Source organism: Rhineura floridana, chromosome 5 (assembly GCF_030035675.1).
Source record: "Rhineura floridana isolate rRhiFlo1 chromosome 5, rRhiFlo1.hap2, whole genome shotgun sequence".
In the NCBI taxonomy this organism is placed as follows: domain Eukaryota; kingdom Metazoa; phylum Chordata; class Lepidosauria; order Squamata; family Rhineuridae; genus Rhineura; species Rhineura floridana.
Window position 1 is genome coordinate 180,056,606 of NC_084484.1, and position 254,887 is coordinate 180,311,492.

Here is a 254,887-nt window from a genome sequence, read left to right on the forward strand (position 1 = left end):
GACAACCTCAGAATGATGCAGATCCACGCCACCCTGCTTCCATTCATTGAGTAGTATCACACTTAAAAAGGATCAATGTTTTGTCTCTCTGGAGATTTGACTGGGTATGCTCTAATGTCCTGCACCTCATCTAGGATGATAACAGTTTAGACCTCTCATTCATTAAATTTCTATTCCCGTTTCCTCCTAAAGGAACCCAGAAGGGCCAGTGCGGGACCGCATGCTTTGATTCCTGCATTGAGCAGGGAGTTGGACTCGATGGCCTTGTAGGCCCCTTCCAACTCTACTATTCTATGATTCTATGTGTGTGCTTTAATACAGCCAGTTGCACTACCTCTGGTGTCACCATGTCAGCATGCATGCCTGCCATCACACAAGATAGTGACAGGGTGTCACACACTCCCACCGCCATCTTGGGTGATGGCAAGCATGCACCGCAAAAGGTGGTGCAACTGGGCGCACTTAAGCGTGTGCCAGCTGCACATATATGCGGGGGTGGTGTTGCCCGGTCATGCTCTGCAACCCAATGCTTGCGGGGATCATGGACATGGGCTCCACCCTTCCACCTAGGGCCCAACCTGGCTGGATGCTGGCACCAGAGCTGGAATCCAGGGTCGCAAACAAGCAATAAAAAAATAAGAATACCTTTAAAACATCTTTAAAAACAATTCCAGGGCAGATGCAGATTGGGAACTCTCCTTAAAAGGCTTGTAGGAAGAAGAAGGTATTTTAGTAGGTGCTGAAAAGACAACAGAAAGGGTGCCTGGCTGACATTTAATGGGAGGGAATTCCAAAGGGTAAGTGGCACAACCCTTGGATGATAAGGGAGTCAAAGGTGTACTAAAGAACGATAAGGAGATTGCAGAGAAGCTAAATGAATTCTTTGCATCTGTCTTCACAGTGGAAGATATAGGGCAGATCCCTGAACCTGAACTAACATTTGCAGGAAGGGATTCTGAGGAACTGAGACAAATAGTGGTAACGAGAGAGGAAGTTCTAGGCTTAATGGACAATATAAAAACTGAGAAATCACCGGGCCCGGATGGCATCCACCAGAGAGTTCTCAAAGAACTCAAATGTAAAATTGCTGATCTGCTAACTAAAATATGTAACTTGTCCCTCGGGTCCTCCTCCGTGCCTGAGGACTGGAAAGTGGCAAATGTAACGCCAATCTTCAAAAAGGGATCCAGAGGGGATCCCGGAAATTACAGGCCAGTTAGCTTAACTTCTGTCCCTGGAAAACTGGTAGAAAGTATGATTAAAGCTAGATTAACTAAGCACATAGAAGAACAAGCCTTGCTGAAGCAGAGCCAGCATGGCTTCTGCAAGGGAAAGGCCTGTCTCAGTAACCTACTAGAATTCTTTGAGAGTGTCAACAAGCATATAGATAGAGGTGATCCAGTGGACATAGTGTACTTAGACTTTCAAAAAGCGTTTGACAAGGTACCTCACCAAAGACTTCTGAGGAAGCTTAGCAGTCATGGAATAAGAGGAGAGGTCCTCTTGTGGATAAGGAATTGGTTAAGAAGCAGAAAGCAGAGAGTAGGAATCAACGGACAGTTCTCCCAATGGAGGGCTGTAGAAAGTGGAGTCCCTCAAGGATCGGTATTGGGACCTGTACTTTTCAACTTGTTCATTAATGACCTAGAATGAGGAGTGAGCAGTGAAGTGGCCAAGTTTGCTGACGACACTAAATTGTTCAGGGTTGTTAAAACAAAAAGGGATTGTGAAGAGCTCCAAAAAGATCTCTCCAAACTGAGTGAATGGGCGGAAAAACGGCAAATGCAATTCAATATAAACAAGTGTAAAATTATGCATATTGGAGCAAAAAATCTGAATTTCACATATACGCTCATGGGGTCTGAACTGGCGGTGACCGACCAGGAGAGAGACCTCGGGGTTGTAGTGGACAGCACGATGAAAATGTCTACCCAGTGTGCGGCAGCTGTGAAAAAGGCAAATTCCATGCTAGCGATAATTAGGAAAGGTATTGAAAATAAAACAGCCGATATCATAATGCCGTTGTATAAATCTATGGTGCGGCTGCATTTGGAATACTGTGTACAGTTCTGGTTGCCTCATCTCAAAAAGGATATTATAGAGTTGGAAAAGGTTCAGAAGAGGGCAACCAGAATGATCAAGGGGATGGAGCAACTCTCTTACGAGGAAAGGTTGCAGCATTTGGGGCTTTTTAGTTTAGAGAAAAGGCGGGTCAGAGGAGACATGATAGAAGTGTATAAAATTATGCATGGCATTGAGAAAGTGGATAGAGAAAAGTTCTTCTCCCTCTCTCATAATACTAGAACTCGTGGACATTCAAAGAAGCTGAATGTTGGAAGATTCAGGACAGACAAAAGGTAGTACTTCTTTACTCAGCGCATAGTTAAACTATGGAATTTGCTCCCACAAGATGCAGTCATGGCCACCAGCTTGGACGGCTTTAAAAGAAGATTAGACAAATTCATGGAGGACAGGGCTATCAATGGCTACTAGCCGTGATGGCTGTGCTGTGCCACCCTAGTCAGAGGCAGCATGCTTCTGAAAACCAGTTGCCGGAAGCCTCAGGAGGGGAGAGTGTTCTTGCACTCGGGTCCTGCTTGCGGGCTTCCCCCAGGCACCTGGTTGGCCACTGTGAGAACAGGATGCTGGTCTAGATGGGCCACTGGCCTGATCCAGCAGGCTCTTCTATGTTCTTAAGTTCTTAAAGGCCCAATTCCTATATTGTGCAGAACAGACCTCCTGATAAGATGCCATACGCAATCGACTGGGTATACTGTATAAGGGATGAGATGATCTTTCAAGTATTCTGGTACCAAGATGTAAGGGGCTTTCTATTTATGTATTTATTTCAGAGCTTGGAAAAGTTACTTTTTTGAACTACAACTCCCATCAGCCCCAGCCAGCATGGCCACTGGATTGGGCTGATGGGAGTTGTGGTTCAAAAAAGTAACTTTTCCAAGCTCTGATTTATTTGTTGTTGTTGTTGTTATGTGCCTCCAAATCGACCACGCTTTATGGCGACCCAATGAATCAGCGACCTCCAAGAGCATCTGTCATGAATCACCCTGTTCAGATCTTATAAGTTCAGGTCTGTGGCTTCCTTGATGGAATCAATCCATCTCTTGTTTGGCCTTCCCCTTTTTCTACTCCCTTCTGTTTTTCCCAGCATTATTATCTTTTCTAGTGAATCATGTCTTCTCATTATGTGTCCAAAGTATGATAACCTCAATTTCATCATTTTAGCTTCTAGTGATAGTTCTGGTTTAATTTGTTCTAACACCTAATTATTTGTCTTTTTCGCAGTCCATGGTATCTGCAAAGCTCTCCTCCAACACCACATTTCAAATGAGTTGATTTTTCTCTTATCCATTTTTTTCACTGTTCAAATTTCACATCCATACATACAGATTGGGAATACCATGGTCTGAATGAACCTGACTTTAGTGTTCAGTGATACATCTTTGCATTTGAGGACTTTTCTAGTTCTCTCACAGCTGCCCTCTCCAGTCCTAGCCTTCTTCTGATTTCTTGAAGACTATTGTCTCCATTTTGGTTAATGACTGTGCCAAGGTATTGATAATCCTTGACAAGTTCAATGTCCTCATTGTCAACTGTAAGGTTACATAAATCTTCTGTTGTCATCACTTTAGTCTTTTTGATGTTCAGCTGTAGTCCTGCTTTTGTGCTTTCCTCTTTAACTTTCATCAGCATTCGTTTCAAATCATTATACCCTGCCCTTCCCTCCAGTAGGAGCCCAACCAAGGTGGCAAACAAAAGCACTAAAAACACTGTAAAACATCATAAAAATAGACTTTAAAATATTGTAAAACAAAACATCTTTAAAAACATTTGTTTTAAAAAAGCTTTAAAAACGTATTTTAAAAAAAGGTTTAAAAACATATTAAAAAGCCATTTCAGCACAAATAATTAGGTGTTAGAACAAATTAAACCAGAACTATCACTAGAAGCATAGTTTCTGGTTAAGAAACAGCCTGGTAATGGGAGGCTTGGGTCTAGAGCTGTGCGCAGCTGCTCCCTGTGGTGAGCCATTGGGACTGTGGCTCGGCTCATCTTCCCAGGCACTGAAATGGTCTCAATCTCTGGACTGGCTCTGCCCATCACGGATCCCCTGCTAGGCAGGAAGTGCTATAAAAGGCTTCCTGTTAGGCCTGGACTTTCCCTATGCACCAATGTTCTTCCTGGCTCTGCCGTGTTTTAGTTTGTGCCTCAGTTCTGACTTTTGGTTTTGTTCCTCGGTTCTGAGGCCCGGGCAAAACTCCTGGCTCTCATCTGACAGCAGCTGGACTGAGATGGCAAGCAGTCCCTCAACTGATGAGGAGAGGAGCAGGGTCTGTATCTGTGCTTTGTCCTTGCAGCATTGCTGGGCATCTAGTGCCTGCATATGCAGCTTTGCACCTGTAAAATGGTACCTGCTACCTCTGCACAAGAGTGCATGCATTCACACCCACACTATAAAATACAGCTGCCACCCCAAGTAATACTTAAGTGCACATGTGCGCTCCAAGGCTGCGCATGAATCTGAGCTAACAATGGATCAGCTGGATACCCCTGCCCCCTCCCTGTCTCCATAATACCAGAACTCATGGACATCTAATGAAGCTGGATGTTGGGAAGTTCAAGACAGACAAAAGAAAGTCCTCCTTCACGCAGCACATAGTTAAACTGTGGAATTTGCTCCCACAAGAGGCAATGATGGCCACCAACTTGGATGCCTTTAAAAGAGGATCAGAGAAATTCATAGATGAAAAGACTATTTCTGGCTACTCCCCGTGATGGCTACACTCTCCTTCGAGGGTGAGAGGCAGTATGCTTCTGAACACCAGTGGCCGGGAACTGGGGAGAGTGCTGTTTATTTATTTTATTATTGTTATTTATTTAATTTAATTTATATACCGCCCTAAGCCAAAAAGGCTCTCTGGGCGGTGTACATAAGAGATAAAGCAAGCACAATATATAAATACAATAAGTATAACAAAATCAAAGATCAAACAAACAATAACAAAGAACCAACAACGTCAAAATACAACAATCTTTGTTGCACTCAGGGTCCTGCTTGTGGGCTTCTCATGGGCGTCTGGTTGGCCGCTGTGAGAACAGGACATTGGACGAGATGCTGTTGCAATTAGAAGAAGATGCCAAGATGTGAGAGCGGGGGAAATCGCGTCTGTGAAACCCTGGGCAGGCAGCAAGTCTTATCAGTATGTGTGGAATGTTCAGCATGAGCTATTGTCGCCTGTTCAGGCTCCTTCTTTCTTTTTAAGTGGGAGAGATGACTGCACAATTCGCGAAGGATTTGAAAAAGAACACTCCAAGGCCGACAAGAGGGTCATGTTTCTTGAGCTTCTCATGCCATTGATGGGTGAGCGACATAGTTTTCTAATCTGAGAGCCTCACGGCACTCCTGTTTATCAAAGGCTGTGGCCAAATTCATATCTATGAGCAGCTTCAGACAGGCAAACAAACTTCCTTTTGTGTGGCTGATCACCCTTCGGCTCTTTCTGCTCTGCCCTCCCTCCAGCTTCCTAAGAAGGCTGTTTCCTAATCGGAGTTACATTTTTAAAACTCCAAAGCCCTCCTGTCAGTCCAAAATAGCTGACCAGGATTTTTTAAAAAACCAGATCAAACGTAAGAGATCCCGGCCAGAATGAGACAACAGGAGTAGGGGACAGGAAATCAACAATTTATTCTGTATTAAAATACAGAAATTAAAAATAGTAGTAACAAAAAATATGAGAAGCCCACTCTTGTAAAAACCTTAAATAATGGGGAATTATTTGTTCCTGTTTGATGTACTCCAAATCTTCTTTATGACATTTTCTAAGGGCAGATGCTTGAGAAACTCTGTCACTAGTATTTTAATTTCAAATTCTTCATGTCTGATGTGGGCGTAGTCATAGCGAGAGCCTAACCAAATTCTCTCCCCTCTCTCCCTTCTGCTCAGTCATATGGTAAACAACTCCCTACATTCGGATTATAGTTCAACCCTTCCCAGCCTTCTTTGGCTTGAGCATTTATTTTTTTAAAAGCACAGATGGCATATGCCCCTCCCACTGTGGGAGGAGCTTAATTATTTCCAGGCTTTCTTTTCTCCTTGGGGGAATTTTAGTTGTGCTTCCATTTGGCTATGGAGATATAACATGCAAAGGTGACCACAACAGAAGGAAAGCTGTGAATGGGAGAACGCTTGAGAAGAGCTGTAGATCCTATGGGGAAAAGAAGACAGAGGTGAGTGAATCCCCCCACCCAAATAGGGCTGTCCTGAATGCTGCGTTGGTTGTAAACGCACTTATTAAAATTCCCTGCTGCAACTGGGCTGAAGTGTGAGAATTTCTGTTGGATTGTCCCCAACTTTACTCCTGAATTCCCCCCTTTCTGACTAGGGAATGGATGGGAGCTGCGTGCTAATGAGGTGACCTTTTGCCTTCACAAACTGCAAGGAGAAACAAATCCTTTGGTATGAGAGGAAAGCAGCTGGGAAGGGAAATCGCTCAGAGCTTTGAGAAAGACAGGGCTCACCCTTGGCACGGATGGAAGAATACTATTAAGAAGTCTCAAAGCAACTCAAAGATAGAAGTGAATGGTGTGTAGACTCTCTTAACATGCAAAGAACAAGTTTTGTTGAACTGTTGAGCTGATGCCTTCCTATAATGGGCCATAAACGCTCATCTAAAAGTGATGGATGGGTTGGATTACTCTTTGTTTTTGCTGGTGCCGACACTGGCAAGGGATCGGCCGTGGACAGTGTTTGCAAAATATTTGGCAAGGAGCCTTCTGTACGCTTGTAAATGGAGCAATGCGCGCAGGGCTAAATCTGTGAAATGTTCACATCTGGAGAAAGCTGTACCACATCACTATCTGGTTCCCAAAGTTGTCACTGAAGCAAAAACAGTGAGGGGCTCAGTTACACTTTCAGCAAAGCACACACCTGCTGTCGGGGATTGAAGCACAAGCAATCCATCTATTTTAGTAGCTTTTAAAGTTACTTTTTTAAAAAAGCACTGGGGTGATTTCTGCCACAAATCTGTTGTGAACAGTGTTAGGAGAGTTGTTGCATATGCTTGCTAGCTACAAGAAAAAGCCTTTAAACCTTCAGTAAAAGAGTGGTAGTGGAGAAAGGCTTGAAGCTGGACTAATTTTTACAAGACATGGGTTCAAATCATAGGTAGTATCGGTAGGGATGGAGGTACTGTTCAGTTTTATATGAATTTTAATGAGAAACGACCTAGTTCACACTTCTCAGACCAATAAGCAAACCAAAAGGCAGTTCTTTGAAATTTCCCCTCCAAATTTTGTGATGCAGTTCTCCAGCCAAACAAAATGTGCAAAAATGCATATATTAGGGGAAAATATATGAGTGAAAATAACATAAAATTAGGGGAAATTGCTTGCAAAAAGTATATATTGGTCAAAAATGCATACAAAAATGTGTTTATTAAAAGACATTTGCATTAAAATGCTGATGAATTTTCATGGGGATTTTTTATAAAGAAATCACAAATTGCTCTGAAAAAGTAGAGAACAGAATTTAAGATTGGAAACATTAGAAGATTTAGAGAACCAAAACTGGCAAATTCATTCATTCCAAGGTATTGATCAAGGCGATGACCTCGTCATAAAGTGCTTCTTTTGGTTATGATTTAAACTTTCAAAAAAGAAAGTCGAAGAATTTGGGAGTATTTTTGAAGGGGGTGCATAAAGTTGGGAAGCAGATTTTTTTTAAAAATTGTAGGAAGCTAGATTTGCAGTGTGTTAGTTTAACACAACGTCCCCCAAACTGGTTACCTACAGACAGAGCTTGGAAAAGTTACTTTTTTGAACTACAACTCCCATCAGCCCAATCCAGTGGCCATGCTGGCTGGGGCTGATGGGAGTTGTAGTTCAAAAAGTAACTTTTCCAAGCTCTGCCTCCAGATGTTGTTGGACTACATCTCCCATCATTCTTGACCATTGCCCATGCTGGCTGGAGCTGATAGGAACTGGAATCAAACAACATCTGGAGGACACCATGTTGGGAAAGCTGCCTTCTGCATGCAAAGCAGATGCTCTACTCACTGAGCTATGGCCCTTCCCATGGGTTACAGCAGATGTTGGAACACCTGGATATGTCAGCAGTCATGATGATCAGAGGTGTGGCAGCTCTTGAATCCTTACACCAGAAATCCTTCTCTTTCACTTGATTGGAATGTTCTTAACCATACATAGTCAACTTAAATTATGAGATGGTCCAACTGGTTCACTCCCTTGCCAGTCTAGCAATATTTATTAAATGTATATCCCACCCTTCTTCCCAGAAGGAGCCCAGGGCAGCAAACAAATGACAAAACACTAAAAAAAATCTATAAAATGTATTAAAAACAACACATCTTTAAAAAATCTATTTTAAAAGATCTTTACAAATATCTTAAAGAAACAATTCCAAGACAGATGCAGTCTCTACTTAAAAGGCTTGCTGAAAAAGAAAGGTCTTCAATAGGTACCGAAAAGACAGCAGAGATGGTGCCTGTCTAATACTTAAGGGGAGGGAATTGCAAAGGGTCAGTGTCAGAGCACGAAAGATCCGCTTCCTATGTTGTGTGGAACGGACCTCCTGATAAGATGGTATCTGCAGGAGGCCCTCGTCTACAGAGCACAGTGATTGACCGGGTATGGAAATGGAAATGGACTGCCTTCAAGTCGATCCCGACTTATGGCGACCCTACGAATAGGGTTTTCATGGTAAGCGGTATTCAGAGGTGGTTTCCCATTGTCTTCCTCTGAGGCTGGGAGGCAGTGACTGGCTCAAGGTCACCTAAGTGAGCTTCATGGCTGTGTGGGGATTCGAACCCTAGTCCAACACCTTAACCACTACACCACACTGGTATACAAGGCATGGGATGATCTTTCAGATACCTTGTGCAGCTGGTGTCATTACAGCTTGCCTACTCCACAGCAGCCTTCCCCAATGCGGCACCCTCTAGATGTTTTAGACTACAACTTCCATCCCAGTCCCAGCCAGCATGGCCAATGGTCAGGGATGATGGGAGTTTGTAATCTCAAACATCTGTCCTATCAAGTCAGAGAAGGCAGATGCTGAGTATCTCCACCTCTGAAGGAGGGGGAGCTCACCCTTTTCCTTCAGGAAAGTCAGGCAGTCTCCTTGTGTCAGGAACTCAAGGAGAAAATGCCCATTTTCCGTGTGCCTTCAGTCCATACCCTGCCACCTTCAACTGGGTATTTCCCCCTCCCCACATGAGTGGGTGTTCAACATAGCCCATCCACAACCTGAATGGTGTAGTCCATGCACAGCTTGATGTTGTGATGCTGCTGGATGAATAGATTGGTTTGGGTCTCAGGTGCAAGGGGAATGCTATTTTCAAAATGGTTACATTTTTTTATTTTCTTACATTTATGTCCCACCTTTCTTCAGTCAAGGGACCCAAGGTGGAATACATGCAGCTCCTGAGCAGTCACCCATCCAGGAAAAAAAAACCACACCTGGATCTGTTTAGCATCAGCAAGGTGGTGGACTCAGGCATCTTCAAGCCATACCCTGGGACCACTATGGCCATGGGGTTGAAGTAGAAAAATGCATTCAGAGAACCACTCCACTAGTGTAACGTGGGAGAATAGACTGGGGACTGAAGGCAAGAGGGAGATTCAAACATATGTGAGGTCCAGGAGAAAGAAGCCAAGGAGGGCATTCTTCCATTTGATCAGAAGAAAAAAAACACCCCAAGATTTATTTTATTTATTTTAAATATTTGTATCCTGCCCTTCTACCCTACAATAGGGCATTCAGGGTGGCTCACAATAAAATCATACACAATAAAAACACAAAAAGCAGTAAAATAGACAAAAAATACATAAAATGCAGTTGAGAAATCTAGGAGAGTGATATTAAAGGGATTAAAGAGGCAAAACTAATCAAAGGGTGAAATAAAATCAGTTTCAGGCTTACCTTCAGTCCTTCCCAAAGGCTCTCCGGAACAAGATGGCTTTCAGAAGTCTCTGGAAAACTGTCAGGGAGGGAGCAGAGCGGGCTTCTTGGGGTAGGCTATTCCAAAGCTTGGGGGCCACAGCTGAAAAGGCTCTCTCCCACGTGCCTGCCAGTCTGACATCTTTCATTCCAGGCACGCAGAGGAGACCAGAGGCAGATGATCTTAAATCCTTGGCAGGTACATATGGGCATAAGCGGTCCCTCAGGTACACTGGTCGAAGGCCATTTAGGCCTTTAAAAGTCAAGATGGTTGCTCTTGGCCAGGCTTCTCCAACCTGCTGCCCTCCAGATGTTGCTGGATTCCAACTCCCATTAGCCCCAGCCATCATGGCCAATGGTCAAGGATGATACGGTCCAAGGCTATTGTCTAAAGGCATATGAGGCCACCACCTTGCTGAAGGCAAGGAGGTCTGTGTCTGGTCCGTGCCTGGGTGGAAGGCTGCCTGGCAACCCCATGTATGCTGCCTATGGTTCCTTGATGAAAGAAAGGAGGGGTATAAACGTAAGAAAACAGACACACAAATGTGCCAGCGTGGGGGACCCTGCTGGCCTTGAGCAGCAGAGTAGAGAGAAGAAATTATTGTCATGATGGCCTGGAATTTTTGAAAGCAGCAATGCTTGTTCTAAGGCGATAGAAAGTTCCATGGCAGTTAAGTGCTTATCCAGTAGCCGGTGGATGCAGCCACATTGATTTCTTGGCAGGTAAATGAGACTTTGGATTGAGTAGCAGCAGAGATATGTTCTCATAGCGGCCACCCAGATGCCTCTGGGAAGCCATATGTAGGACACGAGCAGTCGCAACACCCTCTCCCAAGCAGGGGTGTAGTCATCTGGGGTCACATAGGGTCCCAGACCCGTTACTTTTTGGGGAGCAGGGTCCCAGACAGGTCCCTATGTATGAGCCAATCAGCATGAAAAGAGAGCATGTTAGCCACTGAGAAGAGATGAGTCCTTGTCCTTTGGTGCTGACTGGAGCCAATCCGAGTGAAAGGAGGTGAATCAGTCACTGAGAAGACTCCTCTTAGTAGCTAACACATAGCTTTCCCTTTCATGCTGATTGGCTCCTAGGCATGTCTGTTGTAGTGGAGTGTGGACTTGTGAGATGACAGGGACAGCAAGGGAAATGATGGAAGTGGAAAAGGGGGTGTGGCTGTGTGGCAGTGTAGCCTGACTGTCGTGAAGGGACCCTGCACTTTTGAATTTGCCACTGCACTTCTGAATTTGCCACAATACCACTGCTCCCATGTGTGTTCCCCAGTCAGTAAAGTCTTCCTTCGGGTAGGTCACGTCAGGAAAAGTCTGAGTAACACATCAAGGGATAACGTCAGGCTTAGGAGCATGTAGCTTGACTTGGTAGAATATGTCCAAATTCTGGCAGTCCTTATCAGCGGAGGCACCAGAGGGGGTGGTGGTACTTGTATTTTCCTTCAGCAAAGTAAACATCCACTTTAGATGGAAATTTAGATCATGAAAACAGCACTGCAAAGGGTTAAATAATCCTCTCACAGGGAGATTGATCCAGTTAAATTCATAGCTTTCTTGTAGTTAAAAATACATTTAATCATGGATTTCCCCATGTAGTAAGTAGTTTGGTTCTCATCTATTTCCTTGGTAGCTGAAATTTCAGCTCTGTCTTTCAAACCAAAAGCCATTTGTTTCTGCTTCTTCTTTGGTTTCCCCCACCCCCTCCTATTTTCACTGTTGATGGATGCTTTAGGTTTTTATGGAAACAGCTTTGGGAAGTCAGCTGAAAAAGCTGATTAAAATGCCCATAACAAACAAACCATAAGGACTAGAAACATGATTTTTTAAAAATTAAAGCTGAGATCTTTAGGAGACTGGGTCCTATTCAGTACCCCCCATGCTCCTGTAGAACTGTAGTGTAACCCAAAGACTTGAACAAAGAAATATTTAACTCTTAAGAGTTCTCATTTCAGGAAGGAAAAGAGATAGAAGTTCTGCAAATGGAGAGCAGCAACACCACCATCAAGAAATGCCGACTTGGGAGGTTGAGGAAACCTCGGGCACATATTCCACCTGACAATGAACACCAGTCCTTCATCTGCTGCTTGACAGGCTTGTACAGCTGTCAGTGGAAGTGGAACCAACGGAATACGGTCGAGCGGGGCCATTGGTGCTGCGGTGCGGTAAACGCAGATTCCCATTGGTTTCTTAAGAGGTTGTCCTAATGCACGGCTGGTGGTGGTGATGGGGGAAGCTTCTCTCTCCCTCCTCCCAAGTGGCCATATTCCTTTGAGAGAAAGTGTTTGAGGTGGCGGGGCAGGGCCCAAACCCAAAGTGGGCGGACCAAAACATATGCACTACCATGCACACCACACTCTCCCACAGGTCACTGTAGGGCAGTGGTTCTCAAATTTTTTTGGTTTGCGGCGCACTGTAAAACATATAAACATTTTCTGGAGCGCTTTGTGTACAAAAAAAAATTAATATATTTTAAACTATGAATCAAAATTGATCATGGATGTAATAAATCTCTATACAAATGGGTTTCTTCTCATTTTTAAAATATACTTTCATAATATTTGCGGCACACCTAGTCACCTCTTGCGGCGCACCAGTGCACTGCGGTGCACCGTTTGAGAATCACTGCTCTATGGGTTAGGGATGGCAAGTTCTCTCAATTTTACTTCCTTCCATTTCTCACTTTTTCCAGCCTTAAATTCAGTTCTCCACATTTCTGCAGCAATTTATATTAAAAAAAATAAATCCTCATGAAAATTCTCCAGGATTCTAGTGCGAATTTCTCCTAATAAACAAATTTTTTTAGGCAGCTTTGACTCATGCCGCTCCAGGCTCCTACTGGGAGGAAGGGCAGGATATAAATAAATGAATAGTTGTTATGTGCCTTCAAGTCGATTACGACCCATGGTGACCCTATGAATCAGTGACCTCCAATAGCATCTGTCATGAACCACCCTGTTCAGATCTTGTAAATTCAGGTCTGTGGCTTCCTTTATGGAATCAATCCATCTCTTGTTTGGCCTTCCTCTTTTTCTACTCCCTTCTGTTTTCCCCAGCATTATTGTCTTATTGTCTTTTCTAGTGAATAAATTAATAAATGTACACATTTTTACAAGCAATTTCTCATCTTATAATGCATTTTTATGTTATTGTAACTCGCATATTCATTTTTATGCACACTTTCCCCTAACATGCATTTTTGCAAACATTGGCTGGTTGACGAACTGCATTGCAAAATTCGAATCAGCTTGAGCTTTGAAGCATGGCTGTGTTTCGGTTCCCATATTGTTTTGGAAAGTGCAGATTTGATAGTTTCGGCTTGAAATGTGAAGTGAACCGAATTACTCGCCCATCCCTATGAGGGGTGTTCACATGTTACATTTGACAAGTGTACAGTGTGTACACAGACAGTTGAATTGTACACTGCCCAGTTATTCACATGTAGCATTCAATGAGTATACACTCTGTACATATGAGACCGTATGGTGACAGACAGATAATAAATTGAAACAATAATTTTAAAGGACATGGTGTTAGGAATACCGGCCTGGCTATATTTTGTCAGGCAAACTCCTTGGTGTTGATCCAGGATGTTCATGGAAAGCTACTGTGCGGGGTATAGTTTAAGGAGATTGTGAGCTTATTGCTTTTTATAGCTGCTGGCCCTTTCCTATAGGGGAACGTTTTAAAGAAATCCCCTCTATAGGTTAAAAAAAACATTATCCATTAAACCAGGGATTGCCATCCATTTGGGACCTACGGGCACATGTGCAGACTGGAGAAAGGGTTAGGGGCACCGTGCTCACACTGCAACTGCGTGCATTCACCCCCCCATGAGCATTTACGCTTGAAAAAAGCACTTTCAATTATTTTATTATTTTTTTCACATATGGAACATTAAGCTTAATGTCCTTTTCTCCCGGTTCTTTGCTTTCAGGGGGAATGCACTTTTTTCCTTCTGGTGTGCCTGGCTTTTTGTCTCTGGTTCATCTTTCTGTACCTGTGGGGAGAAATAAAAAATGACTACCATAGCTTTGACTGGTAAGTGCCCGGGCTATTTGACCTCTGAAAAGAGCACCCATAAAGAAAAAAGGTGATTGCTAGGAGTGGGGGGAAGAGGTAATGATATCACTGCATAAGTACCTAGTGACACATCAGTGGACCTGAGTGGTTGGGAATTAATGGTCTAAGATAGGAATTCCTCACTGAGAAAAGCAGTAATGATAGACAAGCCTTTCTGAAAGATAGCTTATTATTGCCTGTCTTCTTCTGCAATCCACAGCTTCAGAGGCACATTAGATGCATTCTTAGGCAAATTGTTATTTAATTAATTGATGGATTGTTTACCATGAGGCATCCCAAAGTGATTTACAATGCAATAAAAACATATATAATAGAGTTACTCATATAAAAATATTTTCTTAAAACGATTATAGAGAGCCAGTGTGGTGCAGTGGATAAGGTGTTGGACCATGACCTGGCAGACCAGGGTTCGAATCTCCACACAGCCATGAAGCTCACTGAGTGACCTTGGGCCAGTCATTGCCTCTCAGCCTCAGAGGAAGGCAATGGGAAACTACCTCTGAATACCGCTTACCATGAAAACCCTATTTGTAGGGTCGCCATAAGTCGGGATCGACTTGAAGGCAGTCCATTTCCATTTTACTTTCACTGTTGGTGGCCGTATGCTTCTGAAAACCAGTTGTTGGCAACTGCAAAGGGAGAGTGTTCTTGAACTCAGGTCCTGCTTGTGGGCTTCCCTTTGGGACATCTGGTTGGCCACTGTGAGAACAGGGTGCTGGACTGGATGGGCCCCCTTTGGCCCAATCCAGCAGGACTTTTCTTACGCCCTTTTGTTTTCAAGGGCCATAGTTCAGTGGGGGGACTACCTGCTTTGCATGCAGAAGGCCTCAGTTTCAATCCCCACCATCTCCAGGTAGGGCTGGGAGAGAACCCAGTCTGAATTCTGTAGAGCCGCTCCCAGTCAGTGTAGACATTACTGATCTGGATGGACCAATGGCCTGACTCGGGATAAGGCACCTGACTATGTTCCCCCAACATGCAGGTTTATTCGCCCCACTGTGCACAGAGATGTTACCGGAGTTCAAAAGCTGGCACCCTTGTAATGACAAACTTCAAGAGTTCTTCCAAACGGCCTCCTCGGCTCTACCATTAGGTGAATTGTGGCAACTGCCTCAGGCGGCAGATGTTGCAGGGCAGTGATGGTAGCAGCCCAGCAATACAGTCCGGCAGATAGATAAACACTGCCGTGGATGTGAAGGACCTCTGCTTTTAATGTGGCTTGAGGATCACTTTCAGAATTGCCAGCCTCTGAAAAAGCCAACATTCGCATTACGTTGAATGACGGTGGCCTGCAACAAAATGTTGCAGTGTATCCTCCCTCCTCAAAGGAAGGGCTCCAGCCAGCCGTTCCCTTGACAGCTGTGCCCCCTTCTTCTCCTCCACTTCATTCTTTTTTTCTTTTTCATCTGGCATGCTACGCTCGTGCTCAGGCCTCATTCAGATATTTAGTCCCCACCACTAGGGTTTTTTAAAAAAAGGAATATTTTTGTGTGTGCCTCTGCAATCCTCAGGTTACCCTAAGCCATGCATATATCAGTCAGGCAGGTGAACAGCTCCTTGCACAATTGCTTGCGTTTTTAAGTAAAAGCTAAAAGTGGCATTTCAGCTGGCCGAAGATCTTTTGTTCAAACTCAATGGGTTTTACAGGCTGAACTTAATGCAGTCAGCAGCGCTGAGTTCAACAGAGTTTACTCCTAGGTATAGGATTGCAATCATGGTGATCCTAATGAAGGGTTCCTCTGATTTATCCAGCATTCATCCCGATCTCCTTGCACAAAGCTTATGTGGACTTTGTTCAGACTGTGTTGAGTATTTGTTCTGATTTGTTTATGATGCGGTTATATGACAATGAGCATTCATCCTGATTTGCTTGTGGTCATTAGTGCAGCGGCAAATTCAGAAGTACAGGGTCCCTTAATGTGAGTCACAGCCACCCCTTCCCCCCCTTTTTGCTGCGGGGTTGAGAATGAGATCCTTGTTAATGCCTTCTCCCACAAAAACAGAGTTCCCAAGGAGCCAAGAAGCATGAAAGGGGAGTGTTAGCTACTGAGAAGAGTCTTCTCAGTGGCTGACTCACCTCCTTTCACTCTGATTGGCTCCAATCAGCAGGAATGGACAAGGAAGAAGACTCTTTTCAGTGGCTAACACACTCCCCTTTTTATGCTATTGGCTCGTAGGATGCCGGAGACATAGGGACCCTGCTGGGACCCTGCTCCCCAAAAAGTAAGGGGTGTAAGACCCCCATGAGACTTTGGACAACCACACCCTGCTTGTGGGATGTTTACACATCTTCCTGTTAAACATTTGTTCAAAATGCATTTTAAATGCATTTCCCTGTCACTTTCCAAACTGCAAGAAGCCCCCCCCCTTTTAAATTGTTTTTCATGTACTAGCATGACAGGATGCTTTAATCTACTTTGCACAAACCTAAATTTCTCAGTATGCCCTTCAATCCCTTCCTCAAAATTATTTTTATTATTATTATTATTTATTACATTTGTATACCGCCCCATAGCCGAAGCTCTCTGGGAGGTTTACAAAATGCTGACAGTCTGGAAGCACCAATATTGGGTATTATGCTATGAACAACAACCCTCTTCCTTCATTGTGAAGCGCTGTGGCTCAGAGGTAGAGCATCTGCTTTGCATGCAGAAGGTCCCGGGTTCAAGCCCCAGTGGCATCTCCAGGCAGGGTTGGGAGAGTCTTCTCGCTTGAAACCCTGGCAAGCCGCTGCCAGTCAGTGTAGACAATTCTGAGCTAGATGGACCATTGGCCTGACTCAGTATAAGGCAGATTCCTATGTTCCTCTCCTGTCTAAATGTTTGGCCTCTCCTGGGGAATGTGGCAACACGGCACACTGTCATGAAAGCCTTAAACCCTTTGGCTTTAAAATTTACCATTTCCACTCTTTGTATATGTCATTCGTTTGCATTACATTTTTTAGGTACAATTATGGAAATTTTGGCTTCTGGTTTCACTGGTCCACTCTCTTCCTGATTATAGCTGCAATCATATTCTCCTACCTCTTGTTCTTACTGGTAAGCGCAACTCTTTTTGAAGAACAACCTTCCAAGGCTTTACTTCAGATTGCAGGCCAAATTTCATTTGAGGTGTGGCCCTGATGCTATATCACTCTGGAATATCTGTGGAGCAATGGGCCACGTGGCTCAGTGGCAGTGTACACGCTTTGCTTGCAGAAGGTCCCGGGCTCAACCCCCAGCATTTGTTGATTTGTTTTAGCAAATTTGTACCCTGCTTTTCCATACAAAGATATACAAAGGCACCGGAGAGCAAGGCTGGATTAGGAATAGACTCTCTTCAAAAGAGCCTGGGAAGCTGGTGCTATTCAGAGCAAACATGTGGTCTCCAATATGGCACCCATGGGCACCACAATACCCACAGACACCCTCCATGGTGCCCACCAAGGCCCCGAGCAAACATGTGGTCTCCAATATGGCAACCATGGGCACCACAATACCCACAGACACCATGGTGCCCGCCAAGGCCCCATTTCCTTACAAGAAACTTTGGGATGGGAGTTTAGAGATGAACCTTGGAGAACAGGGAGAAGGGGGTGGAGAACGTGAATGAAGTATTGTCCGCTGTCCAACCAGTTCATGTTGTTGCTTATGAGCTTGTGTGTGTGTGTATGTGTGTGTTCTTACTTGTGTGGTTGATTTTATGTCAGGGTAGTCAACGTGGTACTCACCAGATGCTATTTTAGTTATTTATTTAACAAAATCCATACACTGCTTGATGGTGAAAAACCTCCAAGTGCTTTACAAAAAAACATTAAAGTTATCTATGAAAAACAGTTAAGGACAAGGAATTGGAAACATTAAAAAAAAGACTGTAAACACCACTAGAATAAAAAGAGATTAAAACACCCCAGCATCTATGTGCAGCTGTATAGTGGCAAATTCAGAAGTGCAGGGTCCCTTCATGTTAGTCATAGCCATGCCCCTCCCCCTTTTGTTGCAGGGTTGAGAATGAGATCCTTGTTAGTGCCTTCTCCCACATTAGACATCCTTAGGAGCCAATCAGCATGAAAGAGGGAGAGTGTTAGCTACTGAGAAGTGTCTTCTCAATGACTGACTCACCCTTCCTTCACTCTGATTGGCTCCAATCAGCAGCAAAGGTCAAGAAAGTGTGTTAGAAGATGTTTCTCCGTGGCTAAGACACTCCCCTTTCATGCTCATTGGCTCACACGATGCTGGAGACACATGGACACTGCTGCTCCCAAAAAAGTAAAGGCTCTAAGACCCCCTGTCTATGTGTCTGGATAGGCTTGCCTAAACAAAAAGGTTTTAAGCAGGCACCGAAAAGTGTACAGTGAAGGCACCTGACTGATGTCAATAGGCAGCGAGTTCCAAAGAGTAGGTTCTGCCACACTAGAAGAACGATTTCTTACAAGAGCAGAACAAATATTATGTGGCACCTGTAACAGGGCAGTTCCGCAGATCAAAGTGCTTGATCAAAGTGCCTACATATGGAGTAAGATGGCTCAGAAGTAAATTGGTCCCCAAGCTGTTAAGGGCTTTATATCCCAGTAGTAACACCTTGAACTTGGCCTGGTAACAAACTGGCAACGAGTGCATTTTGCACTAAGTACAGTTTCTGGGTCAAGCACATGGGAAGCCTCACGTAGGTTATGAATGACATACTCCCACCAACCACATTGCAGGTCTCTGAGTTGTAGTATGAGTAAGCATCTGCCTGCCAATGTTTTCATAGATCCTAGCGGTGTGTCTGATTTCAGAGAGTCAACGGCTGTATCTGCACTGGAGTCACAAGGTAAGCCATCCTTCCTTTTAATAAAACAATTAAGATTTTATTTATTCAAAAGAGTACATTTTGTTTCAGTTCCCAAAACCGGGCAGCCATCATGTTGCTGCATGCTCTTCTAGAAGCTTTAAGAGTCAACAGAACTAAGAGATTCACCTCTTTTCTGATCTCCCATTGTTACTTCTGGGGTCACAGTCAACTATAGCATTATGGCCAACACAATTAAATCCCTGTCTTCACCAGAACTATCACGAGGTGTTCTGGAAAGCTGAACTACAGCCACAATCCTGCCTACTGAAGAACCCTGTGCAACCTGAAAGCCTGCACACTTCTTTGCCAACAGAGATTGATTCAAGAAATTATATTATCTTGTCTATTTTGGATTTGCAAAAATGTAGATAAGGAATACTTGCAGATGGGGATCTGAGTATCCTGTGCTAAAATCAACCCAAATTCTGCACCAAGAAACTCAACTTGTATAAATTATGGAAGGTAGGATATTTGCATAGGTTTGCTTAATTTGCATAATGTGGTCTACATCTGTTAGCTGGGCAGAAGGGCTTTTGTTGTTATGTGTCTTCAAGTCAATTTCGACCTATGGCAACCCTATGAATCAGCGGCCTCCAATAGCATCTGTTATAAACCACCCTGTTCAGATCTTGTAAGTTCAGGTCTGTGGCTTCCTTTATGGATTCAGTCCATCTCTTGTTTGGCCTTCCTCTTTTTCTACTCCCTTCTGTTTTTCCCAGCTTTATTGTCTTTTCTAGGCAGAAGGGCAGAGCTAGCAAAAGGACTGCAGGCTGTCTCCTATTCAGACCACCTCCTGCCATTGAAAATGCCCCCAAGAAACGTCCACACATTTTCAAGCCTATCATGATATCTTAGAAAGTAGAAACATGCCTTTTTTAAATTAAAAAAATGGAAGCGGAAGTCATCTGGATACTAAATGCTTGACGGGGCCATAGCTCAGTGGCAGATCACATGCTTTGCATGCAGAAGGACCCAGTCTGGTAACAGGTGAAGTGCAAAACCTCTGCCGGAGACCCTGGACAGCCACTGTCAGTCAGAGTAGGCACTCTTGGTTACAGAGCAATCCTAACTATAAGAAGCTAGTGTAACTTAGGCCGGTGTAACTTAGGCCGGCGCACATTCCCCTGTTCCAAACTCCACTCAGAAGCCTCTGGGAGTGGCTACTGCGGGCTGAGCCGGCAGATGAGGGTGGGCCTGGGTTTTGAGGATTGGGGCCTAGGTCACATGAATGAGCTGAACAGGATTTGGAACCGGTGTGAGTCTCTCCTTTCCCTGTCCTGCCATGCCCCCTCCACTCCCGAGAATGCCCATTTCTGGGGACTTACCGCAGCAGAAGCTACGTCGGCTTATGTTCTCCTGGCTGAGCCCCGGCTGCCAAGTGCATGCCACCCTGCCTGACCCAAACATCGAACAGGAGAGTGTGTCCTCATTCTTGTGTAACCCCCACAGGGGTGGCCCATAAACAGCTGGAGTCCTTTCATGCCAGCTTTTTTGTGGTCGGCCTGTCACTAGCAGCCCATCCCCTGGGGGAAGACCTCTAGGGCTGAGTGTTGGGGCAGGTCTCACCCAACCCTAGATGGAGAAAGGCAGGCAGCTCCTCCTTCAATCTCTTCCCCTGCTGACCTCTGGCAGTGTTAGGAGACACAGGACAGGTGAACTTGAGGACATCAGAAGAGCCCTGCTGGATAAGGCCAGTAGCCAGGGCCGGCGCCAAAGGGCGGCAAGGTTGGGCCCTGGCCGAAGGCCCCTGCAGGTCCCTTCCTTAGGGTGTGGGGGTAGCACTTTCCTTTCCTCGGCAGGGTAAACTCCTGATCCTGCTGCAGAGACAGAGCTCCCAGCCCCCACTACAGGCTGTGTGGGCCCGAGGCACCTGCCCGCTCAACCTACCTCTCTTCCCTTTCTGCAAATCCCATGCGTGCTGTGTGCGCAGCTGCCATTAACCAAGATGCCAGCAGAGGCTTCTGTAAGGTGTTGATGCCCCTACTACCATCTTAACTAATGGCAGGCACGTGCGTGCATGCAGATTAGTGTGCATGCATGCCATCAACAAAGATGGTGGTGGGGTATCAGCCTCTTAGAGAAGCCTCCGCTGCCATCTTGGACCGTGGCAGTCACCTGCATGCCCAGCATGCATGGCATTCACAGAAAGAGATAAAAGGTAGGTGGAGTGGTCCCACACGGTCTGTAGGGGGCGCTGGGAGCAGGAGGCCCGGGGCAGGCTGGTGCCAGCCCTGCCAGTGGCCCATCTAGTCCAGCATCCTGTTCTCACAGAGGTCAACCAGACGCCCATTATGGGATGCGCAGAAGCAGAACCTGAGCATAGCTTGTGATTCCCAGCAACTGGCATTCAGAGACATGCTGCCTCCCACAGTAAAGGTAGAACATAGCTACACTGGCTAATAGCCACCGACTTTTCTGAAGTCACACCCTGCAGGGTTAATGAATAATCTGTAACATTTGATTCCATAGATTGTGATGGTGTTTGCCCTGAGTCTCTCCTTTCTTGCCATAGCTATGGTAACGCTTCTCTGGAGTAAGCAATGGAACACATTCTGCCTGTCGTTCCAGGTAAGAAAGCCTAGAGCAGTGCTTCCCAACCGTGATGGGTACGGGACCCCCTTTGCAACCTCAAAGGTTTTCATGGCCCTTACACGTGAATTGCTGCAATTTTAGTCTCTGTTAATTGAAAAAAATACACAACGAAGCATTAAATAATGTCACTTTTTATGCATCACAAAAACAAATAGGATGATGATGTTTATTATCTGCTCTTCACCAGAAGGTCCCAGGGCAGGTTACAGTGATATAAACAACTTTGAATAAATTGTGAAGTAAATGAAAGGAAGGAGATAAAAGCAAATTTTTTAAATTGTGTTTTTAAATTGTTTTTTTTTTAAAATGTGTTTTTAAATTTGTGTATTTGTTTTTAATGTTTTTAATTGCTGTAAACTGCCCAGAGAGTTTTGGCTATGGGGCAGTATATAAATGTAATAAATAAAATAAAATAAATAAATAAATAATAACAGACCTTGGTTCATGCTGGGCATTTGGGCTCTGGTTTTAAGCGTTCCTTCCATCTGGATACAACAATGACTCATCTTCAGCACTCAGTTCAGGAAGCTCCATGTGGCAACAACAGCAACAATAAAAGTCTAACAGACAGAATGTCAGCAGGTGAAGCTTTCCCCCTTACCTGTATTTCTATTCTAGAAAAGGCTGAATTTAATTTATATTTAATTTCTGCCTGTCAGGCAGCTGGTAAAAGCACAAGAACCCTGCTCTCCCCCAGTGCCAACCCTAAACCATACAAAGAACTCAAGTGAAGAGTAACAACAACACAGTTTGCACAACTTAGCCTATTTTAAAATAAAAAATATTTAAAATGAACATATAATACAACTGTATAAAAACATACACAAAGTCCTGATAAACAGCAACAAAACTACAGTGAGCACGTGCAATTTTACATTTTAAAACTTACTTTACCCATCATTTTTTTGCTCATTTACTGCCGTGGGCCAAACATGGGATAGAAACGCACTCACTGTTCTGCCGGTTCCAGTGTGTCTCCACCTCTCTCTTTGGAAATGGGGACCATAGTCAAAGCCCGTCCCTTTTTTACTGTAAAACCTGTTGGGAGCAGCATTTCCCCCCTAAAATTCAGCTTCAAAGAGGTTTTGCAACTGATTGTTTTGCAACTGTTCCCCCTCCAGGCTTTGCTCAGCTATGCTCTGGTGACTCGTGCGTTTACAGCTATGGAAAGGAGATTCACACTAAAATGCCGATGAATTTTCATGAGGATTTTTTTTAAAAAAAAAAATGTCCCTGCAAACTGATGGGGAAATGTGGGGAACTGAACTTAAGATTGGAACAATGCAAAACTGAGAGAAATGAAAAGTGACAGACATCCCCAATCCTGACATCTTTTCACCTCAGGCCACTCATCTCTGTCCTTGTTCATCTCTTGTCATGTGATGCCTCTCCATAAGGCACCAGTTTAAGGTGCTCATGCTAGTCTTTAAAGCCCTAAACAACTTAGGCCCCAAATATCTGAAAGGCCGCCTCTTTCCCTGCAGGCCCTCTCGGGTGTTGAGATCAGCAGAGGGGGCCCTTTTGGTAGTTCCGCCAGCCTCGGAAGCTCGGGGGGGGGATTTGGCGGGCCAGAAGAGGGCCTTCTCTGTGGCAGCCCCTAAGCTGTGGAACCCCCCTCCCCACGGTGGTACATCTGGCAACTTCATTGTACAACTTTCAGTGAATGATGAACATGCACCTCTTTACTCTGCCCTTCGACACCTGTTTTCTGTGATGTTGTTTAGGTTGTTTTTAACAGTTTTAACTGTTGTTGTAACCTGCCCTGGCACCTCTGAGTAAAGGGCGGGTAAGTAGTAGTAGTAGCAGTAATAATAATAATAATAATAATAATAATAATAATAATAATAATAATAATAATATGTAATGTACTGCCTTCAAGTCGATTCCAACTTATGGCGACCCTATGAACAGGGTTTTCAGGGTAAGCGGTATTCAGAGTTGGCTTACCTTTGCCTTCCTCTGAGGCTGAGAGGCAGTGACTGGCCCAAGGTCACCCAGTGAGCTTCATGGCTGTGTGGGGATTCGAACCCTGGTTTCCCAGTTCGTAGTCCAACACCTTAACCACTATACCACACTGGCTCTCTTCCTCAGCTTCTAGCAATTATTAAATACATTTTTATCAGGATGAATCTGTCTATTTCCAGTTAGGTATTTTATTCATTTCCAAGTTAATCTGCCATGGAATCACAGAATCATAGAATAGTAGAGTTGGAAGGGGCCGACAAGGGTACCCTATGAATAGGGTTTTCATGGTAAGTGGTATTCAGAGGGGGTTTCCCATTGCCTCCCTCTGAGGCTGAGAGGCCGTGGCTGGCCCAAGGCCACCCAGGGAGCTTCATGGTTATGTGCAGATTCGAACCCTGGTCTCCCCAGGTCGTAGTCCAGCACCTTAACCACTACAGCACACTGGCTCTCTTAATAATAATAATAATAATAATAATAATAATAATAATAAAATCCCTGAACTTCCCTGTCTGGTCCCGGATCCAGCATAAACTGTTCATCTTATTCAAAGCCCCCCACTATAGCCTTGAGCCCCCAATCGCCCCACTTTATGTCTGGTACATCCTTGCCTTTAGCTTCTCCAGCTCTACCATCCTCAGTTGTTGGAAGGTCTCCTGCTCCCTCATATGGGTCTGCTCTTTCTCCCTCAACTGCCCCTCATGCCTGGAACTCCATTCTAAAACATCGGCATGGTGCCGCTCCATCTCTCCCTCCCTCAAACATCCCTTCCCTTTGTTTGCTTCCTAGAGCCTGGTAGACTGCACTGCATGATGGTTATTTTTGCGACCTCCAGGATCAGAGACAATATGCCCTCTGGATACCAGTTGCTGGGGATCACAAGTGAGCAGAATGCTGTTGCACTCAGGTCCTGCTTTCAGGCTTCCCTTTGGGGCATCTGGCTGGCCATTGTAAGAACAGGACTCTGGACTAGATGGGCCACTGCTAGCCACGAAGGCTGCGCTCTGCCTCCACAGTTCGAAGCAGCATGCTTCTGAATCAGAACTCGGAAAGTTACTTTTTTGAACTACAACTCCCCACCAGCCCAATCCAGTGGCTATGCTGGCTGGGCTGATGGGAGCTGTAGTTCAAAAAAGTAACTTTTCCCAAGCTCTGTTCTGAATACCAGTTGCTAGAAACCACAGGAGGGAAGAGTGCTCTTTGCACTCAGGTCCAGCTTTTGAGCTTCCCATTGGGGCATCTGGTTGGCCACTGTGAGAACAGGATGCTGGGCCAGAGGGGCCACTGGCCTGATCCAGCAGGACTGTTCTTATATTCTTTATGCCTTTGCATAAGAATAACAGCTAAACTGTTCTTGTGCTTGTAACACCTAGGTTTTCCCTTTATATGTGAATTAGCCCCGAGCCTGTCACAATGCCACTTTATGTTCCCGACAGGTCACGGCTCCTTTCCTCCATATAGTTGCCATATTCATCATGATCCTCCTGGCGTGGCCAGTGGCCTTGCATTTCTTCTGGATTAACAATAAAGGTACAGGGAGCTCCAGGGAATAAGCACAGTTAATGAGTTGCTCCATGGCCAGAAACTTGCTGGCAGAAGCCTAAGCTTTGGGTCTTCTCCTTTGTAAGAAACACAGTATACTCCTGTGCTAAATGTTTGACAGGGATGATGTCAGAGGGCCCATGGCTCAGTGGGTAGAGGTTCCAGGTCGATCCCTGGCACCTCCAGCTAAAAAAGTGATAGCAGATGATCGGAAATAATCATTGCTTGAGATCCTAAGGAACCGCTGCCAGTCAGAGTAGACCACTGTGGACTAGATGGATGAGTGATCTGACCTGGTATGGCAGGTTCCTATGACTGCACATGCTGGCCCATAGAAACCCCATCTTTTGTAGCAGAAGGCCACACTCCCCAAAGTAGAAGGTCATCTCCAAGCAAGAGAAACCTTCACTTACCTTCACTTAGAGCAGGGGTGGGGAACTTTTTTGGCCCAGAGGCCAGATCTTTATCTTCCTCCACCCTGCAGATAGACGGCCCACCTGTCAATCATCAGACATCATAATGACATCACAATGACATCAGGTGATTAACAGGTGGGTGCTCCCACCCATTGTCAAAGTTTCCCCGAGGGGGTTGGGGAGATAGTGACCACCTATGATTGAACTCCCAGTTCATCAGCTGATGGGCGAGGGGGCTCAATCCTATTTTCTTCAACCATGTCAGGTGTGGGGCAGGTGGGTGTGGTTTTGGGAGATCGGCCTTGCAGGCCAAGTGGGGAGGCCTGGTGGGTCGAATTTGGCCGGCAGGGTGAAGATTCCCCACCCTTGACCTAGAAGAATGAACACTGCCTTGTACAGAGTGAAACCATTGGTCCATCTAGCTCAATATTATCCACACTGACTGGCAGTGGCTCTCCAGGGTTTCACACAGTCTCTCTCTCCCAACCTTACCTGGAGAAGCTGGGACTCGAACCCAGGACATTCTGCCTCCATGCAAGGCAGATGCTCTACCACTGAGCTACGACCCTTCCCAAAACCACTATGCTTGGCAAAAGAAGGCAGTCCCCTTAGGCAGTGGCATGGTGATAACTGCTGTAGGGCTGTTGCTCTTCATGACAACCGCAGCCCACAGCACTGCCCCTTCTAAGGCTATATGACACAAAATGCATTTTTGACCAATATGGATTTTGTGCCTTCAATACCGCTCCCACCACCGCTGCCGCCCAGCTCTGCTTAACATCCAGCCTGATGAAGAGTTCTAGCAGACCTGAACGTTTGTGGCATTTGGGTTGCACCGCTGAGCTTGTTGCACTGCTGCTGCTTACATGCAATGCACCCGTTCCGTTAACACACAATGAAAGGGACTCCCCTGCCCCCCAGAATAAGAGTGGCAGTTCAACCCTTAGCCGTGCATGCAAATGTTGTCTTCCTCTTCCCCTTATTAGCTTCCTTGGTAGGTTTTTCTCCTTGGGAAGCAGCTTAATTCTTTGCATGCTGGGTTGGCAGACAGCACCCCAGGAGGTGATGCCATCGGCAAATGCTGAAAATAATGGCTAGCAGCGCTTTTGTCCTGCCCAATATATCCCTGCCCCACCACACCACTGACCGCAGCACATTCCGTTCCCACTGTGGACGGAATCCCAAGCGGGAAACCAATCCCTCAAAGGATGGAAGCAGAGCAATACCATCAGCTTCCCCTCCCAAATTATGGGTGGCTTCAGCAGCTCAATGGTGGATCATGTGGTCTGCATGTATGGGGTCCCAGGTTCACGAGCTACTCATAGGTACAGCCCTCGGGGTTTCAAGCCAAAGTGAGTTACACTTCCGGCTGGCCCTAATGAATGCTGCATTGGTGCCACTAGCTCTGCCCTCTGATGGCTGTGCATTGAATGTGGTTGTCTGTAAGGAAACCCTGTGCTGTTAGGTCTCCTGTCTGACAACGTGGAGCCCACGGCTCGTATCCAAAGCAGCACTAAGTCCACTCGTCCGTTAGTGCAAGGATTTCCACTTGCGCAACAGAACTTTCCCCCCGCCGCCCCTGCGCACTGTGATGTCCCTGTATATATAATACTGTAAATATGGTAAGTGAGGGTTTATTAGAGTATATGTGGTAAATAGACTGAGTGAGAGGGGAGAGTACATGGGTTGGAATGTTGTATAATGATTGGCTGAGCGTTTGAGTGTCTGAAGGTATAAATGAGAGGATGACAGTAGAGAGGGTTGGTTTGGTTTGGGCAGTTGGTTCTGTGGGTTGGTTTTGGATAGGGTGGATTGGATTAGGCGGGTAGTGAGGCAGATTACTGATGACTAAGAAACATAAAGAGTAACACATCTTATGAAACTACACACTTGTTGACTAAACCTTTAAGTAATCTTGTTATTCCCTGTGTATATAAATAAATATTTCTTGGTTTACCAAAACGCCTGATCCTTGGCTGGGCAAGGGAAAGTCCTGTCTCAGTAACCTATTAGAATTCTTTGAGAGTGTCAACAAGCATATAGATAGAGGTGATCCAGTGGACATAGTGTACTTAGACTTTCAAAAAGCGTTTGACAAGGTACCTCACCAAAGGCTTCTGAGGAAGCTTAGCAGTCATGGAATAAGAGGAGAGGTCCTCTTGTGGATAAGGAATTGGTTAAGAAGCAGAAAGCAGAGAGTAGGAATAAACGGACAGTTCTCCCAATGGAGGGCTATAGAAAGTGGAGTCCCTCAAGGATCGGTACTGGGACCTGTACTTTTCAACTTGTTCATTAATGACCTAGAATTAGGAGTGAGCAGTGAAGTGGCCAAGTTTGCTGACGACACTAAATTGTTCAGGGTTGTTAAAACAAAAAGGGATTGCGAAGAGCTCCAAAAAGATCTCTCCAAACTGAGTGAATGGGCGGAAAAATGGCAAATGCAATTCAATATAAATAAGTGTAAAATTATGCATATTGGAGCAAAAAATCTGAATTTCACATATACGCTCATGGGGTCTGAACTGGCGGTGACCGACCAGGAGAGAGACCTCGGGGTTGTAGTGGACAGCACGATGAAAATGTCGACCCAGTGTGCGGCAGCTGTGAAAAAGGCAAATTCCATGCTAGCGATAATTAGGAAAGGTATTGAAAATAAAACAGCCGATATCATAATGCCGTTGTATAAATCTATGGTGCGGCCGCATTTGGAATACTGTGTACAGTTCTGGTCGCCTCATCTCAAAAAGGATATTCTAGAGTTGGAAAAGGTTCAGAAGAGGGCAACCAGAATGATCAAGGGGATGGAGCGACTCCCTTACGAGGAAAGGTTACAGCATTTGGGGCTTTTTAGTTTAGAGAAAAGGCGGGTCAGAGGAGACATGATAGAAGTGTATAAAATTATGCATGGCATTGAGAAAGTGGATAGAGAAAAGTTCTTCTCCCTCTCTCATAATACTAGAACTCATGGACATTCAAAGAAGCTGAATGTTGGAAGATTCAGGACAGACAAAAGGAAGTACTTCTTTACTCAGCGCATAGTTAAACTATGGAATTTGCTCCCACAAGATGCAGTCATGGCCACCAGCTTGGATGGCTTTAAAAGAAGATTAGACAAATTCATGGAGGACAGGGCTATCAATGGCTACTAGCCGTGATGGCTGTGCTGTGCCACCCTAGTCAGAGGCAGCATGCTTCTGAAAACCAGTTGCCGGAAGCCTCAGGAGGGGAGAGTGTTCTTGCACTCGGGTCCTGCTTCCGGGCTTTCCCCAGGCACCTGGTTGGCCACTGTGAGAACAGGATGCTGGACTAGATGGGCCACTGGCCTGATCCAGCAGGCTCTTTTTATGTTCTTATGTTCTTATGTTCTTTCACAGACCAGAAGGGTGGGCAGGGCATATACCAAGGTTGGGAAACAGTATCAATGGTGGCAGCAGTGAAGAGATAGTGTAACATCATCAGGTATCCAGAGCAACCCGGGGCTGTAATCTTTATAGGCACAAAGATACCGGGGGGGGGGTTGAGGCCTGCAAGTGCACCCAGACACAAAGTAGCAATAAGCCAGGAGGAGAGGAAAGCACAGTCTCAAGGCAATATTGTTTACAGGGAGTGTCTGGCAGTGGGATCTTGAGAGATCTTTGCTAGAGCTGGTGAGAGAACCGTTAAGAGACCAGGACACTGAGGTGGGACCGTGACAAGGTGGTGACCACGGGAGGGGACCTGACACGCACCCTCTGTGGATTTGTGGTCGAAGATGGCTGCTGCTTGCGGACTTCCCATGAGCGACTGGTTGGCCGTGAGAACAGTGACGCCACACTGGATGGGCCTTTGGCCTGGTTCAGCAGGCTCTTCTTATGTTCTTAGGGTGCATCTATTACATTAAATATTCATGTCGATTTTTGAAATGGAAATGGACGGCCTTCGAGTTCTATTTTTAATTGTTCTTATTTCTTATATCGCATGTTGTTATTATTTTGCCATTTGAATCCAAGTGCTGATAACAATAAAATACAGTGTGTTAAGGAAGAAGTAAGAAAAATACAACTAAAAAAAAACACGCAGCTTCTAGCACGGCACATTACAATTGCTACAAGAGGCAGAAAAATAATTCATTGGTCCACCAAGACCGGCAGTGTAGTGGCAACTTCAGAAGTGCAGGGTCCTTTCATGTTAGTCACAGCCATGCCCCCGTCCTTTTTGCTGCAGGGTTGAGAATGAAATCCTTGTCAATGCCTTCTCCAACAACAACAGACATCTCTATGAGCCAATAAGCATTAAACAGAGTGTTAGCTGCTGAGAAGAGTCTCCTCAGTAGCTGACTCACCTCCTTTCACTCTGATTGGCTCCACTAGGAAGAGTGTTAGAAGACTCTTGTCAGTGGCTAACACACACCCCTTTCATGCTGATTGGTGTGTAGGATGCTGAAAACATAGAGACCCTGCTGGAACCCTGCTCCCCAAACAGTAAGGAGTCTAAGACCCCCTGAGACCCTGGACAACTACACCACTGGCCAAGACCCTCAAGTGTTCTTCAAATGGTCTATGGGAGGGAAAGTTTGGGGACCACTCATTGCCACGCCACTTCTCCAATTGCAAAGCACTTGACTGTTCTTATTTCTTTCAGTTGTGCAGGTCTTGATTATTCTTCCCTACCTGGCCATCCTCCTCTTTCTTCTCTTCATACCTTTGGGGATGTATTCTCCCTGCATTCTGGAGAAGGGGGCTTTGGGTCCCAAGCCAAGCCTGATTGGCCACAGAGGAGCACCAATGGTAGGTTGAGGCTGCCTGGAAGAGGGCGGGACTGCAAAATGCTATGATACTATGAAGCTTCCTCCTTCTTTGGATAGTTTATTTTCATTTGTTTTAAAAAAAAGCCACTTCAGAGAACTGTAAACAAATGTTCACATAAAATTTTCAGCCCCATCCCCGAGACATAACTGAATCCAGATGTGATCAGATAATCAAATAAAATAATAATATTAGAGAGTCATTGTTGGTATAGTGGATAAAGTGTTGAACTAGGACCTGCGAGACCAAGGGTTGTAATCAATACTAGCAGAACTAGCATTGGATTCAAGCCTATCTCTCAGCCTAGTCTACCCCCGAGGGTTGTTGTGAGGATTAAATGGGGAGGGGTAGAGCCATGCACACTTCTTTGAACTCCTGGGAAGAAAGGCGGGATATCAATGTAATAATGATAATAAATACAAAATAAAAGAAAATAAATGAATACATTAATAAATAAAGCATATACATGAAACAAACGGAATAAAATCTACAGCACAGTTAAATTGGTGCCATGCATGTAAATGAAGTTAGCTACAGACCAATGCTAAATAAGACAAGGCCTGGCAAACATTTTTGACAATGAAATGCAAGCTGTTCCCAGAAATCCTGTCTAGATGGCACATGACCTGTCTTTGACTGACCTCTAAACCTGGGGCAGAGGCCAGTTTAGTACGCTGGACAGGGTATAAGCAAAACAGAACTTTGTTCCTCATGTGGTGGGAATGTGAAATTGTGCAAAACCTTTGGCTTACTATATTAGAGCTGACTAGATGCAGAGGTATTAGATGCCCTTTAGATGCCGGCTGCATTTTGCTGCATTTTGATGTCGAGTAGGGCAATACCTATGTCAGCACACCACCCTTATTTGTATTTATCTGCTTCTTTCTCTGACACTTCCGGGTTATCGCTTTAATCCGTTTCAGAAAAACAACAGAGCCTTGAGCTCCTTAAAAACTAATTACTTGTGGGTGAAGCTTTACTCGAGTATCATTTGCTGCATCACATGCGTGAAGTGCTGTTCTCAGCTGGCAAATTTATTTACATTGGTATATCGGGGGTTGGGATGTAAAATATGGTGTTAAATGGAAACAAAATGCAGTGAGTACAATCTGTGACAATTCAATTAGAACTCAGATGTGTGCAGACTAAAGACAGTGAGCATTCACAGGTGGGGGGAAATTAGTTTTGATTCTCATTTTCATGCGAGCCCACCTAACTAGCACTTTCTGAACCAATGTGCAACCTGAACCACGGCTACCCTTCAAAATTTGCACTTCTCTGAAATGCACATATTAGGCAAAATTGTCTATAAAAATGTGTATATTAGGAAAAGCTTGCATGAAAACACACGATTTGCAGTGCAGTCTCTTAGCCACTCTGATGCACCAGCTGTCTGTCAGAGAGACGTTAGTATTGTGGATGGTTTGAATGCCTTCATCACATCCAGTTCTTTCCCCCTGCCCAGGAAGAACTCTGGGAGAAAAAAAAAAGGCTCTGCAAGCTGTCAGTATGGTTCACTTTGAAATGGGGCAGGGTGGTGCTCCAGAAAGGTCCACAGATGGTTCTGTTCTGATGCTGGCACAGAGGAGGCATTCCATGGGCGTACAGGATCCACGGCCCTTCCATTCCCCCAACACGCCCCTGGAACGGGGTACGAATATTGCCAGCCCTGGAGCAAGAATAGTTTTATTTCCCTCTGAACAACCATAAAAGAGGCAGTATGCTTCCGAATAGCAGTTGCTGGAAACCAGAGGAGGGGACAGTGCTCTTGCGCTCAGGTCTTGCTGGTAGGCTTCCCATAGAGGCATCCAGCAGGCTCTTCTTACGTTCTTGTGGAGAAAAGAAAAGCACAGACAGAAAACAGAATGCAAGAACTCCACTCTGCCTTCAGTTCAGCTCTGTTGGCTTGAACCCAGCAGGGCATTAGGTGGTAACTGTAATGTCTGGGGTGAGTGCTGTATTACAAGGAGTAGTAGGATTCTTGCATTTAGCAGGTTGTTGGACTTGATGGTTGATGGACTTATTGAATGGTAAATCTGCATATCCAAAGAAATGAGGCCAAGAGGGACCCTGCAGCTATTGGAACACGTTTCAGAAGAGGGGCCCTCCTCCCCCATCCAGGAGTCAAGATGAGGCTTGTGTTTTTAATATAGGCGGGAGAAGCTGGGAACTAGGGAGACACACAGAGAGGCCTGCTCCCTGCACCATAGCTTTGGGGTGCCTCCCTACAAGCCTGATGGAAAAGCAAGGTCTGTTGGACTGTTAATGCTTTGAACCCCTCCATCTTAACCTCAGGTTGTATGTGTAAATAAACCATATATCCTATAAGACACCATAGCCTCCGCTAACCTTCTTCCAAGGAAACCAAACTCTGGGGGAAGTGCAGGAACCCCTGGAAGTCTTGTACCACTTGGAGATTGGGGTGTTTGTTAAGTTATGTTATGTAATGTTATGGTTTATTTCTAGGCCGCCTTTTGGCCAAAAAGGCCCCCAAAGCGGCTTACACACAAATAGAAAAACACAAATACAAGTGTTTTTAGCACTTTGTTTGCTGCCCTGGGCTCCTGCTGGGAGGAAGGGCGGAATACAAATTAAATAATAAATAAATAAATAAATACAAAATACAAATAAAAACAATACAATTTACAAAAATTCAAGCTAACAAAATCCTAGCATTTCTAAAAAGCAACAACAGCTAAAAACCAAAAGCATCCATCTTCCTGGTAAAGGACAGTCCCCAGGAGTGGCACACAACAATATATATATTACAGTGATCAGCCTTTGGTTCACCATCTCCCTGCACCTTTGCATTATGGCAGGGGTGGGAAACCATTTTTATCCCAAGGGTCGCATTCCCTTTTGAGCAACCTTCTGGGGGCCAAATCCTGGTGCTGGGCGGGGCCAGAGGCAAAAGTGGGTGGAGCAACACATGTAAATTTTACTTTGGTTCAGTAAGCTAGTTTCTACCTATTCTAATGCACCCCTCTCTATCCTCCATCCAGAAAAGCAAGAGACATGATCAGAGTGCAAGGACACATCCTAGCCTGGCAAAACCACTGAAGGAGAGAGGAAAGCAGGACCAGTGAGAGCTGTGACTTGGGAGATGATGTGGCCTGGGGAGAGGGCCAGGGGCCAGAGGGAGAGGCCTGGAGGGCCACACTTGGCCCCCAGGCCTGAAGGTCCCACATCCATGCATTGCATATTTAATGTAAGACAACAGTCAAGAAATCAGAAGAAGGCTAGGACTGGGGAGGGCAGCTAGGAGAAAACTAGAAAAGGTCCTCAAATGCAAAGATGTATCACTGAACACCAAAGTCAGGATCATTCAGACCATGGTATTCACAATCTCTATGTATGGATGTGAAAGTTAGACAGTGAAAAAAGCGGATAAGAGAAGAATCAACTCATTTGAAATGTGGTGTTGGAGGAGAGCTTTGTGCATACCATGGACTGTAAAAAAGAGTGTTAGAACAAATTAAACCAGAACTATCACTAGAAGCTAAAATGATGAAACTGAGGTTATCATACTTTGGACACATAATGAGAAGACAGGATTCACTAGAAAAGACAATAATGCTGGGAAAAACAGAAGGGAGTAGAAAAAGAGGCAAGCGGCACCTACCCTGTGGAATTCCCTCCCCTTAAATATTAGGCAGGCGCCATCTCTGCTATCTTTTTGGCACCTTTTGAAGACTTTCCTCTTCCAACAAGCCTTTTAAGTTGAGACCTATCCCAGTCTGCATCTGTGTTAGAATTGCTTTTAATATGTCTTTTAATATTTTTAACCCTTTTTTAAAAAAAGATGTTTTGGACTTCCCAGGAGGATTGCTCCGCCTGTGACTGCCTCTGAGACGAGCTCCCGTCTCAGAGGAAGCTTTTTCAGTTTTAAAACCAGTCAGAAGAATTTTTTAACTGGTAAAAACTTTCTCCCAGGCAAGGGAGAAATGAAGAGATCACCCACAGAAGCTTCGTTGTGTTTGTTGGGGACTGGAATTCATCAGGATCGCCTATGAACGAAGGTTTAGCCAGCAGCGTCGGACGGAGTCAGGGAATTCAAGCAAGCTCAAACTGGCTAAGCGAGATGTTTTTTTTCTTTAAAGAAAAACGGATTTTAACAGGCAAGCATTCTTCCGTCTACTCCTATCATCTTATCATTGTTACAGTAAAAGAGATTTGTTATAGAATCAGCAACAAAGAATCCCTGGGTGAGTTATACCTTTCTCTTTTATACACGGAATTAAGGAAGAAGAAAATCGAAATAGCTTATCTTTGTTTTTATTGCAAAAAGCTGGCATGGAATTGAGCATTATAAAGATATAAACGGATGAGGGGCATCTAATCTGAGGAGGAAAATCTGATTAATATGAACATTTGAGTACTATTTGTCTGGGACTATTTTTTCTGGTCTACTTTATTTTGACGAATCTGCTTATTCTTTATGCCACTAATTATTTTGATGCTGTGAACTAAATTTGTTTTGCACTCTTGGTAACATAAGAGATAAGGCAGTCTGTCTAGAAGATGATGTCAACAGGCTTGGAATATTAACTCCTTTGTTGCTGGAAAAAGAAATAAATTGCTCTTTGCTTGGGAATAGTGGCTATATTGGAAATTGAAGGGTTTTTTTTTTTCGGTCTTCAGAATGACAATCAAGAAAGTGGCCGAGACCCTGGATGTACAGGAGGGGGTTCTCTCTCTAAACATGTTTCAGAAAATAATGGATGAGATTAAGATAACGAAACAAGAATTGAGACAGGGCAGACAAGAGATGAAAATTGAATTTGGCAAAATGAAACAGGAGCTGAAAGAAATAAAGGATTCTATGAGAAAAGAATATATAACTGGACAAGCAACAGAAAATGAAAGAAAAATTAAAGGGAAGGTGCAAGTCCTGGAGATTGGAATAGATATATCAAATGTGGAATTGGAAAAAGATTTGGATTTTATAGCTGTGATGGATCCTAGTGACAAAGATTATTGCTTGGAATTCAGCGCTGTCTCCGAAGGAATTGGTGAAGATACCAGAGATAAATTTATCAATGTTTCAAAAAAATTTCTGGACTGGAATGATCTGATGGAACCTGAGATAGAAAAAGTTTATAGAATTAATTCCAGATATGTGACAATGGAAAAACTCTCAAGAGATGTGCTAGTGCACCCCGTAAACAAGAAGAACAGAGATATGACTTTACAACAATATTTCAGTAACACAGTCAGAATTGATGGCAAGAAAATATTTGTGTTGAAGGAAATTCCTATCAGACTCTTACTATATGACTATGACAGCAGAATTATTGTGCAAGGATGGACGATGGAAGATGGAACTAACACTGATAATGGAAGAATAGCTGTTGAAACTACTGGATTTACTAGACTTGAATAGATGGATTAATTGACATGTCTATTTGGAGAAAAATCGATAGATATATTTCTCAAGGACTGGAAACCTCTCTTTGACTTTTTGCGGAAAGAATAAAATGATATGATGTTAATGAGATTTAATGATTAACCAAGATAACCACTGGAGGAAAGTGATTTTGTAATATATTAAGGGACAGGTTTGTTATATACTATAGACCTTTAGCTGATTTATGACAAATCGGAAGTCAATATTTTTTATTGTATTAGTTATTAATTTGTTCTTTTTCTTTTCGTTTTGTTTTGTTTTTGAAATTTTGAATAAAAAAAAATTTATACCAAAAAAAGATGTTTTTAAAGTTTTTTTTTGTTTTTAACGTTGTTTTGTTTTAATGTATTTTAAAGTCTTTTTATGATGTTTTAAAGTGTTTTTAGTGTTTCTGTTTGCTGTCCTGAACTCCTGCTGGAAGGAAGGGTGGGGTATAAATTAAATAAATAAATAAATAAAACAAGAGATGGACTGATTCCATAAAGGAAGCCACAGACCTGAACTTACAAGATCTGAACAGGGTGGTTTATAACAGATGCTATTGGATGCCTCTGATTCGCCATAAGTCAAAATCTACTTGAAGGCACATCACAACAGCAAAATAGTTTGGTTCAAGAATCATGATGTTCGTCTGTCGTTGATATCTTCTATCGTTTTCATAACAGGTGGCTCCTGAAAATACTGAGATGTCATTTAAAAAAGCCGTTGCTTATGGTGCTATTGGTTTTGAGACAGATGTCACCATTAGGTAAGAGAATTCTGCTGCTCACACCCTGGAAAGAGTTTTGGACTGTAGTTCCCAGTCTGGCTTAATCAGCTGCAGACAAACTTCCTCTCCCTTTTGGTTTTTTAATACCTGCTCTGCTGTTTATGGCCTGTTGGATGTCAGTGGTGACTTTTCATTTGTTCTTTAAATGGATGTCTTGGTGCTGCCTTTTGAGGGGTTTGTATTGTTTTTCGTTTTACTTGATTTTATATTTGATTGTTTTTTCCCTTGTTTTGCAAACCAGTTGGGTAGTTTTAACAGATAGGTATGATAATAAATACTCAATATTAAGGCACCGTCTCTGTTGTCTTTTCGGCGCCTATTGAAAGCACACTTCCTCTTTCAACAAGCATTTTAAGCATAGATCTTATCCCAGTCTGCATCTGTGTTGGAATTGTTTAAAGGTTTATTTTTAAAGATATTTTAAAGATGCTTTGGGAGGAAAGGTGGGATATAAAATAAATAAATATATACAATAACTGGTATCCAATCAAATCATTGCACAAGCGGAATTGATTCTGTAAGTGCAACAGAACTTCCCATATCTTCTCTCTGCATGTACCCTGCACCACCCCAAATCGACTCTGGAAGGTTGGGGGAACCCCAGAGATTTGTGGGGGGATATGCGGGGGAGGGAGGAATTGGTGCGGAAGTTCCATTGAGCTTGCAGAGGTCATTCTGCTTTTGCAATGACTTCATTGGATACAACCCAATGGTCCTGGTGATGATAAAACAAGTTTGGTGTCACTTTTTTAGAGTTGTACCAAATATTCAGCCATTTCAATTTGGGGAGCAAAAGCATTAAGTAGAGCTGAGCCAAAATTACTCACAGTATTTTGTGAACATTTTCATCAGTAGCAGACAACATTTCTCTCAAAAAAAAAAATTAGGAGGGGGTACTCTTTACACGGCCCTCCCTTGACCCCACTCTCAAGACTAAGTTGAAAGTTCTCTGTGAAGAACTTCTGCCTTGAATTTGGGGACTGACCGGTAATGGAAAAGGCAACATCTGCCCTCAGCACATTTTATTATTTCATTGCCACTGCCTGTTTCACAGCAGTTTCCCAAAGGTGGGATGACTTTGCACAACCTTTGACAACCTCAGGCCCTGCAGATGCTTTAGACTGCAACTCCCATCAGCTAGCAAGGCTGTGCTGACTGGGGCTAGGGGAAGTTGTAGCTCAAAACATTTGGAGGGTTCCAGCTTGGCAAAGGCTAATTTAGGGGAATTCTGGGAGGAAAAGATGGGGACGACCAGCTACTGAGAGGAACAGCAGCAACAAGACCCTCATTTTATTTATTTATTTATTTACTTATGATGCAAGTGTGATGTTCCTATATTAATGTATATATGGTAAGTGTTGTTTTAGAAGATACATGGTAAGTGGAGTGAAAGAGGGGGAGTGAATGGGCAGTAGAATGCGAGATGATTGGCTGAGTGTTTAAAATGGCTGAATGTATAAAAGGAAGAGTGAGAGTGGAATCAGGGGGGGGGAGAAGAGAAAGAGTGGGTTGCTTGGTGGGGTTTAGAGAGTTGTTTGCCAGGAGAGAGTGAAGAAGGAGGGGGGTGGAGTTCAGATTAGTATTGAGTAAAACCATATGCTTATGTGCCTTAAGAAGAAATCTTGTTAATCTTGTTAGCTTTGTTATCTGTAATAAATACTTAATTTGGTTTACCAAAGGCCTGATCCTTGGCTGGGGTTTCACAGACCAGAAGGGAGGGTAAGGTAATGACCAAGGCTGAAGGGGAACTGTAACAAATGGTGGCAGCGGTGAAGAGAATAACAATACCAGTATTCAGAGTCTCTGGGAATACTAGTATTGGGACGTTACTGGTGGTTGCCTAGCAGGGGGATCTGTTGAGATCTGTGCTAGAGCGGATAGGTAAACCATAAGAGAGTGCGGTCCGGACTGGTGGAGTCCCTGGTGGTGCCTAGAGACAGGCAGTAACCACGAGCAGGTAGGAACCTGACAGGGAGAGCCAGGGAAGGACGCATCACAGACGACCAGCTACTGAGAGGAACAGCAGCAACAAGACCCTCATTTTATTTATTTATTTATTTATTTATTTATTAAATTTATATCCCGCCCGGCCTTCCAAAGGGAGCCCAGGGTGGCAAACAAACGAGAAAGCACTAAAAACAACTTTAAAACATCTTAAGAAGCAATACCAGCGCAGATGCAGACAGGGATAAGGTCTCTACTCAAAAGGCTTGTTGAAAGAGGAAGGTCTTCAGTGGGTGGCAAAAGGGTAACAGAGATGGTGCCTGTCTAATATTTAAGGGGAGAGAATTCAAAAGGGTTGGTGCCACAACACTAAAGGTTTACTTCCTATGTTGTGCAGAACAGACCTCCTGATAAGATGGTATCTGCAGGAGGCCCTCACCTGCAGACCGGTTGGGAATATAAGGCATGAGACAATCTTTCATGTATCCTGGTCCCAAACTGTATAGGGCTTTATACACCAAAACCAGCACCTTGAACCTAGTCCAGTAGCTAATGGGCAGCCAGTGCAATTCTTTCAGAAGTGAGCAGTCCTGTGGCTGCATTTTGCACCAGCTGCAGCTTCTGGACCAACCTCAAGGGCAGCCCCACATAGAATGCATTAGAGTAGTCCAACCTGGAGGGTACCAGCACATGGTCAGGCTATCCTGGCCCAAAAAAATGGCCGCAGTTTTCTTACCAGGGAAAAAGCCCTAGTAGCCATTGAGGGAGCCAGTGTGGTGTAGTGGTTAAGGTGTTGGACTAGGACCTGGGAGGCCAGGGTTCAAATCCCCACATAGCCATGAAGCTCACTGGGTGACCTTGGGCCAGTCACTGCCTCTCACTTTCATGAAAACCCTATTAATGGGGTCGCCATAAGTCGGAATCGACATGAAGGCAGTACATTTAGACATTTTTTAGCTATTGAGGTCACCTGGACTCTAGAGACAAAGATGGATCCAGAAACATAACCAGACTACAAACCTGCTCTTTCAGAGGGAGTACAACCCCATCCAAAGCAGACAATTAACCAATTATCCAGACTCGGGTATCACCTACCCACAGTGCCTCCATCTTTCAGAGTCTATTGGCCCTCATCCAGGCCACCATTGAGTCCAGGCACTGCTCTAAGGCTTGCACAGCCTCTCTCATTTTAGATGTTACTGAGAAATAGAGCTGGGTGTCTCAGTGTACTACTGACACCTCACCCCAAATCTCCTAATGACCACTCCTAATGGCTTCATATTAAACAGCATTGGGGATAAGATAGTACCTGCGGCACCACAGCACAACTGCCAGGGGGGCAAACGAAAATCACCCCACACTATTCTGAAACTGACCCTGGAGATAGGATTGGAACCACTGTAAAACAATGCCTTCGATACCCATCTCACCAAGTCGGCCCAGAAGGATACCATGGTCAATGGTATCAAAAGTCACACAGAGATGAAGTAAGAATAACAGGGTCGCACTCCCCCTGTCCTTATCCTGATAAAGGTCATCCATCAGAGCAGCCAAGGCCAATTCAGTCCCATAACCAGGCCTGAACCCAGATTAGAATAAACCAAGATAATCTGTTTCATCCTAGAGTACTTGCAATTGTTGCACCACAACCCTTTCAATCACCTTCCCTAAGAAAGGGGTATTTGCGACCGGGCGGTAGTTGTCACAAATCAACAGGTCCAGGGCGGGCTTTTTCAGGAGCGGTCAGATCACCGTTTCTATCAGGGTGGTGCTTTTGACCTCCTTTCACCTACCCACCCATTTTGTTGGGTGATGTAATGAAAAGGGCTCTCAACCTTGTGACCTCTCAGTTATAAAGTCACAAAATGAAACCAGACTGGCTATGTTGTGTTGTGAGAACAGCCAATTCATTGTGTGATTGCGGGCTGGGTAACTTCACCTGTGTGTCTAATCAAGAACAGAGAGAAGCAGTTCCTAGGATGGTGGGTGCAGCGCTGGGGATTGTCATCCAAATAGCAACAGCCAGATGAAACCATTGAACTGAGCAGGACTGAAACCAAGTAAATAATCACAAAGTCTTTTTCTAGAGCTGTGGGAGGGACGGAACCTGTCACACTGTAGATTCCACTTTAACCCTGAAAATTGGAACCGGTGAGAATATGAGACACAAATCTAAAATCTTTATCCCAGCTGGCATCTGTCGAGATTTGAATTTATTTTATGTGGCCGCTGTTGTTTTAAATTGTTTTTATTATACTTACAATTAGAGATATAGGAGAAATTAGATTCAGGTCTCATTGAAAGCCAAATCTATCAAATATTCACTTTCTGAAACTTCCTTCCTTCATTTATTTCATTTATATCCTGCCCTTCCTTCCAGTATGAGCCCAGGGTGGCAAAACATGAGAACGGAAATACAGGCATCTTTTAAAATTTGCACTTACCTGAATATTGCGATGTAGTTTGCCAACCAATGTTTAATAAAACTGCAAATATTAGGGGAAAGTGTGCATAAAAAATACATTTATGAAAATAATATTCAAAAATGCATTATATGAGAAGAAATAATAACCCAAAAATTGTACATTTATAAAAGCTGCATATAAAATGTGTTTATTAGGAGAAATTTCCCCTAAAATGCTGAAGATTTTCATGAGGATTTTTTTTAAAAAAAAAATTTGTGCAGAAATGTGGAGAACTGAATTCAAGGTCGGAAAAATGAGGAGAGAACCAATATTGACTGATCTTTCCATCGTTATTTACAATTATTGTTGAGAATGGTTTTTTTTATTTATGCAATTGTTTATAACCGTTTTTATATGTGCTATTATATTGTAAATCACTTTGAGATGCCTCCTGGGAAGCAATTCATAAATGAAATAAATAATAACGACTCTACTTATTGGACAGTCTTGTAAATGACATATGTAAAATCCCAGGCTTGATGCGAGAAGTTGCTTTTCCTCTTTTGAACAGCTTTGATGGTGTTCCCTTCCTTATGCACGACTCAACTTTGAAAAGGACCACCAATGTTGAGGATGTATATCCCAAGGGTAGTCGCCAATTGGCCGCCTTTTTCCCCTGGGAATATCTGGAAAACCTGAACTCTGGAAATTGGTTCTTTCAGGTATGTTTGAATGGGGTAGATTCCCTAGAGCAGCCCTGCAAATATTTCCATAAAGGTGAGTGATCCATAAAAATTATTAGGTCACATCTACACCATACATTTAAAGTAAGTTTATACCACTTTACCAGTCATGGTGTCCCCAAAAGAATCCTGAGAACTGCAGTTTATGATAGAGTTTTTGGTACTACTGATATTACTAATATCCTATCCTTCCTCCCAGAAGGAGCCCAGGGAATGCGGAACTGGTCTGTTAAGACCGGTAGTTGAAATAAAAAGAACAGAGAAACTTAAGGTTTATTACTACAAAGAGATAAAGTCATAAATCCTGAAGCAGCATCCAGCCTGCACTTAAAAAGCCATTATTAACTAACTGAGAACAGAGGCAGGAAGAGAGGGGAGGAAGGGGAGGAGCAAAACCTGCAAAAGCAACAAACACTTTAGAGGAGAAATCAGCAGAGGGAAGAATAGATTGCCTTTCTATTGCCCTCCCCTTGTAACATGCATTGGTGCTTTACTCCCAACATTTTATCCCTCACAGAGCTACATTTCACAGCACCCTTGAAGAACTACAATTCCCAGGATCAGGGCCGGCTCCAGGAATGCCAGGGCCCTTGGGCATCAGCTTGCCCTGGCCCCCTATGTGTGTGTGTGTGTGCGCGCGCACATGCAGCCCCCCCACCTACTGTCTGCTCTCTTTTACCATTGCCCTTAACGAAGATGGCGGTTGCGGTTTCCCTAAGGGGATGACGCCTTTGCTGCCATCGTTGTTGATGGCACGTGTGCGTGCTACACGCGTGCATCTCTGCCATCAACTAAGGTGGCGGCAGGGGCTTCAGTACCTTAGGGAAACAGTGGATGCCATCTTCGTTAAGGGCAATGGTAAAAGACAGCAGACAGGTAGGTGTGGGGGTGTGGATCATGGAAGGGGAGTGAAGGGGCGGCTGAGGGGCCCCCTGTAGCTCCAGGGGCCATCAGGCCAGTGCCTCACCTGGCCGCCCTTTAGAACCAGCCCTGCCCAGGATCCTTTGGGGGAAGCCATGTGCTTTAAAATGTCCATAAGGTCTCTGGAACACTTCCTCAGCTGAGCCATAGTCTGAGGTCTTATATTAACCCACTGGGTAGTTGGTCAACAGCAACAGAGGCTTGAAAAAGTGCAAAGCATTTTGAGTTTATCTGATTGATAAATAAGTAAAGCTGCTTTCCCATCCTCTCCACTTACATGTTCCATTTTAGGCTTATGGCTTTTTTTCTTCATTTCAAGTTAAGTGCCCTAAAAGGGTCTCCAAAAAACTGGCTTTGGCTTCAAAAACAGATTGCTTCTATCTGATTCCGTTCCCTGTTCGTTTCTTTACAGAATAGGCCGTTCTTTGAAATGCCCTCACTCTCACCTGAGGACAAAATACTGGCAAGGAATCAGAGAATTTACCAGCTCACAGACTTACTGAAGCTTGCTAAGCAGGAGAACAAATTTGTCATCTTTGATCTTTACCGGCCTCCAAAGAGTCACCCTTACAGGGACACCTGGATTAGCAGAACGGCAGAACTGGTTCAAAATGAAATGGGGAATAAATCCCATCTGGTACGAGGCATTCCTTCTTCCCAAACTCACCTTGCTTTATCCAGTTTGATTTGTTTCGAGAATGGCTGGCAGTAGGTGTGGGCCAGTGTTGGGGAATTTTTGGGTTCTTGGACTGGGGTTCCTTGAAGAAATTTGAAGACACAGGCTTGAAGCAAAAAGGTAGGCCTTTATTCTTTACAAGCGTACACAGGGTCAGCCTTCCAGAGTGCCTGGTGAGGACTGCAGTGAAACACAATCTGCATGGCTCTTTTGAAAATGGAAATGGACTGCCTTCTAGTCGATCCCGACTTATGGCGACCCTGTGAATGAATACTGTAAACCCCCCAGAGAGCTTCAGCTATGGGGCGGTATTAGGGTTGCCAGGTCAGAGCCATCCAAAAACCTGAGAAAATGGGGGCGGGCCCTAGTGATGTCACGAGGCGGGCCCTAGTGATGTCATGGGGTGGGCCCTAGTGATGTCATGGGGCGGGCCCTAGTGATGTCATTAAGCATGATACATTGTATCAACCACAGTTGCTTGGAGCATGCCATTCAAAAAAAAATCTCTGGAGATTAAAATAGAAATCTTACCTAAAATAGGGTGTTCCTAGGTCCATCTGAAGTGACAAGGTCATTCTTTCTCACAAGCTTAGGGTGATGCAAAATGGAAATGGACTGCCTTCAAGTTGGTCCCAGATAGGGTCTTCATGGTAAGCAGTATTCAGACAGAGGTGGTTTACTATTGCCTTCCTCTGAGTCTGAGAGGCAGTGACTGAGCCAAGGTCACCCAGGGAGCTTCATGGCTGTGTGGGGATTCGAACCCTGGTCTCCCAGGTTTTAGTCCAATACTCTAACCACTATACCATACTGGCTCTCAATCCATAATACAAAGTTCTAATATTTAATTCCTCAATGGCCATGTTACTATATAAGCTTTTTTTCTGGATCCCTTAATTATAGGGTGATTGTGATAATGAAAAATACACCCTCAGTCAGGGAAAAGTCTTGAATGAGCATAGTTTGGGGGGCTCTTCTAGATGAAGCTTTTGTTGTGCACTCGCTGTACCTTATTCACTGAATTTTTCAGAGGGTCCTATTCTTAAATTGCTCCTGTTCTTAAAACAAGCTGTCATTATTTAAATGGAGACTGTCATGTCACAAATTAAAAACACATTTTTTTAAAAAAAAATGGGGTGGGGGTGGGGAGAAAAACACAGCTCTAGGGGAGGGCAGTGCACCCATTTGCCCCACGCTAGCTACAGGGCAGGACCAAGTGGGCAGAAAGTAAATTGGGATGAATCTCTTGGGTGCTTTGCTGAAGTTTCTGGCTCTGTAGTTGGATGCAAGGAGGCAATCTCTGCCACACTGTAAATTGCCAGGTGACATTCACCGGCTCCAATGAGTTCAAGGACCAGTGGCAAAAGATCAGCTAAGAATCAGGTTTCCATAATAAACTCAGTTTTGCAAAAGCTGTTGTGTATCCTTAGCAGTTCTCTACAGTTCAGTAACTTGACATGGCCTTTATTAGGGAAGGACAGACAAATGAGAGGTGATAAAGAAAAGAGGGTGAGAGAAGGAATGAAAAGAAGGGTGTCCAGCTTGCTTTTGGCTTTATGTTCACCTACTGCCAGCTCTGTCAGAAGTGACAGTAGGAAGAAAAAAGTGTGCATGTGTGTGCCCACACCACAGCAAGCGAAATCTCTCTCTCAAGCCACCTCCTGTTTTAAAAAGGACTGTTTATGTTCAAGCACAGTGGGTTTTATTTCTATAACGAGAGGCGCCAAGGTTTTGAGCATGTTGGAAAGCTTATACCCTCTGACCAGGATGCCCTTTGGCCTAGTTCTTAATGTATGGCTGAGGGTGGCTATAATCACTTAGCAGCAAAAGAAATGCACACTGCACACCCTCAGAGGTACTTTGCTTCACTACTGCCATAGCTGAGCACTGTCATGGAAAAGTGGTTTAGGGGTTGAGCACTGACTCAGATTAAGCCCCGGTCTAAGGAGGGCTAATGTGTCTGGACAAGAACACACCCACCCCGCTCACTAACCAGTTAACCACTCTATATGAGATTCAGTGAGGTTGGAACACCCCAGGATCAAATCCCTGCTGGGCCATGAAGCTCTCAGCCTAGCCTACCTCACAGGGTTGGTATGAAGATGTGTGGAGGTCTTTTCTTTTTAAAGAATATGTTTATTCAAGATTTTCTTCTGTCTGTCCTGAAGTTCTGCTAGTTAATTTCATTGAATGTCTGAAGTTCTAGTACTGTGAGAGAGGGAAATGAACTTCCCCACATCATGCATAATCTTTATTATGCCCCCCTCCCTTGCACACACACACTTAGTTGACTTTTTTGTACACTAAAAAGATCCAAACACTTTGCCCTTTATGAAGGATGGCTAGATCAGTCTATTTCTGGCCTAAGCCAGTTTCACATACCTTCATTCCTAAATATTTTCTGTCCTGTTTCCATATAAATTTGTGATTATTTTAATGCACAGAATGCATTTCATTTTTGTATTTTTTTAAATAGGCATGTTGTGGGCATTTTGCCTTATTTATTACCTTATTGTGGGCATTGTTTATTTAATGACATTTGTGTACTGCTTAATCATAAGAAACTTCTAAATGCTTTACATCAAATACTAATTGGTGTATGCATGCATTTTTAGCCTAAAATATGCCATTTTTTCCCGACACACTTTCAGTAAAATACAGATTTTATATGCTTTTTGGTACATTCTTGGGATGGGCCCCCCCAGCCAGAGGGAGGATGGGTGAAGCCGCCGGCCGTCCTTTCCAGAGCAGGAGCTCCGGGGCTAAGAAGGAGCTGGCCCGGCCTGCCCTCCACGGCTCCTGCTGAGGCTGCTAGGCCGCATGGGCCCCGTCTCGGCAGCGGTTGCTAGGAGACGGGGCCCACGCGGCTGGGCAGCCTCAGCAGGAGTGGAGGCCGGCCAGGGCCGGCTCCTTCTTAGCCCCAGAGCCGGTTCCCCTGCTCAGGAAAGGACGGACGGCAGCTTCACCCCTCCTGCTGTGGGCGCTGCTGGGCGGCAGCGGCCGCGATGGGCCCCCCCAGCCAGAGGGAGGAGGGGTGAAGCCGTCGGCCATCCTTTCCAGAGCAGGAGCTCCGGGGCTAAGAAGGAGCCAGCCCGGCCTGCCCTCCACGGCTCCTGCTGAGGCTGCTAGGCCACGTGGGCCCTGTCTCGGCAGCGGTTGCTAGGAGACGGGGCCCATGCGGCCAGGCAGCCTCAGCAGGAGTGGAGGCCGGCCAGGGCCGGCTCCTTCTTAGCCCCGGAGCTGGTTACCCTGCTCAGGAAAGGATGGCCGGTGGCTTCACCCCTCCTGCTGTGGGCGCCGCTGGGCGGCAGCGGCCATGATAGGCCCCCCCAGCCAGAGTCTGCTGAGCCCCATTGCGGCCGCTGCCACCCAGCGGCACCCACAGCAGGAGGGGTGAAGCCGCCGGCCGTCCTTTCCCCCAGCCAGAGACTGCTGAGCCCCAGGGGAACTGGCTCCGGACCGGGGCTAAGAAGCAGCCGGCCCAGCCTGGCCTCCACTGCCACCGCTCGTCTCCACCCATCACCCTCAACTGTACTTCTGTGGGTGGCGGGAGCGGGCAGGGGCTGCTGCTGGGGGTCCCTGCAGGGGCGGCGGCGCTCAGTCCTCCTCGTCTCTAGTCCCTGCCTGCGACTGCCTGACTGAAAGAGGGCGGGAAAGCGGCCAGCCACAGCCAAACGTATGCGTGTGTCAATCACGCATGCGTGGCTGAGGGGGCCAATAAAAAGCCGGAGATCCACCTTTTAAATTGAAGTATAGCCGGAGGCCGGAGATGGCCCCCTTTTGCTGGAGTCTCCGGCAGAAAACCGGAGACCTGGCAACCCTAGGCGGTATACAAGTATGATAAAATAAATAAATAGAGTTTTTGTGGTAAGCAGTATTCGGAGGTGGTTTACCATTGCCTTCCTCTGAGGCTGTTAATTTCTGTTAATCTTCTGTAAATCACAGGTACTATGGCTGGAAGACTTGGATAGATCCACAGTTCAGAACATAGCTCCTGGATTCCAGCAGACTTCAGGCATTGCTCACCCAGTCAAGGATCTCCAGAAAAGGAACATTGTGAAACTCAACTTGGACTACAGAGAGATGAACAGGGTAGACATTTGGTAGGTTGATATATGGCCAAGTTGACTTTCCTTGCCTCATCTCAGAAAGGGAACAGAGTAGAAAATAATTTCTGCAGTGAATTTTTGGTGGCAAATTTCAGTGGAGCATTTTTGAATTGACACTCTGTAGTTCTTGAGCCTGAATAACTGAAAACTGAGAAGAAATGTGCCCATGTAATTGCTAGGATACAGCAATGATTTACTCTAGCATTACTGCCCAGGGATCTGTGATGGTACACCAGAACAGTTAAGAATCTTTATTTGATGTAAATGTGACTTGAGTTTTCCAGCCTTTCTGCCTGGCATTTTTCCCCAGGGAAGATTTTTGTAACTTGTTTCCAAGTGAACAGGTAGCTGTTTCATTCCAGAGGCTCTATAGTGCTTATAAAGATTTTTGTAACTAGTTCAATGCAACCTTTATAAAAGCAAATGCTTGCTCTTAAAAGGTTCTCTGGTTGCCCAGATGGTAGGTTCACAAAAGACTGTAATTAAAGGCTTTTCGGCTGCTAATGAGGTTGCCATCCATTTGTTTTTGACAGCAAGTCTTGGGGTGCAAGAGCTCAGGCAAATTTAGGAGACTACAAAGCTTGGCCTCTAAAAATGCTTCCAGAGCACCGCCATTTTTGAATGAGGTTCAGTCACATTCTGGCAAATTCGGGTGGCACAATTATAGCTGACTGGGAGGTCTTGTGCAACTGTGAGAGATAGCTTTTAAATGGTTTTAGATGGTTTTTAGAGAGCCAGTGTGGCGTAGTGGTTAAGGTGTTGGACTACGACAGGGCTCGAATCCCCACACTGCCACGAAGCTCACTGGATGACCTTGGGCCAGTCATTGCCTCTCAGCCTCATGAAAACCCTATTCATAGGATCACGTAAGTCGGAATCGACTTGAAGGCAGTACATTCACAGATGGTTTTTAATTGTTTTAAAAGTGTTAAATATGCTTATATTTTATTTGAAACAGTATTGTTTTAGCATTTTGATGGGCTCGCTTTGGGAGGAAAGGGCATGATAGAAATTTAATAAACCAACTGACCCACTTCCCAAAAAGATCAGGCTTTTTGCGATGAGGAAAGTGACAGGCAAATGCATTGGGAATTGTAGTGGAACATCACCTGATCTCCCCCATAAATGAATTGGAGTGAATGTTAATTTAATAGCCAACATCATCTAATCTCCCTGCAGACAAATCAGCACAGGCAGGATGGCTTTGCTCACCAGGCTTTCCAACGCCACGCATCCCTGATGGTCACTGGGAGGGGGAAGGGCAAGGCTTTTTTGCTTTAAGTTGTATCCCTGAATTGAGCAGGGGGTTGGATTCGATGGCCTTATGGACCCCTTCCAACTCTACTAATCTATGATTCTATGATTCTAAGGCGGGGGGAGCTTCATGCAGTGCAGCCACAGCTGTGGAAGCATCAGATTGGAACTGCCGCTGTGCCTGCATCGCACCATAAGAACATAAGAAGAGCCTGCTGGATCAGGTCATTGGCTCACCAGGTCCAGCATCCTGTTCTCACAGTGGCCAAACAGATGTCCCAATGGGACAAGCAGGAAGGAGCGTCCAATCACCCTCCCATTGTCCTGTCCTTAGTCAAAGGCCTCAGTCTCAGGTGCATCTGTTTTTTTCTCTTTTTATTAAAGTTATAGATACATCAACCTAACTGCTCTTGCTAGGAACTTTGGCCCTAAACTAACACCAACTAAGCATGCTATTGCAGCACTAAGACGTTGACTCAGCAACAGTGTCCCCCTCCCGAACCAGTTTCAGTAGGCTTGAACCACATGCGTGTGCACATGAAGGCTCCACCTCAGCTCCGAGTGTTGCATTTCCCTCCCCAAGTGCCTCTGAGCGTGGGGCGAAGGTGGTTTGATCTCCAGATCCCTTTCTGATGGAGGAGAGCTTCTAACAGTCAGCTTGGGTGTGGGAAACTGGGCAATGCTAGGCTGGGAAACGTCTGACATGCGCGGCTGTGCCTCAGAGGCAGGTAGTGGGGGCATGTCCAATTGGAGAGCATCCAGTGAACCAGGTGGTGATTCTGCAGGAAGGTCAGGAGCGGGGGGAGCTGAGCTGTCAGAGACTGGGGTTGGGGGGGCCTGAGAGTCCACCCTGCTGTCATCCCCCACCCTGGGCTCCCAGTCCAAGTTCTCATCCTCTGACTCACCTTTGACTAGCTGCCTCCCATCTGCCTGGCCCACACCAATCCTGCATTTTCCTGCAACTGGTATTCAGAAAAATACTGCCTCCGACTACGGAGGCAGAGCATAGCCATCGTGACTACCTTTATCCTTGATGAATGTCTCTAATCCTCTTTTGAAGCCATCTAAGTTGGCGCCCATCGCTGCTTCTTATGGGAGCAAATTCCATAGTTCAACCATGCGCTGTGTGAAGAAAGATTTTCTTTTCTCTGTCCTGAATCTCCCAACGTTCAGCTTCGTGGGATGTCCCCGAGTTCTAGAATTATGCAGTGAGAAGGGGAAAAAACTTTTCTCTGTCCACTTACTCCCTGCCACGTATAATTTTGTATACCTCTATCATGTCACCTCACCACACTGAGCTTTCCGCTGCCTCGCCCCTCCCTCTCGATAACAGGCAGCAACACGCGGTGTTGGGAAGCCAGGTGAGCAATGCTGCCGTGTCTCCTCTCTGCCAGCTGCTGCTGCAAATCAGGATTAATGCTCAGTAACCAGTGGCTGGATCACCTGGAAGCGCCCTCTATTTAGTGACCATTTAAGCCTCTTAACACAGCTGGTATTGCACAGTGGGGAGGACAGCCTGGCTGGGAGTCCAGAGTCTGCGAGTTCAAATCCCCGCTCGTGTCTCTTGGGTGTCAAGGGCCAGCTAAAGATCACCCCCACAGGGAGTGGCTCAGGGGTTACATGCCCTGCCACTTGTGCAGCCGTGGGCAAGCTGCATAGTCCCAAGGAGCCCAGTTGCCCCCAGTTGGCAGTTGCGGACAAGGAAGGGGCTGGCTTGTACAGCTGTGGCAAGCTGAGCAGGCCCTAGCCAGCTGGGGAGGACTAGCCTCAGAGGGAGGCAATGGTAAACCCTCTCTGAATACCACTTACCATGAACATCCTATTCATAGGGTAGCCATAAGTCGGGATTGACTTGAAGGCAGTCCATAAGCCTCTTAAACTTAATGTACCCCGCAGCTCAGAGGAGAGGGTGAATTGCCTAAGAGAAACCCCTGTGCTTCCTTTAAAGGAAATATGCGAGAGCCAACATCACATCCAACTTCTGGGTGGTCAGCGAGCCATGGCTATTCTCCTTGGCTTGGTGCTCTGGAGCTCATTCTGTCACCACCGATGCCATCCACTCCCTGGGGAGTGTCCATCACCCTTTCTTCTTCCTGGTAAGTAGAGAAGACCTCTCCTGGCACATGACAGGCACCGCTGCACCTGTGATGGCGGATAGACACTGATACACCAGTACTGTTGAATGGATTTGGCCAATCCTTTCATGGCATGCTCACTTATGGCAGCCTATATCTTTTAAGAGAGTTGAACAGTGCTTTGAGTGAGGCTTCACTTCCTTTTTCATTTTTTTGTTCTGCCAGTCAAATAGATGCCACAGAGATTTTTACAATAGAATACTTGCCAAACCCACTTTGACGGGTGGAAATGGGATGTGTGTATACACAAACAGCCATCCCTCACCGAGGCATATGAAGATGTCTTAGGCTGTGTTCATACATTTAAAGCACATGACATCCCTAAATAATCCTGGGAACTGTAGTTTGTTAAGGATGCTGGGAATTGTAGCCCTCTGAGGGCTAAACTACAATTCCCAGGATTCCTTGGGGGAAGACATGTGCTTTAAATGTATAGTGTGGATGTGACCTTATATCAAATCATACTAGAGACCCATCAATTTATTTATTTATTTATTTATTACATTTGTATACCGCCCCATAGCTGAAGCTCTCTGGGCGGTTTACAACAATTAAAAACATTAAAAACAAATATACAAATTTAAAAACACATATTATTGTCAACTCTGACTGGCAGCAGCTCTCCAAGTTCTCAGATAGGGATCCATTCTAACAATGCTCCCCAGGATCCATATAAGAGGAGATATTTCTTGCGTGCACCCAAGGCTCCGAGTGGTGAGAGACTTCCCGGGGTTTCTGCGCTTTCCCCAGGGTTTGGTTTCCTTGGAAAGAAGGTCAGCAGAGACTGTGGTGTCTTATAGGATATATGGCTTTTATTTACACATATACACAACCTGAGTGTAATATGGAGGGTTCACAGCATTAACAGTCCAATAGATCTTGCTTTTTTGTTGGGCTTGTAGGCAGGCACCCTAAAGCTATGGGGGCAGAGGGCAAGCCTCTCTGTGAGTTTTCCTAGTTCCCAGCTTCTCCAGACTAGACTAAAAACACAAGCCTCTCTTTGGCTTCTGGATGGAGCGGGGAGGAGGGGCTCTCTTTTGAAAAGACTTCCAATAGCAACAGGATCTCTGTGTGCTACATCCTTACATACGCTAATAGTGGCCACTTTACAAATCTGTTAGCTCACAGGCTAGCTTAACTAAGGAAACTAGTTTGACCAGTGGAGTGGGTTTCTTCCTCTGCAGATCCCAAATCAGAGGCTGAAAAGGGGATTCATAGAAATCATCCATCTCAACCCTCAATCCCATAACAAAATTGTCTCAAGCAGAGGCCTTTCCTGGCACCTGCTCCCTGCACTTTTGACTGGAAATGTTAGGGACTGAGCCTTCACTCTCTCAAGTTGCCTTCAGTGCTCTGGAAAAAACTAACAGTTCTCTCTCTATATATCATGTTAGTAGACTTCCCAACAGCTGGTAGCAATGAGTTCCACATTTTAATTGGTTGCTGGGAAGAAGTCAATGTTGGGGGATTCATGAGGGCAACCAGCAACTGCTTTTGGGGGGGGAGGCTTGGGCTTCTTAAAGCACATCACAGTGCATTGCTCTACGTCCTGGGGTGAGATACCTTTTTCAGCCTGTGGGCCACATGAGGGGCAATCTTTCAGGGGCCACATGCCAGTGATGGGTGGAGCCAGAGGCAAAGTAGGTGGAGCAACAGATGAGACTAACCTTGTTTACAGTAGGCTGCATTCCAGCCACACACACCCTCCCCATCCATCCATCCATCCATCCATCCATCCATCCATCCATCCATCCATCCATCCATCCAGAGGCATTATCACATATTCAAGGACACATTGTGGAAGACAGTACTCATTGAGGCTGCAGAGCAGAGCAGCAACTGTAGTGTGGCCTGCAGAGTCCTGAGACCTTGAAGATCTGAGAATTCCTGCTGTACACCTATTCTTTTGCTGCTCATATTGCTGCATCACTTCACTATCATGTCCCCTGGGCCCCTGAGACCAGGGGACGAACGAGCAATGGCAGGCGGTGAAGGAGGTGGGGTCATCCACCAGAGCAGATGTGGGGAAGCTTTGGCCCTTCAGATGTTGCTAAATTACAACTCCCATCATCCCCAGCCACTGGCCGTGATTGATAGTTCAGCAACATAAGGTGGGCCAAATGTTCCCCACTCCTGCTCTAGAGGAAATACTTTACTTCAGTAATTGTTTGCACTACTGCACTAATAATATAATTGTAGTTTACTTCAGAGTGCACTAGTGTTCACTGAGCATCACCAAATTGCATTGAAGTGCATTGTGTGGATATTGCTTTGCCTAGCAGCAGCTGCAGCCATTGCTTTACCTAATGTGACTTGATCACTCGCGACCTCTGTCTAGGCAGCTGTGCAGGCAGCATGGGGGGGGCAGGACAGGCAAGCCCACTCAGAGACTGTGAGGCTTGCAGGCTTTGGACTGAGTGGGCTATGTGGCAGCACACACTGGGCTATCAGGCTGCCTCTATCATTCGGCAGCTAAACAGGTAGTGAGGACCCGCTTTGTCGTGTCCGTCTAGCTGTCTCCAGCCAGTGTGACCTTGCGTACTGTTGCCGTCTTGCCCTTGTGTCAAATGGATCAGGTCCTCCTTTCTTGTCATTCTCTGCAGTATCTCCCTGCAGTTTCATCTCGAGGAATGACTCCAGTTTGTCTGCTGTTGTGTTACAGACACCCAAAGAGTACAGGAGCATGTGGATCGTGACAGATGTTATGGCAGTCCTCCTCATTGCATTCCTCTTCAGCATTCACTGGTAAATTCCGCTGTAGCTAAAACTCTTGTCGTTTGAACACGGAGTCATACTTTGGTGTCAGTCCCCCCACAGCAGGGCAGGGCAATGGGCAAAGACCTTTTGGGGAACTTTCCATCATGGTTGCAGTCTCTTTACACCAGGGGATGGGGCTCTTTTTTGTTGTTGAGGGGTGAATTTCTTCAGATGTAATCTCTCTCTGTCGTGTGTGTGTGTGTGTGTGTGTGTGTGTGTGTGTGTGTGTGTGAGAGAGAGAGAGAGAGAGAGAGAGAGAGAGATGAAACCAGAGCTGGTGGTGTGGGCAGAGACACAGCCCCGAAGTAGATGGGTCCCTCCCTTTTCCTTATCTTCTAGCTCCCTTCTTTCTTTTTTTGCCACCCTCCCCCATGACACCTCTTTTTACTCTGTCTTCCACCCCTCCTCTCGCTCTCTTTCTGACACAACACCCCTTTTTGTTTCCCCTTCTGACACCCCCACCGACACATCCTTACATCTCTGCTTCCGTATGTGGTGGTTGTTGGGAAGCCACTCTTTTCTAGCCAGCCCCTTATCTGCCATAAGGAGATACTGGGCTACTTCCTTGGGAATGGTCTGGAAGGTGCAGCTGGTGCCAGGTTGTTGAGTGGAGCACCTTGATGCGCCCATATTACACTTGTGCTCAGGGATCCGCACTGGCTGCTGATCAGCCACTGGGCAATGTTCAAGGTCTTGTTGTTAACATACAGTCCCAGGCTTTGGTCTGAAGGTGCATGAGGCCAGCTCCCTGCTGAAGCTAAGCAGGGTCAGGTCTGGTCAGTGTCTGGATGGGAGACCACCTGGGAACCATATGTAAGCCTCCTTGGGTTTCTATCATGAAAGGAAAGGTGAGGTAATAAATATATATATAAATATAAAGCCCAAATCAGCTCAGGACCAGGTTCTCTGAAAGACAGCCTACCCCTTTTCAGACATGTACGATCAGCTAGGTCATCATGCCCTCCCCTCTGCCATATAACCATCAGTTGCTTCTGATGGAGCCTGTTGATCAGTTGCATCAGTCTGTTGAAGACAGCCCAGGCTGTCTGTGACCCATAAGACCGGACTCTGACTTATGTGCTTGATTCTCCCAAATCTGCTTTATTTACTTTTATTTGCTTTTATATGTCTTTAAATGGTTTTAAATTGATTTTTAAGATTTTTTTTTCATGGATATTGTTTTTATACGGCACACAGCTTGAAAAGATTAAGCAGTTTAGAAATGCTTTTAAAGAAATAGATAAAACAATAGCACCGACGGATCTGCCTCCCATCTGAGTGTCCACAAGGGTTGCTGAAACAAAGCACATGTGTGTGGTGCTGCATATATTCTACAGCTGCTGTATAAAATACTGAATGTTATTGTTAGAATTTTAATGAATGATCCATCCATCAGCTGATTCCAGGACAGGAGTTGCCTTCGCTGCGCTTTTAAAAAAAACCTAAACTTTTCTATTTCTGCATAACTTGGGGTTTGCTTGTTTCTAATTGGCCCATGTTAGCTCCATCCCTGATGGCACGCAAACACCTGTGTTCACTATTAGAGGAGATTATTTTTGCAGAGCACATTTTCCTCCAGGGATCCTTACAACAATCCCATAAGGTAGGCCAATATTATCACACACGCTAGGGATGGACAGGTCTGCCAGTTTTGGATCTCTCAGTTTCCCATTTTTCCAATCTTAAATTAAGTTCTCCACATTTCTGCAGCAATTTGCATTTTTTCTAATTCTCATGAAAATTCTCCAGCATTTAGTGCAAATTTCCCCCAATAAACATTTTTGCAAGCAATTTGTCATCAGATAAGGCATTTTTGTATGTTATTTTCACTCATTTATTCATTTCCACTAGCATATGCATTTTTGTAAACATTGGTCGGTTGGAGAACTGCATTGCAAAATTCGAGTAAGTGCAAATTTCGAAGGATGGCTGTGTTTCAGTTCTCATATCGTTTCAGAAAGTGGAGATTTGATAGATTCATCTTGAAATGCGAACTGAAACAAATTTCTCACCCATCCCTAACACACACACACACACAGATCCTGTTGCATATAGGGAGCTGGAGGCATGTAGGTACGTGATGGTGAACTTCCCCAATGATCAAGAAAGGCATCTCCCTTCCTTTTCCAGGTGGCGAGAGGTGGGCCGCTTCTGCTGCGAGGGTGAAAGTCACACGACCATCAATAGCGATCCATACCACGTATCTGAAACAGGTGAGCCTTGCCCTGTCTGGTGTTGTGCCCTCAGCACAGGCCCATAGGAAGCTACCTTATAGACCAGTTGAGACTATTTGCTCATCTAGCACTGACTGGCAGCAGCACTTAGACGGGAGGTTTCCCCTTCACTTCCTATCTGCTCCTTTAACTGAAGATGCCAAGGATTTAACCTGGTAACTTCTGCATGCAAAGCAGGTGTTTTACCACTGAGCCAGCATCACTCCCCAAGAAAGCTAGACACAGAGACTGCCTTGTACTGAGTCAGTCCACTGGACCATCAGGATCAATATTGTCTACATTGACTGGCAGTGACTGTCCAGAATTTTAGACAAGGGTCTCTCCCATCTCCACTGGGAGTTGCCAGGGATTGAACCTGTGGCTTTCTGCATGCAAAGCAGATGCTCTACTACTGAGCTATGACCTCTTCCCCTGCCCTTGTCCCCCCCTTTTTCCAATGACAGCGTTGCTCAGGGGAACTGTGGGTCATATCGATGGTGGTTCCAAGGTATTTTTTGCTGCTACCTAGTGAGCCCCCCAGGCCCATAAAGCCCCATCCCCCAATGTAGGAGCCCCCCCATAATGCACTATGCTATGGTTCCAACCAAACATGGAACCAGCCCTTCCGAGAGTGCTCAGATTTTTTTGGCTATCTTTTTCTTGCCTTTGTCTATATTTTTTTTGCTCCTTTACTTGTCATCTCCTTATCTGATTTTAAGCAAACCCAGTGACATCTGAATTCAGGGACCTGTGATCTGTGTAAACTATGGCTAGTGAGAGCAAGCCAGAATGAAACCATGGTTTCTGATCGTGGCTTGGTCTCAAAACCAGAGTTTAAACAAATCACAGTTCTCTGAATGCAGATGCCACCAGGAACTGTGGTTGGTTGAAAATCAAAAACTCCTAATCTAGCACACAGTAGTAGCAGGTAAGAGAAAGTGTGGAAGCCTCAAGGTTCACCATGGTGTGAGCACTTAGTAGGAGGCCAATCATGGCTTCTCATTACATCAGATTGATCTCATAGGGTCATTCTTGGATATAGGGGTTGCATGTAAGGATGGTTTTGGGGTCCATTTTGGTTCTCTCAGTTTCTCATTTTTTCAATCTTAAATTCAGTTCTGCAGCAAGTTGCGAATTTTAAAATCCTTTAAAATAATCCTCATGAATTTCTTCAGCATGTATGCCATTTTGACTAATGTACACATTTTTGCAAGCAATTTCTCCTAATATTATGCATTTTAGTATGTTATTTTCACTAATAAATTCATTATTATTGCACACTTTCCCCTAATATATGCATTTTTTTGGTAAACAACGGTTGGAGAACTACAACTTTAGAAGGATGGCTGTATTTCAGAAAGTGTGAATTTGAGATTTAGCTTTAAATGCGAACTGAATCGAAACTCTCCCTAGTTGTAAATTAGTATTTTGTAATTGAAGCTTTTTTTTGTAGGAATAAATATATTTGTGCATCTCTACATTTCTCTACATTTGTTCCATTTTTATATCTTTTCAGAACTTGGCACGATGCCAACTGTGGTTTAAGATGCTGCCACACCACAGAGTCCACTTTGTCATCTAGACAGAAGATTCTTTCCATCCAAGAGCTTGGCCCACGAGGAAGCCATGGATTGGGATACACATGGTACGGTGACTGGAACTGTTGGGAGAGTCAGACACCCTTCGGATTTGCATAGCTACATTAAGCAGTAATCAACGAATCCTTGTCTTTTCCCTTCCCCAATTAAGAGGCACAGAGCCTTTTTTCTTCATGTCCTTAGGAGAGGAGGAATCTGGCTCAGGCGGATTGGATCTGGGTAAGCCTCCACCCTTGTGCACAAGGCATCGGAAGACCTTTAGAATCCTTTTGCAAAATTAAAAAGGGGGGTTAGAAGCATTCAGCTTGGCCTTTTTCAGAAATGGACTCTTACAAAAAAGACATTTTGGGGAACTGTTCTCGGATCTGCCAACAACCAATGAAGATCTAAGGCTTCCTTTAGCCTGTGGGGAATTCCACAAAAGCAGGAATGTGGTGGCTTAGTGAAAAGAGGTCTGCCAACTAATTTTTCCAGGTATGGAATGCCTCCTGCAAACCCAACCATTTTTTTCTTTTAAAAAAAGTTGGAATTTTTGAAGATGAGTTTTAAAACATTTCATTTTTTAAAAAAAATATAGAAAAAATAAATTCTGTCCATGAAAGAACACGCTTGCTAGCTTTGCTGTGAGACGACAAAGAGAGAGAGGGTATTCTGTGTATCAGCCTTCGCCAACCAGGTGTCCTTCAGATGTTATTGGACTACAACTCCCATCATCCCCTGCTAGCACAGCCATCTAGAGGGCAGCAGGTTGGCAAAAACTGGCGTACGTTTTGCACTGCTACCCAATGGCAAAGTTGGGCTAGACACAGGCAGCTGTCAAATGGGATCTGGGAGCCAGGGTTCAAGACAAACGTTGGAACCAAGAGGTAAGACCATCAGAAGAGACCCCTTAGATGGATCAGGCCAGTGGCCCATCTAGTACAGCATCCCCTTCTCATGGTGGCCAACCAGATGCCCCAGTGGGAAGCCTGCAAGCAGGACCTGAGCACAAGAGCATCCTCCCCTCTTGTATTCAGGGGCATGCCACCTCTGACAGTGGAGGAAGAACATTTTAATTTTAAGGTTAAAGTTAAGTTAAAGATGAAGCCAGAAATCAGAGCCGAGAAATTAGACCCAATTAGAGCCAAGCAGGGCCCTCGTTGGCCAGAGGAAGTCCAAGCTAAGCAAGAAGTCTTGAATCTATTTACATCCTGATTCAGTACTTGCTGTAGGAGCCCGCTGTATCTCGGTCTGATTCAGGTAACACCTTATTTGCCTTGTCACCCTAAGGTGGAGTCTCTCTTCATTTCCCTAAAGCCCTGAGGCAGCTTTCAAAGGGGGGTGGGAGGAAGGTTTCACCCCCCCAAAAGGTGAGTGGGGAAAGATCACCCCCTAAGCAAGGACCCTGTTGCCCCAAGGGTCCTTGGCTGGCGATGGGCTGCCCCTTTCCAACCTGCCATTTTTGGCAGCAGCTTTTATTTCCCCAAATGCAAGTTTACGGAGACATTGCTGTCTCCATAGGTTTGCAGGGGGTAGATACTCCTCTCTGTCAAACTCCTTTGTGAAACTCCTGTTTGCTCTCCCTGTTAGCTCGCTCTGTTAGCTCGCTCTCTGAAAGCTGGCTTGCTTGTAGCTCCTCTCCTGTGGACCAGCTGAGACAGCTCCCTCTGCTCTGCTCAGTTAGGAGTTGAGGAGTCAGTTTGCCTATAGGCTTGCAAAGTGCCAGTTTGGTAGGCTTGCGATAAAATGTCAACCAAACAAACTTCTTCCTCATCCCTACTGCAAAGAAGTTGATCCACAAAAAAAAAAAACATTTCTCTCTCACACATTCATAAAATAAAGTCTGCTTCCTCTTCCTCTTTTTACCCCTTAAAGTGTTTCGTTTTAATTGGAATCTTCCGTAACGTCAACTGTTCCGTATCAAACATGTGTGAAGAAAACAAACAGATGCAGACACAGAAAATGCAATACATATGGCTGGATCTCTCTCTCCCCCCCCCCCAGCAATGACTGTGGAAACAGAACAAAGGTAAATTTATGTGGTTGCACACTTTCAGATGTAGCCCAATCCTGCATGCTCTACAGCAAGGGTGGCGAACCTCAGGGCAGGGGGTCAAATGCGGCCCTCTAGGCTTTTCTATCTGGCCCTTAGGCACTCACTGTCCCCAGCAGAGTTTTGCACCCTCCTTTAAGTGCTTTTGCTTGGCTGGAATGTGTCCTTGAACTCTGATAAGGCCTCTGGTTGCCTGGATGGAGGCTAGAGAGGGGTGTGCAGTGTGATTGTGTGTAGAAACTAGCCTACTATACAAAAGGCAAAATTTACATTCATTGCTGCACCCACGTTTGCCTCTGACCCCTCCCCGCACTGGCACATGGCCCCTGGAAGGTCACAGAGAAGGGAATGTGGCCTCGAACTAAAAAAGGTTCCCCAGCCCGGCTCTACAAGCATGAGACGACGCACAGAAGTGGCACAAATACAATGAAGCAGGATCAATTCCCTCTTGGTCAGTCAATTAGAAGGAATCCTGCAAATGGCTAGAGTTCATTTAAAGGGATCCTCAGAATGAAAGACTGGCTTCCCCTGCCCTTTTCAAATTCCACTTTCAAAATCAATTTGCAGCAGTGTTCTTTAAAACACGGATCAGTTGTGCTATGTCCCGTGTGAAAGCCAGCCTGCATGAGGGTCAAGACCTGGTTCTCTTCAACTCATTACCTGAAAGATATCATGCATATGTTGTTGTGGGATCGTCAGCAAAACTCACTGAGTGATCACTTTTGGGGAGTCATTCGTGCCTTTCATAATAGATTGGAACTAAAATACTAGAAGTCCAGCCAGTAGGGATGGAAAAATCAGACTGTTTCAGTTCTCTCAGTTACTCATATTTCTAGTGTTAAATTCAGTTCTCTACATTTCTACAGCGATGTGCGATATTTTTTTTAAAAAAACCTCATGAAAATCCTCCACCATTTCAGTGCGAATTTCTCCAAATAAACACATTTTTGTAGGCAGTTTTGACAAAGGTACATATTTTTTGCCAGCCATTTCTCATCATTTTGCACATTATTTTCGCTCATGTATTCCTTTTTATGCACACTTTCCCCTAATACATGCATTTTTGTAAATGCCGTTTAGTTGGCAAACTGCATCCCAAAATTCTAATAAATGCGAATTTCGAAAGATGGCTGCGTTTCAGTTCTCATGTTGTTTCGGAAATGGCAAAATTCTGCTTGAAATGCGAATTGAATTGAAATTCTCACCCATCCCCACCAGCTGGGAATATTCTAGTTGAATTAATTGTTAACAAAGTTACTGAAACTGGAGCTGACCAGAGTTGGTCAATATGAAAAAATTCAGGTTGTAACCCTTCCTGGGTCTTTGCTAAGGGCAAGTCTCTTGAACAAGGTATTTTAGTTATCTTTTGTGAGCAGATGGCCAATTTGGTAGCATCTCAAAAATTGTCGTATTGCTTTTAAAAATGTGACCCTTAATATTTTCCTCCTTGTAGTTGAGTGTTATTATGCTTTTTACACACACACCCATTCTAAAACTCACAGCATCCATTAACTAACTGGAAATTCAAATTGTCCCCCCTCTGCGAAAGTCAAATTAGAAGAATTGAGTAGAGACTGCCTTTGCCCATGTTCATTTCAGCACAAGAATGGAACTCTTGCTTCCAGATTCTGAACTCCATTCTATTTCCTTCTGTTATTTGGGGTACCATAATATGCTGGGCAGTTCTCTAAAGAATGTACCTAGAAAGAAACACCAGTTTACAGCATCCTATTTTCAGAGCTCAGTCTTCTCCTTCGACCAGAAGAATCAGGGCACACTGTGAAATCTGCCTTTGCAAAAACATACCCTCAAAGGATCAGGTCTTTGTACTGAATTTCCTCAAGGAGGGGGCTGTTCAAAACCTTCTCCAAATAGTCTCTACCATCTTATCAACTGAGAAAAGCCATCTACCTCTCCCCACTATGTTAAATAAATAAAAAGGAATACGAAGCAGCCATAAAAACCACGCAAATAAGTCCAGCTATTGCACTGTTAAGCTCTTCATTTCTTGGTGCCTGTTACATCTTGTTCATATCATGCTTTGACCTTTTTCCTTTTTGCTAAAGGTCGTTCTTTTCCTCAGCCTTTGATATTGCATTTTCAAAACAAACATAAGTATTTTGCTTTCCTTTTGTTCACAAAAAAGGCTCAGCCCCAGAACCCACTAGATTTGTATAAAATCTTCCCAAGTCTCTGGCTCGAGCCTGAGTCCATCAATCTTGTTGCCAACATGTGTTTTAAAGGCCATTAAGATAAGCAGTACAGAGCCTTTTCCTGGAGCCCTTGGCAAGGCCTGCCATTTTGGTTCCACATTAAAACCACACTAGAGTTTTGCTGTACCTCAGTCTGAAAGAAGCAGCATTGAGGTTTAAATACAGAAGGAGGAGTGGGCAAAGGAAAGGAAGGGGGAGGCAGGTAATGAAAACTCTGTCCTCCTCACAGATAGTCATCCTCACTTGAAGGGGATGTTAGCCCACATTCCTCAGAGTCAGAGTCTGACATGCTTTCTGAAGGAGTCCGGCTCATCTTCCACATGTGGGTGGAGAAGGTCTTCCGCCAACTGCAGGGGTAACCCACAGTCCTCAGCTGACAGAGCAATCCCAGGCCCACTGGCCAAGGCCTCTTCTCAGTTCACTTGCTGCCTTTTGTGCTCCGCTGTTTGCTCATCGCTGTCAGCATCTGGCTAATATAAGAGGTCAAGAGGTCGTCCATCTTGTAGCCCTGACAGGAATAGAAGAGAGTGAGAAGATAAACACACCCCATTCTCCTCAGCTGTATCCCTCTTTCTTGTAGCCCAGGGCTGAGGAATCTCAGGGCCAGGACACAAGTGCGGCCTCCAGACCTCTCTGTCTGGCCCTCGGAACTCTCCTGGCCACAACCCTCACTGGCCCTGTTTTTGCATTGTTGTCAAGGTTTTATTTTTTTTTTAGGATTTTTTTTTAGTGTTTTATCACTTCTTGTTTGCTGCCCTGGGCTCCTTTTGAGAGGAACGGAGGGATATAAATTTAATAATAAATAAATACGTGTCTTGAGATCTGATACTGCTTCCTTGAATGGAGGACAAGAGGGGTGCATGTGTGTGTGTAGAAACACTGGAGGCTGGTCTGTTTAGGGCAAATGGCACTGCCCCACCAAGCTCAGTCTGTCCTCAGCCAGCCCCACCTGCCTGTCTTCTTACTTGCAACCAGGCCAAGGGGTGGCACTGCCTATCAGCCTCTCCTAAGTCTCAGTGTCATTATAGAGCTCAGCACGGAGGAGGACTAGAATTAGTTTGCCTGTCTGTGGCTCCCCCTGCTGTTGGCCTTCCTGCCTTCTGCCCTACTTGTCTCACTGGGCCTACTGGTCTGTACAACAATAACAGTGACATTCATAGCTCTCTCCACTTTCGCCTTGGGCCCTATCCACCACTGGTGGGTGGCTCCTGGAAGGTCGCCCAGAAAGGAATGTGGCCTTCAGATTAGAAAAGGACATCCAGCCCTATCCCAACACGGAGCCCATGACACAGCATCCACGTTCATCACAACCACAGAGGTTTTTATATTCTCAAAATAACTTTGTGATACAGGGAAGGGCCTCAGAGTTATAAGCTCCCTGGAGTAGGTGTGGTACAGGTGGTTGGCTAGATGAAATATGGAAATGGACTGCCTTCAAGTTGATCCCGACTTAAGGCAACCCTATGAATGGTAAGCAGTATTCAGAGAGGGTTTGCCATTGCCTTCCTCTGAGGCTGAGAGGCAGTGACTGGCCCAAGGTCATCCAGTGAGCTGTGTGGGGATTCGAACCCTGGTCTCCCAGGTCGCAGGCCAACACCTTAACCACTACACCACACTGGCTCTCCTGGTTGGCTAGATATCCTCTACATTTTTAAAAAACAAGCGAGCATTTGTATTGGGCTCTGTCATGTGACATCACAAAAACATCACATGGCATACAGTGTGAGCAAAGTCATTGCCTGCAAGGCACAGCAATTTGCTGATGGCCCCCGTTTGAGAAACACTGTTTTTCTAAAGCCCTGACTATCAGCGGATGGGCACAGTGCTTCTCAAGCCCCAACAGCCTATGGCCTGTGTTATGCTGAAGGTCCATTTTCCTCCGCTCCTTTGGGGTCAACATGCCAGGGAGAATTCTGGATTCCTTACCAGGGAAGTCTCGCAGAGCAGTTTGCTCCCTCGGACCAAGTTACCGATGGTGATGTGGAAATAAGTGTTGCCGCTGCTCCAGTTGGAGATCTTTGTGAAGGGGTGAGTGATGAGAATATCCTGGGGAGAGGGAAAAAGCAGTCAGATGACGTCTCTTTGGAAACACACCGTACGCTGGTCTCTGAACCTCCCACCCCTCCCTGTCAATCAAGCCTTCAGCAACTCTATGGAAAGCAGATATCCATTACAGAAGGTTGTGTGAGAATAAAAGAGGATGCTCAGTGGTAGAGATGAGGAGCAAGGAGAGAAATTCAGCTCAGTTGGCATTTTAATGTGAAGCGACCTAATTCACATTTCCTGAAACAATACGTGGACTGAAATGCATCTGTCCTATGAACTTTCTCCAAATTCTGCAATGTACTTCTCCAACCAAACAATGCATAGGCTGCAGGGATGAGACTGTGCTGGGACCATCAAGGGGCAAGCACTTCCACCTGCCTTGCCCCACCCCTCTGCCTGGGTCTTATCAGGAGGAGCTGCAGGCTGAGATGTGCTGCTGCAGGGATGAGATTGCTGGGACCATCAAGGGGCAAGCATTTCCACCTGCCTTGTCCCCCACCCCTGCTCTTAGTGACATTTTTCTGGGGACTGCCCTTTACCAGGAAGATGAATGCTTTTGGTTTGCTGCTCCTGTTTTTTTTAGAGATGTTAGGACTTTGTTAGTTTGATTTTTTTTGGTAAATTGTATTGTTTTTATTTGTATTTTGTATTTTTATTTGTGTGTAAGCTGCCTTGGGGGCCTATTTGGCCGAAAGGCGGCCTAGAAATAAAACATTACATTACATATACACACACAAAAAAGCTTGTATTAGGGGCAAGTGTGCATAAAAATGCATATATTATTGAAAGTTACATGTACAAATACATTATATTAGGTAAAATTGCATAAACATCTACATGAGGAGAAATATGTACTAAGATGCTGATGAATTTTCAGAAAGATATTTTAAACAATCACAAACTGATTCAGAGAAGTGGCAAACTGAATTTAAGATGTAAAAGATGAGAAACTAAGAGAAACCAAAATTGACAGATTGACCCATCTCTACTTAGTAGTAGAGGCCCTAGTTTCAATCCCACCATCTAAATTATATAAAAAAAAGATGAGGTGAGAAGCTGATGGGAAAAATCTCTTCCTGAGATGCTGGAGAATCGATGCCAATCATGGCAGCCATTAAGGGGCTAAATGCAAAAAATTATCTGACATGATATACGTAGGGATGCCAGAGAATTCTGATGGATATGGGAGTGTACACTGCCGAGGCTTGCTTATTCATCCCATGTCTGGGACAAAAATCAATCCAGTGAACATGATCGGTCATCCCTGTTGCTTTTAGTCTGCAAACGATATGTAATTGATTACTCCCCCCTCTATTTGCATTGCGTTTCCTGTGTCTTGAAATTAATGGGGTGGAATAGCATAATGTCAATGAAATTTATGCAATGCATTACATGGTTTATGTAAGTTATGCAACTTCACCACAGGGAACAGCGAGATGAATAATATAGTTCAGGGCAGAAGACAAACTGCAGTGGAACAGAAACAATGCTGTACGCAACGAGTGCAGTGGGAAATGGACAACTGCCTTCTTACATCTGTAGATATAAGGCAGCTTCCTGGGTTCCCAACCCCATGTGTGCTAGATAAATGCAGGCATGCACACCGTATGCACTACATAAATGCTATTATCATTGCCATCGTAAGTTTGGCCATCTGAATGGGTGATGGTTGAGCAGCAGGGGTTTTAACAAAGGAACCTTAAAATTCCCTTCAGTGGCTGTGGATGTTCTCTTCAATGGGCAATCTATCTGCAGGGGTTGGGGACCTGCTCTGTTGGGGGAGGGGGGAGAGAGTGGACATTAGTTGTACTTTGAACTGGAAATGAAAAGAAACACAGAGAGAGTTCTAGCTGAAATCCAGAAGCAGCCTTGGTGGTCTGCAAATGATTGGTTTCCTGGAATCTGCTGGCTTTTACCAGTCTGCTTGCTTCCAAGAGGTTCCTGTTGCATGTTTGCAAATGAAATAAATATTCCAAGACACCTTAAGTCTCCAGTCCCATCTTATCCAAAGAATGCCTCTGGAACTTCATGCCATTTAGGTAAAGTGGGGAGTATTTACTATGATTATATGACAACACTGCCTTGAGCCCTTTGGAAGAAGTTAATAGGCAGAGAAGGGATATTCAGATTTTCTTTTGTCATCACGGACAGTTTATGGACCCTCCAGCCAGGGCCGGCTCCAAGCATGCCAGGGCCCTTGGGCATCAGCTTGCCCTCACCCCAGCGTGTGTGAGCGTGCTCACGCACTTGGCCCCCCACGCCCCCCACCTACCTGTCTCCTGTCTTTTACCATTGCCCTTAATGAAGATGGAGGCCGCGGTTTCCCTAAGGGGATGAAGCCTCCGCTGCCATCTTTGTTGATGGCACACGTGTGTGCTTCGCGTGCACATCTCTGCCATTAACTAAGATGGCAGCAGCGGCTTCAGTACCTTAGGGAAGCTGCAGCCACCATCTTCATTAAGGGCAATGCTAAAAGGCAGGAGACAGGTAGGTGGGGCAAGGGAATGGCGGGCAGGCGGAAGCTCCTCCCCTGCGATCTGCGGATGCTGCCCCAGATCGTGGAAGGGGAGCGGAGGGCCACTTGGGTCCCTCAGGGGCTCCTGTAGCTCTGGGGCCCTTGGGCGAGGGCCCCACCTGGACATCCTTTGGAACCGGCCCTGCCTCCAGCCATCCACTGAATCTGTGGGGCAAATGAGGGTATTAATTGGGGAGATGCAGAAATTAATCTGTTCTTAAGACTTGAGAGTGCCACAAAAAGTTTTGTATCTCCTCTGTTACCACGATAATTCTGTGGGTTAAGTGACCAACATAATCACGTTCTTAAAAAAATGATTGCAATACCAAAAGAAGAAGCAGGCCTGTTAATTCTGTTTATCCTTCTGCCTGCCCTTGGCAACAGGATCCAGGCTAGGAAACATCACTTTATGACCCACAGAATGCCCATCGGCCAGCGGGCTTTACACAGGCAGCCCAGAAAACTTGCCTTACCTTGGTTTTCCGATCAATGAGACTGACACCGTGCTTGTTGATGGCAATCATGAGGAGTTCTGGGTAATTTGGATCAGTTGTTTGCTGTTTGGAGTGCAAGGCGGGAGACTTATTAAGGGACTGAAAAAACAACCTGCAACATAGTATGGCATTATTGTTGCAGAAATAGCCCTACAGTCAAGGCAGCTTCACACAATGTCAAAGTGTAGGCTGCTGAGACCCTAAATGAGTGTAGCATCTTTTCGTTTCTAGGTCAAAGGTAACCTAGTTATCTCCACGTGCCTTTCCTTCCTATCTACTGCCCACAATTGGTGCAGGAAATGGTTGTTCTTCTTCCACCTCAGCTCAGATCTCCATCATGACTCGGGAAGGCTCAGTGGCAGTCCAGGTGTCCTGCCCTGCATCAGTTCAAAGATGCCCTGCATCAGCGAAAGGCAGGACGCCAGTTGCAAGCCCCCAGCAAAGTTGTCAGACCAACCCCCAGCCTCTCCTAGTCCAGATCAGGGATGGTCTGAAGCACCCCACCTTCCAAGCTGTGGACTGCAAGGATCAGAAGGGCTAAAACTAGAAGTGGTTCGCTGGGTGGGGCGGGTGACACTTGTTTAGTGGAAGATTGGAGAGAGGCGGTAGGGCATGGTGCAAAGGCAGTGGCAGAGGTGCTGGATTGGCTCCACAAGTGCATTGGCACTACACTGAACACCCAACTGCTTTGCCCTTCCTGGTAAACAACAGGCAGCTAAAAAGGCCCCATCTCTAGTGCCACAAGGTGAAATCCAGTGTCGAGGGAGAGGATTTCCACTCATGCAAGAGGACTCCCGCTTCTGCTTCTTCTTCCCTGCAGAACCTGTGTTCCCCTCCACATCTGCTCCTGAGGGACCAAAAGCCCTGCGGAGCAGATTTTAGGTGCTCTGCAGGAGGAAGGAAAGGAAGGAGATGTCTCATTGCATGGGCAGAAGTTGACATGGACACCACCAAATCCAACCCAAAAAGCTCTCCTGAAGATCTGCTTGCCAGGCACCTTCATCAGAATTGTCTAGGTGTCAAATAAAAAATGTGTCCTTTTTGCCCATACTTTTAATGGTAACTAACTGAATTGTGAAATTTCTCTTCCAGCTTTTTCTGTAGCTTAGAGCTGGGGTTCCCCATGCAATGCCCATGGGTACCATGGCATTCTCCGGGGTTTTTTTTGTCTTTTTCACTGGTTCTGAGGGCATTGCCTACTCGTTTTGTCTGTGTTTTATTTATTTTGGTATGGATGTAGATGTTTTGTCTGTTTACTGGGGGGGGGGGGATGTTCGGAGCATTGCCTGCTTTTCCTCTGTGAAATGGGTATTTTCTGGCGCCCACAACGCATTTCTTTGCTTTTAGAGGTTGGGGACCCCTGACTTAGAGATTGTCTGTTTAGTAACTTATTGTTTGGTTTTTAAAACATTATCATACTTTTAAAAACATTATGATTTGTACAGTGCTCTAGGGATTATGGGCAAAAAACAGGATGTCACTAAAATAAAGCAAGCAAGCAAACGCACATTTCTGATTCCCAGTCCCACCCCAATTCCCTGGAACCTCCTGATGATGAAATATAGAAAGGCCCATCTCACCTTCACCTCGAAGAAAGCGGATCCAAATGTAGGCCACTTGAATACAATTTTGAGGAAGGCAAGCTTGGCTTCTTCTCTCGTTTTGCCAGCGTGCTTGTTGAAATAGGCCACGATGGACTGCAAGAAAAGGGCAAATCATGGCTGAAATGGGTCATGGGGTACGCATGCTCACATGACACCTAATAGTGAAGAGTTATTGCCCACATACGTTCAAACTCCTCTACAGCCGTTTAGGGTGAATTTCTCCTAATACATACATTTTTTGTATGCCATTTTGTCTAATATACACAATTTTCCAAAGAAATTTCCCCCAGCGCAATGCACTTATAATGTTATTTCATGAATATGGATGTCATGACAGAACATGCATTTTTTTGTACACATTACTTAGCCGGAGAACTGTGTTGCAAAATTCATGGAAGTGTGAATTTCAAAGGACAGCTGTGTTTTGGTTTGCCTATTTCTTTTTTATTTGGAGGTGTGAATTAGGTAGGGTCGTGTGAGAATTGAACTTAATTTCCCCCACAACTCTACATGCAATGAAGGGCAATAATCACTTCATTTGTTGGTGTGTTATATGACATGAGAGATCTATATTTTTGATCTGGGAGTTGGAAACTCTGCAGAAGACACACATGTGGAGGGTGAGAGGTGGAGTCCAGTGGGGAGAGGGCATTGTGGGGGGAGGGCACTGGAGCAAGCCTACCCTCTTCCAGTCGTCTGGAGACAGCTGCCGGATGAGAGACTCAGGCACCAGTTCCCTGAGGAGTTTAGGAATGGTGGGGAAATAGGACTTGTCGTCTTCAAATTTCACCCTGTAGATGAGGGCTCCAAGTTGGAGGACTTCCTCTCGAGTGCATTTATGGTAGCCACGAAGGTACTTTGGTAATTCCTGTACCAGAGAGAGACAGGGAAAGGGAGAGAGAGCTTTTTACAGTGTCACAAGAGCAAAAAGACAAGACTGCTAGTAGGGGCAGAGAGAATTTCTGTGCTTCTTTCACAGGTTCTGCAGGGGCCCATAGCATGGTTTCTTGCACAAAGCCTGGAATACTTGTGGACCAACAGCAAACAAGGCAGATTTTGCCTTGGAAACTCATCAGAACATCCCTTGCTACTTATACAACGAATAAATTTAGACCCTGAGGTGAAGAGTAACTTCTCTGTTATGTGACTTATGTTTGATTGTTTTTGCTGTTTCTTGCGTGACATTGCAATTATGTATACAGGGTAGGCATGGGGGAGAATATCTGCTAAATCAGACTTAGTACCAGATTCCAACTGAAATCAACAATCTATCTTTTCGGACTGGCACTGATTTCTTGAGGCAGGCTGTGGCTGTAATTGGCAAGGATTCCCCCCCTCCCGATTTTTCATAATTATCTTTGTAATTTCCTCTGTTGATGCATTCATAACAGTGTGTGAGTGTGATAAATAGTAGGCATTTACGTGAAAAAATGTGCATTTTTTTTGCAACTCCAAAAAAACCAAACAGTGCATTGGATTGGCAAATGCCAAAGCAAAAGGAAACAAAAAAGGGGTGGATTAGGATGGAATGATGGACTGCCGGAATACAAGTGGATCAGAACTAGGCAGTGAACCCCATCCCTAATACAGAGTTGTATTTAATGTAAACTTCTGTGTTCCCCGCTTCCATGTGCAGTGGAAAAATCCAAGAGATGTGCTTTACAGTTTGGCTTCCTTAGGATGAGGGATCACTGCAGATTTGCAGCACTTTAGTGATATTTGCTTTTTGTATAGCAGCGGTGGGAAATCCCCAGCCTACACCCACCAGGCTTTGCCACTTGGCCCACAGATACATTTCTTAAGGAATGGAAACCTCTCTTAGACTTTTTGTTGAAAGATAAAAATGAAATGATGATAATGGGATTTGACGATTAATTAAGATAGACTATGGAGAAAAGTGATCTTGTATGTATTTAGGGACAGGTTTGATATATATTATATACTTATAGCTGATCTGTGACAAATCGGAAGTCAAGTTTTTTATTTTCATTTCTATTGTGTTATGTTTTTTGATTTTGTTTTGTTTATTTTATGAAAATTTGAATAAAAATTATTATAAATATATATATATATATATTTTGGCCAAGCCACACCTACCTGCCCTTCACCTGACATCATATATATGATGTCAGGTGTGGGGCAGGAAAAGACGTGGCTGTGGGGTTTGCAGGCACCACTGATCCGCTTCTCTGCATCTCTGTTAACTCCTTGCCAACTTGGTCCTCAATATTTAGAGTACCAAAATTTAAAACAAAACACATCCTGATAAAAATTGCATATAATTATGAAACACATTTTTTCTGCTTTAGGAATTGAAATCTGGCTTCCTGCAACTTGAGCCCATTATTCCGTGTCCTGCACTCTGGGACGATCGAGAAGAGATCCCGGCCCTCCTCTATGTGACAACCTTTCATGTACTTGAAGAGTGCTATCATATCTCCCCTCAGTCTTCTCTTCTCCGGGCTAAACATGCCCAGTTCTTTCAGTAGCTTTCTCTAGCATGGTCACATCCACACCACACATTTGAAGAATGTTAATATAACTTTGTCATAACTTTGCCCAAAGAATCCTGGGAACTGTAGTTTATCCCTCACGGGGTTAGAATTCCCAGCACCATTAACAAACTACAGTTCCCAGGATTCTTGTGGGAGGACCCTGTTTAAGTGGTATAACAGCGGTTTAAAGGTGTTGATGTGGCCCACATGTGAGGGCAGCAAGCTAGCTTAGGGGCTGCCGGGCAAGCTATATGGCATGCAAAACTTCAGTATCTTACTAGGGATAGACAAATTGGTCAATTTTGGTTTCTCTGGTTCTCCTTTTTCTAATCTTAAGTTCAATTCACCACATTTCTATATTTGTTTGTGATTTCCCCTCCCCCCAAAAAATTACCATGAACATTTATCAGGATTTTAGTCCCAATTTCTCTTAAGATACACAATTTTGTATGCAATTTTGCAACCAGTTTCTCATAGTATTAATGCATACTTGTTAATTCTTTTCACTAATATATGAACTTTTATACACATGTTTTGGTTAGAGAACTGCACTGCAAAATTCATAGGCGTGCAGATTTCAAAGGATAGGTGTGCTTTGGCTTCAGGAAGGGCAAATTAGGGATGTTTGCATTAAAATGTGAACTGAACCAAATTTCCCCCTACAGCCGGCTGCTGCTCTTTACCTCCCAGTATCTGCTGCCTAAGGAAGCTGCCTCACTCTGCCTAATGACAGAGCTGGCCTTCATGCAGTCTTCGTTCTTATGTTTCCTGGAGTCCTTGGGGATGGCACTATGTTGAAAGGTGTTTGGCAAATAAATCCTCCAATAAACCTTTCATTTAGAACTTCATTTTGAGACCTTGCCTCCTTTTTTCTTTTCTTCTTTGGCATCTAGTTCCCTTTGTGTTGCCCTTCCCCTTTTCTGCAACCCTCTACACAACATGTTTGGGAAGTACCTGATAGTAGTGGAAGATGGAGTCAGCCATTGAATCCTTTCCAGGCACAGTGTTTGTCCAGAGCTTCTTCATAAAGAACACTTGGTAGGTAAGAGAAGGCACTATCCCTGCCCAAAGAAATCATTGCAACATTATGTTAGAGTTGACTGTGCCTTATAGGAAGGTGCATTGTATATAGAACTATGGTCTAGCTCTCCCCAAAGCGGGCAACTTGCGTCTGGGCTGGACCACTTCCGATCACAGGTAGGAACTGGCAAATCTGTCAGTTTTGGTTTCTCTCGGTTTCTCATGTTTTCAATCTTAAGTTCCGTTCTCCACAATTCCATATCAGTTTGTGATTTTAAAAAAAGTTCTCATGAAAATTCATCAATGAATTTCTCCTAATGCACCCATTTTTGCCTAATATACCCATTTTGGTTTGGAATTTTGCCTAATACTCATTTTTGCAAGCATTTTTCACTAATATAATGCATTATGCATATTATTTTCACCAGTGTAATGCATTTGTAAGCACACTTTACTGCAATACAACGCATTTTAGTGCACATTACTTGGATGGAGAACGGCATTGCAAAATATGGAGAAGTGCTAATTTTGAAGGATGCCTGTGTTTCAGTTCAGCTGGAAGTGCAAAATAGATTGGTTCGCCTTTAAATGCAACCTGAAATGGATTTCTTTCCCATCACTCATTACAGGTGGGCACTCACGTGAAAGAATGCTCCTCCTTACAAAAATAAAATAAATCCCTGCACACAGAAAACTAGCAAGTCAGGGAGAAGGGAGTTCTAGTTCAAGCCCAGGAAGAGCAGTCTGTGGTGTGTGTGCTTTGACGTTTCCACCACACCGTTATTAAGGCCTCTGGATCGGAAAGGACCCAGACAAGGTGGGACTTATAATGACAAGATGGGGCTTATATGGGCATTTACCATCTTTTGCTGGTCTGGCTTTCTTGATCCAGTCTGTCAGGTGCCTGACAAAGTCAAAAAAGAAGTCCCCTTCAGGTACACTGATGACCTGGAAGAATGCATGTCATTAAAAACAAAACACAACACTGCCTGCGATTCTACTTGACAGGCAATCCGCGCTGCAAGGGGCATTCTTCTTGTGCCTGCTGATTCACACTGCTTCAGGAAGATGCTCAGGCTGGGCCTTTGGTGAGTCTGCATGGATTTTTTTTTTTTCTACAGTTGAGAGGTAGTCGCCAAGACTGCTGTGGTACCTTGGCGCACCAGTGGCACACTTGAAGGATGTTCTTGGTCAACGGAACACAGAAGTGGGAACCATTTTATTTTATGGCTTATTTTGCACCAACCAACACTCTGCATTGAGCCTAGAAAGAGGAATGGAATGCCAGTGGCTGGCCCTGCGGTTAAGTCAATGGAACGGTGGGGTTTATGAGTCCAGCTGGGGAGGCATCCACAACCCTGCAATATTACACTGAATGAAGCCTGGGCTGCTCACTCACCTTGTCAGAGATTTTGACAAAAAGGCTGAAACCCTCTGATGACTTCAGCAGCAGCCTCTTGGAGATGTTCTGGCAGAAGTCCTTGGCTTTCGTGCCCGATTCCACTTCAAATGCCTGTGGAGAGAGGTGCGCACTTATTACTTGTTGTGGCCCAGGGCCCGGACGTGGATCTGGACAGCTCCTCTTTGGAGTAGGAACCTGAAGAGGCTGTGCGGCCTGAACAGGACTGGCCTGAGATTTTATTTTACATACCTCTTTATGCCAAAACAGGCTTCTAAGCAATTTACAGAGTATAAAAATCTGTTACACAAAGATTACAATACAAACATCTATAATTAAAATATGCAGTAAAAAATTAAAGGGATATAGCAGTTAAAATAGGTTGAGAGATTGTGGAAATGTTTGTGTAAACAGGTTCATCTTCAAAAGCCAGCAGAACGCGAAAACCAATAGAGCCTCTTGTATTTCAAAAGAGAGTGCATTCCATAACACCAGCGTCATCAGAGAAAAAGCTCACATCTGCGTCACCCCAAACTCATAAAATCATCAGGCTGTGGCAAAATTAAGCAGCTTCTATATCATTGTCTGAATGCCAAATGGCGCCCAGATTTTACCCATGGCCAGCCAAGTTATTATGACATCCGAGGCAGACAATTCCGCAGGTGTCCCTTTCTAGCATTAACAATACAACAATAATAAATTAAGAAAATAACAATTTCATGCTCTTTCATAACACCCAAAATTAGCTGCTGGAGACAGCCACCATACTCTGCCTAGAGCCAGCCATGGGCCTAAGATTCAAAAGGTTCTCATCCACAAAATATCCCCCAAATCAGTCAGTGGATAAATTTTTCCATGGATTCTTCCACTGAGGAATCCTAAAATTCTGGATTTTTGAACTCTTGGTTCAGTCCTGCTTCCCGTCCGTAGATACCTGAATCCCCCGACTTCCTTGACTGAAGGTACTTTTTATGGTGTGTTCCTACCCTCAAAGGGCAACTCCTCCTCCACAGTTTGCGGCCTTGCCTACTTTGTCCATAATTTGTGCTTTTACCTCATCGGTGTCATCCGGGAAATACACTTTATGGAAAATCTGGGTTGTTTTGTGCTGAATTGCCTCAACTTCTACCAGATGGGGTGGGTACTTCCGGGATCCATTCCTATAAAACAAAAACCTTGATGTAGAGCACCTTCTGGAAACACACCCTCCTTTCAGTGAAGGCTATTCAAAGGGGAAGGAGAAAGATGTAGAAGGGGAGGAACCTGGGTGGAATAAGCCATCTATCAGTGTTACATTCCTCCCTGAGGGTTGAATCCAACGTTGGCCATACTCAGAGTAGAGAAATGTGAGGAAGGAAAACCAAAATGCTAGAAAAATAAGTGTTTATTTGTAATCCAAGCCCAACGCTTCAGCCTTTGTATATTTAGGCCTTCTGGGGAATAAAGGCTAGCAAGAAGTATCTTCCAATAAGCAAACTGCTTTCACCGATGTAAATGCCTCAGACGTTTCTAGCATTTTGGTTTTCCTTCCTCACATCCCCCTGATTTTATATGCTAGCCACTTTCTGTTGTTGCATACTCAGAGTAGACTCATTAGGCAGCATCCAACTAACTCGCTCCATGAGTGTGAGGATTTCTGCTTGCACAGTAGAACATTCCGCTCTCTCATCGCATGTGCTTGTACCCTCCCCAGATTTGCTCTGGAGGGCTGGGGGAACCCCTAGAACACATTCAGGAGGCACACTGGGGAGGAAGTCCTATTACACAACCAGAAATCCTTACGCTGATCGAATGAGTCAGTTGGATCCCACCTACTGAAATTAATGGACATGGCTAACTTAGGTCCATCAATTTCAGTGGGTTTACTCTGAGCAGAAATACAACTCTGTATTTCTAGTTACCATTTCTATATAATCTGTTACCCACCCACGTTATATTTCACAGCTTTCTGGGGAAGAGCATTACTCTACTGAGGCATGTTGAGGAGCAATAAAGAACCAATCTAGTTTAAGAACCTAAGAAGATAAACAGAGCCTTGCTGGATGAGGCCAATGGCCCATCTAGTAATAGAATCATAGAAGAGTAGAGTTGGAAGGGCCTATAAGGCCATCTAATCCAACCCCCTGCTCAATGCAAGAATCCAAATTAAAGCATACCTGACAGGTGGCTGTCCAGCTGCCTCTGGAAGGCCTCCAGTGTTGGAAAGCCCACCATTGGTTCCATTGTCGTACCGTTCTAACTGTTAGATTTCAGCACCGCTGAAATCTGGCTTCCTGTCAAGCATCCTGTTCTCACAGTGGCTAACCAGCTTAGAATATCAACATGCATTTTCTGAGCAGGAATTGGCAGGGGGATCTATAACCAGGGACCAGCAAGATCTCTCTGGGCAAACATGAGAAAATAATCACAAACTGTTTTATCACTGGTCCATGATACCTCATAGACTGAGTAAAATATATACTAGATATTAAGTCAAATGCTAGAAGTGTGGATCACTAAGGACACATACGAAACATATTTGGTGCTCATGTTCATTCAGATATTTTGCAAAAAGTGATCACCATAATTTCATTGATAACCCGTTACTCCAAGGGTAGCCAACGTGGTGCCCTCCAGATGTTGTTGGACTCCAATGCCAGTCAGCCTCAGCTAGCATGGCCAAAGGTGAAGGATGCTGGGAGTTGTGGCCCCAAACATCTGGAGGGCACCACAACAGCTATTTCTGCATAACTCCATATCCTTAAATCATTTGACAATTTTGCTAGGACATTTGGGGTGAGCAAATCAAACCTAAGGAGCTTTTATGGAATTTAATAGTTGCTGTTAGTAGCACAAAAAATGGATAAATAGATCACCAAAAATGGATAAATAGATCACTAAAGACTGGTTAGCAAAAATTTGGAAGGTAGCAATGATGCGTAAGTTTACCGAGTTGGCCATATTGAGAGAAAGCAGATAAAGAATGGATTTTTTAAAAGAAATAAATGGTTTTCATTAACTGAATACATATGAAAAACAAATGCAGCATAAACATTGATGAATGTTGTCTGTGTAATAAATCAAATATTTAATATGTAATGTGTCATTAATATTGATGTTTATAGACTTACACAATATTTATTATCAGATTTCTTGCAAATGTATTTATGAATTCATATATTGTGCATATCTCTAAATTTAAAGAAAAAGAAAAAAGGAAAAATATAAGAAGGCACAATGCACATCGAGATAGTCTTTGCTGAACAACTACACAATGAAGTTAAATACATGCAAAAAGAAAGCAAGCAGCAGCAAAATAAACATAAGGAATCATCTTCCTCCTCCTCTCCTCGACATTGATTTTTAAATGGTTCTTATCAAGTCTAAGATGCTTTACACTGAGTTAGATCATTGGTCCATTTAACCCATTGTTATCTTCCCATGGGCATCTGATTGGCCACTGTATGAACAGGATGAGACTAAATGAGCCACTGGCCTGGGTCTTCTTACGTTTTTATCTAGGTGACTAAAGCAGGCGTCTTTCGCAACGCTCCTACCTGTGACTCTTTTAACTGGAGATGCTGTGGATTGGACTCAGGGCATGCGTGCAAAACATGCACTCGAGTATAAGGTAATCCCTCAGTAGTGGGTGACAAGACAACACACCTGTGTGTGACCTCCAAGGTCAGAGGCAGCATGCCTCTCAATACAAGATGCTAGGAATCACAAATAGGGAGAGTGTCGCTGTGTTCACGGCCTGCTTGTGGGCATCCCACAGCCGTCTACTCGGCCATTGTGGGAAACAGAATGCTGCACCAGAGAGACCTTTGGTTTGATCCTGCAGGGGTGTTTTAATGGAGTGGGTAGCTCAGGCCTGCAGGACGTATGACCCACTGGACGGAACATAACCAGCCACCGGTCACATGTCATGGCCTGCCAGGTGCTTGAGAACCCTGGTTTCTTCATTCCCAGAGAAGAAGCAAAATCAGGCTTATTGAGCTACCATAGATCATCATCATCATCACGTTTTTAAAGATGTTGTGTTTGAATATGTTTTAAAAAAATGTTTTGTTTGAATATGTTTTAAAGTTTTGTTTTTAAGGTTTTGTTTTTGGATTTTTTTAGTGTTTTCGTTTGCCACCCTGAGCTCCTCATGGGAGGAAGGGCAAGATTAGGGATGGGTGAGAATTTTGATTCAGTTCACATTTCAAGCAGAATTTATCAGATTTGCACATTCCGAATGAGAATCAAAATACAGCCATCCTTCAAATTTGCATTTATTAGGATTTTGGGATGCAGTTCACCAACTAAACAATATTTATAAAAATGCTTGTATTAGGGAAAAGTGTGCACAGTCCCAGCCAGCATGGCTAACAGTCACAGATAATGAGATCCACAGAGCATCACATTGGCTGCTCCTGTTTTAGCATGCAGCGTTCTTGCCTCCTAGTCCTTCAATTATGCTGGAACATAACAAGTGGCTTCAGGTGGTCCGGCCGTTTGTCCATCTAGCTTAGGATTGGTGCTTTGTCTTCTCTGACTAACACCAACTCTCCAGGGCTTCTTGTTCCCACCGTCAGCTTCCTGATCTATTTAAAACCAGAGGTGCTGGGTCCTTGTACATGCAAAGCGGGTGCTGTATCACGGAGCTACTCCATTGAGCAAGGGGCTTACCTCAGTGCTTTCTGCAGCCTCTGCATGCAGTCAGTGGCGAGCGGGTGATGTTTCCGAGACTGAACAAACCGCTGGACATGAGGAAGGAGGACATTACTAGGAGGGAACAGGCCTGTGCACAACCAAAGGAGCTCCCAGCCTTTCTCTTCACTGTACCTTTTAAAATAAAATAAATAAAAGGCAAGAGTTCATAAAAGATGTGTCATAGCACAGCTGCATTCTGTAAACCAATTTTTAAAAATATCTTTCTTAGAAAAACAAACTGCTGCAAATACACACACACACACACTCTCTTGAATTCAGCTTGCATATGCAAGCACATTCTTGACTGATTCAAATATGTGATTGATTGATTGATTGGGTTTATTTATATGCCACCTTTCCACAGTGACCTGTGCCCAACGTGGCTTACAATAAACACTCAAAATAAAAGCACTGGGGTAGGGGAGAGAAGTCAGTTTACAAGACATAGCAATACATTCCAATAAGGCTAAAATAAACAATTTAGCAAACATAAAACAAATTCAATATTACAAAATAAATAATAACGTGAAAGCAGATGCAGCTTGTTGGATGGGCAGAGCCATCATGCTAGCTTCCCAGCAGGTGGGTCACTGTAAAGAATGTAAGAACCAACCTGCTGGATCAGGCCAGTGGCCCATCTAGTCCACCTTCCTGTTCTGACAGTGGCCAACCAGATCCCTCCAATGGGAAGCCCTCAAGCAGGGCCTGGGTGCAACAGCAACACTCTTCCCACTTGGGATTCCCAGCAACTGGTATTTGGAGGCATGCTGACTCCTCCAACAGTGGAGGTAGAACACAGCTAGTAGCCATTGACAGTCTTATCCTCCAGGAATTTGCCTCAAAGGCTCCACAGCAAACATCATTCCAGTGCAGAGAAGTAATATCTCTTACTTAACATGGTTGTCGGTCAGCTGTTTCAGAATTTGCGAATAAATCTCATCTTTGAGTGACTCTGCTTTCAAGGCCCCTTCAAATATTTGGTCTGTTAGCTCGTTCACTGAGCGGGTCCTTTTGGAAGGGTAGTCACCCATATACTTCAGGACGGGTGCACAGACGTAGTTAAGGGCATAATAAAACTGGAACAGGGAGGAAAGAATCACATATATTTTAAGAGTTTCTTCCAAATATACACGATAGCTTAAAATCAAAATAATAAATATGGGTCTTAGGACTTTTCCAACAGAAGTTGATTTCTTCATATGGGGGCATGCCCACTGCCATTTGTTAACACTTCACTTCTAGGCATATTCTTTCTGCTGGGGGAAGGGGTGGTGGAGATTTTTCATTTGCAGCAGATGAGCCTGGAAGCAAACTGGTAACCAGTGAAGCTGGAAAGGGTGTCCATTCCATTAGCAGATGGATGGAATGGCACCCCACCCTTGGAAAAATCACAGTGTCCAGAAAGATGTCAGACTCAAACTCTCACCAGATCCTGAACATGGAATTTTAATGACAGAGAGTGGAAACTCTTGTCTGTGATCTGTCACCTAATTCTGGCCAAAGGAGGGAACTACATCTGGGCCATCAGCAAAGGCTTAACACCAACAGGCCGGAGAAGGGTAAATGTACGTATAGAGCGCAGGGGTGTTTTCTCCAGCTCTGCTCCTAACATTCCTCTCCCTGCCTGCTTCATCCCTGACCTTCCTGTGTTGAATGGGAAGGTCCGAAGGAGGTTTCTATTTCTAAGCACAGCTGGTTTAATGCACTTAAAGGCCTCCCCACGATCCTGCATTATCACAGAATAGCAGAGTTGGAAGGGGCCAACCCCCTGCTCAATGCAGGAAACCAAGTCAAAGCATGCCTGACAGGTGGCTGTCCAGCTGTCTCTTGGATGCCTCCAGTGTTAGAGAGCCCACCACTTCCCCAGGTCATTGGTTCCATTGTCATACTGCTCTAACTGTTACAACGTTTTTCCTAATGTTCAGCTGAGATCTGGCTTCCTGTAACTTGAGCCCATTCATCCATCCATCATGCTGATCATAGAATAGAATAACAGAATCATAGAGTTGGAAGGGGCCTATAAGGCCACTGAGTCCAACCCCCTGCTCAATGCAGGAATCCAAATTAAAGCACACCCAACAGGTGGCTGTGCAGCTGCCTCCTGAAGGCCTCCAGTGCTGGAGAGCCCACCACTTCCCCAGGTCATTGGTTCCATTGTCATACCTCTCTAACTGTTAGGACGTTTTTCCTGATGTTCAGCTGAAATCTGGCTTCCTGTAACTTGAGCCCATTATTCCGTGTAATTATAACGGTTCTCGATCGCAAGGAAGTTTCTAAGTGCATGTAGCTGAATGCACTTAATTTGACCTTCCTGCTCAATGCGAGTGGGTAGGGATGGGATGGGAATGTCTGGGGCAGGGACATTGCATGTGTCCCACCCATTACACCGTCAGCACACTATGTCACAGATGGGGAGCCATTTTCAGTCCAAGAGCTGCATTCCCTTCTTGGGAACATTCTAGAGGTGATATGCCCGTAGTGGGCATGGCCAGAGGCAAAAGTCTATCTTTCTACAGTAGTCTAGTTTCAATACACAAACACCCCTCTCTATTCTCTGTCTAGGCATGCAAAAGGCATCATGAGAATTCAAGAGCATATTCTGACCAGGCAAAAACACTGAAGGAAGATGTGAAGCAGGGGCGGTGAGGGATGTGGCCTGGGGAAGGTCCTAAGCAAGGGTGTAGTAGTCCAGGGTCCTGGGTGTGTGTGTCTTAGACCCCTTACTTTTTTTGGGAGCCAGGTCCTAGCAGGATCCCTATGTCTCCAGTATCCTACGAGCCAATCAGCACAAAAGGGGAGTGTGTTAGCCACTGGGAAGAGTCCCAATGAGTGTCAACCACAAGCAAGCCTTTTATTAGTTCCTGCTTCAAAAAGCCGAGACAAGTTGCGGAGAGTGAGAATTCTGTAACTGCAGAAGAAGAGACTGTGAATCCTGATGATAGCATCCCATCTACATCATCAAGAGGTTTGGTAGCAGCAGGAGATAGATGCGTAGGCACTGAACACAGTCATTCAAGCAATAGTGAGAAAGGACAGTCAAATGCTGACAGTGACAGAAAAGCAGAAAGCAGTAGTCAAGCCTGGCCAGATTATTCTATAATCTTGGAAGGTTGTATAATCTTAGAAGGGGGCATTTTGGTGAGGAGGTGTGGCTGTGACAATCATCAGGGGACCCTGCACTTCTGATTTTGCCACTATGCTACTGCTCCCAAGGGCCAGAGGGCTGCATTGGCCCTCGTGACTGAGATTCCCCAACCCTGACTTATGCCTCCATTCATTCTCTGAATGCCTCAACAGGACTGCATTCTAGAACCATGGTGATGACCTAAGCTTTAGGCAAGCGGTGGACAAAGCTGCCCATCCTCTCTCAATGGGCTCTTTCGATCCTGCTGGCTCAGTCTGGGCACTGCACTTGAAAGGATATCAATGAATGCCATGCAGGCTTCTTGTGACAGCTCTTCACTGCCCAGGATCTTCTTCAGCAAAGGCTGCTTGATTGGTTCCCGGGTGTAGGACCACATCTTGTCTTTCCCTCGGTTCTTGGTGATCATGACCCTGCTCAGAGTGTGCTTGGGAGGAGGCCTGGTAGGAAAAGATGGAGCAGTGAGGAACAAACATACACATACATTGTTGGAAGTGTCAGGGTGCAACTTAGCTTGCACTAAAGGCTGATGTTTCTGCATGGGAAATAGTAGACAGAGAGAGGAACCTCCTAGACTGTCCTCCTTCCAGTGCTAGACTGATACTCTTAGGGTTGCTGACCTCACTTCCTACTCTCTCTCTCTCCCACTCCTCCCTTGGAGAGGAGACCCTCTGGATCTCTCTTCTCTTGAGATGCAGGAACGAGCATACCTTGTTGCATCTCTACCTTAGTTAGCCAGAACTAGGGCTCTCTTCTATCAAACATGCATTTCCTTTAATACATGCCAGTTTGTTGTCTTAAAGCCAGTGGGATTGTATTCAGGGTAAAGTGTGCTCCTCCACAGGGATTCAACTCCAATATTAACATAAGTATGCTGGTGATGTCTCAAGATTCACCATGAAGAGTCTTTTGGAGGGATGCTGAACCAAGTGCTACAGCACAGGCCTCATTAAGCATACAATGACATGCAGGGAGGAATTTATTAACATCTTTCCAATCGGAAAATCTTGTCATTTGTTGAGCATCGTAACAATAACAACAGATATTTATACCTTGTCTTTTGAAGTAACAATATTATATTATAAATGGTAGCTGCTACAAAACGTTGCACCTAATAGAACTGCTTCCACTTGGGATCCATTTTTGTTACTGCCTGAGTTTACTATTTTTGTTGTTGTTGTTATGTGCCTTCAAGTTGACTACGACTTATGGCAACCCTATGAATCAGTGACCTCCAATAGCATCTGTCATGGACCACCCTGTTCAGATCTTGTAAGTTCAGGTCTGTGGCTTCCTTTATGGAATCAATCCATCTCTTGTTTGGTTATTTACTATTTACTATTTTTACTATTTACTATTACTGTTAGAGAGAGTGATATTCTAGTCCATCTTTCTGGCTCAGTTAGAGGCACCCAAGGCAGCTTACAACGACAAATACTATAAAAACACATTTTTTTAAAAAAATGAGACACGCAATTAACAAACAAACAGGAGACGGCAGATAATACAAAACAACATAGCCACAGGGAGTCAGGGAAACTTCAAAACATAAACATCCATGGTCCAAAGGCCCACCTGGCCCAGCATCCTGTTCTCAAGGCGGCCAACGAGAAGGCCTAACGAGAAACCCACATGCACAACACACCCACAACAGTGCTCTCTCCTCCTGATTCCCAGAAACTGGTTTTCAAAAGGCATACTGCCTCCAGCAATGGAGACAGAACATGGCCATTGTGGGTAGTAACCCCTGATGGCCTTCTTTTCCATGAATTTGTCTACTTCTCTTTTAAAGACATCCAAGTTGGTGGCCGTCACTGCCTCATGGGAATAAATTCCATAGTTTAGCTATGCACTGTATGAAGAAGTGTTTTCTTTTGTCTATCCAGAATCTTCCAACATTCAGCTTCATTGTATGTCCACGAGTTCTAGCATTACAGAAGAGAGAGAAAAAATGTTTCTCTCTCCACTTTTTCCAGAACAGAAGAGGAACCAGCTACAGTTTCGAGAGACTTGTTAATTCTTCCACTCTGTTTTTTCCATCCTTTACCTAAAATAAACATAGGAGAATTCTTCCAGGGTGTATGGCTTTATTCTCTCTTCACTCTCTGACATCACCAGCTGGGCTGTCCTTATGACATCCTGCCTCTGATCTGGTGTCATTGTAACCAATGCCTGGAGCGCAGAGAAATAACTGGTATTAATTATAACACAGTAGTACAACAAACAGAGATAAATATGGTAGAGTGCAGTGGTGGCTGGTGGCTCCATGTCAGTGGAGCAGTGGAATCCACTCCAGGTTTTAGTCCAAACTTTCAAGGAGCTGTCCAAGGTACTTCCTCATCTGCTTTGCTTGCAATCAATCAATCAACTATTTATTGTGGTCAAAGACCAGCACTATAAAATATTTAAAAACTATAAAAACATAACATTATACAGAGAAACAGACAGCTGCAACATGAAATAATATGACTCTAATGGTGTTTAATACTCCAGTGTGCAAAAAGTCCCCACAAGGTTAGCTATTATGATTATTTTTCCATCGGTACTCTCCTACAGGTAATAGCTGATGCACAAAATCTTGCCTCACTATATAGGGACTGTGGGTTCCGATCTGAGAGGAAATATTCCAAATAAAATGCATCAGACCTCCCTAGGATTTTTTGAAGAACTGGGTTGAAAATATCAAGTCCTGATAAAAAGGATCATACAGCAGCACATGAACAAGAATTTCCACATCTCCTGTGTCACAGGGGCACAAACGCTCTTAAACTGGAACCTTGTTAAATCTGCCTTCGAAAAGTGCAAAAGGTAAACATTGAGCCTAGCGAGCGTGAAGCTTTTCTGAACTTGGGGACAATTTGTTGTTGTAAACATCCTCACATAATCTCCATCGTTAGAGTGTGACTAAGCTCAAATGATTTTGTAGATCAATGTCCATAATTTGCTGGATGACAGCAGTTGTCGCTGTAGCATAAACTGACGCCAAAATAGCAGCAGTAGAAAAACACAAATTCAGCAATTTTGCAGGCAACGTCCTTTTCCATGCAAGTTCAATCCCTGGCATCTCCAGGGAGGGCTGTGAAGGACTTCTGTCTGACACCCTGGAGAGCTGCTGCCAGTCAGTGTGGACAATACTGAGCTAGATGGGCCAATAGTCTGACTCAGTACTAAGGCAGCTTCCTATGTTCCTATGTGTGACTGGAAAAAGCACACATTCTTTCCCTGCTTTTCATTTTGGTTTCCCTTCCTCTGTAACATCCTGTGTCAAATTTTAGATTTTAAGCCCCTCGGGGCAGGGACCTGTCCTCTTGGACTTTCTGAAGGACCATCCACATATAAATAAATATTATTAATAAAAAGACAGATGCAGTGAACTCTGGTTTTAGGGATCTGGACACAAGATTTTAAGTATCTGCTCGATCCTCTTCAGATTGGGCCGCAAACTGTCGAGGATCTTGTCTGATCAGAAGTGGAACCATACTGAGCCAAAATGCAGTAGCATTCTAGCCGTGAGTGGAGTTCTCCTGTCTTGCTTTTCCCAAATTTCATACAACTTAGTATAACCTATCAGGGCCCCTGTCAGCCGGCCCTGATAGGTTTGCTTGGCTACAGTGGCAGATCTCCAAGCAGTGTGGGCAGCTGTGTCTAACCACTTTTTACATTTCCTACAATACCACAATGTAATGCTAGGTCAGGGGAACTGTAGGTAATGAAAAGGGTGGCTAAAACCAGCTGCTTGGCAATGCCTAGAATACTGGATTAGGGGAAAAAATAGGAACATAGAAAGCTGCCTTATACCAAGTCAGACCATTGGTCTATCTAGCTCAGTATTATCTACACTGACTGGTAGCAGCTCTCCAGGGTTTCAGACAGGAGTCTCTCCCAGCTCTACCTGGAGATGCCGGGGTTTGAACCTGGGACCTTCTGCATGCAAAGTAGATGTTCTGCTACTGAGCGACAGCCCTTCCCCTGGGGCAAACATTGGGGTCAAGGCAGCTACCATAGTATGCCAAGTGCTGAAATTCTTTTTATATTACCTTATTTTTATATATTTATAAACCACTCTGGGACCATTTTTGGTGAAGGGCAGTATAGAAATCTCTTAATAATTAATAAATAAAAACTATTCTTGGCCATAGGTGAAGGAGATGGATATTGGGAGGGCTCTGTCCTTTGCTAGACTAACACAGCTGGGACTAAGGCCTTAGATACAGCTTTGAGCATGTGTAGTGGCATTAAAAGTTGCTGGGAGCCTTGGGAACTAGATTTCCTAGGGTTCTCAACATCCCAACCTGATCTGCTTCTGAACCAATCCAAAATCCAGATCAATGTTCTAGACATCCAGAAGGCCTCAGAAATTAATCAGGTGGTGGTTGATATCATCATCAACAACAACATCATCATAATAATACTAACAGTAATATAATCATCATTATGCCCCCAAGGACCCCCCAAATGATATAAAATAATGGTACAGATAAACAAAAACCCACCAAAGAAAACAGAACAAATCGGGTTAGTCCAGATTAATACTGGGGTAGATATGGGCAGGTCATCAGCCAGAAAGAGAATGAGAAACAATTTAGCATTTTGCCTCTAGAGGTCTTGAGGAAAGTGAAGTTCCATAGAGAAGCCCACCTGGCTTTATTCATTTATTACTTATTAAAGCATTTATGCCTCACTTTTTCTCAATAAGCTCAAGGCAGCTAATAAACAGTGAGTTAAAACAATAACATTTTTTAAAAAAATTCCAACAACATACAGTATACGCAGCTAACACAATCCTATGAATGTTGGTTTATTGTGGACTTCCGGGAAGGGTGACTTAGCCTGTGCCTGCTTTTGAGACGGGCTCCTGCCTCAAAAGAAGCTTATTCAGATATATCAGTCAGTTTTTTCTTTTTTTTTTGACTGATTAAACTTCTCCCGGGTAGGGAGAAACGAAGAGATTAACCTCAAAGCCTATTTTTGTTGGGACGACCAGATCTCATTAATTTATGGGACGAGGTCCAGCCGACGAAGGTGGGACGGATTTTCAACAGCAAGCTCTATCTGTTAAAGCGAACGTTCATCTTATCTTCTAAGAGAGAACGCACTAACAGGCAAGCACCCTTCTTTCTATATTTTTCTTTTACTTGACTTAAATTGTTGCTGTTTAAAAGAGATTTGCCAGATTGATCAGTTTTTGACATCTCACTGGGGAGCCATAACTTCTCTCTGCTACGCACTAATTAATAGCTTATCTCTGTTTTTGTTGCAAAAAGCTGTCCTGGATTTGCATTTTAAAGATATACACAGAAGAGGGATTTCTATTCCAGATTTTTATTTTGAAAAATATTATACTGTTTTGAGACTACTCTCTTTTTGGTCTATTTTATTTTGACGAATCTGTTTCTTGACGATTGCCATTAATTGTTTCGATCCTGGGAACTGCATTTTGTTTACTTAACTATTGGAGAGATAAGGCTGTCTGCACTGTTTATACTGTGATGTCACCAAGTTTGGAGTATTAACCCAATTGTTGCTGAAATAAGAAGTGGTTTTCCTATATTTTTCTTTTAAAATGGCAATTAAGAAAGTGGCTGAAAATCTGGAAATAACTATGTTTCAGAAAATAATGGATGAGATTGAGATAACGAAAATTGAATTGAGTAAAATGAAGCAGGAGATTAAAGATATAAGGGTCCCTGTGAGAGAGGTGACCCTGGAAGGGGTCCCTGTGAGAGAGGAGACCCCGGAGATTGGAACAGGGGTCCCTGTGAGAGAGGAGACCCTGGAGACTGGAATAGGGGTCCCTGTGAGAGAGGAGATCCCGGAGATTGGAACCAACGTGGAACAGGAACAAGATTTGGAGTCTATGGACTTTAGAAATAAAATCTATTGTTTGGAACTCAATGTTATCTCTGAAGAAATGAATGAAGATTCTAGAGATAAAGTTATCAATGGCATGGATAATCTTCTGGACTGGAATGATGTGATGGAGCCCAATATAGAGAAAATCTATGGAATTAACTGCAGCCATGTGACAATGGAAAAACTTTTAAGAGATGACCCAGTGCATTTTGAAAAAAAGAACAGAGATATGATTTTACAGCAGTATTTCAGCAACCTATTCAGAATGGATGGCAAGAAAATATTTGGGATAGAGGTAATTCCCATCAGACTCTTACTATATGACTATGGCTTTGACAGCAAGATTATTATGGAATACTGATAATGGAAGATTGGATATTGAAATTACTGGACTTAACAAGACTACTGAAGATGGAAGATGGAAAATGGAACTAATAGAGATAATAGAACAATGGCTACTGAAATTATTGAACCTAACAGATTCTGATGTGATGGATTAATTGAAATGTTTATTTTGACTATGGTTATGACAATAAGATTATCATAATTAGTAATGAGATGGATTAATCGATATGCTTATCTGGAAAAAAAAATTGATAGATATATTTCTTAAAGAATTGAAACCTCTCTTTGACTTTTTGTGGAAAGAATAAAGTAATGTTTATGAGATTTGATGATTAAGTAAGATAACTACTGGAGGAAAGTGATTTTATAATATGACTTAAGAGACAGGATTGTTATATATTATAGACTTATAACTGATTTGATCTTTGACAAATGGGAAGTCAATATTTTACTCTTTATTTTTTATTTTTTATTTTTTTCTTTTTTTCTTTTTGTTTAACTATTTTTGATTTTGTTTTTTGTCTTTGAATGTTTTATGATTTTGTCTTGTATGTTTTATGAAAATCTGAATAAAAATTATTGAAAAAAAAAAAAAAAAGAATGTTGGTTTATTGTCAGTTTGCAACATAGCTTATTTGGATGCTTCCAGATGGGTGTTTATTGTGGGATGGGCATCCACATGTCAGTAGCATCAAAATGCCAGTCTGCATTTCTACACCCTCCTCCAATTTAATCCAGATTCACCTTTTCTGGAGAAATCCAATAAGTTAGAAAGTGTCTGTTGCCAACAACCCCTTTGCAGTATCTCAGTGACCTGTTAACATTATTAAGCCCCCATCTGGAAGCACCCTTCATGCAGCTTACCACAATCTCCAAAGGAGGCATGGTAGCCGTGGGCAGGACATAAACGGAATCCGTTGGAAAATCCCCTTTCTGTTTAGTCCTCTCGTCAACCCCATTAGCCCAGCCAGAGTTCATCACGTTCTCTCCTGTGTCCTGGTCCAGAATGATCAAGTCTCCTTTGAGGAAGCTAAGAAAGCCAGATTCTTCACCCGCTGCAGGAGAACATAATCAGCCGTTACTTTATTTATTGCATCTTTCACTCCCTCTTCAGCCAGAAAAAAAAGGCTCCCAGAGCGACCTCCAAAGATCATTATAAACACAGTCCCTGAGCTCTGTTGATAATATAAAAGACACAGCACAAAAGGAAAAGGAAGTGGGCGAGAGGAAAAAATCAAACTCAGGCTGGGTCTTAGTTCGCAGGGTTCTTAAAATGAAACACTGGAATGGAAAGAGTTCAAGAGGAGCCAAAAGTTGCTGGTCTCTCAAGAACATCCTGCTGGATTGGACCAAAGGCTCATCTAGTTGAGCATGCTGCTCTCACAGTGACCAACCAAATGCCTCTGGGAAATCTGCAAGTGGGACATCATGAGGGCAACAGCCCTCTCCCACTCTTGTTCCCCAACAACGTGGAGGCACAGTGCCTCTGAACATGGAGGAAGTATATTGCCATCATGACTTGTAGTCACTGACAAACTTGCCCCCCCCCATGAATTTGTCTAATCCCCCTTTGAAGCCATCTAAGTTGGAAATCATCGCCACGTTGTATGGGAGCGAATTCCACAATTTGCACTGTGTAGAAAGTAAGGAAGAAAGAGGTACCATTTTCTGATCTTTGCTACATTTTCCCAACCCTAAGGCATGAAGGGATGGAAGTGTCTTGAATGAAATGGACTGCCTTCAAGTTGATTCTGACTTATGGGCAACCCTATGAATAGGGTGTTCATGGTAAGCGGTATTCAAAGGGGTTTACCATTGCCCTCCTCTGAGGCTGAGAGGCAGTGACTGGCCCAAGGTCACCCAGTGAGCTTCATGGCTGTGTGGGGATTCAAACCCTGGTCTCCCAAGTCCTAGTCCAACACTCTAACCACTATGCCATGCTGTCTTAATGGGTAACAATTCCCGTTTTAGGGACTGAATGTTGACATTTCCCTAGAGTCTTTTTGTTCAGCTCACTTTCCTTACCAGGATTTGGGTTGTCCTGGAGTGCGACCACATATTTAGATCTTTTCCTCAGTCCTTCCAGGAACGTTACCACGAGGTCTCGGATATCCTCTGCATTGTTAGAGGTGAAAGTGTATTCATCTCCCTTGATCGTGGCCAAGGTGAAGCTTTGTCCCTGAAGCTTCCCTCCGCTAGAACAAGTGTCATAGCAAAAGTCACCACGAGTAATTGCATCAGCCTGAGAGCATGATGGAGAACTTTAAACTCTGGATTCTTCCCACCTGTGCTTGAAAAATGTTGACTGTGCAAACAAACCTCCATGAAGTGGCAAAATCCTGATGCGGTAGAGTGGACTATATCGCTTCAGGTGTGGAAGATGTCACAGCACAGTAGGGAATATATATGTTAGGGATGTGCTAGAATTCCACCCAATTTGGATTTGGTATTTTCCATTAATTTGCTTATTCGCTATTGTTGCAGATAGCATTTTTAAGTAGTGATTTCCCACAGCTATTTTTGGAAACAACCTTTTTTTTTAAAAAAAAAATCTGCATCTAAAATATTGTTATTAAATTTATTCAATTTATTAACATTTCCTGTCAAAATATCGATATTAATTTTTTTTCCCTCAGAGAAAACACTGGATCGGTAAAAGCAGTGGTCTGTGGACCAAGAAAGAATTCGAATTCTTTCTGTTAGCTTGAGTTGTCCATATTTCCGGTCAATATATATAATTTCCAACAGGCTTTAGGGAATGTGCATACCTTGACTGTATTTTGTGCCTTATCTAGGCAATATGGTGATTCTCCAGTCAGTATGAATAATCGCCGAGAAACAGGCCCCGTTTTTCACTAATGCTTTACATAGTTAGTTATTTATTAAAATGGTAACCTGCTCTCCCTCCCAAAAGCAGCCCATGGTGGCAAACAACACGTGATAAACCAAGAAAAACATCTTAAAAATAAAACATCTTAAAAGCAATTCTAATACAGATACAGACTGGGATAAATATATTTATTTATTAAATTTATATCCCACCCTTCCTCCTACAAGGGCCACAAATAAAAACACCAAAACACTCTAAAACATCTTAAAAAGACTTTAAAACATAGTAAAACAAAACATCTTTAAAAAATCTTTTTTAAAAAAAGCTTTAAAAAATCTAAGAAAGTAATTCCAACACAGACGCAGACCACATATGTATTTTTATGCACGCTTCCCCTAATATATGCACTTCCTCCTAATATATGCACTTCCTCCTAATATATGCACTTCCCCCTAATATATGCACTTCCCCTAATATATGCACTTCCTCCTAATATATGCACTTCCCCTTAATATATGCACTTCCCCTTAATATATGCACTTCCCCTAATATATGCACTTCCCCCTAATATATGCACTTCCCCTTAATATATGCACTTCCCCCTAATATATGCACTTCCCCCTAATATATGCACTTCCCCTTAATATATGCACTTCCTCCTAATATATGCACTTCCCCTTAATATATGCACTTCCCCCTAATATATGCACTTCCCCCTAATATATGCACTTCCCCTTAATATATGCACTTCCCCTAATATATGCACTTCCCCCTAATATATGCACTTCCTCCTAATATATGCACTTCCCCTTAATATATGCACTTCCTCCTAATATATGCACTTCCCCCTAATATATGCACTTCCTCCTAATATATGCACTTCCTCCTAATATATGCACTTCCCCTTAATATATGCACTTCCCCCTAATATATGCACTTCCCCTTAATATATGCACTTCCCCCTAATATATGCACTTCCCCCTAATATATGCACTTCCCCCTAATATATGCACTTCCCCCTAATATATGCACTTCCCCTAATATATGCACTTCCCCCTAATATATGCACTTCCCCCTAATATATGCACTTCCCCTTAATATATGCACTTCCCCCTAATATATGCACTTCCTCCTAATATATGCACTTCCCCTTAATATATGCACTTCCTCCTAATATATGCACTTCCCCTTAATATATGCACTTCCCCCTAATATATGCACTTCCTCCTAATATATGCATTTTATACACTTTTTTGTTTGGAGAACTGCATCATATAATTTGGAAAAGAGCGAATTTTGATGGATAACTGTGTTTCGGTTCTCATATTGCTTCGGGAAGTACATTTTAGGTATGACGCAAACTGAACCAAATTTTTTAGAGGCTCATTTTGCTTCATATTCCAGTACTCTGTAAAGCAGGAGATCGAAAAGCCCCTTTGCATGCTGTACTGGTTTTCTATTTGCAGGGAGAGTTTGATGTTGGAAGGCATTCAAAATATAATCATCCCCACTCCTACACAGTTGGGGTTGCAGTTCATTCTGCCCCCCATCAAGGATTCTGCCACCTCATTCCTCCCTAACTATTAGAGCGTTCTCTTTGTGCTCAATAGCTGCTGAGTCCTGTCCGAAAGAGAAGCAAATGAGGGCAACAAGGGGCTGTGGTCTGCAACAAGGAGATCTCTCTGCTATACTGTAGGAAGGGTTACAGAGCCCTTTGTCTGTGTCTTACCAGCATGGAAAAGTGGCTGAGATGAGTCCTTGAGACTGGGTGCTATGTCAAAATGGGTTGCTGCTATCCCAAGAAAACTAAGGATTGCACACCTCAGCATATTGCGGGGCTCTGTTCAAATGGATTCACTGATTGACTGCCATTTTACTCTCTTACCTGCTGCTGGAGACAGCAGTGATCTCTGGAAAGGAAAGTTCCAGAAGGACCTGTTCTTGTTCATCCACAAAGTACACTCCTGTCCAGTTGACGGCTACAATTACATCATTTTTGGGGAGGCTGGGACCTAAGTTTGAAAAAAAAATGTGATAAGATGTGATTCAGTTAGACTGTAGAGGATAGAAAAGAAGCAGAGCTATTCCATCAGGTACTCTGAGCGACCAGATGCCTTTGGCTCTTCTCCAGCTATTACCGGGGAGCAGCTATTCCATTAGGCTACTTGCTGTTTGCATCCCAGCTGGTTTTTACAAGAACTACAACTGAAACCTAAGAGTTGAGCTTGGTTTAATTCCTCTTCCATCTCCCCCCCCCTTTCCTTGCATGTTGTGTCTTTTCATTTGTAAGGTTGAGGGCAGGGACTGCCTTACTGCTGATCTTTGTAAGCTACTCCGGGAGCCTCTTCAGCTAAAGAGTGCAGTAAAAAAATGCTAATATAATAAAATAAACAACCAAACATAAACAAATTAAAACATAGGGTTGAATTCAGGCTAAGTTATTGGCACTTAACATCCAACAGAAATCAATGTGAAAAGTTAGGCATGACCCAAGTCTCACTGATTTATATGAATCTGGATTAGAGATGGGGGAGAAATTCAATTTGGTTCATATTTGAAGGCGAATGTACCTAATTTGCACTTTCCAAAACGATATGAGAAGTGAAACACGGCCATCCTTCAAAATCCACAATTCTCATTTTGCAATCTAGTTCTCCAACCAACCAATGTTTACAAAAATGTATGCATTAGGAGAAAGTGTGCACAGAAGTCATTATACATATGAAAGTAACATACAGAAATGCATTGTATTAAAGAAAAAATGCTTGCAAAAATGTGAACATTAGTCAAAACTGCACACAAAAGTAGATGGCACTAAAACGCTGACTAATTTTCATGAGTATAATCTGCAAATTGCTGCAGAGGCAATACAGAGAATTGAATTTAAGATTGGAAAGATGAGGAATGGAGAGATCCCAAACTGTCTGATCAATCCATCCCTGGTCTGGATCCAACCCAACAGCACAAAAGACCTGCATGTGCAACTTGGTTGTTTCTGGTGCAGTTCTTCCCACGGCTAAAGAAACAAGCCGAACTGATAAAAGATATGACCTCTTTGAAAGTGGGAAGCATTATGCCTCCAAGCAACAAATGACGCTCCTGTTGATCTTCCATGTTGTTACTTCCTTGTAACATGGCCATTATGTCTTCTTATATTTATTTACAAAGGTCAGATTGAGATCTTGACATTGTTCCTCAAAAGCTCTCTTAAAGTAAAGACAGGGTTAGGGTGAGTGGATCTGTCTGTTTGGGGTTTCTCTTGGTTTATCGTTTTTCTATTCTTCAGTTCTTCACATTTCCACGTCAGTTTGATATTTCTTTCTTTTAAAAAATCCTCATGAAAATTCAACAATATTTTAGTGCAAATTTCTCCTAGTATTCATGTTTGTCTTCAATTCTGCATAATATACACATTTTTTTGCAGAGCAATTTTTCCAAATACAGTATAAAGCATTTTTGTCATTTTCACTAATATATGCACCCAAGTACACATTACTTAGATGGGGAACTGCACTGCAAAATTTCAAAAAGTGTGAATTTCAAAGGATGGCTGCATTTCAGTTCATGTATTGTTTTGCAAAGTGCAAATTAGGTAGATTCACCTTTAAATGCAAAGTGAATCTAATTTCACCCCATCCCTAAGACAAGTATAAGATTTTCAGAATAGTCACAATGAAATTGAGTATCCTATATTTGAAATCTGAGACACACATTCTAGCAAAGTCAAATGCTGGATCAGTCATCAGCCTTGCCCCTCTCCTCATACATCAGGTGTGATGCTACCTTTCTATTATTTAAAAAGGCACATCAATAGTTACTTATATGAATAAATGCCCATTTATATGCCTGTAATTCACCTTACCATTAAAAAACCAGAACATTTAAAATGTTGTTGCACAACTGCTCTGGGGATTGTGTTGGGGTGTTCGGAATGTCATAGATGTCAGCCAATAATTGCCCCCCCCAAACTGACTCTCATGCCTAATTTCACTGGGCAAGTGCAGAACCAGTTTTGCAGAGCCTGCTATGGGGAAAAAAAGTTTTATCTGCCTGTACTGAATGTGGAGACGAAATTTTTCCAACCTGCCTTGTTACTCTAGAAATATCCCATCAGATGTTCTGGGGCACTGGGAACACAAAACACACCCCAATCACTGGAACACTGAGCATATCAGGAGTATATTTGTTAGGGTCAAGCTGTTAGGGTCAACAGCAGGGTATAACTCCATTGAGGGGTAGCCAACATGGTGCCCTCCAGATGTTGTTGGACTACAAATTCCCATCACCTTTGACCATTGACCATGCTGGCTGGAGCTGATGGGAGTTAGAGTCCCGCAACATCTGGAAGACCACCACATTGGTTTAATAGAATGCCAGTTTCACCACCAATGTCCATTGCTCTCTATACTAACAAGTGACCCAGCCTATCGCAAAGTTTACTTTCTTGGATTACCTGAGAATTTGAAAGCTTCATAGAATCTGGAGAACAGCAAAGGCCACTTGAAACGGGCAAAGTCCACCACATCTTCTTTGACTTTTTTGGGGTCTGTTCTCTTCTGGGTATAGATTCCCTGTAGGAAAGAGGAAAATACCAAGCTGATAAACCTCAGTGAACACCTTGCAAGGTTTTGGGTGGATCAAGCAGCGCATGTCACATTCCTCAGCAACCAAAAAATAAAATAAAATAAAATTCAGCAGTTGTAGACTCGTCCCATTCACAAGATGGATGCACATTTCAAATTGGGGGAAGTATGCCTCCACTTAAGATGAGGGCCTTGCCTGATGTTTTCCTAAACCTCTGGCAGCAAGAGAAAGCAAAGCTCCTTGCCTTTTTATGGGCAGCTATGATGAACTGAGCCCATTTCTCGATGGTCTTCGAAGGGGTGATCTCTCTGTCGGGGATATAGGAGGGGATCAGGTTCAGAAGCCGCTCCAAGACAATTTCAGACCCATAATCCACATAGTATTGCTGGGAAGCCAGCTCTGCCAGGTCTTCTTCCTGCGAGGAAAGGGATGGAATATAGAAAGGACAGAGAAGACACTGAAAAGAAAGCATAGGAAAGGCCAGTGGACCACAACACTTTACCGAGGCAACAGTTTTCCTATAGTGTTGTAGTAATTTAACTTTAATGGGGTTAAATTGAGACCCTTTTAATTGTGGACTGAGCCAATGTGGTATAGTGGTTAGAGTGTTGGACTACGACCTGGGAGACCAGGGTTCGAATCCCCACACAGCCATGAAACTCACTGGGTGACCTTGGGCCAGTCAGCTTCAGAGGAAGGCAATGGTAAACCAACTCTGAATACCGCTTACCATGAAAACCCTCTTCATAGCGTCGCCATAAGTCGGAATCGACTTGAAGGCAGTCCATTTCATTTTCCCATTAATTATGGACTGGAGCAAGGCTTCACCCTCAGACATTTCTAGTTCCTTTCAGTTCCAATGTTATTCCAGGAACAAACAGCCTGTCTTGTTAGCCAGCAAACAAAGCGAGCAGGAGTTTTACTTACGTATGTCTAAATCAGCCTTTCCCAACCAGTGTGCCTCCAGATGTTGTTGGACCACAACTCCCATCTTCCTGACCATTGGCAATGCTGGCTGAGGCTGATGGGAGTTGTGGTCCAACAACATCTGGAGGCACACTGGTTGGGAAAGGCTGGTCTAAATGGTGTGCCTGTACAGAACGCATAGCAACTAACAGTGGAGGCTGTCCTATTAGGGCAAGTGGAGAGATGCCCCTCCAACCTCAGCCTGTTCTCAGCCAGCTTCTACCTGTCTGCCTCCTTACTTACAACCAACCCAGGGCCTGGCACTGTCTGTCAGTTTTCCTCCTCCTCCTCTGTCTAAGTGTTGCTCCTGTAGAACTCAGCAGGGAGGAGGATGGGGAGAAAACTACAATTAGTTGGTTAGCTCTGGCGCCACCTACTGTTCATTTCACTGCCTTCTGCTCTACCAGTCCCAATGGGCACCACCAGCCACCACTGTCGATTAAGGGTTATACTGACAAACAACTTATGTCTTAATACACTTGTCTGCTGGGCAATCTGAAGGGAGGAGTGATTTTCAAGGGGCAACTTGCAGACAGTTGGGGTGCTCAACTCTTTCCACACCCACTGATTCTCCCCTATTTAGCCACATCGCACAGAATAACCAAAAAGGAGCACAGTGAAAAGGTCTTTCACTGGGGAGCATCAATTGGGAATTGTTAAAGCATTGCCAGCTTTCATGAGGAATGTTAGCAAGTGACCATGCTTGGGTGCAGAAGGACAACTTTCTGAAGGTCCAAAACTTCAGAATTCTTAATTCATATTCACTCGTCCTACTTCTCTGCAAGTACATCAACACCATTTTTTTTAAAGAAGTGCTGCCTTGTGAGAAATGGTTATCCCAACCAATCAGGGTTCAAGATGTCATAGTGATGATGTCACAACTCAATGTATTTCTGTTAAAGTTTTGACTGACTGCTTTTGTTGTTGTTATTATTTGTTCATTTCTATCCCACAAACTCATATAAAAATATATATCTATGCAGTGTATAGAATTTTGTTATTATTTTGATTCTTGTGAGCTGGTTTGTTTGTATATTTAGAAAAATGGGATAAACGGGTGGTATCCAACGAAATACTACTCAGAGTAGACCCACTGACATGATTAACAGGTTCATTAATTTCAGTGGGTTTACTCTGAGTATAACTTAGTTGGCTATAACCCATAATTTACAGCCCCATCAAAAATCACCCAAAGGGGGACACTTTTCTGAGGAGGTATAAGTATTCACATAAAGCTCCCAACATTTCATCTCATCCCTAATTTTTATTATTTATTTATTTACGTATGAATAATCTGCACTTTCATAAGAATATATCATGACAGAATGCAACATATAAAAACAAAATCAGCAAAAACAGCCATAGAAACATCGTTAAAACCCTCAATTGTCAATAAATACAGACTGGTTAAAAAGAGAAAATTCAAACTGCAAAACCCTGTTGAAATAATATTGTTTTCAAAAGACATCTGGAAGGAGAGATGGAGATGGTTCCTGTTGAACCTCTACCGGTGGGGAGTTCCACCAGGCAGGGCCCACCTCACTAAAGGCTCGGTCCCTGGTGAAGGCAAACCGAACCTCAGGAACATGAGGAACCACCTAAAGTGCCCCACTGGAAGACATCCATGATCGAGGAACAGCATAAGGAATCAGCTGGTCTTTTATGGGGGAAATGTGCTGACATCTTACCTTATCGCACCGGTATTCCCCAAACTTCACCCCTCTCACTATCTGTTGATAGATGAGGTTTGTTGCAACGCTGTCCTCGTTCGGGTTGTGCCAGGGCATGAAGATCTCCTTCCTGAAGAAAAGCCTCCAGGGGGCGTTACGTTCCTGGGCTCCCTGTTCTTTGGCATACTGCTCACATTGAGATACGGCATCCATCACGTGGTCGCTGCCACTTCCAAGAGAAGAGACCTGGTAAGGGGAGAAGAGAACAGGTCAACTTTTGGGCCCTCATAACTCGTTGTTAGGCCCAAGGGACTCTGTTTACACAAACTGGCTTCCCACTGTGGGCACATCTGCACTACACTTCAAGCAGTATCATACCACTTTGAACAGTTATGGCTTCCCCCAAACCATCCTGGGAACTGTAGTTTGTAAAGGGTGCTGAAAGTTGTTAGGTGATCTCCCTAGTCCCCTCTCAGAGCCACAATTCCCAGAGTGCCCTGGGAAGAGCGACTGATCGTTAAACCATTCTGGGAATTGTAGCTCTGTGATGCAGTGGTGTGTAGCTCTGTGATGCAGTGGAGGGCTTTGTTGTTGTAGTTATGTGCCTTCAAGTCGATTACGACTTATGGCGACCCTATGAATCAGTGACTTTCAAGAGCATCTGTTAGAAACTACCCTGTTCAGACCTTGTAAGTTCAGGTCTGTGGCTTCCTTTATAGAATCAATCCATCTCTTGTTTGGCCTTGAGGGCTGAGCATGCATAAAGTGGGCAAATCTATCAATTGCTCAGTTTCTCGTTTTTCAGTCTTAAGTTATGTTGTCCACATTTCCACATCAACTTGCAATTTTTAAAATATAAATATATACATTTTTACAAAGCATTTCCCCATATTATAATGCATTTTAATGCCAATATATGCATTTCTACGCACACTTTATTATAATATATGCATTTTTGTACTCCTTGTTTGGCTGAAGAACTGCACTGCAAAATTTGGGTAAGTGTGAATCTTGAAAGACCTTTGTTTTTCGCTTCACGCGTTATTTCAGAAAACATGGATGATGTAGGTTCACCTTGACATGTGAACTGAATCAAATTTAACTCCCATTCCTAATGAAGGGAAGCAAGGACAAAGGGTTGGTGTTGGATAGTGATGAGGAATAAGAAGCCGCTGAAGGGGTGCCACGTTATCTCAATGCTTAGAGAAGTTAAAAAGATTTTGCCCCTGGAGTTCTTACCTGTTCACTGAAGACACTTGGAGACAAATATGGTTCTTGGGCCTAAACTGATGAATCTGACCTTCCCTCTAAGCTCGGTTTTAGAAGTGACATCTTAAAAACACAACGGGTTTCCCCCATATCTGTGACCTACCTTGTCGAACAGAGCAATGTAAAGCGAGAATCCAAAGTGGTCCTTCAGGCTTATCTTGTCAGCCAACGAGTTACAGAGCTCTTTGGCTGTTGTTGCTGAGTCTGTCAGCAGGGTCTTTGTTGTCCCATCCATGAAAGTAACGGGCAACATAATGGGTTTCTTAGATTTGGTTGCCTAGCAGAGGAAAACAAACCCATTAAAGTAAGAAGAAAAGATGATTATGGATTACAACCTTGAGGTCTTGAACTAATCTTGGACCTCTGGTAGTATCTCCTCCCATGCCTGGTACCGTAGCAAACATTTCTATTTGACGTTCAGCACCACAGCCTGAAAACAGGGTCACAATCTGGACACATCAGGATGAAATGACAACAAGGGTTTTAGAAATGTAAACTTTATGGCCTCATGTTTGTCCCCTCAAAAGCGTGCCTTGTGTTCACTTGCTGCAGGGATGGAGGAATCCTTGGCCCTCCAGATGTGGTTGGATTCCAACACCCATCATCCACAGCCAGAATAGACTATAGTCTGGAGGTGATGGGAGTTGGAGTCCAACATCATCTGGAGAGCCACAAGCTCCCTATTCTGACTAACATTTCTGCTTCTAACAACAGCTTACTCCCTGAGCATGGGCTGTGTAACTATTTTGATGTGATGATTTCATAGTGAAGACACCACCAAAGGGTGCTTTGTGTGTGTGTGTATGTGTGAGACTGCAGGGGTGTAGTCGTCCAGGGTCGTGGGGGGGGGCATAGACCTTGCACTTTTTATGAGAGCAAGGTCCCAGGCATGTCCTTATGTATGTGCCAATCAGCATTTTATTTTATTAAATTGTATGCCTTTCTAGGCAGGAATTTGTTCTTATTGTATTATTTTATTTATTTATCATTTATTTATTAGATTTACATCCCACCCTTCCTCTCAGTAGGAGCCTAGGTGCTATGTGCATCTGATGGCGCTATAGAAAGAAAGAAAGAAAGAAAGAAAGAAAGAAAGAAAGAAAGAAAGAAAGAAAGAAAGAAAGAAAGAAAAGGGAGTGCGTTAGCCACTGAGAAGAATCCTTGTCCTTTTGTGCTGATTGGAGCCAATCAGAATGAAAGGAGGTGACAGCCACTGAGAAGACTCTTCTCAGTAGCTAATACCCCCTCCCCTTTCATACTGATTGGCTCCTAGGGACGTCTGTTGTAGTGGAGTGTGGACTCGTGAGAAGACAGGGAGAGTGAAGGAGACGAGGGAACGTGGAAAATGGGGCGTAGCTGTGAGGAGGTGTGGTGGGATTTCTGAATTTGCCACTATGCTACTGGTGATGAGTAGACTGATGCCCTTTAGGCCTGGTGTTTGGGACTCCTGTCTCCTCTCCTTCTAAGTGGACTACTACCCAATGATACAACAAACACATGCTGAGATTGCAGCTTAACAAGGAGGCTGGCAAGCATTGGGGAAGGGCCATGCTCAGTGGCAGAGTATCTGCCTCACATGCAGAAGGTCCCAGGTTCTATCCCTGGCATCTCCAGGGAGGGTTGAAGTGGAGAACCTTGCCTGAAACCCTAGAGAGCTGCTGCCAGTCAGGGTAGACAATACTGACCTAGATGGACCAATAGTCTGATTCGGTATAATGACATCTCTTTGAAAGGAAAAGAAATATATAGTGTAAATCTCCGGCACCATCTAGTGCATCTAGAAAACAATATGCAACCTCTAGAATCGTCTCATAACGAATAAGTCACTGGGCAACCAGCGTCACCTATTGAGAGAGGCAGTCAATCCCGCCTTACAAAAACTACCAAGGTTATATCAAAGTTCCGCGTGAGGTCTCACCTTAAATCACGGCTCCACTGTAAGAATGTGCTTACAGGCCACGCTCAGTTTTCATACAAGCCAAAAAAGAAAAAAGTGAGCCCTATATTCAAGCCCAACATGGTACATATTGTGTCGTCCACACACTGGTAACCTCCAGGCTGGATTACTGTAATGCGCTCTATATGGGGCTCCCCTTGAGGTTGGTCCGGAAGCTGCAGCTGGTGCAAAATGTGGTGGCGAGACTGCTCGCTGGGGCAGGGTATCGCCAACATGTCAACCCGCTGCTGAAAGCATTGCACTGGCTGCCCATTTGCTACCGGGTCAAGTTGAAAGTTCTAGTTTTGGTGTACAAAGCCCTACACAGCTTGGGACCAGGATACCTGAAAGACCGTCTTACCCCTTATATACCCAGCCGATCACTGCGCTCTGCAGGTGAGGGCCTCCTGCAGATACCATCTTATCAGGAGGTTCATTCTGCACAATATAGGAAGCGGACCTTTAGTGTGGCAGCACCTACCCTGTGGAATTCCCTCCCTTTGAATATTAGGCAGGCGCCATCTCTGCTATCTTTTCGGCGCCTTTTGAAGACTTTCCTCTTTCAACAAGCCTTTTAAGTTGAGACCTATCCCAGTCTGCGTCAGTGTTAGAAATGCTTTTTTAAAACAATGTTTTTAACCCTTTTAAAAAGATGTTTTAAGGCTTTTAAAAATGTTTTTAATGTTGTTTTGTTTTAATGTGTTTTAAGGTTTGTTTTTATGATGTTTTAAAGTGTTTTTCCGCATTTTTGTTTGCCGCCCTGGGCTCCTGCTGGGAGGAAGGATGGGATATAAATAATAAATAAATAAATAGGTGAACACAAGGCATTCTGTGAGGGGTTAAACATTAAGCAAGAAAGCTCATATTTCTAAAACAATTGTGAAATGACCACCCCTCCGAGATGAGGGATGCACCATCTTTATTTTCATTTTGCCATCAGGTGAAAATATATCTTCTGGTCCAAGCTTTCCGGGAAGTGTGATGTGCAGGATATCCCTTACCCTATCGCCTGCTGGTATTGAATTATATTGATGATGACTGTATTTTGCCATTATTTGTTTTAATATAATCCTTTTTATTAAGCTTTCTAAATATATGAAAATAAACTGGTATAAAAAACAAAGCACTAAAAAGCCATGTAAAATATAAAGAAAACAGAAAACAAACATACAAAACCACCCCATGCCTAGGAGCAGACACCCTCAAAACAAATAAATCCTAAGAGCAGAGGGCATACATATGAAGAAGTTGGTACAAATGACAGAGTTACATTATAAATTATTTTAATATGGTTCCCTGGTAAGAGTAGCTGCAACAATATATACGTGAAGATAAGAAATCGCCGTCAACGGGTCCACAGGTGAGCAAGCGCTGAGGGCGGTGAAAGGCCATGATCTGCATTGTTTACAAAACAAATAAAACCAGACCAGACGGACTCAAAAGTGCCACGATGATGACGACTGTATATTGCTCTTCTAACCTTTGCTGTACACCACTCTGAGCTCAAATTTGAGGACAGGCGATATAAAAATGCAATTCGGAAGTAAGTAAGAAAATTAATGAAATACCAGGTCAGTCTATTTGCCCACCTAGCCCAGTTTTGTCTACTCTGACTGACAGTGGGGCCTTTCTCAGACAAGGGGCCTTTCCCATCACCTACTCCTTGATCCTTTTAACTGGAGATGGCAGGGGTTGAACCTTCTGCATGGAAAGCACATGCTCTGCTACTGAGCTATGCTCACTCCCCATAAGAGCATTTCATTGTGGGAGCATTCAGCCACCACGTGATGATGTGCTGGAGAGGCATCCCAGCTGACTTCAGCTTTGGTTTTTACCTGAAGTTCCAGCCAGCTTGGTGGCTGAGTCCTGGTCCCATTGGCAAAGGTCCTCCTGAGCCTCTCTTCGCAGTAAGGGGCGTAACCTGGGGGCCCTCCACTGATGAAGTTCCTTAAATACTGTTGTCAAACACAAAGTACTGTGGTGAGAAATTCTATAAGATCACTGAAACTCCAAAAGCATAGTTGACAGCAACACTTTCTGAATGTTTTATTTTAGATTTCATGCTTCAAATTTCATATTCAACATTTGATTATTTGTTTTTTGCAAAATTGCAAACATTTGGTTCAGTTATCGGTAAGGATGGGTGAGAAATTTGATAAAAGTGAACTGTACATTGGACTACCCTGCAGGTCTCACACTCACTATCTTTGTGGACTGATCTTGTTTGCCATGAATTTCTGCGGCTTTTCTTGATACCAGATTTTTTAAAATGAAAAACAGCAGCAAATATAACATTATCAATGACATCTTCTGTCTGAACTTCTGAAATGTGTATTCTCTTTAACTTCTGTGTCATTGAAGTGAGGTGTAGCCATTAACACCCATTGCTTGATTCTTAACATGTCTCCCTTCTATATGTTTTTTTTTTAAAGTCTCTGTGATTTTAGTCAAACTGAGTTTGTTGCCTCAGGCAGGCAAAGATTATATCACCACCAGCACACTGACCAAGGTGCGTGTGTGTGGAGCGGGGGGAGGAAGCAAAATAAGTCGGTTAACTTGAACCAGGCTATCTGTAAGCGCAAGTACTCAGCAGATAGCAGCACTCAAGGCTCCAACATAAATTACATTCAGTTTGAACTTTCAAAACTTCATCACATGGCTGAGTTACAAAAAAAGAATCCAACTGCACAAGCCCCATTTAACTGCATGTGAGGTAAAAACATTTAACTGCATGCAAGGTAAAAACATTCAGACAAGAAGCCTGAGGCAAGATGCCTACTTAATGGGCAATTATCTTGCTCATACACTTCTGAAAAAAGAATCGCAGGGCATTGTTAGAAAAAAAAGAAAAAATGATGCTATTTTTCAGCAATGGAAAAGGTTAAAAGGAAAAGCAGGCGATAACGAAGCGTTAATTACAATGGACTATAACCAGCTGTCAGTTCATAGAAATGTCAATTGAATCAACACCAAATCGTGAATTACATCCCTGGTTCTCAGGCAGAGTGGTACCCCTTACCTTGACAAACTTTTCTGAAGGGGCAAAGCATCCCACACATAAGGACATGAGGATCCAACCTCGGGCATGGCTGCTCTTGGAAGGGTTTTGGGTCAGCTGTTTGGAGATCTGGCAATAAATTTCATCCCTGCCAGAAGAACAATCGGTTTGCATTAAAACTCCCGAGTCCACCATGAACAGAATCCATTTACAAGAGCTATGAAGGCAGGAAACAGTACAGTATAGTGGGCAGAGCATGGCTTAGCCCAACCTTCCTCATCTTGAGGTTCGCCATATGTTTTGGACACCCATCATCCTTGACCATTAGCTGTGCTGGCTGGAGCTGATGGCAATTGGGGCCCAACAACATCTGGAGGGCGCCAGGTTGGGAAAGCTGTTTTAGCTTAATGCACCTTGAAGAGTTGTTGTGAGGATCAAATAGTGGAAAATGCCACGTACACTGTCCTTTACTCTTAATGAGAAGAGTAGAGTACAATTGTCTCTCTTTCAGGATCCCATGTGGGACAGCCGATAAGCTGCCTTTAGGGATGGACAGATGTGTCAAGTTCTGGTTTTTCCTCATTTTTCCAATCTTCAGTTCTCCACGTTTCTGCATCAGAAACTTAATTGTTGTGAACCGCCCAGAGAACTTCGGCTATGGGGCGGTATACAAATGTAATAAATACATGAATATAAATAAATAAATCAGCTTGCTTTTTAACTTTTTTCTAAAGTCCATCTGAAAATTCATCAGCTTTTTAATGTGTTCTCCTAATATACACATATTTCAAAGCAATTTTCCCTGAAATGATGGATTTTATGTTATTTTCACTTATATATACATTTTTTGCACACTTTAGTATATGCATTTTTTGGCTAGAGAAATGCATTGCAAAATTCAAACAGGTGCAAATGTTTAAGGATGGCTGTGTTTCGGTTTGTATATTGTTTCAGAAAGTGCAAATTAAGAAGGTTTGCCTCTAATAACGTTATAATAAGGGACCTTGTTTTCAGGTATAATGACTTTCCCCCTCATTATAGTTAGGCCTGAAGTCTGAAAGTGTGATGTGAAGGTACTGACAACAGCAGAGCAGGAAATTCATTCTAGTACACAGTCTGCCAAAATGAGGATTTAAAAGAGAATAGTGTGATCACTTGGATATATTTGAGAGCAAGTGTGGTATAGTGGTTAGAGTGTTGGACTATGACCTGGGAGACTAGGGTTCAAATCCACACTCAGTCATGAAACTTGCTGAGTGAGGCTGGTCTGGTCACTGCCTCTCAGCCTAATGTACCTCACAGGGTTGTTGTGAGGATAAAATAGAGAGGAAGGAGAAACATGTACACCACCTTAACCTCCTTGGATGAATGGCAGGATACAAATGTAATATTAAATAAAATAAATAATATATAATGTCAATGCTTATACGGAATGTTTCTTCTTTTTGTACTAATATCTAACCTTAATGCTGGCCTGAGGATACCATTCCCAATAATGAAATGGAGCTTTTCCAAATTTGAGGTAGGCCGGTCCTCTAGCATGCTGTTGCCTTGGACAGTGGACTCACCATCATGAAGACGCTTGGTCACCTAGCAAAACAGAAGGAAGGGAGTTGAATCTGTGAATTTTTATGAACATGGCATTATTACCCCCCCCTCTCTCTCTCTCTTGGGGTGGGGGCTCCTGTCAGCATCTACCTAACCCTGCTCTAAATTCTCAGCCAGTTGCTCCAGGGCCTTACTGAGACAACTAGAATGTTGGGCCTCAGCTGTAGGAATGCTATCTGAGGTCCTGAATCCGCACCGTGACCTCTCTCCAAGGTGCTAAATGTTGCCTGGCCTTGTTTTGCCTTATTGTCGTGCTTGCCAGTCTGTGGAACCATGAACAGCTGAGCTCCCCTTTCTTGGGCTATCACCCCTCCCCTTGTGGGCATTTTTGTGGATCACGATGGGGAAGGACCGTAATTCGGTGGTACAGCTTCTGCTTTGCATCAAGGTCTTTCATTCAATCAATGGCATCCCCAGGTAGGGCTGGAAAATACTCCCGTTTCAAGCCCTGGATAACTGCTGCCAGTCAGTGTAGATAGACAATACTGAGCTAGATGGATCAATGGCCCGACTTGGTATAAGGCAGCTTCCTATGAAGCTGACTGTCTGGTTCTACGTAGCTTGTAGGGAGAGGAAAAAGCAGAAGACAGCTGAAAGCCCTGCAGAACAACTAACATTTGGGTTGATCTGCAGCTGAGTGCTGTCTGGTGCCTCCCTGGCTGTGCACATGCCTGGTGGTACTAGCGGGCAGCTGGAAAGCCACCATTTTCAATTTCCCACAAAGTTTTGGAGTAATGTACTTCCTAGACCTGCCACCTGGTAAAGGGGGGGCAGGGAAGGTTTCAGTGCTGGTGGCCCCTTCCGGGTGCACTGAGGGCCACGGCATCTGCCCAAGGGTGCCAGATGGTGGGCCTGCTAACACATATCTCATGCCTCCCAAGCTTCAAAATATTGCTCACCTCTTCAGTTAACTTGGATTTCTTCTTGAGGGTCAAGGAGACCAGTTTGTGCCGCACACTGTTCTTTTTGTGGCCATCTATGTGAGCGCTCTATGAATGCAAGACAAACAGCATTTTTCAAAAGAACTGATACTGTGTGCTCAACGCAGTGCTGTGCTTAGATTTGGGAGATGTAGGTTCAAATCACGCTAACCCTGTAGGGTAGGTAGCATCCCCATTTTGCAGTTTTGGAAAGCGAGGATACAAAAAGTGATTTGCCCGAGCCACATAAGAAGTCTTAGGTAAGTCACTGAACTCGGCTTCGCTTCCCTGATGTGTAAAATGAAAACGCCACATATCTTTTAGGCTTACTCTGAAAAAGACAAGATGGAAAATTCAAATATTTCAAACTTTTAAACTGCTGCAGAGCTATGAAAATGTTCTTATAAGAACGTCGTGGTTTCTATTCAGATGCAGGTATTGGCACCAGAAAAGGACTGTTGTGATATTTGTGTACAATGCATCACAACCAGAATGCAACTTGCAATGAAAATACACATACAACAGACAAATATAGAAAGAATCAGAAACAGGAAACACAAAATACAACTTTAATCAAAACTGGGATCTAAACTTGCAGTTCATGAACTAAATTCTCACTGACTTCTGGCATGTTAAACACAAATTCATGCCACTCGTTTGCAGCCACCAGTGGAAACGTGCAAAAGCACTTCTCCGCTCGTGTGCCTCTTACCTCTGCTTCACCTTGCAGGGCCTGAAGTTCTTTTTTGTATGTCTTCTTCCCCAGAGTCTCATAAATTTTGGTCATCACTGGGATTTTCTCACTGCCATCACTCATTGCGGTGTGATATTTAGGCTCAGGAAGGTCCCCCATGAAGCGGAGGATAGTAATCCACACAGCAAGGGCTGCCTATTTTGTTTGAAAAGAAAATAGTCATTAGCAAGTCCATGCAAAGGTAGGCAGATGGCAAATGTCCGGGTAGGGTCCATCTGCTTTATGCATTTAAAGCAATGTGGTACCACTTTGACAGCTTGCCTTCCCCCAAAGAATCCTGGAAACTGTAGTTTTTTAAGAGTTGTTAGCCTATGGCCATACTACCCTGAACACGCCCGATCTCATCTGATCTCGGAAGCTAAGCAGGGTCAGGCCTGCTTAGTACTTGGATGGGAGACCGTCTGGGAATACCGGGTGCCGTAGGCTTACAGGAAGGCAATGGTAAACCACCTCTGAATACCTCTTACCGTGAAAACCCTATGAATACATCCAAAAGATTCACAGGATCGCCATAAGTCATAATTGTCTTGAAGGCATATAACAACAAGAAGAGTTGTTAGGAAACCTCTATTCCCCTCACAGAGCTCCAATGGCCAGAGTGGTTTAACAATCAGCCCCTCTTCCTAGAGAACTCTTGGAATTGTAGCTCTGTGAGGGGAATAGAGGTCTCCAACTCTTGCCAGCACCCTCAACAAACCACAGTTCCCAGGATTCTTTGGGGGAAGCCATGACTGTTTAAAGTGGTATAATAGTGTGTTAATAATAGAGGTATAATAAATACAATGGATGTGGCCCAGATCAGCCGGGATTCTGACTCCCACATTTCTTTACCAACAGCTTTTTTCTCCCTTCTAAATTAGGCTGCTGAGATGAAAGAAAGCTTGTGGGCTCATTTTTGTATGACAGGATTGTGAGCTTAGTGCTGGTACTGATTCCTGTTCATCAGAGGCATCCTGTTCCTTAATTCTGTGTCCCCACTTCCACCCCGCCAAGCCATCATGATTTTGCACCTAGTTTTGGTTCTTGGGGTTCTAGTTAAAAACAAACAAACAATCAAACCAGATTCCGCAGGCCTGAAGTTTCCCTAGGCCTGATATATATAAATAATGAGAGAGACAGGCATACAGACAGAGTTGCAGAGAGCCAATTCCTAGTCAATTGGCAGTCCTCAAAACGAGGCAAGATTCAGAAGGCCTGTTCCCACAACCACCACAGGATTCAGAGGGCCCATTCCCTATTACTGCTCTTCTCCCAAGCTGTTTGTCCAGACTCACCAGCTGGTCTCCCTCGTCATCGTGGAACAGAAGCGGCTGTTTGAGTGGCCGGCGTATATACGTGTGTGTGGTTGTGCCTTGGAAGTATGTGGCAGCAAACTTTGCAAATTTGTACTCCGAGAGATCCTCCTCCTCTTCCTCAGGCAAGGGTAAGGCTGTATCAAGGTCATCTTCCTCCAATTCCTTTTGAGCCCTTTCGAGATCCTAGAGAGAGAACTGCTGGAGATTTAACTAGATCCAGTTTGGGCTTCTCATTTGCATTTCCACTTTGGGCCAGAACATCTTGTCGGGTTTGCCAGGCTTTTTTCGAAAGTGGCGGTGGTGGGGGAGAGGACGTAGATTCAGTTTGCATTTAAAAGTGAATCTACCCAATTCACACATTTTGAAACAATATGAAAATAGGAACATCAACGTCCTTCGGAATTTGCACTTCTCTGAATTGTGCAGTGCAGTTCCCCAGAGAAGTAACGTTTACAAAATGTTTGCATAGGCTGTGCTGTAATATCTCTTTAAGGTCTTGGAATTGTCAGTTAAGGGCAGTTGGAGTGCGGTTGAGATGGGTGAAGCACAGCATAAGCAGATGTAAAGACTGTGCCCTATAGAATGGTGATTAAAGTATACTATTCTTATTGTTAAAGTATCAAGATGTGTTTATTATTATAGGCTATATGCCTATCTTAGTGAAAATATCATACAAAAATGCATCATGTTAGAGAAAACTGCCTGTAAAATGTGTATATTACCCCAACGCTGCATACAAAAATGTGCATTTTAGAAGAAATTTGTGTTAAAATGCTGAGGAATTTTAATGAGTTTTAAAAATTATTATTTTTATTATTTATAACAACAACAACAACAACAACAATAATAATAATGCAAGTGCTGGAGAAATATGGAGAACTGAATTTCAGACTGAAAGAAGCTGAGAGAAACTGGAATTGATAAATCCATCCATCCCTATTTTATATGAGTATTTCAAGAGCCAGGACGGGAGGAAAAGGGAAGGGAGAGACAGACACCTTTTCCCTTGCTTTCATCATCACTGAAGAAGAATCACCAATTAGCGGGAGTCACTGATGCCAGCGCAGCCGCTTGGGGGCCCACTGGGGTGGGTAACAGGAATTCAGACCCTGTGATGTCACTGGGAGCCCAGCAGGGTCCAAACTGGGCTTTGATTTAACTGATCTGGTGTGGGTGGGAGCCTAATTCCACATCGAATCAGGATGGCTCAAGGCTGGGAGAAGATGTTACAATTAAGGGGTATTTTCTCCTTTCCTGGCCTCAGTCTGATACAGCATTTCCCTAACAGGGGTGTAGTCGTTCACAGTCTTGGGGGGAGTCTTAGACCCTTACTTTACTGGGAGCAGGGTCCCAGCAGGGTCCCTATGTCTCCAATATCCTATGAGCCAATCAGCATGAAAGGAGAATGTGTTAGCCTCTGAGAAGGGTCTTCTAGCATGCTTCTTTGTCCTTTCCTGCTGATTGGAACCAATCAGAGTGAAAGGAGGTGAGTCAGCCACTGAGAAGACTCTTTTCTGTAGTTAACACACTCCCCTTTCATGCTGATCAACTCCTAGGAATCTCTGTTGTGAGAGAAGGATAGAGAAGAAGAAAGCAGTATCCAAACCTGGCCAGGTTATTCTATAATATTAGGTTGTATAATCTTAGAAAGGGTGTAACCGTGAGGAGGTGTAACTGTGACTATCATGAAAGGACCCTGCACTGCTGAATTTCCCAAAAGCAGCCTTCCCCAACCTGCTGCTGGCTGGGGCTGGTGGGAGTTGTAGTCCAGAAATCTGGAGTTCACCAGGTGTTGGGAAGGCCACTGACTCAACTGGGTAGCAGAACCATGACATGAGGTGTGGGGTCAGCGTTTCCTTTCAGTTACCTCAAAGCCGCTAGGGGCCTGCCCTTCTTGGCCGGGCAAAGATGTCGTCGTTCCCAGGAAGCCAAACATTTTGTCCACCATTTCGGAGTCATTCACAGGCTCATTTCGGGCCTTCTCCATTTTCTGCAAGAGCTCCTTCTTGCGGCGAGCTTCTTCTTTCTCCTTCACTTCCCTTTCTGCATCTTCCCGAGCCAGCTGGGCTAGGCGCACCTAGGAGAGACCGAAGGCAAAGTGTAAGCAGGCGTTCAAGAGGGGCACGAGGAGTGTGGAAAAGATCTACCCCTGGAGAGCTCTAGTCCTCTTCGTCAGTCCTCACGAGACAAAATCCCGGGGCCACCATTTCTTGCACTGACGTTGGCCTTGGCAAAACAGTGACTCCGCCATATATATTAACATTATTATACTGCCTACATTAAAAGAAATCTTAATGTAGTTTACAACAGTAAAAATACATATTAAAAAAACATTTAAAACAGAGAAACCAACTCACAGATAATAATAATAATAATAATAATAATAATAATAATAATAAAATTTTATTTAGCAGACGCCCATCTGTCCGACTGAACGGACACTCTGGGCGACGTACAATATAAAATACAATATAAAATACAATCTGCTCATATACATAATCATCACATTATTAATATCATAACATCTCATCTGAAGACCATCTTACATTAATACAGTGTAAAACATAACCCACCCCAGAGATCCCATAGGCCTGCCTGAAGAGCCAGGTCTTCAAGGCTCGGCGAAAAGTCAACAGGGAGAGGGCATGCCGAAGGTCAAAGGGAAGTAAGTTCCAGAGGGTGGGGGCCACGATCGTAAAAGCCCTCTCCCTGGTCCGCACCAACCTAGCTGTCTTAGTCGGTGGGACCGAGAGAAGGTCCTGTGAGGCTGATCTTGTTTGGCGGCATATTTGGTGATACTGGAGGCGCTCCTTCAGATAAACTGGGCCGGAACCGTATAGAGTTTTAAAGGTTAAAACCAACACCTTGAATTGGGCCCGGTATACAACTGGCAACCAGTGTAATTCAATCAACACTGGGGTGATATGATCGCGGCGGCGGGTCTGCTTTATTAAGCGTGCCGCCGCGCTTTGTACCAGCTGGAGTTTCCGGACCATCTTCAAGAGTAACCCCACGTAGAGCGGATTACAGTAGTCTAATCGAGAGGAGATCAGGGCATGTATCACTCGTGGGAGCAGATGTATGGGAAGATAGGGTCGCAGCCTCTGTACTAGATGAAGTTGGTACCAAGCTGCCCGGCTCACTGCAGAAACCTGAGCCTCCATAGACAGCTGGGAGTCCAAGATGACCCCGAGACTACGGACCTGGTCTTTCAGGGGCAAACTCACCCCATTAAGTATCAGGTCAAAATCACCCAACCTTCCCTTGTCCCCCACTAGTAATACCTCAGTCTTATCGGGGTTCAGCTAACAGATAACAGGGCAGAAGGCTGTACTGCTACTGATCAGGGAAAATCTGAACAAACAGATTGGTTTCATGCCAAACCAGGGCAGGGGGACCTGCGGCCTTCCCAATCAGCACCAGCCAGCTGGGCCAATGGTCAGGGATGATGGGAGCTGCAATCCAGCAACATCTGGAGCGCCCCAGGGCCCCCATCCCTTTACCAAGTGTTGGATGCATCCCAACAGACCATGCTTCCTGAATAACCAGAGGGTAAGCATTCCAGAGGGTGGGCACCATCCCAGAGAAGGCCTGTTGCTGTACTGTTGCCAAACGTTACTCAGCAGGTCACTGCACCATCAGGAAGGCCTCCTCTGATGATCTAAGCAATTTTAATATACAGGGGTGGACAGTCCTTCAAGTAAGCTAGTCCTGAGTTGTTCCAGGCTGAACAAGTCCTTGAAGATGGCCCAATATCCAATAGGCAGCCAGTGCAGTTCAACACAGGAGTAATATTTGCGTGGCCTGAGGCTCTACTCAGTATCTTGGCTACTGATTTCTGCACCAGCTGTAGCTTCCAGACTAATATCAGGAGTAGCGCCACATAAGAATGGTTACATAATCCAAACACGGGGTTACCAGTGCACAAATCACAGGGGCCAAACTATCCATGTCTAGGAAAGGACATCGCTGGTGCAATTGCATTTGGTAATAGTTGGTCATCTTGAAATCCATATTGATGTGCACTGGCTATAAAGCATGTGCATGATGGACAAGATTCCAGAGAGTGGGACAGCAATGAGTCAACGTTATTGAACCCACAATACTGAACACATGGCTCCTAGTGGATAGTGGTCTGAAGGCACATGAGGCCAGCACCCTGCTGAAGCTAAGCAGGGTCAGGTCTTGTCAGTGCCTGGATGGGAGACCGCCTGGGAACCATATGTAAGCCGCCTTGGGTTTCTATCATGGAAAGAAAGGCGGGGTAGAAATGTAATAAATAAATAAATAAAATACGAGCCATGCATCAGAGGCACAGGGGGCCACTAATAGTGACCCCCCCCCCCGAAAATGTCAGCGACTGGGCAGGGAGATAGGAGATCAGGCGGTCCCTGAGGTATTTTTTTTTAATAGGTTTTTTTATTTTTTATTTTGTTTCTTCACAGGTATCTTTATATGACATGAATTTTCTCATTTACATCAGACACCAGTATAATTAAGAAGCAATAGTTATTCAACAACAACAAACAAAGAAGCATTCAAATGCTAACAAAGAAAAGAAAATCTCTCAGACACTCAACCTCTGACTAAACTGATATGCAGTCTAAATGATTGTGAATAAATTCTGTTTCCTTTCTGTTAGGCCATTACATCGTTTATAAGTTTCCCCATATCTGCCAGGCTTCCATTGATGGACGGTGCATAAACGTATCTTCCGAAGTGTATTCAATAAAGGAGTGCCAAGTTAAAGTCCCTGAGGTATTATTGACCCAAGTTGTTAAGGGCCTTGAACAAGACCTTTGAACGTGGCCAGGTAGTGTGTGGGCAGCCAGAAATGATGGAACCTACGCAAAAAAAACCCAAGATAGAGAGAGAAATAATTGACCCACCTGATGTTTCTTTTCTGCTTCCTCTTTTGCTTTCTTGGCACTCATCTCCTTCCTTAGTCGTTCCTCTTCCAAGAGCCGTAGTTTTTCTGCTTCCAAACGGCGGTAGTACTGGGGAAATGAATTTCAAAAGCAATGCTTTTAAATGGGCCATTTAATTCATTAACCAGCCTCCAGCGTTAGCCATGTGGAAGGTGAATGGAATTCAGGCAGAACTTGGAGGCCAAACTAGATATGAGGTGTCAGAGATAGGTGAAAGGAAGGGTCTCCTGTTTTGAAAACACTTGTGGGAGCTCAGCATTTGAAGACAGCAGTGGTGTGGTGCATAAGCCTCTCCACACAAACCATCTGAACACTAAAAGTCCCCTTTCCCCAGGTAATTTTCTCCCCACTGGAGAAAAGGAATGCAAACTCGGGGTTGTGTTCAATGAAATTCTACTCAGAGGAGACCCATTCAGTAGGACTAGGGATCTGTTGGCTAGTGCTGGCTTGAAAGCATTTCATAGACTTAACAGGCCAGTATCGATTCAAGTCCATTCTTTGTCCACTAGCCGCTGCTTTTACCAATCTATTTTTACCCCTTGCACAATATTTTGATATTAATATATATAAGTTTAATGGAAATATTGATAGTTTAAAAGGAAATATTGATAAAATTATTATTCTTAATATCGATATTTTAGAGGCAGATTTTTTTTTAAAAAATCCATTTATGAAAATAACTGTGGAAAATTGCTACATAAAAATCCAGTCCACAATGATAAAGAATAAGCAAATCAATCGAAAATTTGGTGCCAAATCTGAATTGGGCGGAGTTCTAGCACATTCCTATATGGGATACAACCCAGTATATTTTGTCTCGTGGAAAAGCTGTTTGGGACTGCAATTTTGATTGGAAAATAATCACCCATGAAGGTAGGGTTAAGCACCTCTACCTGGTTCCTCCTATTTAATTTAAAGCTTGCTTATTTATTATTGCATTTATATCCCACCTTTTATCCAAGGAACTCAAGGTGGCACACATTTTATCCTCACAACAACCCTGTAAAGTAGGTTAGGCAAAGAGACAGTGACTGGGCCAAGATCACCTAGTGAGCTGCAGGACCAAGTGGGGATTTGAACCTGGCTCTCCCAGATCCTAGTCCAGCACTTTAACCATGCTGGCTGTTATCAAACTCTAGGATATCCCATATCTAAAATATTTCCAGCAGACACCTTTTGATTCCACAGCCCCTTTAGACAATTTTCTGCTGAACTATAAAAGTTTTTTGTTTTGTGGGACCCACCTCTTTTATCAGATTTTGTTCTGTTCCATTTGGAGTGGTTTTACTTGTTATGGATTTATGTGTTTTATAATTATATATTATGTTGTCATAACCCACCCTGGGACATTATGATGAAGGGCAGGTATAGCATTTCTTAATTAAATACAGAAATGAATACTGAAGTCATATTTTTATTTATTTAATTTTAATTTTTAAAAAATTTTTTAAAAAAAGAATCTCATCAGATCTGGTTCAGTGTTTAAGGGGTAATAATGCACATGGCACTTACCTCTCCCTTCAAGCGCTTATAGAGGCGACGAGCAATCATACCCCTGGCATATGCTTGGATGGTGAAGACTGCCCAAAGGCGATGGCGGAAGGCTTGGCGCACCAAGAAGCCCCGGCACTTCGCTTGGAACTCAATGATGCGCCTGCGAGCCATGCGGTACTGCTTGTGGAGCTTGCGGGAACGGTAGAGCGCCTGGAGCCTCAGGAAGCCAATCCTCATCTTGGAAAGGAAAAGGGATGATTAAATGAGGCATTCCTTGCCAAATGTGAAATCTGGAGAGCCAAACTACTTGGAACAGTCAATGTGTCTTTGCATTTAACATTCAGGTTTTAACAAAAATGCTAATAGTGTGTGCTATCATGGTGGGGCTGAAAAATGATTGTGACCAGAGAGGAGGGAACATCTAGCAGGCCTTGGAATTAACCAGTTCAATTTAATGAAGTTCACTGAGTTAGTTAAAATTTAAGATGAACTGAATGTGAACTTTGAATGATTTCTAGTTAACCTTCAAGTTCATTCTTTTACATGTGTTTTTACTCTTTAGACTCTTTCGGACTTTAAGCTTAACAAGCGTAATTGTTGGAAAAAATACATTAATGATTTGATATTTCCTTAATTTTCTTAAGCATATTTCATACTTCAAGCCCAGTAGCTCATAACATTCTGAATGCTGAAATATTTTTGGCCAAAGATCATTTGGATGAACTTGAATCGAACTGTTAACTGAACATGAATTGAACTAGTTCATTTTGTAAAGGGATGCACATGAACTGGAATTAGTTCCTTTTTGAACATGTTGAGCTTGAACTAGACCAGTTCCTTTTAAAAATGAACTTCAGCCAGTCTACACCGGCTGGCAGAGGCTCTCCAGGGTTTCAGGCAGGGGCCTCTCCCAGCCCTAGCTGGAGATGCTGGGGATTGAACTTGGGACCTTCTGCATCAAAAGCAGATACTCTCTCACTGAGATACAACCCTTCCCCTACTAATTATTTCCATCCCTGTTATGATCCAAAGGAAAAAAATCTCTTCTAAAGGTGGAATTTGGCATTGGGGTGTAAAGACACACTCCCCCCCAAATATTTATTTCTTAAATAAGCAAAATAAAAACAGGGATCAATGTCTACATTAAGTGACATGACAAACACCAAAAACAAATTATGAGTCACAAATTTGGTGAAAGGTGATGACAGGTGTTGCTGCATTTGATGTTCAGAGGCATACAAATTAAAGTCCCACCATACTACATGAAAATGCGTCCAATTCAGCTCTGCCTTGAATCGATCGTAAAGTAAGTACTATTTTTTCCAAAATGGCAATGTTCCAGGCATTCGATATAGCAAAGGGAAACGTTCAAATTTCCCACATTTTTCTATGTTTCAGCAATTGAAAGACAAGCAGCAAATAAAAGATACACTGCAAGATCTTTAAATAAAATATCAGAGTTACAATCATCAAAAATCGAAAGGAGAGCCAACTGGGGTGACATCTGAATGGGAGCATGGGTAATTTTAGATGTTTCTTCAGAAACCTCAGTCCAGAAAGGTTTTATATAGGAACATTCCCACCATAGATGAAAATAAGTACCATGGGCCCCACACCCTCTCCAACATTTTGGAGAAAGACCATAAGCAATGCATGAAAACTGGACTGAGGTCCTGTACCATCAATCAGAGATTCTGAGCGTGGCTTCTCTAACAAAAGCTGATATGGATTTACATGGTTTTTTAAACCATAAATTTGACCACTGACAGACTTTGAACTGAACCCCAAGGTCCTCTTCCCACAACCTTTTTAACCTGACAGGGGCCCTGCAGTAATGCTTATTAGCTCCCGTTAGAGGTCTGAAACCAAACCCTTGCCAAATTTTGAATTCAAAAAAATCTATTCTAATGTTGCAAGGGATCTAGTGGGATTCTAGACCACTGAATGATTTTCTGCCTGTTGTAGCAATTGTAATGTGCAGTGCTAGATGCTGAATGATTTTTAATTGTATTTTTGCAGGCATGCTGCGCACCACCTGAATGAAGCTCATGGACCACTAGCGGTCTATAGGACTACAGTTTGGGAACCTCTGTACTACAGAGTTGCTTCCAGATCCAAGCACTACAAGAACATGCCCCCCCCCAGATGTTGTTGGGGCTCCAACTTCGACCAGCCCCAGCTAGCGTGGCCCTTGGGCAGGGAACAGAGATGATGGAAGTTGAAGTCAAACATCATCTGTAGGGCCACAGGTTCTCCATTCCCACATTGGATGTTAAAGAAATATTTTGAATGAGTGAACAGTACAATTGTACAGCTATATGAAACAGTGGTAGATCACCTGTTTGCTCACAGACAGTCCAAGGTTTAATTCCTAGCATCGTTAGTTAAAAGGATCAGGTGACTGCTGAAATCAAAGTCACTGCCAGTCAAAGTTAGACAAATCTGAGCTGGGGTAGACCAACGGTCCTATACCACGTGGGCTCCAGACATACTTACAGCACCGTAGTTTCTTCGACAGTTATGCCCCCTCCAGTTCCGTTGAATCATCAGAGCGGCATTCCTCACTTTCAGGAAATTAGACCTGGGAAAGAGAGAATTATAATCTGTTTCCCTCTTGTGTCAGTGTCTTTTTGTGTTATTTATTTTTAGGTTCGACCTAGGAAGAAGCTTAATTTATTGTGGTTTGCATCCGAAAGGTGGATACCTATGGTGTGGCATTTATTTCAACTCTACATCCTGCAGATTATTATACAGCCATGAAAGCGGCTGTATACTATAGCCAGTGTGGATTTTTTGCATTCTGCAATGTTAAATTGAAAATACCCCCCATGGGGATAGCGGTAGCTTAGGGGGTGCAGGGAAAGTTGCATGGCAACCCAATTCTCCTCTCCAGCACACTCCACAGCATCTGCTGCTAGAGGTGTAGTAGTGTAGCGGCAAGTTCAGAAGTGCAGGGTCCCTTCAGGATAGTCATGGTCATGGCCTCTCACAGCCATGCTCCTTTCCGTGTGCCCACAACCAATAACCAATCACATAAGCTATTGTTTGGGAGCCTCCTCTTCTATAACAAATATAATGAAGAGGTCGATTGAGAGGCTGAAAACATAGTTTGCAGTTTGACCCAGGGAACTGGTGAAGAGGAAGCACATGGTAAAATCCAAATGTGCAAATAATGGGCTGGATTCAAAGCTGCCTTTCTGTATGTAAAAGGTGTTTTTCATTATTATTATTATTATTATTATTATATATAATAATAATAAAATTTATACCCCGCCTTATGGCCAAAAGGCCCTCAAGGCGGCTTACAAAAACATGAATATAGCAATACATACATCAATAAAATAATTGAATTGATTGATTGAAACTTTATTTTTACCCCGCCCTTTTTCCAAACTGGAACTCAGGGCGGCTTACAAATAAAACTACATGTAGTTAAAAACATAGAAAAACATACAATTAAAATACAATTAAACTATGCACAACCTTAAAACCGTAAAAGGCACTTAAAAATCTAAAAACATTTTAAAATAATACAGATAATAATGTAAAACAATAAAACAAGCCTTGTAAAGCCCAATTCTAAACACCTTCTATCCCAAAGTCCTGTCAGAATAAAGAAGTCTTTACTTGCCGACGGAAGGATGGCAAGGAGGGGGCCATTCATGCCTCCCTAGGAAGGGAGTTCCAGAACCTAGGAGCAGCCGCTGAAAAGGCCCTATCTCGCGTCCCCACCAATCATACTTGCGAGGGTGTTGGGACTGAGAGAAGGGCCTCTCCTGAAGATCTCAGGGCCTGGGCAGGCTCGTATAGGGCAATTCTCAAGATTAAATAACAAATAACATTATTAAAAGAAAAGAAACATTTAAATGTGTCACAATGAGAGACACATTTGCACTAGAAGGTGGTTGCCTCACTTTGCCTAGCAGTTGGCCTGGACAGAGTTTGCTCATGGATCATGGACTGCCTTCAAGTCGATCCCAACCTATGGTGACCCTATGAAGAGGGTTTTCACGGTACGCAGTATTCAGAGGGGGTTCACCACTGCCTTCCTCTGAGAGGCAGTGACTGGCCCAAGGTCACCCAGTGAGCTTCATGGCTGTGGGGGGATTCGAACCCTCGTCTCCCAGGCCGTAGTACGCCACACTGGCTAGTTCGCTAGACAGAGATTATTCTAGCTCTTTTAGCAGAAGGTATTGTTGAGAATAAACCCAAAGTGTTTCTATATCTTGCAACAATCAAAGGTTTGCTTGGGCAAAGACGGCTTTGTTCCCTACAGATCCTCTTGGGCATTAAGAGGAATGGCAGAGGATTTCCAGTGCAGTAACTGTAGCAGGAAGCCACTACACAGTGGAACTTCCTCTTCCCAACAGGTGAATCTAGCATCAATGTTGTACCGATTTGTGCACCTCTTTACCCTGGCTTTGGACAGGGATTTGTGGGACCCACCTCTTTTCTTCTGCTGTGTTCCATATGGAATGGTTTCACTTGGTTTTGCAATGGTTAACTGCTTTATTTGTTTTTATAACTGTATATAATATCGTTGTAAACCACCCTGGGATCGTATGTTGAGGAGTGGGTAAGAAACTTTATAAATAAATAAAATAGATGATAAGACAATCCTTTAAAAAGAAAGTTGCCTGATGAATCAGGAGTAGGTTTTTAACTGATCAAAAATGTTACTCAATTAACTAATTAATTAACACCACACGCCATCTTACAGGACAAAGGACAGGATATAAATTTAATAAACAAACAAATGATATTTTTTAAGGATTTGTTATTATATCCCATCTTTCCTCCAAGGTGAACATGGTCCTTCCCCTCTCCATTTTATCTTCACAACAATCCTGTAAGGTTGTAAAGGCAGCCCCTAAGCTGTGGAATTCCCTCCTCAAAGAGGTACGTTTGGCACCTTCATTGTGTAGTTTTCATCATATGCTGAAGATGCGCCTCTTTACCCTGACCTTATGCACCTCAGATATATATTTGTTTTACAACCCACCCAATTCTTCTGATTTTAAATTGTTTTAACAGATTCTAATATTGTATTTTTATATCACTGTAACTGGCCCTAGGACCTTATGGCGAAGGATGGGCAAGAAATCCAATAAATAAATGTCAAAGTGAAATGGGCTTATTTCCGCTAAAAATGGCTTTTTTCGGTTAGTTAAAGAAGTGAGGCCTTTCCCCCTACATCCGCTGGTTAGCAGAACCCATTGTTCAGGGCTTCTTGCTCAAGAATCTATTTCTTATTTGTTCTTTGAACTGTTGTTTCCTGAACTCTGCAAGAAAAGGGTCTGCTACTGAAGGTTTGCATTAGGTTGAAGTTTACTTCTCTTTTAGGCATCCAATCGCTGACAGAGCAAAGCTCTATATGCATTAGCTAATAATTTGTTTCCTGGAAGCTCATGTGAGACCAGAAACCTGAATGGAAGGATATTGTGTGTCATATATGTCTGCAAGCAGAGATTAATTGTTTGCTGCTATCTCTTCCACTTTTCCAGGATTAAACCCCCTGAGTTTGTTTATTAATTTATAAGTATTCCTGCATTGCTCAGTATTTTGTGGTATACAAAAATTCAACATAAAAACAGCATCCTAAAAGCATACCCACAAACTAAAAACCAGTAAAACTGGTATTATAAAAATGGATTAAAAACAGGAATTCAGTCATAACAGGGTCCAATCTTATGGGCCAGGGAAAGCCTGGACAAAAAGTTATGTATTTGCAAGATGTCTAAATCAACTACCCTTTCTGATCACTGCCGTGTAATTTTCTGTGGGGTGTGGTGTCATAAATTTCCCCAGATGATCTAAGCAGTCTGAATTCTCTGATATCACTAGCTGACTGGCAGGAGGCAGAAGCACAATAAGCAGGGATGCAAAGACCTCAGGGACAGCAACAGCCAATGCTGATTATGGGATCTATAGCTTCCTTAATACACAAGTTAGAACTCTTACCTTTAGAGCATATGGAACAACACTAAATTCTAGAGGCAGGGATCTAACAGAATATTTGTCAGTCACGTACAATTAATATACTGTAGGGCCCCGCTTATACAGCGGGTTAGGGACCAGGGCCCCGCCGTAAAGCGGAAATCGCCGTAAAGCGGAACCCATTCACTTTAATGGGTCACGTTGCACGAAAATGACACGAAAATGCTGCAAAATGGCAAAATCGGCTTTAAAACGGGGAATTTCCCCTGATTGTAAGCCGTCGCATCAGCGGAACGCTGGAAAGCTGGAAAGCGGGGCTCTACTGTACATGCATACCCTACAGAGATCGCAGGCAACCCAGAAATCACTGGATGAAAGACCATTTTGAACTGAAGCTGTTTTTAGAATGTTTCTGACTGTGTTTTGAAGGGGGTTTTCTTGTTGGCATTGTTAAATTGTTTTGCTGATGTGTTTGCCACCTTGGGCTCCTTCGCAAAAGCAGGATGTACATTCTAATTCTAGTAATAATAATAATAGATATAGATACCAATCAGGCCACCAGAAATATAAGGAGTCTAAACAAAGTGAACGGAGAGAAGTTAAAAGACACCAATCAGCTCTATTTTTCAAACTAAGAAGGGACTGAACAAAGTGAAGCGAAAGATTTTTTTTTTTACTACATTTATACTCCACCTTTCTTCCAAGACAGCTTACAATATGGTTCCCAGGCGGTCTCCCATGCAGGCACTGACCAGACCTAACCCTGCTTAGTTTTAGCAGGGAGCTGGCCTTATGTGCCTTTAGACCATAGCCTGGGTTATGATACACCAATCAACTTTCCAATTATTCAAAAACAAGAAGAGATTGAGAGCGTGTTGTCCGTTGAGCTTTGGCTCCTGAACCCTCTGATTTTTGCATGGCTGGGAAGTATCCTACTATATGAAAGGTAAGGATCACAATCATTGCTTCACCCACTTTGTCTCGGGCCTTACCCACTACTGACGTGTAGCCCCCAGAAGGTTCTCCACAAGGGAATGTAGCCCTCAGGATGAAAAACTTTACCCCTTATACGTCCCTTACCCCGGCCTACCAAGTAGCCCACTGTTCTAAGAGTGCCATGATTCCCACTTTATGTGTGGAGCACCAATGACAGTTAGAGACACTGTGGGAAGGTACTCAGTCTGCATACCATGCCCTTCCTGGTTAAGGGGACAATCTAATGGTGTGTTGCTGACCAGCCCCTAAAAGCCTAGGGTCGGCAGAAACCCATTTTCCCTCATTGCCAACTCTCTGTCACCACAATCCTCCATGACTTCACCACTCAGGGAGCATCAGTGAGAGTTGATCTGCAGTCACGCCTCATACCTGTCTTTGAATCCACGAACCACTTTCTGGATAAGGATGACCTTGTCGGTGATGGCCTTGTCTCTCTCTATCTCCAGCAGCATATCATGGTGGTCCTGAGGAAAAATAATACATTGGTAGGTCAGTCATTTCTAGATCTTGGCTGAACGGCAGGGAAGAGACCATGCAGCCCATCATGCACATATATCTTCAACGTGTCCATTTTGTATTTCAAAATTAAAAGGGAAGGATATGCTTTTAATTAATTAATTGATTGATTGATATGCTTTTAAATCTTTTTTAAAGCAATATGTTTTTTAACCTTTTTAAAAAAAATCTTCAAAACTTTTTAATAAAATGTTTTTAAAGTTGTTTTAATGTATTTTAATGTCTGTTTTTATGATGTTTTAAAGTGTTTTTAGTGGTTTTGTTTGCCACCTTAGGATCCTGCTGGGAGGAAGGGTGGGATATAAATCAAATAAGAAAGAAGGAAAGAAAGAAAGAAAGAAAGAAAGAAAGAAAGAAAGAAAGAAAGAAAGAAAGAAAGAAAGAAAGAAAGAAAGAAAGAAAGAAAGAAAGAAAGAAAAGAAAGAAAAAGAAAGAAAGAAAGATGTCACAAGAAATTGAACAGATCAACTTCTCACAAGTGGGTCTGAGTCAAGCAGGTCCCACTCAACGAACAACAACACCACTCACCACTTCTGCCATTCCTCTACCCCCCCCTGAGGGCCCACAAAACGTACCTGGGACAGAAGGGGGAGGTGACAACGTAGGCAGTGGAGGGCACTTCAGCTCCCCAATGAAGTATCCATTCCATTTGGGAAGGGACTGAAACTATAAGCTCCAGCATTCCTGGCACAAACGGGATGCCTATTTGCATCAGCTTTTTCCTGCCCCAGGTAAGATGTGGGGCAGTGAAAGGGGGAAGTAGAAGTGATGGAGGTGGGTACTTCACATAGGGATGCACAACTTAGCCATATTCAATTTCTCCTTTTTCTAATCTAAAATTCAGTTTGCCACATTTCTGCACCAGTTTGCAGTTTTTAAAAAGTTCTCATGAAAATACATCAGCATTTCTTACACATTTCTCCTAATATCCAGATTGTTGTATGCAATTCTGCTTGATATATACATTTTTGCAAGCAATTTCCCCCACTATAATGCATTTTTGTATGTTATTTTCACAGATACATGCATTTTCCCTTTCTCCTAATATATCCGTTTTTTGGTAGGAGAATTGGGTCGTAAAATTCAGAGAAATGTGCATTTCAAAGCTTAGCTGCGTAATGGTTTGCATATTGTTTCTGCAAGGGCAGATTAGATAGGTTTGCCATAAAATGCTAAAAGAAGTGTCTGCAAGGTTTTTTGTGCTTGCATGGAGTATATACAAAAGATATTGGGCTGAACATAGGAATACTCATGCACCATTTTGAAGAAAATGTGGAAACTTTTAGAGACTTTGAAATTGACCATTGATCGGATCCAGAATTCTAAGGGAATAGGGAAACAGGAAAAGGGGCACTTCTTATCCGTTCACAATATAAATGTAAACTTTCTGGGATGTAAAAAAATAAATAACATTGAGCCCTAGGAAACACTGCTTTAAGGACCTTCTTCCCTTGACCTTCGCTGTCTGATTTCTTCCTTGGGCCACTGATGCCAAGGCGTGTTTCCAGATTAAGTCAGCCCTTTTGACGTGTTCATTTCATGATTTCCTACTCATACAGCTGCATGGCCGTGATAACACTCTCTGTAGGAATGGAAAGGAACACTTGGCTCTTATCTATGAATTAGAAGAGGGATGTCTTTTTGTTTAAGTGTACAGATAACCCTGGAGTGGTGATTAAACACATACACACTGATGTATTGAAGGGGTTTGTATAATGGACTAGTTTCTCTGGAATAACAAGCTTCTCTACATGGGATGTGCCAGTTCCCTACATAATCATAAAGAGTTCCTACAGTAGGCATAAGAACATGCCCCACCCCGCAAGATAATCAGATGTGTGAGAGATGGGAAGTCTACAAAGAGAAGAATAAGGCCTACGACACAATAAATTAGATCATCTTTAACTCAGGTTGTAGTGCAGTGTGGTTGCTTCTGTCATTTATCTTTCAGTGAACATAAGAACATAAGAAGAGCCTGCTGGATCAGGCCAGTGGCCCATCTAGTCCAGCATCCTGTTCTCACAGTGGCCAACCAGGTGCCTGGGGGAAGCCCACAAGCAGGACCCGAGTGCAAGAACACTTTCCCCTCCTGAGGCTTCCGGCAACTGGTTTTCAGAAGCATGCTGTCTCTGACTACAGTGGCAGAGCACAGCCATCATGGCTAGTAGCCATTGATAGCCCTGTCCTCCATGAATTTGTCTAATCTTCTTTTAAAGCCATCCAAGCTTAATGACCTAGAATTAGGAGTGAGCAGTGAAGTGACCAAGTTTGCTGACGACACTAAATTGTTCAGGGTTGTTAAAACAAAAAGGGATTGCGAAGAGCTCCAAAAAGACCTCTCCAAACTGAGTGAATGGGCGGAAAAATGGCAAATGCAATTCAATATAAACAAGTGTAAAATTATGCATATTGGAGCAAAAAATCTGAATTTCACATATACGCTCATGGGGTCTGAACTGGCGGTGACCGACCAGGAGAGAGACCTCGGGGTTGTAGTGGACAGCACGATGAAAATGTCGACCCAGTGTGCGGCAGCTGTGAAAAAGGCAAATTCCATGCTAGCGATAATTAGGAAAGGTATTAAAAATAAAACAGCCGATATCATAATGCCGTTGTATAAATCTATGGTGCGGCTGCATTTGGAATACTGTGTACAGTTCTGGTCGCCTCATCTCAAAAAGGATATTATAGAGTTGGAAAAGGTTCAGAAGAGGGCAACCAGAATGATCAAGAGGATGGAGCGACTCCCTTACGAGGGAAGGTTGCAGCATTTGGGGCTTTTTAGTTTAGAGAAAAGGCGGGTCAGAGGAGACATGATAGAAGTGTATAAAATTATGCATGGTATTGAGAAAGTGGATAGAGAAAAGTTCTTCTCACTCTCTCATAATACTAGAACTCGTGGACATTCAAAGAAGCTGAATGTTGGAAGATTCAGGACAGACAAAAGGAAGTACTTCTTTACTCAGCGCATAGTTAAACTATGGAATTTGCTCCCACAAGATGCAGTAATGGCCACCAGCTTGGATGGCTTTAAAAGAAGATTAGACAAATTCATGGACAGGGCTATCAATGGCTACTAGCCGTGATGGCTGTGCTCTGCCACCCTACTCAGAGGCAGCATGCTTCTGAAAACCAGTTGCCGGAAGCCTCAGGAGGGGAGAGTGTTCTTGCACTCGGGTCCTGCTTGTGGGCTTCCCCCAGGCACCTGGTTGGCCACTGTGAGAACAGGATGCTGGACTAGATGGGCCACTGGCCTGATCCACCAGGCTCTTCTTATGTTCTTATGTGGCCATTACTGCGTCTTGTGGGAGCAAATTCCATAGTTTAACTATGCGCCGAGTAAAGAAGTACTTCCTTTTGTGTGTCCTGAATCTTCCAACATTCAGTGGGGTGTGGTAGGATCTGTCCTTTTTATTCTTGCTGTTTGATGAATGACTTTTAGACATTTTTGCTCTATTCGATTTATGTTCTATGTACTTGGTTTTAAACAATCTGATTGATATTTTATATATTCGTAAGTCACATAGAGACTTTTTTTGTAGAAAGTGATTAATAAACGCAATAAACAACTGTTTTTATTTATTACATTTATATCTCATATTTCCCCCATAGAACTATACATGGTTCTCCCCCTGCCCATTTTATCCTCACAGCAACCCTGCAAGGTAGGTTAGGCTGAGAAGCAGCGACTGGTCCAGGGGTCATCCAGTGAGCTTCCCAGCTGAGTGAGGATTTGAACCCTGACTTCCCAGGTCCTGGTCTGACACTCTTTACTATTACGCCACACTGGCTCTCACATTATAGTCACGTTCTAAGTGAATGTGTACAGCTCACATTAGAGGATAAATGTATCAGTATGGCTACCAGCTTTGCTCACTTTTATTGACACATTAATCAACTAAAATTTTCATTGGTTAATTGATGAGAGGAGGGCAATTTCAGCTCAGTGGGGTTGAGATCAAAGGTAACACTTGTCTGTTATTTGAAATCATTTGGGCTTTGGTAAATGAATGTAAAAGGGAATGAATTCGAGATGAATGGTCTTTGTCACTGACATCTTTTCATTATTAATTTAATCAATATCAACATAAAAATCATATATATCATATATATTGAGAAGATTCCATCCCATCTCTTTATTTTAATGGAACACTAACTTAAATAACACAAATATAAAAACATAAGTAAATAAAGAACTTTCATATACACTAAAGCAATGACATCTTTACAATAAAATTTGAATTATGTTGAGGTTTTGCTAATATGCACCTTTATTTACATTTAAGCTATTCATCGGATAATCATCTTGGGCTAATCCACTAGTAAATCCATTCATCAAATTTGAAGCTCTCCTCTAAATCTCTTCACATTTCCCAAGAGCCCTGTGCACATGGGGGAAGCATGTAGTGATGTTCGCAAGGGACTGAGATAATGCCTTCTGACTCCAACCACCAGCTAGCTAGCATCTGAGTATGGCCAGGGCTATGCCCTCTGAAGAACTGAACTTTACAAGTCTCTCACACACATACATGCACATTAACAATATTTGTGATTAATTACACAATTAATTAGACACCCACTAGCAGAGCTGCCTTTGAATTTTTTCTTAACAGTTCTGCCTCTCTGCAAACTTTCTCGCAAGAAGGAATCTCCAGAATAGTTTCAAAATGGCATCTGAGGTGAAATTTGCTGGCATCATTTTGGACATCATGTTCAAAATGTCATCATTTAAATTTGACCTCGTCATGCCATCTTCAAAATTTGACATCATTTTCAAAATATCATATTAGGTGAAATTCATGGGCATCATTTTTGACATCATTTTCTATGACTGATCAGCACCCTGATTTGGTGTAGTGTGTCAGTCCCATTTTCAGCACTGACAGTCTGGCAATGGGCTAACAGGAACATTATAAGGAAAACTGCTACTCTGCTGCTAAACAGTCACCATAGCAACAAATCTCCATATATGCTAACTAGAGGAAGACATATCTGTCAATTCCTGTTTCCTTCAGTTTCTCATTTTTCCAGTCTTAAGTTCAGTTTGCCACATTTCTGTATCAGTCTGTAAATTTTAAAAAATTCGCCAGCATTTTTATGTGCTTTTTTCCTAATAAACAGATTTTTGCCAGCAATTTCCCCTAATAAAGTGCATGTTTCCATGTTGCTTTCAATAACCTATTTATTTATTTTATTTATTTATTATTTTATTTATATCCCGCCCATCGTCCCAGCAGGAGCCCAGGGCGGCAAACAGAAACGCTAAAAACACTTTAAAACATCATAAAAACAGACTTTAAAATACATTAAAACATAACATCTTAAAAAACTTTTTGAAAAAAAGCTTTTAAGGCATCTTTAAAAAATAAATGTTAAAAACATGGGTTTTTTTAAAAAAGGCTGAAAAACGTATTAAAAAGCAATTCCAACACAGACGCAGAAAGGGGTAAGTTCTCAACTTAAAAGGCTTGTTGAAAGAGGAAGGTCTTCAATAGGTGCTGAAAAGATAACAGTCTAATATTTTAGGGAATTCCACAGGGTAAGTGCCGCCACACTAAAGGTCTGTTTCCTATGTCGTGCAGAATGGACCTCCTGCAAAACGCAGTGATCGACTGGGTATATAAGGGATAAGATGGTCTTTCAGGTATCCTGGTCCCAAGCTGTATAGGGCTTTGTACACCACAACTAGAACTTTGAACTTGGCCTGGTAGCAAATGGGCAGCCAGTGCAATTCTTTCAGCAGCAGGGTGACATGTTGGCGATACCCTGCCCCAGTGAGCAGTCTCACTGCCACATTTTGCACCAGCTGCAGTTTCTCGACCAACCTCAAGGGCAGCCTCACATAGAGCGCATTACAGTAATCCAGCCTGGAGGTTACCAGTGTGTGGACAGCAGTGGTCAGGCTTTCCCGGTCCAGAAACGGCCGTAGCTGTCTTACCAGTCGAAGCTGGTAAAAGGCACTCCTAGCCATGGAGGTCACCTGGGTCTCTAGTGACAAAGATGGATCCAGGAGCACTACGGACCTGCTCTTTCAGAGGTAGTACGACCCCATCCAAAGCATGCAACTGACCAATTATCTGAACTCGGGAACCACCAACTCACAGCGCCTCGGTCCTGCTAGGATTCAGACTCAGTTTATTGGCCCTCATCCAACCCACCACTGCGTCCAGGCACCGGTCCAGGGCTCGCATGGCCTCTCCCAGTTCAGATGTTACAGAGAAACAGAGCTGGGTATTATCAGCGTACTACTGACACCTTGCCCCAAATGTCCTAATGACCACTCCTAGGGGTTTCATATAGATGTTAAACAGCATGGGGGACAAGATGGTACTCTGCGGCACCCCACAGCACAACTGCCAGGGAGGCGAAAGACAATCACCCAATGCTATTCTCTGAAAATGACCTTGGAGGTAGGATTGGAACCATTGTAAAACAGTGCCTCTAATACCCAATCACCAAGTCAGCCCAGAAGGATACCATGGTCAATGGTATCTAAAGCTGCTGAGAGATCAAGTAAGAGAACAGAGTCGCACTCCCCCTGTCCTTCTCCCAATAAAGGTCATTCATCAGGGTGACCAAGGCCGATTCAATCCCATAACCAGGCCTGACTGGAATGGGTCAAGATAATCTGTTTCATCCAAGATTTCTTGCAATTGCTGCACCACAACCCTCTCAATCACCTTCCCTAAGAAGGGGGTATTTGCGACCGGTTGGTAATTGTCACAGACCAATGGGTCCAGGGTGGGCTTTTTCATGAGCGGTCAGATCATCGCCATTTTCAGGGAGGCTGGAACCACTCCCTCCCGCAATGATGCATTGACCACACCCTGGATCCACTCTGTCAGACCCCCTCGGCAAGCTTTAATAAGCCAAGAAGGGCAAGGGTCGAGAGGACACGTTGCTGGCCGCATCATTGCAAGCATCTTGTCTATTTCATCAGACTGCATCAACTGAAACCGTTCCCAAGAAATTGCAACGGACATCGCACTGGACACCTCACTGGGAACTACAGTAGATGTGGATGGGGCATCAAGATTGCTACGGGGGTGAGCAACTTTACCCTCACAGTGCCTTGCAAACAATTCACAGTGGACCTCCAAAGGGTCTAAAACTCCATTTCCTGGAATTGATGTCAACAGACCCTTGACAATATGGAAAAGCTCCACTGGACGGCTACATGAGGATGTGATGGAGGCAGAGAAGTGGGCTTTCTTTGCCACCCTCACCGCCACACAGTAGGCATGGTTATGATTTACTCATGCCCAATCAGCCTCACAGCAGGTCTTTCACCACTTGCGCTCTAGCATTCGTCCAGCCTATTTCATTGCCCTTAGCTCACCAGTGTACCAAGGTGCAAACCGGGCTCCACAATGCTAGAGAGGGCACTCGGGGGCAACTGTGTCAAGAGCCAGACATGCTTTGCTGTTCCACAGCGTGACAAGGTCTTCAACAGGGTCACCTGCTCTATCTACTGGGAACTCCCCCAGGGCATTCAGGAATCCTGTGGATTCCATTAGTCTCTGGGGGCGACTATGCATTTTAATCACACTTTTCCTGATTTGCATGCATTTCATACACATTTTGGGTTTGGAAGGCTACAAAGAAATGTTTGGAGAAGTGCACATTTTGAAAGACAGCTGCATTTCCGTTCACATATTATTTCAGAAGTGCAAATTAGATGGGCTTGCATTAAAATACCAACTGAACCAAATTTCTTCCCCCAGCCTTTATGTTAACACTTCCTTTGGGTGTTACGATGGCAATTCTGGTACCTCCAAAAGTTGTGCCTGGAAGCATCCTTACAATTGCTACATCTTTGACAGCATCTCAGCCTTGAAAATAATGGTGAAATGTTTGCCACTGCCACATTCCAGCTATTAGCCAGTTTACTGAACTGCACACACTTTGCCTGTGGACACTCTCTCCAATAACCTGTTTGTCATCTTGGAAAAAATGGAAATGGACTGCCTTCAAGTCGATCCCAACTTATGGCGACCCTATGCAGAGGGTTTTCATGGTAAGCGGTATTCAGAGGTGCTTTAGCATTGCCTTTCTCTGAGGCTGAGAGGCAGTGACTGGCCCAAGGTCAACCAGCAAGCTTCATGGCTGTGTGGGGATTCGAACCCTGGTCTCCCAGGTCGTAGTCCAACACCTTAACCACTGCACCACACTGGCTCTCCATTTGCCATCTTACCTTCAGGAAAATCTTTGTCTTGCCAATCTGCCAGTCGTCGTCTTTGCCCAATACCGCTTCAGCGATGCGCTGGCAAGTTCCGTGTAAGTCTCCCTAGAAGAAATACGGTGATAGGATTTGTATCAATTTATTGATTGGATCCCATTTATGAATCACTTCCCAAACAGTATCTCAAATCAATTTCCCAAACTGCAAACCTCAACAATGGAAACAATTACAGAATGCTATACATAAAACCAATTGAAACAATTCCACACATAAAACACAATTCTACATAGAACCAATTAAAAACTATTCCACTTACAAAAACAATCAAAAACAATTTCACGTGGAAAAGCAATCTCAAATCCAATACACATGCTGAATGGGATAAAGATCCCCACTTAAAAGGCTTGCTGAAAAAGGAAGACCTTCAATAGGAGCCCAAAAGACTATAGAGATAGCGCCTGTCTGATACGTAACTTAAAAGTTCACAGTTTATTTTAAAAAAGGGTTGGACTTGATGGCCTTATAAGCCCCTTCCAACTCTACGATTCTATGATTTATATACCGCACTCTACAAAACATCAGGGCAGTGAGCAACAACATAAAAACACCTTTAAAAGCAATACAAAACAATAATTAAAATGACTGGCTAGTTTAGAAGATTTTCAACAACTGCATAGGCCTATCAGCATAAAAAACCCTTCAAGCGATGCCTGAAAGTCAAAAATGAGGATGCCTGCCAAATCTCTGCTGGAAAAGAAACTAAATGTATGACTTGTGGTTGAGGCTAGTTGGGTCTCTGTGACATCAGGAACAACTGACAGCACTCCAGACTGAAATTGTTGCAGTTACCTCATGCTCAATTTGCTCGATGCCTCCAGATGCAAATTCTGACAGCAGTCTCTGGCATAGAGATTTTCACTGAGTTTGGGGAGTGACTGCTCAGTGGTAGACCGTATGTTTGCACAAAGAAGGACCCAGTTGAAAGGATCAGGGAGCAGGTAATGGGGCATCTCTGTCAATCAGATTGACAATACTGGATATACAGACAAAGAGCCCAGCCTGGAATAAGGCAGATTTCTGTATGTGCATGTGGAAAGAGGGGAAACTAGTACAAACCTGAATTTGCCAGTTCAAATGGAAGCTAGTTCTCTCAGAACTAGAGGTGAAGCAAATCTACTAGGATGAGAGATGGGCAATTCTGTCAATATCAACTTCTCTCCGTTTCCAAGTTCCCTCAGAAAAAGGACTGATTATTAAACTGCTGTGGGAATTGTACCTCAGTGAGGGGAACAGCGTTCTCCTAAAAACTCCCAACACCCTTAAAAAAATGCCTTTCCCAGGATTCTTTTGGGGTAAGCTTTGTTGTTATGTGCCTTCAAGTCCATTACGACTTATGGCGACCCTATGAATCAGCAATCTCCAATAGCATCTGTCATCAACCACCCTGTTCAGATCTTGGGGAAAGCTATGACTGTTTAAAGTTGTATAATACCACTTTGGATGTATAGTGCAGACGGAGCCTTAGTATCCACATGTCAATACTTTTCTCTCTAGTAACAAGATACATGAGGAGTCTTTTTAATTATACCTGTTTGTATGCTGGCTTCACCCCCGGCATGAGTACTCGGTACCGATCCACAAACTCCACAAAAGTGTAGCGGATGGGGTAGCCAGCCCTGCGGATCCGGATGGTTTCCATCATGCCAGAATACCTCAGCTGGCGAACACAGAGTTCCCGGTCAAACAACTGCAGGGAAGAAAAAGGACTGTGATGCCAATGAATTTATAGGTTGACTACTGAGCTAATGAACTTTAATTTGTTTTCCTTTTTAGTATTTTGCAAAGCTTAAGAACAAACAGGCTTATTCCCACAGCAATTTGCAATTAAAAAAAAATCCTAGTGAAAATTAATCTAGCATTTTAGTGCAAATTTCTAATAATAAACATACTTTTATGCAGTTTGGAAGCAATTGTCCCCGATGTAATGCATTTGTGTGTATTATTTTCACTAATATATGGATTTCCAAGGACATTGTCCCCTAAGACATGCATTTTGGACATACTGTTTGGCTGGAGAACTGAATTGCAAAATTTGGAGAAAGACAGCTGCTCCAAAAACAATTTGTACCAGGAAGATTCACTCAGTGATGACACAGGGGAGAAACAAAATCTGTTTCCTTTGTATCTTACAAAGCATGATGCTCCCATATCTTACTTAAAATAATAATAATAATAAAAAGCTTAACAATAAATGTACTACAACAACAGGCAAAGTTCTTTCCACTTTTTTTTTTTTTAGTTTCCTGAAATCCTGTTTCCTGTCACTATCGGCTCTTGCCCCTTTCTGACCTCAGGCAGAAAAATAATCTCCTGGGGCTGGGGGGGGGATGTTTTTCTTTTACTATCTGTTTAAACAGCCAAGTTCCTATTTTGGTATCGTTCGTTCTCTTTAGTCGCCCTGCACATTTCATGCTGAAGACTTTTGATCAAAACTTTCAACTGTGGGGGAGTGAACAAGACCTCATGGTAAACAATGCACAAGGTATTACAGCCCCAGAGATCCTGCCAAATGGAAGACAGAGAAAAGGTTGTGGCAAAAAATAAGAGGGTGAAAAGAGGTTGCAAAAGAGAGAGACTAAAAAGGGATGGCAGAGAGGGAGAAGAAAAGAGGGTGGAAAACGAAAGGGAGAAAATGGGATTCTCTATGCACTTTGGTCTCACATGCCCCCAGCATGCAGCCCCCAACACATTGCCCCTGAGGTAGCGTAGCCCTCTTCAGAAAAAAGATTCACCAGCCCTGATGTACAAGATAATGTAGCAAGATTTCTACATTTTAAGGAAGATGGACAAAAGCTAAGCAAGAGTAACTTGCCACTGCATCCATGTTATGGGATTTATTTATTTATTACATTTATATACTGCCCCATAGCAGAAGCTCTTTGGATGGTTTACAGCAATTAAAAACAATAAAAACAAATTTGTTCTTGATTTGAACTTGGATCCAGAGATCCATTCATACGACCACACTGGTCTCTCATCATGGAAGGTAGATAAGACCTCAGTTAGGGATGAGCGAGAAATTCAATTTAGTTCACATTTCAAACCGAATCTGTCAAACCTGCACTTTCTGAAACAATAAGAGAACCGAAACACAACCATCCTTCAAAATTCACACTTAAATCATATTTTGCAACGCAGTTCGCCAACCAAACAATATTTGCAAAAATGCATAGGTTAGAGGGAAAATGTGTTTATTAGGAGAAATTCACACTAAAATGCTGGAGAATTTTCACAAATTTTTGCAAATTGCTGCAGAAATGTGGAGAACTGAAATTAAGATTGGAAAAATGAGAAAACGAGAGAACCGAAAATGACAGAATGAGCCATCCCTAACCTCAGTTCAGCCTCCCAGAGCAGACAGAATACAGGACAAGGATATCCCAGTTCAGTGTTTCTATCACAGATATTGTTGGGGGAGAGGAATTAGGGATGATCAGAGGGTTGACTCCAACGTAAGTCATTGCATGAGCGGAACAATTTCTGCTCAGTCAATGGAACTTCTGTTCCATCTCTTTCCCTTGTGTGCCCCACACACACACCCAAATCTGCTCTGGGGTTCCCCCAACCCTCTGGACCAGATTTGGAAGTGGTGCAAGGGGGGCGCACGGGGAGGAAAGGAAAAATTCTGCTCGTGCAATAACTTAGTTGGACTCAGCCCAGAATCTCTGAATAACTCCCCAAAACTCAGTGGAGATTTGAGGCTAATCCTTCCTTGTCCTTTCTGAGTGCGGCCCTAATGGGAATCCACTGTCAAAGGAAAAGAAACACAACACAGGCTGATGCTGAGCAGAGCTTGGAAAAGTTACTTTTTTGAACTACAACTCCCATCAGCCCAATCCAGTGGCCATGCTGGCTGGGGCTGATGGGAGTTGTAGTTCAAAAAAGTAACTTTTCCAAGCTCTGATTGCTGAGGCACCTCCACCCGATCTAGAGCCCATAAAAACACGCTCGCCAGAAGAAGGAAGATCAGCAGCTCACCATGGACTTCTTGTATTCGTTGGGCTTGATGCAACGGACGAAGAAAGGCTGGCAGACGCTGAGGGTCCTCATCAACAGCTCCAGAGAGCGCTTGAACTGGCTGCTGAGAGTTGGGGAGCGCTTCCTAGTCTCTGCCCCCTGGAAAGAAAGACCGCATGGATCAGTGTCAGGAAATGGAAAGATAACAGAAACAGGAGCAGAGCATTTCCCCTTCAAGCTGGGTCATGAGGAACACTCTCCACATAGGAAGCGGCCTCATCGCAAGACAGACTGTTGGCCTGTGTAGCCCATTGGCTGCAGCTATCCAAGGACTCAGGCAGAGATATCTGGCATCACTTTCTACCTGATCCTGAACAGAGATGCCAGGGCCTGATCCTGGGACCTTCCGCATGCAAAGCATGTCCTCTGTCACCGATCCTCCCATAGGGCAAAGGCACAGAGGACAGGTCTAGTAATGAATATCAGTTCTCATAGCTGATGGAACCTCCATATTCAGAGGCAGTGTATCTCTGAATACGACACACTGGGAACAAACATCAGGAAAAAGTCACCACTGGAACACCACTGGAACAAGGGAGCTGCCTTGCACTGAGTTAGGCCAGAGGCAGTGTGGCAAAGTGGTTAGAGTGCTGGGTTACAACGTGGGAGACCAGGTTTCAAATCTACACTTGGCCATGAAGCTCACTGGGTGATCTTGGGCCAGTCACTGCCTCTCAGGCTGACCTACCTCACAGGGTTGTTGTGAGAATAAAATGGAGAGGGGGAGAAACATGTACCCCACCTTAAGCTCCGTGGAGGAAAGGTGGAATATAAATGTAATTATATTTTATGATGATGATGATAGGTCATCTACCCTAATGTTGTTTGCTCTGACCAGCAGCTGCTTTCCAGGATTCCCAGCAAAGAAGGCTCTTTCCTATCAGGTGCTTTTTAAACTGGGGATACCAAGGACGTTCTGCATGCAAAGCGCGTGCTCTGCCTCTACAATCTACAATCTGAGCTATCTAGAGGGCAGGGCTATTAATGGGGATTGAGAGTGAGCTCTTCTGAGAGGCACATTTAGATCTGCCAGCCTGACAAAAGAGTGGAAACTGAACCATACATAATGCAGATTCATATCCGTCTAGCATTTGCATTTTCCCCCATGTATTAAGCTGCCACAATTTGCATCTTGTTGGTTGCGTAACTGAACTTGAATCCAGAGTGGAGTTAATGTGTGCTAATGGTCGCAAAGAGACTTATACTTTAAGCCTGGAAGCACACTGCCTCCAACAGTGGATGTAGAGCACAGCCATCATGGCTAGTAATTACTGATAGCCTTATTCTCCATGAATTTTGCCTAATCTTCTTCTAAAGCCATCCAAGTTGGTGGCATTCACTGCTCTTGTGGAAGCGAGTTCCATAGTTTAACTATGCACTGTCCCTGTGTGAAAAAGGTCTTCCTTTTGCCTGTCTTGAATCTTCCAACATTCAGCTTCATTGGATGTCCATGAGTTCTAGCATTATGAGAGAGAAAATTCTCTATCCGCTTTTCCCATGTCATGCATTATTTTATACACTTCTGTCATGTCACCTCTGACTCGCCTTTTCTCTAAACTAAAAGCCCCAATGCTGCAACGTTTCCTCACAGGGAAGAGTCTCCATCCCCTTGACCTTTTCTGAACCTTTTCCAGCTCTGCAATATCGTTTTTTCGTCGAAGCAGCCAGAACTGTGCACGGTATTCCACATGCAGTCACTAGGGCTATGCACAGCTCCCTTACCCACTCTGTGGCTCCAATCTGGAAGGACATCAGGCCACCCCCCCTCAGTTGACCTGGGGACCACAGCTTTGGGCCTCAGCTGAATCCAGTGCACAGCCCTAGCAGTCACACTATAGACTGGTGTGATGGCATTGCGATATTGGCAATTTTATTTTCAGTCCCTTTCCTAATGATCCCTAGCCTGACATTTGCTCTGTTAATTCTTGCTCTTCAGCTGGGAAGGCACTTAATAGAATAAATCTTACTCAAAAAGTGCTTATCGATGATTACTTCTCAAAGTGGGGGGTGGTAACAAGCAGGGCTCCATCCTGGGCCCAGTACTCTTCAACATGTTTATTAATGACTTGGCAGCTCTTTGGCTTATTATATATATATTTTTACCTTCAGGCTGGGTGCTGGCGACTGGCCAAAAGCAGTGGATGCATAGCCACAGAGAAACTACAGGGGGGTAAAGGCAAAAAAACAAACATAATAATAATAATAATAAAATTTTATTTATGAGTCGTCTATCTGGCCGAATTAACGGTCACTCTAGGCGACGTACACAACAAACAAGAGAGACAGAGAATAGAAGAAAAAAAGTGGGAAAAAAAGAATTGACCAAGGCGGGAGTTCCAAGCTATCCACTAAACAAACAGCTGCCTTATGTTTGTTTAAAATCCCAACAGTGCAATGGCTGCTCAGTACGGGGCACTGTTTAGGGACAATGGCACACGCCGCTCGCAAGGTGGGGTGGGGTCTGCTACACTAGCTTCCCTGCAGGTGGATTGCTGTTGATTACTGGGAGAGAGGGGGAGAGGGATGAGGTGGCGGGGAGGTTAGAGCAGTGCTACCTAGGGATGTAAGAAGGCAGCATTTTCCGTTCCACCCAGTATTCATCTAATTGCAACACTGTTCCTGTTCCATTGCAGTTCGTCTTCTGCTCCAAATGGTGCTATTCGTCTCGCTGTCTGCTGTGGCGGAATTATGTAATTTAAGTCATTAATTACATTGTCACTACGTTATTCCACCCCATTCATTGCAATTCAATGAGAACACAATGCAAATAAGGGGAAATGACGTAATCAGTTACGTATCATTTGCAGACTGAAAATAAAAACAGCCGTAAATACCAATTGTTATTCACAGGACTGATTTTCATTCTGCACGTGGGACAAATTCAGTGAACATTAGCAATTGCCACTCCTGGTTCCATTTTTGTTGGAATTCTCCAATGTCCCTAGTGCAAACACATTGGCACTCCAGCATCCCTTTGCCCTCTCCATGAGCAACAGTGACTCAGCTGCTGAGAAGCCAGCACAGTGGCTCTCCCCCACCCAGTGAGACACTTTTGGAGGGGGTAGGAATTCATTTGGTCTGCTCTTTGCAGTCTACTGACCCAACTGCACAGTGCTGAACTTGGTTGCAGATAGGAATGCAAGTCCTGACCAGGTTGTGCACTTCTTTGGACTTTGCATTTGATGCTCAGAAAAGTATACGTATTTCAGTTTAAAATGTATATAAATGTATTTTAAAGGAAAGCTCACTGAAAAGCATCGGAAAATATATATTCCAGGGGCAGGCATACTAAAATGTGCACAAGTTAAATGAGTTTTTTTCATTCATTCTTCAAAACATTCTGCCTAAAATGGGATGGAACAGACCTACAATTGAATCACAGAACACTAGAATCATAGAATAGTAGAGTTGGAAGGGCCCTAAAAGGCCATTGAGGCCAAGCCCCTGCTCAATGAGGACCCCAAATTAAAGCATACCCAATAGGTAGCTGTCCATCTGCCTCTTGAATGCCTCCAGTGCTGGAGCACCCACCATTTCCCTAGGTCAATGGTTCCACTGTTGTACTGCTCTAACAGTCAGGAAGTTTTTCCTGATGTTCAGTTAAAATCTGGATTCTTGTAACTTGAGACCATTATTCTGTGTCCTGTACTCTGGGATGACAGAGAAGAGATTCTGGCCTTCCTCTGTGTAACAACCTTTCAAGTACATGAAGAGTGTTATCATATTTCCCCTCAGTCTTCTCAAGAATAAACATGCCCAGTTATTTCAGCCTCAAGGGGGCTTTGTTTCCAGTCCCCTGGTCATCCTCATTGCCCTCCTCTGATCCTGTTCCAGTTTGTCTGCATCCTTCTTAAAATGTGGTGTTCAGAACTGGGCACAGTACTGAAGATGAGGCCTTCCAGTGCCAAATAGAGGAGAACAAATATGTTATGCAATATGAAAACTAAAGTTCTGTTAATGCAGCCTAAAATAGCATTTGCCATTTTCGCAGCTACTTTGCACTGCTGGCTCATATTCAGCTTGTGATCAACAACAATGCCAAGATCCTTCTCATCTTATAACTGTGCACTTAGTTTCTTCTTCCTAGGTGTAGAACTTTGCACTTCACCCTGTTACATTTCATTCTGTTGTTTTCAGCCCAATGCTCTAGTCTACCAAGATCACTTTGAATTTTGTTTCTGTCTTCCAAGGTATTTGCTATCCCTCTAAATTTTGTATCATCTGCAAATTTCATAAGCATTCCCTGCACCTTCTCAATAATTAATTAATTATTAAATTTATATCCTGCCCTTTCTCCCAGAAGGAGCCCTCTTCATCCAAGTCATTAATAAAAACACTGACGAGCACAGGGCCCAGGACAGAGCCTTGCTCGTTACCGTCCCCCACTTTGAAAAGGAACCATCAATAACCACTCTTTGAGTAACATTTATTATATTAAGTGCCTTCTCAGCTGAAGAGCAAGAATTAACAGATCAAATGTCAGGCTAGGGATCATTAGGAAAGGGACTGAAAATAAAACTGCCAGTATCACAATATCGTTAGACAATATGCAAGCAAACAGGACTGTTGTTGGGCAGGGTGTGCAATTGGGTAAGAGCTTAAAGGCCAGCCACACTAGCCGCACCCAAAAATCCCTGTGCGTGCCTGCAGACAGGCAAAAGGATCTTTACCACCTTGCTCCTGAGTATGATTAGAGCAACTAAGGTTTTGGCTAAGGCCTCCCAGGCTTTAGCTAAGACGCAAACAAATAGGAGTGGGCAGCTTAGGTGTAGCATGGGAGAAATCTTCAAAACCAAAGCCTCTTCTCCTGATCATGCTGATGGAGAAGGAGCTTAAGGACTTAGAACCCTTTTCCTGTATTTTGGATCAGGAGATACATAACAGCTGGGAGAAGTACTGAGATGCAGGGGCAATTATTAGGGTTGCCTCATCACAGTACATTTCCTCCTCTACATTTTACAGAGGCTGTCCTGGTGTAGGAAAATGATCAAGTGATGCTGCCCTGGAGCGCAGCTGAAGCAAATGTTCTTTGGGTCTCTAATCATGGATGTGACCTTTGCAGTGGCAGCTGGTGACTCCAAGTCAGCAGGGCAGCGGAATCCGCTCTGCGGTTTAGACCAAATTTTCAAGGAGCTGTCCAAGGTGCTGGAACCTCAGACCTACCAGGAAGGGAAGGGGTAGGAGTAAGGAGGCGGTGAAGTCAAGGCTGTGTGGCAGAGCCAATCCAGAACTCCCACCGATGCATCTGCACAGCCCCAACTCTGCCATCTCCTCGCCCTTCCCAGTAAGTGGCAGCAATGTCGTTGCCGGGAGGCTATTGCTGTGGCACCATCCCACCAGATGAACCAGTCCTGCTCGGGACATAATTATTTACTGTCCAACATCTCTAAACTTACTTTATTAAAAAGCATTTAAAATCTGCAGCTTAATTAATCAGGGGCATGTTTTTAGGAAATCAAACTGTTTTTAATTGACTAGCCTAAGCGATTGACCAACTAAACATTGCACCTCTAGTTTCAGTACATGCAGTGTCTGTGTCCTATGGCCACACTGTCTCCGATTTTAGAAGTACTATTTGCATCTGCAAAGCTCAGCCTGTTTTTTTCATGTCAGAAGCTGCCATTCTGGAGGCACACACACTGCTCTAGCTTATGATGACCACATTCAAACCATACATTTATTCCACTATTATTCCACTTGAAACAGTCATGGCTTCCCCCAAAGAATCTTGGGAAGGGTAGTTTGTGAAGGGTGCTGAGAGCTATTAGGAGATCCCTGTTCTCGTCATAGAGCTACAATTCCCAGAGTTCCCTGAGAAGAGGGACTGACTGGTAAACCACTCTGGGAATTGTAGCTCTTGTGAGGGGAATAGGGGTCTCCTAAAAACTCTCGGAATGTATGGTGTGAATGTGGCCAACGTCTAATCAGAACAGCTTATAGCAGCACCGGCAAAATGCAAATTAGGGTTAATTTCAACTTGCAAGTGAAAGTACAAAGAAATGGGAAAGGGTAAGAAGATTCCAAAAACTTTATCAATAAATGCCCATAAATGCTGGAAAAGGATAATTTTGCCTAGCTGTTGATGAAGAAACTGAGCATTTTCCTCAAAACTCTAAAGGAAACTGAATTTGCAATGGTAAAGGGCTTCTTGCAGCAGCTTAATCAATTAGACCACATTAAGCTTTTTATATATATATATATATATATATATATATATATATATATATATATATATATATATATATATATATATATATATATATATATATAAAAAGCTTAATGTGGTCTAATATATATATAAGGGTCTTTATCCACTTTTTATGTCCAAATGAAGGGAAGCTGTCTATCTGAATTAATCCTTTATTTTTCTTTTAAAAATGGACAGTATACATGACTATCAAACTGTGCATAGATCCTTTAAGTGGGTTGTTTGGGTTGTAGCCATCTAAGACCTACTCACAGTAGACCCACTGCAATTAGGGATGGGGAGAAAATCAGTGAAGTTTGCATTTAAAGATGAATCTTTAAAAGTCACACTTGCTGAAACAGTAAAAGGTAAAGGTAAAGGTGTCCCCGCACTTATAGTGCGAGTCGTTTCCGACTCTTAGGGTGACGTCTTGCGATGTTTACTAGGCAGACCGTATATATGGGGTGGGATTGCCAGTTCCTTCCCCGGCCTTTCTTTACCCCCCAGTATATGCCGGGTACTCATTTTACCAGAGCTTGGAAGTAACTCGTTAGAAATAACGAGTTACTTGTAATTTGTTACTATTTTGCATAATGAGTGGGTAACTTCGTTACATTTTGTATGTAACAGAACGAGTGGTAATTTCATTACTTTTGAGCTGCAAATGTAACTTTTTTGCGTTACATTTGGACGTTACTGGGGGGAAAGCAGGGGAAATCATCTGCTGCTGTGATTGGTGGAATGGTGGAGGAAAGATATGTGCCTCAAACTGGGCTTCTGCGCTGTTTAGCTCTTCCCTCGTGCTCTATGGAGGCACGAGGGAGGAAGTGGAGAGTCAGACAGCGCTGGAGGGCAAGGAGGAGTAGAAGGCAGAAGCAGCAAAATGGAAGTGAAGAGCTGTGGAGGTGAGTGTATGTGTTACCCTTTCCAGCCTACTCTCCCTGCCCCCCCGCTCATCCTGCCTCCCTCAGCCTGCTCGCCCGCCCCCTCTGCTCTTCCTGGCACCCCCGGCTTGTCCTCGCATCTCCTCTGCTTGTCCTTGCACCCCCTCCGCTTGTCCTTGCACCCCTCCGCTTGTCCTTGCACCCTCTTTGCATCCCCTCCGCTTGTCCTTGCACCCTCTCTGCACCCCCTCCGCTTGTCCTTGCACCCTCTTTGCATCCCCTCCGCTTGTCCTTGCACCCTATTTGCATCCCCTCCGCTTGTCCTTGCACCCTCTTTGCATCCCCTCCGCTTGTCCTTGCACCCTCTTTGCACCCCCTCCGCTTGTCCTTGCACCCTCTTTGCATCCCCTCCGCTTGTCCTTGCACCCTCTCTGCATCCCCTCCGCTTGTCCTTGCACCCTCTTTGCATCCCCTCCGCTTGTCCTTGCACCCTCTTTGCATCCCCTCTGCTTGTCCTTGCACCCTCTTTGCATCCCCTCCGCTTGTCCTTGCACCCTCTTTGCATCCCCTCCGCTTGTCCTTGCACCCTCTTTGCATCCCCTCCGCTTGTCCTTTCACCCTCTTTGCATCGCCTCCGCTTGTCCTTGCACCCTCTTTGCATCCCCTCCGCTTGTCCTTGCACCCTCTTTGCATCCCCTCCGCTTGTCCTTGCACCACTCCAGAGAGGGTGAAAATTGGGAACTGGCAAGAGACTAGGAGGTAGGTGCAGTCTCATACTTCTGTTTGTGTGTTTTGCTTCAGTTATGTGCCTCTCATAGAGCGACTCTCACTAGGCAGCAAGAGATGACTACCCCAAGCAACTAATTTGGGGCACCATGCAACAAATTATTAGCTATTTTAATTTTTGGTTGTTGTATATTTACTGTCAGGAAGAGGTACTTGTGAGATTTTCTGCCTCAAATGCCAACATAACTTCTCAAGCTATGGTACTATGACCTTGACTTGGGGGCAGAGCACCATTTGCTCTTCTGCTTCAAGTAGCAAAATGTCTTGGGCTGCACCTGCTTGCAGTCATTTCACATACTGGACAACTAACATGGCTTTTTGGGCAAGAGAGAATAAGACTGTTATCTCAAAAACAGTTGTGCTTGCGGAAAAGATGGCAAACATATGTAGAACTGAACTTTTCTGCAATAATATAGACATTTGCATAGGGTATTTTTTTCTACTCATGGAATATTAAATCTTTAAGTCCTAAATCCTTTGTCATCCCCTCCCCCTTGTGCACACCCTTTACACTGTCTTTCTCCCTATGCATGTAGGTCAAAATGACAACTGGTGTAGTTTGGGAATTAACAGAATGAGAGCTGAATTACAACTCAAAAAAGAACTTCCCTGCTGGTGTCTGCTACTGATGTGGGGGGCATTTTGTTAGGGAGAAGGGATGAGAGGGGGTAATTTGCTGCTGAAACTTTTTATCTGAAACCTCTTCCCTGGGCACTTTCCCCTAGCTGATGGAGGTCAATAAGGAAAAACATGGGGCATTGCACTGGTAAAGTGGCAGGCATGGAAAACAGCCCCTTCCATCTATCTCCTGCTTCACCTACCCAAATGCACCCCAGCAAATGCTTTGCACATTGACAGCACACATTTAGTTGGTTTTCTGGTATTTGCTGCTGAAAGTGTAGTTCACATCCGAATTTTGCAGTGCAATTACCCAACTCAGCAACGTTTACAAAAATACATACATTAAAGGAAAGTGTGCAAAAAAGGAATACATTAGTGAAAATAACAAAGAAAAATGCACTCTATTAGGAGAAATTGCTAGCAAAAATGTATACATTAGTCAAAACTGCATATAAAATTGTGATTATTGGGAGAAATTTTCATGAAGATTTTTTAAAAAACAAACAAACACAAATTGCTGCAGAAATGTGGAGAACTGAATTTTAGATTGGAAAAATGAAAAACTGAGAGAACCGAAATTGACAGATCCTTCCATCCCTACTGAAGTTAATGGGTGGTATTCAATGCTAGTCCTACTTGGAGTAGAAGATAACAAACATGAGTAACTTGTTGTTGTTATGTGCCTCCAAGTCGACTATGACTTATGGCGACCCTGTGAATCAGCGACCTCCAAGAGCATCTGTTATAAGCCACCCTGTTCAGATCTTGTAAGTTCAGGTCTGTGGCTTCCTTTATGGAATTAATCCATCTCTTGTTTGGCCTTCCTCTTTTTCTACTCCCTGCTGTTTTTCCAAGCATTATGGTCTTTTCTAGTGAATCATGTCTTCTCCTTATGTGTCCAAAGTATGATAACCTCAGTTTCATCATTTTAGCTTCTAGTGATAGTTCTGGTTTAATTTGTTCTAACACCCAATTATTGGTCTTTTTTGCAGTCCATGGTATCCGCAAAGCTCTCCTCCAACGCCACATTTCAAATGAGTTTATTTTTCTCTTATCCGCCTTTTTCACTGTCCAACTTTCACATCCATACATAGAGATTGTGAATACCATGGTCTGAATGATCCTCACTTTAGTGTTGAGTGATACATCTTTGCATTTGAGGACTTTTTCTAGTACTCTCACAGCTGCCCTCCCCAGTCCTAGCCTTCTTCTGATTTCTTGACTATTGTCTCCATTTTGGTTAATGACTGTGCCAAGATATTGATAATCCTTGACAAGTTCAATGTCCTCATTGTCAACTGTAAAGTTGTCATTACTTTAGTCTTTTTGACGTTCAGCTGTAGTCCTGCTTTTGTGCTTTCCTCTTTAACTTTCATCAGCATTCGTTTCAAATCATTACGGGTTTCTGCTAGTAGTATGGTATCGTCTGCATATCTTAAATTATTAATATTTCTCCCTCCAATTTTCACACCTCCTTCTTGGTCCAATCCCGCTTTCCGTATGATATGTTCTGCGTATAGATTAAATAAATAGGGTGATAAAATACACCCCTGTCTTACACCCTTTCCGATGGGGAACAAATCGGTTTCTCCATAGTCTGTCCTTACAGTAGCCTCTTGTGCAGAGTATAGGTTGCGCATCAGGACAATCAGATGCTGTGGCACCCCCATTTCTTTTAAAGCATTCCATAGTTTTTCATGATCTACACTGTCAAAGGCTTGGCTGTAATCTATAAAGCACAGGGTGATTGTCTTATGAAATTCCTTGGTCCGTTCCATTATCCAACGTATGTTTGTGATATGATCTCTGGTACCTCTTCCCTTTCTAAATCCAGCTTGAACGGCTGGCATTTCTCGCTCCATATATGGCTAGAGCCTTTGTTGTAGAATCTTGAGCATTACTATACTTGCATGGGATATTAAGGCAATAGTTCGATAATTACTGCATTCCCTGGGATCCCCTTTCTTTGGAATTGGGATGTATATGGAACACTTCCAGTCTGTGGGCCATTGTTTAGTTTTCCATATTTCTTGACAGATTTTAGTCAAAAATTGGATTGATTCAGTCTCAGTAGCTTGTAGCAACTCTATTGGTATGCCGTCTATTCCTGGTGATTTGTTTCTTCCAAGTATTTTAAGAGCAGCTTTCACCTCACATTCTAAAATTTCTGGTTCTTCATCATATGGTTCCTCCATGAATGAATCTGTCATCCTAGTATCTCTTTTATAGAGTTCTTCAGTGTATTACTTCCATCTTCCTTTTATTTCATCTTGGTCAGTCAGTGTGTTCCCCTGTTGATTATTCAACATCCCTACTCTTGGTTTAAATTTCCCTTTTGTTTCTCTAATCTTTTGGAATAGGGCTCTTGTTCTTCCCTTTTTGTTGTCCTCTTCTATTTCTATACAGTAACTATTGTAATAGTTCTCTTTGTCCCTACGTACTAGTCGCTGTATTGTTGCATTTAAGGTTCTGACTGTGTTTCTATCTCCTTTTGCTTTTGCTTTCCTTCTCTCTTGAACCATTTGAAGAGTTTCTTCAGTCATCCATTGGGGTCTTTCTCTCTTTTTAACTAGAGGTATTGTCTTTTTGCATTCTTCTCTGATAACGTCTCTGACTTCATTCCATAGTTCTTCTGGTTCTCTGTCAACTAAGTTTAAAGCCTCAAACCGGTTCCTTATTTGATCTTTATATGCTTCTGGGATGTTATTTAAATTGTATTTTGGCATTATGATTCCTTTGTTGGTCTTCTTTAGCTTTACTCTGATTTTCGATACGACCAGTTCATGATCTGTACTGCAGTCTGCTCCTGGTCTTGTTTTTGCAGAAAGTATGAAACTTCTCCACCTTCTGCTACCAATTATATAATCAATTTGATTCCTATATTGACCATTTGGTGATGTCCACATGTATAGTCGTCTTTTCAGTTGTTCAAAAAATGTGTTTGCAAGAAACAAATTATTGGCTTCACAGAATTCAATGTCTTTCTCCTGCTTCGTTTCTGTCTCCTAGGCCCCATTTCCCCACAATTCCTAATTCTTCTCTGTTCCTTACTTTTGCATTCCAATCCCCCATGATTATTTGCACATCTTGTTTTGGTGTGTGATCAATTTCTTCTTGTACTTCTGCATAAAATCTCTCCAATTCCTCTTCTTCTGCATTTGCTGTCGGAGCATAGACTTGGATGATGGTTATGTTGATAGGTTTCCCATTTAATCTCATTGATATCACTCGCTCAGACCTTGCATTGTAACTCCTAATTGCTCTTGCTACATCACTTCTCACTATTAAAGCAACCTCATTTCTTATTAATTTCTCATTTCCTGCATAAATTTTTTTGTAGTTGCCTGATTGAAAATGTCCCATTCCCGTCCATTTTAGTTCGCTCACACCAAGTTTATTTATTTATTTATTTTATTCAATTTTTATACCGCCCACAGCCAGAAGGCTCTCTGGGCGGTGCACAACAGTAGGTAAAATACAATAAAATCACATAAAAAACACTAAAAGGCAAACATATTAAACAATATTAAACAATTAAACAATCTGGTACATATTAAAAACTAATAAAACATATTAAAATGCCTGGGAGAATAAAAAGGTTTTGACCTGGCACCGGAAAGATAGAAGTGTAGGCGCCAGGCGTACCTCGTCGGGGAGACTGTTCCATAATTTGGGGGCCACCACTGAAAAGGCCCTAGATCTTGTTACAACCCTCCGAGCCTCTCTATGGGTCGGAACTCGGAGGAGGGCCTTTGATGTTGAACATAGTGAGCAGGTAGGTTCGTATCGGGAGAGGCGTTCCGCCAGGTATTGTGATGTTGATGCGTTCCATTTCTTGCTTGACAATTTCTAACTTTCCCTGGTTCATGCTTCTCACATTCCATGTTCCTGTTGTGTGTGTCGTACAACTCCAGACTCTCCTTTCGCATCTGTGCGCATCAGCCTCTGGGCTTCCTTTCGGCTTTGACCCAGCTGCGCCATTAGTCACAGCACTACTCGTACTTGTCCTTTGTTCTTCCCCAGTAGCTCGGTGAGTGCCTTCTGACCTGGGGGTCTCATCTTCCAGCACTATCTCGTGTTGCATTTTGGATGCTCTGTTCATAGGGTTTTTGTGGTAAGAGATATTCAGAGGTGGTTTACCATTGCCTTCCTCTGAGTTTGGATGCATCTTAGTCTGGTGTCTCAGCTTTGACCATTCCACCTTGGATGCCCCTGCTAGGAGTCTAGCCTCTTGGTCTAGACTCCTGACGGCATTGCTGTCAGCTTCTTCAACACTCTCAAACCCCCTCACCATGTCAAGGTATGCATCCGAAGAGGAGGTTTTGTATGCTACAAAGAAGAGGAGGATGAGTAACTTAGGTTTATTAATTTCAATGGGTCTCCGAGTAGGATTAACATGAGATACAAGCCTTTACTGAGTGTACCCTATTTGCTATTCCCTTCATTATTTTCATTCCACACCCAACAACCTACTCTGCTCCTACCCCTCTTGACTAGAGATTTATTACCATGGCTACATCGGCCTGGAAGATCTGCTTGATGAATTTGTTCCTCGAGGAATGCACCAATTGGATGATGTCTCCATGGAGCGTGTCCCTGTTTTTCTCCAGAAATCCTATAAGGGAGAAGACAGCAGCAGAAGCTCAGCATTATTCACATATGCAATTTGGAGCCCATGCCATCTCATGGGCACAGGGCAAGCTATGGGGTACTTCCAGGTGGGCTTTTAATGTTGCAAAAAAGGTCATTCAGATATTTGCAGACGGGTGACAGCTGCCTCTTACCTTCAGGCTTCCGCTCACCTTGTGTTTCATAGTACACAACTCCAGCAAAGTGGTTGATGCCAAACTGGGTGTCGTAGTTGTTTTTGGGTGGGATGTAATTGGTATTAAGCTTATGCTGGGAGTTCAGCTTATTCAACATCGTGGCGTCTGTTCCCTGTATCAGTTAAAACACAATGGCTCACAGTTAGGAGCGCTGCAGTCATATCAAAAGGCTCAAGTTGCAACCCTGAGGCTGTAGATCTGCTGATGCAGACAGTTTTCTCCTGAAGTCATCTATCTGAATTCTATCTGAATTATTTTCTGTCGAGTGGGGGGAATTATCAGTCGCTGCGCATTCAAGTTATTGCACAAGCTAGTTAGAAAGAAGAAACCTTGGCTGGCTATGGAAATTTGTGCTAGCATTGGGAGTTGAATGTTTAGCAGAAGATGAACTGTGACAGGTTCCTTAGAGAAGGAGCATGCTTTGCCCTGGATATAACCACACTGAGACGCTGGTTTTACAAAAACAAGAAAGCTTACATTTATTATAGGAAACACATACTGGATAGGGGAGATCCCTAGTTGTGGCTAACTAAGGTTGGAGATACAAAGAGCCATGCTTTCATCTCTGGTAGAGAGAGACACACAAAGGGGAGATGTCTCCCCTCCCAAGGGAGGTGCAGGAAATGAGGTTAACCTAAAGGAAGATTAGCACAGGTTAGCTCAGACAGACAGTCTAGGAAGCATGGAGGTTACCCTCTCTATCTACTCTTTCCCATGCAAAGCCCCAGCAATCCTGGAAGCATTCAAGAGGTAGCTGGACAGCACCTGTCCTAGATACTTTAATTTGGATTCCTGCACTGAGCAGGGAGTTGGACTCAATGGCCTTATAGGTCCCTCCCAACTCTGCTATTCTATGATTCTAAGCTGAATTGCATCCCAACAGTTTCAACAGCTTGTGCAAGCTAGTTGATGTGTGTGTGTATGTGTTAAAAATCATTACAGAGTCTGCACACAGGGTGTGGTGTAGCAGTTAGTGTGTTGGACTACGACCTGGGAGACCAGGGTTTGAACCCCCACACAGCCATGAAGCTCACTGGGTGGCCTTGGGCCAGTCACTGCCTCTCAGCCTCAGAGGAAGGCAATGGCAAAACCCCCTCTGAATACCGCTTACCACGAAAACCCTATTCATAGGGTTGCCATAAGTTGGGACTTAAGGCAGTCCATTTGGTTTAAGGTATCATTCCCTGTATCCTATTTCTTGTGTTCAGGGTATGAGTCAGTGGTGGCTGGTGCCCATTTGTTGCTGGTGTTGTTTTATACAACTGACTATCACATCTAACCCTCCGGAATACAGCCCTAGTGATAATGCTCCAATCCAGCATGGAACAAGTAAGGATAGAAACACACTCACTGTTCTGCCAGTTCCAGTGCATCTCCACCTCTCTCTTCAGAAAATGGGGGCACACAATGCTAGTCAAACCCCAGCCCTTTTTACTGTAAAACCTGGTGGGAGCAGCTCGAGTGCATTTTTTTTCTAAAATTCAGCTTCAAAGAGATTTCGCAACTGATTGGCGGATCAACCCATTCCCCCTCCAGGTGCGGCCAATGGAAACACTTTGCTGTAGGCGACTAGTGTGTTCACAGCCTAAATGTGTGTGTGTGGGAGGTGCACATGACTGAGGTCTATCAAATGACGCACGGCATAGACAAAATGGATAAAGAATTTTTTTTCTCCCTCTTTCATAATACTAGGACTTGGGCTCATCCAATGAAGGCAAATGTTGCAAGATTCAGAACAGGCAAAAGGAAGTACTTCTGCATGCACGGCATAGTTAAACTATGCAATTTGCTCCCACAAAAGACAGTGATGGCCACCAACTTGGATGGCTTTAAAAGAGGATTAAACAAATTCATGGAGGATAAGGCTAGAAGTGGCTACTAGCCATGATGGCTATGTTCTAATTCCACTGTCAGAGGGGTATGCCTCTAAATGCCAGTTGCTGGGAATCACAAGTGGGGAATGTACTCTTGCAGTCAGCTCCTTTCAGGCTTCCCACGGGCATCTGGTTAGCCACAATAGATGGGCCTTTAGCCTGAAATAGTGGGCGTTCTTATTTTCTTAACTCTGACCTTGGGAAACTTGCTCTCCTCGTCAATGAGAGAGATGATGTTCATTGGCTTGATGGCAATCATATCCAGCGCATCCTGGTTGTCAGTGAACTCAATGTGCTGCCAGTTAATATTCTCCAAGTTGTATTCCTCCTGCTCAAGCTTGAAGACGTGGCGAACAAAGAACTGCTGGAGGTTCTCGTTTGCAAAGTTGATGCAGAGCTGTTCAAAACTGGGGGGGGGAGGAATAATACGCATCAGTGGGAAACATAGAATCATAGAATCATGGAGTTGGAAGGGGCCTTGTAGGCCATCGAGTCCAACCCCCTGCTCACAGCAGGAAATCCACAGCTAGAGCATCTCCCGCAGATAGCTGTCCAGCCTCTGCTTGAAGACATCCAGCGAAGGGGATCCCACCACCTCCCTAGGCAGTCGGTTCCATACATACATACGAAAGAATGTAGACTAAGAATAATTTTATAACAGAAACAAGCTAACAGAAAGTCTGCTGAGATTGCCCTAATTGTGATCCTGAAGGATCCCCTTACCCTTCCCTGCGCCAATATACCCCACATGCACTCCATTCAAACCAGAGCTTGGAAAGGTTACTTTTTTGAACTACAATGCCCAACAGCCCAATCCAGTGTCCATGCTGGCTGCGGCTGATGGGAGTTGTAGTTCAAAAAAGTAAAATTTCCAAGCTCTGATTCAAACATGTGAGGTCCTGTCTGGGAGCCTGCACTAGCTGAACTTTGGCAACATATCTAAGCAGGGCCTTTTCAGTGGTGACACAGCTTATGCCTTCAGGTACAGGGCCAGCCCTAGCATTAGGCAGGGTGTGGATCCTACATGGAACATGGCCCCTTAAGCATGGCCACATTCATTGGATGCCAAGATTGGACACTCACTTTCCCATCCCTTCTGAGCAGAGGAGAGGTGCAAAAAGTTGTCCCTGTGGTTGAGCATGCAAGTGGTTGATGCAGGTGTCTTGTTTTCCATTCATGGGGGTTGGGGGTATGCCTGCACCCTTTTATGTTCCTCTCTGGTTTTTGTTGTTGTTGTTCTTTTAGGTGTGATAGGCATTTTGTGTTATATCATATCCTACGGCTGATATTCTATGTTATGCCCCACACCAGTCATCTCATGACAGGCACCCACAACACTTTCTCAAAATTCCAGATGTGCTCACTGGCGCAAAAATGTTAATAACCCCTGGCCTAAGTTTTACTATGTCAAAGTAGCCTCTGGAAAAACTGCATCAGAATTTTTGTTTCATTTCCCTATATATACGTTTCTACTCCCTATATATATGTTATATGTTTGTGTATATATATATATATATTGTATTTAATGTATTTTAATTTATTTTAATGTTTTTGTGATTTTATTGTTTACAATTTTATTATGTACGTGTTTGATTTTATTTTTGTAAGCTGCCCTGAGTGCCCTATTACAGGGTAGAAGGGCGGGATAGAAATACTTTAAATAAATAAATAAATGAAATTTCCACCCTTATCAGAAGCACGGACAAGGGAGAAATTTGATTCAGTTCACATCTATCCAATTCACACTTTCCGAAACAATATGAGAATGGAAACACAGCCATCCTTTGAAAGTCGCACTTATCCAAATTTTGCAATGCAATTCTCCAGCCTAACAAAGGTTACAAAAATGCATATTTTAGGGGAAGTGTGCATAAAATCATTATACTAGTGCATGTATCATACAAAATTGCAGTACATTTGGAGAAATGGCTTGCAAAAATGGGTACATTAGTCAAAACTGGATAAAAAAATGTGTTTATTAGGAGGAATTCACATTAAAATGCTGAACAATTTTCAGAAGTTTTAAAAAAAATATATAGTAATCACAAATCGTTGCAGAAACCTGGAGCACTGAATTTGACAGATCCTCCCATCCCTACTCAGAAGTGCCTACATGGAACTGGGCAACATTTCTATTGAGACTGACCTTCCTTCACCTTCCCTTCTCCATCCTACCTGGGCCAGGGCATTGGGGGATGAACCCCCTCTTTCCCTGCAACCTTATCACCCACCAGCCACTGAATAAGGGTCTTGCTGAATATAACCCAGGGCCTGTACCTGTTTACAGTGAAGTTCTCAAACCCAAAGATATCAAGGAGCCCAATGGATCGCCTGACACTTTTGTGCTCACGGGAGGGAGGTCTGTAAATAGCAGCGTTTATCTTCTCTACAATCCACACAAAAAGCCTTCCGTAGATTCCCTGTAAAAAATAATAATGAAGAAATGGAAGGGAACTCAACACCACTTTATTTTATAGCTTGCCTCAAAAGTCCTGGCTCTTCAGCATGGCTCCTGCACAATGTCATTCTACTCCAGTGAACCCACAAACTGAGTTTGCCCTAGAAAATTATATTCCTTCTGGGATACTTTGTGGGGGGAGGGGAGAGTTGTTACATGGTGGGTGGGGCCAGAGGCAAAGGTGGGTGGAGCCGTGAATGTGAATATTATCTCTGATGGCAGGGTTGCTTCCATACACCCCTCTCTCATACACCCCTCTTTGTCCTCCGTCAAGGCAGGCATGAGGCATTGTCAGAGGTGAAGGACACGTTCCAGACAAGCAAAAATACTTGAGGATGCTTCGAAGCAGAGCTGGTAAGGGGTGTGGCCTGAGAAGAAGGGGTGTAGATGTGGCTTGAGAAGAAGGGGTGTGGCCTGGGGAAATTCCTAAGGGCCAGAGAGAGATGCCCAGAGAGCCACATTTGGCCCCTGGGCCTGAGGTTCCCTCCCGCATTACGTATTCCGCTCCCCACTGGTTATATAACCCCAGAACTAACTGAAAACTTTTTTTAATTCCAGCAGGCTGTTTAACTGAATTCTGGTTTATAGTTTTAACTTACTTTTATTTTCTTTTTATTATTAATTTATTTGTTTATTAAATTTATATCTTGCCCTTCCTCCCACAGGGCGGCAGACAAAAACACTGAAAACACTCTAAAACATCTTAAAAACAAAAGACTTTAAAACATATTAAAACAAAACAGCTTTTTTTAAAAAAGCAGCTTTAAAAAGATCTTAAAAAGCAATTCCAGCACAGATGTAGAACTGGGATAATGTCTCTACTTAAAAGGCTTGTTGAAAGAGGAAAGTCTTCAGTAGGAGCTGAAAAGAGAACAAAGGTGGTGCCTGTCTAATATTTTATTGAGTACACTGTTTAGAAATGATTGTAATTAAGCCGTATATTAATTATTTATTTATTATTAAATGTATATCCCGACTTTCTTCCAAGGAGCTCAAGGTGGCATACAAATGTGGGTCTCCCCCGCTCCTGATTTTATCCTTACAACAACCCTGTGAGGTTGATTAGGCTGATAGATAGTAACTGGCCCAAGATCACCCAGTGGGCTTCATGGCTGAGTGGGGATTCGAACCCTGGTCTCCCTGGTCCCAGTCCAACCCTCCAGCCGCTATGCCACACTGGCTCGCACCTCACCGCACAATCTGGTGCTTGAAGAAAGGGAGAAGGGAGGAAAGAAGAGAGACAGAGGAAGAGTCAAGAATGTGATGATCTTCCAGGATTTACCTTTACAAAAGCATCCCTGACATCTAGCGCTTGCTCCATGCTGAGAGGGGTGGAGACTGTCTCACCCCTTGTGATAATAGTCCGGCTAGTGAGGCAGTTCATCAGATCCTGAGGGTCAACCTAGATGCATTGAAAAGAAAAGCAATTCACTGTCCTCTGCAACTCCAAGCAGCGATCACCGCAAACCCTCACATAATGAACTGAGGCTGTGAGAGTAAACAGCTTTTTAGGCAAAACGTAACCATTGAAAGGCATGAGGAAGACTTCAGCATGTTCACGGAGAGCAACAAGGTTTGCAGAAGCACAATGGGTTGCATTCAACTGAAGTCTTACTCAGAGTAGACCCACTGAAATCAATGAACCTTAGCTGTTTCCATTAACTTCAGTGGGTCTCCTCTGAGTAGGACTAGTATTGAAAGCCACCTCATATCTGTTTCAGGGATTCCCAACCTTTTTGGGGCACTGGGCACATTTGGAATTTTGAGACAGTGCCATGGGGACCGGTCACAAAGGGGGTCATGGTCATAACACAGCGGCGTGACATCACACAAAATGTCTGCTACCTCCAAAAGAGCATTAAAAAAGACAGGACCACAGAATGGTGGGGCATGGCCTCCCCATCAACCCATCCAATCCCAGTTGGGGGGAAGGTACCTACATCAGCCAGTGCTTAGACACAGAAGCTCTTTATACCTCTCCTCTGTTCAGGACAGAAGAATGGGTAGGTGTCCAGTCCCAGCATGCAAAGAAATGTGTGCAGATTTAAGGCGCTTGTTCAGTGAGCCAGTGTAAACAGGAACTGAGCAGCAACAGCAAACAGTTGTGCATTTTTGAGAGGGTATTTACTGAGACCTTTCACGGGCACCGCAGGAGGTTCTGGCCAGCGCACTTGAGCGCCACGTTGGCGATTCCTGATCTGTATCGCTATTATGGATGGAAGGACCTGCCAGTTTTGGTTCTCTCCATTTGTGATTTTTCTAAACTTAAATTCAGTTCTCCACATTTCTGCAGCAATTTGAATTTTTTTAAAAAAAAACAACACCACGAAAATCCTTCAGCATTTCAGTGTGAGTTTCTCCTAAGGAACACATTTTTGTATGCAGTTTTGACTAACATACACATTTTTGCAAGCAATGTTTCCTAATACTATGCATTTTGTATGTTATTTTCACTAATATATTCATTTTTATGCATGCTTCCCCCTATGCATTTTTGCAAACATCTCATATTGTTTTGGAAAGTCCAAATTGGATAGATTTGGCTTTAAATGTTAACTGAATTGAATTTCTCCCCATTCCTAATCTCTATGTATAGTTTAAGAACTGTACGAGGGTGTCCCCTGCAAAACCACCAAGAAGGATGAGGCATGCTCAATAGCTAAGGAATGCTGAGCTGGAAAAACAAATGGAAAACTATAGGAGAAGGAGGAGTGCCATGCTCTGCATCTGCTCTTTAAAACAAATGTTATCCTGACTGACTGGCTGGCTGGAACCCTGGACAGAAGCATGTCCACAACATTTTGTTGCAGGTCCTATGTGCCTACAGCGATCAGCCATGCTAGCTAAATGGGGCCTTCACATATAGATCAATTGTAAAGTATGTGTGCCTATAATGCCTACATCAGTTAAAAATGATGCGGAGGAGGGAGAAGTATGTGGTTCGGGTAGCAGCACTTGATAGTCTGAAAGCCAAGCTAGATTAAGGCTGCACTTGCTTACCTGGAAATAAGTCCTACTGAACTCAACAAGGCTGGCTCCTGACAGATGTATAATAAGACTGTATCGTAAAAGCATATTTGCATTTAACATGCATAGTTTTCAAAAGCGCAAACAGTGAGGTTGGGAGGTGCTGTTCTGACAATAATTGGGATCTCAGCAGGCAGTAAGGGGTAGTTTAACTCTTTCCTCCCCTGCTGCAGTCCTGACGAACATTGATCCTCCAAAGCTATTTGCATTGGAAGGAAATTTGTCATTGGTGATTCCCTTGCTCATGGCTGCGGTTTCCATTAAAGAAACATCTCTGTACGTTCAATGCGAAGACACACGTCTAGTTTGGGCCTGGTAATGCCTTGCAATCTGCTGTTCCCCACCCTCACCTGCAAATATTGGCTGTCCCCACGTCTTCAGGAGCCCTACAGAGAGCACACTGCTACCAAACACGGTAGCGCACAGGGAAGCAGGGTTTAGCAGAGTCTTCTCCCCACAGCCCAACAAAAAAAAAATTTTTTTTAGTTGCCAAGGATGTTTGAATGACTTTAGGGTATTTGGGGGTTGCTAAATCCAAAAATGACATTAGTTTTGCCGAATTGGCTCTAGTTTTTGAGATAATGGATACCCCTCAAATGATGTTTGTACCCCAATACGACCTGTAGCTGCTGACATATAGAGCAAGGTTTGGTCTGTCTTTTTACTCTTGAACATTGCTTTGCAAGTTTATCCATTGCATATAATATATTGATACTTTGGTGTGCCTATGGTGTGGAGAAAGCCGCAAAACCATTACGATGATTGTTATTTTTGTGTTGTGAATGTGAAAGGCTTCAATCGCTACAAGAAACATAAGTGGGAGTATCCTGATTTATACTCAGCAAGGCAACCTGTGCTACACAGCGAAGACGTTCCCATACCAGTGTTTACCTCACTGCCTGACCTTCCATTGTCAGATGTTGAAGAAATGCTGGACGTGGAGTATAGCACAGGTGGTAGCCCTGGAAGTGGATATGAAGAAAGCTTTTCAACACCTGAGCAGTTCTCCCAAAAAGAACTCAATGATCTAATACGAGACCTCAGTCTGTCAAAGCAAGCATCTGAACTTTTAGCATCCAGGCTAATGGAAAAGAACTGTCTACAGCCGAAAGCTAACATAACAGCTTATCGGACAAGAGAGGAGGGACTTCTTCCATACTTCAGCCAAGATGAAGAACTTGTATACTGCAATAACATTCCTAGACTTCTTCTCCAAATAGGACTACCAGAATATCGACCAGAAGATTCGTGGCTTTTTATAGACAGCTCCACCATGTCGTGTTCAGGTTGGGACTCAAGAATCAGATCATTTGGTGAAAGCAAATCAGTTTTTATTAAAGTAATTTCCAGACATAGACTCCTCCGTCGCATGAACAACTTCTGTAAACAAGAACCTGCAACATGGAAGAAAGGTGACAGAACAGGGGCGCTCTGCTCCCCCCACTCTTTATAAAGGGGTTTTTCTGGCGCGAATTCTCTCACTTCGTCTCAAAGCGCCCTGTTCTAAACCCCTCCTTTCTCTTTCCCTTGTTACTTTGAGACGCCTCCTGGAACGAGGCGAGGGTGGGGGCATGGCCTTCTCTTCTTCTAAAGTATCTGCTTCTAGGATGGGGGGAAGAGGGAGGGGAAGGTTTAAACTGTCAGGCAGGTTTTTCTCCGCTTGAGGGGGAATTGGAACCCCTCCTTTTTCCGTCCCTAACTGCTCTGGGCTGGAGAGAGGGGAGGGTGTGGGAAACTTCTGGGAGCCGTCTGTTTCCCTGGTTACCAGGCTCTCAAGGTCTCTGTCGGCAGACATCTCTATCTCTGTCCTCTCTCTCTCCTGCAACTCTGGGAAACTAACATCTCTCCCCTCCTCCTCATCCTCTGAACTCCCAGGGTCCCAATCCTGCATCCGGACACACCAGAAGCTTGAAATGTGTTTTATCACGCAATGGTAATCGCTATGCATCTCTTCCAATTGCTCACTCAACAAAACTTAAAGAAGAATATGAAAATATCAAAATGGTCTTGCAGAAGCTCTGCTATCATGAGCACCAGTGGTCTATTTGTGTTGATCTAAAGATGGTGAACTTCTTGCTTGGGCAGCAAAGTGGATACACGAAGTACCCTTGTTTCATCTGCTTGTGGGATAGTAGGGCAAAGCGAGATCATTGGAAAAAAGTGACATGGCCTTCAAGGGAACACATGACTGTAGGTGCAGCGAACATCATTAACAAGCCATTGGTTGACAGAGAAAAAATCATTCTCCCACCACTCCATATCAAGCTTGGACTGATGAAGCAATTTGTTAAGGCCTTGGACAAAGATGGTGATTGCTTCAAATACATTTGTAGATCATTCCTTGGACTGACTATGGAAAAACTAAAAGCAGGAATCTTTGATGGTCCCAAAATTCGTAAACTCATCAATGATTTGAATTTCACTAAATTTATGAATGATGTTGAAGCTTCTGCCTGGTGCAGTTATGTCTCAGTTGTCAAGAACTTCTTGGGTAACCACAAAGCAGACAATTATGAAGAATTGGTGCAAAACATGCTCGCTAACTTTAAACATTTGGGTACTAATATGAGCATAAAGGTACACTATCTCCATAGCCACTTAGACAGATTTCCGGATAATCTTGGTGATTGTAGTGAGGTGTTGGAGGAGAGCTTTGCGCATACCATGGACTACGAAAAAGACAAATATTTGAACAGATTAAACCAGAACTGTCACTAGAAGCTAAAATGAAAGTGAGGTTATCAGGATATAAAGGTGATGGAGGAAAGTTATCAAGGCAGATGGGACAGACACATGATGGCAGACTACTGCTGGAGCCTCCAACGTGATTGTCCTGATGCCCCACATAAAAGAAAATTGTACACACAGCATTTTTCTATGCATTAATTGTGATTATCTGAATCAGCTTACTTTGTTTTAATGTTATTGTACTGAATACAATGCCATTAGGTATTTCATGTGTTTACTTTTGTATGATTTGAGACAGTTTCCATGTCATTTGTGGGCAGGCTATGCCTGACCATTAAATTTTTTGAATTTGTTATGTTTTTCAATGGGGGCATCCATTATCTCAAAAATTAGAGCCAATCTAGCAAAACCGATGCCATATTCGGAATCAGCGACACAAAGTTACCCTAAAATCGATCAAACATCATTGGCAATAAAATTAGTGTTGACCAGTGTTATGGGTTTAGTAGAGGAGTCTCTGAATACCTCTTGCCATGAAAACCATAGAAATCAAAAGAAGGCTAGGACTGGGGAGGGCAGCTGTGAGAGAACTAGAAAAGATCCTCAAATGCAGAGATGTATCACTGAACACTATTCAGACCATGGTATTCCCAATCTCTATGTATGGATGTGAAAGTTGGACAATGAAAAAAGCAGATAAGAGAAAAATCAACTCATTCGAAATGTGGTGTTGGAGGAGAGCTTTGCACATACCATGGACTACGAAAAAGACAAATATTTGAACAGATTAAACCAGAACTGTCACTAGAAGCTAAAATGAAAGTGAGGTTATCATACTTTGGACACATAATGAGAAGACATGATTCACAAGAGAAGACAATAATGCTGGGAAAAACAGAAGGGAGTAGAAAAAGAGGAAGGCCAAACAAGAGATGGATTGATTCCATAAAGGAAGCCAGAGACCTGAACTTACAAGATCTGAACAGATGCTATTGGAGGTCACTGATTCATAGGGTCGCCATGGGTCATAATCGACTTGAAGGCACTTAACAACAGCAAAGATAGAGAACTTCTGGTTCCCCAGATATCATTGGACTCCAATTTCCACCAACTCCAACCAGCTTGGCCAAGGGTCAGGGATGAGAGTTGTAGTCCAACAAAATCTGGAGGGCACTATGCTGGCTACCCCTGGTTAAAGATGTCTTGGGAGGGGGGAGAGAAACTCTGAAGGACAATAGCAATGGTAGCAATTCATACCTATGACATTTTAACTGGGCATTCCCAAAAGGCAAAAGTAGGAACAGTACATTACAAAAAACATAGGAAGCTGCATTTGTCCATAAGAAACATAGCAACACCCACAACCAGCCAGTACCTGCACAGCACCTAATACTGGAAGGGATGGGGGAACCTGTAGCCCTCTGGGGAGCTGGAGTTCAACAACATTTGGAGGGCTGCAGGTTCTCCACTGTCAGGGAAGGGCTGTAGTTCAGTATCTGCTTTGCATGCGAAGGGTGTCAGGTTCCATCCTTGGCATGTCTAGGTAGGGCTGGGAGAGAACCTTGCCTGACATCCTGGAGGGCTGCTGCCAGTCAGTGTAGGTAACATTGACCTAGAGGGACCGAAAGTCTGACTTAGTATATGGCAGTGTACTATATGTTCCTACGATAGGGGATTCCCCCCCCCCTGCAATCTGAAGTGGGGCAGTCCAGAACTGTTATCATTGTCTATCATTCTGCATATAGAATGGCTCATGCATGCATGAGGTTTTTTCCTCTCTTTTGAGCGTGCCCCTCTTGAGTCTCTGGGTCCAGAGGCAATGCCCTACCAGTCCATTCTCTGGCACCGTCCATATGAATTGCATCAGCGGGGCAGGATCCAATGGACCCATTTTCATTTCACTTACGTTCAGCATGATCCTCTATGTCGGGGCATTGCCATTCCTGTTTTCTCTCCTGTGCATCCGTTATAAAGACGACCATCCAAGAATAAGCAAACAAGACAATGAAGGAAGATTTTCAGCTCACCTCTAGTAATGAAGCAGCAGTGATCAGGGATGCAGAGTGAACAACCTCGCAGGCATCCAGGTTGTCATAGGTTCGAGCTGCATGGGGATGAATCCCAGGAAATATAGTTGTTGTTGTTGTTGTTGTTGTTGTTGTTATTATTATTATTATTATTATTATTATTATTATTATTATTTGAATTATATCCTGCCCTTCCTCCCAGCAGGAGCCCAGGGCGGCAAACAAAAGTGCCCCAAACATTAAAACATCACAAAACCAAACTTTAATACACATTAAAACAAAACATGTTCAACAACGTTACTTAAAAACCTCTGATATTTGTGTGGCTGGAATGTAGCTTCCTGCACAAAGGTTAAAAGTTGCTTCACCCACTTTTGCCTCTGGCCAAACGCCCAGCACTGACAAGTGGCCCCTGTAAGGTTTGAAAATAATTTTATTATATGATTGCTAGCAATCATAAAACATTATTAAAAACCACCATGTATGGCAATAAAATATCCTTAATACATTCTTTGCTTTCAGATCTTGTACTAGATCTTTCCCAAAGTGTGTATTTTTGGTAGCTGGATGTTCCAGAGCTCCTCAGGCGTTTTTAGATCTTGTAAATAATAAATATGACCTACACCATATATTGTACAGATGTGTATCTTGCTCAGTCTTTTAATTTGAACTGATATACTGAATATCAGGACTGAAAGTCAGGAAAAATGTCCTAACTGTTAGGACAATGGAACCAATGACCTAGGGAGGTGGTGGGCTCTCTGACATTGGAGGCCTTCAAGAGGCAGCTGGCCAGCCATCTGTCGGGAATGCTTTGATTTGGATCCCTGCATTGAGCAGGGGGTTGGACTTGATGGCCTTATAGGCCCCTTCCAACTCTACTATTCTATGATTCTATGAATAAAAATCCTTGATGATACAGGTCTCTCAAATTCAATAGAATTACTTATTTTATTAGCCATCTCAGGAGGAGCTCAGGAACATCCAGCTACCAAACAAGTACACACTGAAGAAGACCTTTACAGGCTGAAACATGTCTGGGAAAGATCTAGTACAAGATTTGAATGCAAGGAATGTATTGAAGATATTTTATTATGGTTTTCAATAATGTGTTATGATTGCTAGTTTTTTTAATAATAAAATTATATTTAATATTTTAGATGTACTAATAGATACATTACCTAACCCATTTGAGTTTTTAGGTTGGGTTTCTATTCTTTTTGGCTGAAGTCAGCCTCTGGAAGATTTCCCATAAAGGAATGTGGCCCTTGGGCTGAAAATGTTTTCCTATCCATGCATTTCACTATGTCAGATCCCCAGAGAGGGAAAAGTGCTGTGCATGCCAAGGTGCTTCCAGCCTTCAACTCACTCTCTACTCTCTGTTCCCAAAACAGCTTCTTTTGCTACTTCACACGAACTCAGGTGTGGATGGGGCACTTTTTTTCTGTAGAGGGCTACATACCCTTGCAGGATAATCTGTTGGGGGCCTCATGGCAGTGATGGGCAGGGCTAAAGTTGGTGGTGCGTGGGACCAGAGCCAAAAATGGGTGGGGCTGCTTCTTTCCCTTCCGTACCTAACCACAAAATCCAAATTTTCCATATTCGGTTGGTGGTCTCAAGATCCATACATGTCCTGTTTGTGTAAGTCAGATTATTGTGAAAACCCAATTATCAAGCATTCATACGTGTGGGCTTTTTTTTTGTCTAAATTGTTTTAGGATTGGCCACTCCCTTATATATATATGTATATGTACTGACTTGAAGTCGATTCTGACTTATGGCGACCCTATGAATAGGGTTTTCATGAGGCTGAGGGGCAGTGACTGGCCCAAGGTCACCCAGTGAGCTTCATGGCTGTGTGGGGATTCGAACCACTGGCTCTCTTGGCCACTCCCTTAAGTCCACCCCTTTTCAGTGACTGGTCCATAACAGTCGTTTGCTTTTCGCACGCTTTTTCAGAACAGCGCAGAAATGTTTACCTTTTTTTTTAATTCCCACACACGCACAGGTTTGTGGATGTGCTATTGGGTGGGAAAGAGACAAGGGGATTGGCATATGACGGAGGAACGCCCATGGACGGCCTATTGCAGGATCTGCCACATTGCATCTGAGCTCACAGAAGTTAATGTGATTGATTATCGGTTCAGGAAAGCATATCGGTTTTTCGGTGGTGCGGATTTGTGAACGCGAAAATCCGTACTAGCTTGCAACGTCATATGGACGACAGTAAATTAATGAGGACACAAAGCTATAACTGTGCAGATTATACAGTCATACAGACGGGACCGCTGTCTCTCTCTTTCTGCTCCCCCACTTCACTCTCCACCTCCTCCTCTCTCTCTTTTCCTGCTACTCAGGCAGAGCAAAGGGACAGATCACTCTTGTCTAAGATCTGAATGAACTGCTTGCAGAGAGCTTCCCCTCCCCTGACATACACACGCCTTCCATCATCCCAGCTCCCAACATGCCTACCCCTTCCTTAACCTCATTCCCAGAATTGTTCAACAATCTATCCCTCTTCCCAGAGAATTCTGGGAATTGTAGCTCTATGAGGGGAACGGGGGTCTCCTAACAACCCTCCCCACCCTTAACAAACTACAATTCCCAGGATTCTTTGGGGGAAGCCATGACGTTTTATAGAGGTGTAATATTGCTTTAAAGGTAAGGAGCTAATGTGGCATCTCTCCAGCAAAATCTGATTTATCACTGTTATCCAACCAAAAAGTCGTCCTCTACAGGAATACCTTGCATTAACGTACTCAGTGGGACCAGAACGAGTACGTAAACCGAAAATGTCCTTAAAGTGAAGCACTACCTTTTAAAACTTTTTTTACCTCTCCTTCATGCGGAGCCTCAAAGCCCTGCGCTAAAGCCTCTGCTGCTGAGCTGCCGCGTCTGTCAGCTGATCACTCCTCCCAGTTGATTCGCGGTGGCGCAATCACGTCTATTTCCACCCCCATACACCGTTAAGTGTCCATAAGTGTGAAGCAAGCGTACATAAACAGGGGCATGGTGGAGTATGGAGTATGTCCGTAAAAGCAAGTGAATGTCCATATAGCGGGGTATTCCTGTATTTCCTGGGCATATTACCTTCATACTGCAAGTTCCCCATATGCAAGATGGCTGCCAGAAGCTTGGAGATCTCCCAGTTTTCAGTGTCGGTGAACATGAGGACTTTCATCGCTGCTCGGATGTTTGAGTACTCTTTGCTGTCATCACGGCCATCACAGGTAATGCAGTTACCCTAAGGAGAACCACACCGCACACAGTCCATCAGCAGAGAGTGCAAGGAGCAGAAGCCAGCCATTTAAATGATTGCTTTAGATTGCTTCTAAAGGTTTTTATGTTGCTGTACACCTTAGATCAGCCTTTCCCAACCATTGTGCCTCCAGATGTTGTTGGACCACAACTCCCATCTTTCCTGACCATTGGCAATGCTGGCTGAGGCTGATGGGAGTTGTGGTCCAACAACATCTGGAGGCACACTGGTTGGGAAAGGCTGCCTTAGATAAATAAATTATGGATTAAAAGGCCTGGGAGAATAAAAAGGTCTTCACCTAGTGCTGAAAGGTTCGTAACTTGGGTGCCAGACAAGCCCCTCTGGGGAGGGCACTTCATAAACAGGGAGCCACCACAGACCTGAATTTTAAGGTCTGTTTTTATGATGCTTTAAAGTTCTTTTTAGTGCTTTTGTTTGCCACCCTGGGCTCCTGCCGGGAGGAAGGGAGGGATATAAATCAAATAATAAATAAATAAAATTAATAAAATAAAAGGTTGAAAAGACTGTAAAGCATGCAGGAAAATCCCCTGCATGTAGAGAACTAGCATGGCATGCCAGATAGAAGCATTTTAGCCTAGCCTTCTCCCTGACATGCTAGTTTTCTAAGCACAGAGATTTTTATCAGTGTGGAGAAACATTCCATACATGAGCCTCCACCCACAGTCTGAAAAGTTACAGTCCACAAGCATCGACTTCAGTGAAAACTAGGCCTCAAACACCCATGGAATTCCACAGCCCTTAATTTTCTTGACACGGACCCTCCCCTCCTCCTTCCCTTAAAAACTATGCAGCATTGCCCTCACCATTGAGAGGTAGTTATAGTCGGCCGCTTTCCTAAGCCCCAGCAGCTTCTTCTGTTCTGGGGTCATTCCTTTCAGCATGCAGTAAAAGATGTGGTAATTCCTCTCATCCTGGGCCTGAAGGAGAAGTAGAGGGAGAGGTAAAGCTCTTTGGGGAGAGAGCTGTAACTCAGTGACAGGACATCTGCTTTGCATGCAGAAGGTCCCAGATTCAGCGAGGAGCCACTGCTAGTCAGAGTGGACAATACTGAGCTAGATTCAGGGGTCCCAGGTTGTCCAGGGTCTCGGGGAGTCTTAGACCCCTTACTTTTTTGGGAGCCAGGTCCCAGTAGGGTCCCTTTGTTTTCAGCGTCTCATGTGCCAATCAGCTTGAAAGGGGAGCCACTGAGAAGAGTCCCAATGGGTGTCCGCTGCACGCAAGCCTTTTATTAGTTCCTGCTTCAAAAAGCCAAGACAAGTTGTAGAGTGAGAATTCCGTTACTGCAGAAGAAGAGACTGTGAATCCTGATGACAGCATCCCATCTACAGCATCAAGTGGTTTGGTAGCAGTAGGAGATAAATGTGTAGACATTGAATTCAGTCATTCAAGCAATATCTCTGACATTGAAAAAGGACAGTCAAATGGTGACATTAATAGAGAAGCAGAAAGCAGTATTCAAGCCTAGCCAGATTATTCTATAATTTTAGAAGGCTGTATAATCTTAGAAGGGGGCATGACTGTGAGGGGGCATGGTTGTGACTATCATGAAGGGACTCTGCACTTCTGAATTTGCCACTCTGCTACTGAAATGGATCAATGGTGTGACTCAGTATACGGCAACTTCCTATCTTCCTAAGGCCACGTCTGCATTACGTTCCAAGTCAGATCTGATTTATCTTCACAACAACCTTGTGAGCACACCTAACACCAAACTCAGCAGAGTGCTGCAGATGGGCTCCTGCCCAGTGCCTGCCACCCACGGTACTTGGGCCATCAGAGCACCTGCATGATGCAATGTGATAGCGGCTGCTTGCTGTTGCCAGCTGCTCCCTCTTCCCTCCTTCAGTGGCAGTGCTCAATATGGGTAGGGGGTTACCATTTGGCTCAACACCACATGGTAGGCAGGAAGCTGCCATGTTATTTATTTCATTTTGTTTTATTTAACAGAATTTGTATACTTCTTAACTGCAAAAGCCTCCAACGTAAAATAGAAAATAATAGATTAATATTATCGATAGGAGACAGAATTTAAAAACAAGTAGACCTAATACAAATCAAAATATACATAAAGCGAGCTGTTACAAATATACATTATAACAAGCACGGGGAACCTGAGATCTTCCAGATGTTGCTTGACTACAACTCCCCTGACCGCTGGTCATGCTGGCTGGGCCAATGATCAGGGATGATGGGAATTGTAAAAAGAATCTGCACACCTGTATTTGCTTATTCTGCGTATTTTACTCTGTTTTTGCTAATCGTATAGAGCAGGATAAGGTGAAGCAGTTACAGCCCTTGACCACTGGAAATCTGATTGAATTCTCTTTGGGCTTCTAAGGTTTCACTAGTCATTGCCCACACATTCAAGCTAATTTTCTTTTACTTGTAAGAGCTAGAAACGTATTTAATAGAAAACTAAATAACCAATTAATCAACTAAAATGTATTTATATCACCTACATGTGTTTTTATAGACCATGCATTTATAAAGCCCAAGGTTTTTTTTAAAAAAATGTATAAATGAAAACTCAGGATACTAAATTCATACCACTCAGTGGCATGGTAAATGAGGGTTGTGGAGATCCTCTCTCAACCCACATTCTCAATAAAAACGTTTTGATTGTGTAACTCTAGGGCAGCCAATAGGGCACGTGTGGGGCATTCTCATAGCTGAGTGCGCTTCTCAGTGTGGATACTGTTGAACTCCAACTCCCAGCAGCCCTCATGGCCAGTGATCAGGGCTGATGGGAGTTGTACTCCAACATGTGCGGAACACCACATTGCCTTCTCCTGATAGAACAGGAATCACAGCCATGTACATTAGGGCATATAGGTCTGCCAATGTCTTGAAACCTAAATGGATCCTTCGATAGGATAACTCTGAATATCAGCTGCCGGGGATGACTAGGAGGTTGCTATCATTCTTCCTGAGCGCTCTGAGAGGCATCTGTCCATCTCCTAGAAACATAGAATAGTGGAAGGGGCCTGTAAGGCCATCAAGTCCAACCCCCTTTTGGACCAGATGGATTTTTGGTCTCATCTACCAAGGCCTACCAAGGATCTTGTTTTATTACAAGCCCTTAAAGCATCATCACCATTATCATTCCTGCTATTTCTGATGCTCAGGTGTGAGTGCCGTAGTTGACCACTCACACATAAAAGGAGATTTCAAGAGATAACCAAATGCTTGAAAAAGTACAAAAGTGCATGAAATCTCTAGGGGGGAAAAGAAGATACCCTAAGGGGTCTAAAATCTTTCAAAACAGCCCAATGGGGACTGAGCATGGTCAGTGGCCAATGAATGCAGACTGGCTATTGGAAGAGCACATGGAAAACCAGGAGGAATGGGATGGAATATTGTGAAGGAGGGCATGGATGGCTGAGGAAATCAGTGAAACACTCTACACTGCAACACTTTGTTGCAAGTCTCACTTTCCCCAAATCCCATTTTCCAAACTGCACGCTACAGACAATTGCACATAACTCTGCTCCAAAGTGTGTGTGTTTTAATGAAAATCAGCTGTAGGAGATTGGGTCGGGGGACTCTCGGAGCTCAGTATGCCTCCCAGTGTAGACAGCGTTCAGCCGAAACATGCAGGTGCAACGCTGGCCCTGAGCATCCTTGCCGGCAGCAGCAGCAGCAGCAGCATGAGAGCCCATCAGATTTGAAAGTCCCAATCATGTCTCCCCTAAATCTCCTTTTCTCCAGGCTAAACATACCCATCTCTTTGAACTTGGTTCCCAGATGCGATCAACATCACCTTGCATTACTCTCCATTAAGCAAAAGAGCTGCCTGGGCCTCCCAGTAGGTAAATGCTATGGATTCCATCCTAAACCAGATGCGGCTTTAGAAGAGTGAACCGTGAGTCACACATGCAGAGGGCAAGCATCTAAATCGGTGCCACCCGAAGACCCTCCTCACCTGTCGGCAAACGCGAGACTTTTCCAGCAGGTACTGCTCAATCTTCGCTCCCTCGATAGCACCCCGCTTATTGAAATGGATGTCAATGTATTTACCAAATCGGCTGGAGTTGTCATTGCGAATCGTCTTTGCGTTCCCAAAAGCTACGGGCGACAAAAAGAGAAAAAAAGTAAGGTCACCAAGAGTTCTCTCAAACGTTTTCATCAGTGGTTATTGTAGTTGGGCTGTTGCCCAGCTGAAGAAATCTTAATTCAGGGACAGGGAGCCTTTGGCCCTCCAGAGGCTGTTGAACTCCCAACTTCCATCAGCCACAGCCAGCATGGCCAACGGTCAGGGATGATGGCAGACGTAGTTCTACAACTTTTGGAAGGCCACCAGGTTCTGATCTCTGTCTTAGTCAATAAATCGTAAGGTGTCTTTTAAAAAATAAAAATAAAAAATAACACATTAATGTTAAGTTGGAAATGTCGATTGTGATGGTTATTGTTATTTAATTCTTGTAAATTGTGTTTTGCAGATTGTATTGTTTTATTGATGTATTCTTATATTGTATTTTGATATTTGTGTCTTCTGTAAGCCGCCTTGGGGGCCTTGGGCCGAAAGGTGGGTTATAAATAAATAATTAAATATTATTAATAATAACAATAATTATTAATGGGTTATATCTGCATAACTATGCATATCAATAAATAATAATTCTGCAGGGGGAAAACCCCACAGCAAGCACCTGCTAAGAAGAGGAACGTAGGAACCTGCCTTATACTGAGTCAGACTGTTGGTCCATGCAGCTCAATATTGTTTGCACTCACTAGCAGTGGCTCTCCAGGGTTTCAGACAGGGAGTCTCTCCCACCCCGACCTGGGGATGCTCTAACACTGAGCAACAACCTTTTCCCCAAAGGTGTTCCCTCCTGCGTGGGAGTGAATACAGTGCCTCTTCTACTACGCCACTTGAGTGTTTGCAAGTACTTAAAATAAAACATCTTCCATCCTTACAGACCCCCCTGGGTGTTAAGATCGGGGAGCAGGGCTCTCTTGGTAGTTCCACCACCCTCAGACGTGTGGGGGATTTCACCCTGGGAGAAGGGTTTCTTTGTGGCAGCCCCTAAACTGCGCAAGTCCCTCCTCACATAGATGCACCTAGCATCTTCTCTGTACAGTTTTCACCATATGCCAAAGATGCACCTCTTTATCCTGGCCTTTGACAGCTAAGTTTATCATACTTTGGACACCTAATGAGAAGGCATGATTCACTAGAAAAGACAATAATGCTGGGAAAAACAGAAGGGAGTAGAAAAAGAGGAAGGCCAAACAAGAGGGCTACAGACCTGAACTTACAAGATCTGAACAGGGTGGTTCATGACAGATGCTCTTGGAGGTCACCGATTCATAGGGTCACCATAAGTCAAAATCAGCTTGAAGGCACATGACAACAACAACCAATGTTGTAAAAAACATTGAGACCTTATGATGAAGGGCAGGTAAGAATTTTTTTAAAAACTGAACATTTTAAAAAAATAGCTGTCTGATTAATTGGGGCAGATTTTTAATTGGTAAAAATGTTAATCAATTAATCAGCACCACAGCCCTATTTTTTTTTATGATGCCAACAATATCATCCCATCTTTCCTCCACGCAGCCCAAGAAGTTCCTCCAAGGAGAACATGGTCTTCCCCTCTCCATTTTATCCTCACACCAGCCCTTTGAGGTAGGTGAGGCTGAAAGACAGTAACTGGCCCAAGGTCACCCAGGCAGCTTCATGGCTGAGTGGGGATTTGAACCCTGATCTCCCAAGGTTCTGTGAGATTGTGAGAGGGTGGGGGAAAATAATGGATGCCACAAAACAATGGTGGCTTCTGCTTTCAGCCCCCAAATCAAGTGGCAAGCCTGAATGAAAATGGAGCAAGGCAATTAGCCTCATTCAGGAGTTCTTAGAGATGGGCCATCATCAGATTTAATAATGCCAATTCAACTGTCTTCTTGAAGGTTCCACTGTCTCCCTGTAGCATTACAGAGGACCATGTCAGACCATACAGACTTCCCTTCCTTTTCCCCGCACCAAATTCAACAGGCCCATAGCTCTCCCTCTTGACCTTTGGACCCTTGCTGTGACCCGTGCCACTGCAAATTCCTCTTAAACCTTGGCTCGGTCTTCCTGTTCAGAGACACCTGTCATTACAGCACTGCTCCACCAGGAGGAGCTATGCCATGCCTCGCTGAATTGGAAAGTGGGGTACAAAGTAGCTCTCTGGAAAGACGTTTGAAGGGCAGAGAGTGACTGCTTGTAAATGGGGTGCACACACATGTGTGACTCTGACCGGAAGGGCTGGGCTGCCCCCAGATCTGGGAAGCCCTGCCCCCGACTCACTGACAAATGGGCACACACTGGATATAAAAAAATGAGCATACCTTTTGTAATTCTTGGCTAGCCTTTCCCAAGCCAACAGACTCTCATTCTGTAGATGCTGTCGAACTACAACTCCCATCACTCCTTACCATGGGCCAAGCTGGCTGAGGATGATGGCAGGTGTAGCCCAAAACATCCAGAAGGCACTAGGTTGTGGAAAGCTGCTCTTTGTATTTGTTTCCAAACAAATGAAAACTGAACCAAATGGGCCCAGTTTGGCTCCGTTCACCACCCTTATTTGCTCACCCTTATAACCTGACTTCATGGAACACTTGACGATATTCGATCAGGGTCAAATTACAGATCCTGGGTAGCCAATGCAGTGCCCTGTAGTTGTTATGGACTACAACTCCCATCATCCCTGGCCATAGGTGAAGCTTGCTGGCGCTGGTGGGAGTTGGAAGTCCAACAACATCCAGAGGGCACCACATTGGCTAGCCCTGCAATAGATAGCCGGTTGACAACATTTGACTGGTTGATTGACTGGAATCCTAACACTGTTTCAGGGGTAGCCAAAAAGGTGCCCTCCAGACGTTGGGGACTCCCATCTCCCATCAGCCCCAGTCAGCATGGCCAACCGCCAGGGACCATGGGAGCTGCAGACCAACAGCATCCACAAGACATCATGTTGGTGACCCTTGCACTATTTACTATATTTTATATATTTAATACTGATGCGCAACCTATACTCTGGACAAGAGGCTACTGTAAGGACAGAATATGGAGAAATCGATTGGTTCCCAATCAGAAAGGGTGTGAGACAGGGATGTATTTTATCACCCTATTTGTTTAATTTATACATAGAACATATCATACGGAAAGTGGGATTGGACCAAGATGAAGAAGGTGTGAAAATTGGAGGGAGAAATATCAATAATTTAAGATATGCAAAAAACAGTAATGATCTGAAACAAATGCTGATGAAAGTTAAAGAGGAAAGCACAAAAGCAGGACTACAGTTAAAATTCAAAAAACTAAAGTAATGACAACAGAAGGTTTATGTAACTTTAACATTGACAATGAGGACATTGAACTTGTCAATACCTTGGCACAGTCTTTAACCGAAATGGAGACAATAGTCAAGAAATCAGAAGAAGGCTAGGACTGGGGAGGGCAGCTATGAGAGAACTAGAAAAGGTCCTCAAATGCAAAGATGTATCACTGAGCACTAAAGTCAGGATCATTCAGACCATGGTATTCCCAATCTCTATGCATGGATGTGAAAGTTGCACAGTGAAAAAAGTGGATAAGAGAAAAACAACTCATTTAAAATGTGGTGTTGGAGGAGAGCTTTGCGCATACCATGGACTGCAAAAAAGACAAATGGGTGTTAGAACAAATTAAACCAGAACTATCACTAGAAGCTAAAATGATGAAACTGAGGTTATCATACTTTGAACATATAATGAGAAGACATGATTCACTAGAAAAGACAATAATGCTGGGAAAAACAGCAGGGAGTAGAAAAAGAGGAAGGCCAAACAAGAGATGGATCGATTCCACAAAGGAAGCCACAGACCTGAACTTACAGGATCTGAACAGGGTGGCTCATGACAGATGCTCTTGGAGGTCGCTGATTCAAAGGGTCTCCGTAAGTCATAAGCGACTTGAAGGCACATAACAACAACAAAATGTTGGGAGGGCACCCAGATATAAATTCTACCTGGAGGGCTCCATTAACCTCAATCTGTCCCCGTTCATAAGGATCTCGTAAGCCCTTCCCCATCCCACTCTGCCTTTAAGCACTTGCCTTCTAGGATGGGGTTGGCCTCCAGCACTTGCTGCTCAATCCAAGAGTGCTGCCCACTGATCGCAGCCAGGAACTGCAGAATCAGTTTGGTGCTTTCTGTCTTCCCTGCACCCGACTCACCGCTGCAACAACAAACAAAAATGGGCGTAACCGTGCTGCCAGATCTTACCAAGCCGAAGGACAACAAAACTTCACTGCGCCTGTTTCCTCATGGCAATGGTTCTCCAGAATTCCAGCCGCAGGGCTCTCTGCTATGTTACTGGAAGCCTCTTAACTGGCAATGCCAAAGACGGAAACTGTGGGCCCCTTCTGTAACAGAGGAGGAGGCTATAGTTCCAAGGCAAAACATATGATTTGATAGGAAGTGATTCTGTTGCTGGCACCCCCCAGTTAGATTTTCAGCTAGGAATGGGAATGAGACCCTCACCTTGGAGTCAGAGTAGACAGTCCTGGGTAAGGTGGACCAGTGGTCTGACTCCTGATTAGGAATGGAAGGGTCTGTCAGTTTTGGTCCTCTCAGTTGCTCATTTTTGCAATCTTAAAATTCAGTTGTCCACATTTCTGCAGGAATTTGCCATTTTTGTTTTAAATCCTCATTGGAAATGTGTCAGCATTTTAGTGCAAATTTCTCCTAATAAAAATGCTTTTTGTATGCAGTTTTGACTCCTTACACATTTTTGCAAGCAATTTCCCCTAATATAATGCATTTGTGTATGTTATTTTCACTAATATATGCATTTTAACGTGCACTTTAATACATGCATTTTTGTACACATCACTTGACTGGAGAACTGCTTTGCAAAATTCAGAGAAATTAAATTTCAAAAAAGGGCTGCGTTTCAGTTTGCACATTGTTTAAAAAAATTCAAACTGAACAGAAATGAATTTCTCCCCCAGCCCTAGTCCTGGGTAAAGTGGACCAGTGGTGATTCCTGTTACAACCTACAATGGAGCCACAGGTTGCTTCAAAGCAAAGAGAGATGGAGACCTTGAGGGCTATGTACTTGCAAAATTCATCCACTAACCTTATAATGCAACACTGGTCTTTGTTGTTCCTCTGCATGTTGAAGTAGCAGTTGTCCGCAATGGCAAAGATGTGGGGGGGCATCTCCCCAATCTTTTTGTTGGTGTAGAGGCGTATCTGTTCTGGTGAGTAGATCGGAAGTAGCTGATAAGGGTTCACAGCCACCAGTATCGAGCCTGTGTACGTCTGGAGAGAGAAAACACTGGCTCACACACGGGTGGAACAGCTGCACTGGATAGGGACGGACAGATCTGTTAATTTTGGTTTCTCTCCGCTTCCCGTTTTCCCAGTCATAAGTTCTGCGCTCAGCTTTTCTGAATCTGTTTGCAATATTTTTTTAAAATGCCCTCATGAAAATTCACTAACATTTTAATGCATATTTCTTCTAACACATTTATGTCTATGATTTTCCTTAACCTACACTTTTTTCTAAGTCATTTTTCTAACATAATTTTGTATGTTATTATGAATGATAATATCCATTTTTATGCACACTTTCCCTTAAGGTACACATTTTCATGCAAATCTTTGACTAGAGAACTACATTGCAAAATTAAGAGATGTCTGAATCTTGAAAGACCAAACAAGAGATGGATTGATTCCATAAAGGAAGCCACAGACCTGAACTTACAAGATCTGAACAGGGTGGTTCACGACAGATGCTATTGGAAGTCGCTGATTCACAGGGTCGCCATAAGTTGTAATTGACTTGAAGGTACATAACAACAACCACAAAGTTTTGGGAAGTGAACATTGGGTAGGTTTGCTTTAAAACATGAACCAAACTGCATTTCTTCCCCACCTTTAGTGCTGGATCCAAATAAGATTCCAGCAGCATGTTACATCATCATTTAAATTTCTTACTCGTTCTTCATCATAAGGTCCCAGGACAGCTCACAACAATATAAAAACGCAACATTAAAATCAGTTTAAACAGTTTACAATCAAAAGGATAGGGTGATCAGCTACATGTGATTAGGCTCTGCTATCATTTTTTACTTAATGTGTGGCTCAGAAAGTTAATAATACCATAACGTATACATTTTGGAAATATATTTCCACCATAATAGAAAAAGCAAAGGAAACCATTTCTTCTCCAAGTTATATCGGCTAGTATGTCAAGTCTGGCAGTTTCCAAAACTTTAGCTCATCCATTCTTTCATATGTAGAATAGTGACAGGTTTCTAGTGCCTTGCTAAAACTATATTTGGGACCAATATGAGAGTCAATACAAGTAACTTAGCAGGAAGATGGATCCCCTTATCTTTAACAGAGGGATCCAAACAGAGAACGTCTTTGATTTGACAGATCTCATCCAAAATTTCTCTGAACTTCTTTACTAGGACTCCATAAATGGTGGTCTTATTTACAGGCTCTTGCTGTTGAGAATTCTGAAACTCTTCCCAGAGACGACAAGAGGGATTGGATCACAGAGGCCCTAGCTACCTTGGCCCTTGCATTGTTCATATATTATCATATTTTCTCTCCTTAGTGGATAATTTCCCCTGCTGTTCCCACTGAACCTCTGGAAAATTAGCCTCTCAAGGCTAAATAACAGGATGCAGCAAAGAGATTTTACACAGAAGTACAGGAAGAAATTGATCACACACCAAAACAAGATGTGCTGATAATCATGGGGGGTTGGAATGCAAAAGTAGGGAACAGAGAAGAACTAGGAATTGTAGGGAAATGGGGCCTAGGAGACAGAAATGAAGCAGGAGGAAGACTTATTGAATTCTGTGAAGCCAATAATTTGTTTCTTGCGAACACATTTTTTGACCAACTGAAAAGACGACTGTACACGTGGACATCACCAAATGGTCAATACAGGAATCAAATTGATTATATAATTGGTAGCAGAAGATGGAGAAGTTCCATACTTTCTGCAAAAACAAGACCAGGAGCAGACTGCAGTACAGATCATGAACTGGTTGTATCGGAAATCAGAGTAAAGTTAAAGAAGACCAACAAAACAATCATAACGCCAAAATACAATTTAAATAACATCCCAGAAGCATATAAAGATCAAATAAGGAACCGGTTTGAGGCTTTAAACTTAGTTGACAGAAAACCAGAAGAACTATGGAATGAAGTCAGAGACGTTATCAGAGAAGAATGCAAAAAGACAAGAGAGAAAGACCCCAATGGATGACTGAAGAAACTCTTCAAATGGTTCAAGAGAGAAAGAAAGCAAAAGCAAAAGGAGATAGAAACACAGTCAGAACCCTAAATGCAACAATACAGCGACTAGTACATAGGGACAAAGAGAACTATTACAATAGTTACTGTATAGAAATAGAAGAGGACAACAAAAAGGGAAGAACAAGAGCCCTATTCCAAAAGATTAGAGAAATGAAAGGGAAATTTAAACCACGAGTAGGGATGTTGAATTATCAACAGGGGAACACACTGACTGACCAAGATGAAATAAAAGGAAGATGGAAGCAATACACTGAAGAACTCTATAAAAGAGAAGCCAGGATGACAAATTCATTCACGGAGGAACCATATGAAGAACCAGAAATTTTAGAATGTGAGGTGAAAGCTGCTCTTAAAATACTTGGAAGAAACAAATCACCAGGAACAGATGGCATACCAATAGAGTTGCTACAAGCTACTGAGACTGAATCAGTCCAAATTTTGACTAAAATCTGTCAAGAAATATGGAAAACTAAACAATGGCCCACAGACTGGAAGCGTTCAATATACATCCCAATTCCAAAGAAAGGGGATCCCAGGGAATGCAGTAATTATCGAACTATTGCCTTAATATCCCATGCAAGTAAAGTAATGCTCAAGATTCTACAACAAAGGCTCTTGCCATATATGGAGCGAGAAATGCCAGCCGTTCAAGCTGGATTTAGAAAGGGAAGAGGCACCAGAGATCATATCACAAACATACATTGGATAATGGAACGGACCAAGGAATTTCAAAAGAAAATCACCCTGTGCTTTATAGATTACAGCAAAGCCTTTGACTGTGTAGATCATGAAAAACTATGGAATGCTTTAAAAGAAATGGGGGTGCCACAGCATCTGATTGTCCTGATGCGCAACCTATAATAATAATAAACTTTATTTCTACCCCGCCCTTTTTCCAATGAGTGGAAAGGAGTGGCTTACAACTAAAAACAATACCATTAAAATATACAGAGTATATTATTAAAAAAGAATTAAACTATGAGAAAAATTAAAACCATAAAATATAGCTTAAAAACAGCGGACAATTTAAAATAATAAAATCATATAATGTAATCACCAAACCTATGACACTTAATCCTGGTTGTTCTCTATCCCAAATGCCCGTTGAAATAAAACAGTCTTTACTTGTCGCCGGAAAGACAGCAAGGAGGGAGCTGATCGCACCTCACTCGGAAGGGAGTTCCACAGCCTAGGGGCAGCCACCGAAAAGGCCCTATCTTGTGTCTGCGTCATATGTGCTTGCGAAGGTGTGGAGAACACAAGAAGGGTCTCACCTGAAGATCTCAAATCCCGGACAGGTTCATGTAGGGAGATATGATCTGTCAAATAGTCTGGACCTGAGCCGTATAGGGCTTTGTAGGTCAAAACCAGCACTTTGAATTGTGACCGGAAACAAATTGGCAGCCAGTGGAGCTGTTGTAACAGGGGAGTTGTATGGTCCCTGTAACCAGCCCCGGTTAGCACTCTGGCTGCAGCTCTTTGTACCAATTTAAGTTTCCGAACAGTCTTCAAAGGCAGCCCCACGTAGAGCGCGTTACAGTAAACAGGATGTAACCAAGGCATGCATCACCCTAGTCAGATCAGGCAGCTCCAGGAACTAGCGCAGCTGGCGCACCAGTTTTAATTGGGCAAAGGCGCTCCTGGATACAGCAGTAATCTGGGCCTCCAAACTCAAAGCTGGGTCCAGGAGTACACCCAAACTGCGAACCTGAGACTTCAGGGGGAGTGAGACCCCATCCAGCACCGGTTGAATCCCTATTCCCTGATCTGCCCTCCAACTGACCAGGAGTACCTCTGTTTTATCAGGATTTAATCTCAACTTGTTTGCCCTCATCCAGTCCATCACTGATGCCAGACACTGGTTTAGGAGCTGTACGGCTTCCTTGGCTTCAGGTGGAAAAGAGAAATAGAGTTGAGTGTCATCAGCATACTGATGGCACCGAACCCCAAAACCCCGGACAACCTCTCCCAGTGGTTTCATGTAGATGTTGAATAACATGGGGGACAAAACGGAACCCTGAGGGACCCCATAGGTCAATGGCCAAGGGGTCGAGCAGGAGTCCCCCAGTACCACCTTCTGGGTTCGGTCCTCCAGGAAGGATTGGAGCCACTGTAACACAGTGCCCCCAAGTCCCATCTCGGCAAGGCGGCCCAGAAGGATACCATTATACGCAGAACATATCATACGGAAAGCAGGATTGGACCAAGATGAAGGACGTGTGAAAATTGGAGGGAGAAATATCAATAATTTAAGATATGTAGACAATACCATACTACTAGCATAAACCAGTAATGATTTGAAACGAATGCTGATGAAAGTTAAAGAGGAAAGCACAAAAGCAGGACTACAGCTGAACGTCAAAAAGACTAAAGCAATGACAACAGAAGATTTATGCAACTTTACAGTTGACAATGAGGACATTGAACTTGTCAAGGATTATCAATACCTTGGCACAATCATTAACCAAAATGGAGACAATAGTCAAGAAATCAGAAGAAGGCTAGGACTGGGGAGGGCAGCTGTGAGAGAACTAGAAAACGTCCTCAAATGTAAAGAACACTAAAGTCAGGATCATTCAGACCATGGTATTTCCGATCTCTATGTATGGATGTGAAAGTTGGACAGTAAAAAAGCTGATAAGAGAAAAATCAACGCATTTGAAATGTAGTGTTGGAGGAGAGCTTTGCACATACCATGGACTGCAAAAAAGACAAATAATTGGGTGTTAGAACAAATTAAACCAGAACTATCACTAGAAGCTAAAATGATGAAATTGAGGTTATCATACTTTGGACACATAATGAGAAGACATGATTCACTAGAAAAGATAATAATGCTGGGAAAAACAGAAGAGAGTAGAAAAAGGGGAAGGCCAAACAAGAGATGGATTGATTCCATCAAGGAAGCCACAGACCTGAACTTACAAGATCTGAAAGGGTGGTTCATGACAGATGCTGTTGGAGGTCGCTGATTGATAGGGTCGCCATAAGTCGTAATCGACTTGAAGGCACTTAACAACAACAGCAACAGCAAAGTGCCAGTGGCTCCGTCTTCCCCTTCAGCGTTGGCTGTGAACACAACTTTCATTTAAAGCACATGACTTCCCCCAAAGAATCCCAGCAACAGTAATTTGTTAAGTGTGCTGGGAACTGTAGCTCTGTAAGGGGTAAACGACAGTTCCCAGGATTCTTGGGGGGGTGGGAGCAATGCTTGTCCAGAGGAGTTTCTGAACACTCAACAGACAGAGCCTGATGTACATACAGCGGAATAAGTTACCTAACAGGCTGCAGAGGTGGTAGAATGGATTGTAGCATTTCAGAATGTAGGTGAGGGGTTTTTTTTAACGCTCCCCAACATAAACAAAAATCAAAACCTTCCTATAATTGAAAAAGTAGTACTGGCTGAACTAGAGCTTCTCTGTCTTCAGTGCTAAGAATTGTTTTTGTTTTTCTTGCTTGCACTGCACAGGATTTTTTTTAACACGGGGGCATTAAAAGTGGCATCCCTCTCCCACCTGCAGTCTGAAGTGGTTCAGTCCATACCACCTCTGGACACTACCACCTCATTCTCTTGCAGGTGTGGCCACACCCTAGATCATGTATGGCTACTGCAATAATTACATACACCTGGCCAACATGTGCTGGTGCTTCACAAATGATGAGCGCAACAGATAGAAAAGTTCTGTGGTTCCTCTGGTCCAATGTTTTGTTACCAAAAAATGGATGACCAGATATTTCGGTGCACTCACAGAATGGGCACTGCTATAGGCCTCACAGTGGCCCCCAAAATTTCTTATGGATTAGAGAAGTGGGAAACCACAAAACATCATTATCCTGTGCCACTATTTCTATGCATGCAAAAATGAATCATGCACAGCAGTTTACATAAAAGCCATTTGACAGCAGAAGGTGCTCATTTTATCAAAACGTGAATATTAAAAATACAAATCACAATTCCCAATACTGACTTTATACCATAGTTTAGACAGTTTGCTGTCAGATCCTTGTTTTTAGCAAAGCTACAAAGCTGCACGGCAAGCAAATAGATGCTGAGGTTTAAACAAATGAGCTCATGAAGCAAAGGCAGCCAATGGTACACCTCCCCAGTGATTAGCATCAGGGAATGACCTAAGCAGGCAGCAGTTTGGCAAGTTAGACTTACCCTCCCTCCACAGTTGGTCTAAAAGTTCAAAGCCGAGGCAGAAGGGAAAAAAACACATTCTCTATTATCAGCAGATCACAAAATTCTTTGTCAAAGTCAAAGCCGTCCAATGAGGGGGGAGAGGAGGAAAGGGCAGCCCTACACCGTAATTGTCCTCCAGGCAAGCACTTAATTTTGTCTGCAAAATGACACTTACATGGTAGGAATTCAACAGATATATGTGGGGACACCAAGGGATATTCAGTGCATTCAGTACTGTGGGCCCAATCCCTCCCAAATGAGATTAGACAGGCACCCTCCTGGCTGAACTTCACTAAGACTTTCTTGTTCTTGCAGGCATTTTCAGGTAGTGCTTGGTTTCATGGTGATTTTTATTGTTTCATTTTCTGTATGGGGGGGGGCATTTGAGGGGCTGCCTGGAGGTGGGGGACATTTTTGTCATGGGCCCCAAGGAGAACCTTTGGCAAGAGTGGACGGATGAAGAGTGGGGTACAGATCTTGGGAAGGGGGTTGCCAGTATTGTAGAAAGGAATAAAGGAGGCACAGGGTAAAGATCTTCAGAAGTCTTGGCTTGCTAATATAATTACTGAGAAAATCCCAGAACCCTCCTCGTTTCTCCTGAACATCTACTGATGAATCTGCCTGGGCACCCAGCCCAGATTTAGCTGTGGAACAGTTAAAACTCAATGAACCTTTATGTTGCAGCAACTCCTTGCTGTCGCCTCCATGCTTTGTTCCTGAGATAAGCCTAGACTTTTTGGTATCCTGAAAGATGTTCCAGTATTCTGATTCATGCCTAGAGTGTGATGCTGTGTTCCTGTATTCCCTTCTTGAATAAAGCTTCATGCAGAAAAATCCAGTCTTCTAGTCCTAGTCCTGAGTCTGGTTCTTTGGTTGGGAGCCAGGACAGTTTTGGGAGTTGCCTCAGGGTGGGCATTTTGGGAGTTGCCTCTGTGTGTATGTGTTTGGGAATTTTGAGGGGGGTTGTTTAGGAGTCCTGGGGGGTTGGGAGTGTGTGTGTTTGGGAGTGTCGTGTGTGTGTGTGTGTATCTCTGGGGGGTGTTTGGGAGTCTCTGTGTGTGCATGTTTGGGAGTCTGTGTGTGTGGGGATGGTATGCAAAGCATGCAGGGGTGAAACCCAGAGAGAGAGAGAGAGAGAGAGAGAGGTATAAATACAGCTGGGCTGGGAAATGCCTGGCATGGGAGGGGGGTGTCAGCGCCCACCCTTATCAGCAGAAAAAGATTCAGACAAAGAGCAAGAGGGGAAACAGCAACCATATAATTGGGAAGCTCCACAGCTGACAAAGGCTAGCATCTAGAAGGGAGGGAAGCTAAATGAAAGAGATAAGTATTCCAGATTCGGGGGGGCGGGAAGAGGCAGAGAATCTAAGTGATGGAACTCCACAGCTGGGGGGCGGGGGGGAAGGATGAGAGAGAATGTAAACTTTGGGACTGTCATTAAATGATGCGGCCACATGATATTATTTGAAACTTAAGTTCCTGAGGATGTGAAGAGCCTGGGAGTCCCTGTAGGGACAACGGAGAGCTTCACAAAGGCCCCATCTACGCTATGCATTTAAAGCAATATTATACCACTTTAAACAGTCATGGCTTCCCCCAAAGAAGCTACAATTTTTTATTTTTTTATTTCCCTTTCAAGAGAAAACAAATTGCATTCAAAATTATCAAAGAAAAGTGGCGGGGGGGTTAGGTGAAATTCTCATGGATGCGCTTGCATGGTTTTTGTTGCATCTATCTTACTTTCAAGGTGGTGAAGTGTGTCTGTGACTAGCGCCCTTTCTTTCATTCTGCAAATCATTTATCTGACGTTCTGCACTCTGCACCTTTCCTGGGTGACATTGCTTATAGGAAAGACCAGCCAGGGATGTCACAGAGTTAAGAACATCAGAACAATAGAAGAGCCTGCTGGATCAGGCCAGTGGCCCATCTAATCCAGCATCCTTTTCACACAGTGGCCAACCAGGTGTCCAAGATAAGCCTGCAAGCAAGACCTGAGTGCAAGGGTTCTCTCCCCTCCTGTGGTTAACAAATAACCAATTCCTGATCCATTCCTGACATCTCATTCCACGACTGCTAAGCTTACTCAGTAGTCTTTGGTGAGGTACCTTGTCGAAAGCTTTCTTAAAGTCCAAATACATTATGTCCCTGGCTGAGGGCCCCCTCTGCTCCCCTTCTGCAATTCGCAGCAGGATCGCTGCCACAGGTTGCACAGTGAGATCTTCGGAGCCCCCGCCATTCCCTTGCTTAATCTACCTTTCTTGGCTGTTGTGCAGTTGTGCACAAAATGCTGCCCTTAACCAAGATGGCAGCCGAGGTTTCCCTAAGGGGCTGAAGCCTCTGCCACCATCTTGGCTGATGGCACGCATGCCAGCGATCCTGCTGCCAATCGTGGAAGGGGAGCACCAGGGCTGGAACAGGCTTCCGCCGAAGGCCCCCAGAATGTCTGGGGCCAGTACTGTCTATCTATATGCTTGCTGATACTCTCACAGAACCCTAATAGGTTAGTGAAACAGGACTTATCCTTGTAGAAGCCATGCTGGTTCTGTTTCAACAAGTCTCGCTCTTCTATATGCTTGGTAATTTTAGCTCTATCAATACTTCCTACCAGTTTTCCCAGAGCAGACTGGCCTGACATTTCCGGGATCCCCCGTGGATCCCTTTTACAGATTGGTGTTACATTGGTCATTTTCCAGTCTGGATAGCTCTTCTCATGTTCAGTACTAGGCCCTTTTTATGTATAGTTTACTAGGGCTTTCACAATATTACAATAACACAGTACCATCTCTTATTCCCTCCCCACTAGGGATGGAAGGAACTGTCCATTTGGGTTCTCTCAGTTTCTCATTTCTCCAATCTTAAATTCGGTTCTCCACATTTCTGCAGCAATTTGCAATTTTTAAAAAAAATCCTCATGAAAATTTTCCAGCATTTTAGTGAGGATTTCTTCTACTAAACACATTTTTGTATGCAGTTTTGACTAATATACACATTTTTAAAAGCAATTCCTCCTACTATAATGGACCCCTGTTTGTTATTTTCATGAATATATTCCTTTTTCTGCACACTTTCCCCTAATATATGCATTTTTGCAAACATTGCTTAGTTGGAGAATTGCATCGCAAAATTCGGAGACGTGCAAATTTAAAAGGATGGCTGCGTTTCGGTGCTCATGTTGTTTTGGAAAGTGAGAATTTGATAAATGCAGCTTTAAATGCAAATAGAATTGACTTTCTCCCCCACCCACCCCTCCCGGTTCCCCTCCCTCTGCCCTCATGCCTTTCCTTTTGTTTCTGATGTTCAATTGTTTTGGTGTGTTATGTCAGAGAGCTTCGGCTATGGGGCAGTCTATAAGTTTAATGAAATAAATAAATAAATAAATATGTTCAGCTTCATATGCTCAGAGGAGGGTTAAGGAAAATCAGCGTCAATGTTCTGTTGGAGTCCCAGATGAACAGCTGTTGGGTTGAATCCTGTGTTGCATTGCGGCTCCTACCTCTTCCAGTTATGGGTTTTATTCAGCTAAGAGTTCCAGAAACGCCCACCAAAACTCTTGGACGCTTGATTAACTGACACTGCTTGACAACCCCAACCCCCTTACTCTATCCCTTTATTCAGAAGGCTTGTCCGTGACACTGATGAACTGTCAGTTGGGACTGAGGATGGGTGAGAATTTCGATTCAGTTCACATTTCAAGCAGAAATGATCAAATTCGCACTTTCCGAAACAATTTGAGAAACGAAACACAGCCATCCTTTGAAATTCGCATTTATTCAGATTTTGGGATGCAGTTTGCCAACTGAACAACATTTACAAAAATGCATGTATTAGGGGAAAGTGTGCATAAAAATGAATACATGGGTGAAAATAACATGCAAGGAGGCATGATGTGATGAGAAATGGCTTGCAAAAATGTGTACCTTTGTCAAAACTGCCTACACAAATTTGGAGAAATTCTCACTAAAATGGTGGAGAATTTTCATGAAGATTTTTTTTAAAAAAAAATCGCAGATCACTGTAGAAATGTAGAGAACTGAATTTAACATTGGAAAAATGAGAAACTGAGAGGACCGAAACAGACAGATCTTTCCACCCCTAGTTGGGGCTCATTGCTAAAGAGGACAAAAGCAGATGGGCAAAGGGGTGGGGGGAGAGATTCAGTATGCGCCGTCAGGGAACCTAGAGTTTCTAATCAGATTAAAAATTCATGGCCGCTTCAGGGTTAAACTCCTACTAAGAGACAGATATCCAGGACAGCACTTGGCACACTTAATGAAAAGTTAATGCGCTGAGTGGAGACAGGAATGCTCTGTACATCTCTCTATGGCACCAACGAAAAGAGGCCTGAAAGCTGATTCAAAAGAAAATATGGGCTTTCCTGCACACACACCCCTGCTTATGAATGTCACTTTTTAAAAATTACATTAAAAAGGCAGTCTAATGGAAGCTGGGAAATGGTGTGTAGTTTAGGGATCAGAAGGGTGTCCATGGCAAGGGTAAGGGAACAGTTGTCATGGGGAAGGGATTAAGAAGGTGTGAAAAGCCAACACACAGCTCCCAAAGTCCTGGTAACAGAAATTATCTTGCTAAAATGTGGGAGCCAGGTTTGGGTTTTTGTGTATGATTCCATGTACACACAGTGAATTCCTAGAAAGTGGTTTTGGCACAGAATCTCCCACTTTCCTTAAAAAGTTTATTATTATTATTATTATTATTATTATTATTATTATTATTATTATTATTATTATTATATCCTGCCCTTCCAGCAGGAGCCCAGAGCGGCAAACAAAAGCTCTAAAAACATTAAAACATCATTAAAACAAACTTTAAAACACATTAAAACAAAACATCTTCAAAAACTTTACTTAAAAAAGCTATCAAAACATCTTCTAAGATTAAAAACATTTTAAAAAAAGAAAGTTTAAGAACATATTAAAAAGCAATTCCAACACAGATGCAGACTGGGATAAGGTCTCTACTTAAAAGGCTTGTTGAAAGAGGAAAGTCTTCAGTAGGAGTCAAAAAGATAACAGAGATGACGCCTGTCTAAAATTTAAGGGGAGGGAATTCCAAAGGGTAGGTATGGCCACACTAAAGGTCCTTTTCCTATGTTGTGCAGAACGGACCTCCTGATAAGATGGTATCTGCAGGAGGCCCTCATCTGCAGAGTGCAGTAATCGACTGGGTATATAAGGGGTACGACGGTCTTTCAGATATCCTGGTCCGAAGCTGTATAGGGCTTTGTACACCAAAACCAGAACCTTGAACTTGGCCCAGTATAGTTATAAAAATATATATATCAAGTTTCTAGCCCTCAAGGCTGCAAAAGTAGGTCTGCAATTATGTGGGCAAAGTCTGATAAAGTTTCAGAAGGGATGGAAAGCTTGGAGCTAAATGGGGTTTTCAGCAATTGGGGGGAAATCCTTTAAGAAAAGGCTTTAGGCTTATCTTAGATGAAAGAAGATTGAAGTGGCAAAGGGGACATGGTGATAGTTCTCAGATACCCAGAAGGATCTCAGGAAGAAGGAGCACAGCAAATGTTTACCCTTTCAGTGGAGGATAGACAAGTAGCAGCAGTTTAAACTCCTAGGACTTTTAAGGTTAAACATCAGGAATGACCTAAATCAGGTGTGGGGAACATCTGGCCCTCCAGATGTTGCTCAACTATAACACCCATCATCCTAGCAACTATGCCCAATGGCCAGGGATGATGGGAATTGTAGTTCAGCAACAACAGGAGGGCCAAAGTTTCCCCACACTTGACCTAAATAAAGATATCATTAGATTCACAGTTTTCCCCATGCAACATGCTCCGTGACTGGTTAAGGGAAACATTTTCATAGGAAGGTAACCTTACACCAAGGCAGACCATTGGTCCATCTTGCTCAGTATTGTCTAGACTGATTGGCAGAGGTTCTCCGAGGTGTCAGACAAGCCCTACGTGGAGATTCCAGGAATCGAACTTGAGACCTTCTATATACAAGCCAGATACTCTATCACTGAGCTACAGCCCATCCCTATGCTGCATGGAGATGCGGTGACAAGGAACATTCACCTGTCGAATTTCTTCCTGTTTTGCCTAAGACACTGGACACCTACTATAAAGAAGGGCAGCTTGCTCCTATATGAACTTGCCTTCTCCAGCTCTCCCTGCTTGCTGAGATTCCACAGACAGGGGCTAAGAAACTGGTCTTCTTGGTGGTATGTTTTACACTGTCAGGTGTAAAACACAATTCAAGTCCTTGCTTGCATTTCCACTGTATATATTTAGAATGCAAAATATGTATTTAGGTGCATACTTGGATGCCTGTAAACTGCATTGCAGCGTTCAAAGAAGTTTGCAACTCTGGTGAACAGTACGGCTGTCCCCCTCCCCTGATCTGCCTCATGGCTCCACTCAGGGGGGGAGAGAATCAAGTCTACCTCCCCCTGGGTTGATGCAGGGACTACCTGTCTTGGTTCAGAGCCATTCCCGGATAAGTTCAGGAGGGAGGGGCTATGTTTAATTAGGGTTAAAAAATCATAATTAAACTTAGAACTGGGAGGGAGAGGGAAGGAGACATTGCTCATCCTCTCCACCAGCAGAGAGCGGGCTCAATTCTGTACATGATCACTTCCTCCACTCATCAGCTGTTGAGCTGAGGGAGCCATCTTGCATGGTCCTGGTTTGCAAGGAGCTTTTCGGCAGGAAAGCCCCTTGCAAAACACCCCCCATCCCCAGATTGCTCCCTTGGCTCAATAGCTGATGAACAGAGGGAGCGATCCTGCATGATGCTGATTTGCGGTTGAACTGAACTGCAGTTAGGTAACCATTGTTTTCCTGTTACATCTGGACTCAGGCTTATTGTAATCATGGTTAGTTAAAAAGAAACCAGAAAAAGAAACTATGGTTTTGTTATGCCTGGTTTGTTCACTTCAGAACTCAGTCTCCTTAACAGCAAATACTGATTTAGAGCAGAGGTGGGCAGTAGGGATGTGCTAGAATTCTGCCCAATTCAGATTTGCTGCTGAACTTTTCCTTAATTCGCTTATTCTCAATCGCTGAGGATAGGATTTTAATGCAGCGAATTTACGCACCTGTTCTTGAAAACTGTTTTTTTTTAAAAAAATAATCTGCTTCTAAAACATCAATTGCAAGAATGATAATTTATCAATATTTCCTTTAAAAATATTGATATTTCCTTCAGTGTGGTGTAGTGGTTAAGGTGTTGGACTACGACCTGGGAGACCTGGGTTCGAATCCCCACATAGCCATGAAGCTCACTGGGTGACCTTGGGCCAGTCACTGCCTCTCAGCCTCATGAAAACCCTATTCATAGGGTCGCCATAAGTCGGAATCGACTTGAAGGCAGTACATTTACATTTCACATCGATATTTTATAGGAAATACTGATATTGCCTTCAAAATATTAATATCTATATTTTTTCCAAGCAAAACCCCCCACAGATCAGTAAAAGCAGCGGCACGCGGATACAGAACAAACTTGAATCAATGCCAGCCTGTCAGGTAGACGGAATGCTTTTGAACCAGCACTGGCCAACGGATCCCATCCCTAGTGGGCAGCCTTAGGCTCAGGGGCTGGATACAGCCCTCCTAGCCTCGCTATCTGGCCCTCAGGACTCTTCTCCCACCTCATCTCTCACTGGCCCTGCTCCATACACTTGCATGCTTTTGCCTGGTGGAATGTGTAATTGGACGGTATTGATGCCTCTTCTTTGTCTGGGTGGAGACAGATGGGTGGGCAGGCAGAAGGCCAGGACTTTTGCATGGCTGGAATGTACAAACTGAGAGTCACATCCATTGATCTGCCCAGTTTGCCTCTCTTCCTGCCTTCTTTTGCCACCCACCCCACCCACCACTGGCATGCAGACCCCAGAAGATTGCCCACAAAGGAATGTAGCCCTTGGGCTGAAAACGGTCACCACCACACAGTTTACAGCCTGACCTATGAGCCAGGAAGCCCATGACTTAGATCTCAGCTCAGGCTTAAACTTATCGAGCATCCTTAGACAAGCCTAGAGGGCTCAGTTGTAGCAGGGAATGGGGAAATTATAATTATAATAAATTTATTACGGACAAAGACCAGCATATAAATACACAACATTAAAACAATAGGGTATAATTAAAATTCAAACATCCATAAAACTATACAGATTCTGATAAAAAGTCAATTATAAAGCCTATGTGTGATGCTGGTTTATCATTGCTCTCCGGCATATAACGGCTGCTGCACAAAAACTGGCCACTTTAACTGTGACCTGGGGATTTCGGTCAGACAAAAGATACCCCAGACAAAATGCATCATCTCTACCAGGATTTTTTTGTAAAATCGGGGTAATGAGAGAGAATTGAAGGTCATGATAAAAGACACAATAAAGTAGAACATGGCCCACAGTCTCTACTTCCCCCGCATCACATGGGCATACTCGCTCACTATAATGGATTTTCTTTTAATCTACCGGAATGGGGAAAGAGAAAGTCTCTCCCACACCCCACCTGTGCTCTTAGCACAAGGCTACAACCCCAGCTGCTTCCCCAAAGGCAGGCCCCAACACTGGAAGCAGCGCCCTCACACTTTGTAGTCCTCATTTTAGATCCTGCACTGAGCAGCAGCTTGGATAAGCTGAGCCACTTTGACCTACCTTGCAAGACTGTTGTAAGGACTGCTATGATTATGTAAAACACTGAATAGTATTTTTATTGTAGTCCTCTTGGCATATGCACAACCCTTCTTAAAGAGCAAACATCATCATTATCATTATTATTATTTTTCCTGGAGACCCAACACAGCAGATAAAGTCTGATTAAGAGGCCTGGTGCATACAAGGAGCAAGAGACAGATGTGGCATTCTGCGCCATAGAAGTGATACTCACGTAGATCAGGTGTTCCCGGTAGCGGATCAGCAGGTTGCGCAGAATGCCAGCCTCGTTCAGGTCTCCCAGGCGTATCATGTCCTCCACCCCATGGATAGAGGTTGGGTGCATAGGCTTGATGTGACTCGCATTCTGGGGAGATATCCAGTGCTCCTGCAACAGCGGGGGTGTGGGACAGCGGAACGTTGGACGTCAGAAAGAAACAAGCAGGATCAAGCGCCTTAACAGTAGTACAACCCTTAAAGATGTCACAAAAAGACTGGAAATGATTTATGTATGCATGGATTTGTGATATTTCTATTTTAAATTCAAAGGGACCTTGATAGGCTGGAGCATTGGGCAGAAAACAACAGAATGAAATCCAACAGAGATAAATGCAAAGTTCTACACTTATGAAAAAGAAACCAAATGCACAGTTATAAGATGGGGAATACTTGGCTCAGCAATACGACATGTGAGAAGGATCTTGGAATTGTCGTTGATCACAAGGTGAATATGAGCCAACAGTGCGATGTGGCTGCAAAAAGGCAAAAGCTATATTAGGCTGAATTAACAGAAGTATAGTTTCCAAATCACATGAAGTATTAGTTCCCCTCTATTCAGCACTGGTTTGGCCTCATCTTGAATACTGCGTCCAGTTCTGGTCTCCGCACTTCAAGAAGGATGCAGACAAGCTGGAAAAGGTTCAGAGGAGGGCAACAAGGATGATCAGGGGACTGGAAACAAAGCCCTATGAGGAGAGACTGAAAGAACTGGGCATGTTTAGCCTGGAGAAGAGAAGACTGAGGGGAGATATGATACCACTCTTCAACTACATGAAAGGTTGTCACATAGAGGAGGGCCAGGATCTCTTCTTGATCGTCCCAGAGTGCAGGACACAGAATAATGGGCTCAAGCTGCAGGAAGCCAGATTTCGACTGGACACCAGGAAAAACTTCCTAACTGTTAGAGCCATATGACAATGGAACCAATTACCTAGAGAGGTAGTGGGCTCTCTGACACTGGAGGCATTCAAGAGGCAGCTGGACAGCCATCTGTCGGGAATGCCTTGATTTGGATTCCTGCATTGAGCAGGGGGTTGGACTTGATGGCCTTATAGGCCCCTTCCAACTCTACTATTCTATGATTCTATTTCACCCTTCATTTCAAAGGAGCTCAGGGTGGCAAGCAACAATGCAGCAAAACAATGCAATTAAAAGTAAAATAAAAACGTATTTAAAACATTTAAAAGTTTTTAAAAAAATGTTTTTCCAGGTGCACCCACAATGTGGGTAAGAGCCCGGAGCAAAAATTGCGATAAAACGATGTCAGGTGGAATGATGTCAGATTGATATCTAGGCTGACCTAGAGGGAGCCAGGGACTGCCTGATCATTAGTCAGAGTGAGGCAGACACCTCAGCTGACAGGGAACAGCAATGCGGTGTTGGAGGAGGAGAGTGCTATGTGTGTCACATGGTGTGCCCACTCCCACCCCCAAAAGCCAGCCTTCTGCCTTTGTACAGTGCAGGATATTCTTTCATGCCCGGCATCGAAATACGATTCATCTGCCAGTCTGGTCAGCTTCTGGGTATTTATTTATATTGGATTTATATGCCGCCCTTCCTCCCGGCAGGAGTCCAGTATGAGGAATGGAGGTATGCCATCTTTGCCCCAGGCAACAAAATCTCGGGCCAGCCCTGAGCAGAGTATCAGATCAGGTTGGGGTCAGGGTTGAAAAATGGACTGCCTTCAAGTCAATCCCAACTAATGGCGACCCTATGAATAGGGATTTCATGGTAAGTGGTATTCAGAGGGGGTTTACCATTGCCTCCCTCTGAGGCTAGTCCTCCCCAGCTGGCTACAGCCTGCTTAGCTTGCCACAGCTGCACAAGCCAGCCTCTTCCTTGTCCGCAACTGCCAGCTGGGGGGCAACTGGGCTCCTTGGGACTATGCAGCTTGCCCACGGCTGCACAGGTGGCAGGGCACGTAACCCCTGGGCCACTCGCTGTGGGGGTGATCTTTAGCTGGCCCCTGACACCCAGGAGACACGAGCGGGGATTTGAACTCACAGACTCTGGACTCCCAGCCAGGTTCTCCTCCCCACTGTGCTATACCAGCTGTGGGGACAGGGTTAGGCTTTTGCTAAATGCCAGCCGCAATAAACACAGGAAACTGCCTTATACCACGCTTGCTTCCTATATTCCATCTCATGGTGAAGAGACATAGCTCAGCAGTAATTCTTTGCATCTCCAGGTAGGGCTGGGAGTGACTCCTGCCTGAAAACCTGGACAGCTGCTGCCAATCAAGGTAGACAATACTGGGCTAGGTGGACCAATATGAGGCAGCCTCCTGTGTTCTCCATATGGTTCATAATTGGGGGGGTGGCCGGCCATAGCTCAGTTGCACAGCATCTGCTTTGAATGCACAAATTCCCAGGTTCAGTTCCAGGCATCTCCAGTTAGACCCGGAAAAGACCCCTGCTTGCTGCCAGTCAGTGCTGACAATACTGAGCTAGTTGGGATCAATGATCTGACTCAATATGAGGCAGCTTCCTACATACAGGACACATCTCTGCTCTACAGAGCCAGAGAAAAACGGTTAGGAAATCTATAGTCACTTTTGCAAACTCAAGTAATGGGCTTGCGTGCTTGTGGATGTGCTAAAGTGGTTTGGAGTGAAAAATGTAAGCTGGCATAGGACAAAGGGAAGCAAAGAGATTCTCAATTAAATCCTGTGTTGTCTAATTTTAAAATCAATCGACCTAATTTACCAGTAAGTGACTTATATGTAGATTTGGATGCAACTATCAGTCAGAATATGCACTTCTCCAAACGTTGTGATGCAGTTTCAGCTAAAAGAATGTTCACGAAATTAGTGTTTTTATGGGGAAAATGTGTACAAAACTACATATTATAGGGGATGTATGTGTACAAAATGGAAACTTTAGGGGAAAGTGCATAGGGAGCACCTTTAGGGGAAAATGAAACGTTTCAGGGCATTTTTTAAAATAAATATACAAAAAAAGGTCAGAATGCACCCATGGCTGAGTGCATGTGATATCGACAGGGAGTGGAAGTAGGCTGACTTACCCATCCCTTCTGCTGTTCGCCTCCAACATGCAAGCAAGTCCATTTGCAGGCAGGAAGCATTTGCAGGCAGGAAGTGGCAGGCTGGTGTTGGGGTGAGGGTTGCAGAACTCTTCCCCTGCCCACCACTCTTCCTCTGCCACTCCTCCCGCAGCCACTTACCACCACTTGATCAAGAAGCCAGGCTTCAGAACCAAGAAACGGGGAAAGCTGCTGGGGGAAGAACTGCAGAGGGAAAGGGCGGACATGGAAGGGTCAAGCACCTCCACCCCATTGCTTGTCTCTTGCAAATCCCATCATCTCCTGCACTGGAGATTAACACGGGACTGAGAATCCCACACTTCCTTTTTCAACAAGTGGAGATCTTTATCCCAGGATGTATCTATACTGGATTTGAAACCGCTTTTACATTTTAAAAGAGATTTTAATTGCTTTTACATATTTATTTACTTGTTTATTATTACATTTTCATTTTTTTTCCGGGATACACCCTATTCCTGTGAATGCAATGTGTTTTATTTCTTTTTAATCCTGCATTTTAAACTTCTGTAACCCACCCTGGGACCTACTGGTGAAGGGTGGGCAACAATATCATCATCATCATCACCATCATCCTACCTTTCCTTCAAGGAGCTCAGGGTGGCATACAAACATGGTTCTTCCCCTCCCAATTTAATCATAACAAACCTGCGAGGTAGGTTAGGCTGAGAGACAGTCACTGGCCCAAGGCTACCCAGTGAGCTTCATGGCTGTTCTCCTAGGTCCCAGTCTGACACTCTAACCACTACACCACACAGGCTCTCTACACCACACTGGCTCTCAGTATGAAAGTGGTTTTACTTGTTATAATAGTTTTTATATATGAAATTGTGTACTTTTTTTAGCGCTGGCACTTTTATTGAGAAATGTCTTCCAGATATTTTATGGGAAATGAGTCATAAACAAAATAAAGTCAATAAGTAATATTTTCTGAACGGTTGGTTCTACCCATTTGGGAAAGGAGTATGTTTAACATTTATGTTAAATGGAGACCTCTCATGATGGCGTAAGAGTAAAGCCCATCCCTCCCCAATGGTAAATTTCCATTTCCGTCTTACATACATTTTCTTCATCATCTACCACCTGGATCTGCCCAGAATCACATAGCTTGACCACTGCTCCGATGGGAACTTCAAATTCCCGGCCAGTCTTCAGGTCCATCCATACATAATCCCCCTGAAAGGAAACACAACAGGGACATATAATTTACGAGCTAAGAAACAAAGAGAATGACTACAGGCCAAGTGATAACAACTTGCTCCTGAATAGGGTTAGGAACTCTCTGCAATGTCTCCAAAGTTTCCAAATTGCCCAGACCTTGCCAAATTACGCTCCATAATTAGGTCACTGTAGTTATTACTATTACATTTATATCCCACCTTTCCTCCAAGGAGTACAAATTGGTGTTCATAGTTCCCCCGACTTATTATATCCTCATAACAACCCTGTGAGGTAGGTTAGACTGAGAGACAGCAACTGGCCAAAGGTGGTTACCCAGTGAGCTTCATGGCTAAGTGGGGACTTGAACCCTGGTCTCCCAGCTCCTAGTCCACCATTCTAATCAGTACACCAGACTGTCACTCTAAGGCGCTGCAGATACCAAATACCAAATACAAATAACATCTGCCCTGGGTTCAGCTCCATGCCACACTCCTTCAGCCACAGTTCCATCAGGGGTACGTGAGTCTCTGCAGAACAACCTGATGGTCCCCCATAACTGTCTGTCCAAGAGTTGCTTCGTTAGGATTATAAGAATACATAAGACAAGGCCTCCTAGATCAGACCAAAGGACCATACACTCCAGCATCCTGTCTCGCGCAGCGGCCAATCAGATGCCTCTTAGGAAGCCCACAAACAGGTGACACAGGCAACAGCCCTCTCTTGCTGGTGTTCCCCAGTGACTGGTTTTTAGAGGCATGGTACCTCTGATACTGGAGGTAGCCATCATAGAGTTGGAAAGGGCCTATAAGGCCATCGAGTCCAACCCCCTGCTCAACGCAGGAATCCAAATTAAAGCACACCCAACAGGGGACTGTCCAGCTGCCTCTTGAATGCCTCCAGTGTCAGAGAGCCCACTACTTCTCTAGGTCATTGGTTCCATAGTCATATGGCTCTAACAGGAAGTTTTTCCTGATGTTCAGTCGAAATCTGGCTTCCTGCAACTTGAGCCCATTATTCCATGTCCTGCCCTCTGGGACGATCAAGAAGAGATCCCGGCCCTCCTCTGTGTGACAACCTTTCAAGTACTTGAAAAGTGCGATCATATCTCCCCTGAGGCCTCTCTCTTCAAAGCTAAACATGCCCAGTTCTTTCAGTCCCTCCTCATAGGGCTTTGTTTCCAGTCCTCTGATCATCCTCGTTGCCCTCCTCTGAACCCATTCCAGTTTGTCCGCATCCTTCTTAAAGTGTGGCGTCCAGAACTGGATGCAGTACTCAAGATGAGGCCTAATCAGTGCTGAATAGAGGGGATTATGACCAGTAGCCATTTTTGATAAGCATATCCTCCATGAGTTGGTGGCTATCACTCCATCTTGTGGTTCTCTCACATGGAAATGCCGGGGCTTGCTGGGGGCTTCAGCCAGAGTAACAACAGCCAAGGGCCATCTACTCCTATAGGAACCTACCTGCTTATTAAAATCATCATTGGAACCCTGTTTCTCTACCGCCCTCTGAGCTGGGTGTCTAGCAGGGATCAGGGCCTTTTTGGTGGGGGTGCCTTGCTTGTGGACCTCCCTTCCCTTGTCGGTTTGCCTGGTGCACTCCTGATGAAATTCAGGGGTTAGCTGGACATGATATTGGTACGCAGGGCTTTTAGTGGTTCTAAATCTGGTTTTCAGTTTACTCTTGGGGAGTTTCTCCATTGGGGGGCAAAAGTTTTTATTTGTTTAATGCTTTATTCTTATTTTAAATGCATGACGTAAGCCACCTTGAAAATACATTATTAAAAGGCAGCATAAAAATGATTTCAATAAAGAAACAAGCAAACAAACAATATCTCCCCTGGTGATACCCCTACCCGCTCTAAAGCCAGCTATCCTGATTTATATGTGATGTAGACCAAGAACAAACCTGTAACCCGGTACACCAGGAGTGGGGGAAATTTTAAGCAAGGGCCACATTCCCTTCTAGACAACACTCCAAGGGCCACAGGGCCACAGTGGTGGGTGGGGCCAGAGGCAAAAAGGGGTGGAGCCACAAAACTAAAACTTACCTTTGTACAGTAGGCTGCTTTCTCTTGCACACAATGGAGGCTGGCCTACTAACCCCAGTCTGCCCTCGGCCAACACACCACCTGCACACCTTCGTACGTGCTCACCGGTCTAGAAGGTGACCCTGCCTTTCTGCTCCTTAGTCTCAGTGTTGCCCCTGTAGAACTCAGCAGCAAAGAGGACGGGGGCAAAGCTAGCACTGGCTGGCTCTACCTCGCATTGGCTCTTACTGTACCTGACACTGGGCTCCCTACAATCCGCCCTGCCAGTCCCAGTGAGCACCAGTCCCTACTGCTCACACTCCCATCTGATCATGCAAGCAAGAAGCATGATCAGACCTCAAAGACACACTCCGGACAGGCGAAAACATTCAGAGTGCAGAGCAGGGCTGGGGAGCTGTGTGGCTGGAGAGAGTTTGAAGGGCCAGAATGAAGGGCCTGGAGGGCCGCATTAGGCCTCTGGCCCACTGCTGGTGGACACCTTCTACCCACGCTCCAAGATGCTTAAATGTGCTTGCCACATGCACAGTCCCATTTGCACGTACCGCTAGCAATGCGCACGGTCTGATTCTGGCTTTATGCACGAATTGGCTAACTCATATGATGGAAAATGGACTGCCTTCAAGTCGATCCCGACTTATGGTGACCCTATGAAGAGGGTTTTCATGGTAAGCGGTATTCAGAGTTGGTTTACCTTTGCCTTCCTCTGAGGCTGAGAGGCAGTGACTGGCCCAAGGTCACCCAGTGAGCTTTGTGGCTGTGTGGGGATTCGAACCCTGGTCTCCCAGGTGGTAGTCCAACACTCTAACCACTACGCCACACTGGCTCTCTGAACTCATATGATAAACACGGTTAAATGTGGTGGGTGCATTTGGAAAGATTACAGAGGTATTTATTATTATTATTATTATTATTATTATTGATGGTGGTGTTGTTAAAAATAATAAGGCTGTCCAGTAATGTTGTTTTCTGCTAGGGGCTTTACCCACGGGCCACAGGTCTCAGACTCCAACACACCCTGTCATCCCCTTACCTGCCTCCTGCTTCTACTCACTTAAGCACGATCAGCTGTTTTTGTTTCCTGGAGCCAGTGGCGCCTGATAGCTCCATGCCAGTGAGGCAGTGGAATCCGCTCCGGGTATTAGTCTGAACTTTCAAGGAGCTGCCCAAGGTGCTTCAGCCCCACTGACATGGAGCCACCAACCGCCACTGGATGAAACTGTGGCTCCAATTTCCCAACCCTGTCTTTCTTTGCTAATGTCACTAGTGGGGCAGAATAAAGTTTACATCCACATCATACATTTAAAGCACACAGCTTCCGCCAAAGAATCCTGGGCTCTGTAGTGCTGGGAGTTATAGCTCTGTGTGTGGGGGTAAACTACAGTTCTCAGGATTCTGGGGGCAAGGGCTGTGTGCTTTTATGTGCTCCAGTGCAGATGTAACCAGAATCTCTGGGGAAGAACCGATGGACAGGATCCTGCTCTGCCTGCCAACTGCCCCCTGCAAATCCTGTCCCCAGGGTGGGATTGCCCTTATGTCTTCCTTCGGGTCTTCCCAGAGGCATCTGTTTCCCACTGGAGTCTAGACAAGATAGGAAGAAACACAGCAAGCTGCCTTGATATTTACCAAGTCAGGACATTGGTCCATCTGCTTCAGTATTATCTACACTGACCGGCAGCAGCTCTTCAGCGTCTCAGGCAGCTCTACCTGGAGATGCCAGGGATTGAACCTGGGACTTTTGGCATGCAAGGCATGTGCCCTTACGACTTGCCTGCGATGACCTCCTTTTACAAAACTCAAATTTGGGACACCCTGGCACGTTAGCCCCAGGAACACAGAGAGCTGCCTTGTTTGAAGTCAGGTAACACCGAGACTAAGCCACAGGAACCCATTAGCTAAAACTGCTTTTTAAAAATGCGTTTTTACATCTGTATATTTGTTTTTAATGTTTTAAATTGTTGTAACCTGCCCAGAGAGCTTCGGCTATGGGGTGGTATACAAATGCAACAAATAAATAAATAAATAAATAAAATAGAGGTGACTGTGGATATCAACATATACCAAAATATGGGCGCGTACAATTTACAAATAGGAACTATGCAGACTGAGGCCACAAAGTAAACTCAAGCTCAGATCCCGTCTATATAACAATAAAGGTCTCCAAATGACACAGGAACAAGATCTCCAAGATTGAACCTCATTTCGTACTTCTTCAGACACTGATTGGAGAACATGCATCGATGGCAGCCTTTAACCACTGATTGCCTCAACTTTCCCTCCTGGAGTTTCCTTCCTTTTCAGGAATGTAACATTCCTGTAAATCCTGCTGAGATTCTGGTGCAGGCACCTGGGCATTTGGAGTTGCAACCTTCTGGATTGTGCTCATACACTATTTTTGGCACCCCCGCCTCTGTTGTCCCATTCTTTGAAGTCAGACCACGAGTCTATTGATGTCAGTGTGGCCTATAGTGACTGGTAGCAGGTCTCCAGAGTTTCAGATAGGAGCCTTTGCCCAGCCCTTCTCGAAGAAACCAGGGAGGGACCTTCTGCATGCAAGGCAGGTGTTCTGCCACTGGGCTATGGACCTTCCTCTTGTCGAATCCAGCAGGAATCGTCTATTTATTTATTTATTTATTACATTTCTACCCCGCCTTTCTTTCCATGATAGAAACCCAAGGCAGCTTACATATGGTTCCCAGGCGGTCTCCCATCCAAGCACTGACCAGACCTGATCCTGCTTAGCTTCAGCAGGGTGCTGGCCTCATGTGCCTTCAGACCAGAGCCTGGGACCTTGTGTTGTTATCCCCAAATTATGGGTTTGGAACCATATCTTTACTGAAATATAACCCTGATGCTTTATCATCATTTTCTCTCTCTCTGTGTGTATCGAGTTAAAATTAATAACATACTAATAAATATACATAGTCAACATCACAGTGTATCATAAAGATATATAAATATATAAAGCTAAATAGATATAAACAGCTTCTTCTAATTCAAACTGCCCTTTACACAGTGTTGTAGTCGTCGAGGGTCTCAGGGGGTCTTAGACCCCTTACCTTTTGGGCAGCAGGATCCCAGCAGGGTCCCTATGTCTCCAGCATCCTTCAAGTCAATCAACATGAAAGGACAGTGTGTTAGCACAGCCATCACAGCTAGTAGCCATTGATAGCCCTGTCCTCCATGAATTTGTCTAATCTTCTTTTAAAGCCATCCAAGCTGGTGGCCATTACTGCATCTTGTGGGAGCAAATTCCATAGTTTAACTATGCGCTGAGTAAAGAAGTACTTCCTTTTGTCTGTCCTGAATCTTCCAACATTCAGCTTCTTTGAATGTCCACGAGTTCTAGTATTATGAGAGAGGGAGAAGAACTTTTCTCTATCCACTTTCTCAATGCCATGCATAATTTTATACACTTCTATCATGTCTCCTCTGACCCGCCTTTTCTCTAAACTAAAAAGCCCCAAATGCTGCAACCTTTCCTCGTAAGGGAGTCGCTCCATCCCCTTGATCATTCTGGTTGCCCTCTTCTGAACCTTTTCCAACTCTATAATATCCTTTTTGAGATGAGGCGACCAGAACTGTACACAGTATTCCAAATGTGGCCGCACCATAGATTTATACAACGGCATTATGATATCGGCTGTTTTATTTTCAATACCTTTCCTAATTATCCCTAGCATGGAATTTGCCTTTTTCACAGCTGCCGCACACTGGGTCGACATTTTCATGCTCTTCGCAATCCCTTTTTGTTTTAACAACCCTGAACAATTTAGTGTCATCAGCAAACTTGGCCACTTCACTGCTCACTCCTAATTCTAGGTCATTAATGAACAAGTTGAAAAGTACAGGTCCCAATACCGATCCTTGAGGGACTCCACTTTCTACAGCCCTCCATTGGGAGAACTGTCCGTTTATTCCTACTCTCTGCTTTCTGCTTCTTAACCAATTCCTTATCCACAAGAGGACCTCTCCTCTTATTCCATGACTGCTAAGCTTCCTCAGAAGCCTTTGGTGAGGTACCTTGTCAAATGCTTTTTGAAAGTCTAAGTACACTATGTCCACTGGATCACCTCTATCTATATGCTTGTTGACACTCTCAAAGAATTCTAATAGGTTACTGAGACAGGACTTTCCCTTGCAGAAGCCATGCTGGCTCTGCTTCAGCAAGGCTTGTTCTTCTATGTGCTTAGTTAATCTAGCTTTAATCATACTTTCTACCAGTTTTCCAGGGACAGAAGTTAAGCTAACTGGCCTGTAATTTCCGGGATCCCCTCTGGATCCCTTTTTGAAGATTGGCGTTACATTTGCCACTTTCCAGTCCTCAGGCACGGAGGAGGACGCGAGGGACAAGTTACATATTTTAGTTAGCAGATCAGCAATTTCACCTTTGAGTTCTTTGAGAACTCTCGGGTGGATGCCATCCGGGCCCGGTGATTTGTCAGTTTTTATATTGTCCATTAAGCTTAGAACTTCCTCTCTCGTTACCACTATTTGTCTTAGTTCCTCAGAATCCCTTCCTGCAAATGTTAGTTCAGGTTCAGGGATCTGCCCTATATCTTCCACTGTGAAGACAGATGCAAAGAATTCATTTAGCTTCTCTGCAATCTCCTTATCATTCTTTAGTACACCTTTGACTCACTTATCATCCAAGGCTCCAATTGTCTCCCTAGATGGTCTCCTGCTTTGAATGTATTTATAGAATTTTTTGTTGTTGGTTTTTATGTTCTTAGCAATGTGCTCCTCAAATTCTTTTTTAGCATCCCTTATTGTCTTCTAACATGCTTCCTTGTCCTTTCTTGCTGATTGGAGCCAATCAGAGTGAAAGGAGGTGAGTCAGCCTCTGAGAAGACTCTGTTTAGTAGCTAACACTCTCCTCTTTCATGCTCATTGGCTCCTAGGAAAGTCTGTTGTTGTGGGGGGAAGACATTAACAAGGATCTCATTCTCAAGCCAGCAGCAAAAAAAAGAGGGAGGGGTGTGGCTGTGACTACCATGAAAGGACCCTGTACTTCTGAATTTGCCACTACACAAAGTTTTTTACACACAAAGTTTTATTGATTAAGATTGAGAAATTCCCCACATCAAAATACTTCCACAAGACTATCAGAATATCAGAAGACCGTTGCTGGATCAGGTAAGTGGCCCATCTAGTCCAGCATCCTGTTCACACAGTGGCCAACCAGATGCCTCTGGGAAGCTGGCAAGCAGGACCCGAGTGCAAGAACACTCTCCCCTCCTGCACTTTCCAGCAACTGGTTTTCAGAAGCATACTGCCTCCGAAAGTGGTTGTAAAGCATAGCCATTGTGGCTAGTCACCACTGATAGCCTAATGCGCTATGAATTCGTACAATCCTCCTTTAATGTGATATCCACTTTGACGACGACGACGACGACTACAAATTGTTCACCAGAAGGTCTCAGGGTGGGTTGCAATAATATAAAAACACAATATTAAAATCTGTTAAAACAATCTACAAGGTGGGTACTAAAAGACATATCTCAGGTGTCAAAGTCCATGGTAAAGAGATGTGTCTTCAGCATATGATTAAAGTTGTAGGTGCCAGACATAGCCAGAAGGAATATCGACCATATCCCTGGTCTGTGCTGTGTGTGCTGCGTCCCAAGGGGAAAGCCATGAATGTCTTCTGTAGTTGTGAGCTCTTTGTGTATCTGGAACTCCATAGGGGAGATGTATGAGTTCAACCTTTGTACACAACACAAGAATTGCAGAGACACTATTTCCGGCTTATTCAAAAGCTAACAAAGCAATTGCTAGCAAATCCTCAAACGTTTACTGGATTTTTTTACTTACTGGATCCCTAATTCATACAGTGAATTAAAAATGTTCTTCCCATCCAGGCTGATCCAACATTACTGAACAGCAGCTGAGTTCTGGAGGTTCGAGATTAAAAGCGCGATTAAAATTAATTTTTTTGAAATACTTTTAATGTTTGTTCTACCACTTCAGTTTATGCAGTTACTTTATATGATGTAATACTGAATTCTAAACGCACACACGCGCACATACACACACTTATATGTGTATGTTACACAACAGGCAGGCACTGTCTCTATTCTTTCTGGCACCTATTTAAGACCTTCCATTTTCAACAAGCCTTTTAAGTAGGGGTGTTTTTTAAATCCTAGTCTATATCTGTACTGGATCCAAAACTGTTTTTATATATGAAATTGTTTTATTTGCTTTTATTGTTGCTGTTTTTATTGTCAGATCGCTTCGAGATGTTTTATAGGAAGCAATTCAAAAATGGAATTAAATCCGTAAATAATATATAGAAAAAAGTAATTGCAAACACTCAAGACACTCAAGAATCTTCTGTTGGTGTCATGTCAAAGGTCATCCTCAGAATCAAAAACTTTTTAACCATTCTAAACTGGCTTCTTCCCAGTTATTTGCAGTCTTCACATTCTGAACCAAACGCTTATCTGCCACCAGAGGTCAAAAGAGCAGCACCGTCTTGTATTCACCCATGATCCTCTGGGCTACAAAAAGGGTGGGGAATTAAAGGCACAAGGGACCACGGCCTCATAGCCTCTCTGTTTCTAGGCGGCATATACACCATACCTTTAAATCACATTTTCAAAGCACATCCCCCCATCTCCCAAGAATCCCGGGAACTGTAGCTTACCTCTCACAGAGCTATAGCACCTAGCACCCTTAAACTACAATTCCCAGGATTCTTCGGCTGGTAAGACAGCTGCAGCCGTTTCCGGACCGGGATAGCCTGACCACTGTTGTCCATGCACTGGGAACCTCCAGACTAGATTTCTGTAATGCACTCTGCCCTTGAGGTTGGTCTGGAAGCTGCAGCTGGTGCAAAATGTGGCAACGAGACTGCTCACTGGGGCAGGGTATCGCCAACATGTTACCCCGTTGCTGATTGCAGTGGCTACCCATTAGCTACCGGGCTAAGTTCAAGGTTCTGGTTTTGGTATACAAAGCCCTATACAGCTTGAGACCAGAATACCTGAAAGATTCACCTTATATACCTAATTGATCACTGCCTTCTGCAGGTGAGGGCCTCCTGCAGATACCACCTTATCAGGAGGTCCGTTCCGCACAACATAGGAAGTGGACCTTTAGTGCTGTGGCATCGACCCTTTAGAATTCCCTCCCCTTAAATATTGGACAGGCACCATCTCTGTTATCTTTTCAATGCCTACAGAAGACCTTCCTCTTTCAACAAGCCTTATAAGTAGAGACATTATCCCAGTCTGCATCTGTGCTGGAATTGCTTTTTAAGATTGTTTTAAAGTTTTTTTTTAAAGATGTTTTGTTTTCATATGTTTTAAAGTCTTTTGTGGGTTTCTGTTTGCCACCCTGTGCTCCTTCTGGGAGGAAAGGCAGGATACAAATTTAATCAATAAATAAAATATGGATGTGAAAGTTGGACAGTGAAAAAAGCGGGTAAGAGAAAAATCAACTCATCTGAAATGTGCTGTTGGAGGAGAGCTTTGTGCATACCGTGGTCTTCAGCTGGGAAAGCACTTGATATAATAAATCTTACTCAAAGAGTGCTTATCAATGATTCCTTCTCAAAGCGGGGGGCGACATCACGCAGGGCTCCATCCTGAGCCCAGTACTCTTCAACATTTTTATTACGGATGAGGAGGCTCCTTTTGGGAGGAAGGGCAGGATATAAATTTAATAATGAATTAATAATTAATAATATAATAATAAATGAGGAGGTGCAGTGAATGCTCATGAAATTTGCAGATGATACAGAATCAAAATGGGATGGATCGAAATAAAATTCAAAGTGATCTTGATAGGTTGGAGCCTTGGGCTGAAAACAACAGAATGAAATTTAACAGGGATAAGTGCAAAGTTGTTGTTGTTGTTATGTGCCTCCAAGTCGACTACAACTTATGGCGACCCTATGAATCAGCAACCTCCAACAGCATCTGCAATGAACCACCCTGCTCAGATCTTGTAAGTTCAGGTCTGTGGCTTCCTTTATGGAATCAATCCATCTCTTGTTTGGCCTTCCTCTTTTTCTACTCCCTTCTGTTTTTCCCAGCATTATTGTCTTTTCTAGTGAATCATGTCTTCTCATGATGTGTCCAAAGTATGATAACCTCAGTTTCATCATTTTAGCTTCTAGTGACAGTTCTGGTTTAATTTGTTCTAGCACCCAATTATTGGTCTTTTTCGCAGTCCATGGTATGCACAAAGCTCTCCTCCAACACCACATTTCGAATGAGTTGATTTTTCTCTTATCCACTTCTTTCACTGTTCAACTTTCACATCTGTACATAGCGATCGGGAATACCATGGTCTGAATGATCCTGAGTTTAGTGTTCAGTGATACACCTTTGCATTTGAGGACCTTTTCTAATTCTCTGTTCTAGTTTTCTGACATTACAGACTATCCAATATGCAACATCATGTGAACAGTGCGAATTAAAAGGGGATGTGAGTAGTACCAAATACACACTAAACCACCCTGTAATTGAGCCCTGAGTGCACATGTGCAGAAACCTCTGAGTTTGGCATGGCTGGATTGTGGCCTACTGTGCAAAGGTAAGAGTCACGCCGATTCCTCCGGCACTGCCCACTTTTGCCTCCAGCCCCACTTGCCACTGGCATGTGGCCCTCAGAAGGTTCCGCACAACAGATGTGGCCCCAGGGCTAGAAAAGGTTATCCACCCATAAGTCTAAACTCACTTTAAACCATTGTTCTTCCCCTTTCCCTAAACTAGCCTTTACCAACTAGTGTGCCTCCAGATGTTGTTGGACCACAACTCCCATCAGCCTCAGCCAGCATTGCCAATGGTCAGGAAAGATGGGAATTGTGGTCCAACAACATCTGGAGGCACACTGGTTGGGAAACGCTGCCCTAAATCCTCCTCCAGGATTTTGGACTTCAGCAACTGGCAATCCTTATTTCACCATCACATCTCCTCTTTCCAAGGCTGCCAGGTCATCAGGAGACAACGATGGCCTGATGATGTAGGGATGAAATGGAGATATTCCTCAGTGACATCTCTATCTGAGCACAGTCCAACAGAAGCAGGGGGCAGACTTAAAGCCTTAGGGTTGTATTCTGCTATGTCCTACTCAGAGTGGACCTACTGAAATTAATAAACCTAAGCTAGTTATGTCCATTAACTGGCAGTGGGTCTACTCTGAATAGGACTGACAGTGAATACAACTCTGTGTTCCAAGTCCTGCGTAAGCCTCATCAGAAGTAAATCCCATTTAGGTGCAACAGGGCTCTCTTCCAGATACAGCATGTCTAAGACTGCAGCCTACAATGTAGACCCCCTCAGCGGACACAGGTCTTGCTTACCGATAAGAGCGTAGTGGGTTTCAACACTTGATTGACATTACGGATCAGTGCCCACTTTTTCTGGTCTCTCTCGTGGACATCTATCTTGCGGCACTGGTACATGGTGGCAGTTTCAGCCTTGCTAGCATTCCACAAAGACGGCTATAACACGCAGACCCCTCTGTCTTTGAACCTCAGATGTTTCCCTCTAGCTGGGAAAGCAACAAGATACGGACTCGGCACCTCTGTTCTGGGACAGGAACCCGCACTTTTCTCCGTGAGGTGCTTTCCTTTCTTCAGCCACAAAATGGCTTTTTGCTGAGATCAGCAAGAGTCCACATACATTTGTTGTCGTTTAAATGCCATTTCCTTTGGCCCACCACCACTTGGACGAGTCAGCTACGCCATTGTTGCTTTTGCTCTGAGGAAATCCACACCGAATTCCAGACTTCAACTGCAGAAAAGGCTGAACATTCCTATCCAAGAGAGGTGGGTGTAGAAAGGCCTTTCCCTCTGGAGCTCCCAGCTTTCCTTATTCAAAGCAAGGGCTCCACTGCACTTCATGTCTTTCAACACTCGCAAGTCACTCGGAGCTCTCTTGGGTACTTATTAATCCACAAATGTAAGTCAGTTCCCTCATGTAACGCGTGGCTTTTAATTAACCTAATACCTCCGAGCACCAAGTTAACCAAAGCACCAACGGGAACTCAAAACCAAGGGCCATCTGCATAGGGGCTTTAAAGTCATCACCAGACTGGGAAGCCATAGCAACAGAATTTTAAATAATTGAGTGTGAGGCATCCTGAACTGTTAATACATATTAAATGAATGGAGTTGTAGGGTAGACTCCAGCAAAGCTCCAGAGGGAAATTGATGGTCATAGCCATATACGTTAATGATGAACAACTTCAGAAAACCGGCAGTGCAATATTATGCATGTCTACTCTAAAGTAAGCCCCAGTAAGTAAGTAGTCACATCAATGGCAACTATTCCGAGATAAGTGAGTGTAGCAGGGGTGCAGGACCTCCGGCCTGGGGTCTGAATGCGGCCCTCCATGCCTCTCTCTCTGGCCCTTGGAACATTTCCCAGGCCACACCCCTCATTGATCCTGCTTTTCATCCAGAAGGTTTTTGCCTGTCTGGTGCATGTCCCTGAAATCTCATAATGCCTCATGGTTGTCTGGAGGGTTTGTGAGAATTTGTGTAGAAACCAGCATGCTGTACAAAGGTAAAATTTACATTTGTAGCTCTGCCCAAATTGGCATGTGGCCCTTGGAAGTTTGCCCAGAAGGAAATGTGGCCCTTGGGCTGAAAACAATTTCCCGTTCCTGGTGCACAGGATTGCAGCCTAAGGAAGTAGTTTACATCCAGACATAAGTAAAACACTCCAGAAAACATTCCAGACTGAAACAATTTAGTGCAAGTCCCACTTGATTATTTCTTAATGCAAGATGACTTTATTCTAGTAAATAGAATTCTGATAAAGCAGTTCTATTGTAGTGTAGTGGTTAAGGTGCTGGACTACAACCTAGGAGACCAGGGTTTGAGTCCCCACACAGCCATGAAGCTCCCTGGGTGACCTTGGGCCAGTCACTGCCTCTCAGCCTCAGAGGGAGGCAATGGTAAATCACCTCTGAATACCGCTTACCATGAAAACCCTATTTGTAGGGTCGCCATAAGTCGGGATCGACTTGCAAGCAGCCCAGTCCATTGATTACTGAGCTTCTTATCCTTACGGAGCATTGCAAAAGTTTCACAGCCAGGTAGGCAAGCTTTTATTCTGAATTAAAAAAACTGGAGGCAGATTGAACTCGTACTTCTGTAAAAGGTTTTCATGTGTGTAACAAGACAACTGATACATCCACGGAGGCTCCCAATATGTTTCTGCGGGAGATAGACACTTCTGTTGCCCATGCTCTGGTAACCTCTAGGTTAGACTACTGCAATGCATTATACATGGGGCTACCTTTGAAGGCAGTTTGGAAACTCCAGCTAGTGCAAAAGTCAGTGGCCAGATTGCTGACCAGGGTAGGCTGGTCTACACATATAACACCAATTCTGGCACGGCTGCTCTGGGTCCCGATTAGTTTCTTCGCTCAATTCAAAGTGGTGGTTTTGACCTATAAAGCCTTCTGCAGCTCAGGACCTTAATATCTCAAGGACCATCTCTCGCCATATGAACCGACTGGACCCTGCGTTTGTCATCTGAGACCCTTCTTCGTGCGCTCCCTCTACTGGAGGCTCAGAGGGTGGCAACATGAGAACAGGCCTTTCCAGTGATGGCCCCCCAGCTATGGAATGCTCTCCCCAGGGAGGCATGCCTGGCCCCTTCTCTATCCATCTTTAGGCACCAGGCAAAGACATTCCTTTCCACTCAGGCCTTTGGTGTGCTATCTTGTCCTTTTGGTTTGGTTTTTAAATGTGTATGTCTTTAAATTTGAGTTATACTGTAGGTTGTCAAAATGTCGCCTAGAGACCAGTAAGTAAGAGGCGACTCGCCAGTTAATTAAATAAATAATGAGTTGCGGTTCTGAGTGTACCTCCTCTGAGTTTAGATAATCCTTCCTGCATCTCTGTACTGGGCACCGCACATTTCCAGAAGCATCATACCTCTGCATACCACCTGCTGAGGATCACAAGTGGGGAGAGTGCTTTTCCACACTGGCCCTGCTTACAGGCTTCCTACAGGCACCTGCCTGGCTACTGTAGGGAAACAAGATGTTGGACTAGGCTGATCTGATCCAGCAGGGCTCTTTTTATGTTCGTATTAAGAGTGGTTGATGCAGAGACTAGATAAAATCAGCCATCCTCTTAGCAGGGGCCAATTGGAAGGACCCTAGGACAAAGCAGTGAATCATCCAGGGATGCCACGGGCAACTCCTCTGAAGATGAGTCACTCTGTCACATCTCTGTAATAAGAAGTGATTTGAAAGGCTGCCACATAGTAGATGGGACAAATTTGTTTCCTGTTGAGGATACACAGAAACTGAACAAATGGGCTCGAATTACAAGAACTGAGGTTTCAGTTGACATCAGAATGATCCTCCTGATGGCACAAGCTGTTCAACAGTAGAGCAAACTGCCTCAGAAGGTAGTGGACTGGGCTCTCCTTCCTTAGAGGTTTTTAAGCAGAGGCTGGATGGTCACCTATCAAACATGCTGTAGCAATGGATTTCCTGCATCTACAGAGACTAGATGACCTTTATGGTGCCTTCCAACTCTGTGCTTCTATGGATTACACAATCACAAATGATGCAGAGGCACATCAGACTCGAGCAGAGATGCAACAGGCAGCCTCTTCTGACACTTGGCCATCTTGTTACATCCCTGCAAGAGGAAAGATTTTTAAAAAGGCACAGCAAGATGACCTGCCCCCTTTTACAACTAATTGCAAGGAAGTGAACCCAGTGGCAGAGACAAAACGGGAAGACTCCTCCGAGACATGACAGTTTTGCCTTGCTGAATAAGGAGTGATTGGATGATGCAAAGGCATGCCTGGTCCCAGTGCAAGCTGATTGGAAGGAAGCATGGCCAAAGCCTCACACAGAGATGCATCGGGCACCCTCCTCTACAGGTGGGTCCTTTGTACTCACAAAAATCTTTAATTTCTTCCTTTATTTCTAATGATACCATAGTAGTTCTGTCATGGCACACAGCTTGGGAATTACTGTTCTCACGCCTCAGGGGCAACACCAGCTTCAGCTGCGGAACCAGGCAACATGTTACAAGCAGATACCATCACTATCAAAAGAAGAGCCACAAACTCACTCTTTAAATAATGCAGCAACCTCCGTACACACCTCTTTGGTCCCTAAGCAACTGCTGGCACAGGGAGGACCAGACAGAAATCTGCTACCCCAGAGTAGCAATTCTTAAAGATTAACAAAACAAAACAAACCCCTAGGCAGGTTAATTCCCAAGCACATATTCCTAATTTGGATTTGCTTGCAGAAATTTGGATCTACCCAATTATAATGTGGCATTTCTCCCAGTATTCTGCAGCGATGGATGTTATTGGCCTGAATCTGCACAGCCACCCTTCCTTAAACTGGTATATCTGTGGACACAAATCAGTAAAAACAACTCTCTTCCTCTGGTAGACCTTGTCAGAGTTAGGAACCAGTTTAAGAGGTGGTATTATATGGTTGGTCTGAGCGTTCTCAGTTGCTTTTGTGGTTAATTTTTTAACAAGCGCACCTGTAATTGAATTTTATAAGGGCTTTATGATTCTCCTATGAAATGCAGGTTGCCTTTTTTAAATAAAATAAAATCTCATGGGTGCTATTTGGGGCACAGCACCGTCATTTAGAGATCGCAAGAGGGGCCCTGCTGGATCAGAGCAAATGCTTATCTAGTCCAGCATCCTGAGCAGTCAGGGAAGCCCCTAACTTGGGAATGAAGACAACAGCCCCCCCATGAACCCCTGAAACTGGTATTCAGAGGCCTCCAACAGCAGAAGTAGCACACAGCCATCATGACTAGTAGCCACTGATAGCCTTATCCTCCATGAGTAATCCCCTTCTGAAGTCACCCAAGTTAGCACCATCCATTCAGTTAATTCCATAGTGTAACTATGCACCGTGTGAAAAAGTACTTCCTTTCGTCTGTCTGGAATATTCTCACATTCAGCTTCATGGGATACTGGCTTCTAATATTACGGGAGACAGAGAAAAACATCTATCTGCCCACTTTCTCCATACCATCCTAGCTCAATATTGCCTGCACTGACTGGCAGCAACTCTCTAAGGTTTCAGAGAGGTGACATTCCCTGCCTTACTTGGAGGTGCCGGGGATTGAAACTGGGATCTTCTGCATGCAAAGGAGATGCTCTACCGTTGAGCTACGGCCCTTCCCTCTAGGGCCTCTATCGCACCCTCCTTTCATTTCCCAATTAAATAGCTCCAAATGTTTGTTTATTTATTGCATTTATATACCGTCACATAGCGGAAGCTCTCTGGGTGGTTTACAACAATTAAAAACATTAAAAGCAAACATACAAATTTAAAAACACATTTTTAAAAGCCATTTAAAAACACATGCTAAAATGCCTGGAAGAAGAGGAAAGTCTTGACCTGGCGTCGAAAAGATAACAGTGTTGGCGCCAGGCGCACCTCATCAAAAAAATCATTCCATAATTTGGGGGCCACTACTGAGAAGGCCCTCTCCCTTGTTGCCAGACTCCCAGCTTCCCTCCAAGTAGGCACCCGGAGGAGGGCCTTGGATGTTGAGTGTAGTGGACGGGTGGGTTCGTGTCGGGAGAGGCGTTCCATCAGGTATTGTGGTCCCAAGCCGTGTAAGGCTTTATAGGTTAAAACCAGCACCTTGAATTGAGCTTGGAAACATACAGGCAGCCAATGCAAGCGGGCCAGAATCGGTTTTATATGTTAGGACCGTCTGGTCCCTGTTACCAATCTGGCCGCTGCATTTTGCACAAACTGCAGTTTCCGAACCATCTTCAAAGGCAGCCCCACATAGAGCACATTGCAGTAATCTAACTTGGAGGTTACCAGAGCATGGACAACTGAAGCCAGGTTATCCATGTCGTAATATTTCCTTGAAGGGGAGTTGCTCCAGCCCCCTGATAATTTTGGTTGCCCTTTTTCTGCCTCACATTCTCTCACTTGAGGTGCAGCGACCAAAAGTGGACTCAGTATAACAAGTGTGGTCAGCCACACCCAAGGTTTGTATAGCAACATTTTGATAATTGCACTTTTATTTTCGGTCCCATTGCTAATGACCCGTAATGTGGAATTTGCCTTTTTCACAGCTGCCACACACTGGGTCAACATTTGCACGGAGGTGTCCACTACAAACCTTATGAATGTGGCCAATGCTGGACAGGAACAAAGGAGCATTGCCTGTTGCCTTATACTGAGTCAGTTCATTTAGCTTAGTATTGTCTACACTGACTGGCAGTGGCTCTCCAGGTTTTCAGACAGGAGCCTTCCCCTGCCCTACCTGGAGACGCCAGGAATTGAAGCTGGGAACCTGCTGCATGCAAAAGAGATGGAGCAGAGCCTTCATCAGCAGGGAGTAACTGTATGGAGGGAGCAATGATCTTTGGTCTGGGAATAACAGGGGTAATCTAAGAATGTCCCTATTTTCATTTGTTTTAGAATTGTTTTTAACAAGAGCCGTGTTTGGTCTAATAAAAGTTATCCTCGCTTTCTGTTTCTTGTTCTGGTGGAGAGGAAGAATCTAATATCTTGTGTTCCAGCACACTCTTCTGGTAATATTTGAAATTTCAGACCCATGTGGCCAATTGTTGGAGACACTGGCCAGACAGAGGCACATTTTGCCATGCTGCTTTTTTGCAACCGATCAGAAGAAATTCAGAGAAGTGGACAAAGATCCCCCTCACCATTTGGCAAACTAATACCATCAAGTGCTTGCCCTTGTGATTCCACGCATATCACTTGGTAAAGGGGCTGCTTGTATTCAACCTATGTTTCAACATCATGGACCCACAACAGCTTATGTTCTCATATTCAGGGCAAGGGAATAATAGAATAGTAGAATTGGAAGGGGCCTATAAGGTCATCAAGTCCAACCCCCTGCTCAATGCAGGAATCCAAATTAGAGCATTCCCGACGGCTGGCTGTCCAGCTGCCTCTTGAATGCCTCCAGTGTCAGAGAGCCCACTACCTCTCTAGGTAATTGGTTCCATAGTCGTATGGCTCTAACAGGAAGTTTTTTCTGATGTTCAGTCGAAATCTGGCTTCCTGCAACTTGAGCCCATTATTCTGTGTCCTGTACTCTGGGACAATCGAGAAGAGATCCTGGCCCTCCACTGTGTGACAACCTTTCATGTAGTTGAAGAGTGCTATCATATCTCCCCTCAGTCTTCTCTTCTCCAGGCTAAACATGCCCAGTTCTTTCAGTCTCTCCTCATAGGGCTTTGTTTCCAGTCCCCTAATCATCCTTGTTGCCCTGTTCTGAACCTGTTCCAGTTTGTCTGCATCCTTCTTGAAGTGCGGAGACCAGAACTGGGTGCAGTACTCAAGATGAGGCCTAACCAGTGCTGCATAGAGGGAAACTAATACTTCACGTGATTTGGAAACTATACTTCTGTTAATGCAGCCTAATATAGCATTTGCCTTTTTTGCAGCCACATCACACTGTTGGCTCATATTCAGCTTGTGATCAATGACAATTCCAAGATCCTTCTCACATGTTATATTGTTGAGCCAAGTATCCCCCATCTTATAACTGTGCATTTGGTTTCTTTTTTGTAAGTGTAGAACTTTGCATTTATCTCTGTTGAATTTCATTCTGTTGTTTTCAGCCCAATGCTCCAGCCTATCAAGGTCCTTTGAATTTTTGTTCTGTCTTCCACGGTACTAGCTGTGCCCCCAATTTTGTATTATCTGCAAATTTGATAAGCATAGTAAAAATGTTGAAGAGCACTGGGCCCAGGACCGAGCCCTGTGGTACCCCGCTCATTACTTCCGCCCAGTTTGAGAAGGAACCATTGATAAGCACTCTTTGAGTATGATTCTGGAGCCAACAGTGGATCCACCTGATAGTTGTTCCATCCAGCCCATCTTCCATCCACAGAGAATGAGTAGATGCCACACATTAACATCAGCATTTCAGTACGCCAGTGAAATCACACACACAAAATGAGCCGTTGAGGGAACACTCAATAAATTCACTATGATATGCTAGATTCTATTACAAAGCACCATTCTCCATGCAATTGCACATTGCATTCACAATGAGTTCAAGTAAGGGATGGAGGAAAAATTCAATTCAGTTTGCATTTAAAGCCAAAATTCGCACTTTCCGGAACAATATGAGAAATGAAACACAGCCATCCTTCAAAATCCACTTCTGAATTTTGCTATGCAGTTCTCCAGACAAACAATGTTTACAAAAAATCATAAAGTACATTGGGGGAAAATATGTATAAATATATATAGATAGTAATGAAAATAACTTTAAAAAATGCCTTATATCAGGAGAAACGTGTACATTAGTCAAAGCTGCATACAAAAATGTGATTAGGAGAGTTTGCACTAACATGCTGCCAAACATTCCTGAGGATTTATTTGTATTGCCATTTGCTACAGAAATGTGGAGAACTGAATTTAAGACTGGAAAAATGAGAAACTGGGAGAACCAAAAGTGACAGATCCTTCCATCTCTAATTCAAGCATAACCCTTGCAACGAATCCAGCCTCACTTCCTACAACAAGGGTAGGAAATCTCAGGTTCAGGGAACAAATGCAGCCCCCCAGGACTCCCACTAGGCTATACTGCTTTCTAAGCCACACCCCTCACTGGCCTTGCTTGGTGCCCTCCTAGAGAGCTTTTTGCTTCACAGAAATGTGTCTCTGAACTGCGATAATGCCTGTGGTTGCTCACCTCGATGGGTGCAGAACTGTAGTGTGGGTTTGGAGAGCTGTCTTTCACCTGGCTGAAATGCAGCCTGCTGTACAAAGGTAAGTATCACACCTGTTTCTCAGTCTAATACTGCCTCTGGCCATATCCCCCACTGGCATACGGCCCCTGGAAGATTCCTTATGAGCAAATGTGGCCCTAGGTTGCAAAAGGTTCCCGATTCCTGTCACACATCAATAGAGTACAGTATGTAGGGATTCACGACAATGTTATATTTGGTATGGCAAGATGCACAGCAGCATTGCTCTTTCTACAAAACTCTCCTGGCACCAAACCACCAAAAGATGGGTGTGAAAATTTGTGCGTAATACCATCTCCTAGACAAGGTACATGTAGGCACCTGATTAAAAACAAAATGAGCTACATTCACCTTGCAATACGTCTACGCAGAAGCCACCTTCACGAAAGTGATTTGTGGATTGTGAAACTACAGACTGTGGCCCAGAGAAAGAGAGAGCGGTGTTGACAATGGGTGGCACAGGCAATAAAATGAGCCTGGCCTCTTTCTTGGCGAAGCCCATAAATCGCTCACATTCCATTAGGCCTGGCTGCATGCACAAAAAAAGGCCACTGAACTGAGAAAAACAAAATTCTCCGTTCTGTGCTGGGAAAACCAGCAAGAGGGGTGCTGCGGACCTAATCAGGGTTAACATGCACGGGATGCATTTTGAGTAGGCTTGCACAAGTAATGGCTCTCACTACATAGTGTGGCCCACTAGGCCAATATGGTTGCCCACCAGAAGCTTGGTTGGTAGACCTCACGGTTTTTACTGCTTGCCTGGGCTATAGAAATCAGGGAGCGGGGAGAGAGAATGTCAGAGCACAGTAGAGAGAGCCAGTGTGATCTGGTCCAGGGATAGGGAGCCTCAGGCCTGGGGGACAAATGTGGTGAGATGATTGTCCAGGTCATCGCAGCTATTATTGGATATGAAGTCCCTCTTGATCCACTTTTAATTCTTTCGGAATGCATGGAAAAGGATATTAAATTACAACATATTGTGGTATGCACCCCAATCTGTGAGCGGTGAGAGACCTCAGGGGTTCCAGCACTTACCCAGAGTTTGGTTACCTTGGAATGAAGGTGATTGGAGACTCTGGTGTCTTTAGGACATATGGTTTTATTTATATATATGTACAACCTGACCATAAGAGATGGAAGGGCCTCCCAGCCTTAACACTCCAACAGATCTTGCAGATAATGGTCTCCAACAGACCAATAAGTTTCTAAGGGAATTCCCAAAGCCATAGCTTTGGATTCAACACAGAGAGCAGATCCAGTCTCTGTGTCTTCCAAGCTCCAGACACCAAACTAAAAACACAAAGGACACCTCCTGGCCCTAGGATATGGTGGCCTCCATCCAGGTGAAGGGGAAAAACCTAGTCCCTCCTGAAAGAGCATCACCAGCCAGTTGATACTATGGCAACGCATCTGTTCTTGACCAACTCTAGTTTCAACATATAAATAGGGTATTTAACAGGACCAGTTAAGGCCATTAACAAAGAAACTGCTCTGACTACTTTGGCAGTTCCCTCCACTACAGACTCCCATCCTACACATACAAAATCACAGGCTTAGAGGGGACCCACAGGCATCATCCAAACCAACCCCCCAATCCTACAACACTGTAACAAGAGGCAATCTGGGTTGTATCCAATGCTAGCCCTACTAAGAGTAGACCCATTGAAAATAATGCTCATTACTAACTTTGGTCTAGTAATTTCAATGGGTCTATCATCACCTTGATTTATTACCCACCCTTCACCCTAATGTCCAGGTTGGGTCACAACAATTTAAAATACAACATTAAAAACAGTTTAAAACAAATCACAATTACAAAAATAGGGTGGATCCTATAAGTCATAGAATTGGAAGGGGCCTACAAGGCCATCGGGTCAAACCCCCTGCTCAATGCAGGAATCCAGTTTAAAGCATACCCAACAGGTGGCTGCCCAGCTGCCCCTTGAATGCCTCCTGTGTTGCATCTCAAGTGCCAAAGGTTAGTGCACAGAGGTCTACTCTGAGTAAAGCTTAGCTGGATATGACCCTTGCTGAGTGCTGCACTAATTTTGCAGGCTGCTAAATGGCAGACATCTAAAATACCCTGAAGTGAAGAAATGGATGATTGAAACACTGCATATGATAACAAGGGTTAAACTGTGACTAAGAAAATGGAGGTTGGAAAAGGAACATTTGAGAGATCATAATATGTTTTTATGATTTTATCAACCAGCAATATAACCTACCATTTCTATGGTTTCTTACTGCTGAGATGAGTGGCATAAGAAATTCAAAACGCTGAATGTCGGAATATTAGAAAAACATACATGAAGATATATAATATGATACAATCATTAAAATAATGATGTATAACATTATGATAAGTGGCCATGATTGACAGAGCAAGATATCTTTTCACTATAATATATATGCACTAAGTTATATTTATTGTATGAATATATTATGTGCGTGTTTTATACGTTGTATGCACTATATTTTGGAATTAAAAAAAAATTAAAAGAGCAGTGGTGGGGAAATTGAGAACAAATTAAACCAGAACTATCACTAGAAGCTAAACTGATGAAACTGAGGTTATCATACTTTGGACACATCATGAGAAGACATGATTCACTAGAAAAGACAATCATGCTGGGAAAAACAGAAGGGAGTAGAAAAAGAGGAAGGCCAAGCAAGAGATGGATTGATTCCATAAAGGAAGCCACAGACCTGAACTTACAAGATCTGAACAGGGCGGTTCATGACAGATGCTCTTGGAGGTCACCGATTCATAGGGTCACCATAACTCGTAGGAGACTTGGAGGCACATAACAACAACAACAAAACTAGATGTGGAAGGAAGAACCATCTACAATACCCTGAGCAATCTGGAGAAAGAGTGGTATAAAACTGAATGAGTGAACAGGGCTGCATTCAGACAACAGTTTGTTCTGTTTTCCTGACGTTTCCTTACCTGATAATTTCTGCATTTTTATTTTATTTTTCACATGACATAAAAGACACTTCTGGAAATCTAGCAGAATATAGTGGAAGCTTAGCGCTTATTTCTGTGTTAACTGCTTCCAGAAAAAGTCTGTTTGCAACCCCACTGACCCAGAAAATTGCAGGAGTGAAGTGATAAAATTTGAGGTGGTGTATTAGCATAGTTGTTTCCCACCATTTTCATGGGGGAGTCACGGGGGAAGCAGAACAGCGCATATGCGGAAAGGGTGGGGGAGTAGTAACATGTGCAGTAACATTCATTGTTGTGTCACACCACACTCACAGTTCCATAACGCAACACATACTGCAATGTGAAAGGAACATTAGAAATTAGGACAGAAGCACTAGCATTACAATAAGTAAAACTAGTGAAAAAAGCGGATAAGAGAAAAATAAACTCATTTGAAATGTGGTGCTGGAGGAGAGCTTTGCGCATACCATGGACTGCGAAAAAGACAAATAATTGGGTGTTAGAACAAATTAAACCAGAACTATCCCTAGAAGACAAAATGACGAAACTGAGGTTATCCTACTTTGGACACATCACGAGAAGACATGATTCACTAGAAAATATAATAATGCTGGGAAAAACAGAAGGGAGTAGAAAACGAGGAAGTCCAAACAAGAGATGGATTGAATCCATGAAGGAAGCCACAGACCTGAACTTACAAGATCTGAACACGGTGGTTTATAACAGATACTATTGGAGGTCGCTGATTCATAGGGTCATCATAAGTTGTAATAGACTTGAAGGCACATAACAACAACAACAATAAACCCCATGTCTGAATAAAGCATGTAGAAATAAACACCTCAGTGGTGGGAAGTGTTTGGCATAGCCTGTAATGTTTGTGGGCTCTCAAGTGTACTGGTGGGATTGACGAAATGGTCAAAAGAACTTCAGAAGAGCCTGGCTGCTGGACCAGGCCAAAGGCCCATCCAGTCCAGCATCTCACAGTAGCCAACCTGATGCCCCTACAGGAAGCCCAAAAGCAGGACCTGTGCATGTGAATGCGGTGCTTCTATGCGCAGGCAGATGGAATACATATATGTGTGCACAGGCTCCTTCTGGAGGAAGGGCAGGATATAAATTCAATCAATCAATCAATGTGTGTGAATGAGATGTCTGTGTATGCCACCCACTGTTGACGTGAGCTTCTCCCCCCCAAAAAAAGTAATCTAGGAAGGAATGTGGCCTTGGTCTGAAAAGGATTCCCCGCTCCTGCTACAGAGCATCTGCAGACACTGATAAAGAAGTTGTTGTGTCACAATTGCCGGATCATAGCGATTCAACTGCCAGTTAAGTTGGCCTCTATACACAGGAGGAAGGCTCCATCTCACCTGCCTCAGGCCTTGGGCTGTGCTTGGATTTATACATTTCACAATCTCTCCAAAGCCGCTGCACTAGGAACCTCCCCCACCCACCAACCACTCAATGTGCACATCTTTGTTCCACCACCTGAACCGTCATTGCCCAATCACAGCCATTGTGGCAGCATTAATTACCTCATAAATTCATTTGATGGCAAGGATTCTGACGGTGGGTGCCATTAGAAATGTCAAATGCCTCAATCACTCTACCTAATGAGTAGGCCCCAGTGATTCACGTTTCAATCTATATGCAAATAGACCATCCGGCAGTCACTCAGTGTGCTGCTCATTGCCCCTTTTATTGCTATCCAGAGGAGTTTTCAGGCTTGCACATCAATCCCGTAAGAGACAGAAATGGACAACAGCTTGCGGTGTGTGTGATTTATGAGGAAGAGATCATACCCATGGTGATTATGTCTGGGAGGCCAACAGTAATGGGTGCCTTGATTCGCCCTCATCAAAATGCACTCTGCAGTCAAATGCCTCACAATGGAAAACATGCCCCGTCACATGTGATCCAAGAGTCGCACAACAGGAGAGCACAGCCATTATGGGCGATAAGCACATTGTTCTACACATTGTAATATATGGATCTTCCATTCCAGAGGCTGTATACAAGAGGTTTGGGGACAAAGAACTTCACCATGACATACGAGGTTACCATATGCAGAGTAAAACCATGGATGCACCTAGCTGAGTATTGTCACCTTTGACTGGCAAGCGTCTCTCCCTCTTTCTCTCTCTCATAACGCTAGAACTTGTGGATGTCCAATTAAGCTGACTGTTGGAGGATTCAAGACAGACAAAAGAGAGTCCTTCACATAGCACATAGTTAAACTACGGAATTCGCTCCCACAAGATATACTGATGGCCACCAACCCGGATGGCTTTAAAAGAGGATTAGACAAAGTCATGGAGAATTAGACTACCATTGGCTACTAATGGTTGGAGGCAGTCTGCTTCTGTGTTGGAATTGCTTTTTAATATGTTTTTAAACCTTTTAAAAAATAATAATATGTTTTTAACCTTTTTTTAAAGATCTCTTCAAAGCTTTTAAAAAAATGTTTTTAAAGTAGTTTTGTTTCAATGTATTTTAAAGTCTGTTTTTATCATGTTTTAAAGTGGTTAAGGTGTTGGACTACGACCTGGAAAACCAGGGTTCAAATCCCCACATAGCCATGAAGCTCACTGGGTGACCTTGGGCCAGTCACTGCCTCTCAGCCTCATGAAAACCCTATTCATAGGATCGCCATGAGTCGGAATCGACTTGAAGGCAGTACATTTACAATTATAGTGTTTTTAGTGCTTTTGTTTGTCGCCCTGGGCTTCTGCTGGGAGGAAGGGCGGGATATAAATAAAATAATAAATAAATACATAGAATAGTAGAGTTGGAAGGGGCTTCTAAGGCCATCAAGTCCAACCTCCTGTTCAATGCAGGAATCCAAATCAAAGCATTCCCAACAGATGGCTGTCCAGCTGCCTCTTGAAGGCCTCCAGTGTCGGAGAGCCCACTACCTCTCCAGGTAATTGGTTCCATTGTCGTATGGCTCTAACAGTTAGGAAGGTTCTCCTGATGTCCAGTCGAAATCTGCCCAGAGCACAGGCATTGGAGATGGGCACATAATGTTGGGGCACAGCTTCCTTTTTCATATCCAGCCCTCCTCCACAAGCCAGACCCTAAATGTGCATTAAATTGCCACAGTGGTGTAGCGCTCCTGTTATCAGCTAGGAACGGATATGCAAACTCTATCTGATCAGAGGACACTTCCAGACTGTCATTAGTCTTCAGATGGGATTCACTCACAAACCTGCAAATCGTGTTGCACATTTACAGTTGAATGGGGGGTCCTGCATAACAAACCACCCCCCAGAAGATCAGACTTTTTGCAATAAGGAAAGTGATGGGAAAATATAACACTTGTATCTAACCTCCCCACAAAGAAATCAGAATGAATGCTCAACAAATAGCCAATATCCCCTCTAATCTTCCTGCAAACAAATCAGGTTGAATGCTCAATAAAGAGGTCAGTGGAAGCAACGAGAGATCGCTTTGCAACAGTTTTCTATGCTCTGTTACCGAGTCCTAGTTAGATTATTGCAGTACATAGGAATGTAAGAAGCATCTTTACACTGACCATTGGTCCATCTAGTTCAATGCAGTCTACACTGACTGGCAGTGGCTCTCCGGGGTTTCAGACAGGATTCTCTTCTAGCCCAATCTGGAGATGCTAGCAATTGAACCAGGAACTTTTTTCATGCAAAGCAAGCGCTCTGCCATGCCCTTCCCCTCTACCTGGATTGTGTTACTTTGAGAGTTGCCATGTGAGCTTTCTTTATAAAGAAAAAGTGTGACGTAATGGTAAGACACATCCCAACATTGGGTATAAGTTCAGCATGTACCAGCAAGCTGTGCCAAAGGTTGTCAAGACATCCCAGGCCGCCTCTAGGTATCAGCTCACCTGGCAATACTTGGCAACTCTTTAATTACTCAGTCCAGGCTTTATGTGTGTGTGTGGGATTTTTTTTGCAAGAGTTATTGTTCCAGTCCTGTATATTGGGACCTGGGAGCCCAGAGTTCAAATCCCCACACAGCTATGGCGCTCACTGGGTAACGTTGGGCCAGTCACTGTCTCTCAGCCTAACCCATCTCACAGGATTGTTGTGAGGATAAAGTTGGGCGGGGGATGTTTATACTCTACTTTGAGCTCCTTGGTAGGATATAAATGTAATGATAAGTACATTTATTATAATATATATATATAGTAAATGACGTCTTTCAGGCTTTAGTATATAGTGATATACCAGTCTAAGAAATCAAATCAGCCCAAGTGACATCACAAAACCCTTCCTGGTGACATCACATGGCCTCACCCTATGACATCGTGACGCCCATCCCATGTGTGTCCAGCAGGGCCCTGGCAACCCTTACAGTATATATACCACACATGAGAAAGTCAACAAGCCTTTTAAGTGGAGACCTTATCCCAGTCTGCGTCTGTGTTGGAATTGTTTTTTAATATGTTTTTAAACGTTTTTTTTAAAAAAAACAATATGTTTTTAACCTTTTTAAAAAAAAATATTGAAAGCTTTTAAAAAAATGTTTTTAAAGATGTTTTGTTTTAATGTATTTTAAAGTCTGTTTTTATAATGTTTCAAAGTGTTTTTAGTGCTTTTCTTTGCCACCCTGGGCTCCTCCTGGGAGGAAGGGCAGGATATCAATCAATCAATCAATTAATTAACATGCATACTCTAAAGGGACCTTCACAGCAACCTTGTAAAGAATTTATTTCCTTATTGCTTTAGTTCTTTCTTTTAAAAAAAGGGGAAATCTTTTCACACCCTGCTCTATCTGAGGAACAAAAAGAAGAAAAGGCTTTTTTTTTCAGCTCTGTATGAACAGGTACAGTTCTGAACAGCTTTGCACCGGCCTCAGTCTGCTCCCGTCATCGGAAGGAGCCCTTGATTGTGTACCTGCTGCTTTTATGTATCTTTCTGTTTCATGTGCGAGGGCAGCGGCTGAACCCCATCACATATAAAAATAGGATTGTGGCCCCAGCTTCAGAGGTGATGGGACCAACCCCTTACCAGCAACTTACCTTCCTTTCGCCCAGCCTTTGCCAGTCCATTGCACTCCAGATGTTTTGGACTACAATTGCCATCAGCCCCTGATGGGTTGGCAAAGGCTGCTTTGGCCTCTCTCTGCAACCATTTTTTGTCTCAGCTATAGCCCCCATGTCTGTGTGGCCAGGTCAATCCTGGCCTTTACAGGGGACAGTCCTCTATTTCAAGGGTGTTCAGTCCATGTCTAGTGGAACGATGAAGAACCCTGAAAAGAGAGATCAGGAGAGGCTGAGTTGCCCTTCAACAGGAAGTATCTGGACTGCGCAGGTCACCTGGTCACAGTTTGTTCCCGAGTATGGCGAGGTGTAGTACATTCCTACTTCAATTATAGGGCCGTATCCAGCATTCTCTGTTCTCTAGCACAAGGGCTCTTGCGCTATTGGACAGATGGGTTTTAATGTTGCTCAACAGAGGAATCCAATGCAACAGTAGCACTAGCAGAAAGTCTTTGTGCAACCTATTGTGCATCAAAGTCCCCAGCAACCTGCTTATTATACGGGCTCTCTTGCACAACAATGTTCAGCTGGCGCAAAACAAAAGATCTGAGAAGAGGAATTGATTGTTAAAGCAAATGATTGGGAATCGGTGCTCTGTGAGGAAAATAGGGGTCTCCTAGCACTTAGCACCCTAACAAACTACAGGATTCTTTGAGGGATGCCATGACGGTTTAAAGTGGTATGATACTGCTATAAATGTATAGTGCGGATGATTTGCCACTCACTAAAGATGGTAAGTCTGGCTCTCTCATGACAGACCTTCATTGTCCTACAAGATTTGCTTTTCTTTAAACTTATAATGCAGAAAGGAAAAAAGAGCCAGGGTGAGTCCATAGATCTCTACTGGTTCTCTTAGTTCGTTGAGAGTTTTGTTCATTTTCAATCAACACTCAGCCTTTTTCCTTTTATGCACAAAGGCATCAGATACAATTGATGTTGTATCACAGCCTTCCTCCAGGGAGATTAGGGTGTCTTGCATGGGAGGGTAAAGCAATCTTAAAACAGCGTACATACTATACATTTAAAGCACATGAATCCTTAAAGCACATGAATCAAAGAATCCTGGAAACTGTCGTCTGTTAAGTGTGCTTGGAACTGTAGCTCTATGAGGGGAAACTACAGTTCCCAGGATTCTTTGGGGGAAGTTGTGTGCTGTATAGTGTGCATGCAGCCTTACTCTTACAACCAGCCTCTCAGGTAGGCTAGAAGGAAGAAATTGCAAATGTTTGAAAGAAGATCCATTTCTTCTAGGCCAAAAGATAGTGGCCTGTTCAACACCATTCAGGATATAAAGCCACCAGACAATATGGAAGCTTGATCTTTTTTTAAAAAAAAATGCAGCTAAAGGCTGAATCACAAATATGTGTGCATTTACAAATCGACCATTGCAATGGATTTGCCTTATGAATAGTTCAATGTGAGATTTTAATTTTTAATTTTTTTTAAAGAGCAGTCTGATGAGGAAATGGGACAGGACAGACTTAATGCAGAACAAATATAAATCCACTTTAAAAAAAAAGAAACAGACTTTTTGCAGTTAGGAAAGTGACGGGAAAATGCATTAAAAATGTAGAATGAACAAATGATTAACAAAATACAAGATGTATAAACACCCTGCAAGACCGGATACAATCTAATCTCTGTGTAAGCTTTGTGCAAGCAAACCAGGATGAATGCTCAATAAATAGGTCTTCTGGAGGGGCCCTAAGACTATTCACCCATCCTTAGCTGTACAATAAGCACTTCCTGTCTTTTTCATTTAGTCTGGGTTGAGAAAAAATATGTCTTTCTGTATAATGAAAATATATATAAATAAATATATTTGTTTCTAAAAGCAGAACTATTACAGAGAATATCACACATCAGACCATCACAACTCATTGAACACATGACATCACAACATGCTGAACACATGATCAAGATTATTCTCCTTAACCCACCCACCCCCCAAAAACCCGCCAAGCCCAACAAGTTTAAAAGCCAGCTAGCTTCCTGGGGGAAGAGTCACAGGTTTGTCTTCAGTTTAGATGCAACTCGTCAGTTTACTAGGTACCACAAGTTTGGAAAGTTAATTTTCCCAAATCACACTGGTGGTAGTTTCCAATCTCCAATATTGGTATAGAGAACCTATGCTATCTGTATCATAAATGACATCAATTCCCTCTGATGTTTGACCAGTTTCAATATGTAAATAAACTCATACAGCCTGGGGTCTAAATCTGCATGAACGCCTGTCATCTTATGGCCCATATTCAAGACAGATATCCTGAATTTATATGACCACCATATGTGTACTTCCTTTTTTTGCCTTTTCAGCAAAGTGGCTCATTAAGTTCCTGTGATCTCCTGCAATTGCCACCATGTATTTACTTCATAGCAGTTTCACCTCAAACCAGTTGCGTATAATATGATCAGTCCATTGCATGACGTCAAACTCTACTCTGTTAGTTAATCGATAATCCAGGTGAAAGGCTGATGAGTACAAGAAGTAAATTTGTCCACTGGCCCTCTCCAAAAAATGGGAGGTGCATAAAAACAGCTCAGACCCATCCACCCCCTTATCCACAGGTGTTTGTTTTTTCCTTAAGCCAGGGAGCAATATTTTAAAACTAGTACTATCAACAGAGGGTGGACATGCAACCTACCTGCCGTAGAATAACCATGACTCCTATGTAAACACATCGGCAGTCACGACCAGTAAGCCTAAGTAAAAAAGAAGTAGTAGAGAATCAGAGGGACTAGTTGATTTCCCCCAATCTGGAGAGGTCAAGACAAATATGATGATCAGTGAAGAAATATCATTTTGTAAAACACACACTCTTGGCCCTTGACCGCTTGAAAAACAACAAAGATACATGGCTATAAATTTAATGGCTCTCGTACCATTTGTTCCAGACAGCAAGAGATAATCCTCTAATGTATCCAGGTTAATACCTACACCAGGAGGCGTAGGTATTACTCTAATGTATCCAGGTTAATACCTACACGCCGACCCCCTGCAGTGATAAGCATGAATTCTCTCCATGGATCTTCTTGTAAAGGAGGCAGGCTGCAAATGAAGTAGCAAAAACTGGACGAAGTAACGACATTGCAGAAAGGCAGATTCGTGCATAGTTTGGCTTCACAGGAAATGGTATCAGACACCAAATGCGGCATCCGGCAAATCTCAGATTTTGAAAAACAAGCAAGTTTCTAGCCCTTATGATTGTGAAGATATGCTTGAAATCCCAGAAGCGGGGGAGTGAAAGGATTTTCAGTGACTGGGGTTAAGAGTTGCATTAGCTTACAAAACCTGAATAAATTATGCAAAGTAGTAAAATTATGCAAAATGGCCATAATAGTAGACAAATTGTGCAAACTAATGGGAAAGGGAGCAAGAACAACAAAAGCAACAAAAATACTTGAACATGCTAAAAAAAAGTCTTGGCTTAGGATCCTGAAAATCAGAGCTTGGAAAAGTTACTTTTTTGAACTACGACTCCCATCAGCCCCAGCCAGCATGGCCACTGGATTGGGCTGATGGCAGTCGTAGTTCAAAAAAGTAACTTTTCCAAGCTCTGCTGAAAATTAAAAGGGAGGTCACAAAAGAAATATCTCTTCCATAAGATGGAACAGCCATCAAAAAAGCTGTTTCTCCATCAGGGTCTCTGATGCCAATGCCAACTCTTGGGAAACTTCTCTTTGTTGGTCAGTAGTGCAATCTATGTGACTCACAGACGGAGGTTTGTTCGGAGGAGAATGAAACCTGCAATAAACGGGTTAAACAGAGCAAGAGGGGTTGCCAGGTTCCTCAAGGCCAGCAGGTGGTTGGCAAGGGCAACCTGGAAGATAAGAAGCTGCTCTCGCAGAAGCTCTGGTGTGGGGGAAAGTCGTTTGGAGTGAGAGAACTGTGTTTAGTATTTTGTCAGTAAAGACTCTTACAAGAAACTTGCCTGGCCTGGCTTATTCACTGGATCTATTCGATACCAGAATTTCTTACTTGTATGATATCTATACGCACGCACCGACAGGGGTTATGGGCCCAGCTTATCATACAAAGTAAGGGGTTCAAGAGTCGTTTACGTGACGTTGTTGCAGAGAAAAGGAAAGTGCAAGAAAGAGGCAAGTAAAGAGTGGACAACATGGTTGTAAACCTGTCATCTGGGATGCCGATGGAGAGACTGAATGCTGTAAACTACTCCAGCTGGAAATGGAGAATGAGAGCAGTTCTGATTAAAGAAGATTTGAATGATGTCGTAGAAAACCCCCCTCCGGCAGCTCCTTCAGCAGCGTGGACGAAGAAGGACGAGAAAGCGAAGGCTTTTATTACTCTGGGGCTGTCTGATTCTCAACTGTTGCTGGTGAGTAATGAGCCGACAGCTAATCAAATGTGGGAGAAGCTAAGGGCCACTCATGTGCAGCAAACCGCAGGGAGCCGGCTGTGTTTAGCGCGGAAGCTTTATCAGATGCGTTTTACAGATGAAGTGACTATGACAGAGCATCTGGCTGAATTTCGTAGATTATTTGCTGAACTTCAAGATAGAGGAGTACATCATAGTGACATTCAGATGGTCTATATACTGTTATCTTCATTTGATCGAAAATGGGATGTACTGGTCTCTAGTTTGGAGACTTTACCAGACGGAACTTTATCTCTGGACTTTGTAGAACAGAAACTTCAACAAGAATGGAATAGGAGACAAAAGAGTAAGAGGACTGAGTTAAAGGAGACTGAGGCTGTACAACAACAACAATATCAAAGAAACAGGCAAGAGAATAAAATATGTTATTTTTGTGGGTCCCGGGGACATATACAGAGACATTGTTTAAGTAAGAAGAGAAGTAACAGGGACTTTGGACATCGGAAACCAAGCGTGAACTTTATTACTAAGAGGACAATAAACTAATTAACTCTAAATGGCTGTTAGACAGCAGGGCATCTAATTGCCTGATCACAGACTCTAGTTTATTTTACACATCAAAGCCAGTGCAAGAGAAGATTTATCTGGCTGACGGATCGACTCAGGACGCAATTGCAAGAGGCACGCTCAGGTTAAGTAATTTGAGAACTATATTGACAGATGTGTTATTAGTTTCTGGTTTAAAATATAACATACTATCGGTGAGAAAACTAGCTCAAATAGGTTGTAAAATTACATTTGAAGGGAATAGATGTTTTGTGAGAAAAGATGGTGAAATCTGTATGCAAGGGAAATTACAGAACCAAATGTTTATAGTAGAGAGTAAGCTTGATAAACCCACGTGTGCCTGGATAGGAGTAAATAAAAACATACACGAAAACTGTATACATGAATGGCACAGAAAATTAGGGCACGCACATTTTGAGAAAGTGAAAAATACTCCAAAGCATAGTCAAGATTTGGAACTAACACATTGTGAGCATGTGGATGAATGTGAGGTATGCTATAAAACAAAAATGACTGTGACTCCTGTCAATAAGAGCTGTGAAAGTACTACCACTAAACCCTATCAGCTCATACATGTGGATTTGGCTGGACCTTTCCAGTGCTCAAAAGGTGGGGCAAGATTTTATTTAGTGATTGTAGATGATTTTTCCAGATTTACACATGTATTCTTGTTGAAAAAGAAAAGTGAAGCAGAAGATAAATTAAAGGCATTTATACAGAGGACAGAGACACAATATGGGGTTGTTATCAAAAATATCAAATCAGATCAAGGAGGAGAATTTACCAGTAATTCGTTTAAAACATGTTTAGAAAAGAAAGGAATAATTCAAAGTCTCACTGCTCCTTTCTCACCATCCTCCAATGGAACTGCAGAGAGGAGGAACCGGCCGCTGCAGGATTCAATGAGAGCCATGCTGGCTGATGCAGACTTGAATAACACCTATTGGGGTGAATGTATTCTGTACACTGCTTACATTCAGAACCGTCTTCTGCACAGAGTAATAGGCATGTCTCCATATGAGAAACTGACAGGAAGAAAACCCAGGGTAAAACACATAGAGCGTTTTGGAGCAAAATGCTGGGTGCATGTTTCAAAGCAGAAAAGGCATGGTAAATTGGCCTCAAGAGCTCAAGCAGGTCGTATTTTGGGATTTCAGAATTCATATTATAGAATTTGGTTGCCTGAGAAACAACAATTAGTGTTAAGTAGAAGCATAAAGGTAATAGATAAACCTTGGAGAGACAGTCAAACAGTAATACTTGATGATGCAAGCAAGCAGGAAGCAGCAGATGTTCCTTTTGGGCATCAAATACCATTAAGAACCACATTGACTGACTTAATTCAAAGTGGCAAACGTACTGTGAAAAGACTGAGGAGTGAAGACATGGCAATGCAAGATAAAGAGGAGCCAGGTACTAGTGCAGGAACAAGTGCAGACACAGGTGCAGGAACAAGTAAAATTGAGAGTGATGAAGAAATGGAAATGGATACTGTTAGACGGTCAGAAAGAAAAACAAAAGGAAAACCACCTCATAGATTTACATTTAACGTTACACAAAAGAATGATGAGACAGATGAATATCCTGTAGAATGGGAAAAAGAAGGTCCAATAGACAAAGAAACAATGGATCTCATGTGGAAATACTGTATTGAAGAATGAAATATAAATGAGTGTTATCAAATAAAAGTGAACAAAATGCTGTAAAACTTGTATGAATAAAGAAACAAACCTGAAATGGAAATAGAGACTGTAAAGGGAAACAACAAAAAAAAGATATGTATATATATATGTATTGGAATTGTATTGTATAAAGGAAGATAAATGTAGTTTGTGATCTGTGAGTCCCAGGTGAGGGCTGTTGGTCAGTAGTGCAATCTATGTGACTCACAGACGGAGGTTTGTTCGGAGGAGAATGAAACCTGCAATAAACGGGTTAAACAGAGCAAGAGGGGTTGCCAGGTTCCTCAAGGCCAGCAGGTGGTTGGCAAGGGCAACCTGGAAGATAAGAAGCTGCTCTCGCAGAAGCTCTGGTGTGGGGGAAAGTCGTTTGGAGTGAGAGAACTGTGTTTTGTATTTTGTCAGTAAAGACTCTTACAAGAAACTTGCCTGGCCTGGCTTATTCACTGGATCTATTCGACACCAGAATTTGTTACTTGTATGATATCTATATGCACGCACTGACACTCTTTAGGTACCCTAGTCCCAAACCGCGTATAGTTTTAAATCTGGGGTGGAAAACCTTTTTTTCAGCCCAAGGGCCACATTTCCTTCTGGGCAACCATCCAGGGGCCACATGTCTGGGAAAATGTGGGTGGAGAAAGATTATTGCAACTTTTTTGTTGTACAGCAGGCTAGCTTCTGAACACAGTCACCCATCCCTCTCTGACCTCCATCCAGGGAAGCAAAGGCCAGTATCAAAGTTCAAGGACCAGCCAGGCCAAAGCACTCAAGGAAGGTGAGGTACAAGACCAATGAGGGGTGTGGCCTGAGAAGGGGTGTGGACCAGGGAGGATCTTGACGGCCAAACAGACAGCCTTATGGGGCCACATTCAGTCCCTGGGCCTGAAGGGCCTTAAGAGAAGGTGTGTAGCATGGTAGAACACATGCTTTGCATGCAAAAGATCTCAGGTGGGTGCAATCCTCTACAACTCAGGATAGGACTGAGATTGTAGTAACCTGTGGGTTTAGGAAGGATGCTCACTGTGGGAGGAAGCCTTGCAGCTGGCTGCCACCCAGACTAGCAACCTAGCCTGATTTGGCTCTTATGGGAACATTTCTCCATATATAACATATACATTGCCTGACAGGGGAGCGAAACCCTAAGAAAGTTCACAAATAATACACAGTTACCATCTTAAAAAAAGAAGACTACCCTCCTCCGATGCCTCTCACAGCAGCTTGATCTGCCCTGAAATGTTTCAGCTGATGATTTCTACAATCAAGCTCCTCTTAAAGGGACAGGAGTAGGGAAGGGTGACAATTGGGTTTGGTGTTTTGTTTTTTGCTGTTAGTTGGCAACCCTAACTGGAAGCCAGCCAGGGGAGGGGAGAAGAGAAACAAACTAACAAGGCCTCAAGCCTGCATGTGTGTGGGTCAAGCCACCTTTGTGTTAGCAAGGCTTGGCATTTTTCACCACATCTCTCTCACTTTGGCTGTCTGCCGATTCTAAATCCCATGACTGGCCAGGCTGCCGACTAATCCAGGGATGCATTCATTCGTATGCCACTGGTTCCAAGAAATTCATAGCATGCCTTCTCAGATCAGGTTCAATCACTGAACCTGGAAAGGTTCTTCCCTTCCAAAGAGCTTTTTTAAAAATCAGCAGAGGCCTTAATAATCATGCTGGTTTTCATCTCATGGGCAAGTGTTACTCATATCAGGAGACCCCTATTCCCCTCACAGAGCTATAGTTTCCAGAATGGTTTAACCATCAGTCTCTCTGCCCAGAGAACTCTGAAAATTATAGCGGAACAGGGGTCTCCTAACAACTCTCAGCACCCTTCACAAACTACATTTCCCAGGATTCTTTGGGGAAGTCATGGCTCTTTAAAGTGGCATAACAGTGGAATAAATAGATGGCATGAAAGTGGCCTGAGAATCCCTCACTGCAAGCAAGCACACCTGGTTTGGGGCAGGTGTTATTGCAGTTAGAGCAGGGCTAGTTAAGGCTGTGAGTAGGAATTCCATTCAGATTGCATTTAAAGCTGAATTTATCAGATTCGCGCTTTCCAAAATAATGTGAGAACCAACACACAGCCAGCCTTTGAAATTTACACTTATCCAAATTTTGCAATGCAGTTCTCCAACAAAGCAATGTTAACAAAAATGCATGCATTAAGGGAAAGTGTGCGCAAAATGAATATATTGGTGAAAATAACACACAAAAATGCAATATAGGATAGATTGCAAAAATGTGTATGTTTTGTCAGAAAACTGCATACAAAACTGTACTTATGTGGATAAATCTGCACTAAAATGGCCCATGAGCATCCCAATTGGAGGTCAGCCATTATCAAAGGTGCTGTGGGCTTTGAAGAAGCATGAGTACAGGGCGAAAGGGACAAACGAGCTAAGCGGAAGGCACGTCAAGCAAATCCTCATCGTGACCATCTTCCATCTGGAAACCGATGTCCTCACTGTGGGAGGCTGTGTGGATCCAGAATTGGCCTCCACAGTCACTTACGGACCCACCGTTAAAGACCTTATCTTGCAAGACAATCTTACTCGGCCACGAGTGATCGCCAATGAAAATGCTGAAGACTTTTCATGAGGGTTTTTTTTTGTTAAAATTGCTGCAGAAATGTGGAGAACTTGACTTTAAGGCTGGAAAAATGAGAAACGGAGTTGTGCATTCCTATGCCCCTCCCCTAGTCTTCTTCTACCCAGATGCAACTTTGCTGAGAAAATTATCCTGTTTATTCCTTATTAATTAGCTTCTTTACACTCCAGGGTCAGCTCAAGGTTACCAATATAGGTTACACAACTTGAGTGAAATGAGCACGTCACCTGGACACAGGCGCTTGTGACACCTGTAAGCAGAAGAACACGGATGTGTAACCTAGCCAGTGTGGCTGATGGTCAAGAGTGATGGGAATTGGAGTCCAGTGAATCTGGGGACCCAAGGGTTAGCCCCCTTGTATGACATTGCACTCTTAATATACCTTGGGGCTGGAAGCTTAAAATAGCCATGTACTTATATACCACATTTTCCACAGTTATGTTTGTGCTCACAGTGATTCACAGAAAATAAGCAGAGATGTAGTACATAATCAAAATATATAATAGAAATTATACTAACACTGACACATAACACTAACAATTCAGCAGTTAACAAATTCACTTAAAATGCATCAAAAAGTGAACATGTCAATTAGCAATATTCTATTCCTTCAATTTCCATGACAACTGGTATAGCACAGTGGGGAGCAGAGCCTGGCTGGGAGTCCAGAGTCTGTGAGTTCAAATCCCCGCTCTTGTCTCCTGGGCGTCAAGGGCCAACTAAAGATTACCTCCACAGTGAGTGGCTCAGGGGCAGAGCTTGGAAAAGTTACTTTTTTGAAGTACAACTCCCATCAGCCCAATCCAGTGGCCGTGCTGGCTGGGGCTGATGGGAGTTGTACTTCAAAAAAGTAACTTTTCCAAGCTCTGCTCAGGGGTTACATGCCCTGCCACCTGTGCAGCCGTGGGCAAGCTGCATAGTCCCAAGGAGCCCAGTTGCCCCCCAGCTGGCAGTTGTGGGGAACGCTGGCTTGTGCAGCTGTGGCAAGCTGAGCAGGCCCTGGCTAGCTGGGGAGGACTAGCCTCAGAGGGAGGCAATGGGAAACCCCCTCTGAATACGGCTTACCATGAAATCCCTATTCAGAGGGTAGCCATAAGTCGGGATCGACTTGAAGGCAGACCATTTCCATTTTCAAATTCCACAGTACCTCCAAAACTGATTGCATTAATGTCTGGCAACCCCCCCTTTTTTTACCCTAAGTTCAATACACCACAAAGCCCCCTCACAGTTTTTAGGACTATAGGAACACAGGAAGATGCCTTATATTTGGTCCATCTAGCTCAATGCTCTCTACACTGACTGGCAGCAGCTGTCCAAAGTTTAAGGCAGGAGTCTTCTACGTGTGAACCAGATGCTCTGCCACTGGGCTACGGACCTCCCCCTGTCAGCAGTTCCCTAATGAAGGCTCCTTGGCCCAGAGGATGAGCCAAGGCAGATGGAAACAACCATCCTTCCTCTCCCCTCGTATGTATTTTGAGACCTAATTCAGAATGTGTAGGAGTCTTTCCCCTGATATCAGTGATTAAATGAAGAGTCAGCAGTCTGGAACTTTGTGGTTGGGATGGAGAGCCACACCTACATGCGTGTATGTGTTTGGGGGAGAAATTTGTTTCAGATTGCATTTAAAGCTGAATCAATCAAATTTGCAATTTCCAAAGCAATATGGGAACTGAAACACTGCCATCCTTCGAAATTCACACTTCTCTGAATTTTGCAGTTCTCCAACCAAGCAATTTTAAGAAAAATGCATTTATTAGGGGAAAGTGTACATAAAAACGAATATACTAGGGGCTCCACCCGTGCTCGCTTCACTCACCAACCCTGTGTACTGACTCCAAAAATCCCCCTTTTCCCCATAGGTCGCCAAAGCTCCCCTTTGACCCCAATGGGTAGCAGAAGTCCCCCTGAACCCCAAGGGTTGCCAAAACTCAAGTGGCCAAAGCCCCCCTTCCCCCCCACAGGTTGCCAATGCCCCCCTCCCCACAACACACATACACACTGGGCAATCACAACCACACACACAGAGTAACACACTCCCTCTTGTTATCACCACTCCTGGCACTGGCACTCCCCATCCCAACCTACTTGCCTTGGCTGTTGAGCCGCTGCCACTGGCCATCTACCTGCCCAGGCCACAGCCCTCCATTCTGCTGCGGGTGAATCCTCTGCCTGCACAGCTGTTGACACAGGCTGTCGCCGCCACCCCCACGGGCCTCTGCTGCCATCGCTGGCTTCCAAAACAATGCCACCTGCACAGCCGAAGTGGTCTGCACTGCTGCTGCAGGCCTCTGCAGCCACCAGCAGATAACCCACCCACTCGCCCAACCCTGCCCCCAATGCCACACTGCATGACGGCATGACAGCACGAGACCTTACAATTGCGTAGATATAGACTACTGAAAAGAACATACAAAATGCATTACATTAGGAGAGATTGCTTAAAAAATGTGTGTGTTAGCCAAAACTGCATACAAAAATGTGTTTGTTAGAAGCAATTTGCACTAAAATCTGAAGAATTAAAAAAAAAAAACATTCGCAATTGCTGCAGAAATGTGGAGAACCAATTTCAGACTGGAAAAATTAGAAACTGAGAGAACTGAAATTGACAGATATTTCCATCCCTATGTATATATGCGTGTGTGTGTATGGAGGCTGAATTTTTATCTTTTGTTAAAAATAGTGTGGCTAAAATCCTATGCACACTGATCGGAGAGTAAGCCCTGTTGAACGCAGTGGTTTTTACTTTTGAGTAAACATACATAGGGCTGCTATACTTGTTTACTCAGAAGGAATTCAGTGGGACTTATTCTCAGTACAGTAGGGCCCCACTCTTACAGCGGGTTACGTTCCAGACCCCCGCCTAAAAGCAAAACCTGCCAAATAGTGGAAATCTGTCAATAAAATGGCCCCCGCGGAACAAGCGCTGTATGAGTGGGGCCTTACTCTAATTGAAAACCGCTGTATTAGCGGAACGCCAAAAAGCAGGCCGCCAGAAAGCGGGGCCCTACTGTAAATGTATAAAAGAATTGCAGCCTGAGGCTGCACATATTTGAGGCATGCCCCTCCCAATGAATCCTGGGACCTGTAGTTTGCTAAGGGCGCTGAGCATTGTAGCTCTGTGAAGGATAAACTACAGTTTCCAGGATTCTATTTTTTGGGGGGAGGATATGCTTTAAATATATGATGCATATGCAGCCAAGGTCTGAATCTAACCCAATCTGGTCTCATTGTTCCTTGTTGAATTCCAACCTTCCTGCTGCCCTCTGCCCTTCATTCTAGTTTATTAGGTTTGTTTTTAATTTTTTTAGCTTATCCTCGAGAGTGTTTGCAGCCTTTCCTGGTTTTGTGGCATCTTCAATACATAGACAGATATAATCAATGTTTAATGGGTATTCTGACAAGACCCGTCAGGAAATGCACATCAGTTTTTTAGCCCCCTTGGAGACAAGACAATAGAATCATCCCTAACTTCTGTACCTCCAAAGAATGCGCAGGAGACGAAGGAACAGTGTGAATAGCCTGGCCTTATCCTCTTGCTTTTGGCTTTTTTTGTCTAGCTGTTTGTAAGGTTGCCAAGGAATTTGATACAGGTTCTGCAACAGGGATAGGTGAATTCCTTTTGTTCGCAGGCCTCTGATGGCTACTGTGTCTGCAGCCGTATGAATCAAAGAGGAGATCAATTTGCAACGTGGACAGGTTTCATTATTTCAGCATGAGGAAAGCCCAATAGCAGATGCCATGGCGTGTGCAGTGCACCTCTTCCCAACGGGGCCTGGTGCTGTGTTTAATAAGGACTTATCCAGAAGATCAGTCAAACTGGGCTCTCACCAATGAAAGACAGTCCTTGGGGCAGCCACTTATGCATTGCCAAAAAAGAGGCAATGCCTTACTTAAAAAAAGAGGAGGAAAGAGTACACAGATCTGTATGATATTTGCATGAGCTAATCTATATGTATAGATATATACATATTAGAAATAACGAGTATGAATATTAGGCAGGCGCCATCTCTGCTATCTTTTCGGCGCCTTTTGAAGACTTTTCTCTTTCAACAAACCGTTTAGGTTGAGACCTATCCCAGTCCACTTCTGTGTTAGAATAATGTTTTTAACCTTTTTAAAGTTGTTTTTTAAATGTTTTTAAAGCTGTTTTGTTTTAATGTATTTTAAGATCTGTTTTTATGATGTTTTAAAGTGTTTTTAGCGGTTTGTTTGCCGCCCTGGGCTCCTGCTGAGAGGAAGGGCGGGATACAAATGAAATAATAAAATAAATAAATAAATAAACGAGTATAATTTAAATCAGGGTTGGGGAGACTGAAGCCTAAAGGCCAAATGTGGCCCTCCAGGTTTTTCTCTGGCCCTTGGAACTCTCCATAGGCCACACCCCCTCTACCTAGGCCACTCCCCAACCTCAGTCACCTCACCATGGTTAATCTCTGCACCCACAGAAATTCTAAATAAATTTTCAAGTGCCCCGAGGATGAGTCAGACAAATGAAAGCCTCTTTGGCAGAGGAAGGAAACTTTGGTGCAGTTTTCAGTACAGCACTAATAGATAGATCAGGGGTTGCCAACCTGTTAGGCCACTGGGAACATTTGGAATTAAGAGGAAGTGCCACAGACGCCAGTCAGAAAACGGCTGCCGTGGGGGATGTGGAATAACACAAAATGGCTGCCACTTCTAAAAAAGCAGAAAAAGCCAGGACTACAAAATGATGAGGACATGCCCTCATCAATGGGAAAAAAGGCACCTACATGAGCCACTACTATGCTCGCTCGTTTCGCACCTCTCTTCTGTTCAGAACAGAAGGGAGGGCAGGTGTCCAATCCTGGCATCCAGTGAAATGGGGATATGCTTAAGGGGGCATGGTCAATGTAGTAGAGGGTGAACCAGTGCAAACAGGCACTGAGGAGGAAGAACAAAGGGTCGTGCATTGTGGATTTTTGTGGCGAGGCCACAGAAGGTGCAAGTGGCACCAGCAGTGTAGTTGTGCAGGGTCTCAGGGGTTCTTAGACCTTTTACTTTTTTGGGAGCAAGGTCCCAGCAGGTTCCCTATGTCTCCAGCATCCTACGAGCCAATCAACATGAAAGAGGAGTGTATTAGCCACTGAGAAGAGTCTACTAACATGCTTCCTTGTCCTTTCCTGCTGATTGGAGCCAATCAGAGTGAAAGGAGGCGAGTCAAACACTGAGAAGACTCTTCTCAGTGCTGCCACTCTCCTCTCTCATGCTTATTGGTTCCTAGGCATTAACAAGGATCTCATTCTCAACCCCTCAGCAAAAACAAGTGAGGAGGGGGCATGGCTGTGATTAACATGAAGGCATCTGCACTTCTGAATTTGCCACTACATTATTACTGGGTGGCACACTGGCTCCTACAGGTGCTGCTCCAGTGGCCGTGGAGAGATAGATACGTATCTGTCAGCAAGTCCGAGTTGTTGGAATGAGGTGGACGGCAACTGTAAATGCATGCCTACCAACAAGACCAGGCAGAGAGAATGAGGATGCAAAGAGGTTCTTATCAAGGGATACAAATGCATGGATGAGATATCTATTAACAGTTGTTAACATGGATGACTGAAGGAGTTTCCGTATTCAGCAGCGGCAGGAGAACAGTTGCTGGAGGGAGTAGCAAGGAACATAGGAAACTGCCTTACACCAGATCAGACCACTGGTCCATCTAGCTCAGTATTGCCTGCTCTGACTGGCAGCAGCTATCCAGCGTTTCAGGCAGGAGTCTCCCCCAACACTACCTGGAGATGGCCGAGACTGAATCTGCAGCTTTCTGCATGCAAAGCAAGTGCTCTACCGCTAAGCTATGGCCCTTCCCCAAGGGATAGCTATTGCCTTTCCATCCTGCTTGTAGGCTTCTGTCCGGCCACTAAGGAAAACCGGATGCCGGATTAGATGGGCCTTTGGTGTGATCCAGCAGCTGAACCCTCCTCCTGCAGCGAGGCTGCAGTCTATGGGGAGCTGCCTTAAACCTCACTGCTGAAGAATTCTTCACACGAATGGGAATGCTGTGCCTCTAACGTAGTAAGTCATATCCCTCTGAGATTGTTTGCAGGGTGCTGTATCTATTTGCAGAACAAAGTGCAAGTCAACAGAGGAAGGGGTAAGGCACGGACGTTCTGCAGACACCTTCGCTTTCTGGAACCTGAAGCCTACGGGACTCCCAGCCTTAAGGAACACCCAGCTGAATCCTGGGGCCCTGCTCTCACCACAACCACAGTCTTTCACCAGCCCTACCTAGGAGCACAGGGGAGTGGGGGCGGCATCAAGCTGCCAAGGCGTCACTGCTAACACCCAGAACTTGGAAAAGTTACTTTTTTGAACTACAACTCCCATCAGCCCCAGCCAGCATGGCCACTGGATTGGGCTGATGGGAGTTGTAGTTCAAAAAAGTAACTTTTCCAAGCTCTACGCCTGACCTATAAAGAAACTGGGGCCCTTGTTGCAAGGCAGAGGGATGGACAAATCTAACAGTTTTGGTTTTTCCCAGAGCTTGGAAAAGTTACTTTTTATGAACTATTACTCCCATCAGCCCAATTCAGTGGCCATGCTGGCTGGGGCTGATGGAAGTTGTAGTTTTAAAAAGTAAATTTTCCAAGCTCTGAGTTTCTCGCCCAATCTTAAATTCAGTTCACCTAATTTCTGCATCAGGTTGTGGTCTTTTTTTTTTTCAAGTCCTCATGAAAATTCAGCAACATTTTAGTGCAAATTTCTCCTAATAGACAAACTTGTTTATGCTAATATGCGTATCGTGTTTTCACTAACGTGTGCATTGCATTGCAAATCCAAAGAAGTGCAAATTTCAAAGGAAAGCTGCATTTCGGTTTGTATTGTTTCAGGAAGTGTGAATTAGGTAGATTTGAACTGAACCTAAATTCTCCCTTATCCCTACTGGGAAGTTATTATTATTAAAGTTTCTATCCCACCCTTCTTCCCACAAGGAACCAACAGCAGCAAACAAGAACATAAACACTAAAAACATCTTAAAACATCTTAAAACCATCTTTAAAATATTTTAAAACATCTCAAAAAGCAATTCCAACACAGACGCAGACTGGGATAAGGTCTCTGCTTAAAAGGCTTGTTGAAAGAGGAAGGTCTTCAGTAGGCGCCAAAAAGATAACAGACATGGCACCTGTCTAATATTTAAGGGGAAGGAATTCCAAAGGGTCGGTGCCACAGCACTAAAGGTCCACTTCCTATGTTGTGCGGAACGGACCTCCTGATAAGATGGTACCTGCAGGAGGCCCTCACCTGCAGAGCTCAGTGATCAACTGGGTATATAAGAGGTAAGTAGATATTTCAGGTGTCCTGGTCCCAAGCTGTATGGGGCTTTGTATGCCCAAATCAGCATGTTGAACTTAGCCCGGCAGCTAAGGGGTGGCCAGTGCAATTCTTCCCTGCAGTGGGGTAACATGTTGGCGATATCCTGCCCCAGTGAGCAGTCGCTCCTCTGCACTTTGCACCAGTTGCAGCTTCCAAACCATCCTCAAGGGCAGACCCACACAGAGTGCATTACAGAACAGGAATCTAGCCTGGAGGTTACCAGTACTTGGAAAACAGTAGTCAGATTATCCTGATCCAGAAACAGCCACAGCTGACCAGCCAGAACTGGTAAAAGACACTCCTAGTCACTGAGGTCACCGGGGTGACAAAAATGGATCCAGGAGCACCCCCAGATTCAGGGCCGACTTATCCATTAGGCACAGTAGGCACCTTGCCTAGGGCCCACAATACTTTTAGGGGGCCACAAAAATGTTATAATTTTCTTTTAAAATCAGAAGAAAAAAATGAACTTTTAGGGTCGAAGAAAATGTTTTTTGTTCTCACATCAGAAAAAATGAAATTTTTAAGGCCCACGAAAATCTATTAAATTTTGCCTAAAAGAGAAAAAAAATAAAATGTTGAAGTATTTAGAGTTATATAGAAAATAATTTTTAATATTGATATTATTATGGAGGAAGGGGCCCACGAAGGAAAAAGTGCCTAGGGCCCACGAAAGTCATAATGCAGCCCTGCCCAGATTACGAATCTGCTCTTTCAGAGGGAGTACAACCCCATGCAAAGTAGGCAACTGACCAATTATCCGGACTAGGGAACTATTAACCCACAGCGCCTCCCTCTTGCTAGGATTCAGACTCAGTTTATTGCCCCTCATCCACCCCAATGTTGAGTCCAGGCACTGGCCCAGGGCTTATACAGCCTCTCATTCAGATGTTATTGAGAAATAGAGCTGGGTGTCATCAGCATACTGCTGACACCTCATCCCAAATCTCCTGATGACCACTCCCAAGGGCTTCATATAGATGTTAAACAGCATTGGGAGCAGGCTGGTACCCTGCAGCACCCCACAGCACAACTGCCAGGGGGCCAAAAGACAATCACCCAGTGGTATTCTCTGAAACCCACCCCAGAGATAGGATCAAACTGCTGTAAAACCATTGTAAAGCAGTGCCTCCATTACCTATCTCACCAAGTCAGCTCAGAAGGATACCGTAGTCAAACTGCTGGGGGATCCAAGGTGAGAGATCAGTTAAGAATAACAGGGTCACACTCCCCCTGTCCTTCTCCTGATAAAAGTCATGCATCAGGAAGCTGTCTACTACCAAGTCTGACCATTGGCTCTCCAGCTCAGTATTGCTACAACGACTTGCAGCGAATTCCATAATTTAACCATGCGCAGCATGAAGAAGTCTTTTCTTTTGTTGATCCTGAATCTTTTAACCTTCTGCATCATTGGCAAGATCCCATGTTATGAGAACGGAGGGCATGCACACTGATGCACTAATGCAACAGATAGGTGGGCCAGGTGGTCTTACTTAAGCCCGTGCTGTCTGTGTGCCAGGGAGCTCCCACACCACGATTCTCGGCAGTGTTGGGTCGCATGACTCAACGCTACTGCACAGCAGGAGTGCCACCCTCCCACTCTAAGGAGGGGCCCCTAAGTGGGCCTTGGCCAGGGCCCAGCCTGGCTGCCCACTGGTGCTGGCCTTGTTGGCAGGGACCATGGGGCTTCAACTAGCCTCCTCGTGATCTGGGGTATGGCCTTGGCTGAGTGCACTACTGTGAGCTATATGTGACATACCCTCTTCAGGCACAGAAGAGAATACCAGTGTGCAATATCAGACCCTGTGATTAGCAGGGAATATAAAACCTCTGGATTGGCTAGGCATGATATAAAGACTATAAGACAGCCTTTCCCAACCTTTGGGTTGCCAGATGTGGTTGGTGTACACCTCCCATCAGCCTCAGCTCACATGGCCAACTGTCAGGAATGATGGGAATTGTAGTTTAGTAACATCTGGGGACCCAAAGGTTGAGAAAGGCTCCTATAAGCCATTCCTTCTGCCATGAAGCTCAGTGAACAGGCTCAAGCAAGCCACCACACATTTAAAGCATATAGCTTCCCCCAAAGAATCCTGGGAACTATAGTTTATCTCTCACAGAGCTACAAGGTCCAGCACCCTCAACTAACTAAAGCTCCTAGGATTCTTTGGGGCCAGCCATGTGTATGATGTGTACACAACCACTGTTTCTCTCAAGGCACATTTCTACCCCACAGATTTAAACTGGTTTAAGAGTCATTCCCTTACCCCAGAGAATCCTGGGAACTGTAGTCCTATGAAGGGTGGTGGTGGTTTGCCAAAACACAATTCCCAGAATTCTTTGGGGAAAGCCATGGCACTCGGACGGGATTAAAACCAATATATATTTTGTAGTGTGGATGTGCCCTGTCACCAAAGCTCCGTCTATCCCACCTCACAAGGCTGCTGTGAGGATGAAATGGGACAAGCCAGTGTATTCTGCCCTGGACTTCTTGGAGAAAAGGCAGGATAGAAATATGAGCAAATGAGTTTCAATTGCCCATTTAATTCCTACACAATCTGGTCAAGCAATGAAATTTCCCAGCTCTTTAATAAAGCCCACCCATCATCAAAAGAGCATCTTTAACTCCCTCAGTGGGTGGGTGTGGAAAGCATCTGGCCTCCACATCGATCTGTTTTCCCTCCTCCCTTCCACTCATCTTTCCCAGGCTGGATTAAATGGCCTTTCTGGCTGCCCTGAGCGATGGGGATTATGTTCTGAGGGAAATTATGTCCTCGCATTACACAGCCCTCTTGACAGACCACCTCCGAGTTTCTCTTCTGGGCCCAGCAAAGGGCAGCCATTAAACTTTCATCAGTCGTTTAAGTGAGATGCTCCCCCCTACCAAATGGCACCAGTTTTTCATTGGATTCATCTGTGAATGGATTTTGCTGCCTGAGGTGAAGGACAACATGGCAGCTCCCCAATGAGACTGGCACATGACTCTGACTTCAGTACTGGTGCTGGGACACTGTCCTTCCATCATGCTGGAGGGCACATAACTAGTTCATGCCCCACCCCTCAAAATCTGCCACCTGAGTCGGCTGCCTAACCATGCCTAATGGTAGGGCCGGTCCTGTGTGAATCTAATCTATGGGCTCTTTCAATAGTATTATTTTAATAACAACAACAACAACAACAACAATAATAATAATAAATGAATAAGACTGCAATCCTATACAAAGTTACTTAGGTGAAAATGCTCTTAAATTCAATGGGACAGAGGTCACATCCACACCATAAATTTGAAGGACAGTTAAAGCACATAGCTTTCCTCAAAGAATCCTGGGAACTGTAATTTATCCCTCACAGAGCTACAATTCCCAGCACCCTTAACAAACTAAAGTTCCCAGGATTCTCTGAGGGAAGCCATGCACTTTAAATGTATGGTGTGACTATGACCTTACATCTGGGTAGATATGTGTAGGATTTGAGTGTTTGCTTTAAAAAAGATGTAATTAGAGTACAAGAGCCAAGTTCAAATCCTGCCTCAGACACAAAGCTTCCTGGCAGACCCTGAGCCAGGAACACACTCTTAGCCTAACCTACCTCACAGGGTTGTGGTGAGGATAATATGGAGGCAGGGAGAACCAAATATGCTGCCATGACCTCCTTTGGAGAAAGCTGAGGTATAACTGAACAGTAAGAAAATAAATAAACATGAATATTATTTCATTATTAACCACTTTGGATTATTTGAAAAAAAAGAGGGAGCTGTTTTTTGTGACTGCTCTGAATACCAGTTCCTGGAAACCACAGAGGGGAGAGTGCTCTTGCGCTCAGGCAGGGCTGGCGCCAAAGGGCGGCCAGATTGGGCCCTGGCCAAAAGCCTCTGTGGCCCAGAGAGGCCCCTAAATGGCCCCTCATTATGGTGGGAGAGTAGCATTCTCCTCCCACGATCTGTGGCAGGCTCCCTGCCGCAGATCACAGGGAAGGAGCTTCCAGGCTGCCTGCCCATTCGCTTGCTCCACCTAACTCTCTCCTGTGTTCTGCTGCTACCCCCACTGCGCACGCAGGGCTTCCTTCAACCAAGATGGTGGCATAGGCTTCTTTAAGGGGCTAATGCCCCTACTGCCATCTTGGTTGATGGCAGCCCTGCACACACAGAGCACACAGGAGCAGAACACAGGAGACAGGTAGGTGGAACAGGCAGGAGCTGCGCAGCCGGGGCAGGCTGGTGCCCAAGGGCCCAGTCATGCTTGGCCCTGGCCTTGTGCTGAGATCCTGCTTGCAGGCTTCCCAGAGGCATCTGGTTGGCCACTGTGATAAACTAGACGGGCCTCTCGTCTGAACGAGCAGCCAGGCCTCTTCTGATGTTCGTATGGATGAGGTAGTGGCTCAGCACCGTGAGGGCTTATGCCTGTCCCATCCAGTAGTAGCATAGGTCAGTGACACCAACCACCTGCCTGCAGCATTATCAGTGTGATGTCTTTGCAGACAAACAAGATAGGCCCAGAAGGCCGGCCCTAACATTAGGCAAAATGAGGCAGGCGCCTCAGGCAGCTGATCTTGGCTGTCATGACAGGACGTCAAATCATTTCAGTTACGCTGTATTTTTTACTGCCAATGAGAGGCAGAAGTGCTTGTGGATCTTTTATTTTTTGCCTCAGTTGTCAAAATAATTTGAACAGCCTTGGGTATGATGTCCCTTGACCAGTAGTATAGTGGCCAATTCAGAATTGCAGGATCCCTTCATGCTAGTCATAGCCACGCCCCTCCCCCTTTTTTGCTGAGGGGTTGAGAATGAGATCCTTGTTAATGCCTTCTCCCACAATAGACATCCCTAGGAGCCAATAAGCATGAAAGGGTGGGCAGTGTTAGCTACTGAGAAGACTCTTTGCAGTGGCTGGCTCACCTCCTTTCACTCTGACTGGCCCAAATCAGCCTGAAAGGTCAAGGAAGCATGCTAGAAGATCCTGCTCAGTAGCTAAGTCACTCCCTTTTCATGCTGATAGGCTCACAGGATGCTGGAGTCACAGGGAACCTGCTCACAAAAAAGTAAAGGGTCTAAGACCCCCCAAGACCCTGGATGACTACACCCCTGCCCTTGACTTTGGAGGGGCACCATTTTGCCACAAAAGTTTTTGGGCTGGCCATGGGTATGCCGTTCCAAGATAACTAGGTCCCTCCAAAGTAATTTCCCCTTCCTTTTTAGCCCCTTGAAGCCAACTTCTGCGGCTCCAGAAAAGACTTTGGAAGTGAGTGAGCCAAAAAAAGGCTTTTCTTCACGCTAGAATAATCCCTTCCATGGTAACCTGGCGACTGTGAAGTCACAAGTTAGCAAGCACGAGACGGAGTAGATTTCAGGGGCAGAAGATGGACAGGACAGACTCAGGAGGGGCAGAAAAGAACATGCTGCTTTGCATTGTGCCTGATTCACTTGTGGAATTCTCCGCCACAAGATGTTTGTCGGCTTAGATGGCTTTAAAAGGGGATCCTATGATTCAGAGAAGTCTGGTTTGTCCTCCAAGGAACCAATGCAACAGAGCCTGTCCTGGCTCCTAGCTGGCAAAAAGTACAACTACTACCCAAGAACATAAGAACATAAGAACATAAGAAGAGCCTGCTGGATCAGGCCAGTGGCCCATCTAGTCCAGCATCCTGTTCTCACAGTGGCCAACCAGGTGCCTGGGGGAAGCCCGCAAGCAGGACCTGAGTGCAAGAACACTCTCCCCTCCTGAGGCTTCCGGCAACTGGTTTTCAGAAGCATGCTGCCTCTGACTAGGGTGGCACAGCACAGCCATCACGGCTAGTAGCCATCGATAGCCCTGTCCTCCATGAATTTGTCTAATCTTCTTTTAAAGCCGTCCAAGCTGGTGGCCATGACTGCATCTTGTGGGAGCAAATTCCATAGTTTAACTATGCGCTGAGTAAAGAAGTACTTCCTTTTGTCTGTCCTGAATCTTCCAACATTCAGCTTCTCTGAATGTCCCCGAGTTCTAGTATTATGAGAGAGGGAGAAGAACTTTTCTCTATCCACTTTCTCAATGCCATGCATAATTTTATACACTTCTATCATGTCTCCTCTGACCCGCCTTTTCTCTAAACTAAAAAGCCCCAAATGCTGCAACCTTTCCTCGTAAGGGAGTCGCTCCATCCCCTTGATCATTCTGGTTGCCCTCTTCTGAACCTTTTCCAACTCTATAATATCCTTTTTGAGATGAGGCGACCAGAACTGTACACAGTATTCCAAATGCGGCCGCACCATAGATTTATACAACGGCATTATGATATCGGCTGTTTTATTTTCAATACCTTTCCTAATTATCGCTAGCATGGAATTTGCCTTTTTCACAGCTGCCTCACACTGGGTCGACATTTTCATCGTGCTGTCCACTACAACCCCAAGGTCTCTCTCCTGGTCGGTCACCGCCAGTTCAGACCCCATGAGCGTATATGTGAAATTCAGATTTTTTGCTCCAATATGCATAATTTTACACTTGTTTATATTGAATTGCATTTGCCATTTTTCCGCTCATTCACTCAGTTTGGAGAGATCTTTTTGGAGCTCTTCACAATCCCTTTTTGTTTTAACAACCCTGAACAATTTAGTGTCGTCAGCAAACTTGGCCACTTCACTGCTCACTCCTCATTCTAGGTCATTAATGAACAAGTTGAAAAGTACAGGTCCCAATACCGATCCTTGAGGGACTCCACTTTCTACAGCCCTCCATTGGGAGAACTGTCTGTTTATTCCTACTCTCTGCTTTCTGCTTCTTAACCAATTCCTTATCCACAAGAGGACCTCTCCTCTTATTCCATGACTGCTAAGCTTCCTCAGAAGTCTTTGGTGAGGTACCTTGTCAAACGCTTTTTGAAAGTCTATGTACACTATGTCCACTGGATCACCTCTATCTATATGCTTGTTGACACTCTCAAAGAATTCTAGTAGGTTACTGAGACAGGACTTTCCCTTGCAGAAGCCATGCTGGCTCTGCTTCAGCAAGGCTTGTTCTTCTATGTGCTTAGTTAATCTAGCTTTAATAATACTTTCTACCAGTTTTCCAGGGACAGAAGTTAAGCTAACTGGCCTGTAATTTCCGGGATCCCCTCTGGATCCCTTTTTGAAGATTGGCGTTACATTTGCCACTTTCCAGTCCTCAGGCACGGAGGAGGACCCGAGGGACAAGTTACATATTTTAGTTAGCAGATCAGCAATTTCACATTTGAGTTCTTTGAGAACTCTCGGGTGGATGCCATCCGGGCCCGGTGATTTGTCAGTTTTTATATTGTCCATTAAGCCTAGAACTTCCTCTCTCGTTACCACTATTTGTCTCAGTTCCTCAGAATCCCTTCCTGCAAATGTTAGTTCAGGTTCAGGGATCTGCCCTATATCTTCCACTGTGAAGACAGATGCAAAGAATTCATTTAGCTTCTCTGCAATCTCCTTATCGTTCTTTAGTACACCTTTGACTCCCTTATCATCCAAGGGTCCAATCGCCTCCCTAGATGGTCTCCTGCTTTGAATGTATTTATAGAATTTTTTGTTGTTGGTTTTTATGTTCTTAGCAATGTGCTCCTCAAATTCTTTTTTAGCATCCCTTATGGTCTTCTTGCATTTCTTTTGCCAGAGTTTGTGTTCTTTTTTATTTTCTTCATTTGGACAAGACTTCCATTTTCTGAAGGAAGACTTTTTGCCTCTAAGAGCTTCCTTGACTTTGCTCGTTAACCATGCTGGCATCTTCTTGGCCCTGGCGGTACCTTTTCTGATCTGCGGTATGCACTCCAGTTGAGCTTCTAATATAGTGTTTTTAAACAACTTCCAAGCATTTTCGAGTGATGTGACCCTCTGGACTTTGTTTTTCAGCTTTCTTTTCAGTTTCCTCTTTTGAAGTCAAATGTGACCGTGTTGGATTTTCTTGGCAATTGGCCATTTACATGTATGTTTAATTTAATAGCACTGTGGTCACTGCTCCCAATCGGTTCAACAACACTTACATCTTGCACCAGGTCCCGGTCCCCACTGAGGATTAAGTCCAGGGTTGCCGTCCCTCTGGTCGGTTCCATGACCAACTGGTCTAGGGAATAGTCATTTAGAATATCTAGAAACATGTCATGACTGGAACACATATGCGGCCAGTCTATGTCCAGGTAGTTGAAGTCACCCATTACTACCACATTTCCTAGTTTGGATGCTTCCTCAATTTCATATCTCATCTCAGGGTCTCCCTGAGCATTTTGATCAGGGGGACGATAGATCGTTCCCAGTATTAAGTCCCTCCTGGGGCATGGTATCACCACCCACAACGATTCTGTGGAGGAGTCTGCCTCTTTTGGGGTTTCGAGCTTGCTGGATTCAATGCCTTCTTTCACGTATAGAGCGACTCTGCCACCAATACGTCCTTCCCTGTCCTTCCGATATAGTTTATATCCAGGGATAACCGTATCCCACTGGTTTTCTCCATTCCACCAGGTCTCCGTTATGCTCACTATATCAATGCTCTCCTCTAAGACCAAGCACTCCAGTTCTCCCATCTTGGTTCGGAGGCTCCTAGCATTAGCGTACAGGCACTTGTAAGCAGTGTCTCTCTTCAAGTGTCTTTGGCACTTGTGGTTTGGCCTGTGGTAATTTTGCTCTTCTGAATTTATATCCTGTGCCCCTGCTCTCACAATGCCTACTTCTAGGCCTACCCCATTTAAAATTTCATCATTTCTTTGGTTTTTATCCCAGGGGGGAGGTTTATTCCGAACAGGACCTTTCTCAGCTCCTGTCGGGTTTCCCCCCTCAGTCAGTTTAAAAGCTGCTCTGCTACCTTTTTAATTTTAAGTGCCAGCAGTCTGGTTCCATTCTGGTTCAAGTGGAGCCCGTCCCTTTTGTACAGGCCCGGCTTGTCCCAAAATGTTCCCCAGTGCCTAACAAATCTAAACCCTTCCACCCGACACCATCGTCTCATCCACGCATTGAGACTGCAAAGCTGGGCCTGTCTGGCTGGTCCTGCGCGTGGAACCGGTAGCATTTCAGAGAAAGCCACCTTGGAGGTCCTGGCTTTCAGCATCCTACCTAGCAACCTAAATTTTGCTTCCAGGACCTCACGGCTGCATTTCCCCATGTCGTTGGTGCCAACGTGCACCACGACCACTGACTCCTCCCCAGCACTGTCTACCAAACTATCTAAACGACGAGCGATATCCGCAACCTTTGCACCAGGCAGGCAAAACACCTTGCGGTCTACACGCCCATCACACACCCCACTGTCTATGTTCCTGATGATCGAATCACCCACTACAAGGATCCCTCCAGCCCCTGGAGATATATCCTCGGCATGAGAGGATAGCTGCTCATCCCCCAAGGAATGGGTCCCTTCTAAGGGATCGTTTCCCTCTTCCTCAGCTGGATGCTCTCCTTCCCCGAGACCATCGTTCTCCATGATAGCAGGAGAGCTATCATCGCTGGAGTGGGACACAGCTATAACGTCCCTGAAGGCCTCCTCCACACACCTCTCTGCCTCTCTCAGCTTTTCCAGGTCTGCCACCTTGGCCTCAAGGAAATGAAGTCATTCCCGGAGAGCCAGGAGCTCATTTCAGCGAGAGCACACCCACGACTGCTGTCCAACAGGCAGATAGTCGTACATGCTGCAGGCTGTGCAAAACACTGGAAAACCCCCACAGGCCTGCTGGCTTCTTACCTGCATAGTTTTGTTTGAGGTTTATTACGTCAATAGGTTGGAGACTGTGGTTTAGTTGAGGTCAGGGAACAGAAGGGCAGAGTGAGGGGCCCTGGCCTCCTCGCCCTGCTGCCGAACTCGCTCTGCTGCTTAACTCGCCTTGACGCTTTGTCAGCTGGGGCTCTGCTGCTTAACTCGCCTTGACGCTTTGTCAGCTGGGGCTCTGCTGCTTAACTCGCCTTGACGCTTTGTCAGCTGGGGCTCTGCTGCTTAACTCGCCTTGACGCTTTGTCAGCTGGGGCTCGGTTCCTTTGCTCCTTAAGGGGCTACACAGGAAGCTGCCGTACACTGAGTCATATCGTTGGTCCATCTAGCTCAGTAATGTCCACACTGACTGGCAGCAACTCTCCAGGGTTTCAGACAGGGTTCTCTCGCAGCCCTACCTGGAGGTGCCCGGGAGTGAAATTGGACCTTCTGCATGCAAAGCAGGTGCTCTACCACTGAGCTGCAGCCCTTCCCATAACAAAGTAAGGTTCCAGTCCTCATGGTTCTGAATAAATGTTTGATTTAAAGAAGACCACAGGAAACTGGATCATTTGGATGAACTTGAATTGAACTGTGATCTGAATGTGTCGTGAACCAAACCAATTCGTCCTGTAGCGGCATGAATGTGAATTGGAATTAATTCCTTTTTGGACATGTTGACCTTGTTAACTAGAACCAGTTGCTTTTTTAAATTAACTTTCCAAGCTTTGGACCACAGAAAACTGACTTATCCTGAGTCAAATTATTGGTCCATCTAGCTCAGTATTGGCTACACTGATTGCCAGCAGCACTCCAAGGTTTCAGACTGGGGTCGCTCTGAACTTTGCCTGGGGTTTCCAGGGATTGAACTTGGAACCTTCTGCAAGCTAACCAGATGTTCTACCACTGCGCTGCCTCAGAATTCAAACGCTCTTTATCTAGGGCTCGTCACCAAATGCCCAGTTATCCACAACAGATACTCCCCATGATATAACAAGACAGTTATGGTTAGGGTTGCCTTATGGCCCAGTTGGCCAGGTTTTGCCCAGGCTGAAGAGTGCTAGGTGCAACCCATTTGAAACATTAGCTGGCCTGGATGCCCAGGTTTTATTTTAAGGGGGGAGGCAGCAAGTATCTTTTTTTTAGTGTACTGCCTTCAACTCGATGCTGACTTATGGCGACCCTATGAATAGGGTTTTCATGAGGCTGAGAGGCAGTGACTGGCCCAAGGTCACCCGGTGAGCTTCATGGCTGTGTGGGGATTCGAACCCTGGTCTCCCAGGTCATAGTCCAACACCTTAATCACTACACCACACTGGCTCTCACAGCAAGTATCTAGTGATTTAGAATTTATTATACATTAGTATAATAGTAATGACAACAGAAGATTTATGTAACTTTACAGTTGACAATGAGGACATGGAACTTGTCAAGGATTATCAATACCTTGGCACAGTCATTAACCAAAATGGAGACAATAGTCAAGAAATCAGAAGAAGGCTAGGACTGGAGAGGGCAGCTAGGAGAGGACTAGAAAAGGTCCTCAAATGCAAAGATGTATCACTGAGCACTAAAGTCAGGATCATTCAGACCATGGTATTCCCGATCTCGATGTATGGATGTGAAAGTTGGACAGTGAAAAAAGCAGATAGGAGAAAAATCAACTCATTTGAAATGTGGTGTTGGAGGAGAGCTTTGTGCATACCATGGACTGCGAAAAAGACAAATAATTGGGTGTTAGAACAAATTAAACCAGAACTATCACTAGAAGCTAAAATGATGAAACTGAGGTTATCATACTTTGGACACATAATGAGAAGACATGATTCACTAGAAAAGACAACAATCCTGGGAAAAACAGAAGGGAGTAGAAAAAGAGGAAGGCCAAAGAAGAGATGGATTGATGGAAGCCACAGACCTGAACTTACAAGATCTGAACAGGGTGGTTCATGACAGATGCTGTTGGAGGTCGCTGATTCATAGGGTTGCCATAAGTCGTAGGCGACTTGGAGGCACATAACAACAACAAGAAGTTTTGATCTGAAGGTCAAAACTTCTTTAGCATATTTATTCAGAAGAAGTAAATTTCACTGAATCAAATGTGCCTTCCTTCCTAGTAAGTGTGCTTAGGATTGCAACCTTAAGGAAGTTCATGGAAGGAATCCCAGAGTGAGGAATCGGTTCTAGAGGGGATCCAGGGAAAAGAGGAAGGATGAATTGCCCCTCTGCTGCAAGTGCTCTGCTGCAAGTCGCTCCACCCTCACGATACTTGGCTGTGAAGCCATCAGATGATGATAATGGTAGTTACTAAATGTATTACCCCCCTTCACCAGGAGGTCCCAGGGCGGGTTACAACAATTAAAAAAATCAGTATAAAGTTTTAAAAGTTTAAACAAATTACTGTCGCAGGAATAGGGTGGGTCCTAGAAACACACAGGTTAGGTGTCAAAGGCTAAGGTAAAGAGGCACAACTTTGCCAAAACATGCACTTCTGTGGGGAGAGAGTTTCACATGTTAGGGGTTGCCACAGAGAATGCCCTCTCCTGGGCTGCTGCCACACAAACTTTTGAAGGCGGCAGAACTACCAAGAAGGCCCCCTTTCTTGATCTTAACACCAAGAGTAGGGAAGGAGGTGGTCTTTCAGATATTTTGGGCCCAAGTCATTTAGGGCTTTCAACAATAACATGAGCACTTTACATTTGCCCTGGAAACGAACTGACAACCAATGCAACTGTTTTATAGGCAGTGGTGTAGTCTCAGGGGTTTTTAGTCCCCTTACTTCTTTGGGAGCAGGGTCCCAGCAGGGTCCCTGACTCCAGCATCCTACAAGCCACTGAGAAGAGTCTTCTAACATGCTTCCTTGTCTTTTCCCACCAATCACAGTGAAAGGAGGTGAGTCAGCCACTGAGAAGACTCTTCTCAGTAGCTAACACTCCCCTTTCATGCTTTTTGGCTCCTAGGAACATCTGCTGTTGTGAGAGAAGGTATTAACAAGGATCTCATTCTCAATCTAGCAGGGAAAAGGGGGGAGGAGGCATGGCTGTGACTATCATGAAGGGACCCTGTACTTCTGAATTTGCCACTACACTACTGCAGCAAGGTTTATACCAGTTCTTAAGGCAACCCCAGCCAGTAATCTGGTGGTTGCATTTTGGACCAGTTGAAGTTTCTGATGGATACTCAACTGCATTGCAAAATGCAGTTTGTCCCCAATGACATCCACTAAACGGGTTCTGTCAGTACGGATGCATGTCCACAGGTATTAATAAACATCTTGTGGCAGTATGTTTGTATTTATATGCAGTCTGTTGTGTATTGTCCAGAAGACTGCCTGTTCTCGCTGCTTCCATTGGGGCAAACAAAAGCTCCACTTTCTTCTCAGCAAATAAATTCAGCTCTCTCCTTGTTTGGACGTGACCCCGACCTGATTAAAACAGAAAACTCCAGCATCCTGTGCCAACTTTCAAAACTGTTGCATTAAATGCTTGGCTAAATACAATGTGTTTATCTCTGACAACACTAGGATATTTCTTTCTTTCTTTCTTTCTTTCTTTCTTTCTTTCTTTCTTTCTTTCTTTCTTTCTTTCTTTCTTGAAATGGAGTCAAGTGAAACCAAGGGACTGGGTCTGGGGTTAGTTCAAGCACCTCTCACAGAAGACCCAAAAACAATCTCACTCACTAGCACAGCAAGTGAGAGGTGTGGCCACCATCCATTCATGAAAGTGAATTGTGGGGAACCTTTGTGAAAATGCCTTTTTGGAATAGTGGCTCTCCCCTCCCCCTCCAGATGTGTATATTTTATTTCTGTGTTAGGCATTATTCTCTCTCGCTTTCTTTGCTGCTAATTAGGCTGGCTTTTTTGTATCATTTTGTACAGTGTTCTATGGGTTTTTTTTAAAAAAAATACTTATTGACATTATGATTATTTTTAACTGTTCTTAATAAAATTATGTTGTTCATTTGATCTTTCGTGTGAAAGTGTCATACACATAAATAGACGATGATGGTGATGATGCCTGATCACTTCTACCCTATTCAAATGAAAGAACTAAGAATCATAGAATTGGAGGCCCATCTAATCCAATTCCCTGCTCAGGGCAGATCCGGAGATAAAGCATCCCCAACAGGTAAGTGTCCAGCCTCTGATTGAAGATCTTCAGCGAGGAATATTCCACCACCACTCTCAGTAATTGGTTCCATTATCAAACTTCTGTTACCCTATGCTCAGCCAAAATCTCCCCTCCTGTGATTTAATCCCATTTCATCTAGACCTGCTTTATGGCGCAAAGAGAACAAGTCTTTGCGTTCTTGAGGGCCTTTTGACCAAAAGGCGGGATAGAAATAAACTATAATAATAATAATAATAATAATAATAAATTCTTATGGAGCAAGCTAGAAAGGAAGGGAGCATTTGCATTTGCAATGATTCAAAGGTAGTTTAAAAAGTTCAGCAAAATCTCACGTCACAACCACCACAATCTAATGCTGTGGAATGCAAAGCTACAATCCAGCAGAATGGACTTTTCTTTTTTTAACCTAACCCCAGGGGCCAGCTCAATGTCACAAACAACCCAATGATTGAGGTGCCAGTTTTATGGATGGGGGTGAAGGAGTGTGTGATTTGAGCAATACATCTGGTATTTTGGGGGGAAGGGGAATGTTGGTAAAATGGCGGGGTGCTTCCTACTGTCCATAAATTGTGCCTCATCTTTTCCAGCAACATTTCAAGTCGGAATGGAACATTTAATCAGTTAATTGGTGACGCAGTTTTTATAAACTACTGTGCAATCCTATACATGTCTATTCAAAAGAAAGCCTTGTTGAATTCAATGGGGCTGACTCCCAGGTGCATGTATAGGATTGCAGCTGTAATCAGATAGAAAGGTGCCTCTGATTAACCAAGCTGCAGGCATATTTTTTAGATTTTTTAAAAAAACTACAATTGGCAAGGGCCATTTTGGAAGAGGTATTCATTTCCTTTTTTCTTTCACAGGAGAGAAATGCCTCTTCCGATGCTCTTTTCAGCAATAGATGTGTAAAAACAAAGTTGCTTCAGAACCACTGCTTTCATCTGTATGGAAATGTATGCAAATTTTGTGGATACATGACTGGACTAATCAATTAAAACTCATTCATTCCATCAACTATGATTTCTTTCATTGAGCAACAGCCCTAACTATAAGAGATAATGGGGTATCCCTTTTAGATCAGGGAATGCAACCTCTGAAGACAGTAAAATTTATCTGGATAGCCTAACATAACCTATCCTACATGTTCAGCCAAAGGCATCTATTTCTCTCTTTTCTTTTTCAACAAATCTTTTTCCTGTTTTGGACAAAGACTCTCTGAAATGCCAGTCCATCCCTCCGGCAACACACAAAATCAAAAAAGCCACTCACACAGAGAAGCAACTGAAGCACTCAACCAGTCTATAAGTATGGCAAACAGCAGCGAGCCCGCGATGAAATCTCAGGGGCTCCAAGAGGCTTTTCAGCAAATCTGTTTGAATTAAAGTGAAAATCCAGATGAATTGTAAAGTGTACTGCTCCAGCCCTGGGTTTGCTAGCAGCTTACCTTAGTGGTACATGGAGCCTTCCTCTCTTGACTCCTCAGCTGATGGGCATGTTACAAAAAAAAAGAAGAGTCCAGTTCTCAAAAAGAGCTTTGCCCAAGCAGAGATCAATTTAGATGGGAAATGAATGCATTGCTTAGATGCCAGTTTGTCTCTCTCCACCAGCTCGCTCTCTCCTTTCCTTCCCATTCGCTCCCCGTCAGGAGCTGCTTTGCATACACTACCAGATTCACATCAACAGCCTCCCATTCATCCAAGCTGAGCCGTCTTAACCAGGAGGAGGAGCCGAGCGCAAAGATTGTAGAAGCGAAGGGGCAGAGCTTGGAAAAGTTTTGTTTTGTTTTTAATTGTTAACGTCAGTATTTCTCGTAGCTGTGACATAAGATATACTATGGTTGTGTCTGAATAAGTCCTGCTCAGAGTAGACTCACTGAAGTAACTGCTTAGCTGCATTCAACCCTGTATGCAGAGCTTGGAAAAGTTACCTTTTTTGAACTACAACTCCCATTGGCCCAATTCAGTGGCCATTCTGGCTGGGGCTGATGGGAGTTGTAGTTCAAAAAAAGTAACTTTTCCAGGCTCTGCAAATGGGTAGAAGCTAAGCTCACAAGCATGCCAGCTTTTACGAGCCTGCCACTTCGAACCTCATGACAGTCTGGAAGAATATGGTACATGGTTCACAGCTTGGCCTGGCAAAACTCTTGCGGTGGTATGACAGATCTCCAACTGGAGGTGCAGTGAGGGGGAAAGCCCTGCTTAAGAAGTAAGAGCCTTGCTGCTGGATCAGGCCATCAAAGGCCCAACTGGCCCGTTGCAGTTGCCCTTGTCCATCCTCCTCTCACAGTGGGCCTCCAGATACCCCAATGGGAAGCCTGCAAGGAGGACTTGAGTGCAACAGGCTCTCTCCTCTCCTGTGGCTAGTGCAACAGCACTCTTCCCTTCTGATGTTCAGAGGAATACTGCCTCCAGCAGTGGTGGAAGAACATAGCCATCGTGGCTAGTAGCCATTGATAGCTTTTTCCTCCATGAGTCTGTCTAGCCCTCTTTTAAAGCCATCCAAGTCGGTGGCCATCAGTTGCCTCTTGTGGGAACGAATTCCATAGTTGAACTATGCACCATGTGAAGAACTTAATTTTGTCTGCCCTGAATCTCCCAACATTCAGCTTCACTGGATGTCCATGAGTTCTAGTGTTATGAGGGAGAAAAAATTCTCCCTACGGATGGGAGGATCTGTCAATTTTGGCTCTCTTGTTTTTCATTTTTTCAAATCTTAAATTCAGTCCCCCAGATTTCTGCAGCCATTTGCATTAAAAATAACTCACAAAAATTATTCAGCGTTGTATTGTGAATTATTCCTAACAAACACACTTTTGTAAGCAGTTTTGACTCATGCACACATTCTTGTAAGCAATTTCTCCCAGTACAATGTATTTTTGTATGTCATTTTAACTAATATACTCATCTTATGCACATTTCCCCCTGATATAAGCTGCATTGAAAACCAGACATTTGCAAATTTCGTAGGATGCTTGTGTTTTGTTTCTCATATTGTTTTGGAAAGTGCACAATTGATAGATTCAGCTTTAAATGTGAACTGAATCCAGCTTCTCCCCCACTCCTACTTCTCCCTATTCACTGTTGCCACACCTTGCATAGTTTTATACACCTGTCATGTCCTTCCCACCATTACTTGCCTTTTACCTCCTAAACTAAAAAAGCCCCAAATACTGAACCATTCCTCAGAGGGGAGTTGCTCCAGTCCCTTGCATGTTGTCCTGTTGCCAAGGGGCCAGGGGTCAGCATCGTCGGGCATCTGCCAAGGCCTGCACCCCAACAGTGGCCCCACTGGCAATACTTGGAGATTCCCAGCTCACTGTGGCTGCCTATTCGCTGGCCCTCTCTGAGCAAGTGAGTGAAGAGGACCACAATGGCTGCACACCTTGCTCTTCTCTCTCTCTCTCTGCCCCCACCTGAGAAGTGGCACCAATTAGGCCCAAAGGAAAAGACAAGCGAGGCAGAGCAGGAACAAAGGGGAGCCACAGAGATCATCTTGAGCAAGCAGGACCGTCGCTATGTCCTCATTGTTTACTACTGTCAGTGCTGTTACCCGAGTCTGCATCTGTATTGGGTTTGAAATCCTTTTTACATGTGACAGTGTATTTGTTTTTACTTATGAGTTTCATACATATATGAAATTGTGTTAATTGTTTGTATTGCTGGTGTTTTTATTGTGAAATCGCTTTGAGATATTTTATAGGAAGTGGTTCATAAATGGAATAAATTGAATGTTTTGTTTTTAACATTGGATTTGAAACTATTGTAAAGCTGCCAGGGGTGTAGTCATCCAGGGTCTCAGGGGGTCTTAGACCCCTTACTTTTTGGGGAGCCGGGTCCCAGCAGGGTCTGTATGTCTCCAGCATCCTATGAGCCAATTGGCATGAAAAGGGAATGGGTTAGCCACTAAGAAGATTCCCAGTGAGTGTCAATTGCAAGCAACCTCTTATTAGTTCCTACTTCAAAAAAAGCCAAAACAAGTGGGGGAGAGTGACAATTCTGTAACTGCAGAAGACAGTGAATCCTGAGGATAGCATCCCATCTATATCATCATCAAGCATTTTGATTGCAGCAGGAGATAAATGTGTAGACACTGAATTCAGGAATTCAGACAGTATCTCTGACAGTGAGAAAGGATAGCCAAATGGCAACAGCGACAGAGAAGCAGAAAGCAGTATTCAAACCTGGCCAGGTTATTGTATAATCTTAGAAGATTGTATAATCTCAGAAGGGGGTGTGGCTGTGAGGGGATGTGGCTGTTACTATCATGAAGAGACCCTGCACTTCTGAATTTGCAGTTACACTACTGAAACCTGCCCTGGGACTTCCGGTGAAGGGCAGGTAATAAATTTAATATTAAAAATAATGATAATAAATATATAATATTGCATTTGTTTGTCCCAAAACGAATTAACAACAGAATGATGCACAAATAAATCAAATCAAATCAAAATAATAAAATACAAAACAAAGCAATTCTTAAAAGTGCTCATCCCACAATGCAAGAAAAAGGACAAATTCTATCCCACCCCATTAAAAGATGAGCATCACAGGAAAAGCTGAAAATCATACACAAGTATGATCTGGAAAATCTGGAAAACATGACACACACACACCCCTAAAGCCTGGGTAAATAAAAGTTTTTCCCTGGCACCTAAAAGCTGACAGTGATGGTGCCAGGTATGTTTCCCTGGAGGGGAGAATCCCATATACTGGGGGGAAGGGGGAACCACTTACAAAAAATCCCATTTTTGTGTAGTCACCCTCTGCACCTTCATCAGATGAGGCGCTTGGGAAAGGGCCTCTGATAAAGACTTCAAAGCACTCAGGGCACACAAATTTGCACCTGCCAGTTTCTATGTCTAGATGCCTTTGAGAAATTAAAAGTAGACTGGGATCTCACCAGCACTGCAATTTGCAGTGCATCCAGCTGTCCTATAAGCATTTTTTTAAAAAAAGGTTAAGCTTAGAAAGAAGACCCAGGGCTCATGCCCCCTGGCCCACGCTCCTAATAATGCCCCTGGGCTCAAGGGCTCTCCAGACCTGGCACTGGCACAGTCTGTCACACAACTGTTAAAGGCAGAGGATCCCTGCATGTAACAAAAACAAAGAAGGGAGAGAGCGGCATGGAACAAGAAGAAAGACAAATGCTGGACTCTGGGCCAGGCTGAAGCTATCAGAAAATTCAAAGAACAGGACTTGCTCCCTCTCCAACTATTCAAAGCGCTCTATCACCACCTTGTGGACACAAGTGGGAGACATTATAAATTGGGATTTTTTTAACTTATTGAATGTATTGTTTTTATGAGATGCTTTATTACTTTTCCACTGTTAGCCACTTCTGTGCAGAGCTTGGAAGTAACTAGTTACAAGTAACGAATTACTTGTAATTCATTACTTTTTTGAGAAACGAGTGGGTAATTCCTTTACATTTTGATTGTAATAGAACTAGGAGTAATATTACTACTTTTGTGGAGTAATTGTAACGTTTCCAGAATTACTTTTGGGCATTACTTGGGGGGGAGCAGGGAAAGTCTTCTGCTCCTCTGATTTGTGGATGAAAATCATGTGCCTCAAACTGGGCTTCTGTGCAGTGTCGCTCTTTCCTCATGCTCTGTGGATGGGTAGGAGGTGATAAGTGAGGAGGCGGGGAGTGAGACAGGG

At 43.9% G+C, this 254,887-nt stretch overlaps 2 protein-coding genes and 1 non-coding gene across 11 annotated transcripts; 2 read left to right on the forward strand and 1 right to left on the reverse strand.

The window, feature by feature from the left end:
• Nucleotides 1-6,017: 6,017 nt before the first annotated feature.
• GDPD4 (glycerophosphodiester phosphodiesterase domain containing 4) lies at nucleotides 6,018-70,333 on the forward strand. Of its 9 annotated transcripts, XR_009762924.1 has the most exons (19): nucleotides 6,160-6,246; nucleotides 6,402-6,601; nucleotides 11,935-12,144; nucleotides 13,917-14,020; nucleotides 17,007-17,100; nucleotides 18,797-18,856; nucleotides 21,347-21,445; nucleotides 24,868-24,961; nucleotides 30,010-30,155; nucleotides 36,246-36,328; nucleotides 41,270-41,420; nucleotides 42,775-42,999; nucleotides 46,981-47,138; nucleotides 50,347-50,494; nucleotides 53,196-53,278; nucleotides 55,421-55,503; nucleotides 57,020-57,967; nucleotides 58,956-59,109; nucleotides 70,315-70,333. XR_009762924.1 is itself a non-coding variant. In XM_061629015.1 (17 exons), exons 2-17 carry the CDS (start codon nucleotides 6,599-6,601, stop codon nucleotides 57,046-57,048), a joined length of 1,770 nt encoding a protein of 589 aa, XP_061484999.1. In that variant the 5' UTR covers nucleotides 6,160-6,246; nucleotides 6,402-6,598; the 3' UTR covers nucleotides 57,049-58,942. The 9 variants fall into 9 exon arrangements, 8 of the variants coding, with proteins under 8 accessions (XP_061485007.1, XP_061484999.1, XP_061485000.1 ...); XM_061629015.1 differs by lacking the exons at nucleotides 58,956-59,109; nucleotides 70,315-70,333 and having other exon boundaries at nucleotides 57,020-58,942; XM_061629023.1 differs by lacking the exons at nucleotides 6,402-6,601; nucleotides 58,956-59,109; nucleotides 70,315-70,333 and having other exon boundaries at nucleotides 6,018-6,246; nucleotides 57,020-58,942.
• Nucleotides 60,009-218,969, reverse strand: MYO7A (myosin VIIA). The gene is made up of 48 exons (XM_061629024.1): nucleotides 218,886-218,969; nucleotides 191,080-191,193; nucleotides 186,914-187,066; nucleotides 171,658-171,842; nucleotides 170,633-170,754; nucleotides 166,477-166,619; nucleotides 163,358-163,471; nucleotides 162,365-162,518; nucleotides 159,275-159,351; nucleotides 152,815-152,934; nucleotides 151,352-151,494; nucleotides 149,271-149,481; nucleotides 147,177-147,312; nucleotides 146,883-146,989; nucleotides 133,858-133,995; nucleotides 131,408-131,566; nucleotides 129,832-129,924; nucleotides 121,491-121,585; nucleotides 116,685-116,769; nucleotides 114,207-114,425; nucleotides 112,656-112,763; nucleotides 109,634-109,843; nucleotides 107,746-107,949; nucleotides 106,430-106,606; nucleotides 105,697-105,786; nucleotides 104,652-104,779; nucleotides 103,211-103,337; nucleotides 102,027-102,146; nucleotides 98,359-98,532; nucleotides 97,005-97,232; nucleotides 94,595-94,765; nucleotides 94,220-94,337; nucleotides 91,652-91,778; nucleotides 88,962-89,131; nucleotides 87,801-87,991; nucleotides 82,786-82,910; nucleotides 81,021-81,178; nucleotides 78,488-78,641; nucleotides 77,573-77,728; nucleotides 73,974-74,079; nucleotides 72,920-73,033; nucleotides 72,381-72,468; nucleotides 71,455-71,561; nucleotides 68,688-68,873; nucleotides 67,982-68,098; nucleotides 66,381-66,464; nucleotides 63,273-63,392; nucleotides 60,009-61,854 (listed from the first exon to the last, which is right to left on the reverse strand). The coding sequence occupies exons 1-48, from the start codon at nucleotides 218,946-218,948 to the stop codon at nucleotides 61,765-61,767; spliced, it is 6,579 nt and encodes a 2,192-aa protein (XP_061485008.1). The 5' UTR covers nucleotides 218,949-218,969; the 3' UTR covers nucleotides 60,009-61,764.
• LOC133386259 (5S ribosomal RNA) lies at nucleotides 106,779-106,897 on the forward strand. Its single transcript, XR_009763099.1, has one exon. It is a non-coding gene; the product is annotated as a 5S ribosomal RNA (ribosomal RNA).
• Nucleotides 218,970-254,887: the final 35,918 nt, after the last annotated feature.

What these genes read in the sequence shown, in the direction of transcription:
- GDPD4 (XM_061629015.1), top strand. An exon ending in ATGAACAGGGTAGACATTTG is followed by an intron (nt 47,139 to 50,346) that starts GTAGGTTGATAT and finishes CTTCCTTTAAAG; the next exon opens with GAAATATGCGAGAGCCAACA. An exon ending in ATCACCCTTTCTTCTTCCTG is followed by an intron (nt 50,495 to 53,195) that starts GTAAGTAGAGAA and finishes GTTGTGTTACAG; the next exon opens with ACACCCAAAGAGTACAGGAG.
- MYO7A (XM_061629024.1), bottom strand. Translation starts at nt 218,948, where the DNA reads ATGGCAATTGTAGTCCAAAACATCTGGAGTGCAATGGACTGGCAAAGG. An exon ending in GAGAACTTCACTGTAAACAG is followed by an intron (nt 149,482 to 151,351) that starts GTACAGGCCCTG and finishes TCCCCCCCCCAG; the next exon opens with TTTTGAACAGCTCTGCATCA. An exon ending in CTCCAGACGACTGGAAGAGG is followed by an intron (nt 68,099 to 68,687) that starts GTAGGCTTGCTC and finishes CTTTTCTTGCAG; the next exon opens with TCCATCGTGGCCTATTTCAA.